Raw genomic sequence first — 288358 nt, forward strand, 5'->3', positions numbered from 1 at the left:
TCTCAAAGACAGTTAGTTCTCTGTTGGGATTGGCTATAGTGGCTACTAAGTCCTTTCCTTCAAAAGAGCTAGGGAAGCTGCACCGACATTAATTCCTTACATGATCAGAATCTCAGCTGCTGCCCTGACAGATGTAGAACCAACTTTGTTTCCCTCCAACCCATCTGCTCTAAGCTCCTTTTTACTGCACCACAGCATGGGTTGGAAGGAGCCATCATGGCGATCAGTTGTGCTCTGAATTTCATTTGTCTGTCTGCAGCTCCACAGGAATGTTTTGGCTATGTGGATCACCCAATTTCCCCCAGACATGTCTTGTTATAACTGACACTATATTTCATTACAAGGAAATGCGAAAGGAGGGGGAAAAGCCCACAATATTTTTGGATTACCTTCACACACATAAGTTCCATACAACAGGACCTGGGACGTGATTCACCTATCTACAAAAATCAAACCATCAAAAATGCCCACCAGTGGCTGTATGCAATGCATATGAAATGCTTCCAGTCTTCTCATGTGTTGTTTAAGCAATTGTACTAAAGAGTGAATGATGGTAGCTGTGAACCTGGCCCAAAGAACAACAAACACACATCTGTTGGGTAGATAATTAAAAAAAACACCGGGCAAAAAATGTGACGTCAAACAGAGTAATAAAATTCTATTTGTTGGAGGAACCACATATTGACTCTTGTTCTGTTAAAACTGCAAACATGCCATTGATTTAGTGTACATTTTGCATTTAAAATTATTTATCTAGATTTTCCTAAGGTTGCCCACCAGTGGCTGTACTTGAGTGACTATACTTTCTCTGTTTCTATTTGTTGAATTGTAAGGTCCAAAGGAGTTTTTTTATTGTTTTGGAGCAGTGTTCCAACCAAGTTTATCTTCAACTTAATGGCAATATACTGCACTTGTAACAGCAAAATGACTGCAAAGTATTGTTATAAAATATAATGACCGTACTGTCAATCAGACTACCATAAAGCAACATGCATGCTATGTAAAAATGTTAATGCCAGTTCACCTTTTCTTTGATATCACTCTATCTGCTGTATATGCGTAAATAAGTGCAATATGAGCAATAACGAACACTCAGATAAAACAAGGCAGTAATTTCATCAATAAGCCCCACTGACATGGGCTTATTGATGAATCAAATGAGCTATGCCCTCTGGTAACAGAAAAAGGGCTGTGAATTCAGGCACCCAGACCAAAGAAAGAGTATTCAATTATTTCAGTTTACTTAAAGCAAAACTTCCCACAGAATTCTAGTACTAATTTGTTTCTTGCTGAAAACACTTTCAAGCTTTCTTCTCTGATTGCTAGTCTTTTGATACAGCTGTGGGAAAGATGAGGCAGACTAGGATCTATGATATTGGGATAACACCGTGTCAGTCCGGACTAATACCCAAGAACTCGGAAGCCTGGTGCCTTTCTCAAGGATATAGCCTGAACCAAGAACTGACTATACACCTTTGGCCTTTTTCTTTTCCTCAAGTTTTCCTGATAAGTAAAATGGAAAACAACTTCAGCATACAGTGACAATATGAGGAATAGGAGTTAATGTCTATAACACTTTATGTGGATACTAGCGATAAGGTGTTTAGATCAAACCTCTCTACCTAAAAGTAGTGCACCACAGAATCCAAACAATCCTGCACTTGCATGTTGAAATTGGGACCCAAATTTCCCAATCTTTGAGGATTTTGAGATGGAAGCTACTGTAAGGCAAATTTGAACAAACTATAGTACAAACCCTGACTGGGAGCTCAGAGCTAGAGCTGTGAGGCAAGCCCATCACAACAGTTAAGGGATGGACTGTGCTTGCCAGACTAAATAGGGTCCAGTAATGTAGTTAATAACCCACTGCTATTTTGTTAACATCCTAGCTGAAATTTAAAATTGTTATCTCTGGCAAACATGCTAATGGAGTCTAAAAAATTATAGCAGCAGAACCTCAGCTAGTGTAAATTGTAATAGTGTAAGGTGACAAGAATTGGGCAATCTAGGTTAGTCATTCAGAGGGGAAAATCAAAAGGTAGAGTCAGAACTAGAGTTAGAAGACAAATGCAGGGTTCAGAGCCAGGAATCTGAGCCAAGAATCAGGACGCAGTCATCTGGATTCAGGAAAGGCAGAAGCGGGGTTGGATCAAGTCTGGAACAGGACTGGAACACAGCAGAAGCGCAAACAGGTTCTGGCAAATGCTTTAAACCAGAGGTGAGGAACCTAAGGCCTGGGGGCCAGATGTGGCCCCCAGCTTGCCTGGCTCTGGCCCCTGGGGCTCATGGCTTCCCCCCCTTCCCATCAGTATTGGGGAGCCTGCACTGGTGCTCCATCCCCCACCACCATCTCCCTGTGGGGCTGGAGCACACAAAATCTACTAGCCTGGGGCACCCAGGCTCTGATGTGTGAGGGGAATGTGGGGACTGTCTCCTTCTCAGATGGGGGCTATGTCAGTGAGGATTTGTGCTTTGTTTTTGCTTCTCATTTGTGTGTGGCCCCTGACTAATTTTTCTGTGCATCAGCAGCCCCCAACCCAAAAAAGGTTCCTCATCCTTGCTTTGAACAAATAAGACCCTAGAGCCATTGCTGGTCTTAAGAACAGATCTGCTGATTCCTTCAACCTGTGAGGCAGCTAGGTCAATCCAGACAACTCAGTTAGAGCCCAGATGCACTCATTATACTGCATAGAGCAGGCCTGCACAATATATGGCCCGCGGGCCCGAAGGGGCTCACTGTGTAGCCCATGACGACTTTCGGAATTAATATTTTCTCCCTCCTCTCTTCCGCTCTCCTCTACTCCTCTTTTGAATGCGACGCTCTCTTTTGCTGGCACCTCTCCCCCTGACATCAGGGACACATGCACGCTCTGGCCCCACCCTACTGCCACGTGCGGCCCTGCCCCCCGCTTCCAGCTCCTGTCCCAGAACTCAGCCCCCCGCACTCCGCTCAGCTGGGCGGCCACTTGCATGGTGCAGAAAGTTTTAAAAAACCCAACGGCGCCCAACCCAATATGGAAGTAAAGGAAAAATTCCTTCCCAGCCCCCTTAAAAAGGGTTAGTTAGTGTAATGCCCACAGCTGGTCTTCACCAAACCTGGTATTGTACTCCCTAAAAGGGACTGTGGGTGGGTCCTACCTAAGTCTGCATGTAGAAGGGAGAAATTAGACACAGAGAATTTTAAACTCTGCATTCCCAATTGATGTCAGTGACCATGCTGACCCTTTTGCACCAATTATTATATTATTCCCCTTGTCCAGCCATAAAGCACTTGTTCCCTCCAGTAGATCAGTCAGTACCCCCATTAAAATGACATTTCAGTTTGGATTAAATCCTTTACCTGTCAAAACCTACACAGTAGTACTGTGTGCTTCAAATAAGACAATGTGTGGACAAGGGAATGTCTACACTGGGGAGTTATTTTGAAATAACTCCCCTTATTTCAAAATAACAAGGCAAGCGACCTGACTACCTAGCCTGTTGTTTAGAAATAATAGGCTTGTTAGTTTGACATAACTCCTGCTTGCGAAGAGAAATAAGCTTATTTTGAAATAGTTATTTCAGAAGGTATTCCAAAATATCTTAGTTTGAAATAACCTGGTAGTGTAGACATAGCCTCACTGCGACAAAATAGTAGCAGGCTAAAATTCTTCATATGCTTGACATTCTTGTCATTAAGTACTTTAAATACATTGCTTTAAGTACTCAATGAACAAGTCCTTCTGCAATTAATTTTCTAGGTATATTCTGGTTTTTGTTTTTTATGGTGCTGTTCTCTTCTAGACTATGTAATTGGGAAAAAAATACTTTCAAAACTTAAGACTTATCCGCAGTTACTGATTTGACATTTGATTCCTGAAATCATAGCTTCATGTAGAAATTCTAGTAACTTTGTTTAAATTACAGTATCACTGATACAATAATGCAATTCAAGCAGAAGAGATAATTACATCATGAAGTATATTTCATCCGCTCAGTCTATAGAGTTTCTGCCCTGAATGACACAAACAACATCAGGTAAATCTTCTAGTTGGATAATAAAGGTTACCTGTGAGAGTGCTATAACAACAACTAGAAATAGGAACAGTTTATTAGCAGAACAAGAGATTCTAATTTACTATAGCTTTGTGAATATCCTTAACTAAATATGTCAGAGATCCTCAAATATTTGCTTATAATATGAACAGAATTTTATGTATGAAAAAATGTTTGTGTTCAAAGCATTTTTCATTATTAAAATCATAATTCTCAAAGCATCTCGATTTGGAATGACTAAAATGTGTTTTAAAAATGGAGGTTGTGTGTGTATATATAGGCACACTAGATGTTTTGGCAATAGGCACTATATAAATATTATGATGGACAGACATACAGACAGAGGTAAATAATGAAAAATTAGCATTGATTCAGCATTATAGCTCAGTTCTATACTAAAATGACACTTCTTTACTCAATTGATTTGTTACCCAGATACATTCAGAATCATACTGATTAATTTACTAATGAAAACACATGGCTAGCACTTTTATTCAGTGTTAGTATTGCAGAACTAATAGAGTTCTAGGGATGTGAAGTGGATTCTATTTTGCTTTCACAGAATTATTTTTAACTGACTCCCTAATACAGAATCTTCAGGATCAGTGATGCAAAAAAACCAACCAAACAAAAAAACAAAACCAAAAGCCCTATAACATAGTTTTAGCCAGGAATCTGAAAAACTAAGTTTGTAAAGGTAAAGATCTTTGATATACTGTTTTAAAATAATATATTGAACTGATTCTTTGAGGTCATTGAAAGCGTTAAATACAAAAGCCCTGAAAGCCATTTCTATAAAGTAAAATAAGGTAGAATCACAATTTAAGTTAAACAGCACAAGAAAGGAGAGAAATGCCATATAATAAGATTTCTTTTACAATGATGACACAGGTTGAACCTCTCTAGTCTGGCACTCTCTGGTTTGGCAACATCTGTGGTCTGGCATGATTTTAGTTGGCTAGACCCATGATAAGTAGGCTAAGTTTCCCACGGTCCCATAAAGTTTGTTTACATCTTCTAGCACTGGCTCTCCGTGTTCTGTGCTGTCATTTAGCTCTAATTTACCCCTACATGTCTTCTGTGCCTTACTGGGCTCTTAGAAGTGTTAGCAATACAGCTAAACACGGTGGCCCAGCAACTTCTCTGGTTCAGCACCAGTCAGGACCTGAAGGTTCTGGACTAGAGAGGTTCAACGTGCATAGCCATATTACACACATTATAAAGTTTATTAAATATCTGCTACCTGATCATAGATGAGACTCTTGATATAATATGAATTACCAGGACCTGGTTTTATGACATCTGATGTTCATGAGCTATTAGAGATCTAAAGTAGGCCAATAAGTCAATTTTCCCATGTAACCAAAAATTCAAGTCTACACAACAAAAAAGCAAGATTGGTGGAAAACTACAATGGGAGAGGTTTGAGGCAGAAAGCTGAAATCGTGGCTCTGTTGAAATCAATGGAAAAACTCCCTTAGGCCTTAATTGGGATAGGATTTAACTCCTATTCTTTAACATGGGGATTTAGTGGTCTTCTCTTTCTGTGCGCCCACAAGTGTGTGACACCATGAATTTCACTTAGTTTTTGGGACTTGAACTGCAATCACTGATCTGCTTTGTTAATTAGATTTCACCTTGACTTTCAGTCTAAAAAGCTGACCAGTATCCTTTTAACTAATAAGTACCTGACCCATTTTAGTTTATATTACCAGATTGACAGTCATTTCCAAGTTTGAAAAAACAAATCACAAAATAAGGAATTATCCTCAACCTGGGAGAGAGTCAGCAAACTGCAATTATCAGTGACAAACAGGAGACTTTAGAATGTTGTTTAATGTTGTTCACTACATGTTACGCTACAGCAATTAAATTAGTAGCCTTAAAACTGATATATACATTAATATTGTCAATGAGTATTCATGTAAAATATCTCTCAAAGCAAGCAGTTTTAAATCATTGTGCCTAAAGAACTGACAGGAAAGTCCAGCCTTACCTCATATGTTGCACAATAATGCAAAAAGATAGAGATAAAATACAGACTAGATAAGAACATTCTTTCACAAGCTTGTAAATGTGCAGTAGCTCCAGTAGTCACTGTCTAACAATAATTAATGAAATATTGTATACTATAAGTGACAGAGTAGCAATTAATTGCTTGAAGTGTGAATCATCTAATCACGAGGAAACACACAAATCTGCTCTTTTTGTCCTTGTAAACTCTGAATGACCTCTGTATTACTACATGTAGAGGGAGTTTGTGCGTGTTTGCATAAAATATAAAATAAAGCAGCTGGAAATGCTTGCTACACAGGATTATCTCCCCAGTCCTCACTGGAATCCCTCAGAAGCTCTTCATTTAGAACACTACTGAGCAAATTCCATTATTTTGGAGCTGGGGTAGGGTGTAAATTAGATGGAGCTTTCCGTGTCTGCGTCCCATCATGAAATTCACCATTTCCAAGAAATTTGTGGCTATTTAACCAAATCATCTTATAATGCATGCTTTCAAGTGATGATGCATAACCTTACCTTTGTTATTTCTTAATTTTTGAGTACTTAATTCTGTGGCGTAAATATCATCACATGGGGTTTTATTCATTTAAATAAATTCCACTCTAAGGAAAACAACATGACATGAATAAAACAACTCAAGACATGAGTGATCTTTACTGTCCTTAATAGTTAACTTAATATAAAAAATATAAATACAATATAAACGTTTATATATTTGGACCTCTGTATTTCAGAAGGTTATTCCTGAGCACTTGCAAGGATTTTGTTATGGGAGCTCTTATTTATAAAGTTGTTCTTCAAAATTTGAAAGGTACTTTATGGTACCCTGCCAGATACTAACCCTGACATGTGAGATTGGTGGAGGTCCTAAAATCTGATGCGTTAAATATTCCCAAATAGAATCATTAGGTACTGTTTTGTATTCCTGTTGTAATGTTTTGCACATGAATTACTTTAAGACCGTTCTGAGATTCATATAGGAATGTGAAATGTTATAAAATGTAGTTCTTTCATGAGTAATTTAGGCATGTCATAAACATAAATTGTTACCTTATTATTTTCTTTTTATGATTTGTGACATTTGAATGAATTACATGTGACATTAGAATGGATTGCATCTGTACTGTTTTCTGCTTTGCTGCTGATTTTTGTCATACAGATGAAGATGAGAACAAGAATGAATGAAAATCAGTTCTCATTCTTCATTGTAAGCCATTTTCATGACAATCTTAAAATTGAAATGAGTGGAAAGAATACAAAACAGGCTCAGTTCTAGTAATAAGAACTGCAGCCTTAATGCAAAAATCATATAAAATTAATTAATTTATATGACAACTTCAGTATAATATTTTAATTCCATCCTACAACATCTGAAGGCAAGCAAAAGATTATAACCCTGAAGTTGTTGAAATGGTGACTGAAATTTATACCTTTGTTACCCTTGTTACAGTCAGTACTATTACAATACATTATTTGGTGCCTTTTTTTGTTCTAGTTATATTCTTGGACAGAACAATGAAGAATCTGGAAGTTTATGGGTCATTTATAACATTCTGCATTTGGCTGTGTTGGCAATTACCTTAACCATTACAAAGCAGTTCCTATAGCTGCTCCTACCTATGGGCACAACTTAATGAGTATATGGATTTGGGTTCACAGAATCAGTCAATTGCAATGTGGAATATTAAGATAATCAGATCGTTAGTCCTGACACCTTATGATATTACATAGAATTTGTAGCACGTTAAAGACTAACAAGATTGTTTAATAGGTGATGAGCTTTCAGATTTAGTACAGAAGGTGGGGTGAGGGGGAGAGAGAGGGAGGGAATAGCTATTTGAGTCAATGAATGCCTAATCAGCAGTGATAAGTAGGGAAGCTATCTTTGTAATGGTTAAGGTAATTAGCATCTTTCTTAAGGCCCATTCATAAACTGTCAAATTTAAGCATGAAAGAAAATTCTGAAGTTTTCCTCCCTAGTCAGACTATGACCAGGAGGCAACTAGACAACTCTCCAACACCACATTTTACAGACCTCTCTCCTCTGATCCCACTTCAGAATACTAAAAGAAACTACATATCTCCTTAAGGAAATCTCTCTGCCTTTACTCAGGACCAAATTCACACAGAAACACCTTCTGAACCCCAACCAGGATTGTTCTATTTGCTTCCCAAAATCCATAAACCTGGACACCCCGGACATCCCATCATCCCTTCATTTCAGGTATTGGCACATTCACTACCAGGTTATCCAGCTATGTAGACTCTCTCCTCAAACCCTATGTAACCAACACTCCCACTCGGCTATCTCCAAGATACCACTGACTTCCTAAGAAAACTACAAAACATGGATAACTTCCCTGATAACACCATCCTTGCCAGCATGGATGTAGAAGTTGTCTACACCAATATTCCACATGAAGATGGATTACAAGCAATTAGAAACACTATCCCAGAGGATACCACAGCCAATCTGGTAGCAGACCTATGTAACTTTGTTCTCACTCACAATTATTTCCAATTTGGGGACAACTTATACCTCCAGATCAGCGGCACAGCTATGGGTTACCCGCATGGCCCCACAGTACGCTAACATCTTTATGGCTGACTTAGATCAATATTTCCTCAGATCCCATCCCCTTTTTCCCCTCCTTTACTTACGCTACACCGATGACACCTTTATGATCTGGACCCATGGCCAAGAAACACTGGACTCATTCCACAGAGACTTTAACAGCCTATACCCCACCATCAATCTCAGCCTGAATCATTATACATGAGAGAGCCATTTCCTGGACACCACAGTACAAATTACTAAAGGAAAATTAAATATCACTCTACAGAAAACCCACTGACTGCTACACTTACCTGCATGCTTCCAGCTTCCATCCAGGACTCACCATACGATCCATCCTCTATAGTCAAGCCTTTAGGTACAACCGCATCTGCTCTAATCCCACTGACAGAGACCAGAAACTTCAAGATCTCTACCAAGCATTTGTAAATCTCAATTATCCACCAGGGGAAATAAAAAACAAATTGAAAGAGCCTGACAAATACCCAGAAACCATCTACTTCAAGATAGGCCCAAGAAAACCAACAATAGAACACCATTTGTCATCAACTATAGCCCCAACTTAAACCCCTCCAATGCATTATCAACCTATACTGGAACAGGATACTACACTATGGGAGGCTCTGGGGGACAGACCCATAGTCATCTGCAGACAACCACCTAACCTCAGGAAGATTCTTACCAACAACCACAGGACATACCACCTTTAATACCAACCCTGGAACTTTCCCTTGCAACAAACCCCGTTGCCAACTTTGTCCACATATTTACTCTGGTGACACCTTCACTGGACCTAAGTCAGTTATATGATCAAGAACACATATTCCTGTTCATCCAGAAATATAATTTATGCCATCGTGTGCTTCTGCTATGTATATTGGACAGACTTCTCAGACACTTTGCCAAAGAATTAATGCCTATAAATCAGACATCTTCACAAGGAAAAACCAGTTGCTTTTCATTTCAACCTACCTGGACATAGTCTTAATGACCTTACATTCAAAGAGACTTTAACACCAGATTACAGAGGGAAACTTCAGAACTTCCTTTCATGCTTACATTTGACACTTTACGAATGGGCCTTAACAAAGATGCTAATGATCTTAACCATTACAAAGATAGCTTCCCTACTTATCACCCTCTGATTAACCATTCATTGACTCATAAATAGCTATTCCCTCCCTGCCTCTCCCTCACTCCACCTTTTGCACTAAATCTGATTTGTCAGTTTAATAATGTGTTCATCTTTTCACTGTATTTCTTTGGTGTAAATGGTCTTGCCAATTCTCTTCCAGAATATGATTTGAGGAAGTGGGTCTGGCCCATGACAGCTCATCACCTATTAAATCATCTTATTAGTCTTTAAAGTGCTACATTGTTTTTCCTTTTGTTTTAGCAAGATCAGACTAACATGGCTACCTCTCTATTACTGTAGAATATGTAAACATTCCAATTCTGAGTAAAGGATATTGTGATGCATATAAAAAAGGAAGTAGAAAATAATACAAACATAATAAATCCTTATTGTTGTTTTAAAATGTCAGAGTTAATTTCAGATGCCTATAATTGATTCCTGTAACTGATAAATACCGAAACAGAGATTAGAAGCCAACATATATATTTATTTAAATAGCTGAATAAGAGAATATCTGGATGAGTTCTATCTGGGGTGTGATAATGGCTAGAATATAACATTCGATTAAAATGTAAGTGGATCTCCCAACAATACAAAAGTTAGAGGAGACCTGTAAAGAGCCAGAATAGAGCACAGAAGTAAAGTATTTTGTGATGAATTTCCTGAGATCTGTCACAATGTCAGAGTTACTGTACCAGTGATTTAGGCTCCCCCTGTCCCTTTCACACAGCAGTGGATTTAGGGCAGGGCGAGTGGGGCAGCTGTCCCGGGCCCCGTGCTTCCAGAGGCCCCACGCATGCATTGTGGTACCACGGTGCATGCGCCGTGTCAAAGGAGGAGCCCCGTGAAATTCTGTTGCCCAGGGCCCCGCAGCACTGCCCTGGGCCCTGCGGCACTCTCATCCGCCCCTGCTTTCACACAAAATTCATAATGATTTTTCCAGAAGTCTGATCTTGGCTCAGCACCTGCAGTGTTTTGGGGAGTTTTTTCTTTAAGAGTCATGACAACGAGACAGTCTTCATAAAGAAAAGTACATACTTTTAGGGAAAAAAAGCATTAGAGATAAAACGTATTATAAAACAGTAAAAGGTCTACATGCATGCTAAACTTACTAGAGATCACCTCTAAAACCAACCAGATTCCATATGTAGAAGAAAATCCTTGAGACCCTTTTAGCAGTGCCTGTCATTTTGATTATTACATCATGACATCAACTTTGACCATCAACTCTTTATTTCCTGGGCCTCTTGAACCTGGTCTGAACCCATATATGCTATCTCCCTTCTCTTTCTCCCCCCAGCTGCCTTCTTTGGAATTGTTTGCCCATCCCAGGTCCACTTAATTCCTAGAGAGAGTTTAGTATTCTTGTCCCATGGAGATCGTATAGAATTCCTTGTTCACAGAGGTACAGATAACATTTATGAAGTTGGTATGATAGTGTCAAAGATACCGCGTGTGTTTGTCGTATCTGTCATAAGATCTGTGGACATGTTAAGGGAATCTTCAGAGCCCCTTTTTTCCTCCCTTCCCACCACACCACAGGGATTTCTGGGTTTAAAAAAAAAATCTGTTCCTATTTTCATTGTAATGAATTGAGTGGCATACACCATGCTGACCTTCAGTCCTGCAAGACCTCCAAATCCTGAGATCCAAACGATTTATCTGCAAAGGGGAGCAGACACTGCAGCAGGCCCTTCATTTGTAAAGCACTCAGATCCATAGATATGAAAACCACAACAAAAATGTCTGATATGATTATAGTTCTTTTTCTACTCGTTTCTTAGTATGCTTGAGGAATGCAGGTCCATGAAGAGACGGCCCAAAGAGAATCAAGTCATTTTATACAGACAAACTTAGTTCCTGTACATAATACATCAAAATACTAATTTTAATAAAAAAAGATCTAAACAATGTCAATTAAGTGCATTTTTCAAATATTGTACTGAATGTGCAAAATGCCATAGAGAATATGAGCAGCCTAGAGAAAAGAAAATAAGACGACAAAAGCTAGACTATGGTTAATAGACACATCTTGTGAAGGACTGGATGAAGGAGAATAGCCTCTGAGCAGGAAGAATTCTGGCAGACTTAAACAGAAGGCCCACAAGGAATCCTACACTACACATTCTGCAGCAATAACTTCTGCTGTTCTGGGAGAGAATGCTGCGTCTAGTCCCCTGTCTTATTCAATACATGGAATAGATAGTGCCCAATTAATTACAGTTAATTAACTATTATTGTTTTGTTGTTTTATCTTCATTGCTCAGTGTGTGCCAAGGTCTTACTAATTGCAGACAGTTCAAAATCCTGCTCTAAATACAGAATTATGCTTTCCTCTATGACTGTCATTACTATAGCATGTGGTAGTTAACAAATATTTGTTAATGCAAATGAATAATGAACTGCACACATTTGGGAGTACCTGGATGTTTCTTCTTTGAATTTCAGAGACCTTTAAAAACGTATTTTTTCATCTCTAATAGGGGTGATGCAAGAGTTCTGCCTTTATTCTTTCAGAAAGTGGTTGCTGGGCTATCTTCTTTTGGTTAATAAGAAAGATCTTTTAGGTTACTTATTTCTGGGCTTTGAGCACTGTAACTCATGCAGAGGCATATACATCCACCCAGGAAGCCTGCAGGTCATGGAAGAGATAAAATCCTGTCATTACCTTCCTGCATTCCTAACTGGATACTTGTACAAAAATAAAGCAGTCACTATGTGTATTAAAAAAAACCTCAATGATAGTTATCTCTTTCACTTCAGTAGAAGTTGGATTAGGTCTAGGATCTCCAAATTCTGTCTCATGACTTCCACAGAGGAATAGCACCAGCTTGTATATAATAATGCTCTCATAATCCATAGCACATGGAACAAAAATTGCCCTAAAAGAGGTATAGACTTACCCATCTAAATGGAACAGTCTTTCTGTACCATTCTAAATAAATGGACACAGATATTTTCAATTTTCATCACAAACTGGATTTTGTGAACATGCTTCTGAATATATTTTCACAGTATTTCCATATTTCTTCTGAAAACATTCTTGTCTTTGTTAGTCAACTTTTGTTGCAGATTGAATGTTTCCAATGAGTCAGAGGAGCCTTTGCAATTCCTTTGCTACATTGTGAATTTGTGTGCGCACACACTTTGTATAATACATATGTATAACTTCTGATATGAAAACTAATAAACATTAACTGCATTACTATCTCTGTAAAAAAAAATCACTCTCCTTTCACCTCTCAAAAATCATCACCACTGATGGAAAAGAAACCTAATACTAAAGTAACTTTTTCTTTGTCAGGAAACCAAATTTAGTAGGATTCCTTTTTAGAAAATGGAAAAATAATCTTGCTGCAGGATGTGAGCTAGATTTCATACGTCTTTTCTTGTTTTCAGGGATAAAACAGAGACTTATAGCTTGGAATGTTAATCTTTTTTTTCCTCTCCTACATATTATTTTTTCAGTTCAAATAACAGTCTGGTGGTTAAGAATAAAACAGAATAGCTGTGCCATATAGTATTGCATCTGGGTGCTATCCATTTCCCATGTGTTCCATCTGCACTATTCAATTTGGATCTGACTCAGGGATAGGCTAGAGATGTCCATCATAATCAATTTTAAACTTGAAGTTCACTGCATGCCTATCACTTGTTGAATTATATGCATATGTACATATGACAAGAACAATCTGTTCTGGATAGAATGTGTTTATAAGCAACAAGATGGTCTCTACAGTAGATTTGATTACACTGCTCTACAGCCAAAATGCTTCTGAAATAAATGTAGTCAAACTTTACTAATTCTGGGTCACTGAGAACAAAAATGATGCTTAAAATTGTTGATTGGCTCTAGTTTTCAAGATATGCTATTGGGTAAGTATATATGACCCTTGACTTGCGAATGGCAGAGGATAAGTGAGTTATAAAGGGAAGGGATCTCAATTTAAACCAGAAATGAATAAAATACATCTTTGACTGGATCTATGAATAAATCTATGACTGAGTTTGGACAGTACTTGCTTTTTAGGCAAAACAATGAATGATGCAATCTGAAGCTGGTATTGCGTCATACATTATATGAATTGCATCATGTGATTCCTAGAAGTCATGGATGATGCAATCATAACAAAGCTTACATCACTCTGCTGAACAAATTGCCCTATATCAGCTCTAGAAATCATACAGTGTTGTGCTCTATTTGTCAGTGTTTGATTTTGCAAAGGGACACATTTCTGTTTAGCCAAAGTTGTAGGGATAACATATTAATGTATTAAAAATGTGATTCCCCCAAATGGAAGTGGTGATTCCCCCAAATGGAAGTGACTCCCCATAATTTGTTCCCCACAACTTAAAGTGTTTAGATTTATTATTAATTCTTCTTCTTATTATTATTATTTGTTAAGATTGTTAAATGTTTAGATTTATTATTATTATTGTCCCTTTAGAATATAATGTATTAGGTCATGTAACTTAGAACTGTTAAGAATATAATCCTATGTAACCAGAAACAGCCCCTCACCCCCCCCCCCCCCCCCCCCCCCCCCCCCCCGCTCCAGGGCATGCTAAAGTTTGTGCAAGGGCCTGCTTGAAATTGACATTGCAAAGATACATTGTAACAATGCATTGTCAAACCACTAACTCTGCTATGGGAGCCAAGCCCTGTAATTGACTAAGGGCATTGTTACTTAATTGACGCCTGTTCTCTTTAAAACATTGTAACTTTACTCAGCACTCAGAGAATGTTTTAAGCAATACCACCCAGAAACTTTTTGTAACTACAACTCTGATATATGTAAAGTTATTATTGTACAAAAACATTGTATGGGAAACATTAAGGAATGTATGTAAGAGAGAGAGAGTGCTTGGATGATGAGTGAATGGTTCTGAGAGGTGCCAGCCTGAGAGTACAGCAACAAAGGGCTGAAGAAGGCATCAGGTGCCAGTGCAACCAAAAGGTGTCAAGTGGAGAAACTGGAGGTCCCCCCGATGAGATCACTGACGAGCACCTGGCAGCCACCCTGGAGACATCAGCATGATGCAGCAATTTCCATAGACTGGCATAGGAAGAAATTCCTATAAGAACTGGACTAAAAAACTATGGAATCAGAGTCCAAGGTTCTGCTGCCAGCCCACCAGGAGCTTCAGATGCACATCTGATCAGGACTTCGCTCCCTACTACCATCACTTGTATACAGAGTACCTGGCCAGTATTCTGTCACAAGCAACTTCCAGGCTGGTAACTATACACAGAACTTGAATGAATGGATGTATGAATGAATGGTTATATATATATATATATACACACAAGTGTATAAGGGTTAAGTAGTGTTAGGAATAAGTAGTTAAACAACGTTGTTTGCTTCTATCTTTTCTTTATTTTTTTATTATTATCTTTACAATAAATGTGGCTTTTTGCCTTATCCCCCTCATAAGATCCTGCTTGCTTTTATTTGGTACAACAAAGTGAGCAGAGATGCCTTGTACTTGTGTGAACAGTGCAGATAACTTCTGCTATGTTTGTGGTGAAGTGACTTTTGCATCACAAAAGTGCAGTATAACCACTATAGTTAAGAAAGCCTATCACCTTTATTTTGGCTGCAAAATTGGAGATCAGGACAAGAGGTGGGCCCCACACATGTGCTGCAACACTTGCTTGGTCTGCAGACTGGGTACACAAAGTACTGCTGTTTTCTCTGCGAATGGGATAGTCGTGCAAGAGATTCCCACTACATCAAGATAGATTAGCCACTCCTACAGTCATTGGAGCCTGGGAGGAAAAGTGTTCAGCATCCACCCCTTGTTGAATCAAGGAAGATTTTGTTACCACCCTTACACATCAAGCTGGGTCTGATGAAGAACTTTGTCAAGGCCATGGACAAAACACAAGCAGCTTTCAAGTACCTCCGTGGAAAATTTCCAAGGTTAAGTGAAGCTAAGATAAAGGAAGGTGTCTTTGTTGGTCCTCAGATTCATGAACTTCTTCGAGATGATGCGCTTGACCATGCACTGCGTGGCAAGGAAAAGACGGCATGGAAAGCCTTCCAGTTAGTGGCAATAAATTTTCTCGGAAACAACAAGGCAGACAACTACAGGTTGTTGGTGGAAAACCTCCTCAAGGCATACAAAAGCCTTGGTTGCAACATGTCACTAAAGATACATTTTTTATTTTTTTTTACACTCTCATCTAGATTTTTTTCCACCGAACTGCGGAGCAGTGAGCGACGAGCACGGTGAGCGATTTCACCAGGACATTGCAACAATGGAGAAACGCTATCAGGGCAAATGGAGCCCATCAATGCTTGCAGACTATTGCTGGACAGTGACAAGAGATGCTCCATTTAATGAATACAAGAGACAAGCCGAGAAGCGCCGAGCAGACACTGAATAGGACTAAACTATGTACATAATAGTTTTTTGCCTTTTGTTTCATAATAAATTTTATTTATATAACCCTTTGCTGATTTTTAAAGTGTTACATAAACAGGACGGGTGAAATATTATCATGTAAAGCAACCATAAACACATGAAAAAACCTAGGTTTACAATTTATGATTAAAACTCTATCTACACAATATACATAGACGTAAAATGTAAAAACTTAAATATCTTGGAAACAGTAGCCAATCAGTTGTTTTAATTGTCATATTTGAATTCAGCACATCAAAATACATAATAGCACATTTTATCTCTGAAGCAGATGACTTCTAAAAAATTGTTGTCCAGTGTTTAGAGATTTGGGGCTGAATTCCGGCTGCCTCTCTGACTGTTCAATAATGACCTGACATCAAAACATTCATTCTATTTTTGTTTGAAATTTATCAGAACAGAGCATTTAAAACTTTAAAAACAGAATTATTTTAACTATAAGGACAGATAAATAAATGTATTTAGCTTGCTGGAAAACAAAGATTTCTAACATTTTTGGGACAGAAAAATCTGCCACTTTGCATTCTTCAAAACAGCAAAGGTGCTGAGCCTTTTTGGAAAATTATGGGATTTTGTGCTTTGTTTACTGGTATTTAGCTCTTCAAATTTACTCCTTTGAAACAGCCTACCTTGACAGTTGCTGTTTATGAATTGTGCACATTCATTGAAACACCACTGTGAAAAGCAGCTTGCTACTCTCCATGCTGCTGGCTAAGGCCACTTCCCAGAGCAGAGTGGAGTTTTGGTCCTCCCTCCATCTTTAGGGTATTGGGTGCTTCTTGAAGGGGTAGGGCATAATTGGGAATCATTTAGTTCCTTATGTCTCATTCAAAGGGGAACTAGGCAGCAGGCCTCAGTAAGGCATAAAGTGTATAGTCTAAATCTGCATTATAGGACCGGAAAATTTAGCTCAAACGTAACTATAGCAAGTAATACACATGTACATGCACTAATCTCTTCCAATATAACCATCCTTAACCAATATCTCTGTTCTTTTTAAAATCTACTCTCTAAAAACTAACACCTATACCAACAAATGCAAACCTATTTCTTTCAGTTGGACCCAAAACGTATGACCTCAGGAGGTTTGCTTAAGCATTTCAACATCCAGATACTTTTCTGAACAGACTCTCCAGAGCTTGTGGGGTGAACATATTAAAATGATCAGTAATCATATAAATTCTGATCTTGTAAATGTATCCATTAGCACAGCCCATTATGCCCGCATACAGTCACATTAACTTTAGTAGGACTTTCATCAGCAATGAAACTTTTGCAATTCTTGTTTCTTGGAACACAATAAATATTGTGTTAAACTCTGCAGATAAGAACAAAATTTGTGTCACTGGAAGTCAATTAAGTTTAAATTTATATTTGACATGTTAAACAGCTAATCATAATTTAATTATTTCTATTAATGATTTTCTGTTACATCTCTAGCACCAAATCCTGCTCACCTGAGAAATTTCATTTTCCTATGGCATGAGTAAACTGAGCAGGATTTGGCCCAATGATTATTCTTCTAGTTTTTGCTACTGTTATCTAATTCATAAATCACATCAACCACATATGACAATTTGCAGCAGATAAAAGAAACATGACTGAACTATGATGAATGCTTTCTTGTATTTGCTGAAATGGGATCGACAGTCTGGTCTAGCTTCCCAGAAAGATGTCTCCATTAGCAATATTGTGATAATTTACATTGTTATAAAGAATTAATGTTTCTGTGACAATAAAACTGCCCTCCTGTAGCTTTATTTATTGTCCACAGTAATTTTGTTATTTCAGTCTAACACATTTATCTTCAAAGTGTAATGGTGATTTTAAATTCATGCCCATCTTCTATTATCAAATTTCTTTTAATAGGAAGGGTTCCTTTTTAGTGACTAATGTTTTCCTCAAAGACAAAACTAGTTCTAACTTTTTATCTTTAGTAAAATAATATGAAAGCATGTGATGGCCACTGTGGTGATAAATTGTTGTTAAAAGGAAAAAGAAAAGAAAAACTGTTTCTATATATTACATTAATTGTTTTTTTGTTTTTTTTTTAAAGAGAGAGAATGAAGAAGAGAATAATGTGGACTTTTTTCATATCTTGTTCAACTTTCAAAAAGTCTTCAATAAATAAGTCAGGGGATTGGCTTTGTTTTTTATCTTGGTATGTCCTGAGTAACATGAAAAAAGAAGAATTCCTGAAACTAAATTAATTTTTGACAGTTATGTTACCATGCATTTTGAAGACCGCAGAGTAGTTTATCTCCCACGCAGAGATGATAACTAATTAATGTAATTATTATTGCACCCATAAGTACATCCAGTGTAAACTGAGCAACAGAGAGGTTAAATGCTTGGCTTAAAGATACACAATATATATCAGTGTCAAAACCTCTGATTTTTAGCTTCCTGTTATAACCACTAGACCCAACCACTTCAAATAATATAAAATGAACCTATCGATAATTAGTCATAGTATCATATGTAAGACATGGGAGATAAATGTTTTTCTCTAGTCAATACTGGTGAGGCCTCTACTGGAGTGTTGTGTCCCATTCTAGCACCACATTTTAGGAAAGAGGTGGATAAGCTGGAGAGAGGCCAGTGTAAAGCTAAATAACAATCAACGGTTTAGACCTTACCTATACGGAAGGGTATGTTTAGTCATGAGAAAAAATGACGACTGGAGGGACCATATAATCATCGGATATGTTAAAGGGCAATGATAATTTGTCCACTGAATGTAGGATAAGAAGTGGTTGGCCTAAACTGCAGTATGGGATATTTTAGCTAGACATTAGGAAAATGTTCTAGATATAAAAGTAGTGGATTAGTAGGAAGTAGGGAAGTTCTGTTCTACAGGTGAAAACCTGCATACTTCCATGTCAAGTGACTGAATATTGTGGTAGATCTGGAACTATAGCCCAGCTCTCTGGATTCCCATTGCTGTGCTGTGACTGTCTGCTATAATTCCCACAGTTTGGAGACAACTTACCAGAATAAGAATCCTGAGCCTAATTTGCATCATTTAGCTAGTTGTAGAAAGCTAAGGGGACCCAAATGGTGACTATGAAGTACAATTGCCATACTCTTTCCCTGCCCAAATCTAAATTCTGTGACTTCACCCCAACTGAGTAACATGAATGACACTGGAGAGGTAATGACTTTATAGTTCATCCCAAATTCTAGGTGACTGATCTCCCACGCCTACACTCTTGCAATACACCCCTTTCTCAGTTAAATAATAAACTTCAATAAAGATTGTAGCAATTCTCTTACCTCTAATAGCTATTCTTGGAAAAAAGAAATACCATCTTTTATTGATGGGTTTACCAGGTTTGGTGGACTTTTTACCATGCCTAAATTAATCCTTTGATGGCAAATATCAGAAATATATAAACGTGTGAAATTTATTCCACATACTTGTAGAAATGAAGCTCCCAAGGAGGCCCTGAGATCAAATAGGTGTATCTGTTCTTTATGTACAGTAGTTCACAAAGTGAAACTCCTTGTGAGAGAAATTGAGATAGTGCTGTAGTATTTAATGTTGGGTTGGACACAGATTAGCAAGGAGCTTTCACTTCAATTTTACATAAGATAAATCATGAGGAGTTGGTGATAACTGTATAATATATTTTATTCTCTTTGTTTATTCTCTTGTGAAGATCCTAGTGTTTTTCAATATGTTTGTGTATGTTTTGCACAATATTTTTAATATTATGGATAGATTTTGTAAATAACGTACACACACACACGCACAATGTTATGATCAATGATATTTTTACTGTAGTTATTTCCTGGAAGATAATAACAACTTGTCAGCTTCCTTTTTTTGTAAAGAAACACAACACTAAATTACAGTAAACACCATTTTTATACATTAAGGTATTAGAAATCAATTGGTAAGAAGAAAATTCTGATGTTACAAATTTCCTTGCATTTTTCTAAGATTTCTATAGATTTATTGAACTGAAACTATAGTTTTGGTTTAACGAGAAATTCAGCTACATCATGCCTAAAGACAACCTGTGTCTAGCCATATAGAGAGTGTTGTTACTATAGATTACATTTTCAAATCTTATGTGGCAATAGAGGTGTATAGATGGCAACCAAATCACTCAAGGAGCTTGGAAAAATCTCACTCTAATGTCCAGTGATGACTAATTGACTAAGGCACTGTCTTCAGCCACGTCTATACTACCCATAAATTTGAACTAAGATATGCAACTCCAGCTACGTTAAGTATGTAGGTGGAGTTGGTGTACCTTAATTCAATCTTTCACAGCAGCTTCACAGCAGGAGGTTGATGGGAGCAAACACTCCTGTCAACTTCGTTTACTGCTCACTAATCAAGAAGTACTGGCATCGATGGAAGCGCTCTCTGCATTCGTTTTAGCAAGTCTTTACTAGCGCTTTCATCAAATGCCGGAAGATTGACCACTGCAGCATCGATCTTCTCACTAGTATAGACATGGACTTCATTGAGGGGAAACATGTATTCTTACCTAAAATTAGGTAGCTTGTGTTAAAATTTAACCATAATCAAGAAGTTTGAACTTTTCACACAAGTTTACAGGTTCAGATCAAGTCTATGATGGAGTTCATGCACTGTCTTTCTGCTGGCTGCCACAGCCTACAAGCCCAAACTAAAGCCTGCTCCCTGTTCTAACCTGCCCATTGGCATAGAGCTGATTGGTAAACTGTTTTTTGTCCTGTTGCAGGACTGTGAACTAGCACAGGGCCTTGCCCGCTCATGAGCGGGGCCCAAGTTCCTAGAGTATTACTGTGAGTTGACCTCTGCCAGACAGATAGGTGTCAGCAGTCTATAGTTCTAGAACTGAGTCCCCCTTTAGTCATCCAAGGACAATGACTAAACCCCTGAGACAATGCAACAGAGTGGCCTCCTTCTAGACTAAGAAAGCAAAGGAGTACTGCAGCTATATTTATATTATGCCTTACATGAGGAAATCAAGGCATCACCTTGCTTGGTGTGTCAAAACTGTCCATTTAATTTTTCAGAAGAGATTGAAAAATAACTTTCTCTGTCGCAAGTGTGAACAACTAAGTCTCAGATGTAGTACAAAAATTATACACACACATTAACGTAACCATTGCTCAGCCTACAGAGTCCCATTAGGCCAGTCAAAATGTAGGTTACAACAGAAATTTCTGGTTTGTTTAACTCAGTTTACATCTCAATACACCCCATGCCATGGAGTTAAACCACTGCAGTTTACCCAAATCAAAACGTACCAAGTTTCAATTAAGTTTCTTGGCCAAAACCCTCTCTGCCTCATAATTATCCAGCAGTCTCACTCTTAGGCTTAATACGAGAGAGATAGAGAAAGGGTAAGCAAGCTTCCTAAGGTCACTTACTTTAAGTACATGGAACTCCAAGGAAGAGCACATGAACAAATCAGTATAACACACTGAGAGTCGTTTGGAGTTTAACGTGTGCAGGTTTGTCATGCTTCCCTTCAGTTCCTCATCTGTAAAGACAGGATATTGCTAGAGTTCATCAAATATTTTCTACTGAAACTATTTCACTTTAAAAAAGGGGATTTTCAACTAAGCCATATGTATAACTAAAATGAGTGCTTTTTGTAGAAAATTTCAATTTTTAATCAAAAACCAAACCCACACAAACGATTTCAGTATTCAAATTTCTGCTGAAAACAAATTATACATTGTAGAAAATGTTTTTCAACAAGCTCTCTTTATTGTTTCCCCATTTCAGTGTAATGAAGGTAATTAATAAAATGCTTGGATATGTTCAACATCAGGCCCATGATAACTACCCAGACTGTTTCTATTAACGTAGCTTATTGGGTTTAGGAGGGTCAAAGGCTTGATAGCTTTTGTTCAAAAGGCATAATCACACTGCAGTTTTTTTGTGTTTTCTTTTAACCAAAATCTCAGCATTTGAAACTTTACAATCCTTCACCTTGACAAATCATAACTGTGCATTAAGAACTTTTTTCCCATCTTGTCTCTGATACTGGATCAGTTAAACTAAATAAATCTTATAACTCCCCTGAATGTATTGCCAAGTGGCTAAGGCCTCAAGATAGGATTCCCAGGGAGCTTACCTCAGAAATATCTCCTACTGGAAACAAGGAAGGAAGTTGTTAGTATAGTAGAACTGGATCTGCAGGCTGGTGGGATGGGAGGAATGTAAAGGATTTGAGAGTTCAGAATGACAGGTAAACATTTCAAACTTCTAATCTTTTGATGCTTGCCCATTCTTCATTCAGTATCCAAGTTTAATTCCCAGAATACTCTTGTTACTAGGGCTTCCTTTCCAAAGCATTTATTTTAGTACTATATTGATGTATGTTTGGCCTGATCTTAAAGCCAAGTAGTTTTGGATGCAGCACAGTAATTAAAGTTTGGATGCTTACACTGCCAACTTCGTAGAGTAAATATGTCTCTAAGTAACAGTAGCATGTGTTCATTGGAGAAAATATCAATCATGTTTAAATAAAAACCTCCTGCAGCATTAAATTAAGCCCTTTGCTTTCCACACCTTTCTACAAAGTAACTGGGAGTGTTTTTAACTGGAAGCTCAAAGCAATTTGATAAGTCATGTGATACTAGAATAAGAATGTAACATAGTCATAAAGGGCATGAAAGTGAAGAGACAGCTATCAGCTAAAGGAGTATGGTTTTCCTGTCACTCCTAAATCCACAAGATTTTACTTGCTATTGCATCAGTAGTGTTGTATGATCTATGCCAAATAGAGAAAAATAAAATATTATGCGACATTTCCTGCTGCTTCCACTGATCTGATCATAAATGTTTTAGGAGAGATTTGCAATATCTATTTCACGAGTGTCAAAAAAGCTACTCCAGAAAAATCATATTTTTTTTCTTCCTTTGACTGATTTTGGAAGCTCATAAAATACTACAGATGGCTTGAAAATGGAATATCCATGTTGCAAAAAATTGAAAGATTTCAAATATGTATTTAATCCCAAATCAGGACAAAAAGCAAAAAAGTTCACTATTTTGCCTGAAAAACAAGATTTGAAAAATGTTTAATTTTGTGTCAGTGTTTAATTTTTAATTTGACCAAGTTAAAAATAAAACAAATCTTCCCAATCCAAAAACATAAAATCAGGATTTTTTGATGTTCTTGAAGTGTCTTTCCAGTCTTATTTCAAAACAAAGTTGACAAAGTTTACAAAATTTCACAAAAAATTGGTTTAGTTGCAACCAATTGACATTTTCTGTCAGGAAATTGTTTCAACCTGCTCCAGAGGCAAAAGGAAGCAGGTGCACCCTGTTGTGCAGCTCTGGAAAGAGCTGGCTGATCTGCAGCAAAAAGCCAGCAGGGCTATTTAAAGAGCTGGCAGGGACCTGGTTTGCAATAAGACCCAGCATTTTATATATGGGTAGTCAAATATTGGAATAAATTGCCAAGGGAGGTGGTGGAATCTCCCTCTCTGGAGATATTTAAGAACAGGTTAGATAGACATCTGTCAGGGATGGTGTAGACGGAGCTTGGTCCTGCCTTGAGGGCGGGGGGCTGGACCCGATGACCTCTCGAGGTCCCTTCCAGTCCTATGATTCTATGATTCTATATACTTTCACTGCTGACCAGCTCTGCTAAGCACACAGTTAAGTCTACCTCTGTTCAGAGGAATGCTTTCAGAGGAATGCTATACAGAGAAGTTCCCCTAAATTGAGGTTTTCCATTGTTTTAAATGTAATTTATCAGGCAAACTAGAGAGATATAGATACCTAACACCTCTCCTAAAATTTACTTCAAATAAAATGTGTTAGTTAACAAATTTCTCTCATATAAATAATCTTTGGTTATAATTATGATATAAGCATATTCATTATAATATGTTTAAATATAATCACATACATAATTTGAAGTGATCCAATGACAGAGTTCTCCTTTTTAAAAGGGAACAATCCATCCTAATGCCATCCTCTATAGAGATCATTACTAAATTAAAATGGGATCTCCAAACTATCTTCAGACTTAGGAATGAGTTATATATTTTCTCAACCGTTGCTTGCCATCAGTGTGTGATACATTATCTTAAGTACCGTTTTACGTTCGTAATGTGTGGATCACAGTTCACAAACATTAATTTTATCACTTCTAATGTTAACTTCCAAAACTGATTACTCTTTAAACACTCTTAATTTCTTTGTTTTGGTATAAGCCACTCTTCCACCCCCAAAACATTGAACTACTCTATATACTAATAAGTTGTATAATTTATCAGGTAATTAATTCTCAAGAATATTTGCAATGATTTCAACTGGCAGACACAGCCCCCAAAATATACAATAATAAAAATGCAGCATTACAATTGATATATTTGTCAAGTTTGGACAATTGCACCAAACTGACTCATTTAACTGGTATATTTGGACATCACATTCACTAATGTTGGATTCAAATGATTCTAACAGATTACACAGGATTATCTGGTGCTCTAGCAAACTACTTTATTTCTGATGTATAAATCTACAATAATGGAAAAAGATGATAGGCAAGACAAAAACATCACATTAAAAAGTTTTAAGGATAATTCTGTCATTTCCTCTGTTTTAGATGGAAGGCTAAAATCAGGTCTGTCAGTGCAACTATATCCCCATCCTCTTTTTTGGGTGTGAGAAGAGACATTATAGGCCCACAGCTGAGTCTATCCAACTATCCTTACCCACAGGTCAGTCTGATGTAGTGGCCAGAGTGAATACAGCTGCCTTTCCACACAGGACTGGCCAAAGTCAATACTGCTGCCTTCCCCTGCAGGGCTAGGTGGTCTAATGGCTAGTGAGGATGGCCACCACATGGGGGGAGACTGGCCAGGATGGGGGACCTGGGCCTTCCTTATTTTACTGGGCCCTAGCCCAGGGCTCTGTCAGCAGTGGGGAGAGTTTGCAGGGCTCTTACCAAAACACACTGAGGGTATGTCTACACTACAAAGTTAATTTGAACTAATGGACGTTAGTTCGAATTAACTTTGATAGGCGCTACACAAGTGCTACACTAGTTCGAACTTAATTCGAACTAGCGGAGCGCTTATTTCGAACTAGGTAAACCTCATTCTACGAGGACTAAGCCTAGTTCGAACTTACTAGTTCGAATTAAGGGGTGTGTAGCCCCTTAATTCGAACTAGTGGGAGGCTAGCCCTCCCCAGCTTTCCCTGGTGGCCACTCTGGCCAACACCAGGGAAACTCTATTGCCCCCCTCCTGGCCCCGGACCTCTTAAAGGGGCACGGGCTGGCTACGATGCCCGTGCCAGGTGCAAGCCTGCCAGAACCCAGCCAGCAGACCCTGCACCTGGCACGGCTCGAGCCAGCCACCTGATGCCCCCCAGCCCTCCCCCTCTTCCCAGGACCAGGCTGGCGGCTCCCGGGAGCTTGCCCGGGACCGCAAGAGGCGGGCACCCGCCTGGGCTAGTGCGGACATCGTGGACCTCGTCCATGACCTCCGCACTAGGCACAGGAAAGTGGCCGTCTAGGGCAGGAGAGTTGCCAGCCTGGCCACCCAGGAGCAGGTGTGCATGAAAATCAAGGGGGTCCACTGAGACCCCCGACCCTGAGCCCTGAGCTTACAATGGCTGTAATGGGTCAGACCAAAGGTCCATCTAGCCCAGTAGCCTGTCTGCCAACAGTGGCCAACCCTACGGACCCTGGAGGGGATGGACCGAAGACAGTGACCAAGCCATTTGTCTTGTGCCATCCCTCTCCAGCCTTCCACAAACTTTGGGCAGGGAGACCACTCCTACCCCCTGGCTAATACCACTCCATGGACCCAACCTCCATCACTTTATCTCACTTCTCTTTAAACTCTGTTCTAGTTCTAGCCTTCACAGCCTCCTGCAGCAAGGAGTTCCACAGGTTGACTCTTTGCTTTGTGACGAACAACTTTCTGTTACTAGTTTGAAGCCTGCTACCCATTCCTTTCCTTTGGTGTCCTCTAGTCCTTCTATTATGGGAACTAATGAAGAACTTTTCTTGATGCACCCTTTCCACCCCACTCATGCTTTTATAGACCTCTATCATATCCCCCCTCCATCTCCTCTTTTCTAAGTTGAAAAGTCCCAGTCTGTTTAGCCTCTCTTCATATGGGACCTGTTCCAAACCCCTCATCATTGTAGTTGCCCTCCCCTCTCCCAGCCTCTCTCTTCCCCTCTCCCACCTCCTTTTCCCAGTCTCCCCCAGTTTTGTTCAATAAAGAGAGATTCTATTTTTGAACACAATTGTCCTTATTGTCACAATTATTTTGTACATCAGGAAGGGGGGCTAGGGAAGGGTAAGTGGAAGGAGGTGAGGGAGGAATGGGGTACAAGCCCCCGATGGGGAGGACTGGGCTAGCTCTGCGGGCTTCTGGGGGTGGAAGCTCTCCTGCAGCCCCCCGATTGCCTCCTCTCCCCAGATGGCAGCCTGCTGCAAGTGCAGCCGGTCTGATGGCCGAGTGGTGTGATGTGCCCAGTGTGGGTACTCCAGGCAATCCAAGCCAGGACTGCTTTTCAAGCGGGGCACCCCTGAGAATTGTCTGTCTGGGGTGGGAGTCGGGTCCCTTTAAGCACAGCCCTCGGCTAGCCTGAGACAGCAGCTCCACGCTCTAAGTCCTCATCTGATGCCCTGCCGGCACTGCTTCCAGCCATACTTAAGCCCGGTTCAGGGTCCACTCTGTGTGGACATGCTAGTTCGAATTAACAAAACTCTAATTCAAACTAGTTTTTTAGTCTGGATGCGTTGGTTCGAATTAGCTTAGTTCGAATTAACTAATTCGAACTAAGTTAGTTCGAATTAGCGCTGTAGTGTAGACATACCCTGACTTAGTTGACTTACAACAGGATCAATGGCGTTCCTGGTCCTACATCCCTCTCAATGGCTACATCCATATCCATACCTCAGGCTTCCTATCCTATCTTCCAGTAACATGCTCCCCAGGGCTCTTACGTCAGCAATCTCTGAAGCTTCTGATGGTTTCAATACCTTGAGAGTCAGCAGGTAGCTGGGTATCCATCTAGGTGTATGGGGGCTTGGCCTCTGTGGTGTGAGGCTCTTGTAGCTCCTGGGTGAGAGCCTGCAACATGCATCCTCTCTCCTTGGCAGTCCATCCTGGCTAAGCTGGGCTACTTACACTGATACTACAGTTGAAGTATGCCCAGCAGCGGCAAGGCTTCCTCTGCCATGAAAAACAGCATTTGGTGCCAAGACAAGGCACTAGAGAGAGTCCCCAGGGTGTAGGGAAGAAGTAAGGTAAAGAGAAGCCAATTTAAGTGGAAGTTTTAATGTTCAACCTCTCCAAATTATAATCCCTATAACTGCACTACTGCATTTAGCTAACCTATTGGCACACATAATTAATTATGTTGTACTGTATTTAAAAGCACTCTCTATATATGAATGGTTAATTTTCCATTACCTAAAAATCAAATTACTGAGGCACACATCTGATTCTAAACTGATGTACTCTGGCATATCTGCATTGCTATGTGGGATGGAGGGCAGTATCAAATGCTTTAGGGAAAAGTGCTTAAATGCACTTGGCTTAAAGCTCCATTGACTGTTATGAGGCAGGGGGTTAAGGCTGGCATCAAATGCACTATAGTGACCCACTGGGAGCTGGGGAAAGGCTGCCATAACTTAGCCTTTCCTTACTTCACTCCTTGGAGCAGCATGCAGTCAGGAGGGTACAAGGGTGGTTAAATCCACTCTCGTCCCCAGCCCCTTGAGGTGCAAAATCTGCACTGCACCTCTAGAGGAACAGCAAAAAAACCTCACTATGTGCATTCATATCCTAATGCAAACATGCGCAGTCATATTAGGAAAGCTAAAATAAGGAATATGGACCTTCTTGCTTTTGAGCATTAACTGATGGGATTTAGGAAGACACATTCCCTGTGTACCAGTTATTTTCAGACTCTGCAAAGTGTTGTGACACCACCCAGCTTATATGAGGATGCTTGGAGGTCAGCTGGTAGCTGTGTATTTCAGCAGGGCATTCTCCATTTGACACCTCCAGGATTTTATGGGCTCTTTGGTCCATTTAGGCATTTTTAACTGGCCTAAATGAGTTAGAACTGAGGTGAAAATCTTCACCTTCTACTCCTTTTGGAATTTTTCCCAAACTGTTAGACAAAATGATCATCTTGTAATTAGTTCTATAGTAATTAGTAAATACATATAAATGTATTGTTGGTGGCTTACAATTTCAATGGACATTCTGTTAGTCTTATATTCTAAAAGGATGAATAGAGCCCTTTAAATTACCTTCTCTTGCTATTTTTGTACTTCTCATTACATTCTTCCCTCCATGCCTTATTCAAAGGCCGCTAAAGTTGGTAGAGTTTTGGATTTGGGTTACATATCTTATTCTTCGTCATTTCTGATATCACTGTTCTCTTTGCTAGTGGATAATCTGAGGCTCGGTCTAGACTGCAACGTTTTTGCTGAAAAAGCTATGCAAAATGTGCTCTAGAAGGGGCCAAATGCCAGAAAAGCCTCCTCTTTCGGCAGAGCCCTTATCCCTCCTGAAACGGGGAATACAGGACTCCCCAAAAGAGCGTGTTTGCTTTTCCATGAAAAAAAGCGGAAGAGCAAATGCGTTCCTTGGACATGGTGGGGCTTTTGCGGATACCTCTGGTATCTCACAAAAACCCTGCAGTCTAGACGTGGACCAGCTGAGTGGCTGTAACTGGGAATATAGGACGTTCTGACGGTGGGCATTTATGTTACCTTTGCACCTCACATTATTATTTCTCAGACTTTCATTTGGGTTCTGAAAGGGGAAATGTAATGCCTAGTATTTGGCAGCCAGTTATAAATTCTCTTTTCTGCTTCTTTTTCTCATTAAGTAGCTAGGTTTTCACCATCTTGTCATTTTGCAGAGTAGTATAAGCTTCAAGAAATCCATGTTTGCTTTAAGCTCTGGCTTCAATTTAGAATTTGCCAAGCACTTATATCTGTGGGGATAGTGCTCTGTGAGTAAATATGGGCCTCAAATTAAATAAAAAGTTTGTGATCTTTAAGCAATGCACCCTTCATGGGAGGTCTTCAACTGATAAGGACATATAATATGTCTCTGTAAGCTTAAAACTCTTGTGCTTTGGAGAATGGGTTGTATTGACCATCTTTAAATTGGTCTGTTTGCTTGTGCAGAATTTTAATAAAAAGTATTAAAAGTTTTCAAAAGCTGTCAGTGAGGAAGAAGCTGTTGAAAATTACACCTTTGCACAGTTGCGTAGAACTACAACAACATCTTGCCCAGAAAAACAAGGCATAAAATTCTTGTCTTCCAGAACCAAGGGAGTTCAGAATGTTGTGGAAGCAGATTGTCCAGGAATGTGGAAGTGAAAAGTAACATGCACCACTCAACAGTGATGCTATATTTGATTGATAAATGGGGATTGAAGTAGTTCTGTTTGCTTGGAAAGATAATAATCATAGTCTGATGAACTAAATGGGCAGAAAAATGAGGGAATCCTCATTCTTCCCACTGCCCAGGTCACTCCCTTCAATCCTCCCACAGAAAAGATGCCTGGGTGTGCTTCTGGATGATAGACAATGCCAGGAGAATTCCGTCGTGGAGGATTATACTACCTAAGGGTATGTCTAAACAACATCCCTTTTTCAATAAAGGGATGTAAATTAGACATATTGAAATTGTAAATGAAGCTGGGATTTGAACTTCCCGTGCTCCATTTGCATAATGCCAGCTGCAGCTTTTTTTCTCCAAAAAGCTGCTTTTCAAAAAAAAAAAAAATCCTCAGTCAAGATGGGGATCTTTCAACCAAAATGCCCTGTTTCGAAAGATCCTGAAACCCTCATAAAATGAGGTTTACAGGATGTTTCAAAACAGGGTATTTCTGATGAAAGATCCTTGTCTTGTCTGGTTTTTTTTTTTTTGTTTTGTTTTTTTTTTTTTTAAAGAAAAGTGTTTTTTTGGAGGGGAAAAAAAAAAAGCTGCAGCCACCATTATGCAAATGAAGTGTGAGAAATTCAAATCCTGGCTTCATTTACAATTTCGATACGTCTATTTTACATCCCTTTATTGAAAAAGGGATGTAGTTTAGACATACCCTAATATGTCTATGGGAAAGAGAACTGAGCAGATCCTTCATGTATTCATGGAGAAACGATGCTTCTTCAATGGCTTTCCTCACCCTCTCCTGACTCCTGGGTAGACTGGCTGAAAAGCTGTGTATTTTGTTGTTGTTGACTACTTTCCATGAGGTCAGAGAGAACTCAAATGAGCCCTTTCTTGGCCCTAACTTCAGCACTCACCTTTCTCTTTCTGTTCTGTCAAGTCTCTGCTTCCTTTTCTAGCACAAACCCAGACAATGCAAATGTTATGGCGGAAAAAAATTGTGATGGCTGATCCTCTTTTTTATTTTGAGCAGAAGAGGCAAGACTAAGTGGATTTAAGTCACCCTAGTGCCTCCTGATTGCATGCTGTTCCAAGGGTTAGGGTAGCAATGCAGTTTAGGCAGCATGGAAAGGCACTTTCCCCTGAAATGTTTGATACTAGCCCCTGTTTGTGACAGGATACCAGAATAAATGAACCACTGACCTGATCTGGTATTGCAATTCTGAGGTTCCTGTCTGAGGGCCTTAGCATTTCATCCACCTGCCCCAGTCTTTAGGGATGCCCAGACCCCAACTATCCCACCCCTGAGGACCCAATACCTGCAGTGTCACTTACAGCAAGTCCCTGTTGATCATGCTCATAATGTTTAATGTAGATTATCCTGTTGCATTGATGCACCTGCACACAATTTATGTGGCTACCTAGCACTAGCAGGGTTTTCCTAAATATTAAAATAAATGGCTTTGAATACTCAAGCATAATTTCAGTGGGACTATCTGTAAGAGTAAAACTTAGGTCACAAGAATATTATAAAGGCTGAGAATCCTTTCACGTAAATATAAAAGCATTGGTCAGTTTTATTTTTGTCCTTCTGCAGAACTATCCTGTTCCTCATTTTATATGAATAAGGAACTTTCACCCTTCACTGTGGTTTTCAAAAAGATGATGGTATTAAACAAAGATGAAGAAATTTAAGCTTCAGGTATTTTTTCCCCATTATAGCATAGCTATCATGCACAGATAAAAGTAAGAAAATAATTTAATTAATAATTAGAGACTAGTGAAAGCAGCCCAGGACAGCTAGGTCTTTAAATGTGTTTGTACAACACATAACATTGGCAATGATCGGGGCCCCTGAGTGTTGCCATAATAATTAAAATAGTGCAATTAGAGTAGCACATTAAGCACATGCTATTCTTAATATTACTGGCCACATGCCACGTTCCACCACCTTTTTGTGGCTAAGGTGACATAAAGAGACTGACTAGTGTCTGCGAGTGGTGGTCAAGCTTTCAGTTGAAATAAAGCCAGTGATTTAGCTACTGTGCTATGCTCCTCTGCAGCTTCCAGGTGGTGTGGCTGGAGCACCAATTCACTCTGCTAGTTCTCAACTAGTTCACAGTGCCTTGACTCCCTGACCGGTGCTTAATTTCTACCAGGGTTGAGCTCCTGCACCTACAGGCCTGGCAGTTCATAGTCTCAGCACCCTTGGGCTTGCTGCATCAGTTATGAATGTAAAAAAACCAAAGCAACCCTTCTTGATCTTTATCACCTCATCCCTGACAATCCACCCCAAAGCTCCCATGCAGGTGGTGAGAGCAGGCTCTTGTTTGTCCAAATGACACATTAACTCTGAAAATGTGATGCTTTCATGCCAGCATTTTCTTCATCTACTGCTTTTGAAAAGAGAGAGAGAACCATATTAGCTCAGATCCAATGACCTGTGAAGTCAGCATGAACCTCCGTTTCAGTGGCCTTGGGATCAAGCCCTTAAAAATGCTTCCACGATCTACTGTAAAAGGCATCTGTCTCTCTCTGGTTGTTCAAAGAAGCAGAGCTTGGTTTGTGTGCAGTGTTTGTTTTCAATTATTCTGACCTCATAGTAAGAGTTATCTAATCAGGCAACAATCACATCATATATGACTGTGCCCAGTCATAAGAATTCAATTTTTATAATATTGAATAACATCAATAAGTTGCTCAGAAAGAAAAAATCGAAATGTGCAGAAAATATCCAGTGACTAGTTTAAAAATAAGAAAAAAAAATAAAGGAAACTTCCGAATCTGACTGTGAATAATTTAATTTGTGGAAAAGTGGAGACTTCATGATATGGTTTGCAAAGAATGCTCCCTTTTCAAACATTCTATTAATGTGGGTAGGATGTAACCAGTCATAGGTGACTGGTGCCTCTGGGGGGAAAGGGGTGCATGGAAAGCCACCCAGAGGGAGAGGGAGGAGGCATGAGGGGACACATTATTCAGAAATTAAAATTTTGGTGGGAGGAGGGGGGGCAGTGCATCTCCCAAGTGCTCTTATGAGTCACCTATGTAACCAATAAAGATGTCAAAGGAATGTCAATGTCAGACACCTCCTGCCCTGAAGAGTCTGAGGGTATGTCTACACAGCAGTGTTATTTCTGATTGATTAATGTTATTTTGAAATAATATAGTCCGCGTTTATACTACAAGCAGTTATAGCGACATAATGTCAAGCTGGAGGACTTCCCTTGCTCCTCGTCAAATGAGAGTTACAGGAAGTCATAGGAAGAGTGCTCTTCCCCAGACTTCCTCCTGTGTTGACAACGCCAAAAGCTGAAATAATCTATTTCAACTTAAGGTATGCAATTGACATAGTTCAAGTTGTGTAGCTTATTTTGGCTTTAGCCCTGCTGAGTAGATATGCTCTGAATTTGTTTGGATGGTAGACAAGTCAAGATAAATGATAGTCCTCTCTTAAGCTGTGATTTTTTTCATGTTATTGATTAATTGTTAATAGGATACATACTTAAGCAACTTTAAAGTCGTGATAATTTTGGGGGAAAATGTATAATGCATTAAGAACAATTCTAATTGTAAGTACAATAAAATTCCCACCTTTAGGCACTGAGTGAAGACTGATGGTTTATTTATTTCTCTGGAATATGATATAGACTCTTGTTCAAACACAGCCCTGTATCTTTATTTACTATTTGTGAATCTTTTTTTCTGAAATTCAATTTTCTTCTGTATGACAGTATAAGTTGTGTCCCCTTTAAAAAGTTCTAAATATTACTGCAGAAACAAAATATTATGTTATAAAAAGCAAGACGTGTGTTGTCTGCTAGCAGTGCTAATGGATGTAAGAGACTAGCAGCTGATGGGAGCAGGGAATAAGAGCAGACAAACAATTTGAAAGAGCTGCTGGGGAAATGGGATTAATTTGATAGTCTGATTATTATACTATAATGTTGTATAATATTAGGAGTTTCGACATTAGACCATCTAATTACAAATAAGAATGAGCAACTGAATTTTCACACTGGATCAGAACAAAGATAAAACTCCGATTCTTGTGTAATTCTGATACGCTAGAAGTTTTACCACTTATTCTTTTAGCTGTAACATATTGTGCTTTATTATTAGCCCTCTCCACAATAATATAAAAACATTGCCTGGTGGGTCCTAAATGGAGGGCTGTGACACTCTGGAGAAGTGTGGACTGATCAGAGGGGCTGTGACATCACAACTGGCTCTACTATGAAAGCTCTGGGCTACTATTCACTCCCTTATGAAGTGGGCCCATTGCAGCTTTTTTTAAAATATATATTTGGGAGGCTGACTATTCCCTCTGCTGTTGCAACATGTCCTCTTCAACTATATCCAAAGCAGACTGATACTTTCTGAGAGGATGGATGAGCAGTTTTTGTGAGATTTAGTTTGTGTTGATTTATGGTGCTACTTCTCTTCTTTATTACATCACCTTATTTTTTACTTAAATATAGACGGCCAATTTTAAAGGAATCCTCTTGCCAAAACCCTTGCAACTAGCTTTAATGTCATTAAATGGGGAAAATGCTGAGGACTGTACATCTCTTCAATAAATCAAAACGTTTGACACACACAAGTTATTTTTAATAAACTTAAGTGTGGTGCAGTTTAGCAGGACAGCATTATATGTGAAAGTATTGCCAAGCATCATCCAGAATAGACCATACAAAAAAAGCAAGAGTTATCTTCTCACCCTTATTACTTTTCAAAAAGTCTCAAAATTCTTTATTTAATCTCCTAGAACACTCATGTACATATTCAACACCTACATTGTGCTCTGCTATGGAATTTTCTTTTCTTCTCCTTTTTGTATAGATATTGTATTTATTTGCTCCATCATCTTCTCAGGGAGACAGCGGTATGGCTTTTTTCACAACTATCACACTCTGCCTCCCCAGCCATGAAAACATGGCTAATTTCACTAATATTCAGTCTTTCACTGATCACCTGTTAATCTCTTTCTGATGGTTTCAATACTCTGCCTATCTATCTGCATTCTGGCCTTAGGCTGTGTCTACACTACAAAGAGAAGTCAGAAAAAGATACGCAAATAGCTAACCACAATTTGCATATCTTTGTCCACTTTTCTTCCAAAAGAAGCTTTACCAACATTTGGCCCATCTTCATGGGGCCAAATGTTGGAAAAAAAACCCTCTTTCAGAACATCCCTTCTTCCTCGTAAAATGAGGTTTACAGGGATGCTGAAAAAATGTTTGCTTCGCTGCAACTTTTTTTTTTCAAAAAGCAGATACGTTCCTGGACACGACAGAGCTTTTCCAAGATACCTCCAGTATCCCAGAAAAGCTCTGTAGTCTAGATGTATCCTTAGTCTTCAATAAAACCACTTCAGCTCTTAGAGACCCTCTGACACCTGACCCCTCTTTGCCTTTACTCTTATTAGCTGGGTTCATAAATTTACACTTCTCTCCCTCTCATTGAGGCTTAGATATCACATCTCATGGTTTTAGGTCATACAACATACAGTAATATAGAATATCCCATCCTCTTAACTTTTTGTAGTGACTGTTGTTGTCTCCCACTGCTGCGGAGGTGGCACCAGACAATAGAGTAGGTCATAGTCTGATTTCCTCACTGCTTGTGCATGCTGAAAATTTCAACCTTCAGATGAAAAATTGAGAACTGAAAGTTTTCAGGTATAGACTGAAAAAATTAGTTTTGTCACCATGGTGCTTTATGGGAGTTGTAGTTTGAGTGCTTCAGGTCTCCATTCTATAAGAACATAGAACATAAGAACGGCCGTACTGGGTCAGACCAAAGGTCCTTCTAGCCCAGTATCCTGTCTACCGACAGTGGCCAGCACCAGGTGCCCCAGAGAGGGTGGACCGAAGACAATGATCAAGCGATTTGTCTCCTGCCATCTCTCTCCAGCCTCTGACAAACAGAGGCCAAGGACACCATTTTATCCCCTCGCTAATAGTCTTTTATGGACCTAACCTCCATGAAATTATCTAGCTTCTCTTTAAACTCTATTATAGTCCTAGCCTTCACAGCCTCCTCTGGCAAGGAGTTCCACAGGTTGACTACACGCTATGTGAAGAAGAACTTTCTTTTATTCGTTTTAAACCTGCTACCCATTAATTTCATTTGGTGACCTCTAGTTCTTCTACTTAGGGAACTAATAAATAACTTTTCTTTATCTTCCCTCTCCACACTACTCATGATTTTATAGACCTCTATCATATCCCCCCTCAGTCTCCTCTTTTCTAAACTGAAAAGTCCCAGTCGCTTTAACCTCATATGGGACCCGTTCCAAACCCCTAATCATTTTAGTTGCCCTTTTCTGAACCCTTTCCAAGGCCAAAATATCTTTTTGGAGGTGAGGAGACCACATCTGTACACAGTATTCCAGATGTGGGTGTACCATAGTTTTATACAGGGGCAGTAATATTTTCTGTGTCTTATTTTCTATCCCTTTCCTAATAATTCCTAGCATCCTATTTGCCTTTTGGACCGCCGCTGCGCACTGCGTGGAAGTTTTCAGAGAACTGTCCACGATAACTCCAAGATCTCTTTCCTGATTTGTCGTAGCCAAATTTGCCCCCATCATACTGTACATATAGTTGGGGTTATTTTTCCCAATGTGCATTACTTTACACTTATCCACATTAAATTTCATTTGCCATTTTGCTGCCCAATCACTGAGTTTGGTGAGATCTTCTTGGAGTCCCTCACAGTCTACTTCTGTCTTGACTATCCTAAGCAGTTTTGTATCATCTGCAAACTTTACTACCTCACAGCTTACCCCTTTCTCCAGATCATTTATGAATAAGTTGAAAAGGATTGGTCCCAGGACTGACCCTTGGGGTACACCACTAGTTACTCCTCTCCAATCTGAAAATTTACCATTTATTCCTACCCTTTGTTTCCTGTCTTTTAACCAGTTCTCAATCCAAGAAAGGACCTTCCTTCTTATCCCATGGCCATGTAATTTACACAAGAGCCTTTGGTGAGGGACCTTGTCAAAGGCTTTCTGAAAATCCAAGTATACTATATTTATTGGATCCCCCTTATCCGCATGCTTGTTAACCCCTTCAAAGAACTCTAATAGATTAGTAAGACAGGATTTCCCTTTACAGAAACCATGTTGACTTTTGTCCAACAAATTATGTTCTTCTACATGCTTCACAATTTTATTCTTTACTATTGTTTCAACTAATTTGCCCGGTACTAAAGTTAGACTTACCGGTCTGTAATTGCCAGGATCGCCTCTAGAGCCCTTTTTAAATATTGGTGTCACGTTGGCTACGTTCCAGTCATTAGGTACGGAAGCTGATTTAAAGAATAGGTTACAAACTACAGATAATAGCTCAGCAATTTCCCATTTGAGTTCTTTTAGAACCCTTGGATGAAAGCCATCCGGTCCCGGAGATTTGTTAACATTAAGTTTTTCTGTTTGTTCCAAAACCTCCTCTAATGACACTTCAGTCCGGGACAGTTCCTCAGATTCACCACCCACAAAGGATGGTGCAGATTCAGGAATCTCCCCAACGTCCTCAGCCGTGAAGACTGAAGCAAAGAAATCATTTAGTTTCTCCGCAATGGCTTTATTGTCCTTGATTGCTCCTTTTATAGCTTGATCATCTAGAGGACCCACAGGTTTTTTAGCAGGCTTCCTGCTTCTAATGTACTTTGGTAATGTACTTCCTGCTTCTAATGTACTTTCTTCTTTATAGGCTGGAATTCTGGTCATATTATATCTTTCATGATGCAGCAAGGACTCTTCTCTTGATTATTTGTGGACATGGTGTATCATGGGTAAAGTAATGCAGTCAGGGAAACCTGGCCAATAAGAGAGAATGTGGGTATAAATACAACTCCTATGAGGTACTGTAGCAGCCTTTCTGAGGTGCAGTTTGTGGGGGTGAGGGTTGACAAAATCCCAAAATTTTCTGAAGGAAGCAAATATTTTTCACTTTAAAAAATCATTGACTAAAATCCAAAATTTCTTTTGACAACCTACTGATAGGATTTTTTTAAAACTGCATAAATAATCAAAAAGTCCTCACCATGATGACTGAAGTTGCATGAAGGGCACCATTATGTGGTACCCTTTTTTAGCATTCTTTTGTGGGTGGGTGATGGGAAAAGAGTAAAGTTCATAAGAATTATCCCCAGATCTGAGAGTTAGGGATACAGACTATTGGACAAAATTAGTCTGTGACAATAAGTCATGTGTGATTGATCTTGATCTTGGTGTGCATAGTACTCTACTCAACAAGGATGAATCCAGATATGATAGCGCCACACTCAAATATTGAATACAAGGAGAACTTGAACAGCACATAAGAATCACAAGCACCATAAAAACAAAATAACCAAAACAAAACCCAGAGAGAGACATATACACTCTCTCTCTTTCTGTGTGTGTGTGTGTGTGTGTGTGTGTGTGTACACACACACACACACACACACACACACACACACACACCAGGAATGTGTATGTTTAACAACTGTTATCTGCCTTTTGGGTGACTTTCAGAATTCCTCCATGATTTCCAGTTGACTACTTCAGTTCATAGGGAAAACTATGTATTGTGTAGCTCTCCTCATTATAACATCGAAGACATTTCGAGGCAGCAAACTGGCTGATGACAGTGGTGTCTCCAATTGTCTTCTAAGAGTAGTATCCCTAAGGTACTGTGCAGGGTCTCCTGTGTGTCTCCCCAGATCAGCCCATAGCCGTCATGTGATGGTTTCTTGTATCTCTGGGCTATTTAGATGAGGTCAATGAAGGTAGTCCTTTCCTCAGAGACTCAGTCAAGGATATAAGAGTTCTATCTGTGAGCCAGGACAGGCTTTGTCTTCATCCTCTCCCTCACCACCACATACCACTCTAATTATGTTAGGTGTTGCAGTACAGCTTTGGTGGCAGAAGCCATTGTTCAGAAATGTCAAATTCAGGATATGTGTCTATCGTATTTTTATCTAGCGAAATGTTCTCTACCAGCCCAGCTCTTGCCCAAAAGACAACAGCCTGTTCTCGCTCTCTCATCGATAGGTTTTTTTTTTTTGTGGGGGAGGGGGATGCTTAGGGCCTTTAAAAATGATCCGCAGTCATGGTGGTGTGGTACACAGAGCTACCAGAGAGTGACTGAGGAAGGGAATAAGTTACTCAGACACCACTTACTGGCTATGCCATGCTCCTGCTGTGATTGAATCATCAATCATCAGTGAGTGCAAACATAAAAATCCCAATATAGCAACCTAGCCTCACCCTGACTCGGTATATAGGAGGTGCTGTAAGGTACACAGAATGGTCTGGGGACTTGGCACAAGTAATCATCTGTCCTGAAGAACCAATGCATGTCCAAAATGTACCAAGTCCCATGAGAGTGCGCAGTAGGACACTTGAGTCAATCCAAGCTTTTGAAAATATTTGCAGCTGAACGTAAGTAGACAAAAATATGGGACTTTTAATAACTTTGCTCTAAAGAGAGAGGATAATGCTGTCCAGATTCTGTGAGCTGTCCACTAAGACAACTGAGTTCATAAACAAAAAGTTCACAATCTAAATTTAATAGATTTACTTCCTCAGGCAAGGCAGAGCTAGAGACTGTTTAGAATGGTCTCTTCTCAGCACAATCAATAAAGCTTTCACAGGAAGATTGGTTCTGTTCCAAAGATTTCGTTAGCAATTTCCACAGGACTCTCAAATGCCAAGTAATATTTTAATCACTGATTCTTCTTTTATACACCTCCCGTATCTTCTTCTCCTAAAATAACCTGTAGTCAAAATTAATGAGTTTATTTAAATTTACAACATAAAAGAATTCTGAGTTGTTAGAAATCAAACATGACATCAAATATATCAAACATCAGCCTTTTGGGAGGGAAGGCAGGGAGTACAGGGATTGTTTGTTTCTTTTAAACAGGGAGTACTCTGCAGCTGGGTTGAAGATGACATACAATTTCAGCATAATTACAATACAGGCAGTCCCCGGGTTATGTACAAGATAGGGACTGTAGGTTTGTTCTTAAGTTGAATCTGTATGTAAGTCGGAACTGGCATCCAGATTCAGCCACTGCTGAAACTGATCAGTTTCAACAGCGGCTGAATCTGGACACCAGTTCCGACTTACATACAGATTCAACTTAAGAACCCCAGGCGTCCCCAAGTCAGCTGCTGCTGAAACTGATCAGCAGCTGATTCCAGGAAGCCCGGGGCAGAGCAACTCTGCCTCGGGCTTCCTGTAGTCAGCCGCTGGTCAGTTTCAGCAGCGGCTGACTTGGGGACGCCTGGGGCAGAGCAGCTCGGGTGCTGCTGGGTTGGTCCAGAACTCCTGGGGCAGAGCAGCTGGGCTGCTGCCGGGTTGGTCCAGTAGCGCCAGGGAGCGGTGCTGCGGGACCAACCGGCAGTGCCCCACCTGCTCTACCACAGGCCCCGGGCTTTGCTCCACGTCTCCCTGGTCTGCTGGGGGGGGGGGGGGCACTAACTGTGCAAGCTTTAAGCAAATATTATATAGCTTTACACCATATTAAAATTGCATTGCTAATTATTTTCAAACCAAATGCATATATTCAGACTGTGAATTACTGACCAAGCAGTAGTACAAGAAAGGAGGCTACGATAATTCTATAGTAGATGATAAATTGAATGACGGTCAACTATGAGATGATGTTTCTGAAAAGAAAAATGTTACACTACATGATATTAACAGAAAAAACATATGTCAGACAAGTAAGGAAATCATTCTGCTTGGTTCAGCACTGCTGTTGCTTCAATAAGAGTGCTGATTAGATTCAGTTTAGGATTCATTTACAAAAAGATAAATTGATGCTCATTCAGATGAGAACAACAAAAACGATAAGGTTTGGGAAATAAGATAAATGAAAGAAGGGTTTATTGCTTTTTTCAATTTTACAAAGAAAATTAGGAATATTCAGTGCAGCAGTCAGACTTGGGGGAGTCAAGCAAATGGAATTTTTGCTCCAGTGTGAACATTCCTCATTTTATTTTTTCTTTCAATACTTTACTAAAAAAAGATTAAGCAGTAAATGGATTGCAATGCATGTCTAAGATATTGTAACAGCATTGGATAAAGAAGTCGAAGTATTACTATTGACAAATCAAATCCAGGTTGCATGAATATTTTCATGTTGGACTATCAGCAGATTGTGTATTCTACTTTATGTAAAAAGGTATACATTTATATAGAAAAAATATACATATATAAAAAACATACAATTCAACACACATACAACCCTAACACATACTAAGTATATAACTAGTGCTTACTAGGGCTGTCTTTAATGACATGATTACATAAGAACAGTCATAATGAGTCAGACCAAAGGTCCATCTAGTCCAGTATCCTGTCTGCCAACGGTGGCCAATACCAGATGCCCCAGAAGGAGGGAACACAACAGATAATCCTCACGTGATCTCTTCCCTGTCCAGAGAAACAGAGGCTAGGTCTACCATTCCTAGCCATCCTGGCTAATAGCCATTGATGGACCTAACCTCCATGAATCTATCTAGTTCTTTTTTGAACCCTGTTAAAGTTCTAGCCTTCACTGTATCCTGTGGCAAGGAGTTCCACAGGTTGACTGTGAGATTAATTGCAGTGTTAAACAATAATGGAAAACCATTTGGTTAAATATTTTGAATGTGTTCTATATTTTCAAATATTTTAATTTCAATTACAAAACAGAATGTGAAGTGTACTTTGCTCACTTTGCTTACTACTACAAATATTTTCATTGTAAAAAAGAAACAACTCCAAAAGAGATTTTTTCACTTCACCTACTAAAAGTACTTCAGTGCAATCTCTTTATCATGGAAGTTGAACTTACAAATGTAGGATTATGGACAAAAATAACAGCATTAAAAATAAAACAATGTAAAACCTTAAAGCCTAGAAAGTCCACTCAATCATATTTCTGGTACAGCACATCACTCAGATAAATAAGTTGGTTTACCTTTGCAGCAAATAATGCTGCTCACTCCTTGTTTGTAGTGTCATCTTAAAGTGAGCAAGGGTATTTGTATGGCACTCTGTTAGCAGTGTCACAAGATACTCATGTGCCAGACATGCTAAAGATTCATATGTCTCTTCATGCTTCAGCCACCATTCCAGATGACATGTATCCATGCTGATGATAACAGGTTCTGCTAAATAATGATCCAAAGCAGTGCATAGCTGCGTGTATTCATTTTCATTATCTGAGTCAGATGTCACAAACAGAAGGTTGATGTTTCTTTTTTGGTAGTTCAGGTTATAAGGTTTCTGCAACAGAAGGTTGTATATTTAAAGACTTCTGGAAGCATACGCCAGACATTAGCTCCTCTCAAATTTTGGAAAGCACTTCAGACTCTGAAACTTTGGGGCAAGTGCTGTCGCTGTCTTCAGCAATTACACATTGGTACCATCTTTGCATTTTGTCAGACCAGCAGTAAAAGTGTTTTTAAAAAGCATTACAGGTACTGAGACTGTTATAACATGAAATATATGGCAGAATGTGGGTAAAAGAGCAGGGAACATTCAATTCTCCCTCAAGGAGTACAGTCATAAATTTAATTAATGCATTATTTGGTTAATGAGCACGAGCAGCATAGAAGCATATCTTTTGGAATAGTGGCCAAAGCATGAAGAGGCATATAAATGTTTAGCATCTGACATGTATGTATCTTGCAATGCCAACTACAAAATTGGCATGTGAATGCCTGTTCTCATTTTCAGATGATATTGTAAATAAGAAGCGGGCAGCATTATCTCCTGTAAATGCAAATAAACTCCGGTCATCTGAAGAAGTGGGCTGTGCCCACGAAAGCTCATGATATCACCCACATGTCTATAAAGTACTACCAGACAATTTGTTGTTATTTTCCTGTACAGGCTAACTTGGCTACCCCCTGAAGCTTATCTCTCAATGATTGGCTGAACAAGAAGTAGGACTGAGTTGATTTGTAGGCTCTTAGTTTTAGATTATTTTTATTTTTCAATGCAATTATGTCAAAAAACCTGCATTTGAGAATTGCACTTTTAAAATAGAGATTGTACTACAGTGTTTGTATAAGGTAAATTGAAAAATACCCCTTTGTTTATCATCTTTACAGTTCAAATATTTGTAAACAAAAATATCAAGTAAGCACTGTACATTTTGCATTCTGTGTTACAACTGAAATTAGTATATTTGAAAATGTAGAAAAATCAACCTTCTGCTTGTGGCATCTGACTTCGTTGATAAAAATTAGCATACATCAATATGCAGCGCTTTGGATCACTACAACCAAAAAATATTTAATAAATTTAAATTGGTATTCTATTATTTAACAGTATGATTAAAACTGTGATTAATCACAATTTTGTGATTAATTTTTTTAGTATATCACATGAGTTAATTGACAGCCCTACTACATATAAATAAAAATCAAGCATTAATGTGTGGAATTGACATACCTTAATGCAGCATGTCCCCGGGACCTATACTTGTGCAGGTATACACCTGTACCTCTGCCCTCTTCCCACAACTCTGGTGGCACTAGGAATCAGTTGATGTCTCCTAAGGGAACCATATTGAACCCCATTTCAGGTCATTTTAAGGATTTGGAGCTTTTGACACACAGCACAGATTTCTACCACTTGAGAGGAAGGAGTAGAAAAAAACACGATGACGTAGTAATATAATAGGGCAATACTCTTTCCATTTCACTAGTACCTCAGAAGGATGTTAAACAGCTATGAAAAAAATTGGACATTTTAAAATCAGCAGGTCCTGTATCCAAGAATTTTAAAAGAGTTGTATGAGCATCTTGCTGGGCTTTTTTTATTCATTTACAATAAGTCTTGCAACACTGGGGAAGTTGCAGAAGACTGGAAAAAAGCTAATGTGCCAATATTAAAAAGATAAACATGATGACCTGTATATTTATAGGCCTCTTGTTCTGACATTCATCCCATGCAAGATATTAGAGCAGTTTACACAGAATTTCATTAATTAAAAAAGACCAATATAATTAATGCCAATCAATATGGGTATATGGAAAACAGACACTTTCAAACGATCTTGATACCTTTCTTGAGCTATTGCAAGTTTATCAGATAAAGATAATAATGCTGATGCAATAGACTTCTGTGAGGCATTGGACTTTTGATTGCATGACATTTTAATAAAAAGCTGGAACAGTATTTAAAATTAACCTGGACCATGCTATAGGTTTCAAAGTATAACCGTAAATGGGAATCATGCAAATAGGTGTGTTTCTAATGGTGCCCAAAAGGGATTGTTTCTTGGCTCTATGTTTTTAACATTTTTATTAATTATTTCAAAGAAAACAAAGTCATAATTGATAAAGTCTTCAGAAGACACAAAATCCTGAAATTGTAAATATCGAGGTGAACGGGTCATGGATGCAGAGCAAGCTGGATTGGTTGGTAATCTGGGAGCAAACAAAAACTAGGGACTTTTATATAGCTAAGTGTAAATGTATACATTTAAGAACAATGTAGTGAATAATTACACAATGGGGAGGGCTGGTGTATTCATTTACATGGGATAAATGGGACATAGGTGTTAACATAACCCAGTTACTGTTCAATATTAACCAGAAACCATGTTCTGTGTACAGAGACCTCAGACTGCTTAGTACCATTGCAAACACATGATGATGATAATTTTTTAATATTTTATTAAAGGCATAAGAAAGAAGGAAATAGTTAAAGCATTTGAAATGTAAAGTATTAAAGAAGACTTGCCTCTCCTCTTCTGTTCTAGCTGCCTCTTTGTGCCTGGTCAGCAAGGTCCTTGTTGTTCCAATTCTCTCTCCTTATTCTTCTCCTGGACTTCAGCTATTTCTGTGTCTCCTTCACCAGAAGTCTTTCCCACTGCAACCTCCACAGTTCTGGATCTCTCACTACAGCTTCTGCTGGTATGTGTGGGGAACTGTCTGCTTAGCCTCCTGCATACTCTGTAGGGGGAAAAAAGGGACCTTTTCGGTCACTGATTTGCAAGTCTGGTCCTAACCAATTGGTGGCCCTGGGTTGCCAAATGGTTTAAAAAAAATACCAGACAAAAATTTCTCAAGCCCAAAAAAAAAAAAAAACCCCGAGGGAAAATTTGTTGAGCAAAAAAAAGGGGAGGTCAGGGAGTAACCAGGGAAACCTTGAGAAAGGATTTAGGAGGTCGGGCTTGCCCTTAAGACCGGCTCTGTCAGGGGTCCCTTGAAAATGGTGGCCTCAGGCGACCGCCTGGCTCGCCCACCCCTAAAACTGGCCCTTATGATTTGGAGCAGATGCCCCATCCTGTCTCATGGCACATGAATGCAGCATAGTCATTGGCTCTGATTGCTTCTGATCTACTGCTGACAGTACTTTTTCAAAAGATAGTGTGCACATTAATTGGATGCTATCTCACATTTCAGTTGTAATTATTGTGGATAGAATGGCCACCAGAGCACCTGTGCTTTTTCCTGGAGGCCTCTTATTTTGAAAAAAACCACTCTCTTCTACATCCATACATGCGTTTTTCCGAAAAAGATTTTTCGGAAAACGGCTTCTTCCTCATAGAAAGAGGTTTACTGCTGTCGTAAAAAAAAATCCTCCATTCTTTCAAGTTTGTTGAAAGAATGCAATAGCAGTGTGGACATATGTGTAGTTTTTCTGGAAAAATGGCAATATTTCCAGAAAAACTCTGCAGTGAAGACATACCCGTAGACCTCTAAGTTTAAGAGGAACACTGGCTTCCAATGAAGTCAATAGGACTGTGGCAGCTCATTGCCTCTCAAAAATCAGTTCACTTCTCTTTTAGATGCCTAAATAAGGAAAATAACTCCAGGCACATAGGCTTGAAAATATTGGCCAAAACATAAAAGCCATGATATTTTTCCTGAGGGACACATGTTGACACATTATTATATCCAATATGAAATCTGTTTTGATGGGTATGTAACAGGTTTAAAACTTTTGCTTTTTTTGTAGCATTTTGTGCTTAGGACATTAACAAATATTTTTCAAATCTAGCAGAAGAAATTGATCTGCACGTATCTTGCATTTTGTGGACTCTTCTATGAGCACACCTCAATAACATCTGAATGATACCTCTATCTTATGCCTCTGAGCTCAGTGTCAAAAACTCCAGGCATTGAAGATCCCCATGATTACATGGGGAATTGATATCCAATTCTCCGTGGAAGTCTTTGTTTCAGTGTCCTAAAATAAATATAGAAGAATGCCATGCCTGTCATATCAACAAAAAGCAATCATCTGGTAATTCATATGTGACTATTTAGTTCTGTTATTGTAAACAACTGAATTATGAATCTTTGCAGTCATGCCAGCTGAAAGCAATCATGTGGCTTTAATGCACCAAATGTCTAGAGACTGTGTGCATTGCAACAAGATAGTGTTTGTTTTTTTATGGCTTAAAATTTGAAAAGTTGAAATGGGGAAAACTTTCTTTTTAGGCTTTAGTAATAATAAAATTTAACATAATTGTTAAACGGTTAACATAATTGTTAACTGTTACTTAAAACATATAAAATATTTTATTTATTTATTTAAATATTTTATCCCACCTCTCTATTGAAAATATTTGAGGTGACTTACAAAAATTGTAAAATGAAATACAAATATATATAAAATTTAAAACACAAGACTGCAGAGGAACATAAAACCTGCTAAAAAATATTGAAAAGAGGAACATACCCATATAGATTCAAACACCAATAAAAGCACGAGTAAAAGGGGTAGCTTTAGCCTGACACCAAAACAATGCTAGCGTTGGCGCCATGCGAATATCCCAAGGGAAACAATGCCACAGCCTAGGAGCAAAAGCTGAAAAGGCCCTGTTCTGCATTGATGTTAATCTTATCTCCATAAGTGGGGGAACACTGAGTACAGCTTCCCTAGTTGACCTCAAAATATGTTGCCAGACCAGAGAGTCCTAGATTTTGGAGGACCCAACAAATCTCAAATTCATAGACTCGTAGAATCATAGAACACTAGAACTGGAAGGGACCTCGAGAGGTCATCAAGTCCGGTCCCCTGCCCTTATGGCAGGACCCAGTACCGTCTAGACCATCTCCAATTGATGTCTAGCCAACCTGCTCTTAAATATCTCCAGAGATGGAGATTTCACAACCTCCATAGGCAATTTATTCCAGTGTTCAACCACCCTGACAGTTAGGAACTTTTTCCTAATGTCCAACCTAAACCTCCCTTGCTACAGTTTAAGCCTATTACTTCTTAGAGGCCAAAGAGAACACTTTTTCTTCCTCCTCCTTATGACACCCTTTTAGATACCTAAAAACCACTATCACGTCCCCTCTCAGTCTTTTCCTTTCCAAACTAAACAAGCCCAGTTCTTTCAGTCTTCCTTCATAGGTCATGTTCTCTAGACCATTAATCATTCTTGTTGCTTTACTCTGGATCTTCTCCAATTTCTCCACATCTTTCTTGAAATGTGGTGCCTAGAACTGGACACAATACCCCAATTGAGGCCTAATCAGCGCAGAGTAGAGCAGAAGAATGACTTCTCGTGTCTTAACAAATCCCGGAAGCATGTTTGCGTTTTTGCAACAGCATCACACATATTTAGTTTTGTGTGATATGACCCATAGATCCCGTTCTGCAGTACTCCTTGCTAGACAGTTGCACCCCTTCTCATCTGTATGTGTGAAACTGATTGTTCCTTCATAAGTGGAGTACTTTGCATTTGTCCTTATTAAACTTCCTCCTATTTACCTCAGACCATTTCTCCAATTTGTCCAGATCATTTTGAATTATGACCCTATCCTACAAAGTAGTTGAAATCCCTCCCAGCTTTGTATCATCTGCAAACTTAATAAACGTACTCTCTATGCCAATATCTAAATAGTTGAAGAAGATATTGAAGAGAACCAGTCCCAAAACAGACCTCTGTGGAATTCCACTTCTTATACCCTTCCGGCAGGATTGTGAACTGCTAGTAACTCCTCTCTGATAATGGTTATCCAACCAGTTATGCACTCACCTTCTAGTAGCCCCATCTAAGTTGTATTTTCCTTGTTTATTCATAAGAATATCATGCAATACCGTATCAAATGCCTTATGAAAGTCGAGGTATACCACGTCCACTGCTTTTCCCTTATCCACAAGACTCGTTATACTAGAAAAGAAAGCTATCAGATTGGTTTGACATGATATGTTCTTTACAAATCCATGCTGGCTGTTACCTATAACCTTATTATCTTCCAGGTGTTTGCAGATGATTTCCTTAATTACTTGCTCCATTACCTTTCCTGGCCCAAAAGTTAAACTGGCTGGTCTATAGTTTCCTGTGTTGTTCTTGTTTTTATTGATGGGCACTATATTTGCCCTTTTCCAGTCTTCTGGAATCTCTCCTGTCTTCCATGATTTTCCAAAGATGATAGGTAAAGGCTCAGATACCTCCTCTCTCAGCTCCTTGAGTATTCTACAATGCATTTCATCAGGCCATATTACTATCGGACAGCTCCTAAGGCCCCTAAGTCATTATACAGGTTGGACCTCCATAGGACAGCACCCTTGGGAGTGATCCTGAACCAGGGATTTTGCCAGACCAGGGGAAGTAAATGCTCCTCTGCTGACCACTGGCCACCAGCTCCACTCCCAGCTCTCTTCTAGGCCCTTGGCCTACTCCCAGCCACCAGATCTGGCCATTGGGCTCTGCTCCTGGCCATTGACCTACCTGCTATTGCTTCCCAGCCCCAGCCAGAGCTCCCAGATGCAGCTTCCTGGCCACCTATGGACCCCCTGCCATTGGCCTGACCTGGGACTTCCTGGCCTCCAACCCAATCCAGAGCTCCTGGCCTTTGCCACCCTTCTGCTACTGGCCCAGTCTGGGACTTTTTGTCTGTCACTGCCCTGACCCAGGGCTCCTAGCTGCCACTGGCCCTGGATGCCTGACCCCAGGTTGGGGCTCCCAGCTGCTGAGCTGTCTGGTCCAGCAACATCCAAGTCCTGCCAGAGCACAGATGTTGCTGGACCAAAAAGTCCAAGACTTGAGAGGTTCAACCTGTAATATTAGGGCTGACCATTTACATATTTTCATCTCAAGGAAAATTTCAACTTTTAATAAAAATTGACTAAGTCCCTATTTCCCCATCTCTACCCCCACCTTCCAACGCACCTGCAAATCCACCTAATAGGCTTCCATGTCAGATTCTTGACTAAACTGTCTGCCTTGCAACAAGTAAAATTCCTGCTGTCTTCAATGCTTAAGTAACAGTAGAGGTTCTTCCGTCTACAGTACCAAGAAGCCTGAAAATACAGCTTATTCTATGAATCAAGCTTTTCCCATATCCTAATATTTACCAACATGAATAGAGTTGTGCCCACCAATGCCTAAAGCATTCCTTAAAATTTTGGAATTGATTGGATGCAGCATTTCAAACTTATTGAATTCTATAGAGATAAAGAAATAAATGCTGTTCAGACTTAGCCCTTGCTTTCCTTGGCCAATAATAGCTGTCAGTGCCAATTGCCATAGAGAATACATAATTAACCAGTAGCTGCTTAGTGAGAACATTTTACCATTTATAGAACAGTTAACATATTCAAAGCCTCAGCCCACGCAATGGAGGTACAAGAGATGAGTGAATATTACTATCCACATTGTATATTTGGTAAATTGTAATAGGGGTAGGAAGTAAATTGCACATGGCCACACTATAAGCAGGGATTAAAATTCAGACCCATACCACTCTCAATATTGCACCAGTTCTTCCAAACCACACTAGTTAAATATATTTGGCCCGATTCTACTACTCAAACCATACTGCTATTTATATTATAGTAACAAAAATCAGTTCTGCTTTATGTAACTAAAGTTGAGTAAATAACACATTCCTTTTGGATTCGTATTTAATGAACAACTGAGGAATCAAGTTATATTGGCACAAGGTAACACATTATATATCATTAACACAATATATATATCCCTGCCTCTCTAACTTTCACTCCAATTTCTTTGATGAAGTTTGTTTTACCCATGAAAGCTTATGCTCTAATAAAAATGTTAATCTCTAGGGTGCCACAGGACTCCTTGTTGTTCTTGTATTCTTTTGTTTGAGAGACCTGGAATTCAAAATGGATTAATTTGGATTTAGGCATCCAGAATAAGAGTTCCTTAATTCACATCAATCCACTATGAATTCAATGCTTTTCTGGAATGGAGTATCCTCACACAGTTGAGCAAGTCGGGGTTAACTATCCAGAACAGCTTCTCTTGTAGACAAGCCCCAAAGAATAGATTTTGCCATCCTTAAGTCACAAAGGGTACATCTAGACTACATTCTTTTTTCAAAAGGAGATATGCAAAGTACTACTCATAAGGCAGAATCTGGTTCTAAGTGGTTTTACAACAGAAATATGAAGCTGTGTGTATATACATATATTTGTTAACAAAAGTTACCAAAGGCAATCATAACATTCACATTTCTTGCTAGCCTTAAATGTTGATTCCATTTTTATGAGTTTATGCTGTTACTAGTGTTGTAAGAGGATAAAATACATATCAATAGTATGTCATCTGTAATATGATTCTATTTTTCTATTTCAGTTCACACTTTGGAAAGCCATCATTTTAGCAAAAGTCATTTTAATTTAATCTTCATTATAATTTGGATAGGCAGGGACAATATTCAACCACAAGCCAAAAATTTTTACTGCAATAAAAAGATTTCATCAGTCCTCTGTGGAAAATATTGATCTCTCTATGTAATTATTCCATTATGAGAGAAAGCAATGCTGGTAGATTCCTTCATCATTCAATTAAACTAATGTTCATTTCTTCTTTATGGAGGTTGGAAAGAGAGTCTTGTCTAATCACACATGAATATAAATAAATAAATACATAGATAAATCTTTCCCATAAGGAGATCCAGCTAATTTGTAGAATTTTTTAAAAAAAAGAAAATTTAATATAAGATCACCTTCAGCTAACTGTACACAATAAACACTTTTCGTTTGCACATGAAAATGCTGTGAAACTGGAGTAAAAAGAAGTTTTGAAATCCTCAGTGTGACCTATGAGTCAAAACCTGATATATTAAACATGCAATCCCCTGAGTCTTTACTTTTTTTCATTCCTATATCACTGCTGTGAAATGGGGTGACACAATTATATGTAACAGTTGGAGAACATAAAGCTAATGGGAATCTGTTCAGGGATTTGTTTATATTTAGGGACACATATTGTACTTGCTCAATAGTTGTCTGCATGTGTGGAGGGTGACATATGGCCTGTAAACTTGATCTGAACACACTATTTTTTACATGTCATGAAGATGCAATGGCACTATATTAGAATTATTGCCAGACAATTATCAATCCACAGGGAGCCAAATCCTTAAGTCTAGCCTGAGTAAAGAGGAAAAAAGCCTAGATACTTTGAAATTTCCCTTATGTTTGTTAAATTCTGAAGAATTGTTCTTTAAAGAAAAACATGTTTCCTTCTGTCAAGGATGTTCCCCACTCTGGCAGTCAAAGTGCATAAGGTGGGGGTCTGCAGGAGACTTTTTAAATGACTTGCTACTACATGCTTCTGTTAAAAACACCCCAAAGTCACAGATTCCCTGACCTTGGCTTGGTATTGCTGCCACTACACAAATGCAAAACACCCTTTTGAGAACCTTGGGAGGTACATTTGGGAATTCCTTCCTGTGGGGTACACTGAAGCCCTTTTGCCCTCCCTCTGGAGAGATCTTGAAAAAAACTGTAATTTTTCTTAACAGTCTTCATCTTCCAGTCTTAGGCACATGCATACAGAATCTTCTGCCTTCTAAGGCACAGGAATCTGATCATAATCTTAAAGATTATTTTTATTAACAAAACAACGAAAACATACTTAGTGCAACATTACTTGCTTACAAGGATGTTACAGAGTAAATGAAAGAAGAAAGATTAAAACACAGACAGTTGCTTTCCTGGGATTCAATTTGGAGTATTATAGTGTAAGAGGGGACAGTTACATGTGCTCAGCACAGAGAAGACCAACAAACCCCAAAATGAAGAAAATAACCAGATCATGTCTTAGTAAACATTCCCTGTTCTACTCACATACCTGTTGTTAAAAGATTTCCTTTCTTAGGTATGGATGTCATTAGATATGCCATGCCCTGCTTCCTGGCTTAATTTGTCTCCCAGGCTTTGTGCTGGTCACACAAAGACTGGAACAGGAAGATCACTGCTTCCAATTCAAGAGCTCACATTCTGTTTCCATTGACTTTCCTGTTTTTGTGCCAACTCACTTCTTGTTTTCCTAAGCATTCCTGGAGACTCTCTAGGACCCACTGTCCATGGTTTTCACCCTTACAGGGAAGACAATTAGTGTTAGATTTAAAGAGTTAGCCACTGTGAAAAGACTTTAGTTAATTGAATGGCTGAATGTCCAGAAGAGTTTTACCCTTCCCATTCAGCACACCTCCTTTTGATTGTCATAACGCTCCAGGGAAATAAATAAAAATGACATAGTCTGTGGGGTCTGTCTGAATTTCAGAGAAGTGATCTACTAGAGTTACATCCCTCAATATTCTCTCCTTTCTTCTTCCTCCTGTTAATAAGGGCTAAAAGAAGATTTCCTTGCATGGGAACAAATTTCTCCTTCCGTAGGTATCTGTGGTTTTACATATCTGTGGTTTTACATTGAGACTGCTAATTTATAAATTCACACTAGTTCTTACTGTTACTTTATCTACTCTTCCCTGTACCACATTGGTCTGTTTATCCATTGTTGTATATTGTCTAATTCTAGACTGTAAACTCTAGGACAAGGACCATCATTGTGTTAGCTGTTTGTGCAACATCTAGTAATTTGTTCGGTTAGTGCCTGCTCGAGTTCTTTGGGGACAATTGCAAAATAGACAAAATATTAATAACGATAATGACTGACTGGGGAGCAAAAAGTGCTTAGAACTCAGAGCTTGACTGTGTATTACATTCCACAAGGAAATTCATGCTCTTTGATGGGATATAGTTTACATTAAATAATAAAACTACAAGTTCATTATTACTGGAAAGGCCTATGTGGTTAGAGGCCCATGACCATGGCAAATTTCCTCATAATGTTTGTACTTTGCAAACAATGAAAGCCTCATCAATGCATCATTTTAAAATACCCCCAGAAATGTTTCCACAGAGGAGAAGGCTGCTATTTGTTAACTTTACAATGTAATCTAACCTACAGTGACATTTCAACCCTTTCTTGTGTACAGAACAATGTGAAATTTTCTGTCACATCACTGTGGCTTTCCTTGTTACCCACCTATAATGTGAGAATCCAATCACAAAATCATTGAAACATAGGTGAGAAGGGACTGAAAGATGCCATTTAGTCAATCCCCACCCCCAACTAAGGCAGGACCAAGTATGCCTAGATCATTCCTGACCAGTATTTTTCCAACCTGTTCTTAAAAAACCTCCAGTGAATAATACACTTACCACTATACTTCCATGAATTTAAATCATAGGTGAACAGCTGTCTTCAGGTGTAAGAAGAAAATAGTACAGATTTATTACTGTTTTTCAAATGAACATAAAAACTTTATATATTCTGAAAGATTTCCCCTTACCATCTAAGTAAGTTTGCTAACAAATCAGAAAAATTTGACTTCAGAAAGACCTTTGAAATTAGCCTGCATTAACTCTTAGACCTGCCAAAGGACTTTCATTTTCAGGTAAACATTTATGAGATCCTTGAAAAGAATTTGGAAAGATATTTCCATTTATTTAATGGAAATAAAAGAGCAGGTTTTGCAATAAAAATTGAGCTGTTAAGTAATCACACAGACAGATCCAGCTCAGTTTGGTTGGGGAAAAAATATTTTCTAAAGGTTTCTCTCACCTTCTTTCTATACCATTCCATTATTACTTTGGAATTTGACCACTGTTGCAGTTCTGAAAACTCAGTGAATTTTACCAGTGAGATCTCACAACAAACCATATAGGAAATAGAAACAATTCATAACTGTACATTTTGTGTAACATGTATTTATGCTTGATTAGATTTCCTTCCTGCTCTTTACATATTTAAGGCCTATGAATCAAGAGCAAAGGAACTGGTGATGAACTTATTCTTGCCTAGTTTTCATTAACTACTTTTCCCTGAGGTGAAATTCTGACCTCAAAAAAAGTCAATGAGTTTTGTCATTGACTTTAAGACAAGGATTTTACTTACAGATCTTAACTGCCTGGATTTCCTGCACATCTCCCAATAGAAACTTCTACTGAAAGATAATTCTTTTCACTAAAAAAACAGGATAGCCAGTCTTATAAATTATATCATACAATTAATTCATACAGCATTTTACTTCCATAGTAAGATTACTGCACCATAGGGCTAACAGTCTAAGGTTCCACCAGACAGCTGGACATGTGCATGTAAACCCATTGTCCAGCACAGAGCTCCAGTAAGTTCAACGTGGCACGTGCAGGTGCAAAGGTCTGCCCAAGTCAATATATTTGCAAGATCAGGGTCATATTTCAACCAAGCAAAACATGAGACAAGATTTCAGCCATGAGAGGCACTAAAGAGGCCAGTAGTGATTAGAAAACAAAGTATTTTTTAAAGGCAAGAAATAGGAGAGTGGTAGTTAGGATGTGTGTGACAGCTCAGATATCCTAATGCTCTCCACATCCAAAATTATCAGGAGAAAAGTTGAATAGTGACATAAAAATCAAGGGGCTCGGTGTAGTGCAGGCTAGCATGATTTGGGCGATAAACTTGGAATCTGTCATATTTCAGTTTCCTCACTTAGCGCTTATTAAATGGCCTATTTTTCCCGTGTTCACTGGCTATGCAAACTGTTCACTTGATAATAGTGCCCATTTTTCTTGCTTTATGCACATTGATTTCCAATTCACAAAACTTTGGATATTCTCATTTGTTTGGCAAGGGTAAATCCTTCAGGAACATACTTGACCTCACAACAGAGGACGAAGAGGAAGGAAAAGAAAAATCAACTCCCATGTCATATCTATATAAAGAATGCAGAAGCAATGATCAATGCAACTACCATTAACCACTCCTCTGTGGCTGTTCATGGCAGGGCTTAAAGAGGTTGTCTTTAAAAAAAAAAAATCTAGACAAATCCATGGATTTCTAATTCCTTCATATATGCCACAGATCTCTCAGGAATATATAGCAATAGAGATCAGCTGCAAAGGAGATAAGGGATTAAAGGAGAGGTTAGTAATGAGAAAAGAAAAGAAGGTTAAAGATGGGGATAGGAAAGGAACAAAGGCTAATCAGAAGGAAGAAATTTGTTCCTTTTGCTAGTTACAGCAACATAGAGCTTCCTGGTTCACTGTCTTGCTTCACACTTAAATAAGTTTATTAACTTGAACAGAGTTACACAGGCACACGCTAGTGTAATGAAACAGAAAATCGGGACTCTTTATTTGTGTTTGTTGAGGCTTTGTTTTTAAAAGCCTTTATTCTCCACTGTGGTGCACATTGCATCACTTCCACTTAAGCAGAGTTAGTAGAAAGTGAATGTTAAGTGACCATACTCCATCCCAGTTTCTTCTAACTTGCCTCAAGATTTATAGCTCAAAATGTCTCTTTTCTTTTTAGATACAGGTCTTTTAAAAATGTAGCTTCTTCTATTAAATATCCATGTATTACTGCCCTTGAATCTTTCTTATAGTGGTAAGTTGCATAAGTAAACAATATCATCAAATGTTGATTTGAGCAATTTCTTCACTTTGACTCATTGTTTGACATATTTCTCTCTTTTATTTGTTTAAAAGAACACAGTCTCCACCAAATAAAAGAAAGACATATTGCTTATTATGTTATGTTAAAGATTACCTAAAGCAATATTTAAATACACAGTTCGGATGTTAAAATGAAAAATGGATGAAATCCTTCTCCTAATTAAGTCAATGAAAGTTTTGCCATTGATTTCAACATGGCCATTATGCCCCTACAAATTTTATCATATGCAGGTTGAATCTATCTAGTCTGGCATCCTGGGGACCTGACTGGAGCCAAACAGGGAATTTGCCAAAGAATGGGAGGTCAATGCTGTTTGGTAGCATTGACAACACTTCCACTTCTTACTGGGCTCTTATAATACTACGTCTATACTACAATCCTCTTCTGCAAGAGGAAATGCAAATAGAGTGCTCATTTGCATATGTTGCACTCTCATTTGCATTTCCTCCTTGGATCCCTTTTGTGCAAGAGATTTTTGCATACACAAGCGCTGTGTGGATAGCTCATTTTTTGAGGAAGAATGGCTCTTGTGCAAGAGGGGGGTTTTGCACAAAAAGGAGCTGTCTACCCAGCTCTTTTTTGCGCAAAAACCTCTTGCGCAAAAGGGATCTGAGGAGGAAATGCAAATGAGTGCGACATATGCAAATGAGTGCTCCATTTGCATTTCCTCTTGTGGAAGAGGATCGTAATATAGATGTAGCCATACAGGGGTAATTTGGAGCAAAATAACACAGAACACAGAGTTTGGCTGTAAGCAAACTTTATGGGACTGCAGGAAGCTTGGCCATATGCATGATAAATGGACATACAACTAACTAAAATCATGCTGAACCATGGATGTTGTCTGACCAGAGTGTGTCAGACGAGAGAGTTTCAACCTGTATTGTCATTAAAATAATGTTTATTAAATGATTTCACTAAAAAACATAGCAATACTAATCTTTCAAGTTGTTTTTAATCTGATTATTGGGCAAATTAGCCATGAAACACTAATCAGGATGCACCAGGTAAAAGGTTAAAATGCAGGGAGGGAAGTTTTGGGCTAAAGGAGAGGGGTGAGTCTCCAAAGAATCTGTGGAGTGTTTGAAGCATGACTTGCCAAGAAATTGCATCCTTATTACATTGTGTTCAGACATTTTTTTAACTCTGCATTGAAGAAATTTTTTAACCAAATTCTAAAATAAATGGTGTGCCATTTTCAGCAAGTCTCTGTAATTCTTTTAGTACTTTTTTCCAAACAGTTATGTGAGAAACTAGGGCTATGGAGAGCAGTGCTGCAAAGTGAATTTCTGGTGGGGTAGATATGAATGATGAAATAAGCAGAGGGCTAGATGAACAGAGGCTCCGCTCAGAATTGAAGTGGATGGTCATGAAAAAAAATTTAATATGTGCAAAAGATCAGAATAGAGTCATTTCATGTATGATTAAATTTAACTTGTAGTTGATGTTATTCAAAAAGTCAGAAAAAAATAGGATAGTGCTAGTTGTCATTCTGCATCACAATTATCACAATTACTTGTTTTCCTCGTGATCCTTTGGAAATCCATTAGTAATTGAAAGTACTGTCCATCAGGCGCCTCTAATTGTATCATGTTATACACAGAATTGAACCATAGACATTTATGAAAGGGATTTAGATTAATACGTGGGATATATTCTCTCTCTCTCTCTCTAAAGAAGGAATCTTACTTTACAGACTGTCTTGCATTTTTTTGGATTGCCTGGCACAGGTGAGTGGAACTCAGAGGGTTTTTTTTACTTTTTTTAAAAGGGGAAGGGACATCAGTTTAATTGAAACAAAATTCATGGAGTGCATGCTTGGACAAACATCTCCACATGTAATTGGTCAGAAGTCATTTTAATCAGGGAAAATTTGCATGCCATTTAATTGCATATATATTTCTACAAGAATTAATAAATGTGTGCTCAATTTGTATAATGCATCATTAATCAGAAGAGATTATAATCTTCACTGTAATCAATGACAATTTACAGAAGGAATCATTACATGCTGTTAATTACACATAGCTTTTTCATATATTTTAATCTAGTATGTATTAGTTTGCCTATGAAAACCTGTGTCTATTAAAAGCTTGTGTTTGAACCACACATTTCTGTACAGCTGCTAGTCTTGATACCTCTGACAACTAAGTTTTAGTTTTGCTGGTGTTAGCAAGTAGACTTCAAAGAATCTGAAAAATGAATGAGGAACTATCTAATCTATCTATCTATATAATCCAAACCCACTGAAGTAAATGGCACTGTCTTTTTTTATCATCAGGTTTGGGATCAAACCTTTATAGCATAACTATTTTAGATGGGAAGGGAAGTAAATAAATGGCTGCAACATCAGAAGACATAATTATAAATCCGTTCCATTTATCAGGGGAGAGTTTAAGATTAAAACCCAATTGTCAAATAAATGTGAATGGTGGTTGCAGGGAACAAAACATGTCCTTGGCATAGAACTGCACACCAGCTAACTTGGCCAAACCAAAGGACTTCAGCATTCCAGTGCTGTAATCAATGTTCCCAGTAATCTTTTCCACCCATGTGCAGAAAAAAAAATGTGAACCAAGGCATGTGTGAATGCACACAACCCATAGTAACAAAAAGCCTAGCTGTGCGAATCATCTCGGTGGCCTTGGAATTGCTCCTGAGTTGCTGCCGAGCAACTCTTATTGGGAACACTGGAAGTAATCTTTTTATTTTTATGATACCCCAGCTATAAGAACGTATTATTTTTCATGTTCAAAGCCCCTCAAAATAAGAGGAATGCAGTGGTTGCACATGCTCTGTAATAACAGCCAGAGAGGAAGTTTGGAGCTGCTCTGCACTCTGGCCAAAAATTGCGGTCTGAATTTTATTCCTTCAGTTTCTCCATTTGTTTATATTTTATGCTAAGAAAGGGTAAATGTCACTGTTCCAAAGTGGCAGAGACAGCCTTTTGCCTAATTCCAAAATCAGAGGTTCAAATGTCACAAATATAAGTGTTTACAGCATGGCAAAATATTTTAAAGCTAAAAACATTAAACCAAATGACTTGGCCCACTAAAAAGCAATGCCAAAAAAAAGCACTAGTAGCATGTAATAAATTTCTCAGAATAAAAACAGAATCCTTAAACTACTTTGTTTTTCTTTTCTGTCTTAATAAGAGAAAAATGTCATATATTTAGCCAACATATGCAGCAAGAATGTCAGCATTCTCATTCAAATACATTTGGGACTTCAGTTCCTCTTAGCTCTTGGCTATTGACCTTTCCAAGTGGAATATTTTTCTATAACCAAGTTGCAATGGCTATAACTTTTGAAAGTTACAATTTAAATATCTCATTTCAGGCATCTGAAAACAGACACATTGAAAAAAACTACCCTGAGATTATTTAAGAAAAAGTCTTAGCAAAAACACCACAGGAAGATGTTTATGCTGTTGTATTAATTTCAAGGGAATATTTGGGTCCCAAAAGCCAAAAGCATTAACATAAACCATTTACTGTCCAACATTAAGCAGCTTTATACTGAATTTGGTATACAGAAATGTCAGCTTGCTTACTACTATGGGAAACACACCCTCTAACCATCCTTTACATCTTTTTTTTTTAAGATACAGAAAAGAGGAAAATAGTTAAAACAATTGAAACAAAGTATTAAATAAGGTTTTTTAGTTTGGGCTTTTATTTTAAAAACATCCCTTGTTTCCTTTAGCTGGAGACAGTTTTCAGAAGGAACCTCTTCCCCCACACATATACTTTGCTTGACAGTCTAATAGATTGTATTAAAGACAGCAGTAACTATATTTTTGTGGAAAAGAGAAGTTAGGCTGGAATAGCTGCTGTTATTGTTAAAATCCAATTGAATTTCTAAGATGGCAGATCAAGAAGAACACACAAAAGGGAAAGACAAGAACAGTAAAGAGAGAAAATGCCATTTCCATACCTGATGTGGAATTTCACTTGCAACTTGACTCCTGATGAAAGAAACACAGGCACAGCACATGGTCTTATTAGCCACTCTGAGACCTGGTAAACTTGTACCAGCATCAGGCTATTCAGGGCATCTCATTTTGCTGCATTTTTGGTCATATACTTGTGATAGTGCTGCATAATATGCAGTCTTGGCCAGTGAAACCAGACTTTAATAAGAAAGAAAGAAAAAGAGGGATAGGCAAGAGAAATAAGTCAATAAAAGAACACATTGGAAGATAGTTTCACGTCCCAGGTGTTTGTTTTCAGATGGTACTGGTGGAGGGGTTGAGGTCTGGCTCCCTCTCTGCAGTACTCTCTGGTCAAGACATCTCACAGAATTAGCATGAAGAAGATCCAGAGACCTAGGAGACAGTGGTGGCACCCATGATTGTGAAGGTCACACTTTCCCCTTTTATTAGTCTTCTCAGTCAGCCAGCATTTCAGTAGTCCTAGCTTGTTCATCCATAATTTTCCCTCTCAAAGTCTCTCTTTAAAGAAAGTCCATCCTTTTGTTAGTTTGTCCACCAATTAGGCCTAATTTCCAACACAATTTTTGGTTCACTAGTTTCTGATCTTACACTACTCTTGTTTATCAGACATGATCTTAAAAGTCCTTGAGTTACATCACTAAACCTTTTTGTCTGAACAAATTCTGTCTTTTGCACATTTTCCAATTAATCTTTGTTGTTATAGCTTATTGTGAAACTATGAACATTTTATATTTTACATTTAACAATTAATGTAAATGTGTAGGTCTGTTTATCATAACGTACCATTTAGAAATTCACCTATTCCTACCCCCTGCCCCAATGCTGCCATCAATAAATGTCTTCTCCATCTTAAACTCTAAAATGATTTGACATCAAGCCCTATGGCTAATGTACTAGATGACACTACTAAATATTTTCTAAAGCATCTCCTTATTTGTAAAATGAGGAAATATTTACCATGTTCAAAATATGAAAGTATGTGGCGTTTAAGAGGTCAACAGCCTGAAGCAGGCTGGTATATAAACATTATCCAGATTAGGAAACTGACATTTAGAAAGGTTGAATGACATTGAAGGAAAGCACCATGATCTATTGGTTTAGTCATAAACCCAGGATTGTTCTAATCCTGTTTCTGAAAGTCTTGTCACCTTCGGCAAGTCTCAATCTCCCAGTCATTATTCTCACCATCTGTATATTAGTAATGCTTACCTACTTCATCATACTTAATATTTGTAAAGTATTATACAAGCACAATATTATGGCCAGTTATTAGCAGAGATATAAACAGATTTAGAGCTAGTCAGAAACTTTTCCACAAAAAGTCTATTTCAGGAAAAGGCAGACTTATCAAAACACCACCAACAAAAACTATTTATAGAAATGTGTCCTATTCAATTGAGTTCTCACTGGGAAATGTCCATAGATCCAGGATGGAATTTCAGGACAGAACAACTCACAGCAGAGTAGCCAATGTCACTAAGATTAGGGCATTCATTTGGGATATGGGACACCCAGGCTCTCGACCTTGATTGGACCCAAATCTAGATGACCAGGGTGCTTCACATTTCATGTGAATGCCCTAACTTCTGGGGGGATAAAATCTTACTCATTTTTTTTTCTAGAAAAATTAACACTCTCAGTTTCATTCTGCTACAAAATGAAAACAAATTCTGAAATTCATTTTTTTACAAGGCAAAATACTTGTTTTCTGGATAGTCCACCTTAGAATGCCCTGCCTTCTAATCCTGCACTAAACCACATATTTCATGTGGATTTTCTGTCAGCAGACATGTAATAGTTTTGGCTCAAGGGTGAATTTGGCATGAGAATAGGGAGTAGAGAAAACAATGAATAAACCAACAAATTTCAGGTGATATTTGAGATTGGGAAGAAAGTGCCCTGAGGGAAATGTGGATGGTTTTAATAAATGTTTTAAAAATGTGGGTTTTGATTCAATGAAATGAACCTTACGTAACCCCAAGATTCAAAAAGTCATCTGATTCCTTCTCAGACAAATACAAGTTTTCTACTCTTCCTTAGCATGTTTTATTGAAGATCGCAGGTTAATCAAAAAGTTCTGTCAAGTTCTGTGAAAATGCCATACACTCAGGCACTGACCTGTGAAATCAGCTACCTCCTATATATGGATTTTTACAGTGTTTCAAATATGAGGATACCCGCACTAACCCTATTTTCTCCTAGTAATAGGAGATATGCCTTTCCAGAATGACTGGTAAAACCTTGTTTATTTTAACAATATGGAGCTTTTATTCATATTTCATGATTTTATATTTTAAAATATATTTCAGGGGGAAATTGTGAGAGAACTTATGGAATAAAGTAATAATCTTTAGTCTTGGGACTGTTTCCTTGGATAGTGATAATTAAATTACTGTTGAAAGGAAAGGAAAAGACAGTGAAAATATCAAAAGTTTCTCATTTATGAGAGTATATTGTGTACAACTTGCCCCTCTTATTTTTATTGCTCCTGCAAGTAATAAACACACAAACAGTATATGGGGGCAGAGAAAGAAGCAGAGTTATAGCTTCATGATTGGTAGCTCTGAAAAATTAATGACAAACTTTCTTAAAAGGTGTAGTAGCAGTGATTCTCCCACACACTAGGGTTCTTGGGGAAGAATTGGTCAGCGACATCAAAAAGACTTTTGTAAAAGAAAATAAAACATTTCATGAGGCTGCACTTTTTCTTACTGTCTCTTAAGTTACCTATTTCTCATTGAAATATCATATGTTTTTAAGTCTTTAGTTGTTAATCCACAAAGCACATACTTTTAATAAAAAGGAATTGCTATAATGCACCATACATAGACTTGACATAAAATTCAAAGTATATAAGGGTATGTCTACACTACCCCCCTAGTTCGAACTAGGGGGGTAATGTATGCATACCGAACTTGCTAATGAAGCCCGGGATTTGAATTTCCCGGGCTTCATTAGCATAAAGCCGTCTCTGCCATTTTTAAAAGCCGGCTTCTCCGAACCCCGTGCCGCGCGGCTACACGCGGCACGGGCTAGATAGTTCGAACTATGTAGTTATTCCGAACTATCTGTACGCCTCGTGGAACGAGGTGTATAGATAGATCGGAATGGCTACATAGTTCGAACTATCTAGCCCGTGCCGCGTGTAGCCGCACGGCACGGGGTTCAAACAAGCCGGCTTTTAAAAATGGCAGAGACGGCTTTATGCTAATGAAGCCCAGGAAATTCAAATCCCGGGCTTCATTAGCAAGTTCGGTATGCATACATTACCCCCCTAGTTCGAACTAGGGGGGTAGTGTAGACATACCCTAAAAGATTACACTAGTTTGACATTATTTTAATTAGGTTCCTATTTTATAGAAAGTTGGCAGTCATCAGGAACAAAATCTTGCAGTCCTTTTATAGGAACATTTCCCATATCATCAACAGATTTGTCCTAGTAAGGACTTTATAATAAAGCAGAAAAATTATTTTAGAAAATACTTTTTTAACAGAAAAATGCAGTTTTGGTTGGCCCAAAACTTAGCCAATTTGCTTAGAATTCATCAAATAATCTTTACTAAATGGAAAAAAATTAAAATATTTAGCAACTGCCAAAATGAAATGTTGCATTTCAAGAAGGCTCGTGTTTTTATCGACTTTCTAATCGGTTCAATCTGAAATGAAACTCTTATTGGATTTTCAGAATTGGCATTGAACAGCAAAATTTATTATATACCTGCTTTACTGTGTAAACATGGAAAAACTAGGTTAAAACAGGGTTTCTCAAAGTGTTCCAGAGGCCTGCTTTGGGAAAGCTGCTAGCAGGCCCACACCGCTTTGTTTAACTAAGGGCCCATAGTCAGGAGGTCTCATAATTTGCCATTTCCAGCCAAAGGGAGCCATGGGAAAAGGAAACTGTGCCAATGGGAGCAGCAAGGCTCTATGGCTATGGACCCCTTAGGTAAACAAAGCAGTGCAGACCCAGTAGTGGCTTTCAAAAAGCAGGCCTGTGGAAAACCCTGGTGTAAAATATTAGAATCTAATTGGTGTGTTTACTACAAGTGAGTAAAATAATTAGCAATCCCTCCCAAAGCCTGGGAGCCTATCAAATTGCATAGCTTATTCTGAGTCTAAATCGGAAGAGCTTATTTTGAAATTTGGTGTGTCTACACAGTGCCAAATTTCAAAATAAGGCACTATTCCAACAAATCCTTAACCCTTGTGGAACGAGAGTTACAGGGACACCGGAATAGTGCGCCTGCTATTTCGAGAAATAGCAGGCAGTTTTAAAGATGTGGTGTTGCTATGTTGAGATACTTCTAGTATCCTGAAAGAGCAATGGAGTCTATACATGCTCTAAGTCATTTCAGCCATCTGTCTTTTTGAGAGAGTAGTGGAAAGGGAAGTTACTTCTTGACTTGGATTTCTGTGCTGGACTCTCTTGTGTAGGATAGCATGGCATTCCTTCTCATCCCAGGTCTTTTTCTATTATTCAGCAGCTACAATAGGCAGAATTAGAGAGTGTCCCAATTTGAATAGAAAACATTTCCACAGACAAATTTGAATTCAAAAGAGATGGATGAATGGATGGAAGTTTGTGGTCATGTTTTAACACTATGAATAGCTTAAATTAGGAAACCAAAGATCATTTTGAACTTGAGAAATGTTTAAAATGTTGAACTGAAACACTATTTTGAAAACATTTTGGAAAAAAATTGAAGAAAAAATGTTTTTATAAAACTACATTTCCAATTTAAAATGTTTAATTGAAAAATTCCAAAACAACTCTTCTTCTAAGCTCCTGAATTCATGTAGCATTGATTAGTCTCATTATTCTAATGTGAGTATACTATTCCACCTGGAATTAAGTAACAACATAGCACAACATTTTGTAGTTATTTCCTAACTCTGGTTTGAACAAATACAAGTGAGCCACCACCTTTCAACATGGAGGAAATGTCAGTTTCAGCACTTTGCACTGTCCTTTTGGTCACTACTTTCTACAAAATACAGATATTTACCATTTCTCAAGGAAACTTATTTGTGAATAAACACATTTTTTTACTTAACAAGGAATGACTGTAGGACAAGAAATTCTTCATTTTTTCACAGTAGTAGGAAACAAGTTCAGAATCACCCTCCAGTGATGTCAAGACAGGTTAACAATAACCTAGACTCATATTTTCAACTTTTCCCCCATCAAATTAATCACATTAGCATTTTCCCTAAGAAAAGATGAACATTTTGCAACATCTGTTTGTTTTTACTTCCTAGATGAGATGAAGAATTAACGCTGAACATAAATCATTTGTAGATTTTCTTTAGGAAGAGCAGTATAAAAAGTAAATTTTCCATAATTTTGCTTGAACAGGGGGCATTCTTTCCTCTGCATCAGCACTGAATCAATGTCCCCACCCTGCTGTTAAAGGGCATTGCATTGCCGTAAGTGCTATGTTACGGCGTTAGCTATACGAGGAAATGTATTTGTTGCTTGACAACATGTTAGCAATGGATACAGCTGAACCAGTCATAAAAATGGAGACAGTTCAGCTCATGAGCAGATATTCAGAAAACATATGCCAAAATGAAACAGAAAAACAACTGCTAATGTCTTTAGTCTCATAAAAATTAAATATCCCATTATATTTTCCCAAAGCGCTTGGTGTTCTGTATAAATTCCAGGTTGGGTAATCATATTCTGCCTCCTTAATTTATTTTAAGGTTTCAATGTCAAATGCTTGTCTTCACTTGTTCTGTTCTAAACGGTTGTAATTACCTGTCCTTGTCCGGCCCAGAACTAGGTGCAACTCTGTTGTGGCTGCAGTGACTTTTGTAACTATCATTGCTTGTAAAGGGCTTAGAAACAGACCACACTCGTTAGAAGAAGTTAGTATTTCTCAAAAAGAATTTTTATATTAATTTCCTTATCTTTAAATTACTGTTTAAAAAACGACAAAAAATTATTCACTCTTTCTGATGATATTCTTTCTCAAACCTTTTATGTTTTAGAATATAGATTCTAAGTTTTAAACATAAAATTGCTACCACAGATTTTGTGACTGTATCACTTTCAATTTCCAATACATTTGGCATCTATGGGGTTTCTGCAAAACTCTTCATTTGGTCCTTCTATCTTTAAGGTCAGTTTTCAGAATCCAAGCTTCTGGAGGTATGTGTATGTCAGATCCCATCACGTGAGTCTTAAAAATGCTGAATCCAAAGCCTGAGTGGCAAGTAGCATGGTTTCCACTAAACTGCTAATACAGACTTCAATGAGAGGACTTCCCCGATGGAGAGAGAGAGACCTTAGGGTGTGTCTAGACTACAGGGTTTTGTCGACAAAAGTGGACTTTTGTCAGCAAAACTATACCTGCGTCTACACTACCGCTGAGTTCTGTTGACATAACGTCGACAGAACTCAGCAGTTTTGTCAGCGCGGATAAATCTCATTTTACGAGGCATAACGCCTTTGTCAACAGAGTTCTGTCGACAAACAGGGCAGTCTGGATGCAGGGGTTTCTTTTGTCTACAGAAGAATATCTCCAAGGGAACCCCCTGCTGGACAGTCCTTCTTCAGGAAAAACCTCTTCTTGTTCCTGTCTGTAGCCATGTTTTAAAGGCACAGACATCCAGCTCCAGCCCCCTCTGACCTCCCTTCCTCTCCCTCAGCCCCTGCCACCCCTTCCTCTCCCTCAGCCCCTGCCACCCCTTCATCCCTGCCTCCTCCTCCCCCCCCCCCCCCCCCCCCCCGCTAGAGCAGAGTCATCTTCAGCCCCAACTCGAGCCCGAAGACGGCAGGGTCCACGGACAAGAGGTGGCAAAGCCTTGTGGCCCAGGCGATACCACCATTACCCTTGAGTTGTCTGCCCTCCCTCACTCCCTCTCTTCCTCCCTCCAGGTTGAAATCCCCCCTCCTATCACAGTTATAAACACAGGTTAATAGTTCCAAAAAAAGTTTATTTTTTAACAGTTGGTGAACAGTATTGTTTTATAACAGTTCCTAATTCTAACTTTACTTGTTAATAAACATTATATTTTTCATATTTAATATGTGTGTGTCTTAACTGCTTGGAGGCTGATGCAGAGATGGATTATGGAAGGGAAGGTTTTGGGACAGGGGGGCCCAGAGCCACAGACCCCATTTGGGATACCTTGGGGAGTCATTGGGCTCCAGCTGAGAAGTGCTCACGCAGAGCCTCCCGGATGCAAACCCCCACCTGATGGGCTTGGTGAACAGCAGCTGTCTGAGGCTGTGCACACTGCCTTCCCTCCACTTCAGCCATTGGCTCCCAACCTGAGAGGAAGGCCTCCCCTTTGCTCTCCACCAGGTTGTGGAGGATGCAACATGCTGCCACCACCTCTGGGATATTGTGTTCTCCCATGTCAAGGCGAATTAGAGGACACCTAAACCTTCCCATCAGCCGGCCAAATGCGCATTCCACCTGTAAACATGCATGTGTCAGGTACGCATTAAACACTTCCCTGCTCGGGGTCAGATGCCCTATGTATGGCTTCATAAGCCAGGGCATGAGGGGGTACGCTGCATCGGCCACAATGCAGACCGGCATCTCTACATCCCCAATAGCAAAGGTTCGCTGGGGAAAGAAGGTTCCTGTCTGTAGCCTTTCGTACGGGTGCGAATTGCGTAAGATCCAAGCATCGTGTGCCCATCCCGACCACCCCACACACAGGTCTGTAAAATAGTCCATGGTGGTCAGCCAGGGCCTGCAGCACAATGGAAAAGTACCCTTTTCTGTTGATATACCGGGCGGCTCGATGGGGTGGTGCACGGATGGGAATGTGCGTTCCATCAAGCGCTCCTCCGCAGTTTGGGAATCCTAACTCTGCAAAACCGGCCATGATGGTATCTAGGTTTCCGAGGTGGACAAGCTGTGAGTTGATGGCCCTCACCACCTGCAGAAATAGACACATACAAACACACACAGAATATGAAGTAAGAGGGGTTGCCCAAGTTCTTGGGAGACCGTCCCTCCCCCCCAAGATTCCAGTATCTCCCCACCCCCAGTGATTGCTCCCGGTAGTATGATAGTGTAAGGCACAGGAGCCCTCCGCCACCTCCCCTCCATTGCCCCCCACACGCCCCAAGGGACTTACCTCCATCAACACAGCACCAACAGTAGATCTCCCCACACCAAACTGGTGTCCCACTGACTGGTAGCTATCAGGAGTGGCCAGCTTCCAGAAGGCAATAGCTACCCTCTTCTCCAGTGGGATGGCAGGGTGCAGGTGGGTGTCCTGTCATTGCAGGGTGGGGGCAAGCCCATTGCAGAGCTCCAGGAAGGTGGGTTTCGGAGCCAAGCTTGATCATCTCACTGGTCCATTACGAGCTGGTCCCACTTGTTTCCATCCTCCAAAATCGCCCCTCCGGGAAAAAGTTCAGAGGCAGGAACAGTGCTGCTGCATCCAGAAGGAGGGGCTCCAGTCTGGGTTCATGATCTGGACCAGGCATTAACATCATGAAAGTCTCATGCAGTTGCAGCAGCATTTGAAGCACCGTGGAGTTGAGCCAGTGCCTGCCCAGGAGAAGCTCTCGATCCATGGCAAACAAAGGTTCGGAAAAACCTTTAAAAAAAAAAAAACCCACACTGCTGTGCTGTGCTGTGCCAGGAAGCAGGGCACTCCAAGCAAGCACCTCAGAACCTTTGCTGGCCCTCTAGGAGGTAAGCAAGGCAGCTGCAGCAGCAGAGCAACAGCTAGTCTGGGGGTCCCTTTTAGCATGCGTCTCTGCAAAGGGTAGGGAGCATCACCAGGAAGTACATGCTGCCCCTGTGACCTGGCAGAAGCAGCTCCGGGTACTTTCTTCTGTCGACAGAGCGTCCTGCAGTCTGGACGCTCTCTGTCGACAAAACAAATAGTTTTGTCTATCTTCTTGATGTAGTCTAGACGCGCTTTGTCGACAGAAGCCTGTAGTCTAGACGTACCCTTAGTGTGCTTTAATCACCAGCTGCCCTTAGAAGCACTGTCATCTAGGGTAATTTTGAATAACCCTAAAGATTGTTGAAGCTGTGTTAGGGTCCTGACTCAGTACACAGCCAGCCTGGAATCAAGAGACTGCAAAAGTGAACTGTGAATGCCCCAGGTGCCACTCACCAGAACCCCCAGTTACACTGTGTGCCATTGAGCCACACCTGAGGATCTGAGTCATCAGATTTCAACTACTCTTTACAAATTTGATGTACAGGCAGTCCCCGACTTACGTGGATCCGACTTACGTCGGATCCCTAGATACGAACGGGGTGAGGCAACTCCCGCACATGCGCAGCAGCATTCCCGGGGCTCGCTCACCTGGGTCCTAGGATCCTCCTCCTCCTTGGGCCGGCTCCGACTGGGGTCCCACAGAGCTGCCGGGCAGAGGAAAAGTGCCTCCCCACGCCCGCTGCCCCCCCCACCCCCCTGCCAGCAACAGGCTGCCCCCTCCCCTGAGCAACAGGCTGCCGAACAGACAAAAGCAGCCTCTCTGCCCCTCCTCCCCTCTATACATGCCGGGCTCCCGGAGCGCAGCAGCGTCCCCGGGGCTCGCTCACCTGGGTCCTAGAATCCACCTCCTCCTCCTCTTCGGCCGGCTCCAAGGGTGTGTCTAGACTACATGCCTCCTTCGACGGAGGCATGTAGATTAGCCAGATCGGAAGAGGGAAATGAAGCCGCGATTAAAATAATCGCGGCTTCATTTAAATTTAAATGGCTGCCCCGATCTGCCGATCAGCTGTTTGTCGGCAGATCGGGGGAGTCTGGACGCGATGCCCCGACAAAGAAGCCTTTCTTCATCGACACAGGTAAGCCTGGTTTCACGAGGCTTACCTGTGTCGATGAAGAAAGGCTTCTTTGTCGGGGCATCGCGTCCAGACTCCCCCGATCTGCCGACAAACAGCTGATCGGCAGATCGGGGCAGCCATTTAAATTTAAATGAAGCCGCGATTATTTTAATCGCGGCTTCATTTCCCTCTTCCGATCTCGCTAATCTACATGCCTCCGTCGAAGGAGGCATGTAGTCTAGACACACCCCAACTGGCCTCTGCCTGCAGCAGCTGGCCACAGGGACAGGGATCCCGCAGAGCTGCCGGGCAGAGGAAAAGTGCCTCCCCACGCCCGCTGCTCCCCCCCCCCCCCGCGGCCTCGCATCCTGCACGCCTCCCCCTCCCCCCCTGCCAGCAACAGGCTGCCCCCTCCCCTGAGCAACAGGCTGCCTAACAGCAGACAAAAGCAGCCTCTCCGCCCCTCCTCCCCCTATACATGCTGGGCTCCCTGGGCAAACAAAGACTCCACCAAAACAAACAAAGTGCTGGCCTCATTGTGTTAGCTAAAAAAGGACCCTCCTCCTAGAACCCTGGGTGGTGTGTGGAAATAAAGCTATTAGCTCAAAGCATGGTGCAGAGCTGTTTGGTATTTGATGAGTTACTCCTTTAGTCCTGAGTTTGTCACAGGGACAGAAATAGATGTGAAATCTTCTGAACAGGGGAACAGACAGCAAAACAAACATTAGAGGGGAGTTAACCTTTCCCTATGCTATCCAAAACTAAAAAAAATGTTTGGCTAGAGTTTCCCCTACAATATGTACCAGTTCCGACTTACATACAAATTCAACTTAAGAACAAACCTACAGTCCCTATCTTGTACGTAACCCGGGGACTGCCTGTATATAGTGCCACTAAAATGCAGCCATCTATTGGGTACTGGGTAGCATAGCACACAGCTAATTGGGGAGAAAAATTGGTTAAGACCTCTATGGCTGATAGGTGCCATTTAAATAAAAATCAAGCTGAAAGTGTGTTCTATTAGATAAACATTCCTATTTGTCCAGCCTTAAAGAGCTTTCTTACTGGAACATATAGTGTATCATGTCATTACAGCTGTGATAGAAGGGGAGGAAATAAAAGAAGTGTATTTTTTAAACGCTTAACAGTCATTTCTTGGAGCATGTAATTGTTTCCAAATACACCACCACACAAATCATGTATTCTCCATACAATCAGCAAGACAGAACTGTTCAAGGTTGCTCTTCACACAGTAGCTTAATACATGGATAATGTTGCTATTCATCATTTGACCCTAAAACGCAGTAGCTCCTCCCATTTCTCTCACATACCAGTAGTGAAATGAAGCACCGCCCTAACATGCAGGGAAGAGAAGAACCTATGACCTTTACTTTGTCTGGACAAGTGTAGTCTGCTATCTTCACTGTGCTCCTTTGTAGGGAAGAGAGTAGACCATACAATATTGACTCTAATCTTTCTGGTTCTGGATGCAAAACAGAGAAGACTCTGGTTAACCCAGGCCCTAGCCTCCAGTGAAGAGGAGATAACCCTCACAGCTAAGTGTGGCAGGATAATCGTGGTAGAGGTTTTGAACCTAGTAGTTACTCCCATTCCTCCCAAAAACAAGGTTCTCACCCAAAGCCCATTGAAGAAGATGGAAAGTCATTCATTGACCTCAGTGGGTTTTTATATCATACCAACTAACAAGACCCCATACCCTACCTGCTTTTTTTCCCAACCACAGCCAGGGCTTCTAGTAAAAGGGGCTGCTGAGAGCCATTGAATCGAAGTATAAGCCCTTTATAATGGAAAAAATTTCCAGCCAGGGGATGTAGCAGCAGCAGCATCCCCAGCACCTCTGTGACTAAAGCCAAAATCCTAATTGTTCATATGGTGATACCTTTTCATCCCAGGACAGATGCTCTCAGGTCACTTTCTGATTTTACAAAAGAGTGCTTGTAAATGTTCAGCTTAAGTGAGGTTGAACATTTATCTTTGCCTGACCACATCAAAACCTTATTCACATAAATTCCCTGCATGTTTCATGGGATGGATGGGAGTGCAGAATTGCAAAGCAGACCAAAAGCTATTCCACTTCTGTGCTTTATGCTTTTAATGTTTCATGTAGACTAGTGAATAGCCATTTTGTTCAAAGGAGAAAAGACCTTCCAGTAACCTTCAAAGGCATTGTAGGCATTATGGAACCAAAACCCTTCAGCAACGATAAATAAATAATGAAAATTGCACAGTACTCTGACTTGAGAGAGTTCCTGCTAAAAGCATCTCAGGGCAATCTCTGACCTCTTGTTTTCCTCAAGGGAGTTAGGTTTCTTTCTTCATAGGGACGCTAATACGTAAAAATCAGTGTTGTTGGTTTTTTCTTTCCTTCAGCATTAGGAATTGTTTTATGTATCCACTCTACTCGGAGAATGCTTTGCTTCGTGCAACCCAAGCTTTCTATTGCATTCAGCCTTGTTTTAAGTTTAGATTCTTTGCTTTAGTTCAGATTGTCTTTCACTCTCCTTTTTATAGATTTTAAATATTATTGATTCCCCCTGCCCCTACAACCATCTCTAAAATGTTAAATGATGTATAAGAGCTTAACTGTAAAAGTAAAACTATCAAAATAAGTTAATAGAAGATTCCACTTTCTACATGTGGGGAGGGGGGAGCATTTTCCAGCATCTCTCTAAACCTTTAACCCCCTTTCCCCTAATGGCATCTTGAGGTTCTGGAGCACATGGATGAGGACCCAAGGACCTTGGGTAGAGTCACCTCCGCTTGAATTTTTCATAAATCCCTCCTTGTGTTCTTATTTGACAGTAGGCCAACTGTCATGCAAATTAGCTGTCATAGGAATGTCTCTGAATAGTACTTATTCTGGGGCAAGTAGTTAAGAGGTATACTGAATCTCAGCTGTCCAGGATGACAGAAATGTGGAGCTTTATAGGAAGCCAATTAGAAAGTATTTTTCCTTATCCTCAAACCATTTTTAATAGATGTTTTCACAGAGTCTGCTTATGTACAATGGTTAATAGGGACTGGGAACTAGCCTTTTGGCTCAGGCTAGGACAACATTGTCCATGTTGTGTGAAGACTGCCATGTTTGGAGTTGGAGCTGAGCTGAACTCTGAGGTTGGATCGGAGTTCTCTATCCCTGAAAGATGGACACCAGGTATTAGTAAGGTGTTTCTTTCTGTGTGATCTTTGTAGCCCCTTTCAGGCAGCTTTTTTTCAACTACAGCCAGGGCTGCTGGCACAAGTTTCATACTGGGGCTGCTGAGAGCCATTGACTAACAAAAATATACATGGTGGTATGAGTTTTTGTGGGGAAAACCCACCTCTTCAAATGAGGTTGAAGTTTCAGCCCATCTGAAGAAGTGGGATTTACTCACAAAAGCTCATGATAGTGTGTGCGTGTGCGTGTGCGTGTGCGCGTGCGCGTGCGTGTGCGTGTGTGTGTGTGTGTATACAGGCAGTCCCCGGGTTACGTACAAGATAGGGACTGTAGGTTTGTTCTTAAGTTGAATTTGTATGTAAGTCGGAACTGGTACATATTGTAGGGGAAACTCTAGCCAAACATTTTTTTTAGTTTTGGATAGCATAGGGAAAGGTTAACTCCCCTCTAATGTTTGTTTTGCTGTCTGTTCCCCTGTTCAGAAGATTTCACATCTATTTCTGTCCCTGTGACAAACTCAGGACTAAAGGAGTAACTCATCAAATACCAAACAGCTCTGCACCATGCTTTGAGCTAATAGCTTTATTTCCACACACCACCCAGGGTTCTAGGAAGAGGGTCTTTTTTTTGCTAACACAATGAGGCCAGCACTTTGTTTGTTTTGGTGGAGTCTTTGTTTGCCCAGGGAGCCCAGCATGTATAGGGGGAGGAGGGGCGGAGAGGCTGCTTTTGTCTGCTGTTCGGCAGCCTGTTGCTCAGGGGAGGGGGCAGCCTGTTGCTGGCAGGAGGGGGAGGGAGGAGGCGTGCAGGATGCGAGGCCGCGGGGGGGGGGGGCAGCGGGCGGGGGGAGGCACTTTTCCTCTGCCCGGCAGCTCTGCGGGATCCCTGTCCCTGTGGCCAGCTGCTGCAGGCAGAGGCCAGTTGGAGCCGGCCGAAGAGGAGGAGAAGGTGGATTCTAGGACCCAGGTGAGCGAGCCCCGGGGACGCTGCTGGGCTCAGGGAGCCAGGCATGTATAGAGGGGAGGAGGGGCAGAGAGGCTGCTTTTGTCTGTTCCGCAGCCTGTTGCTCAGGGGAGGGGGCAGCGGGCGTGGGGAGGCACTTTTCCTCTGCCCGGCAGCTCTGCGGGACCCCAGTCGGAGCCGGCCCGAGGAGGAGGAGGATCCTAGGACCCAGGTGAGCGAGCCCCGGGAATGCTGCTGCGCATGTGCGGGAGTTGCCTCACCCCGTTCGTATCTAGGGATCCGACGTAAGTCGGATCCACGTAAGTCGGGGACTGCCTGTATATATATATATATATATATATATATATATTCGGTGCTTTTTTTGTTTAAAAAAAAAGGTGCTGGTACTCTAGGGGAAACGTTTTTGAGCTCTGACTGGAGGTGCCAGTACTGCGTCTGGAGGTGCCAATACTACGTACCGGGCAGTACCATCACAAAAAAAGCACTTAATATTTGTGGGGCTCTAAGGTGCTACAGAACTATTCATTATAAAGTTAGACTAATATGGCAACCCCTCTGAGATTGGTCATATAAAATACCATATATCACATTAAAATAATTACATATTACTCAGAGCCAGCTGTGCCATGAGCCTCATGATTTCAAAGTCTGGCAGGAAGTAAACTATTCTGTTTTATTTATATATTATATGAGAGAGAGCACAAGAGAGCATGCACTTCGGCATCACGCAAATACTATGTGGTTGATCTGTGATATTGACACAATGCCATAAGCTATCCAGGGGGCCTCACTGCTCAATTTAAAATCCCTCCGTCAGCACTCACAGACTGACAAACTGGATGACTGGCTTAATGAATCAGCACCAACACAGAAAGGGGAAATGGGCACAGGTCTCCTTTAATGAAGTCTCCATATATAGTTGTATTCTATTCAATGGAGTAGCAACAGGATTAAATAACAATTGGGACGTGGGTTAGCCAGTTGAAAGTAAAAAGAAACATTGAGTTTAAAAGAGTTCACGGTGAGAGAGCAGATGAGGACTTTGGTGCGTACCAGCCAGGCATAGAAAAAAATAGGGTTTTTCTCTGGTCTTCTATGGTCTTTGATAAAGGTTGTTTTGGTGCACATCAGGAAATGGGATGCTAGCTTTTAAACATTTTCCTATTCTGGAGGAAGATGAAAGAATGAGTCAGTGTCTTTCTGCTGCAACTTCTCTGGCATGAATTAGTGCTGTGCTTTTGTTACAAGAAGAACTGCAAAGCCTCTAGTGTTTTCATGGGGTTCACAACCTGCTGGTGGGGTACAGAAAAAACACAGTTATCAGAATGAATACTGCTGTGTTTAGGGACTGACTTTGAGTACATCATGGAACTCTGGCAGAGGGAAAATGCCCTTGTGCTGGAGAATTTTATTAAGGAGAAATACCAAAATTTCCCTTCACAATAGAAAACACACAGATTGTAACAACCCTTTTATCAGGCTTACATACACGTTTTGAAAATTATAACCTGTAAAAGCAAAATTTTGAAGGAGCTTATGCAATTGCTTGGGTTTTCCAGAATTCCATGCAGATTTCCGTGCTTAACCTGCACTTGCAGATATTACAATGGCAGGTGTAGATTAAGTGATTACATGCACAAATTGACCATTAAGAGGCCAAACTGTTCTTTTGTGCATGAACAGGCATGGCTAACTGAAATCACAATAATTACAGGAACTGTTTCAGCAAACAAATGCACATATATTTATCTAAATGCAATGCTGAAAATCAATTACTGATTGTTGTGGACATCAGGTGGCTGCTTCATTTGCAGAGTGCTATCTGAACAGATGCCACAGGTAGAGCAATGTTTTACAGGCTAGAATTAAATATGTTAATGAAAGCTGTTCTGATCACATATATCCCACCTCTATAGTAAATTTCCATCCAGGATTCTAAAAAGAAATATATTGCCAACATAACATATTTAGCCTCATAATTTTGCACATTGGATAGTTAATTTTTTTTTAAAAGTGAAAGCTTCTCAAGGCATTCTTCATTTTAAAGAGGGTTTTCTCATTCGAACCTCTTGACAAAATGTTCCAATTGGCTCTAATAATTCTACTTAACAGCTAAATGGAGACAGGGAAAATGGAGACTTGTCCAACATCACAGAGCTAGGTCTACAAGAGAGATGGGAACAAAGCCCAGCTGCAGTGCTTTAATAGTATTGTCTTTCCTTCCTGAAGGTTAAAGAAGTTAGACACCCACTAGGGCTAACACATACAAAGTTTAATATGATTGGAGACAGAAGCATTAATAAGGACTTATAGATTCAAACTTTAAGATAATCAAGACCAGAGATACAAAATAAAGGGTTTCGTGATGAAACTCTAGATGAGTAGACCTGAGCAAAACCAGTCAGTGAATATAGCTTTTTTCCCTTCACTGATTATCAATCAAGCACCTTATAATTTTCTTGAACATCAAATTATTCTTGGTCTGATTTTTTTATAGTCCATTGTGAGTATGATAACTGAGCTGTGTCAGTCACCATTGAGTGGATGTGAGTCATAATTATTGTGATGATTCTGTAAAGCAGGAGACAATGTTCATTCCTACTGACTTGCTCTGCCCCCCCACTGCACATCCTCTTCATAGAATTCTAGGGCTAGAACAGACCTCAGGAGGTCATCAGATCCAGCCCCCTACTCAGAGCAGGACCAACCCCAACTAAAGCATCCTAGCCAGGGATTTGTCAGGACGGGACTTAAAAACCTCTAGGGATAGAGATTCCACCACCTCTCTAGGTAACCCATTCCAGTGCTTCCCCACCCTCCTAGTGAAATAGTTGTTTTCCTGATCTCCAACCTAGACCTCCCCCATTGTAACTTGAGACCATTGCTTCTTGTTCTGCCATCCGTCACTACTGAGAACAGCCTCTCTCCATCCTCTTCTCCTACCTCAGAAAAAGGAATTGTCCTGAACCATGAAGAGAGTGAGTTTACAAGTTATTTTTGGGTCAGAGAAAATCACTGAATTTTGTGAAGATAAAGGAGCTGGTAGAAGCGTGAGTTCTGTATTTTAAAACTGGACAAACCAGGGTCACAAGAGTCCCAAAGCAGAATCTGACACCCCCCCCCCAAATACACTTCACTGACAAACAATATAACAATTGCTTATGTCAGCTACACAAATAATAATGGTAGAGTGGCTATGTATCCTCTAAATTAACTGTGCAGATGAATTGAATAAAAATGAGATTCCATTAGATTGCATATTACTGAAATACTAATATAGAATAATGCCCCTGACATTCAAAAGTACAATAGGCTTCAATATTGTTCCTGTTTCTAATAGACAATATGAAGTAGATATTGGCACAAAATATTTTCTTTTTTGATCCTGTGTTTAAATTACTTTTTAAATTACAGCTTTAACACATAACATTGATCTAACTTTACAACATGTGTAAAAGTGTAATCCTAGAAGTGATTTATAGTTATGCTCTGTTAAATGCATAAAAAAGAGGATTTATTGCATTAGATTTTTTGAAGTGACAAAGAATTACCATTGACGGCTTTTAATACGTCTCTTTAGAATGAATATACAGCTTTTCAGATATACTAGATTGGCAACAATGGAACCCTTGTTTGTGAAATCCTCTCTATTTATAGAAGATACTTGCTGGTCTCATAAGCTTCTCTATATCACTCATTCAATCAACATACCTTTTTTTCTTATTCTGCAGGGATCACCTTTGGAGCTAAGAATGTAGTTCAGCATCTGAATCTCTTAGCCAAGACTGAGTCTTTTCTAGACAAGGTCTTAGGCAAAGTGCTTTATAAACTTGACATAAATCTACAGAAATCACTTCAACCACCACTGACATATAGGTGAAATGTAGCAACTCTTTAAATAGCACATACAAATACCAAACAGAAATGTAGAACTCAGTGAGGAATAAAATGTTTAATCAAAAGCAAATTTTATGGTAGATGTGCATAATATCCACATTTAAATTTATCCACAGCAGTGCATCATCACCCCATAATTTACAGATTGCTCTCTGCGATCTTCAATGACCTCAAAAGAGCAGAAAACACCTCAGTATACTACAAAATAAGACCGTGTCCTGTTTTAGTTGCTTGCAACATACTTCCTCAAACAAATCTTCTGCGAGGCAACTGAATTAATCAGAAAGTTTCAGGAGCAAATCCCTTCCCACCCCAAGATTACAGCAAACCCACTCTTCTAAGGCAAAGCCAGGACAATGGCTGGAGTAACCTCTAAAACTTCTGAATATCATCTCTCTGTGCATGTGGGACCTACAGGATCTGTACTGCAACTGAATTACTGATGTATCCCCAAACTTACCACTGCTCCACCTGCAAACATTTCTGTGTGCTGTCATGGAGAGACCATCCACATACCACAAAGCCACTCAGGAACAGTGTATCTCTTGTGAAGACTTCCTCAAAGAACAGTGCCTGTTACACAGTGGATCCCTTTTGGCTTCATTGTCATAAAGCTGTCTATAGACAGATGTAGGTTATTGTCTGTGAATTCAGATATTAGTAAAACAGTTCAAGCTTTGCTTTTATTCTGTGTAGTATTCATCAATAAAATTGTTTGCATTGTACTAGTACCTATAAGCCCCAACCCTAAAGTATGCTAAGTACTGTACAAAGAAGAAAGTGATCCCTGCCTCAGCATAGAAATTGGATTTCACAGCGGTCTAGAGGAACACCCTAACCCTTCCTTAAAAACAAACAAACAAAACCCTCAAAAACACAAAGGGGTGGTGGTGGAAATGTAAAAGATACTGGAAACCTGGGATACAAATGCATTTTGGATTAAGATTTTGTTTTTAACTCACTGTCTGTAGGATGAGGATTCTATTGTAGAAACACTAGTGTTAACATGTATTCTTGCTTCTTTCAAGGAGCCTATCACCATCTTCATAACTTACTCAGAAAGCAGAATTGGACATGGATGAACTTCTAAACATTCAGTTCGTTCCAGAAGAGCATTTGAAAGCTCAGGCAACTTTTTTTGGTCTGAAAAAAAAAAACAGTCTGTAAATCCTTATTGGGATAGTTTATTGTGTGATTTCCTTTATTCCCTTGTTTGAGCCTAATCAAAAATGCTACAGTAATAGTAGATTTGTATTTCTGCTTCTGCTCCTCACTCACATTTTTTTAAAAAGCCTGTGAATTTTAAGTTCTGTGAACTTTTCAAAACTTGGAATGCTTCACGCTTGAATTGAATTTCTGAATGATAGTTGAAGACCTCTGTTATTAGAACCAATTCATACCCCTTTAGTCACAGTACCAAAACCTCCTTCTCTTACTGACTTCAAATAAACACTCTCATTAAATTCAATCTAGTTCAAATAGGGATAGATTTCTCACAGAGTTCTTTTGTGTTTATTATTTGTTCCTTTTGCTTTGAACGTATTCTTTCTCTAGAGCAGCAGCACAGAGTTTTTGCACCATCATCTTGATTTTGATTTTCCTGAATTTGCACACCTTACCTTATGATAACTTCTCTCAAATATTGCCTTTTATTGTGCCACAGAATGCTCTTCCTTAAGCCTTTCTTCAAAATTCACAGTTCCTCTGGTTTTATGCAATTAGTGGTAACTGAGGAAGTAGTAAGAGCCTATTGCTCTTTGCCACTGGTTTGGGCACCCACGTGGCCCCACAATATGCCAACATTTTTATGGCTGACCTGGAACAACGCTTTCTCAGCTCTTGTCCACTAGTGCCCCTTCTCTACTTACACTACATTGATGACATCTTCATCATCTGGACCCATGGAAAAGAGGCTCTGGAAGAATTCCACCACAATTTCAACAAATTTCACCCCACCATCAACCTCAGCCTAGACCAGTCTACACAAGAGATCCACTTCCTGGACACTATGCTTCAAATAAACACCACCCTACACCGAAAACCTACTGACCGCTATGCCTACCTTTATGCCTCCAGCTTCCATCTCAAGCATACCACACGATCCATTGTCTACAGCCAAGCGCTAAGGTACAATCGCATCTGCTCCAACTCCTCAGAAAGATACAAACACCTACAAGATCTTCACCAAGCATTCTTAAAGCTACAATACCTGCCAAGGAAGTGAAGAAACAGATTAACAGAGCCAGACGTGTACCCAGAAGCCTCCTACTACAAGACAAGCCCAACAAAGAAACCAACAGAATATCACTGGCCATCACCTACAGTCCTCAGCTAAAACCTCTCCAACACCTTATCAGTAATCTATAATCCATCCTGGACAATGATCCCTCACTTTCAGAGGCCTTGGGAAGCAGACCAGTACTCGCCCACAGACAACCCATCAACCTGAAGCAAATTCTCACCAGTAACTATACACCGCACCACAGTAACTCTAACTCAGGAATCAATCTCTGCAACAAATCTTAGTGACAACTCTGCCCACATATCTACATCAGTGACACCATGACAGCTTCATTCACCTGTACATCTACCAATGCCAGCAATGCCCCTCTGCTATATACATCGGCCAAACTGCACAGTATCTACGTAAAAGAATAAACGGACACAAATCAGATATCAGGAATGGTAATATACAAAAACCTGTAGGAGAACACTTCAATCTCCCTGGACACACAGTAGCAGATTTAAAGGTAGCCATCCTGCAACACAAAAACTTCAAGAACAGACTTTAAAGAGAAACTGATGAGCTTCAGTTCATCTGCAAATTTGACATCATCACATTAGGATTAAACAAAGACTGTAAATGGCTAGCCAACTACAAAAGCAGTTTCTCCTTTCTTGGAGTTCACACGTCCACATCAGCTACTAGAAGTGGGTCTCATCCTTCCTGACTGAATTGACCTTGTTATCTCTAGCCTAGAGTGATTGGTACTATTTTCTTATTCCTGTATATTTATACCTGCCTCTGGAATTCCCACTACATGCATCTGACAAAGTGGGTCTTAGCCCATGAAAGCTTATGCTCCAATAAATCTGTTAGTCTATAAGGTGCCACAGGACTCCTTGTTGCTTTTGTTAGGGCAGTTAGGGCAGTGTTTCTCAACCAGTGATACGAGTACCCTTTGGGGTACTTGAGATATTTGGGGATCGGGGTACATCAACACAACTGAAATTTGGAGAAAACTGATTTTTTGTTTTAAGTTTTACAGCATTTTTTTTATTTTTGTATTTTTTACCCCCAAAATGTCATTGTTCGCCTGGCTACGATTAAGTTGTTCAAACAAATGTGTTGCAATGGTAGAAAAAACTACGAGTGTCTGAAAACTGTAGCTATTGGGGGTACTTATACATTTTTTTTAAAGGAGTACTCTATTTAAAAAAAGTTGAGAAACTCTGAGTTAACATATGTCTACACTGTGGGACAAAGTTGAAATAAGATATACAACTTCAGCGATGTTAATTGTGTAGCTGAAGTTAAAATTGCTTAACTTGGCTTTTGGTGCTATCTACACAGCAGGAAGTCAAAGAAAGAACACTTTTCTAGCATCGACAGGAGTGCCCCCATCAGTTGAAATTAGCTGTATTAATTCAACTGCTAATTCAAACCCTGGAAGATCAACAGCAGCTATTTCAATCTTCCTCTACAGTGTTGAGGTACCCTTACTGTATTTTTCTTCCCCTATTTTTTTATGGCAAAACATTTTAAACTAGTAGTCAACTTTTAAAATGTTTATTGAACAACTTTTAAGGGCTCCAAAATACTCACATCTTTTGTCAAATACATAGATTAGCATTCTAGATTGTTATTTTCATAGTAGTTTTTACCTCTTTATGGTGGAAATTTAATGAAGAATTATAAAAATTGTAATGCAGAATTAGTATGTAATGTCCAGGTGTTATGAATGTAACAAGCAGTTATGTAAAGACATGCTCAAAATGTAACTGTAACCACCCGATGAAGAGTCTGAAATGTAACACCCTGTATAAGGCTTACAGTAGATTTGTGAATATCAAAGGACTGTCTGAATATTTGTTGTTAATGTATGTTAAAATCACTACCATGTAAAATAGCATGGTTTATTTCAAAATGGCTTCCTAGACTCCATTTTGAAATAGGTTCCATTCTCTTGGCATCCATTAGAGAACTTAAGCCATGTCACGTATTACACGTCTCACAGGTATGTCTGTTAGAGTTTGAACATAATGATATGCATACCTGTTAGAATTTGAATATCTATTAATATGCATGAGTCACATGCGTCCTCCAATCAATTTAAACTTCGGAACTCATGCATATTCATGAATCTAGGCTATTTAAGTCTCTGCCACACAGCAGTTTGTTCTGTCTCTAGGCTTATCCTAGGACTGCTATTGCATCGGGTTCGTCGGGTTCTAGGTTAGGTGGGAGTAGAAGATATCCCATTCTTAGTCCTAGGTTCCTGATGTGAGAAAGAGGTCTAAATCAGTCTTTTAAGTAAGCTGGGCAGAAGGCTCATGCTTTCTTATTATTTAGGTTTAGATTAGTTTTAGTTAGCTTAGGATAAGTATAGGTTAGATATCGTCTTCGTGTCTGTCCGGCAGGCTGCGTCGGTTCGAAGCATTTTGGCCGTCTTCGAGTCTGTTCAGCGGGTGCGTCGCGATTTAGATTAGCATAGAGTAGAAACAGAGTCAACCATCGTCTGATCCTGCCGCTCCGAAGTGCGGGAAGAGAGGGCGAGGGCCAGATGCTTTGCATAAGGTGAACCAACCACCATCACACTCTACCTGTACATCGAGGGATCTCCTTGGCTGGTCCTCGCCCAAGGCTTACAAATAGCCAGAGGCTTGAGGTCGCCAAGCGTCAGGATCATCCGCCAAGGGATGCCTGGCTGGTCCTCACCCGAGGCTTACAATTAGCCAGAGGCTCGAGGTCGCCAGCAACACCACCATCGTCTCCGTGCCGACTGACTCTGTAAGTAGGTATAGGAACCTTGGAGGGACTGCCCCTCCAACGTTCATGTATTTTAGGAAGGGGACTGCCCCCTATTCATTTGAGGTATATGTTTGTTAAATTTAATGTAAAACAATATAGTCTAGTGGTCTAACTTTATCCATCGTGTTAAATTTTTATTTTCGTGACATACCTCTGAGATAGACAATTCCCAGGTGATTAGATACTGGTTGGCATCCCGCACCTGAAATACCATCCCAAAGCGGATGTGTACAGTTCCTAGGTAACTGTCCGGAGAGCTATTCCTAATAGTTTCTCTGAATCTGTTAAATCAGGTAACAGAATGAAGTAAAAACTTGTTCCTTTAACAGTGAGGAAGAAGAAGTTACTCACTTTGTGCAGTAACGATGGTTCTTCGAGATGTGTGTCCCTGTCGGTGCTCCATTGTGGGTGTCAGGCTTATCCCGGCGCTGCAGATTGGAGATCTTTTAGCCATCATCTGCCGGACGGTGCCGATGTAGTTGGCGGGCTTGGCGCCGAAACGTGCGGGGCTGATGCCGATGTTGGTGCCGGAACGGGTGCTGGCATCGGTGCCGACTTTGGCAGCAGTGTGGTATGTACTGCTGGGCTCGGTGCCGATTAACTGCTCACCTGTTTTTCCTTGTCCAGCCTGCAGGCCACCACCAATCCAGAGGTGCCCTGCTTGTCTCCCGTACTTACTCGAGCTGATGGTAAGGAGAGAGACGGTGAACAACTTTTCTTTGTATGTGTTGCCTTCAGAGAAGGTCGATGGGCCATTGTCAGGAGAAGCTGCGGTAGGTTTGAAGAATCCATCTGTGGCTGAAGAGCTTTATTGAATAAAAGCATCTTGAGCCGCATCCCCCCTATCACATCGTGCTTGGGCTGTCAGTTTTAAGCAGTTGGAACACTTTTGTGGGATGTGTCCATCACCAAGGCATCTTATACATGACGCATTCCTATCCGATGCTGGCATTGACTCTTGGCATGTTGCGCATTTCTTGAATCCTGGCGATCCTGGCAAGAATGGATGTATTTTAATTTAAAACTTTTTTTTTTTTTTTGGCGAACGCGCAAACTATGTTACGAAGAACTATGAAGTAATAAACTATAATGACAAACTGTATACAGATTTCTCCTCTCTCAATTCCTGACAGGATTAATATGAGAGGGAGCTGTTTCTCCGTCTGTGCCCAAAGATGGTTAGAAGGAACTGGCGGGAGCTGGACCACGTGACCAAAAACGGCGCGAAAAGCCGCAAGATGGCCGCCACGTATGCGCGGTCTGGAAAACGACAGCTAAAAGATCTCTGATCTGCATTGCCGGGAGGAGCCCAATACCCACAGTGGAACACCCACAGGGACACTACCCAAAGAAGAAGTAAATATATGCATGGCAGGTTCATGCAAGATTCACAGACTAAGTTTATGAAATCCTTGTGACAATCTCATTCTGGTGAATGTTCTTAAAAATAAATCTAAAATTTAAAGAGTAGACTATATGAAAATACTGTTCTTACAGGATTTCAAAATTGATTTCCAATCTAAGAAAACTTAAATATTCAGATTTAGCCCTAACATAATATTTTATGCTTATTGACTCAATCTTTTTTACCTTGGCCATCAAACTTGCTACTTAGTTACATTAGGTCACAAAGATCCATCTTCCAGTATCCTAAAGCCCTGGAATCCCCCCAGTCTCCAGGAAATTGGAATGAAACTAACATGTAACAGCTAGCACTCCTTGTGCACTTGAGTTAGCACTAGTTCTAGACTGAACCTATTAAGTTTCATACAAATAGAAATAAGTTTTTTCCTCTATTCATTTTCATTTTTTATATTCCCAGTTGAAATAGGACTAGCAGCAGAAACCACAATGGTAAAAAATGGGTGTCTAAAGTAAGGTTCCTAAATGTATATTTAGACATTTCAATTTTCAAGAGTGCTGGAGGATTCAACAGCTTCTGATGACACCATTGAAAGCTGGTAGTCATGCATCATTTTTTAAAAGATTACAAATTTAATCACCCACCCAGATTTTGAAAAGCTATTCCAAAAAGTGTTGGAAGGTTGTTATAACTGTATCAACCTTTCCCAGAAACAGGGCATAAAAATATATGTTTAAAATACATTTTCTTGTAGATTTTACAGACAAGTTTTGCAAACCTAAATGAGTTCCTTGATCTGAGCCAAACCTCTGTACTGTTGATGTTTTCTCATCACTTGTACAGTCAAGTGGTCAGATATTAAAACTACCTAATGCAAAAATACCTGCCCAAGTGCTAAGATTTCTGAGCTATACAAAGATGATGTATTTTAAATACAGTTATAATAAGAACAGGAAATTGTGTATTGAGTTAATTGATTGACAACCATCAAGAACACTGAGAAGATCCATGCATAAGTTAAATCTCATTTAATTATAATTTTGTTCTCAAGAAGGATCACAGGTTTACAAAAATAAAAGCTTATAAAGTTGTCACAGAAAATTATGGAGCCACTGAAAGTTACAAAAGGAAATAAATAAAACCCACACAGGACATCAGCTACAGTGTTACTTTTACTACTCTAAGAATTCCCCATTTGAAAGCAACGGAGAAAGCTGTCTTTAGAAAATGGGAGACCAGATGAATTGTAAAAGTGAGATAGAATTCTGACAAATAGGAGCATATAGAATGCAAATTCAGACTGGCAAAACATAACCCCCTCCAGCATTAGCAATCTACAATAGCCAAAGGGTTCCCAAGCATAGGTGTTTCAACATGAGCCTATTAAATTGGCATGCCTATCTGTCAAATGTCTGAACCTTACTGTTTTTATGAGCTCTGAGGATAGTTTGAACCTATCACATTCAGTTAGTACATTGATATGATACTTTGATTCCCATACCCGTATATAGACCCTATCAACTCAGTTCATATTCTATTTTAAATGTATTTATATTGGCTTCTTGTTAACACAGATTCAGTTTCTTGTCCTCAGTCATGTACCAATATTTTCCATTTGATTACAGAAAGTTTATGTTCTTAAATAGCATTAGCTATAGGAATAGTTTGCAAAGAGGCATGCTCACAACTTGACTAATGTCTTGTGCATCCTGCTTCAGTGAATATAATGTGGCCTGTCTGAAAGGCCATTTCCTTACTATTAATACAGTACAGCACATGGGAAGGTAAACTGAATAATTTGGCGAGGTTAGAAAAGCTACTAAAATGAAAGTCTGAAAAATGAAAGTCTGAAAAATGAAGATTTTGTTGTTTCTTCTTTTGAAGAATCTTACAGTAAAACAAGCTTTCTATGTTAATGTTCTTAACTGGTACAAGAAAACATACATTTTTCTTCATACAAATTAGTTTGAAGTATTTCATCTACTGCCAATGAGAAATAGCATTAGTTGAAGTTAATTTTATGGAATGATTATATGCAAGTTACTTCTCTTTGAAACAAAGTCATTATTACAGGGGCTTCAGGTCTCAGATGTTAGTCCAGATAGTACATTAAATATTTCAGTGCAGAGAGGGAAATACTATATAAAATTTGCTTAGATCCCCAACTTTGAAAATAATCCACACTTCTTATGTAGCAATTCCAGATTTTGAAAACTTTCTTCTAATTATGAGAAAGCCATTAAAGAATTAGAATAGAACCAAATATTTTTGAAGCCACATTCTGTGATTGGCTTTGTTTTAATAAATCCAGGGAGGTCACTTGTTGTTGTTGGTTTTTTTTTTTAAGGAAGTGTGGTATTGTGATCTCCGCTATTTACATCAGCATCTTATATTCCCTAAAAGACTTTTACGTGTATTGATTAGAGTGCAACAAAAGAAAAATAAAGTTGCCACAGCTGAACCCTGAAGCTATCAAGATTCTGTAGAGCAACTAATCAAACTCAAGAAATAAAGGTAACAAAGGTTTTCTTTTCATGTTATCTCCTGGAGCGCTAACTGTTTTCCAGGAGCTGTTTCCTCTCCCTCAGCCCAACTTTGTGACATCCTGTGTGTAGACCTTGATTACAAATGAACTACAGTTTCCTCACATGACTAAGTCCTCAAAAGATCATAGTTGTTCCTCAACTCCTCTGAGCTTAACAGAGCAACTCTACTGAGGTCCAAGCCTTCCCTGGAGACCTTTTTTTAATTACTATTGTTCATGTTGCCTTGTGCAATGACACTTCCCGTTATTGAAGGAAAATAGGAATGAAAAATGCCATGAATGAGAGAGTCCCTGAAACCTCACACACAAGAAATACAGATATGAAAGCAGACCTACTTTTATAATCATAATGTAGTCATAATGTAATCCTTTAGACAATTTGTACAAATGTGTTCCTCGATGAGAGCTCTAATGTTGGATAAATATATATTTAGTGGGTTAGTATGAGGTCTTCCACAAAAATGTAGCATAAGGAATAATAAAACACTGGTTTGGGGAGGAATAGAACAGAGGTCTTATCTACACTATATGGTGGATGAATGCTACAGTAATCAATTCACCAGAGGTCTATTTATTGTGTCTGCTGTAGGTGTGATAAATCAATCTCTGAGAGTGCTACTGTTAGCACTGGTACTACACCAAGACAAGTATAGTCGATGTCATTAGGATAGCAGCCCCCATCAATCTTAGTGCACTCAAGATGACTTGGTGAGTATGTTGGCGTTAGCTATGCTATTTGCATAGCTGAAGAAGATTGACATTGCAGGTAAGTGTAGAAAAGGACTTGATGAGGCTCCTAACCAAGGGTATAGGTTAGCATGGGGTCATTAAGTCTCAGTCCCTCCTGTTGAAGGTGTTCTACTTTGTATAAATACTCAAATATGCATTGGATCAGGACTTGAACTCAGCGCTTCCCTTGCCAGGTGAATGCCCCAATCACCAGACTATAGGCAACAATTTCCTGATCAAGTTATTTCATTTGGTATAAAAGGTCATTTGTCCAAAAAGATAAAATGAGTGACTCTTTATCCTGATGATTATGGGAGGAACCTCATTTGGGAGTTAAAAAATGTGGATTCCAATTTTCTCCCTATCTCATTCAGAGAAGAGATTTGAATTCCTCTCTCTCTCTCTCTCTCTCTAGCCCACTAAGTATTTAGTCAGAGTTTAGTTCCAGATTTAGAATTAAATTATTATTTTCAGTTGGTTGTATAATCTTAACAGTGAGGAGATAAAGGTGAGCACATGGAGGATTACAATGAATGAGAAACAAACCTTGTCTTGGTTCTCTTCCTTATTTGTAAATAAAATATTTACACATTTTTTCAATTGTAACTTCCTCTTAGATCCATTGCTCCCTTTTGGACAGATAAAGAGGGGAAAAGAAGAATGTGAAAGATCAACATTTTTTTTAATACGTTTGTTTATTTAAAATGTGTTAATAAAAATTAATGAGAAGCAAAAGAGAAAATCCAATAATATTGTAGAGTTTTATTTTGAAAAGTAATTAGGTAAAAATGTTGTTGGGAAGTGCTTTGTGTGGTAACTTAATCATTTCCATATCATTTTTTTTTCAGCTTAAAATTTCTTCAGTTTAAAAGTAAAGAGGTTTTATTTCAAGTTGTCTGCATGGAAGAACTCAGTCAGGGCTTGTGTTCTTTTCATCTTTTGCATAAACTCAGAAACATCTTAGGGTACATCTACACTGCATGGCTACTTTGAAATAAGCTATTCCGGAATAGTTATTCCAAAATAGCTTATTTTGAAATAGCATATCTACACTTTAGGGAAGCCTCAAAATTAGTCTGAGGCAGGCTTCCCTAATGTAGATGTGCTATCTAGATTTAGAGCCCCAGGAGGCAATGAGGAGGAATAACTTAGAATAGCCCCGGCAGGGGCTATTTTGAAATAGCAGCAATGGAGAGTCTACACACCTTATTTCAAAATAGCTATTTCGGAATAGGCATTGTTGCCAGCAAGAGTAAATCTCGGGTCTGACACTGGGTTCTCAAAGTACAAAGGACACTACCCAGGTATCTGTCAAACATGAGTAGTTTATTTCCTGACAGCTATCAGCTAAATTAGTTAAAGAATTTAGTATATTCTTTAACTAAAAGAAAACATGAGAGGAAAAGCGGCATTTCTTACATCCTTTCTGTTAGTCGGGGAACGCCGTTTCAGCTGCAGATGAAGTGGGAGACTGTCTCAGCTTCCAAGGCGCCAGTACCCAAAGCCCATCAGTGAGGTCCAAATTGCTGTGTTCTGGTGTAGCTTTAAATACTGTATCTCTACCATGTTTGTGGCAGTTTGGAAATTTCCGGGGGTCACTCATTGCTTGTTACAGTATGGCTCAGCTGTACTGATTGTCCTTTGATTTTGTTTACGTGATCAGTACATTTAGGTAAACAAGATTGTTCTGTTCCTGCCCTTATCTACAATTTGTTCTTGCTACAATGGTGTTTGTTCCTGGAGGCTTACTTCTGGCTGATCAGTAGCAAGGAAAGGAGGGCAAATGGGAAAGGGGGAAGAATGCAAGCCTTGCCACCCCATATTTCACACATACATAATTCTTCTGTGATTGACCCCTACAGGCGTTATTCCTCGTAGAATGAGGTTTACAGAGTTTGGAATAAGTTGTCCATTATTTCAAAATTATTTCAAAATAATGGAATGGCTGTGTAGGCTCTCACATTATTATTTTGAAATAACGCTAGTTATCTCGAAATATTGGTGTGTCTAGCACTCTTAGAGAAGAAATCAGTTCACATTCCATCATTTTGGGGTGCCAATAGTTGTGCATATATAATTATGAACACAAATTAAATATTTAGCTCCTTTGCCAAATATATATTGTACGTTAGTTTAGTAACTAAGACCCAGAACTGTTTACTTTTCTAGCACCAAATTCTGTTCACAGACACATATGAAAGTATCATTGAACTGTTCCATTGTACTAATTATAGTGAGAGAGTGTCCCACACACTATCTAAGAAATTAAGGAACCATCTGATCAGTATCCTGTACAAGAAACAAAAGACTATCAAGAATGACATCTCTAACCTTGAAACTCATCTATAGACAAACATCCACACCAGTTACCACTTAGCAGGACTTTTATTCTACTAGACAAGAAATCTACAATACACACTTCTACTCCCTACAAAAAAGAAAAGATATGAAACTTTCTAAACCACTCCATGCCACAGGATACTACAACAGCGACTACCTCAGCCCACCAGATAATATTGTCAACCTTTCTAGTTACAAACTCAGCCCAGCAGAAGAGTCTGTCTTATCCTGAGGTCTTTCTTTCTGCCCACCACCCCCATGAATTGGGTTCAATTCTGTGGTGACCTTGAAGTCTTCTTTCACCACTTCTGTCTACGGGAATACTTCCAAGTTACCAATGAACATCAAGCTGACTGACTAGATCCCTCCTACCAACACTAAAAGAAAAAAAATTCTATGTGGACTTCCCTTGACAGTTGTAACGACAGCCTGGATTTCTATATTCAGTGCTTCTGCAACTGTGCACAGACTAACATTATGAGCAAACAACAAGTGACATATAATCTCAACCGTACTGAACGCTATGCTATCCAGAGTGTCAAAAATACCTCTGACATTATAGTCAAGCTGGCTGACAAAGGGGTGCTGTGGTCCTGATGAATAAGTCACATTATGAACGGGAGGCAGCTAGACAACTCTCCAACACCACATTTTATAAACCTCTCTCCTATGATCCCACTTTGGAATACCAAAAGAAACTACTTCTTAAGGACCTTCTTCTTAAGGAGGTCCCTGCCTCTACTTGGAACCAAATTCACAAAGACACACCTTCTGAACCCCAACCAGGATTATTCTATTTGTTTCCTAAAATCCCTAAACCTGGACACCCCGGACAACCCATCATTTCAGGTATTGGCACACTCACTACTGGGTTATCCAGCTATATAGACTCCCTCCTCAAACCCTATGTTACCAACACTTCTAGCTATCTCTGAGATACCACTGGCTTCCTAAGGAAATTACAAAACATCGATAACCTTCCTGATAACACCATCCTTGCCACAATGGACGTAGAAGCTCTCTACACCAATATTCCACGTGAAGATGGACTACAAGTGATTAGAAACATTATCCCAGAGGTTACCACATCTAATCTGGTATCAGATCTGTATAACTTTGTTCTCATCCACAAGTATTTCCAATTTGGAGACAACTTATACATCCAGATCAGCGGCACAGCCATGGGTACCCACATGGCTCCACAGTATGCTAACATCTTTATGGCTGACTTAGAACAATGTTTCCTCAAATCCCATCCCCTATTACTCTTCCTTTACTTAAGCTACATCAATGACATCTTTATTATTTGGACTCATAGTCAAGAAACACTGGACACATTCCACAGAGATTTTAACAACTTACACTCCACCATCAATCTCAACCTGAACCATTCGACACGAGAGATCCATTTCCTGGACATCACAGTACATATCATGGATGGCAAAATCAATACCACTCTCTACAGGAAGCCCACTGACTGCTACACTTACCTACATGCCTCCAGCTTCCATCCAGGACATGCCATATGATCCATCATCTATAGTCAAGCCCTTAGATACAATCGCAACTGCTCCAATCCCACTGACAGAGACCAAAAAGTTCAAGATCTCTACCAAGTATTTGTAATTACCCCCCCCCCCCCGGGGAGGGGGGGAAACAAATTGAAAGAACCAGACGAATACCCAGAAACTGTCTACTTCTAGATAGGCCCAAGAAAACCAACAATAGAACACCACTTGTCATCAGCTATAGCCCCCAACTTAAACCCCTCCAACGCATTATCAATAACCTACAACCTATACTAGAACAGGATACTACACTCCGAGAGGCTCTGGGGGACAGACAATCACCTAACCACAGGGCATACCACATTAAAACTATCCCTGGAACTTTCCCTTGCAACAAACTCCATTGCCAACTTTGTCCACATATTTACTCTGGAGACCCAACATCACTGGACCTAACCATGTCAGTTATACAATCAAGGACTCATATTCCTGTACGTCCAGCATCAAGCATCTCCACACAGAAAAACCTGTTACTCAACATTTTAATCTAACTGGCCATTCCCTTAAAGACCTGAAAACATGCATCTTACTTCAAAAAGACTTTAAGACCAGATTACAAAGGGAGACTTCAGAACATGTATTTATGTTTAAATTTGACACTATTCGAATGGGCGTTAATAAAGGTGCTAATTACCTTACACATTCAAAAGACAGCATCCCCATCTTTTGATATTCGTAGTAACTCCAGATTTGCCACTTATTGACTCTTTTCTTGTCTCTTCCTTGCCCCCACTTTCTGTTCTTGTAGCTGATTGTTAGTTTATAATCTGATTAATTTTTTCATTGTATTCCTTTGTTATATATGGTCATGCCAATTCACTTTCAGAATATGATCTGAAGAAGTGGGTCTGACCCATGAAAGCTCATCACCTAATAAACTATCTTGTTATTCTTTAAAGTGCTACATCTTTTTTTCCTTTTGTTTTATTGAACACAATGTGAGTTGTGAATATTCTAATGGTAGGATTTGCCCCACAACATATAAAGAGGCTGATTCCCACCTGAGAAACAGAGCTGACATGTTTGTTTAGAGTTGAAAAGGGGTATGGCAATCATGACTAAATTGAGAATGCAAAGAGAGAAGTGAACACTGAATATCAACAGATTACATTCTGAAAGAAAGCGAGAAGTGCCAGATCAAATCAAGTGGATAAAGTAATGGTAAGGATACAGAAGGGAAATGAAAAATGTTCAAAGAAAAATGCTCCAGGGTTACGAATGGCAAGGGAAAAAAACACCAAATAGAGGAAAGCCAATGTGGATAAACCAAGAAATGTGAAAAGAAATCAAAGAAAAGGAAAGGCACACGAGTTGTACAAATCATGCATGGAGGAGGATGGGAAAGTCTGTAGAATAAAATTGAAAGAGGAAAAACATGAGAAGCAGACAGCAAAATGAAAACTGTACAAAACGTAGGACAGATCCTGGCCTTCAATGTAGCTTGGTTCAATAAGATTGTCAACTGATGTTTAAAAGACAGTTAAGGATTTCTAGATGTGAGGGGGAGCATATCCCTGTGTCAGTTCTATGCCACTCCTTCCTATCTTTAGATTTAAGATTGAGGTCATGCTAATGGACAGGTGGACTTATCTGTGTTCTAAAGAATAAGTCCACAACCTTTGCAAAAGCAGGGAAGAGCCACAGGCAAGTTTGAGTGACAGCAAAGAAGAAAACAGGTGAGGGAGTGGGGTCAAAGTTTAAATATCAGGAAGCAGAGAGGGATACAGAGCAGAGAAGTTCTATCAGTGCCCATTGCTCCGTAAAGGCAAGATATAGGTACTCTGCCTAGATTGGATAAGGGCCAATATAACTGAATAAGGGGTGAAAATAGATTCCACAGTCACAAAGTCACAAATATCACAAAGTAACATCCCAATCCCCACCCTCAATTTATCCAACTTCCTCCAATTAGAGTGGTTGGTGACCATCTTGACCAGCACCAGAAGGAAAATGACAAGGATGTCTTGAAACATTGCAAGACCATGAATGGACTATGCAGGAGGAAGAGCAGCCAGAACCTAAGAGTTTCAGAAGGAGCTGAAAGAGGCTGCAACCTGATGCTCTCTACATAAATGGGAGTCAGGGTCCCTCTCATAACAACAGGCACAGGTATCAGGGGAGGTTGTGAACAATGCCAGGTATACTCCTGTGCTTACAGGACCATAGTTGAACTCCCAACTAACATACCTGACAGACCATGCAACCAGAGTAGAGTACAGACTGGTCCGCTAGGGTTCCTTACACTCCATGGATGGCAACATATCTTGTCGCCTGGTGCAAGGGCAGGACATGAGGACAAGGAAGTAGGTGGTTTGAAGATGACCATTTACAAATGTTTCTGGGTGAGGTTTGAAAGCAAACCAGATGGCTATTGTTCAGCCAAATCAGATGGTGTGTCAGAGATGGAAAGGGGTGTGGAAATTTTGTTTATTCATTTCCTGCCTAGGATAAGGTCCGAACCAGCAGTGAGACATAGATAATCTGTAACCTCTGTAATCTGGGTGTTCCTAATTTGGGAACATCCATGGTATTGATCCTAGCAGGGGGGAGGAGGAAGTGGCTCTGTGTGCAGCCATTCTCCTTCTCCCCAAGATGGAGGAAGGGCAGTACAGTGACATGCTATGCTAGAGGCTTTCCCCCACTACTCTCATATTATGGGTACGTCTACACTGCACAGTTATTTCGGAATAAACTATTCCAGAATAGTTATTCCAAATGAGCACATCTACACTGCAGAGAAGCCTCAAAATTAGTCTAAGGAAGGCTTCCCTAATGTAGACGTGCTATCTCAATTTAGAGCCCCAGGAGGAATCACTTAGAATAGCCCTTGTGAGGGACTATTTTGAAACAACAGAAGTGGAGCATCTACACATGCCTTATTTCGAAATAGCTATATTGGAATAGGTGTTATTCTTCATAGAATGAGGTTTACAGAGTCAGAATAAGCTGTCTATTATTTCAAAATTATTATGAAATAATGGAATTTCCGTGTCAATGCTCACATAGTTATTTCAGAATAACGCCTTTATTCTGAAATAACTTTGCTGTGTAGACACACCCATAGTGGCAGGGAGGTATGCCTGGGAGCTGTGAGGGATGCAGAGTGCTGGGTAAGCCCCTAGCACCATCTTCCTCGTGTCCTCCCCCACCTAGCAAAATCTTTTATCTGGCCACCTAGTTTCCCAGAGATTCGAGTGTACTAATTTTAATCAACACATTTGACCATTTTGACTTTAACATCCTTTGCATGAAGCTCATGTAGGGATGTAAGTACTATGTAAGGGTCAGGGAAGACTTAGATCATGACTATTGACAACCCTTGGCATTCTCATCTCATCTACTTCCGTTCCACAAGTTAAAAGTGAAAGGACAGCAAGTGCTGGGCTAGAGCAGAATTTATTAGGACTATGTAAGTTCAGCTTCTGAATAGGAAGAAGCCTCCTTCCTATGGAGTGTAAAAGCTTTATAGAATACGAAAGAGCCATCCTTTCTCTACTACTCCTAACATGCGGACATTGCTGGTAAGCAGATATTTGTGGACTGCAGGATTATTCTGGAAGGTTGTCTAGATATTGAAGGCAGTCACAATTTCACAGGTTGCTCAGACATGTCATAAAGATTAAAATTAAATGTTATGAAGTATATGTGGTATATGAATGAAGTGTATGCAGCTCCTGCTGAAGATAATACAATGACTTTACTGTTATTTATTTTGAAGAACATAATGGGCCTGATCCTAAAGAAAGATGACAAAGATAATTAATAACTCCAACCTGGGGTATTTGACAGTCATTACAAAGCAGATCTGCCAAATTGAGAAAATCTGGATTGAACATAAGCAAATACAGCATGATTGTTTAATTAATTATTATAAGAACATAAGAAAGGCCATAGGTCCATCAGTCCAAAGGTTCATGTAATTCAGTATCCTGTCTGCTGACAGTGGCCAACACCAGATGCCCCAGAGGGAGGGAACACAACAGGTAATCCTCATGTGATCCCTCTTCTGTCACTTATTTATAGACAAACAGAGGCTAGGGACACCATTCTTACCTATCCTGGCTAATAACCACTGATGGACCTAACCTCCATGAATCTATCTAGCTCTTTTTTCAGCCCTGTTAAAGTCCAAGCCTTCACCACATCCTCTGGCAAGGAATTCCATAGGACAGTTGACTGTGTGCTTAGTTAAGAAAAACTTCATTTTGTTTGTTTTAAACCTGCTGCCTATTTATTTCATTTGGTGACCTCTAGTTTTTATATTGTGGGAATAAGTAAATAACTTTTCCTTATTCACTATTTCCACACTAGTTATGATTGTATAGACCTCTATCGTATCTCCCCTTAGTCTCCTGTTTCTAAGCTGAAAAGTCACAATCTTTTTAATTTCTCTTCATATGGGAGCCATTCCAAATCTCTAATAATTTGTGTTGACCTTTTTTGAACCTTTTCCAATGCCAATATATCTTTTTTGATATGATGCAACCACATCTGTACGCAGTATTCAAGATGTGGGCATACCGTGGTTTTATATAGAGGTAAAAAGATAGTCTCTGTCTTATTCACTATCCATTTTTTAATGATTCCTAACAATTGGTTTGCTTTTTTGACTGTAGCTGCATACTGAGTGGGTGATTTCAGAGAACTATCCACAATGACTCCAAGATCTCTCTCGAGTAATTGTAGCTAAATTGGTCCCCATTATATTGTATGTATAGTTGGGATTATTTTTTCCAATGTGCATTACTTTACATTTACGAACATAAAATTTCATTTGCCATTTTGTTGCCCAATCACTTAGTTTGGTGAGATCTTTTTGAAGCATTTTCTTTTCTTCACAGTCTGCTTTGGTCTTAACTATCTTGAGCAGTTTGGTATTATCTGCAAATTTTGCCACCTCACTGTTTACCCCTTTCTCTAGATCATTGCTAAATAAGTTGAATAGGATTGGTCTCAGAACAAACCCTTGAGGGATTGCACTAATTACCTCTCTCCACTCTGAAAACTTACCATTTATTCTACCCCTGTATTGGTGTCATGTTAGCTATCTTCTAGTCATTAGGTAAAGCAATCTGAACACTTGTGGTATTATCAACATATTTTCTGCTGTAAAAAAGAATTATTGGTATTTTGCTTGCTTGCTGTGTACTGATTTTTAAAAAATTTTCAGTGAAAAGCCAAATATTATTTTTAAAAATTACAATGAAAAATCTTCCTGGACACACAATTGCAGATCTAAAAGTAGCCATCCTGCAGCAAAAAAACTTCAGGACCAGACTTCAAAGAGAAACTGCTGAGCTACAGTTCATCTTTAAGTTTGACACAATCAACTCTGGATTAAACAAAGACTGTGAATGGCTTGCTAACTACAAAAGCAGCTTCTGCTCTCTTGGAATTCACACCTCCAGATCAGCTGCTAGAAGTGGGTCTCATCCTCCTTGATTGGATCCACCTCCTCATCTCCAGCCTGATCCTGGCCTGCATATTTATTCCTGCCTCTGGAAATTTCCACTACATGCATCTGACGAAGTGGGTCTTTGCCCACGAAAGCTTATGCTCCTACACTTCAGTTAGTCTATAAGGTGCCACAGGACTCCTCGTCGCTAATGAAAATAATGACATTTGCTAACATTTTCATAGAAAGTAATTTCATAATCAACTGTTGCAATTATTAGTACTTTGAACACAAAGTGCTATTGGTACATATAAATGGAATTCTTCTGTTTTATGGACTTTAGTGGGAGCAAGACTGCAGTGATATTTTTGGCAGTCTATGTAGTTTAATATAAAGAGAATATATACACAAATATATTATGAGAATATACAATGCCTTACAAGACCTGTCTTCAACAAAAGAGTAGAAGGATTGTCTAGTCCTTCAAATATTTTACATGCCTTCAGATACAAGGAATATCCAGGGAATTACAGTGGATAACATAATTCACAGGAAAAGCAGCAATTTCTGATTGTGCCAATAATACTCAGTCTACAAACTATGGCAAAGATACCATGCCTCTTATGTAGCGCTATCCCAAAAAGAATTGAAATAATGTGCTTAATTATATTCAGAAAAGTAATGTTCTTCTTTGGTAGTCACTGGAGTTTTTCGGTGTCAGCCACTCCCAAATTTAACACCACCAAATTATTCACCTCTAAAGACAATCCTCATTTTTAGAGGCAAATGCCCCAGTCCCTATTTGGTCAGTGATTGTGTTTATAAAAATGAAGTGGATCTCACTCTTTGTCTTTTGCTAGCAGGAAGGAGGTCTAGGACACAGGGCACTGAGCTGGCACTCAAGAGACTTTAGTTCAAATCCTTGCTTAGCTGCAGATTTCACTATGTGACCTTCTAGTAAGGAATATGCCTGGTGACTGCGTAAAAATGCATATTCCCTTCACAGGACATCTGACAAGATAGAATGTTCCTTGATATCAAAACTAACAGCTGCAAATTTATTGGGCAAATTAATATAGATAAAGGTCTGGTCTAAAAGCACATCTATGATTCAAAATATAAAAAAAAAAAAACCCGGTGGAAATTTTAAGTTATATCTGAAGTAGCTGGCTGGAAAAAGGAAAACAGAATCGCAATAGTTAAAAAAAAATACTGGGAGTAGAGAGAGGTCCATATAACAAACCTTGGTATTGCAGTTTCAGGTTTAAGAGAATATCTTTAAAAGATTTGTAATGCCATTTTTGCAATTTTGAAAACTACTTAGAAAGAGCAGCAGTGAACTGCAGATATCACTTCAGAAGCCTGTTTCAAAACTTGTCACTAACTAACCCCTGCTCAAAAAAAAGAGGAGGGTAAATAATGTTTTCTTCATTTCGGGTACCTAATAATACACCATTCTGTTACTTAGTCTGGCCTAATTGGAACCTCCTCATCTTCCAATTCTTTATTAAAGTAAGAGCTACAAAATTAACTTTTATTCCCTCCCCATTTCAGCTGTCCCTAGTGGCAACTTCACAGCATGCAATCTGTGAAAAGGTCAATCTGTCAGCCAGTAATACATAAAAACCTATGGATAAATGAAGGTAGAAGTAGACCTGTCTGGAGTAGAAAACAGCTATTCTATGAAACTTCTGTGACAATAAGAGTTATCCTGCTAGTGTGACATTTTTTTCTAAAACAAACTATCAGCACTCACCCCTACAGGACTAAAGGGGAAAAGAATTTTGTAAAGATGGAATTTAGATGAGGATCTAGTAGCTGTTCTGCAGGTTATTTGCAGCGGCTATAATTGTAATTGTCAGATGAGGATTATCGTTGGTTTGCAGTAGCTTAATCTCAAGGAAATTAACATAAAAGACTGTTTCCTTCATGCTTTAGTTGACAGCATAGAAATATCCAGCTCCAAAATAATTGAATATTCTTTTTTCAGCATTATTTAAATTGGCTATATCACTATTAGCTTACCATAGATCTATACATGAAGTTATCACATTGTTTTGCCTTTAAGGAGTTTTCACGTTCTTTATTACTATTCTATGGGTAGTTACGTAAAATGGTGGGGAAGCAATCAGTCAAGTAACAGAGCGTTATGCATTTGCTCTTGGCATGATTATTTTAAATGGGCAATGTGACACAACCTCGCAACATCAGTCCATCTGAGCATTCTGAAATGTTATCTCAAGGCTAAGCAACTCTATGCTTAGTGTTTCTAGTTTTAAAAGCTACAATCTGCTTCATTCTTATAAACAGATGAACACTCCTCCCCCCACCCCAAATCGGTGACACATCGGGGCAAATTAGGAAGAGATTCTGATATTTTGTTATAAAAATGTCTAGTTGAGGCAACTAGACTGAGATCTGAAAGTCAAGCTAGGGCCATTCTTTCTTGTGCACCATAACCAATTAGGACATAGTTTGGAAGGGACCTAAGGCATAAATCAATGCAAGGACTTTCATAGACTTCAGAAGCAGTCCTGTGTGCCCCAATGCTTTTCTCTTTCAGGTGGATAAAGAGAGATAGAGATAGACATAAACTTGATGTGTATTTAAAATCAACTTAAACTAATCTGAGACTGCAAAGGCCTTAATTATAATCAAAAGGTTATTTCATGGCATCATTACAAGTCAGAGTTGAAACTGTTTGGTTGCCATCTGGATTTCTTTTGAGGTGATTTTTAATTCTGAATTTCCTTTTTATGCTTGGTTTGCGGATAATTACAGCAACCCTGTAATGTTTCCTACCCTTTTTTTCCTCAATCTTATCTCCCTATGGGTTTTTCCTGGTGTGCATGAGAGTGCATGGCACATTTCAGAGTTGCTTTGTAAATATTCCAAAGCAGCAAAAGCCCAGTAGGTCAGAAAACCATAAACCAGCTCCCCTGTCCTAACCATAAATAAAGATATTCACATAGTTTATCTTCATCTTCTTTATTATACAGGGTTTTTAATGGCAATGTTCTGTCAAATAATGCAATGACTTTACAGAATGTGGGAAAAGTCTACATTTAGTCTACTTAAATTTGACAATTGAATTTTCACTGCAAACAGTAAATACCAAGAATAAAAACCCGAACAAAAAAATCCCCAGAACCTAAAGACCTATATTCAGAAAATAATTTGCCTTCAGAACTATAAAACAACTAATATTTCTTTTATGGATATCTATTTTACAGTTTCTGAGTGTCTTTTCCTACTAAGAAACCTCTTTGTTTTTCACTTTGTTTTTCAACAAAGTAAGAAAAAATAACCATAAAAAGTGACCTTTCAGAGGGAGAACAAGAAGTGGTGGTGGTCTTTCAGAAAACATCCCGTTCCACCTGCATAATAACCTAGTGGGAGAAAGCTGAGCTTTTAGTAAAATGTCACTATGTCGTTGCAGTTGTTCTACCACTGAGATGAATAATGGGTAGCACTGAGAGACTACTGTAGTTCACCTTGCACTGGGGTCATTGGCCACTTATCACTGCAGGAATCACTTTGAGCAATGGTGGAGGAAAAAAACATATCAGAAGCTGGATAAATAAACATTTGCCATTGCCTGGGAGAGAAAAGAAAGCAAGACAAATAATATTCCATCTGAATTTACTTGAGGAATTTAGAGTGAATATTTCATACCGATTTATTAAGTCTGTACCAGCAGAAGCCACCTGAATTTATTATAGAATAGATTATAATATTATAGCAAGCAAAGTTAAGAATGTTATAAAAAATAAATAAATGGAAATATTTAAAGAAAACAAATTAAGTCGTACCACTGTACTTTTTAAAAACAGTTTTGATTGGCTAATGGGGATAAATCTGTTCTGCATGAAAGCAAATCCAAACACCTGGGGAAAACACCTGAGGGTTTTGCATCATGTATAATGAATAATTAATTTGGTGGCAAACAAACAAAGGAAATGTTTGCTCAATTGTATCCTGTGGGCTGGATTTACAAAGCAGCTGCAATCCTTCATTCTATACTTATGACTTTATTACATGGTCTCTGTAACAGAGTTCAGATAAATACAGTATACTGTCACAAAGATGATTTCCTCAATTGTGGTCAGGAGCAAGATAATGCCCAATATAGTTAATACAAACCAATAGAGGTGTGATCAGATATTTTCTGACTATTGTTAAGAGTTAGGGGATGTTCGCTGGAATGAGGATTTTCATGCCCAACTTCCATGAACTTTCGATTGAAGTTGGGTACCTAATCCAGTATGGCTTTGAAAATCTCCCCCTAGAAAGTATACATTCTCCAGGGCCTAGGGTACAACACAGGAAGAGAAGTTATAGGTTCTGCTACTGGCTAGATTGGGCATGTATTCACTTTCAGGAGAGCCAATGACTGAATGACTCCCATTAAGTTTCAACAAGTATTAGACCAGTTTATTTGAGCAAAAGGCTGAAGACTTTAGGAAACTTTTATTTTTAGCATGGTGTAATAGGTTTTTCTATTTTCCAACTTTCTCCAGGTTTTTCTTATTTCTGGACCTATGTCACCAACTGTGCTGAATTCACTCAAAAGGAAAAGACTTGTAAAAGAGTAGTGACTGCTGGAAGGAAGACATAGAAAAAAAGAGGAGCATCTGAGCTAGCAACACCAGTGTGAAATTCATGCCCTAAAGCCTCATTTAGCTGACTGAATACTGCAAAAGAGCTTTTATTTACATTCTTCCAAATTTTCAGTTTTTCTCCTATCTAGGTAAGTATCAGAACTGTGCATTTAATAGTTCCTTCAACCAAACAGAATTTTCACTGTTCTATTGAATATATTCTTAACTCTTCATTAAACAATACAACTTTTCCAGTATGCATGAGGGCATGAAGAAGGTGCATAGTAAGCCAAGTAGGAATGCCCTTTGGATAACTCTAACCCTTGTAGTTAGCTTGATTTTTAAATATTAATGGAATTTTTTTTTCAATTTAACAATCTATTGTGGAAAAAAAAATACAGGGAAAAGTGTCTTGATCTCTATTCTTCAACAAGGTTCTCTTTTATTCTGAGGTGAATGATGGATTTGCATTCCCATTTTTGCTCTGCTAACATTAACAGATGGTTTCTCAGTGTCAAATAATAATTTGCTGTGGATGGATTGATTCTTTTCTTTTACCTGATGAGTTATGAAACACATACTATCCTGACTTTCATTTAAATAAACAGATTGTCTCTGGTAGACATTTCTGATACATGTCTACATAGCCTCGTAGTAAGTGTAACATATTTCTACTCTACTTAAACCTCATATGCCGCTATGTTTATAAAAATACGAACAAAAGAAATTGAGAAAATGTGTGATACATGTAGCTCCTAACTTCATTTTCAGTAAATTTGGATAACATTTTCTAAATCTTTTAAGGGACTTAAGAACCAAAATTCCATTTTAAAAACTAACAGACACTTAGGGCCAATTTTTCAAAGTATTTGGCTGGCTAAAGATGCAGATAAGCACTTTTATACATCCCACTAGACACTTAAGTGAGAAAGTCGCCTAACTCTCATTGAAAGCCAATGAGATTTAGTGTTCTAATCATTGAATCACTTTTGAATATTTTACCCTTCATCTTTACATTTCCAAGGGTTTACTGGATTCAAATCTCAATTACATTGATATAAATCTGGGTAATGCTGTATGTAGACTTTAGTTAAACTATATGAAATTTTGCCTAGTTCTTGTAAATCATTTAACTGTTACCATTTCCCCCAAGACACTGTTTAACTTCCTTTTTGTTGTACCACTAAGTAAAATAATTAAAATTAAGAAGTGTATTTTTGTGAGATAAAACATGATTAGAAGCATTTGACTCAAAGCCAGGCAAGCATGTGGCAAGTACCAGGTATCAATAGGTTGGACTACATTGCAGGAATAACTACTAGATGTTTAGTATTTGATCAATCTTTTCTGCACTGAAGAGATTAAAAGCCCCCAATATACAAGCTGAGTTTAAAGAATATATCATCAATAGAGCTCTAAAATTGCATTGTTTGAATTGCATGCAACTCATCTGCAGCAGAAAGTTCAGATGCCATCCCAGATACCTTTGATATCTGATTTTAAAGGAGTGAGAAAACTAGTATTTCTCCAATTATAGCTGTCTTTGATTAAATTAGTATATTTCTACTGCAATTAGTTTCTCAAACAAGGGTCAAAAAAGAGCTTTTTTACTTCAGTCATCCCTAGCAATAACATTTCACAGCACATAGACTGAAACATTTCAGCTGTCAGCCATTAATGCATAAAATACCCATGGAACTGAGGATAAGAGTGAATTTATTTTTTAGTGATAAGCAACTAATCCATTACTATTATACTACAGTGTTGGTGAAAGTTAATTTGGTAGGAAATGTGGATATTTAAAATTATAACTATGAGCAATTTTGAAAAATCTTCAGTGAATTAAGTGGAAGACAACTATAGTTGGGTAAATTTTACTGTTGGTCTAGTATGTCTATCAAAAATAATTGATAAACAGTTGACAAAGTCATCAGAAATGAAGATCTTGAGGCTTTAAGATGGCTTGTAATAATTCAACATATGACAATGGAAAACAGTATAAAAGACATTTTTTTAATAATTTGTAGTCCTTTTTGAGTCAGATTAAAAATGAATACACAATCACTTTATGGCTTTATCTACAAAGCTAAAAGCATCCAAATCTTGCTAATGCTGAATTATCTCCCATAGTGTTAGCAACAGCAGAAACCTTGGAATAGATGGGCTGCCAGAACTTTGAGTACTATTTTGATTCTGTTTTAATCAGGGTTGGATGGTATGAAGCTTATAATGCTCGTGCAAGATGATGACCCCATGAGATCATCCTTTCTACTTCTCTACCTCCTATGGAGCTGAATGGTGATAGTAATGGTGAGAAATTTCTATAATATTTCCCCACTATAGACAAGGCTTATGTCACTACTTGTCTTATTGTGAGAAAGTTACAACACGATAACTTGTCTGTAAGGATATTTCAGGTTTTGTACTACTGTGTTATCTGGCATGCTTGGGGATTAGGGCGTGCCGGTTATCTAAAAATTCTGATTATCTGAGGGTCCCATTGACCTAGGAAAAACCATTGAACAATAATAGTAAAACTCAAGTTTTTAATATTGGTAGTTGTGTAGTGTGAAGCAGTTGGTTTCACATTTCTATTTTGAGTTAAAGATGATTAGTACGTCTTAAATAAAACATTAAGCCAAACATGGTAAACCAAGCCAGGCCTGTGCACCTGAAGATGTGACAGTACTGTGGTTGGGGTCAATGCTGATTAACAAAGTTTTGTGGTTAACAGAGTGCCAGATAACAAAGGTTTCACTGTACTTCTCATTTTATGAAGCTGATCAAACTACTATATCAAGCAAATAACATAGCACTATATGTCTGTTCTAGGCATGCTATTTTGAAATGCTTTGTGAAATGAGAGAACACCATCTTCACTCCGCATAAGAGGATAAGGAATGGAGTGTTTAGTCTCTGATCTTGACTGTACTGGAAGCTTTCCTATAGACAGCTGTGGCCCTAGAAAATCTATGGTATATAAGGGACAAATTAGGTGCAGGTTTCCTGGGATAGCCTGGACTGAACATTAAATGCTAGTTTTGTGTGGTATGTTTCAGCCTCATTACCAACAAAATAATAAAAGTTTAGTCAATATGATTTTGTTCCTCTAGACACTTATCTTTTACTCATGTCTTGGGGTTGAATCTGGATTCAAACATGAACAAATGTGGACAACATACAGGGTGGAGCAGGTGCACTATACAGAATCATCACATCGTGGGATCAGAAATAGTCACTCTAAACTGCTGATATAACAGTGCCTTGGCATAGCTTTGGGAACCTTCATGCCAGAAAGAAATCACCAATTAGAGAGGACTTCAAAATAATTCAAAAAACCTTACATATAAATAAACTTTGCATACTACCTGATAGAATGTATTATTCTTTGTGAATCACTATAAAGTAAATCAGCACCATTTCTCAGTGTAAGATTTTTATTATTATTATTATTATACATTCAGATTGGAATCTAAAATTCCAACTGTGTTTGCAACATCACTAATAATAAGTACAATTGTACATTTGAAAGTTTGAGGCAAGTACCAAGCAAACAGCTATAGACATGCAGGGAGAAATAGCAAGAAGACATAACAGAGCAGCTTCAGTACCAATGTGTGGCTGTATTACAGCCCTTAAACTGCAGTAGCACAAGTATAGATGGGGTTAAAGCCACTGATGTATAATAAAGGATTAAAATATTTATCTCTTTAATAAGATTCCAGGATGTGTCCCTTTGTCTGATACTCAGAATGTCTCCTGAGTCAAGATGAAGCAAAGGAAAAAGGTACAAGCATAGTTGAAAGCTCAGTGGGTTCAATCATCACTGGGATTTGCAGCCTGGTACTATTCATTTTTAAGTTTCAGACATTTTGCCTTTAACAATTACACTATATAGTGTACAGTTTCAGTAAACACAATAGATATCCCATGCCAAAAGTCCTACTGTATTTTGATATCAGAGGTAACTCAACCAATCACCATCCTGACTCTACAGTTAATTTGCATTCAACAATATCATTGGAAGAAGGCTGTACAGATAGTGGATTACTTGGCTCAACTGCCACACCCAGGTGACATCATCGGCTTTCAGGTACTAGTACAGTACGAAGTTATAAGGTCTAATCACCTGCAAATATTTGAAAGATATTAGAGTGATCCCTTTTAAATTATTGATTAAAACCTGAGCAATCATAGAATCATAGAATCATAGGACTGGAAGGGACCTCAAGAGGTCATCGAGTCCAGCCCCCCGCCCTCAAGGCAGGACCAAGCTCCGTCTACACCATCCCTGACATATGTCTATCTAACCTGTTCTTAAATATCTCCAGAGAGGGAGATTCCACCACCTCCCCTGGCAATTTATTCCAATATTTGACCACCCTGACAGTTAGGAATTTTTTCCTAATGTCCAATCTAAACCTCCCCTGCTGCACTTTAAGCCCATTACTCCTTGTCCTGTCCTCAGAAACCAAGAGGAACAAATTTTCTCCTTCCTCCTTGTGACACCCTTTTAGATATTTGAAAACCGCTATCATGTCCCCCCTTAATCTTCATTTTTCCAAACTAAACAAGCCCAGTTCATGAAGCCTGGCTTCATAGGTCATGTTCTCTAAACCTTTAATCATTCTTGTCGCTCTTCTCTGTACCCTTTCCAATTTCTCCACATCTTTCTTGAAATGTGGCGCCCAGAACTGGACACAGTTAGAAAATACAAGTTGAAAACTCTGGGGAAATGATTTTAGGGACTGGCCATAAGCTTGTGAACAGTCTTTTGGAAGAAATGGTAGAAGCCCCTACACTTTACTGATGTAATTCAAACTTCTGTATTCCAGCAACAGAATAAAAGACAAGTTTTTTAAGTCAAAGGATTTGTGTGGTATATAGCTGTATATCCTGGTATAAATGTTTCAGTTGCATAAGATGTAGAATTAGGCCCGTCATGATACAACTCCAATTTTAGATTCTACTGGTCACAGAACAGAAAATGTCAATATAAAGGAATTATTCTTCACATTAAATACACTGCTCATTTTTATAACTTGTAAAGAAAAAAACAGATATATGAAAGGTCCTAAAGAAGACAAAAATAATGATTAAAGTCTTGAGGTTAGAATGGTTTTTCAACAGGAGGCAAGGTTTTAAAAAACTCATCTTTTTGGAAAAGGAGGTGATAGTTTAGAGGTATTGTTTTAAGAAGGCCACTGATATATTCTCCAACAAAACTAAATTTAAAAAAATACATTTTTAAAGCCAACAGTGGAAATATTTTAAAGTGCTATGGAATTCATTTCCGCAAGACAGAGGCCAAAAGCTTACTAAGATTTATAAAATCATTAAACCCTTATATAAACAAAAACAGTGTTTTGCAGTTAACATTTTTTATGTTAGCTAATTTAAGTTCATCATGCCCCAGGGATGATAATCACCAGCTACAATCAGAAAAAAAAAATCATCACCTGGGTATGATATTGCACAATTGGCCAGTTACATTACAATTTTCTTTTCATTTTTTCCTTCAAAACACCAATAAAACAATAGGGGCCCTAGAAAGACTATTTTTTCAGTACAAGAATTGCTCACTAGGCCTGGCAAGACTTAAGCAGACAAGTGAGATCAGAATGCTTCTGAGCATCTGGAGTAATCGGGGAGGGGAGAGAAATCACAGCAACCCAGTTATTGGGGACATTAAAGATGCAGGAGACGGAGGTCACAAAAGCACATAGTGACTGGGGAGAGAGAAAGTAATATATAGCTCGGTAATCCATGTATTTTGAAAGCCCATAGGACTGATTCATGGAACTAGTCCCATGAACTTATGTATGACACTCCGTTTAGGCTGCTATGAAGTGCTTAGTCTTATGTCAAATGTTGAAATAATTTCACAGAAAACACCTTCTGTAAAGAAATTCAGGGAATAGGAGTGGAAGGGGAAATGAACTTCAAACTTCATTGTACTGTGACCCCCTTCTGATAAAAAAGAAAAAAAAGTCATGACCTTGGGAAGGGGGAGAACGGAATGTAAGCAAAGCAGAGATGTCTGAGTTTGCAGAAAGGTTGAAAGAGGTAAGACAAACTCTATTCATCACAATGGGATATTAATTCCAGCATCATTTCAAGAAAGATATGGAGAAATTGGAGAGGGTCCAGAGAAGAACAACAAGAATGATTAAAGGTCTAGAGAACATGACCTATGAAGGAAGACTGAAAGAATTGGTCTTGTTTAGTTTAGAAAAGAGAAGACTGAGGGGGGGACATGATAGCTGTTTTCAGTTATCTAAAAGGGTGTCATAAGGAGGAGGGAGAAAACTTGTTCATCTTGGCCTCTGAGGATAGAACAAGAAGCAATGGGCTTAAACTGCAGCAAGGGAGGTTTAGGTTGGATATTAGGAAAAAGTTCCTAACTGTCAGGGTAGTTAAACACTGGAATAAATTGCCCAGGGAGCTTGTGGAATCCCCATCTCTGGAGATATTTAAGAGTAGGTTAGATAAACGTCTATCAGGGTTGGTCTAGACAGTACTGGGTCCTGCCATAGGGGCAGGGGACTGGACTCAATGACCTCCCAAAGTCTCTTCCAGTCCTAGTATTCTATGATTCTATGATCATCTGCTCTCTGGGGAAGGAAATGACTAATCATACACATACAAGCAGGTATACCCAGTTTTTATAGTAAGTGCTGGGGGAGGGGAAGGAGGAGATGCTCTAGTTGCCATGTCTGCTTTTCTAGGTATGAGGTAGACAAAATCTATGCTGATTTCCAGGGCTGGGGTGGGAGTAAACCAAGCTATTCTTAGGAGAAGGTAGCCTCATTCTGTTTCTGCTGTCTCTTCTGAAGCAGATGGGAACCCCATGCCATCACTATGTCAAATAGGGGTGGGGCCCTGAGGGTAGAGTAATACAGGGTTTATGTCAAGGTGTGTCCATAGCCCCAGATTACTGTAATCCAACCATAGAATCAAAAGGATGTTGGAAAGCCTTTGGCCACAAAATAGCAATGAATAGAGATGGGTGAAATGTTTGTCAAAATTATGTTTTGGTAAAAATGGAAATTCTCTACCAAAGATTTGCAAAATCATGTCAGTATTGCTGAACTGTTCATGTTGCAAACATTAATTAATTTAATTACTTTATGAAATGTATTACATTTAAATATTGCATTTCAACATTCAGGATATAATTTACTATAAATTGTCTTCTTTGCAAGTACTTCCACCACATTCATGGATTTTGTTGTTGCTTATTTAGTAGTGGGCACATGATATGGCCCAGTCTATAGCCCTGATGAGATCATCCAATGGTGCATAGTTCCTCCTGAAGCAGGCTGACCAATCGATGTTCCATGATTTGTGTTCCACTGCAGTCATGTCTGGTAATAGCCCAGCTACTGCAAATTAATATTTGACATGCCAAGTCTTCTTTAGAAGAAATTTAAACATGCCCATATCATCCCTCCCTCTCTTCACGCCTGTTATCAACCTGCCCTCTCCTCACGGCTGCTGTTTGATGTCCTTGTTATTTTGACTTGTGTACACCGCATTTCTAGTTACGTATCTGTGGGTTCCATTGCAACTATTTGCGGCTATGAAATGTTCTTGCTACTTCAGGCCACAAACTGTAGTGGTGTGTTTATATATATATATATAGAGAGAGAGAGAGAGAGAGAGAGTGTCATATTCTCAGGTATAACTTAAGAAATTATGTACGTGAAATTTAAGTAACCAGTCTTAAAATATTATAACAGGATTATCTAACCAATTATCTCCTACCACCTCAATTGGTTTACAACCAGCAAAATTATACTGCAGTCAAAAAACAAAGAACCAGACAGAAACCAGACAGATAAACAATAGAGGAATGGAGAGCATAATGATAAAACAATAAAATAGTGAGGATTTTACAACCCCAACTCTTGATAAATGATTCCTTGCCAGATAGTAAGCTATTAACCTAAGTTTTCTTTAAATCGCCTAGGCTTTTCCCTTTAACTGGAAGCCACAGATTGGATTGCATTTTTTAACAGCCCAAAGTTGCCTTATTTCAATATAACTGGTTTGAGATGTGTGAGGATGTGACAATACATTCCCAGCTTATGTCTGTGCCTGCTGCTCTGCCAAAGTCCTTAAGAATCAGGTCTCACGCTGTCACAGTGCAAGAAAACCCATACACAGGCAGATTGTGATTTTGATTCCTTGTTTTTATACTCCTGTAATTAATTAAATTAGGTGAGAATACAAGCAGGCCTGAATAGCTATATCCCAACAAATAGCAATGTGCTCTCGAGAAAGTTCTTAGTGTTGCCTTGTTCGTTCCACATTTGAATGTGCAAGTTGTGAATATGTTGTTATTCTAGGCCCTAATTTTGCCTGTTGTCTTCTCCACATGTGCCTTAAGGCAACAGGGTGGACTAGAGTTACTCCACTGTAGGAGTAATAACAAACTCTAATTCCAGGTGATGTTGAATTGTCTATTGTCCTCACAATTTTGAAGATGGAAGAAACTCACCTGCATGTTGACTGGATTAGCATGCAACTAGTTCTTGGTGTAATAAACTTGCTCTGGGAGCCCCCAGTCCATGCTTATATTTTCATAACTTCAGTTTAAGTGAGAGCATTGTCTTAATTGGTAATGCATAGGCTATTGTCAAAGATAAATCTACTTGGGCTGAGATAAATCAATTGTCCATGCATATAGAAGTTGAGTATTGGCAAGAGTGCATGGCCTTGTGGTAGAAGTTTTTCTGTTGCTACCATCAATGCTCAATTCAAAAATGTCACTTTTCTAATGGAGATTGTATCAGTCGTGATAGGGTCTGATCTTCCAACATTTTGTATATTTTTGTTAGATACAATTGGTCAGTTATGCCAATGACTATATCAGTCTCAAGGCATAGACATTTTCTTTAGTAATGTTGAAATAGTAAATGTTCTGCAAGATTCATAGCTTCAGGGAATCTGACTGTGACAAATTCTCTTGCTATGCCCTCCCCCATTCAATGTAAATAAATTTATATCACCTGTAATTCTGTATTAATCAAGTATTAATTCTGTAATACTTGCTTCCTTTACAGCTTAAGGGACATTGAGAATTTTATTTAAAAAAAATCTCTCAAACTTCATATCAACATCTCCATGATTTTTTGTTAATGTTTAGACTTATCTTTTATAAATTCAGTTTTGGAGTTCAACACTTTCTTCTGCTGCTTAGGAAACATGCTGCAGCTAAAACAACGGCGTATGACATACTTGTCAAACCACTGACAACCACACAATATGCTTCAGACTGCTCTTTCTTTTGGGGGAAGTGATTTCTATTTCTTTTGTTCCCTCACACTTTGTGCTGTAAAAGAATGTCTATAATTCACTATGGATTCTCACACAAATAATCTTAAAAACATTATGCCATTTTAGAATATTCTAGAAGCCTGTCATTTTTAAACAATATTCCAAATTTAGACATGCTAACAGGTACTTACTTATCTTTTGAAATGTACTAGTGTCTTGAAATGTATGCTTCTCCTACAATAGCATGTAGCATGTAGAAGAAGGATTGTATTTGCCAGCAGCTACCAAATTTTGATCTTTCCCCTGCAATCTGCTTGCACCAATAACAGAGTGTTTTAGCAAGAATCAGATTGCAGAATCAGGGCCTATGTTTGCATAGCCTACCATGTTCTACCATGAAAAAATGTCAGAAAACTACCTTCTTAGACTAATGGAACTATACTGAGTTCTACCACCTGAGCACCTGGCATCTTATATGCTAAATTTATATGAGGAAATTATTATTATTAGATGATATGTCTATATAAAGATACAGGTTCCAGGACATTTTCCTATTAGTTCCTGGAGCCTTTTCTGGTATATAGCCAAGATGGCCATTTAAAAATGTGTATATATTACTACATTTATATTGCCCCTTCTCTTTAAAACTACTAAAAAATGAAATGTTTTGCATGTTGCTGAGTGTGCATGTGTTTTTTGCTAAGAGACTGCTACTAACTGTGACAGAATTTAATGGTGTGGGGAGGTACATCAGTATTTCAAGAGAAACTTTAAAAAGAGGGAGCTCTGTATTTCATTTGTTATGAAATTATTTGACATTTCAGTGTCGCATCTAATACCCTGATCAATAACTTAATACACTGCCTGGTAGACTTAAGCAAGTGGGAAGACATTCTTGTATGCATTAGTTTATCTATTGAAGTTGAATACGAAATTCTCCTGTTAACCTGTCTTTGGATTTTTGTTTTCTTTCTCTGCTTTTGATCATATCTATAATAATTTGTTTAAGATAAAATTAAAAAAAGGATGCTGGAAAAATACTTCATCTGAATGCAAATGAGGTTTTCCTAACTCTGAGGGCTTATCTTTTTATTACTATCTCAGAAAGCATGACAGTCTGGTCAGAGCCGAAGGCTAAATCAGAAATAGCTTGACAATCCACTGATAACATGGCATTTTCAGAATATATTCTCTGCTCTAAGCCCAAATGACTAGGGCTGAATCTCAAATTGCACAAGTCAATCAGTCAGGGATTTGTTTTTTACAAGACGACTTGCGGGAGGAACTCAAGGGTACTGTATCATCTCAGACATGAACTTTCATCGGGAATATCTATGACACCAGTGTTACAAATCAGAAGAGAGATTGCAGCAAAATTCAAATGAAATTAGAGGTTTGATTGGTTTTTTTTAAAATAGTTCCAACTTTAGCATTCTCTGTAAAGTTTAACCTCAATAATTGTTCTCTCTTAAAAGGAACAATGACAATTTAGTTTGGAATGTAAATTGTAGGGGAAAATAGTAATAATCTTATTCAGCAATATGTAGTGTTTTCATGTTTTTTAATATTATTGAAAGCAGCAGTTCCCCTCCTAATGCTATGCTCCATTCACAATATGAACGGAGAACTGGAAGGGATTTTGAGATGTTATCTAGTCCAGTCCCCTGCACTTAAGCAGGACTAAGTATTCCCTAGACCAGGGGTAATCAAACTCATGACCCTGAGCCATTCCCGGATGCAATAGTTGTGCAATCCATCTTGCGAGTCCCCATTGGGCTGGGGGTGAGCCCTGTCCATTCAATCTTTTTTGGAACTTAGGGGTTTTTATTATTTAAGTAGAGGGTAATTGGTATTGGCCTGAAAACTAAGGTTCAGCAAGGAATGTCCTAGCAAATAACATCCAATGTCGGTATACTACGCCCAAGGAAAGTATTTGTGACCGTCCCCAACCATTCTTTATGAAAACTGGCCTATGAATATAAATATGGCTAACTCAGAGATGCTTTGGATAAAATACTTTGTGTGACAGATCAATTTTAATATGACCATCTGCTGGATCTGTATATCGTATTTTAGTGAATGTATCATTCTTGTATGTGAAGTTTAAAATATGAAGTATGTGACAGTTTATAGCAGTGGTCCCCAACCTTTTGGGGCTGCCAGGCGCCCGGGGGTGGGGCCAGGCATGTGTGCATGGCTTGGGCCGGCCCTGGTCACTAGGCGAGTGCACATAAATGCCCTGGTGGGCACCATGGCACCCACAGGCACCGTGTTGGAGGCCACTGGTTTATAGTTTAAAATGTGCTAATGAGCGCCATTACCGGTGCCCTACCCTGGAAGCCTTAACAACTTGGTGATCAACTTAACAACTTGTAAATGGCTTTGTTTGTCCTTTAAGTTCAGAAGGTAGCTGGACCTTAGAAAACATGTGACCATACTGCTGGGTGCTAAGATTTCAGTTTGATGCTGGTATTTTTCCATGAAGGGGAGATGTAAAACAAAAAATTCCCACACTGGGGGAGAGTCTATTTACACAATAGAAAACTATCTGCCCTTTGTATTCTGATGTGCCAGGCCAGTGGAAGACAACGTCAGAGTAAAAGAGTTTTTCTCTGACCTGAAGTTTATTCTTGAAATAAGACCAGCTCTTTCATTAATGCAGTTAACTTTTTAGTGAATTAGAACTAACTGTGTTTTCTCTTCATTTTAATTTAGTAACTTACTTTTGTTTGTCTGTTTTTATTTGCAACCATTTAAATCCTACTCTTTGTACTTCATATAAATAATTTTGTTTACTATCAGGCCCAGCATAAATAATTGGTACCTGGGAGGGGGACAGCCATCCCTCTTTCATTAATAAAGGGGGTTTACCAGATGAGCTTTCTCTTTGTAAAGTGGTTACACAGATGAAGACAAATTTATTAGAGGAGGTTGGTCCCATCTGGGGCTCATTTTCCTGGGTGTTGTACCCTAGAACTGCATTCTCCCAGAGCTGAGTGGTTCAGTGTTTACACTGCTTTGCAGATGTTGGTTTACCCCCCACAACTCTGGGCCATGTCTGGGGGAGACCAGAGGATCTGGCATGGCAGGACATGGTGACTGGGAACCCCAGAGAACAAGAAGGTAGCTGTCATTGGCATGATCAGCACACCAGGGAACAATCCCAAAAGGATCATACCCCATCCCAGTATTCAATTAGTATCTCTATTTTCTGTGTAGTTTTTTTTTTCATAGGAATCAGTAGTGCCTTGCCAATGTGATGGATATAATTAATAAAGAATGTTAAACCTATTTCAGGAAGCTGTATTGAATCACATTATGATTTAAGACCAATATGTTAAGAAAAAACTAACTGTATTAAGAATATTTCCCTTTTCATTTATATCCGTACTTTTATTTTAGACAGTATGCTTTTTCAGTTTCAACTAAATATAGGCTTCTGGTCTTATGTTATATTCTTATTTCTTCCTTGTCAGAGACTGCAAGATGAGAAAGATGTTCATCGTCTATTTTGTTCCCCAGTACTATCCATCTCTGGCCTCCAAATCTGCATTTCCTGAAAGATATGCACATCTTGCCCAAAATGCAAGAAAAGCATTAAATGGGTACGCTCATGGATCATCATCGTCAGCAGTTCCCAGAGGGGGAAAAGATACATTAGAGTATCTAATCAATAGGTTAGCAAAAGATAGGGGTTAATATATCAATTTAGGTGTCAGGTGTCCATTGTAACTTTCAAGGGAGGTAATGCATTGTAATATCACTTTATAGACAGATTTTAATTGTGTATTATAGCAGCAGTGTTAATGCCATTACAGTTGAGATATTACTATTTTCCATAAGTTGCCTGTAAAAACTCATTCTGGGCTGAAATGTGACACTTAAGGAAGTCCAGGAGGAAATTATTCTACAAATTCAAGCAAAAAAAAGTGTGCGCATATGTATGTGTGTGTGTGTGTGTGTGTGTGTATAATATCGCTGTGTGGATACCTTTGTTCATAAAAGTGAATAAAAGTGTCCACATTGGGATTTAATCAGAGATAGTTAATCAGGAATAACTGCATGTGCAGAAAAGATAATGGAGACACCAACACGGATCCTGATTCTCATGTGGAGTAAATCAATGTAGCGCCATTGAAGTAGATATGGGATCAAATGAAAGAGCTCTGAGAAAATATGGGCTAGGTACAGCAAAGGAGAATCCTTTACTAACCTCCCCTCCTATTGGAATATGTGCAGGTGGGATTACCATGCACACAAATGTCTTTGAGATTTTACCAAAGGAAGTTATGATCTCACTATATCATCAATGTATAAAATCCCTAGGCTATATCTACATTGCGCTCTCTTGCGTGAAAACATATGCAAATGAGGTGTGGCGATGAATATCGGCATGCCTCATTTGCATACATAATGAGCCACCATTTTTGCGCAGGAAGGAGCAGTCTACACTGCAAGAGAGCAAAATGTAGACATAGCCCTAGAGCATCTCACTATTCTGAGAAAAGGAAATAACTGTGATCACCACTGACAAGTTGTTTCAACCATAGTCTTTTGGTTTTTGAATGACAGAAAAAGTTACAAATAAGAGAGTCCTTGATTTTGCCACCCTTACTCATGTTGAGTGCTCCCTTACTCCATCAATAGTCCAATTGATTCCAAACACTCACTGAAGTCAATAGAATTGCACCAATTTACATAAGGTCTGAATTTGACACTTGATGCCTCCAGTGTTCTAAAGAAATACTAGTTTATATTATGTTAAAAGAAAAACTTTCTGCTTCCAAATAAAACTTTTACACCAATAGATGGATTATACAAGTATACATTCAGAATAATTCAGTTGTCTCAATTATTGGGGCTGAATATAGTCCCTATTAGACAAAGTTTATTAGTGTTTATTTCTTCTTTTTCAATATTTACATTAGACTATAAACATAAAATTTACAATGTATTGTTTCTGAAACCTATGAGCTATTACACATATCCCAATTAAAATTGAGGCAAACATATTAGTTTTAATACTCAGTGGTATTTTTATGAACTTTTATCCGTCATAGCCACCACTTAGCTACAAATAATCCATACAAACAGCAATTAGACCCTTTTCTGGTTGTATGGGTTTAGACTTAGTGCCTAGATCGCATAAAATCTTTTTTAAAGCACTACCGGAAAACAAAAACATACATATTTAAAAACATATGTCAAAGAACTATTGAACAATTTTGACATGAATCATGTGAAAATCGAGAATGATGATATTCTGCAAAGTAGGTTTCTTATTGAGAGTCACAGAAATGACCGAAAGATTACTTAGAAAAAAGACTGAATTTGATGGACAGGTGGGCTTCCTGTTTCCCTGACAATATGAAGAGGAGAAACTTAGTCTCATAATAGCTCACTGTTACATTTAATATTAAGCATATTAAAAATAAGCATCCCATGTGAACAGCTGTCTCATAAAAGGAGCAATTGCACAGTAAAATGTTGGAAAATTAGTTTTACAGTTTTCTGATTTAAAACAACACAAAAGACTTTCAATTATACTTGGTTTTTATTATTTCTCTTCAACACATTTAGATGCCCCTATGCAATAGGCTCAGAGGCATTTGGTTTGATCACTATAGAGTGTGTCTATACTGCACCGTTATTTTGAGATAACCAGCGTTATTTCAAAATAACAATGCAAATGTCTTCACAGCCATTCTGTTATTTCAAAATAATTTCAAAATAATGGATGGCTAATTCCAAAATCTGTACACCTCATTCTTCGAGGAATAACACCTATTCTGTAATAGCTATTACAAAACAAGGCATATATAGATGTTCCACTGCTGCTATTTCAAAATAGCCCTTGCCAAGGCCATTCTAAGTTATTCCTTCCCAGTGTCTCCTGGGGCTCTAAATCGAGACAGGCTTTCCTAATGTGGACGTGCTGTCTCAGACTAATTTTGAGGCTTTCCTGTAGTGTGGATGTTTTATTTTGAAATAAACTATTTCAGAATAAGTATTCTGTAATAGCTTATTTTGAAATAAGAGTGCTATGTAGATATACCCTATGAACCCAATGAGTCCCCAGATCCCACCAGCTTCCATGGCCTTTGCATCAAGACTTACATTTATTTCCTTTACTATGCAGCACAGAATAGAGGAAAATTATTAATTAAATTGTGAGGTGGAAGATTAAGTCAGCTAACTTGAAATGTTTATAGTTTATTTATTGATTTAGGTAAAATATTCATTTTTTTCTGTATTTAGAAAACATATCATTTAATGACAATTTTAAATTCCCCACTTAAAAAAATTGCCAAATCATACACTTACGGTTGTATCGTTCCTTCAGTAACACTAATAAATTTTAGGATATAGTGCACTTACGGTTGTATCTTTCCTTCAGTAACACTAATAAATTTTAGGAGGTAGTGCACAGTATCAACAGAAGTCTTTTCTCTCTTTTATAGCAAATCCAGGGAAACACATTCAAAGACAAAACCAGATAGAGAAAGGGCTTTCTTAACAGTATATTCCAAACCGGTAGGAATATTAAACTGTTTTATTCATATACATTCTCTTTTAAGACAAATTAATTATGAAGTGTAAGTGCTCAGCATTAAAAATACAAGCTTTGACATTCCAGTGTTAAATATAGTATTGGGAAATGAAACTGATAAGAGATAGAAAAGGGCTAATTAGAAAATATCTGGGAGTTTATAACCATTCCACACAAAGTGTATAAGGTAGAACACTGAGGGCTTGTGCAGATTAATAGAGAAATTATCCCTCCATCTTTGTGCATTTGTTTGTTCTTATGCAATTTAGTTTCATCTACAATAATGCAAAACAAACAGCGCATGCAGCTGCTAGTTATAATGAAATCAAGCTAATTGTGGTCTTTTCAGCTTTTAAATTAACAGCCCCAGGAACATCATGTCTTTCTGTAGTTCAACCAACTCAAATTATAAACTTGAAAATTACAACCTAATTCTTATCTAGTGCCAGTCCTGTTACCCCCAAAATATTCTTACTGGAGACCACCCAGGGTTACACTAGTATGGGTCTATTTCCTCGAGATAAAACTAAAGAGGAGAAAGCAGCCACCAAAGGTTTAAGCGAAAGAAGATAGAACTCTCTCTCTCTCTCTCTCACACACACACACACACACACAAACCCGTCCATTTATTCACACCCATTCATTCCTGCCCTCAGGCAATCACACACTCACACAGACATATAGGTTGCAGAAGGAGGCAAGGCATGTGGATCCTGGACGGTCTGTCTGCTCATCATGGCTGGGGAAGCTGGTCAGGAGGAAAGACACTGGAGAGGAGCTTCTCAGAATCAGTGGAAGGAAAAAGAGAGAGTCTCACATGTGCTCCTTTTCCTTATATTGTGTCTGAATGGCCCCTGTGACTCATTCACTTTGTCATCAGGGAGCATTCTCAGACTTCCCTTTATCCAGCAAGGAGCATGCCCAGACTGTGATGACTCATTGAAATGTGCTCCATTGTTCCAAGTCTTCTTCAAACACACTGGGTGTGTCTAGACTGGCAAGATTTTGCGCAAAAGTGCTTGCTTTTGTGCAAAATCTTGCCAGCTGTCTAAACTGGCCACGAGAATTTGCGCAAGAACACTGACGATCTAATATAAGATTGTCAGTGTTCTTGCACAAGAACTCTGACGCTCCCACTCGGGAAAAAGCCGTCTTGCACAAGTGTTCTTGCACAAGAGGGCCAGTGTAGACAGGAACAGGAATTTTTTGTGTAAGAAAGCCCCAATGGCGAAAATGGCTGCCGGAGCTTTCTTGTGCAAAACCGCGTCTACACTGGGCACAGATGCTTTTGCGCAAAAGCAAATCTTTTGCACAAAGGCACTTGCCAATATAGATGCTCTTTTCCATTAAAAGTATTTCCGCAAAATCATGTCAGTCTAGACGCAGTCCCTCACACTCTCTCTCCGTTCACTCAGGGGAGAATGCAGGATAGGGAAAGTTACAAGTAAGGTGGCTGCATGTTACAAAGATTACAAAGTTGCAGTTTACAGTAAGTTTGAGAGTTACACAGATTTCAAAGATTGACAAGGATCATAATAAGTTGCAGTTTAAAACCTTAGACCTTACAGTTTGGTGTAGCTTTAGAAAATCCATGTTATAAATCTAGTGAGCTCAGGCAGAGGCTTTTTATGCAACAAGTCCTATGCAGGTTTTCATAAAATACAAGCTTGATACAAAGTGCAGATGAGTCCTTTTAAATCTTTTACACTACATCAATATGGTGGGGGGAGGGGAGGCCTTTAAAAAATGTAAAATTCCAGAGAACTTTTCAGATTGATGTTGTGCAAGGACTCTCTATCAAATGGATTGCTACAAGCAGAGCTCTGTACCCACACAGCCTCAGTGAACTTTAAAAAAAATCAGAATAACTCTATGAATTTGTATAATTATGCATAATTATGGTTCTGTATTGTTATTTGTTCTACAATAGTGCCTAGGATGTCCAGTCATGTACCAGAACCTACTTGTTCAATATAATGATATTTTAACTGTTAGCTAACAATATTAACTGGATTACAGCTGGTTGAGGAAACTTTTTTGGGTCAGGGGGCTGCTGACTATCAGAAAAAAATTAACTGGGGGGCTGCACAAAAGGGAGAAGCAAAAAAAAAAGTCACTGATGTGGTCTCTGACTAAAAAGCAGAAAGACACTCCCTGTATTCTCCTTGCACACTAGAGCCTAGGGGGACACAAGCTAGTAGATTTTGTGGACCCCGCCCCCAGACTCTGGGGTGGGGTCAGAAATGAGGAGTTTAGTATGTGAGAGGCAGCTACCAGGAAGTGAGCTTGAGGTGTGGGATCTGGTTAGGAAGGAGGGTTCAAAACCCTCGGGGGCTGAATCCAGGCAAGCCAAGAGACAGATCTGGCCCCCGGGTTGTATGTTCCCCACCACTGGCTTATAGACAAAGTGAAAATATTATTTTTACACTTCCCGCTACCCCATCCCATGATTTTCATTGTGCTTGTGGCAAATAGCAGCTGTAACTGTAAGCATGCATCCAGGGCCAGCTCTTGCTGCTGTTACATAGCCTGAATACACATTTAAAGGAGCAGGACCAGATTCTAATTACAGATACATAGGTCAAATTTGGAGCAGTTTGAACTGAATCCAGTTATTTAGGTGAGAGTTGTATATAAAAAGGACTTTAAATTAGCAGGAACCCAGGCTAAATATCCACCCTGTCAAATCCATTGGTTTATAGTATTTGTTGTTGCTGTTAATGTCACTAGGACTATATACTGACCTTCATATTGCACTCCTCTTGATTTCAGTGAGCTCCCATCTTCAGTTGAGATGAAATAGACATTTTCCCCTCAGCATGGTGCATCCTTTTGTTATCAGGCTTTTTGAAAGGACTATGAACTAGATGCAATATGAAGTGTAAAAAGGAAAGCATTGAAACACAAAGCCTGTGAAGAGAGATGTGTGCATTTTATTTTCCTTACTCAGCCTTATCTAGCACTGCCTATGCTATTTACAGAGCGTGTGCCTAGTAATTCCTCTCTCCTCAGCACTTTTCTTTTCACTGCACACATACAATCATATAACAATGCTCTAGAAAAAAAATAGTAATTCCATGTTAGTGCAGATTACTTTGAATGACATGCAGTTGAAGCTATACTGATTTGTCCCAGCATTAACCCAGGTTTATACCAGGATAACACCATCAATTTCAGTTAAGTTACTCTGCTAAGAACCAGCAATCACATAGTAATGAATTTGTCCCAGGGTTTTTTATGCCATAGTTTAGCAACTGGATTCCAGATCATTAACATAACTACCTGATACTGATTGCATATGGTCAGTAGTTACAATGATTACGTAGCAATTACATGGATAATTGTGTTCTCTTTAAACTGCTTTACTTTTTGTCAGAGGGCATTCACAATATTGCTGTGCATTTGTGCTAACACCGTTCACATAGTCACACAACTGATTTCATAGACAATTCAGAACTAGTATTCCCTGATCATGTCAAATCTTACATACTTTTCCCATTCATCTGTTATTGCTAATTTCTTTTTTCCTAACCTTTACTTTGTACTAATACAGAAAACATAAAAAAAATCTTTACAGCCTGGAAAATGCCAATATGGTAAGGGTTAAGCATTTGTTACAGTTCATCATAAATAGCCCACTAATATTAACTCTTCATTGACAAAAGAAATAGCATCTATAGTGGATTACGGCTTTCCTCCCATCAAATGTATCAGTACCCATAGTTCAGGAAGACAGGCAGCATTAGGAGAAAGCAGGCTACATTGAGGGAGAAAGAAGGAATGAGCAAGCTTTGTGGACTTCAATGAATGCTGGAACACAAGAATAGGGATGCATTAGGCAAGGAACTTCAATAGCTCAATCTTGAAGAGTGAAAAAAGGGAGGATGTCTAAATAGGATCAGGACATATATACCTTGAAAAAACAGGCCTGACTGGATGCATAGGAAGACGATGACAAATGTGAGAGAAAGTAGGGGAAAGCCATAATGAGAGTGGCTAGATGAGCACTATTGGGAGTAGTTAAATTATGTAGCAAATAACGATGAGGTAAAGGTTTGTATCCTTACTGAAGGGAAGGCCAGAAAAAAAGCAGAGGGACACACACAGAGACGCTTAGTGCTATTAAGAATATTCCATTATCCTAGCCTAGCTCGTGCTATCTGCCAACAAGTGTATGCCCAATACTATTCAACTGAATGGCAAATTCGCTATTGAAATAATTATGGAATTTTCTGGGAAATTCAAAGACAGAGTAATAGGGACTGCCTCAGTTTCCCACCTTTTCAGTGACCCTTAGAAAATCCACTCACTTCTTCTGTGGTCAAAAGTACCTCTCATTGGGGTTTGGGTTTATCCACATAAAATAAACTCAAAATATAACTCCCTAAGCCCAAGTTAAAGGACAACAAATAAAAGTCTCTCTGCTCTCAGGCCTTTCTGCTCAGAGAGCTCTACAGGCTTTCTCCCTGCATCCTCAGGTCTCTTCCTACCAGGCTAATCCAAGTCCTTCCTAGCTGGAGTCTTAATTGCAAATACCCAGACTCTTCCAAAATCTAATTTCTCCTAGCAATCTCTAACCCTTTTGAACCCTCTTTATTTGCGTGGTGGGGAGAACAGCTGTTCTTTATGGAGGAAAAAAAACATGATCCATCTCAAGTGTGCCTTGGCTTGTCACAGGTCCTCCAGCCCTTGCAAGGCATTCCACCTTGATACAAACTGGGTATGGTTGTTTGATATTTAGCGTCTATACATTACTATTTATCGTCAAAGGGTTTTCAACCCTTTGCCTTAAAGATTTGCCTTAAACCCATGAAAGCAAAGACATTTTGAGTTAAGCCTTTACATCTGTTCTTATCACAGCCGCATGTGCCTAAAATTGTAGACACACATGACATGTACAAAGAGTAGATTGGTCATTATGTATGTATTTGGAGTCCTCAGTAGTATAAATTGCTTTTATCTTACTTTTGTCAGATTAAGTAAGGCAACTAATGTTTTAGCACATTTTTAATTTTAAAAATATAGACAAAGAAAAAAGAGAGGGTTAGTACATGTTTAATGCTTAACTGGGTAATTTTATTAGAGTATTCCTTGTCTGTTTATACATATGTACATTTACTTTGCTTAAAAGACCTGAAAATGGGGTTCACAAGTTCATGCTGATAGCCCACTTAAAGGAAAGAAAGCTGTAAAGCAAAAACATAGACTACTAGGGCCATGTATCTTGCATCCAATTCTGCTAGTCTTTCATGCATATAAGGGGAAATTTTCAAAGGGCATGTTTGAAATAACATGCAGAGCATCCACAATACCAATCCTGTTTTTTTTTTTAAATAATTTGTTTCTTATTTTGAAATAATAACTGCTGCTTGTGAAGGGGAATAAGCTTATTTCAAAATAGTTATTTCGGGAGTTATTATTTCAAAATAACCTGGTAGTATAGACATAGACAAAGGCACAAATGGCATTTAGGTACATAATTCTAACTGGAAGTCAATGAGAGTTAGGGTATGTCTACGCTGCAACTAGCGCTATTCTAAAATAGCTTAATCCATGTCTACAAAGTAGGCAGTTATTTTGAAATAGTGTCAAAATACTGTTAAGCAGGAGGACTTCTTACTCCGACTCCTGTAACCCTCATTGTATGAGGATAAGGGAAGTTGGAAGAAGAGTTCTCTATTTCGAAATAAGTGCTGTGCAGATGCTCCCTATTTTGAAATAAGCTATTTCAAAGTAAGATATGCGACTGATGTAGCTCAACTTGTGTAGCTTATCTTGAGTTAAGCCCTGCTGTGTAGATGCACCCTTAGGGACCTAACTGTAATTTCTGTCTTCGAAAACCTTTCACATGCAGAATTTTCCTTGAAACCAAAGGGAGTTACAGAGGAGCTTTTCAGTTCCTTTACTTTTCCCAATCTAACAAAGAATTAAGGACTCAGTGCAGCAGACATTTGTGCTCACGAGAAAGTTACCACATAAGTAGTTCCATAAGGGTTTCATGTCTGAGAGTTGCTCCAATGAGAAGTAAAATGTCTATGTACAGAATTGGAACCAAAAGTCATTCTAAATTGCACTCAAGTAAAGTATCCCCATTTTATGTGCTGGTTCACTGTAATCAGCAAACAGAATACTAGGGGAAATTTACTGTAGGATAACCTTGCATGACTTTTGTTTTTTTAGCTTCACCTTTACTTACATGCTACTTTTTTAAAAAAGCTGCAAGGTAACAAGAATGTGAAACAGCTGCAAGCATGATTGCATTGCCTGATCTCATCAGTGAAGAAGAATACATGACTCAGGTGATCACTTCTGAAATTTAGCTTTGTTGTGCTACAGAGATCTTGAATTTAGGCTCTTCAGCTCCATCTTCTGGTACAAATGTACCTAATAGAATAGGTCTATTGAATTCAACAGATCACTTCACAAGCAAGAAACTTGTGATATATGCAAATTTATTCTGGAAAAATGGAGACAACAAGTCACTGCTGATCTAACTTTAAATCAAAGTTTGCTTACTGATAGACATAGATTTTCTTCTATTCATAACAAGATTTTTCCATTCCTTCTGATTTCCTGTATGAAAGATAGATGAATATACTCAAAATCACTCTTAAATGTGATCTAATAAAAAAAGTAGCCTTATATTCTGTAACGGAATGGTCTTCAAATTAAACCTGTTGGGACACTTATGTTTGTTCCTGGTGTCATACAATTCAAACATACAGTATTTACAAGCTGTCAATTAGTGACAAAAAACCCAGCTCAGAAATCTAATCACAAGGCTCACTTAGAAGTAGAGATTTTCAAAAATGACTAGGGGATTTAGCTACATAACTCATTAAAAATAATGGGAACAGCATAGTTAAGGCTCTAGAAATCTCATCCTAGCTTCCTCTAATAAATAGTCTTTGCAATTGTCACATGCCCTCTGCATTAGATATATTTCACTGCTAATAGACTCTCTCTTAATCCTTGATCAAATTGTAACTGAATTGAAAACAACAAAAACTAAAGCCTAAATTTGTCACAGCTATGTCAAAACCAGAAACACATTCCAAAATCCAAGTATTTTTTTCTGTACTCTTTCTTAGGTTTGTGAGGATATGAAAATTTCACTTTTTCCCACTTCTCTTTCCCATTTCACTTCTTCTTAATGTTTGTCCTTGTTTCCTTGCCAAAATCCTGCATGGGTGATTACATTTTGCCCATGTTTCTGCACTTTCTCCATTACTATTTTCACAATTGCCAGTTGCTTTAGAGACTGTGGCTGCAGTGTTTGACGTATTCCCAAGAGAGAGATTCCAACTGTGAACTCCTTAGTCTCACTGAGGAGTAGTTGCTTCCCACATTCCAAAGGTATGTGAAGTGATTTCTCTTTTTCTTACCTTTACCATGGTAAGAAGGTAAGAAGGCATAGCAAGCCTCAATATATTTGTTTGAATAGTACTTTGAAGTCCTCAGCTAAAAGGCATTATACAAATGTAGAGTGCTATAATTAAAACAAGTACTTGGGATTCAGGTATATTAAGAGGCTGTTGTTACTTGAATTAAACTTGAAAGAAATATGGCCCCAAAATTAGCTTCACTCTGAAGTGACAAATATTTGTTTTATACCAAATCTTTCACCAAGGCTGCGTCTAGACTGGCAAGATTTTGCACAAAAGCGACCGCTTTTGCACAAAATCTTGCCACCTGTCTACACCGGCCGTGAGTATTTGCGCAAGAACACTGACTTTGTACTGTACAAAATCAGTGGTTCTTGCGCAAATACTCCGATGCTCCCGCTCAGGGATAAGCCCTCTTGCACAAGTGTTCTTGCGCAAGAGGGCCAGTGTAGACAGCCAAGTTAATTTCTTGCGCAAGAAAGCCCGATGGCTAAAATGGCCATTGGAGCTTTCTTGCGCAAGAGAGCGTCTACACTGGTACTGATGCTTTTGCGCAAAAGCAAATCTTTTACGCAAAGGCACATGCCACTATAGACGCTCTCTTGCGCAAATACTTGTAATGGAAAAACTTTTCCGTTAAAAGTATTTGCGCAAAATCATGCCAGTCTAGACGCAGCCCAAATGTTATAAATCCATAAACTGCAAAAGTTTTGAGACTGCCATACTGCAAGGTCAGATTCATCAGTTGCTTCTTACTTATCTCATTAGACCTTCTGAATCCTACAATAATCATTTTTTTAGGATTTCTTAACACTTCCTCCTCTTCAAAAAGAAAAGTCATACTTTTCCAGAGATGGACTTTTTGCAGTTACAAGCCAGTTAAAGCCAAGATGCAATCAACCCTCCCCTCTACCAGCCAGAAGTACATGTTGGAACCATTTGGATGCAGTAACAAACAAATCTACCAATGTTTGCCTTTCAAAACATGAGATATTTCTGAGTAGAACTGATAGTTACCAATATTCTTAAATATTTATGGAAAGTGGAATTTCGCATTGACTTCCAGCACCTTTTCCTTTCATTAAATTACTTTTAATGCTGCAAATGTATGTGACATTCAGAATTCTTTTTCCACAGAAAATATTACTTTCATTTTTTTCTATGTTATTTTTGCTAATTAAGGCAACATTTTGTACTGGTAAATATGGAAACATGGCTTTATTAATGTGAAAAGTGAGTTTCAGTTCCAAGTTTTCATATACTGGAAATAAAACCAATAGGAAAGCATGCCAGATGATTCATTTGTCAAGAAAGGTTTGAGGTTGTTTTTTCTCCTAGCCAGCATTAGTGACAACTTTTTCAGTAGTTTTAGTTATAATGTGCCAGAAAAACCAATTTAGTTCTCTAGGAATGAAGATGATTTTGACAGACTGCATGATGTTTCAGCTAATTAAAAGCAATTTCACTCTGTTTCAAATCCCTCTTTAAGACCTACTTCATTCAGACTTCCAACATTGATCCACCACTCATCCCTGACTTTGCTCCCTTGAACTATAAATATAGCACATTTACATTAACAAGTGATAAAACTACATCTAAATACTACATGCCCAATCTTCACGAGGTCAGGTTACACATTTTTGTGCCTGGGTACTACACTTAAGCACACAATTTGAGTGGCACATGCAAGAGATTAATGATGCAATTCATATATTTGATCTTTTAAAAATAAGTTTCTATCTAGCAATTGACAACTGTTAGAGGTTAAAGAGTATCACAGAGCAGCAATCAGCTGCTGAAAGTCAGAAAAAATATAAATGAGAGATTTTTTCAGTTGGTGAGACAGAAGGGAATCCTGATTTTATTTTTAAAAAATTGTAACTTAAAATCTATACAAAGCCTGCAAGGGAGACTCAAAGAAAAGGAAATCACTGAAATTAACTCAATGCAAAGCTACATTCTTATTTCCTTTTTCCTTATATTACCAAAAAAGCAGGAGCACTCTTACCTACAAGGAGTAGGTTTTTTTGTTTTTTGTTGTGCTGGATTTTCTTAGGAGTCACTTGAAGCTAACCATTCTTGCTAGTAGATACCATGTTTGGTCACGTAAGGAGCTTGGGAGGTGAACCTGATTTATAGCCTCACACAGCTTCACGTGGTGGCAGGAATAGAAAAACAACAGGAAGTTAGAACAAACAGACAAAGGCCACCAGATAACAGTGGGATGATTGTGAGCAATGGGACAAGCAGCAATCACAGCACATCAATGACCTTATCTGGTTTGTTGTAATTCTTGTTTATTGTTTTTGATTCTTACTTCCTCATGATCAGAGAAGGCTAAGCTGGCAAATTGTTTTTTAATGGAAAATGGCATAACACTAGTAAAGCAAAACTTTGGAGGAATGGCTAGCCCTCTGACACCTTTGGAGGAAAGAGAAAAGTAGCACTAAAAGCTAGAGGGTAGCACTGAAAGCTGACTGGTTGATGACAAAAGGGGTGGAGCAAAAACATATAAAATTAGGCCAAAATTTAAAATGTTATTTAGGCACCTAAGTCCCAATATTGGGATTCACTGTGTTGTTTCATTGATGTTGACAATTGGGTATTGATGGTTGGTGGGGAAAAGGGATTTCAACTTGTTTCCAGCAGACAGTAGGTGACCCTGGGAAAAAAAATCTGGTTGGTTAAAATATGGTTTCCATTAGATTACAAAATGTTCCGTCCTTACATGGAATGGCTGAAATTGTTTCTGGTAAATTGAAGTTTAATTCTTGACTTGTTCTGGAAATTATGTGCACAATAGAAAACTGCAGCACTTACTGTGAAAATTATAAAATGTTGTTGCAAATATCAAGGGCAAATCCACAGAAATGTATGTGTTTTCTAAACTAGCATTTCACCATAAAAAGCTGTGTTAGTAGAGAGAATACTTTGCCTTAAAATGTATTTCCAAATACGTGTCAGTTTTTACACAGCAAATATTTCTAAAGACGAAGGTAGTGTTTTTGCATGACTCTATAATCAGTTAATATGGATGACCAGTCCTGCTCCAGTGCCTGAGATTTGAATTCCAGTGATACACTATTGTTCGATAGTTAGGTGACAGTAAAGCAGTATTGTCTTTAATTCAATGATTTCTGAGTGTTGTATCCAGGCTTCTTCCCTGCTATAAAGGCTTTATTTTTCACGTGTGTTTCTAATCTAGAGCATCATCCCCATGTGGGTAACACCCTTCTCCTTTCTGATTACTTACCTCTTTTAAGAGCAAATTGAATTCCTGCTGTCCTTCAAATGGAGCAAGAAAAAGAATCTCCTCTTGCTAGTGGACCTTGTTTTCAAGCTGCTTGGCCATGGTGCACAAAGATGGAATTATGGCTTCATGAAGATGGAATTATGGCTGCATGGATCCTGACGCCTTTCTCTTAACACTGACACCTGCATGATGAACATTGCCATTCATACCATAGCACAGTCATTGCTATGACTCTGGCACTTTATTTTAAATTTCTGCATTCCCTTTAGTATCTGGGCTTTTCCTCCTGTAGTTCTAAGCCCATATTTATTAAAAGTTTCTCATTTAGCTAATCTGCAATTTTGCTTCTCCTTCAGTAATGGAATTACTCTAGCCTCACCATCTCCCTTTCTCCTCCAGACTGTCACTTTTGTGGTCAGATAAAACAGATATGTCATACCGTATATTCCGGCGTACAAGACGACCTCTGATGTTAAAAAACATCCCCCCAAAATCGGGGGTCGTCTTGTACGCCGGATGCCCCGCCGCCGGAGCCCCGCCGCCGGAGCCCCTCCGCGGCTTTGAAAGCCTCGGGGGAAGCCGGCGGGGGGGCATCCCAGGCGCGCATGGGCTGCCCCCCCGCCGGAGCCCCTCCGCGGCTTTGAAAGCCTCGGGGGAAGCCGGCGGCGGGGCATCCCAGGCGCGCATGGGCTGCCCCCCCGCCGGAGCCCCTCCGCGGCTTTGAAAGCCTCGGGGGAAGCCGGCGGGGGGGCATCCCAGGCGCGCATGGGCTGCCCCCCCGCCGGAGCCCCTCCGCGGCTTTGAAAGCCTCGGGGGAAGCCGGCGGGGGGGCATCCCAGGCGCGCATGGGCTGCCCCCCCGCCGGAGCCCCTCCGCGGCTTTGAAAGCCTCGGGGGAAGCCGGCGGCGGGGCATCCCAGGCGCGCATGGGCTGCCCCCCCGCCGGAGCCCCTCCGCGGCTTTGAAAGCCTCGGGGGAAGCCGGCGGCGGGGCATCCCATGCGCGCCTGGGATGCCCCCCCGCCGGCTTCCCCCGAGGCTTTCAAAGCCGCGGAGGGGCTCCGGCGGGGGGGGGGGGGGCAGCCCAGGCGCTCCTGGCGGCTTTGCTCCCGGTGCCTCTGGTCTGCTGGGGACCATCTCCAGCAGACCAGGGACACCGGGAGCAAAGGAGGCGGAGGGGCGCTGGGGTATAAGATGAAACCCTATCTTTTAATTAAAAAGATAGGGGGTCGTCTTATACACCCAGTCGCCCTATACGCCGGAAAATACGGTAACTAGAAATACGAGCAGGATTTGCCATCTGTTAATGCAAATCTAGTTCCATGGAACTTTGAACATTTACATCAGCCAAGGATCTGCATCTACATTTGTAATGTAACTAATACTAATAGGACCTACTTCTAGTGCTTGCTACATGAATTCGTTACTCAATACCCAACGTCTTAGAGATGGATTACTGGAAAAGGAATGGTTTGGCTTTGGGCATATGCTGCATAGAACTCTGTAGTATTTACATTTTTGCTCACCTACCCAACATGAATATTTACATAGAATCATAGAACACTAGAACTGGAAGGGACCTTGAGAGATCATCGAGTCTAGTCCACTGCCCCCATGGCAGGGCCCAGTGCCGTCTAGACCATCCCTGACAGATGTCTATATAACCTGCTCTTAAATATTCCACAACCTTCCTAGGCAACTTATTCCAGTGTTTAACCACCCTGACATTTAGGAAGTTTTTCCTAATGTCTAACCTAAACCTCCCTTGCTGCAGTTTAAGCCCATTGCTTCTTGCCCTATCCTCAGAAGCCAAGCAGAACAATTTTTCTCCCGCCTCCTTGTGACACCCTTTTAGATACCTGAAAACCACTATCATGTCCTCTCAGTCTTCTACTTTCCAAACTAAACAAGCCCAGTTCTTTCAGTCTTCCTTCATAGGTCATGTTCTCTAGACATTTAATCATTCTTGTTGCTCTTCTCTGGACCCTTTCCTATTCCTCTGGAGGTTGTAGAATCTTTCTTTAAATGTGGTGCCCAGAACTGGACACAATACTCCAACTGAGGCCTGATCAGTTCAGAGTAGAGTGAAAGAATGACTTCTCATGTCTTGCTCACACCATTCCTATTAATGCATCCCAGAATCATGTTTGCTTTTTTTGCCACAGTGTCACACTGTTGACTCATATTTAGCTTGTGGACCACTATGACCCTAAATCCCTTTCTGTAGTACTCCTTCGTAGACAGTCACTTCCCATTCTGTATGTGTGAAACTGATTGTTCCTTCCTAAGTGGAACACTTTGCATTTGTCCTTATTAAACTTCATCCTGTTTACCTCAGACCATTTCTCCAATTTGTCCAGATTATTTGAATTATAACCCAATCCTCCAAACCAGTTGCAGCCCCTTCCAGCTTTGTATCATCTGCAAACTTAATAAGCGTACTCTCTATGCCAATATCTAGATCATTGATGAAGATATTGAAGAGAACCAGTCCCAAAACAGACCCCTGAGGAAACCCACTTGTTTTGCCCTTCCAGCCAGATTGTGAATCATTAATAACACTCACTGAGAATGGTTATCCAGCCAGTTATGCACCCATCTTAGAGTAGCCCCATCTAAGTTGTATTTGCCTAGTTTATGGATAAGAATATCATGCAATACTGTATCAAATGCCTTACAAAAGTCTAGGTATACCACGTCCATCGTTTCTCCCTTATTCACAAGACTCGTTATCCTATCAAAGAAAGCTATCAGATTGGTTTGACATGATTTGTTCTTTACAAATCCATGCTGGCTGTTATTTATCACCTTATTAACTTCCAGGTGTTTGCAGATTAATTCCTTAATTACTTGCTCCATTATCTTTCCTGGCACAGAAGTTAAACGGATTGGTCTGTAGCTTCCTGGGTTGTTCTTATTTCCCTTTTTATAGATGGGAACTATATTTGACCTTTTCCAGTCTTCTGGAATCTATCTTGTCTTCCATGATGTTTTGCTAGAGGCTCAGATATCTCCTCTATCCGTTCCTTTAGTATTCTAGGATGTATTTAATCAGGCCCTGGTGACTTGCAAACATCTAAATTTTCTAAGTGATTTTTAATGTATTCTTTTCTTATTTTATCTTCTAACCTACCCCATTTCTACTAGCATTACCTATGTTAGGCATTCCTTCCTCATCAGACTTCTTGATGAAGACAGCAACAAAGAAGTCACAAAGCATCTCTGCCATTTTCAAGATTCCTTTTTTACTTTCTCCCCTCACTAAGAAGTGGGTCTACCCTGTCCTAGGTCTTCCTCTTCTAATATATTTATAGAATGTCTTCTCGTTTCCCTTTATGTCTGTAGCTAGTCTGAGCTCATTTTGTGCCTTTGCCTTTTTAATCTTGCTCCTGCATACCTGTATTATTTGCTTATATTCATCCTTTGTAATTTGTCCTAGTTTCCACTTTTTAAAATACTCCTTTTTTATTTTTAAGATCATGCAAGATCTCCTGGTTAAGCCAAAGCAGTCTTTTGCCATATTTTCTATCTTTCCTACACAGTAGAATAGCTTGCTTTTGGGCCCTTAATAATGTCCCTTTGAAAAACTGCCGACTCTCTTCAGTTGTTTTTCCCCTTAGTCTTGCTTCCTATGAAACCTTACCTACCAGCTCTCTGAACTTGCCAAAATCTGCCTTCCTGAAATCCATTGTCTCTCTTTTGCTGTTCTTCCTTCTACTATTCCTTAGAATCATGAACTCTATGGCTATGTCTAGACTACATGGCTCCATTGATGGAGCCATGTAGTCTAGACATAGCCTATGATTTCATGTTCACTTTCACCCAAGCTGCCTTCCACTTTCAAATTCTCATCCAGTTCCTCCCTATTTGTTAAAATCAAATCTAGAAGAGCTTCCCCCCCCCCCTTGTAGCTTGTTCAACCTTCTGAAATAAAAAGTTGTCTTCAATGCAGTCTAAGAACTTATTGGATAGTCTGTGCCCCTCTATGTTAGTTTCCAAATATATGTCTGGATAGTTGAAGTCCTCCATCACCACCAAATCCTGCACTCTGGATGATTTTGTTAGTTGTTTAAAAAAAGCCTCATCCACCTCTTCCTCCTGGGTAGGTGGCCTGTAGTAGACCCCTAGCATGAGATCACCCTTTTAGCCTAACCCAGAGACTCTGAACACATCTGTCTCCTATATGCATCTCCACTTCAGCCCAAGTGTATACATGTTTTTAATATATAAGGCTACATAAAAAAGGAAGTGGAGTGGGTGGGATCATGATGTGAAGAAACCCTCTTACAGCATTTGATTTGGAAAAGGAGCAATGAGCAGTACTTCTGAATTTATTCTTCTCTCTGAACACTGTTAAAGTACCTCCACCAGGAGAGATTTTTGTGTATTGTAGCTGGTATTCTTAAAGAAAAGCAAAAATGTTGCATTATGGAATTTATGAGATTGCACTGTTTAGCAAATCACTATCAATGTATTTGGCACTAGAGAACACCAAGACACAGACATGCACACCCCTTAGAAATTACCTACAAAGATAAGAATGGCCACATAGTCCATCCAGCCCAGCATCCTGTCATCTTACAGTGGCAAATGCCAGATGCTCCAGGGGAGATGACTAGAACAGGTAGTCATCATCATGATCCATCCCCTTTTTCCCATTCCCAGCAAACAGAGGCTCAGGACACCAACCCTGCGAATTCTGGCTAACCACAACTGGTGGACCTATCCTCCATGAATGATCCAATTCTTTTTGGAACCCTGTGATTGTCTTGGCCTTCCCAGCATACTCTGGCAACAAGTTCCACAGGCTGACTATGCACTGTGTCAAGAAAATCTCTCTCTCTCTCTCTTTTTTTTTTAACCAAACCAGATATCCATTTATTTCACTTGGTGACCCCCAGTTCTTTTGTCATGAGGAGTAACTTCCTTATTTACTTTCTCCACCCTGAATTTATTAAGAAACAAAAGTGATTGTATTAAAGATTAAATGTAGGATTTAAGTGATCACAAAAGATAGAAGAATGAAATATATGGATTAGTAAACAAAATAAAACAAAATATGCCATGTTCAGTGGAAATCTCCCTTCCATAGATGCAATCTCCTTTCACCTCACAGACATGGTGAAAAGCATGGTTGCCTTAGTTAAAAAATGACAGCTGAGAAACAGCTACCATTACATGCCTATGGCTGTGTTTTCACTGCCAAAATAGAATGTGTGTTTTTATCATGGATTAACTAACTTGCTAGTTTAATCTTTGTATAGACAAGCTGCTGCAGTTCTATCATGTGGTGATTTTAATCACGATCAATTTAGAGGTCAACATTTATAGTGTTGATTTTACCTCTCTACCTTGCAGTAAAAATGTGTTGTGTCCACTACAATTTTATAGCAAGATTACTATTGCTTGTTATCTAGGCTATGTCTACACTACAGAGTTTTTGCGGAAAAATAATTGTTTTTCCGCAAAAACTCATGGTGTGTCCACACTGCAAGCACATTCTTTCAACTGTAAATTGACAGTAATTTGAAAGAACAGAGGAGTTATTGCACAATTGGTATTCCTCTTTCTACAAGGAAGAAGCCTTTTTGCAAAAGAGTTCTTTCACAAAAACGTGTGTGTGGATGGGGAAGAGGAGGGTTTTGCGCAAAAAGAGGAAAAAGGAAAAAGCACAGATGCCCTGGTCCATGTTCATGCAGTGTGGATGCTTTCTTTCACAAAAGCGCATTGCTTTTTCGATGCACTTTTGTAATGTGGATGTGCTCTTGCACAAGAAGTTTGTGCTCTTACACAAGAGGTTCCTCAGGAGGAAAGTGAGGGGCCAGGGAAGCCAGCTGTTAGTGCTGTGCAGAACACAGTGCATGCCCCCTGCCCCTCCAGCATATTGCGTAGGGGTCTGCAAATGATGGCTCTTAAGCCAAACATGGCTCAGTATGGAACCAAATATGGCTCTTTTGTCATTCCCAAAATACATGCAACTTTCAAAATTAAAAATCTGTGAGTACGATGTTTCATTCATTCTATTATTAATGATCATGTATATTATCAATAATATTAAGTCGTGCATTTTCAATCATGCAAATGGGCATTCTTATATTGGCTCTTCGTTGACCACTTGTTCTGAATTTTGATGTAGTTTGGCTCTTTGAATTGTTGCCAGAGCACAGGTTGGCAACCTTTTCAAACCAAAGGGGCCAGGAGCTCTGGCCACTGCCACTACTAACTGTGGCAGCTGCAGCCCTGGCCTTTTTGAATCTTTAGGCCCCAGGGCAACTGATCCGTATACTCCTCCTTGTCAGCAGGCATGATAACACCCCATCTTTTTAGCAGTGAAGACAGTGCCTAAGATAACCCTGATGTTTGGAGAACATTCTTCATGGTTGGATTCAGCATAACAAAATAGCATCTTTCATTTGCAAAGCACCTACCTTTCTTACTTTCCTGTGGTTAGGTGGATTTTTCTTCACATTTATTTCAGTTACTTTCATCTTTGGTTAAGTTTCCTGTTAGCTCTCTTAGCTGTAAATTAGCCCCTACAAAGATGACTGATAGGGAAAATGTATTGTTGTGTCAGTTTTTAGAATGTCTTTCTAATTACTTCTTCCTGCCACTCCTCTCCTCCCCAGACCTACATCACAGGCATATTTCAATTTAGAACCCTGATCAAACTGTTGACATGGATTGTGTAAGTTCACTGGTCCTGGCACCATCACTACTGTTTGAATCGGTCCTTAACAAAAGAGTAAAGAAATAAAAGCTGTCTAGTAGAAGGATGAAATGGTTACTCAGCATATTCAATTTAATATGAGAACAACAACAAAAATAGCCTTGGTAGCAGGCCATTTCCTAGGTAATTAAAAGAACGATTTGCTGGGATTATACTAATACACAGGAAATGAAGAGTACCTCAATTACTTTTATTATAATTGTATACTGAACTTTGACTGGGGTGCGTGGAAATCAATAATGGTGAATAAGAACAAAACTGTATTGCCAGTTAACCCTTCTCCCTTATAAACACAAACACCTTTTTTCATTTTCATGTATTTATGCATTTTATAGTTATGGCTGACACTTATTCATAAATCCTAAGAGAGAATTTATTATTGCAAGATTTTCTATGTATCAATGTAGATACTTATATAGCTCTTTTTACTGGAATATGTGAGCCGTAATAGATTTATTCCTTACCATAGCCCATTAAGCAGGAAAGAACCATCACCATTTTACAGATGAGAAACTGAGGCATAGATTAGATTGAGAAATCTGTGTCCAGGGAGTTTGGACACAGTGCTCTATCATTTAGAACTGTGGTCCCCAACACGGTGCCCGTGGGCGCCATGGCGCCCGCGGGGGCATTTCCATGCGCCCGCCAGGTGCTCGGGGCTGGCCTGGCACCGGGCGCATGGCGGGGGGAGCGCCGGCCCCGGGTGCGCGGCGCATGGCGGGGGCAGCGCCAGCCCTGGGCGCGCGACGCTAGGTGGGGGGAGCGCCGGCCCCGGGCGCGCGGCGCTGGGCGGGGGGAGCGCCGGCCCCGGGCATGCAGCTATGTGGGGGGCCGCCCCCGGGGCGCAAGTGTCCCCGCCCCCTGGCGCCCGGCGGGCGAACGGCCCCGCCCCCTGGTGCCCGGCAACCTTGAAAGGTTGGGGACCACTGATTTAGAATATAACTGCTACTCAACTCTGCTAAGGAACAGTAGTCTTGTTTTGCAGTCTTTGTTTTATTTGGGGGCTGGGGAGTGGTTGGCTTCATTGTGTCTAGCATTCATTCAAGAAGAGTGAATTTCGGGATGCTTTTCCAAACCAAATGGGGGGCTGGTGTGGTTTTATGGGCCTGATTGTTTAGCTTTTTAAATTTCACCAACATCATCGTTACAACTCAGCATTGTGGTGTGTACCAGGGGGGAAATGAATTTTTCCTCTAATGAGAAGGCAGCTATTTGAACTGCAGTTTCAGGGATCAAAAATAATGAGGATTTTAATAAATCTGATTTGAACATTCTGGTTCCTGATCCTGCAGCTGCTTCCATTGAGACACATTCCTGAATGCAGATGTAACAAGTTAAAGGATCCTGGCCCATTTGTGAATAGATAACACAACTGGCTCTAGGTTAGAATCCATGGCTCAAATTCATCCCAAATTTAAAATCAAGGAAGTATAGAGTATTTCAAACTTAAATAAAAATGGAACCCCAATATCAGTGCAGGATTCTGGGCCTGGTGTTACTACAATAAAGAAAATGGCTTTACACTTATACTAACTAGGGAACCCATTGCAAATTACTGAATATTGTGAATCAGTAGGTACATGAGCAACCATAGAAAAAGGTAAGGAGAACACACCACCAAATGATCTTTGATTCATCTGTTTTGGCAGTGAACATTTATTGCTTATCAGAATACATCATTATGTGTTAGTAAAGATACTGTAATATACAATGTACCAATACAGTCTTGTTGCATTTTGATATTTCATTTTTCTGTGGAAGAAAAGGCACTTTTCTTGATATAAATTCTTAAGTGGGAGGATGCATAAAACAAACAGAGTAGTCAGATTCTACAATGTTATACTAATATAATACAGAAAACATTTGCTTGACTACTGGGCAAAATACCAACTGATCGAGGTACATAGGTGAATGAAGACCGGCACAGATTTAACTTGCCCTGTCTCTTAGGAATAGGCTTTTAAGTGCACTTAGTGCAAAGCATACAAGGTTCCCATCATATAACCTATATCTCACAATGGACCCTGGTTCAACCAAACTTTAATACTTCAGCTCATTTCTCAGTCCTCTCACCCTCCTGTCCTGCAATTGGACTAGAGAAATAAAAAAGGGGGAGCTCAGTCTGCTAAGACTTCAGGGCTTCCATTCTCCAATACACACAAAGCCCACTAGCAAAACTATAGTCTCTAACTTCTGGGAGCTGGCCCTCTTGGTCTTTATCTGCACTGCATTGTCATAAGAGATAACAAGATAAACATTTTTAATACCAGTTTCCAAGTCCCACTCCTATTTAACTAAACCGAACATCCATGGTGCTGCCAAGAAGGCAAAAAAGCCCACTGGGCCACTATCATTTTGTCCCTAAAGGGAAAATATCTTTTCTGATCACAAAATAGGTGATCAGTCAGGCATAAATCAACCTAAAAACACAGCCCTTTTACTATAAGCATGGTGAGGGAGTGAGGGAAGCTAAAAGGAATAAGAGGCTCCCCGAAGCTCAAAGGTTTACATTAATGAAGAGGGGAAGGAGAGCCAATCAGCTCTCTCTGTTTCACCAATGGGAGACAAAGCCCTTAGAGGCTGAGATGCATTCCTAAGCATATTTTTTTCCTTGCCACCATCCCTGCTCATTTCTGAGCTGTCTACCACTCTGCTACGCCAATCAATCTTCCAACACAGTGAAATAGAGGTGAAGAATTTTTAATAAGATACTTACTATCTTACTTACTAAGATAAGGTATTTTGAGCTCCTGTATCACACTATTGAAGTATAAGGTAGTTGTCCTGAGAGATCAGACTATCTGATAAGTCAGGTTCAGAATCTCATCTGGTGACATATTCAAAATATAAGACAAGTTTTCTTAAAGGATTAGCATTAGCAACGTACATGCTTCCATCCATAGCTTGTGCCAGAACTAAGGATACAATTTTATCAGAGGGGGTCATGGATCCATTCCAGGATGTTAATGGACTTTTGAGACTTCTTTAACCTCAGCTATCTGACCCCATGTCACGTTACTGGATTTTAATGAGAGCTGGAAGATCATTGTTGCACTCGCTGTTGTATGTTTGCCCCAAATTCTGTGCAAAGTTGTCCATTTGAGGTGGCTAATGAAAGCTTATGCTATGCTGATTCTATCTATGCTGCTCATATACTTGTATTATTTCTGTACATAAAGTTATTAATATGGGCCCTGTGCCTATATTTTAAATGTTTTCTGTCTGGGGACAGGCAGCAGGTGTCGACTAATTGTGAGGGCAATTTCTCAATGGATAGCTGTGCTGTGCGACCACCTACTGTAAGAGGTGGCTGCTCAATGAATAGCTATTTTGAGGGATGTTTACCTGATGAACAACTGTGCTGCACTGGACAAAGGCTCTTGGGTCTTGTCAGTTAACACCTAAGGAAGTCTGCTGCAAACCCGCAGATTAGCAGGCACCCTAGTGCTCCTTATCTAAAAAGGACGTAGACTGGTTTGTTGATCATGTGATCAACCCCATTTTGGGAGATACCAGCACTGAGGAGAACAATGGATTTCCCACCACATGGACAAGATTATAGAAGTATCCTGGGGATGCTTCCATCTTTGACTTCAATCCTGCTCTTGACTTCAGAAGCACCCTTGCTAAGGACAGAGATCCCGGAAGGATTTGTTGACCCATCCTAACATAGAATGTACTACAGAGACTTGTAAGCTGCATCAAAGAACTTGATGATTGACATATGTAATGTGCTTGCTTTAACAATCCTACTCTCAACCTTTTCTTTCTTTTTATTAAAAAGCCTGTAGTTTTTAGATTCCAAAGGGATTGGTGCAGTGTCCTTCTTTGGGTAAGATCTGTGGGTATGTCTACACTACCCCGCTAGTTCGAACTAGCGGGGTAATGTAGGCATACCACACTTGCAAATGAAGCCCGGGATTTGAATTTCCCGGGCTTCATTTGCATAAGCGGGGAGCCACCATTTTTAAAACCCCGCTGGTTCGAACCCCGTGCAGCGCGGCTACACGGGACTCGAACGAGGTAGTTCGGACTAGGATTCCTGTTCCGAACTACCGGTACACCTCGAGGGTTTGTTCGAGCCCTGTGTAGCCACGCTGCACGGGGTTCGAACCAGCGGGGTTTTAAAAATGGCGGCTCCCCGCTTATGCAAATGAAGCCCGGGAAATTCAAATCCCGGGCTTCATTTGCAAGTGCGGTATGCCTACATTACCCTCCTAGTTCAAACTAGGGGGGTAGTGTAGACATACCCTGTGGTATAAAATTGACCTGGTACTGTGGCTGGTCATTTGGGACTGGGAGAACATGTTCGGAGTAGGTGAGATTGGTTTTCATAACCTTTCATTTGTGTAAGGAGTGGTGCTGATGGTGGCACAGGTAAAGCTGGAGTGTCTAAGGGGATTACTGGATTACTATAATGTGCTTTATGTGCGCTGCCTCTAAAGAGCCTTCAGAAACTTCAACTGGTACAGAATGTGGCTGCTCGAGTCTTAGCTAGTACTTGTTATATGGAGCACATTATGCCAGTGCCCTGGCAGCTGCACTGTCTTCCGGTATGTTTCCGGGCATAATTTAAGGTTTTAGTTATGACCTATAAAGCCCTAAATGGATTGGGTTAGGGGTATCTGAAGGACCATCTTCTATAATATGAACCTGCCTGGGGTCAGCTGGGGAGGCTCTGCTCAGTGTTCTCCCCCCTTATGGAGATAAGATTAATACCTATGTGGAGCAGGGCCTTCTCAGCTTTTGCTCCCAAGCTGTTGAATTCTCTTCCTTGGGATATTCGCATGGCACCAATGCTAATATTGTTTTGCCGTCAGGCTAAAGCTACCCTTTTTACTTGTGCTTTTCTTAGTGTTTGAGTCTGTATATGTGTGTGCTTCTTTTTTATATGTTTTTAGTAGGTTTTATGTCCTCTAGGGTCTTATAATTTAAATTTTTATATATATTTGTATTGTGTTTACAATTTTTGTAAGCCACTTCAAATATTTTAACTAGAGAGGCAGGGTAAAAATATTTAAATACATTAATTAATTAATTAATTAATTAATTAATTAACAAACAAAGTTCCTGCTGGCCAGCTCAGCAGCTGAAGTGCTGGGTGTTACTGGTTTAGGGACTTATAGAAGAGGACCCCAGTCTTGGGCTATAAGTAGCCCTGTTTGTAAGCAATTCACACTGATTTGATCCTCTCAGCGGTGCCCAGGGCTATGCTGCACCACAGAAGGAGTGGCATGACACTTCCCTCAACAACGGAAATAACCCAAACCTGTTAACACAATGTAGGAGTCTAATTACCTCACTGAGCACTTAGTCTACTGCACATACATTTCTCCTGATAAGGAACAGCTAGGTCTGGTCAGGGGTTGGGGTGGGCAATGCAAAAGGTTCCATTGTCTTGGAGTTCTGGTTCCTATAAATTTCAGCTGGAGCTCTATAAACTAGCTGGGAGGGGAGGGGATATGGTGCAGCAATCTCCAGGCAGTGCTGAGGCCTGGGGCTGGGGATGAGAGCTAGCTGACCCTGGCCCCACCTCTTCTGCCTGAAGCCTTTCTCCTTCTGGGACCACAGAGCTGGGCCCCCTGCCATACCTTGCACATGGGGCTTAGCGAAGCTTTCAGCTCGCCCTGGGAACAGAAAGCAGGACTATAACATTATCCAGATGATCCATGTCGTTGACCAAGTTTTGCAGGGAATAAAAGTGAGGGGTAACATGATCAGGAAGCGTCATTGGCAAATGGGCAAAGGAAGGGAACAGTACCAAGAGCACAAAGATTCTTAGACAGTTTCCCAGCATTGCCCAGACTGCTGGTATACACCCATCAAATATGAGAGAAAACCTTGAGTATCTAGAGCATCAGTGTGGACATAGCTTTATATGAAAACACCTTTATACTCATCTCCAGCACACCACATGCAGACACTTATACATGCATATGGGAAGCATGCACAAGCCCAAACATGATCCAGGTCTCAATTATGTGTGCAATTATAGGCTATAACCTAAAGGTCTAACTGAGATGAAGCATAGCAATCATGTAAACTATCTAACATAATGAGAAATATTTTCACGAATTGGGGACAACATCCATAACCTGAGTAGTAGAGTCACAAATTGATTATATAAGATCATCCCCAATTAGTGTAAACATATCTGACAACACATTACTTATATGATACCTCTTCTTTACACAATTTATTTAAAGAGCTGTTAGTGTCTCATGAAAAGTGTTGAAAACCATTCTATTTTAAAATAATGCTGCTAGGATGTTCTTCGTTTTTTCCCCCTGTATTTTCATCTCATTCTTTAATTACCAAGGGAATTTGCATAAAAAGAGAAACAATAGTTCCTAAGAATTGATCTGTTCTCAGATTATTCCTATCTGAAGACATACATCTCAGACACTTCACAATTGGCTGATGTGGAAACAATTGTGTTTTTACAACAAAAGATTAAGCTTTCTTATTACAAATGAGTGACAGGCCTAAGCAAACTTAAAGATTATGTTTTCATGCCAATGTTTTTGCTAGGCTCGAGGAGAGAAACAGATCATCTGAAAGGTGTATGCTTGTGAATGTGGTCATTATCTCCAATAGGAAAAATTCGCTGAAGAGTAAGTTGTCCTAGGTCCTGATAATTCTGCTGCTTTTTCACTTCATGGTCCTTCTAGACATGTCTTTATGGTAGGCTTGTGAATGTGTTAGCCAACAAGGACAGGGAGCTCAGGATCAATTGGTAATAAAGGTACCAAAATGATGGATCAGGAGTAGACTCGTGAAGAAGGGGAACATAGCTACCTCTGTTCTGTTCTATCTAGAGGCTTGAGTAAAGTTTTTCTCTACTCCTTTGATATGTTTTTATTTGCTTACCTACCACATTGCACTCACTCAGAAACAGGGGAAAATAAATACTGCAGTGTTGAAGTTAATGCTACCCACTGAATTCATTGAGACCAGTATGCAGTAGAGCATGGTGCACTGTGTGCATAGGTTATCAAATACTTTCTTCAAAAATGCCCTCTCTCCCCATGAAATCCAGCAAAACTGAATCAAACATTTCTCAAATTTAATTTCTGAATCAAAATTTAACCCCTCCCAACAATTTTTAATGTGATTTTCAGACACTAAAGAAATAGGGTTTAATTTTTCACTGAATATTTACAAAAGTGAATTGTTTTGTTATTCTTCTGAAAAAAAATTACAATTTTTTTTTGTGAACAGTTGTAAAAAGTATTACAGAGAGTCCAGTTGGCAATTGCTGGCTATTTTTCAAGAAGAGAAAGATTACAGTCTAAATTCAGGCTAGAATAAAGATTACTGGCTAATCAGTGCAGCAATCATCATAAACAGGAATTATAGGGAGATGAAAAAGTAATTTCTCCAGGATGTACCTGGGTTGGCTGCCACATTCCAAAGTTCATTAACATTAATTAAATATGATAAGTTGTCTAGTGTCACTACATATCACAATTAGTTAAGAATAAATTTATTTATTTATAGGGTTACTAAGCTAGAGGATGGGGGAAGCTACTGATATAGAATCATGGAACACTAGAACTGGAAGGGACCTCAAGAGGTATGATATCGAGGTCTGATATATCTTGATTTTAGTAAGGTTTTTGACATCTGAGATTCTCATAAGCAAAGTAGGAAAATATGGTATAAATGAAAATACTATAAGGGAGATGAACTGGTTGAAAGACCATGCTCAAAGAGTGTTTGTCAATGGTTCGCTGTCAAAATTAGAAGACCTATCTAGTGGGGCCCCACATGGGTCAGTCCTGGATCCAGTACTATTCAATGTGTTCATTACCCTGTTGGATAATGAAATCATAGAATCATAGGGCTGGAGACCTCAGGAGGTCATTGAATCCCGGCCCCTGCCCAAAGTAGGACCAACCCTAACTAAGGGTACGTCTAGACTACATGCCTCTGTCGCCAGAGGCATGTAGATTAGGCTACCAGGCATAGGAAAATGAAGCGGCAATTTAAATAATCGCTGCTTAATTTAAATTTACATGGCTGCCTCGCTGAGCTGACAAACAGCTGATCAGCTGTTTGTCGGCTCAGCGCGGTAGTCTGGATGCACGGGTGTCGACATCAAAGGCATTTGTCAACCACCCGGTATGCCTCCTGGGATGACGTATACCTGGGTGGTCGACAAATGCCTTTGATGTCGACACCCGCGTGTCCAGACTACCGCGCTGAGCCGACAAACAGCTGATCAGCTGATTGTCGGCTCAGCGCATCATCCATGTAAATTGAAATGAAGCAGTGATTATTTAAATTGCCGCTTCATTTTCCTATGCCTGGAAGCCTAATCTACATGCCTCTGACAACAGAGGCATGTAGTCTAGACATACCCTTAATCATTCCAGCCAGGGCTTTGTCAAGCCGAGACTTAAAAACCTCTAGGGATGGAGATTCCACCATCTCCCTAGGTAACCCATTCCAGTACTTCAAGAACCCTCCTAGTGAAATAGTTTTTCCTAATATCCAACCTAGACCTCCCCCACTTTATCTTGAGACCATTGCTCCTTGTTCTGTCATCCATCACTACTGAGAACAGCCTCTATTCATCCTCTTTGGAACCTCCTTTCAGGAGGAAAGCATACTTATCAAATTTGCAGATGATATCAAGCCTGGAAGGGCTATTTACATTTTGGAGGACAGAGTCAGAATTCAAAATGATTTTGGAAAAAAATGTAAACAACAGTTATAGACTAACACAACTACCCCTCTGAAAATCTTGTTCACCAATTTGTCAAATAGTCTTGCAGTACCTTAGAGACTAACAAAATATGTAGATGGTATCATGAACTCTCGTGAGCACAACCTACTTCTTTAGATGAGCCACATCTGAAGAAGTGGGTTGTGTCCACAAAAGCTCATGATACAACTACATGTTTTGTTAATCTCCCAAGGTGCTGCAAGACTATTTGTTGTTGTTTAAGTTTTTGGAGAACAAGATATAATTCAAGAAAGACATATTCAAAATATTTCACTTAGAAGTTAAAAATCAAATGCATATCTACAAAAAGTGGAATAACTGGCTAGGTAGCAATACTGTTTAAAAGGATATAAGGGTTTTAGTGGATGACAAATTGAATATGACTCAACAATGTGAAAAAAACGAATATTTCTGTGTATTAATAAGAGTGTTGTATGTTAGGCTTGAGAGGTAATTATCTCACTCTATACAAAACTGGTAAGGCCTTCTCAGGGTATGTCTACACTACCCCGCTAGTTCGAACTAGCGGGGTAATGTATGCATACCGAACTTGCTAATGAAGCCCGGGATTTGAATTTCCTGGGCTTCATTAGCATAAAGCCGGCGCCGCCATTTTTAAAAGCCAGCTAGTGCGAACCCCGTGCCGCGCGGCTACACGCGGCACGGGCTAGATAGTTCGAACTACGTAGCCATTCCGAACTATCTGTACTCCTACGTAGCCATTCCGAACTATCTGTACTCTGGAACGAGGAGTACAGATAGTTCGGAATGGCTGCGTAGTTCGAACTATCTAGCCCGTGCCGCATGTAGCCGCGCGGCACGGGGTTCGCACTAGCCGGCTTTTAAAAATGGTAGACATACCCCCAGGGATCAAGATGTGGGTTATCATCCCTCATGCTTCAAGTGGGTGTTTATAACCAGGAATCAAAGCTAAGAGTCTGAACTAGAATCAGAGGCCAGATGCTAAAGCGAAGGGTTAAGGATTAAAGTCAATAATCAGAGCCAAGAGTAAAAAAGTATATTTAGCTGGAGTGAGGCCAGGTAGAGATAAGGCTAGGAACAAGCATGCACAGATACTATCACAGTCATGGGCCAATACTCTGATTAGCCAGCTAGTAGCTACTAGGCCTAAGATCAAGTCTGCTGGTTTCTCTGCCCAATAAGACAGTCTAGCTGATGCAGCACAGATGTACACCATAAAGTTGGCAGGAGAGTGAGCAGGTACACAGGCCTGGTGATGGGGAAAAGCGGCCTAGACATTCAAAGGGTCTTGGAGCTCACAGGCACCACTCTTGCCATTGGAGAGCTGCTCCTCATAGCTCTGAGGGCTGTGGGGGTGAACACACTGTGGTCTGGATGGCACTAAAGACTGACTGACCTCAGACTCACCTCCACACCTTACCCCAGGGCCCTGCTTCTGCCACTGCTACAGGCCCTTATTCTTGACAGGTCTCTACTGGGGTACTGTGTCGCCTTCTGTCCACCATACTTATAGAAAGATGTGGATGAACTGGAGAGAGTCCAAAGGCAAGTAATAAAAATGATACAATGTTTAGAAAATATAAGAGGTTATCCTAAGAGGAAAAGTTTTAAAAATTGGGCATCTTTAATCTTCCATTATATTAAGGTCTATTGCAAGGAGGATGGTGTTCAGCTGTTCTCCATGTCCGGAGAGGAATGATTACCTTAATTTAATCTGCTGCAAGGAAGATTTAAATTAAACATTAGGAAAATCTTCCTACTATATGGGTAGTTAAATTGCAGAAAAGGCTTCCAAGGTAGGTTGTGGAATCCCCATTACTGGAGATTTTAAAAACATATTTGACAAATACATATCAGGGATGGTTTATATTTAATCCTGCCTCAGAGCAAGGATTAGATGACCCATTGAGGATCCTTCCAGCCCTATCTTTCTGTGATTCTATTTTTTTAACAACGCCCATATTTGCGCAGATGTATGTAGAGTCATCTCTTCACTACCTTGAAGTGATTTAAGTGGGACTACTCCATATTCTAATACATGTTTGCACGATCTGAAAATTAAAGTGGTATGTAACTAGGATGAACAGGAAGAAATTCAGAAAGGTAAAATTCAGGCTGATTACCTGCCAAATGTACCTGACAGCACACTCTGCTAGACTATAGAAAATTCTCCTGAATGTGGTTGAAGTGTCATCACTTAGTGCACTTATTACTAGAATAGACAATATACTAGCAGAGAAAAATTCTGCACTGGCAGACACATTGACTAGGTTAACAAATATGTCTTTTTCAGATCTCTAATATCTACTATTCTTTTATTATATTAACTTAAATTACTGAAATTATGAACTTCAGGAGATGGCCATGTTAGTCTGTAACTTGAAAAACTTAAAAAACAACTAAAAGTCTAGCAGTACCTTAAAGACTAACAAAAAAGGTAAATGGTATCATGAGCTTTCGTGGGCACAACCCATTTCATCAGATGAGTTGAGTTAATAAAGGTCCAAATCCAAAATAAATATGGGATGGGGGGGGGGGGGACTGCAGAAGAAGGAAAAAGAGGAAAGAAATAGTCAATTTGACAGTTCATGCCACATGAAGCTGACAGAGAAGGTGCAAATTGTTCTTAAGTACCCATTGTTTGGTTTTTTAAGTCATTAGGGTGTGGACTGTAGTGTGCTAGCCAGGTAATGTCTTTGTTCATACCTTTGTGATGGGTCCCAAACCTGTAAATGAAGTTAAGTTCTAAGGCTTCCCTGTATATTTGACTTGTGGAATTGACCAGACACAACAGAGTGACTTTGAGATCCATTAATGAGTGCTTGGGCAAGTTAAAATGTTCTCCAACAGGTTTCTGTGTATTGTCTTTTCTGATATCTGATTTGTATCCATTAATTATTTCCCATAGGGTACGTCTAGACTACATGCCTCTGTCGCCAGAGGCATGTAGATTAGGCTACCAGACATAGTAAAATGAAGCGGCGATTTAAATAATAGCCGCTTCATTTAAATTTACATGGCTGCCTCGCTGAGCCGACAAACAGCTGATCAGCTGTTTGTCGGCTCAGCGCGATAGTCTGGAAGCACGGGTGTCGACATCAAAGGTATTTGTCGACCACCCAGGTAAACCTCCTGGGATGAGGTTTACCTGGGTGGTCGACAAATACCTTTGATGTTGACACCCGCGCATCCAGACTATCGCGCTGAGCCGACAAACAGCTGATCAGCTGTTTGTCGGCTCAGTGCCGCAGCCATGTAAATTTAAATGAAGCAGCGATTATTTAAATCGCCGCTTCATTTTACTATGTCTGGTAGCCTAATCTACATGCCTCTGGCGACAGAGGCATGTAGTCTAGACGTACCCATAGAGACTGTCCAGTTTGGCCAATATACATGGCAGAGGGGCATTGCTGGCATTTGATGGCATAGATTACATTAGTGGATGTACAATTAAATGAGCCTCTGATGTGGTGGCTGATGTGGTTGGGTCCAGTGATGAAATTGCTTGTGTAGACTTGTGGACAGTTGCCATCAAGGCTGATTGCAGGTTTAGATTTCTGGATGATTATGATGGAGGTATGTTGCGTGATTACTGGAAATAATTTGTTTGAGGTTCGGGGGTTGGCTGTCAGTGAGGATTAGCCTTTCCTCCAATACCTGTGACAGTGAGGGGTCATTTTGCGGCATAGGTTGTAGAGTGTTGATAATGTGTTGGAGGGTTTTAAGTTGTGGGCTGTGGGTGATGACAAGCGGTGTTCTGTTTTGTTTTCTCTTCTTGGCCTGTGTTGAAGTAGTTCATATCTAGGTACTCTTCTGGCTCTGTAGATCCCCCTGCACACACACACACACACACACACTTCTATAGGTGGGTATTTCAGTTTTAAGAATCTGAAGAATCAGTTTTATAGCTCCTGAAGGTGTTTGTCTGTGGGATTGGAGCAAATCCGGTTGTATCTTAGGGCTTGGCTGTAAACAATAGATTGAGAAATGTGTCTTTGATGGACGCTACAGGAAGGTAAGCGTAGTGGTTGATAGGTTTCCAGTATAAGGTGTCACCATCATATAACTGTACTGAAGTGTCAAGGAAGTGGACTGATTCAGAATTGAGGCCTGGGAGTCCCAGGGCTGGGAGCGTAGCAACAGAATTGCCATGGGACAGTAGGCACTGAGGCTGTGGCACACCAGAGTGGGAGCCTATCTCCCCATTCCTGGGACCCAAGGCCACTGGGACCCTCCTGTGGTGGGAAGGAATAGAAGAAGAGGGGCAGGGCCTTGGCAAAAGGGAAGGACTGAGGGCTGATCCAGCTGACCATGCCAATTCCAATATACTTCTATTGCAATAGGATAATCTATTTGCACATGATATTCAAATAGTGGGTGTACAATCGAGAGGTAATATGATATTTTTGTCTTATCTATCCTTTTCCTAATTATTCCCAGTATTCTGTTCTCTTTTTTGACTGCTGCTGTACACTGAGTGGGTGTTTTCAGAAAACTATCCTGGACCCCAAGATCTCTTTCTTGAGTGGTAACAGTTAATGTAGACCTCAACATTGTATAGGTATAGTTGGGATTATGTTTTCTAATGTGCACTATTTTGCATTTATTAACACTGAATATCAAGTAAGTTTTTCTTCTACTAGCAGAGGAAGAAACACCTTTTGTGTTTTTCCTGATGCTTTCAAAGAACTCTAACATCATGTTTAATGAAAGTCAAAATGAAAATAGTTATAAACTTGAAGACCAAAAGGCAGAAATATTAATAAACAATGTTCGCCAGCTAGCCCAGTAAAAGAAAGACTGCGCATGAGTACACACACACATCTCTTTCTGAAGAAAAGAAACTATACTATAATCTGTCAAAGCAAAGCTGAAGCCTGTAAATAGAAAGTGTCCTTTAAAAATGCAGACTTCTGAGTATAAATATTTCATCATTTCTAGCATTTCATAGTAGCCCAGAGACACTCAGAAGAGTACAAAGAAAGGAGGAAAAAACCTAAGCTTTGTTAGTTGGAAAGAAGGGGAAGGCCATTCTGTAAATCTTATGTTCCTATAGTGTATAATAAAATTGGTTTAAATTGGTTTTGTATCTTACATTATTTTAGGTCTTGATCCTGCAAGATGCTTTATACTGAGTGATTCCAACACACTAACAGCAAGGCTCATGGATGCTCAGCACTGTGTGTTACTTGCCTCTGTGCAATGTATAGCAATGATACAAACAGCTCCTTTGTTTGGGATTTTTTCAGAATTAATTTATTATTTCCCATTCTGATATTTACAAATATTTAGGAAACATTTAAAATAAACCATCCAAAGTCTGCAGGTATATTTAACTATCGTCATCCAAAAATCTCAAACCTTAGTCTTACAATCTGCCCTAAGTAAGGGGGCTTATGCAGGAACAGATTAGAGAATGGATTTAGAGTCACTTTTTCCCCCTTTGTCTAAGGAGGCAAATCACTTCACTTCTTTTCGTGGAACAGTTTACCCAACCCTGTGTGTGGGGAGGGGAGGTTAAGCAGTGCCATGCAAGGAGCTAATGTGGGTCTTGGTCCAGCTATTCCTGCCCAGATTTGACATTTTCACTCTTTATAAACATTCAATTAAGCCGTTAGAAACTCAGTGTTATGGTTATTTTATATCCATTCTATAGATAGTCAAAACTGAACCACAGAATGGTTATATAACCAGGAGCGGCCTGAGGTGGACTGCGGCAGCTAGCACCCCAGGAGGAATGCATGATCGGCGCCCCCGCCTGCATGGCCATCAATCAAGTGACATCATCATCGGGTGCCCCGGGCACCCCGTTGAAGGTGGAGCCCTAGGAGACGACTGAGTCAGCCTATAATCACGGGCCGCCCCTGTATGTAACCTAACTGAAATTACTCAGTGGCATAGCTGGGTACAGAATGAAAAAGTCCTAACTCACAATTCTCTGCTTTGACTGATAGACAACACTGATGATTACGGGTATGACCACACTACAGCGTTTTTCCAGAAAGCAGCCATTTTTCTGGAAAATCTTCACTTACGTCACAAGGCTACTGCGTTAATTCAAAAGAAAGTCAAAAGAACGGAGGGGTTTTTCTGACAGCAGTAAACCTCTTTCTATGAGGAAGAATCCTTTTTCCAAAAGAACTCTTTCAGAAAAAGGCGTGTGTGGACATGGAAGACGCTTTTTTTTTTTTTTTTTTTTTAAAGAAGAGGCCTCCATGAAATAACACAGGTGCCCTAGTGGACACTCCATCCAAACTAATCACAACTTTATAGTTCCTGTCTCTTGCCAGATCTTAAAGCTGCAGGCACCCTGGATAAGCCTTGTGGCAGGAAGATGGCCCTGGGAGCAGCACCTGACCACGGGGCCTTCTTGCCACATGCATTGCTGCCCGTGGCCCAGCCACAAGCCCCACGAGACCCAACCGCCCTTTCCCAAGGGTCCCCCTTTTCCAGGACTTCCCCTCCTCTAGCCCCCCTCTCCCTCCGGGCAGGGACTGCAGCCCCAGAGTACCATACCTCCATGAGGAGGGCCCTGATTGTGGACTTCCCCATGCCAAACTGGTTGCTTACTGACTGGTAATTGTTTGGAGTGGTGAACTTCCATATGATGATGGCAACCTGCTTCTTCAGGGGAATGGTGGGTCACAGAAGGGTGTTGCATCATTGGAGGACAGGGGTAAGCCAGGCATACAGCTCCAAAAGGTAGCCTTCCTCAAGTGGAAGTTTTGGAGCCATTGCTGATCATCCCACAGCTCCATAACCAGCCAGTTCCACCAGTCTGAACTGGTGTCCAGCCTCCAGAAATGCCTCTCCACTGTGGGGTCTTGCTCTCACACACAGGGAGAGGGTCTCAAGGATGAGCTCGGTGTCAAGCTCATGGAGGGCCAGAAAGGCAGCCTTCCATGTCACGAAGAATAATGCTGTGGCGTCCAAAAGCTGGGCAACCAGAGTACGCATTGCTAATGCTTTGCTGTCCCTCAGAGGGTAGGCAAGCATGCAGCAGAAACAGAGAAACAGCTGTCCAGGGGGGTCCCTTTAAGTGTGTGTCTCAGCTTGGCTTAGGCAACAGCACTCGGAAGCAACTGCTGACCTAATGCCCTGCCTGAACCGGTTCCAGGTGGCCTTATATGCAAGACAGCATCCAATCAGTGTGGATGCTATCTTTTGAAAAAGCAGATCACTTTTTTGTTACACTCTCTTTCCTAAAAGGTTTTTCTGGAGGATCTCTTCCAAGAAAGCTTCTTTTGAAAGAAGCTTTCAGTCTAGAGGACATAGCCTACAGTCTTAAATTTGGATTAATTAGAACTACTGAATATTAGGATCACTGGAGATCAGCAATTATGCATAACATACATAGCTTAAGCTAATATTTATATTAATAGAAATATTGACTTTGAAAGAAAAAAGCTAATGGCATAGCAATGAATTTACAAAATCACGCTAAAATAGTAATGTACTGAATAATTACTGCACAATTAAATTAATAGCAATTACACAATCATTAATAGTACGATATTATGTATAGCAACTGTAAATATGTAGAAAGCAGCACAACAAGCGGTAGAGATATTTGCTTTCTATTCCCCTGTTGAGTTAGGTGGGGGACAAAAGGGAGCATGAGAAGTACTTTGTTTATCTACACAAGAATGTCCCTTTTATCCTTCCAAGAGATCTCAATAAAGTATCTTTGATCCTTTCCCAAAGGTTCCTAGGGATAGCAGTTTTATTTTTTTCCTCCACCGTAAGTCACTTTCCTCTGCCATTCCACAATGGATAGCAGCATACAGAACTGGGTGGCTTTCGGATGCCTGAAATAATTGTACCTTTGTAACCCTGAGAAGCAGGACATAGCTAAAACACTACCATCCACGGTGTCCCTCAGATTGCCAAGAGTCAGTCTTGTGCAGCAGGCAATGATTTTGCATTTGCATCACAGTTGCAGTTGCATCACAAAAGCCTGTGTGGTTGGTTTTCCATCTCCCAGCTGGTTGCCCACTCACTGATACCAATCCAGTATGACAAGCTTCCAGAACAAGCTTCCAGAACTCACTGGTCCCTGTTAATGCAGTTCTCATTTTGGTATCCATGTGCTGGAAAGCTAGGGCAAGCCCTGGGCATAGATCCAGCAAAATGGCATCCAAATGTTCTCTGCCCGATACTCATTGTCCAAAACTTGCCAAAAGCAACCTTGACAAGATTTTGACCATGTCCCTCAGCAATCTGTCCTCCATGAAATTGTTGTTGTTTTTCTTGAAGCTCTGCAAATACTAGTAACTAGTGGATCATTCCTCCTGTGGTTGCAAAATTCTTGACAAGAGCACAGATCTTTAAGGGCTCCATGCTTCTGTCCGAGATGGTAGGCAATTGCTAAATGGATTTATGGCATTTTTTAAAAGGTGTAAAAATTATGGAATCAAGATGACATTATGGAATAGGCAAAGTTGTACGATGGGAACTTGCTCCCTTGCTCCCAGTCACTTCTGAAGATGGTTTCTAATTCTACCGCACTTTGCATTGCAAAAAGTTTATCTACACAAAAAGCCCATGTCTTGAGTCCACAGGCAGTTCTCAAATTCAACAGATGCTTGCATGCTTGCAGCTTCGCCTCAGGGCAGGGAGATTGTTATAAAAAGAGGGAGGCGGGGTGATCAAGAATAACAAAAGGCTGGGCATTCAAGTAAAGGAAGAACATTGCCAGGTACTCCACTTGAAAGATAAGGGAAAAAAGAGTAGTAATTAGGGTTGTGCACTGGGATTTGCATTTGGATCACTGCTGTTAAACTTCTCATAAATGTTCTTGAAAAGGGGGTAAATGGTGAGGAATCCAAAACTGAGTGCCAAAAGCTACAAAAGGATTTCACAAAACTGGGTGATTGGGCAACACAAGGGCAGACAGATTTCAGTGTTGATAAGTGCAAAGTAAAGTACATGGAAAAATATAATCCCAACTATACATACAAAAATGATGAGGAAGTGGGTCTGGCCCACGAAAGCTCATCACCTAATAAACCATCTTGTTAGTCTTTAAAGTACTGAATAGTCCTGTCTTTTGTTTCAGCTAGACCAGACTAACACAGCTGCATCTCTATCACTATGGCTATGTCTAGACTGCAGGCTTCTTTCGAAAGAGCCTCTTTCGAAAGATCGCGTCTAGACTGCAGGCGGATCTTTCGAAAGAGAAATCCGCTTTTTCGAAAGAGAGCACCCAGCGAGTCTGGATGCTCTCTTTCGAAGACGGCCTATTTACATTGAAGATCGCCTTCTTTCGAAAGAGGAACTTTCGAAAGAAGGCGTTCTTCCTCGTAAATTGAGGTTTACCGCCATCGAAAGAAAAGCCGCGTTCTTTTGAAATAATTTCGAAAGAACGCGGCTTGAGTCTGGACGCAGGGGAAGTTTTTTCGGGAAAAGGCTACTTTTCCCGAAAAAACCCCTGAGTCTGGACACGGCCTATGTTACCATTCAAGAAAGAGGTTTTGGAATCATTGTAGATGGTTCCCTGAAAACATTTCTTCAATGTGCACTGGCAGTCTACAAACTAAAAAGCTAACATAATACTGGGATTCATTAGGAAAAGGAATAACAAATGAGACAAAATATTGCCTTTATATAAAACCATTGTATGTCCACATCTTGAATACTGTATGCAGATCTGATCACCTCATCTAAAAAAGATATTCTGTACTAAGAAAAACTACAAATAGGGAAACAGAAATGATATGGGGTAAGGAACAGCTCCCATATAAGGAGAGATTAAAAAGATTTGTACTAGGACTTTTCAGCTTGGAAAACAAATGACTAAAGGGTATCGGGATATTTGAGATATAGAAAATCATGAATGGTATGGAAAAATAGAATAATAAAATATTATTCATTCCTTCACTAACATAACACAAGAAGCTGATCCAATTGACCTTATAGGTAGCAGATTCAAACGAACAAAATCGGGATGAATGGATCATGATGATTGCCTCTTCCGTTTATTCCTTCTGAGGGTATGTCTACACAGCAAAGTTATTTCAAAATAACAGGCGTTATTTTGAAATAACTTTACGAGTATCTACACAGCCTTATTTTGAATAAATGCTTATTTTGAATTTGGTAAGCCTCATTCCACGAGGAATAACGCCAAATTTGAAATAGCTATTTTTAAATAAGTGCTGTGTAGATACTTATATGGAAATGGGGGGGGGGGGCCTGCAGCCTTCCCAGGGTGCCCTGGTGGCCACACCAGCCTTAACCAAGAACACTCCTTTCCCTCCCCACTCCCCAGAGCCCTAAAAGGGGTTGACTCTGGCCACAGTGCCTATGCCTGTTCCAAGCCTGCCAGCCCAGAGCCAGCAGTCACTGCCCCTGACCCCAAAACATGAGCCAGCAAACCACTGGAAGCCAGCCCTCCACTGCTCCACAGGAGCAGTCTGCCAGCTCCCAGGAGCCTTCCAGGCCCCAGAGAAGCCAGGCGCTTCCTGGTTCACGGTGGAGAGCATGGACCTTATTCAGGTTTGGGAGGCTGCCTCCAATGTCCATGATCTCCACACTAGATGAAGGAATGTGGCCATCTATGGCAGGATAGATGCCAGCCTAGTCACCAAAGGCCACATGTGAACCCAGGAGCAGGTCTGCATGACAATCAAGTTGGTCCGGCGAGACCCCCAACTCTGAGCCCTGAGCTTCCCCTTGCTTTCCCCTTCCAGCTCCCTCCTCCCAGGTTTCCCCCTCCCCTCTCCCACCTCCTTTCCCCAGTCTCACTGGAGTTTCATTCCCCGCCGCCCCAGTTTTGTTAAATAGAGTTTGTGTTCATGAAAACATGTGTATTTTATTTTACATCAAGAAAGGGGGTTAGGGAGGGGTAAGTGGAAGGACGTGAGGGATGTATGAGGCACAAGCCCTCAGTGGGGCAGAGCAGGGAGGCTCTTACTGCTCCTCAGGGTGGAAGCTCTCCTGCAGGGCCTCCTGGATACTGACAGCCCCCCGATGGGCCTCCCGGATGGCAGCCTACAGAAAGTGCAGCCAGGCTCGCAGCAACGTGTCCAAGAGAAGCACCAGAGTGCCCAGGGGCAGGTCTGGCTCCATGTTGCAGAGTGCTGTGGTGTCCCGAGTGAGGGCAACCAGAGCACGCAGAGACAAAATGCTTTGCTGTCCCTCGTTGAGGTAGACAAGCAAGCAGGGAAACCCGAGAACTGTCTGTCTGGGGTGGGGGGAAGAAGGGGGTGTCCCTTTAAGCACAGGCCTCAGATAGCCTCAGGCAGCAGCCACACGAAGTAAGTCTTGACTTGATGCCCTGCCGGACCTTGTTCCAGCCATCCTTAAATGCGATTCAGCATCCACTCAGTGTGGATGCGCTATTTCAAAATAGCAAAAAACTAATTTGAAATGCATTTTGAGTGTAGAAGCGTTATTTCAAAATAAACCATTTCGAAATAACTCTGTAGTATAGACATACTCTGAAGCACTTGGCATTGGCCACTGTTGGAAAACAGGATACAGGACTAGAAGGACCATTGGCCTGACCCAGTATGGCCATTCTGATGTTCTGCCCCCCTTGCTGTAACCCATTAGTGTCCACTTCTCTTCCAAAGCTGAGATAGAGCCCAGGAGTCCCAACGGGGTTTCTCTCTCTCTCGCTCTCTCCACAGCGTTAGTAACAAAATAAGAATATATATTAAAATTTTAAGGCTAACCAGTGTCCCTTAAATGACTTGCCACAAGATGTCAGAATATCCTAGTGTTAGAGCTGAGTGGGTTTAATTTTCTTTCTTTTGTATAGGATACTTTTGCATAGGACAGTGCTCCTGTCAGCTAACTGCTAAGGTGTCTGCCAAAAAAGTAGTTTTTTCCAGTGCCTTAGTAGCCCCTAAACAGAGTTGATGCATGTGTGGGGGGTGGCAGATGGGGTCAGTTCTCTTCCCTCCCATTTGGTGCTTGGATTGTACTGAGCATGCTCAGTAATGCTGCCGAAGCTTCAGTTCTCAGTCCATTCCCCTCATGCTCTCACTCTCTTCACCCCCCCCAATCATGGCATGCATAGGTCAGCACCCTCCTTCCCAAATATGAAATGGTTGCCCTCCACATTGACATAAGCTCTCCAGGTGAGTAGGCTCAGCACTGACACAAGCAGTCAAATATACATGCACAGAAGTCATATTCTAACAGTGGTGGCATTGCTCTGATATAACTTGTGTCCACTGAAGTTTGTTATTTAGACATGACATCAGAGTTGCAGGCTTGTGTACATGTTAGGATGATGGTTAACCTTTTCATGGACAAGAGATAATATAGCAAACCATGCTTGATATGCAAGAGTTTCTAAACACAATTAACCTTTTTACTTAGCTATCATGAAAAATACATGAATCTAGATGAAACAGTAAAGCACACATGCATTTTCCTGCCTCAGTCGCCTTGCCATTCTTGAGCTTAGAGGAAATCCTGTAGGAGTCCTGCATCCTCCTGAACATGACTTCTCTAAATCTGACAGGCTCTCTCTGTGTAAGGTCAGCTAATTTCCTTCTTCCACTTGACCCACAGTTAAACAGATCCTCTCTCCTGACTCATGCTTCTTCATTCTCCCTGGAGCTTACTTATCTTAACACTAAGGGTATGTCTAGACAGAAGTTTTGTCGACAGAAGTTTTGTTGACAGATACTGTCGACAAAGCTTCTGTCGACAAAGAGTATCTAGACTACATCCAGTTCTGTCGACAAAGCAAGCCGCTTTGTGTAGACGCAGTGTAGACGCAAAGGACAGTGTAGATGCAATAATGCCTTCTGTCGACAGAACTCTCGACAAAAGGAGTTATTCCTTGTAGAATGAGGTTTACATCCATCGACAAAACTGCTGAGTTCTGTCGACATTATGTCGACAGAACTCAGCAGTAGTGTAGACACAGGTATAGTTTTGTCGACAAAAGTCCACTTTTGTCGACAAAGCCCTGTAGTCTAGAGACACCCTAACAGGGACACCTAGTGGGGTTTTTGTTTGTTTGTTTGTTTGTTTTTGCTGCCGGAGAAACTACTTCCTGAATTACAAAGTTCTTCAGAGACATTGGAGAAAACTGGCTTCCCCAGCTGTCAGCCTACGTATTGTTCTATCTTGGCTGGGTCTAGTCACTAATTAATAGTTCTTAATGGCTATTTCTTTCAAAGATAGATATATAGGCTCTGTTCCAGCTGGAAACCACCCCACAGACTACAGAAGGCAACCAGATCCACATTCAAAATAGAGTTTACACTCTGACACAGACAAACAGAGAGATCATAATCTCAAACAGAATTCATAAATTATACATAGACGGATTCCCCAAATCTCCACAGTGGTATTTACTTGCCCAGAACCAGAAAGTACTGGGAATCTCATGAGTAATTACTTTCATGCAACTTTAAGGCTGATTTAAAGATCAAAGATAACAGCCATAGCATATGTCTACACTGCAGTAAAACACCCACAGCTGGCCACTGAGCTGACCTGACTTGGGCTTGGAATGCAAGGCTATAAAATTGCAAAGTGTAGACTTTTGAGTTTGGTCTGGAGTGTTATCTGTAGGACCCTGTCCCTTTGAAAGGTCACAAGGCCTGGTCTTTACCATGAGCTTAAACATCTACACAACAGTTTTATAGCCTCACAGACTGAGCCCCTTGAGCCTGAGTCAATTGACCCAGGCTAGCTGCAGCTGTTTTATTGAAGTGCAGACATATCCTTAGGTTCCCAAGGGGGAGGGGGAGACTTACAGGTTATGGTTACGATAAAATCTCAATTTTCTTGTAATCTTCTAAGTAAAAAGGAAGAAATAATAGAATCAGAACTAGCATGAGGGAAAATGAAGCATTACCTTTCACATGGATGTTGTTTTAAATTTGAGCATTATGCTGACCTTATGGGTCTCAATGAATAAAATTACATAAAATGGCTTGGGTCTTTCTATCAAAAAGACACATCCAGGTTGTCTCTTTCACCAGGGACAGATACGTAATCCTTTTGCTATAGATTTTTCTGCCAAATTCTTGCAGTACACTCTTTCCTTTAATCCCCTGTTATTTGTTCTCCCCAAAGACCAACAGCCAGGATCAAATGAAGCTTTTTTAATACTCTTCACTGCACAGCTGGTGACTTAGAAAGGATAGCTTCCGAGCTTATGTCATATTAACCTTAGCCAGAACCTCACAGGGAAGGGATTACATCCTGAAGACACGCATTAATTTTCTAAACCTTTTCCAACATACCCAAGTGCTGTAGTTATTGTGTTCAGTCATCAAATTCATGAAGCACAATAAACAAAAGACTCCCATGAGCAATAAATTACAGTATGTTGGTTTAGGAATAAACAGAAATGTGCACCAACACAAAACACAGAACAACTGTGTGTCTCTTTGCAACAAGTTTTGAGTATTAGCTCTCAATTAGATTTTTTTTTACTCGAGGTGTGTGGATGCTTAGTGATATATACACTGAGGGTACATCTACATAGAAGTGTTATTTCAGAATAACTGAAATAACCCTCATTTTACGAGGAGTAAGGGAAGTTGGAGGAGGAGTGCTCTTTCTCGGACTTCTTGCCACGTAGAGAGCGCCAAAAGACAAAATAAGCTACTTCAACTTAAGCTATGCAATTGACATAACTCATGCCCTGAGGGAAGAAACATGTCCTTATTTGGGAATGTATTCCTGGATTATTTAGAAGAGATGCACACCCAAAAAGTCTGAACTACTTTATGACAGTTTGCAAAGGAAGTTTCATTCAATGAACTAGTTCAGTGCTGCGCAAGCAGTGCAGTATGAATCAGCAGTGGGATGTGTATGGGCACTGTGCAGGTCACACTCTGTGAGATGAGGGAAAGAAATCCCACTATAATCAGACACAGAAGGAGCTCAAGGAGGGCCAGGAAGGAACAGCTTACTGAGGAATCCTGCTGGTGCTTCAGCCTACCCCAGCTCCTTCCTTTACACAATCAAAGTCATGCTTTACCCTTTCCCATCTCTTCCTGTACAATTAAATATCATCTCAACACTGGAGAAAAAACTGTCAAGATTCTGATTAGCAAAACAGTAGCCAACAGAAGGGAAATCCTTTTCCTCTGCAAGTGAGAGAGAGACCTAAAAGAGTCATTTTTCCCCCTCTGGAAAACGTGACCTTATGATTAAGGAGTGACTTTTCCTTCATATTGAAACTGGTCAATTCACATTAAAAATGCAAAAGGGAAAGCTATGCAATCTGCCTTTGGGATCATTCATTATTTATCACTCCTTTAAAATGGTCAAACAAAAGCAAACTCTGTAATGCTCTTTCCCACAAAGATGTAGGATTGCATAACTATCTACATGTCAGAGACAGACAAGCAGATGGCTGTAAATACAGCCTACTTTTTATTAAAAAATATTCCTAACACTCTGTTCCTGTAGTAATTCTTCATAAAAAACATGTTCTAATTTTACAGTGGTGAGCTTTAAAATATCAGGACTTCGCTTCAACACACTGACCTAGGCTTTGGCTCCATCAGATATCAGATGTCATCTCAAGATTCTATTTTATGCACTTTTTTAGGTTAACATATGATGATCAGGCTAGAGTTTTCCTTATTTGCCATTGAGAGCCTATAAAGACTCTACAAAAGCGGTGAGGAATCCTGTGACACCTTATAGACTAACCAAAATGTTGGAGCATAAGCTTTCGTGGGCAAAGACCCACTTTGTCAGATGCATGTAGTGGAAATTTCCAGAGGCAGGTATAAATACGCAGGCCAGAATCAGGCTAGAGATAATGAGGTGGATCCAATCAGGGAGGATGAGGCCCACTTCTAGTAGCTGATCTGAACCCGAATGAGTCTCAAGTCCTACCACGAATGAGAACATAGAGACAGAATTGGGATTATTGATATTAAACATGCCATAAAGTTTTGTGATTTTTTTCTACTACTTGTCTTCTGTTTTTAAAAAGTGAGCATTTATTTTCCTTCATCAGAAAATTTACTAACAGTGCATTAAGTCAGAGAGCTTGAATGAGTTCATTTTCACTGATGCCTCCAGGGATGGGAATATGATTTCTCCTTAGTTACTTTTTTCCCCTTATCAGATGTATCACTACTGCCCAAACAGGTAACTGTCAAGAGGACAGATCATGTGATTCAGATGGAATATATTCCACTGACCTTTCTCTCTCTTTTTTCCTCTAGTATCTTTTTTCTATTTTTTTCTTTGCTCCATTGAACTGTAAGCATCACAGCAGATGCTTTCCCCTGAAAGGTTTCCAGCAAGAGGCAATTTCTGAAAATCACTCCTGAGGTAGCCATTGTGTAAAACTTTAAAACACTTGTGAGATATTCTTTTAGAATGTCTTGAAATATTCTTGGACGTGATTAATGTGTGTAAATAGTATGAATTAGAGTATATTATATGGTTTTGATAATCAAAATATATTAAGGCTAAAACATTGGCTAGGATGGTTCAGAAAAGTTCAGGTAACTTGACCATGAGAATTAGTAAGTATATTACTTTCTTTTCCTCTACTTGTTTCATCCTGGCAATTCTGACTTTTGGCTGGCATTATGCCAGTGTAAAACTAGTTTCAATGAGATCAGATCAAGCCTAAGGTATATGTATTTTTCAAATTGTGAAATCCTCTGATCATGTACTATGTGTGGACAGTTCCTACAAAAAGTTATTTAGATTCTTTGTTCTCTTGAATGGAACCTTCTGATGTGAGATTTCTCTCTGTCTTTCTTAAACTTCTGAAAGCAAGAGAACTGAAAATGGTTTTTCTTAACTTCATTAGTTAGGTTTGTTTTTCAAAGCCAGCTCCATAGCCAGCAGAAGCTTTGGATCCTATTTTCATTTTCTACAATCCTGCAAAATACAGGTGGACTCATACGAGCAGTTGTGGTTTGGCCCCATCTTTATTTTATTTTAAAGCAGTGATGGGACAGGCAAAATAGAGACAGTAGTATAGGTTTTGCACTACACTGATCATATTTTACATTTACCCAGTTGAAAGTCAGCGGGGTTGGATCTAAGCAAAATGTATTTTTCCTTACTTCAAAGTTTTAGCTATGTAAGTAACCAGATTGGTTATGTTCTTGTTCATGCATTGTATTTTCCTCAACTTTTGTACATTCAGAAAGTATAAGTTTGTTTGGTTTTATTTCTTGCCTTGTGTGCATCAATTGAATGGTCATTCCCTGTGAATTCATTATTTGAGTCATATTAGCTTCCAGTTACTATGAGCTGCTTTCTCAAACCCCTACTCTCTGCAACTTGTAAAGATTCCCACAACACTAGGCAGCTTCCCTGGGTCTAATAGAACAGTGTTCTGTTCTATATTCCATGCTTTATGTTTTATCTCCAAATATTCACATTACTAATTGTGTTGTCTGAATGACCAAATTCATTTTCATTTAATCTGAGTTCATTGCCACAAGATATCATTTCAGCAAAGAGCTTAGTGAAGTTTAATAAAGGATTTGATATATATCAGTAATGAGAGCATCCACAATTACATCAATAGGAAGAATTTTTTTTAAATGTATGTAATCCCTCATGCATAAGATATTCTCTAATCCATGGGTTTTCAAACTCTGAGTTGCGGCTTGCAAGCTGCCAACTAGCTGAGAGATACTTTGCTTATCTGCACTTCGGCAGGTACAAGTGATCATAGCTCCCATTTGCCATGTATCAACATTCCCAGCTAATGGGAGCTGTGGGAAGTGTTGTGGCCTGGAATGGTTAATCATAGGGGCTCATTTCTCAGTTCTGGAAAGATTTTGTGACATACTCTGGAAGTGTAAGGAAGCTCTAAGTGGTGGTAAATGACATTGCTGTCCACATTAAGCCACCTTTAATGTGTGAGGTTGGTGTAGAGTGTTAGGCTATGTCTATACTTGAGATCTTATGTCTGCACTGCTGTAAGCTCTCTTGTATAGCTGTTCTATGCCAATGGGAGGGAGATCTCCCAACAACTAAATTAAACCACCCTGAATGAGCAGCAATAGCTATGTTGGCAGGAGAAGAACTTCTGTTGACACAGAACTATGCACACCACCACTTATGCTGGCAAAATTTATCACAGGCGGGTGTTGTTTTACATACCCCTGAACAAGAAATATTGACATAAGTGGCACTGTAGTGTAGACATGACCTTAGTCATATTGAGACTAAGCAGAGCATCTCAAATCCTTTGTTAATAAATGCTCTCACTAAGGGCTAAAAATTTATACTAGTGGCTTGGGATCTGGCTCCAATTTCCCTATTTGTGCCACAACTGATTAATCAGTGAATGTATTATATCTGAGAAGATTTTTTCTTTTCATTCCATTCTTTTCCCCCCCCTACTTGAATTTACTACCCGTGAATGTAAAATCCTTTAATGTTTAGTCCCAGGTATAAGTATTAGTTTTGGAGAGCACTCCTGAATGCAGAAGCAGGTTAAATAGTCCTTCCCTACATCTCTCTCTCTGCAGATTAATCCACATATATTTCTTAAGTGTTCATCAAAGCCTAATATCTGCATTATGAAGAATTATTATAGAACCTAAAATACTCTAATTGTGCCTTTTTCTTCACTGCCCCCCTCCAATGAACATACATTAGAAGAAATCCACTGTTGTAGGCAAATATTTTATCACTTCATATTAGAAAAATTCACACAACTGACAATTAAAACTAAATCCCAGTAATTGATCTCTAAAAGTGGTCACCGTCCTATCTACTACTGTAAAGAGGCCAATAGATAATTTTTCTTCCCTCGTATAAGATTAATGGCTCTGTTTTCAAATTTTGTTTCCACTGTCTATAGAAATAGAATAAATAAAATTTTATTCAGAAAACTAATGCAGCAATACAAGTAACTGTGGCTGTTTCTCCATAGACCGATAAAATTTTATGATCATTAACAGTAAACAATAATTATCAACAATAAACATGTAATGATAATCATAAAAAGAATGGAGCATTATGAAGATCAACAAATATGCAACAATTCTGTGCTGCATTTTACATTTAAGAAGATCCATTACCTCATTGCACTAGAGTAAATGACAAACACGGATAACATTTTAATTACAACTGTTTAAAATTTGTTTTCTCTAGCTCAGTCTTTGGACTTTTCCTGCAAGCTTAAAATCTCTTGTCCAAATAGTGTTTTTTCCTTGCGTAAACTTCTGATGCAAATTATGCTGTGATAAAAGATTTGCAAATGAAGCAAAATGGGTCAATTTTTAGCATTTCACCAATTTTGCAAAAAGGCAACACTATGATTAACAGGCCTTTTCAGTGGGGCAAATCTGTCCATTTTTCATCACAAATAAATAGCAGTTAGCACTCCTGGAAATTACTTTCCCTTTCAATATTCAAATATGTTGATCAGGCGTGGAGATGCTGTTGTTCTTTTTGAACTATGTTTTCACTAATCACTTCTTATCCTGGCAACCTGTAAATCTGCCAGTCATAAAAATTGTGCTGATTCAGCAAGGTATTTAAACTCTGAACTTGAAGAATGTAAGGCATCCTAACATAGGGTAGGATCCTGTTCCTATCTCTTTTTAAGTTACAGTTTAGAGATCTTCTAAAATAAACCTCATGTGGTTTATTCCACATTATTCTCTTCACCACTTCTATAGACTTATGCAGCCCTGTATTTAGTCATATATACTACTCAATTCCCTTGGCCAAGAAAGTCAGAAAGGATCATCCCTCTGGGAGATCACTTGGATAGCCTCCCTCCCCTTGCATTTCTTTCTGTATCTTTTCTACCTTCTACTGTATCTAATGGTCCAATAATCCTCTTAGCTCTTCTGAGCCTATCCCAATCCATCCCCAGTTCTTTCTTAAATCAGGCCTACTCAACAGCAAATAATTGGATTTGCAGTGACCAGATCAGCTGCTGCTGGCCAGCCTTCTATTACAAATCTTATTGACCTGAACAACTCTCATGCATAATAGTTACACATAGTCTTAGGTCCCTTGCTGATTTAGAGCTAAGGAGAGGTGAGAGTGGTGAAGAAATTAAGTGATCACCTCAGGAAACGTCCATGAGAAATTTGTTTAAGAAGTAATGCACTCAGAAGAACCTGCAGCGCTCAGTCCTTGAATTCAAAATCTTGATCTCCACATGGAGCTTACTTTCTGAACCCTTAATTACAAATGTAGTCCTTAATCCTTGAAGTGGTCCCAGTGAGACTATTCCCAGGATTTTGAGTTGTTTCCAGAATCTAGACCATTTTTTAAAAAGAATCATGTTATTTTACTGGAAAAAAATATGACTAGATTTGCCTGCTGCTTAATTGTTTTTTCATAGAAAGACACTCTCCACTCCCACTGTCAGAAGGAATGGGCTCCAGTGCAGAATGAAACACAGCGTGTAAGGATATTAAAATTATTACTAGAGAAACTGTGGAAGTGTTGTTCTCCCATCCTCACGTGGCTCCCCCAACATTCGTATGCTGGGAACATGGTACCGATCCTACTGAGTACTAACTTTATGTATGTTACATTTTCTTTTCTGATCACAAGAAAAGGAAGTAATTAAAAATGTCTTAATCATACAACAAGAATTTATTTTATTTCTTTAAAAGAAATCCTAACAACTGATTGGATATTCCTTGTACTTTGGATCTTATCCTCCCCTCTTTGCTCAAGCTAGTAGTTCACATGACAATGTCGCTTGAGTTATATTCTGTGATGTGCCTTTAAGGGCCTATGGTGGGATTCTTGGAGGACAGCTTGCAACTGACTCTCAATTCATGCATCAGGGGAATATTTCCCTATCTGGATCTGATGCCTGTAGATCCTTTTCACGTATCTTGAGCCCTTTGCCTAGCATACAGGTCATTGAACAAGAGACAGCGCCTTGACCTTGAAAGGCATGCAGCTTTTGGTTTCTGGTGAATAAACGTAGAGAAAAAAAGGTTTGAAATAATTCTTTCATTCTGGATTTTTGTTTTGTTTTGTTTTTAATTCTTCCAAGACATCTTGAAATAGATTATCGAACTGTTTTCAGATGCTATCATGTCCAGCTCACAAAACCTGAAAAGAAAATGATTCTCTAGGGCTGGATCTAGGCAACACTGTTATTTTAGAATAACACTAGTTATTCCAAAATAACAAAGAGAGTGTCCACACAGCAATTCCATTATTTCAAAATAAATTTGAAATAACGGATGGCTTATTCCGACTTCTGTAAACCTCATTCCTCTTCCGAAATAGCTATTTCAAAATAGAGCGTGTATGGACGCTCCACTGCTGCTATTTCAAAATAGCTCCTCCCCAAGGCCGTTCTAAATAATTTCTCCCTAGTGCTTCCTGGGGCTCTAAATCAAGATAGTGCATCCACATTAGGGGAGCCTGCCTTGGACTAATTTTGAGGCTTCCCTGTAGTGTGGATGCTCTGTTTCAAAATAAGCTATTTCAGAATATATCTTCTAGAACAGCTTATTCCAAAATAAGCGTGCAGTATAGGAGTACCCTAAGAAGCAATGGAACTGAGTCTGATTGATGATTCAGCCTTTGATTTTTTCAATGTGGAATGGTTATTGTCTCACAAAAATAAATGCAATAGATTTAAAAGTTAAAACATACCAATCACCTAGATTGATCTCCTGCACAGCTCACAAGCCATAGGATTTCATCCAGTAATTTTTGCATCTAGCTCACCAATTAGTGGTTGAACTAGACCAAGCATATCTTCCAGAAAGGCAGCCCATCTTGATTTAAAGACTCCCAATGTTGGAGATAGTAGCACATCCCTTAGTAATCTCTTCCAATAGTTAATTATCCATAGTTAAAAATGTGCATCTAAAAAAGCAGCAGCAGATGTCTACTTAGTTAGAACCAGCCTACTCAAATTCTGCTTCTAAGGCATGACATTAGTCTTCTGTTGGCTGAATGGTGAATTTGGGCTCTACATATAAACCTGTACTGCTGGAATCTTCTGCCCCGTGGAAGATATTTCTGCGGATGAACTTTATATGAAGTTACTAACATCCAAATTTGTAAAATAATGTTGTGAAAAGAATAAAACTTAACTATAAAGCAATTATTTAAATAAATAAATAAATATCATCAGGAATATGACAATACATTACTAGTGTGAGCAGGGCTGTTGACAGAATTGCTGAGCCCTTGGGCAAAGCGAGGGGTGGTCTTCAGCTCCCCAGAAGAGGTGGGACCTCAGGTGGAAGGGGTAGGACTGACGGATAACCTCCCATGCCACAGATAGACCTTCAGTGCTGCCTGGTCCGTGCTGTTGGGGTCTCTGTTGCTGTCATAGTAGCAGCAGCCGGGAGTCCCACGCCCTTTTAAATTTCTGGTCCCTAGAGCAGCTGCCCCTTTTTGCCTCTACCTGTCAACAGCCCTGAGTATGAGTTAAAGGTTTCAGATTAGGTGGAATTTCTGATGCAATCTAAAATCACTTCTGAAGGTTGCTTAGAAGCTCCAGAATTCCTTCTTGCTGAATATCCTGGAAAGCGAAGTACTGAATGTCACTAGTCACTGCTGAAAATCCTGGCCAAAGAGTGAACAGACACTATTCCATTAACGTAATCTATTGGAAAGGTGTTCAAGTAGCTTCCATATTTAAAAGCAATTTAGCAACTATATACTGTCACAACATTAGAAGTGTAAAAACATTGTTTTGCCTTCTTCATTTTCAGTGCTTGCTCTGCACTTGCCCTCTCTACATATTCTATTGGTACAGACACAGTCATGTGGTTATCAAAGTGCTACTCAATGAGAGCAGCAGTAGAAATAGGCACTCGTGATTGTCTATAGGAGGCACAATGACCTCATGACCTCATATATCCTTCCCAAAAGTATTGAGAAAGATCCAAAACACCACCGTGGTAACTATTATTATTCTGCTTTAGCAGAAGATGACAAAATGAATGGCTGATGCTTATGGAAATCACAGATTGTAAAAGGCATTATTCATTTTAAGCCACGTAATCATGGGATAGGCAAAGGAAGAAAAGTGTTAAAACATAAGAACATAAGAATGGACATACTGGGTCAGACTAAAGGTCCATCTAGTCCAGTAGCCTGTCTTCCGAAAGTGGCCAGTACCAGGTGCCCCAGAAGGGGTGGACTGAAGACAATGATCAAGCAATTTGTCTCCTGCCATTCTTCTCCAGCCTTTGACAAACAGAGGCCAGGGGCACCATTCCTTATCCCCTGGCTAATATCCTTTTATGGACCTAACTTCTATGAATTTATCTAGCTCTTTTTTAAACTCTGTTATAGTCCTAGCCTTCACAGCCTCCTCTGGCAAGGAGTTCCACAGGTTGACTGTACACTATGTGAAGAAGGACTTTCTTTTATTCGTTTTAAACCTGCTAACCATTAATTTCATTTGGTGTCCTCTAGATCTTATATTATGGGAACAAGTAAATAAATTTTCTTTATTCATCCTCTCCACACCACCATGATTTTATATACCTCTATCATATCCCCCCTCAGTCTCCTCTTTTCTAAACTGAAAATTTCCAGTCTCTTTAGCCTCTCCTCATATGGGACCTGTTCCAAACCCCTAATCATTTTAGTTGCTCTTTTCTGAACCTTTTCTAATGCCTAAATATCATTTTTGAGGTGAGGAGACCACATCTGTACACAATATTCAAGATTTGGGCATGCTATAGTTTTATATAGGGACAGTAAGATATTCTTCATCTTATTTTCTATCCCTTTTTTAATAATTCCTAGTATCCTATTGGCTTTTATGACGGCTGCTGCACACTGTGTGGACGTTTTCAGAGAACTATCTAGGGTAACTCCAAGATCTCTTTCCTGATTAGTTGTAGCTAAATTAGCTAAATCATATTTTATGTATAGTTGGGGTTATTTTTTCCAATGTGCATAACTTTACACTTACCCACATTATATTTCATTTGCCATTTTGTTGCCCAGTCTCGGTTTGGTGAGATCTTTTTGAAGTTCTTCATAGTCTGCTTTGGTCTTGACTATCTTGAACAGTTTAGCATCATCTGCAAACTTTGCCACCTCACTGCTCACCCCTTTCTCTAGATCATTTATGAATAAGATTAGCATTGGTCCTAGGACTGACTCTTGGGGAACACCACTAGTTACTCCTTTCCAATCTGAAATTTTACCATTTATTCCTACCCTTTGTTTTCTGTCTTTTAATCAGTTCTCAATCCATGAAAGGATCTTCCCTCTCATCCCATGACAACTTACTAAACACAAGAGCCTTTGGTGAGGGACCTTGTCAAAGGCTTTCTAAAAATCTAAGTATACTATATCTACTGGACCCCCCTTGTCCACATGTTTGTTAACCCCTTCAAAGAACTCTAATAGATTAGTAAGACATGATTTCCCTTTACAGAAACCATGTTGACTTTTGCCCCCAAAATTATGTTCTTCTACATGTCTGACAATTTTATTCTTTACTATTGTTTCAACTAATTTGCCTGGTACTGATGTTAGACTTACTGGCCTATAGTTACCAGGATTGCTTCTAGAGCCCTTTTTTAAATATTGGCGTTATGTTAGCTGTCTTCCAGTCCTTGGGTACCGAAGCTGATTTAAAGGATAGGTTACAAACCACGGTTAATAGTTCTGCAATTTCACATTTGAGTTCTTTCAGAATCCTTGGGTAAATGCCATCTGGTCCCAGTGATTTGTTACTGTTAAGTTTTTCTGTTTGTTCCAAAACCTTCTCTAATGACACTTCAGTCTGGGATAGTTCCTCAAATTCATCACCCACAAAGGACTGTGCAGGTTTGGGAATCTCCCTAACAGCCTCAGCCATGAAGACTGAAGCAAAGAAATAATTTAGTCTCTCCGCAATGGCTTTATCGTCCTTGATTGCTCCTTTTGTATCTCAATCGTCCAGGGGCCCCAATGGTTTTTTAGCAGGATTCCTGCTTCTAATGTACTTAAACAACTTTTTGCTATTATTTTTTGAGGTTTTGGCTAGCTGTTCCTCAAAATCTTTTTTTGCTTTTCTTATTACGTTTACACTTAATTTGGCAGTGTTTATGTTCCTTTCTATTTACCTCACTAGGATTGGACTTCCACTTTTTAAAAGATGCCTTTTTATGTCTCACTGCTTCTTTTACATGATTGTTAAGCCACAGTGGCTCTTTTTCAGGTCTCTTACTATGTTTTTAAATTTGGGGTATACATTTAAGTTGGACCTCTAATAGGTCTTTTTGAAAAGTGTCCATGCAGCTTGCAGGGATTTTACTCTAGTCACTGTACCTTTTAATTTCTGTTTAACTAACCTCCTCATTTTTGCGTAATTCCCTTTTTTGAAATTAAATGCCAGAGTGTTGGACTCCTGAGGTGTTCATCCCACCACTGGAATGTTAAATATTATTATATTATGGTCACTATTCCCAAGCGGTCCTGTAATAATTACCTCCTGGACCAGATCCTGCGCTTCACTCAGGAATAAATTAAGAATTGCCTCTTCCCTTGTAGATTCCTGTACCAGTTGCTCCAAGAAGCAGTCATTTAAGGCATTGAGAAATTTTATCTCTGCATCTCATCCTGAGGTGACACGTACCCAGTTAATATGGGGATAATTGAAATCCCCCATTATTGTTGAGATTTTTATTTTGATACTCTCTAATCTCCCTTAGCATTTCAACGTCACTATCACGGTCCTGGTCAGGGGGTCGATAATATATCCCTACTGTTATATTCTTATTAGAACATGGAATTACTATCCTTAGTGATTCTATGGAACATGTTGATTCATTCTTTATACAAGATCACTTATTCATTTCATTTGATCCAACACTGGCCTCTGCTAGTATATTTGCATTTCAGAATTTTTGTGAAGGTAACATGAAATTTAAAACTACAGAACTAAGATGAACTCAGTAGGTACGTTTTCTTTTATAAGCAGACAGCAGGCTAATTTGTCAAGGAAACTCTTATGGTGTTATATTGCTCAGAATACATGTATCTGTAAAATGCCAGTAGAGCAAATAGCTGAAACAAATGTCAAGACACTCAGTACTCATAACCACAAAGCTATACACACCATGCTGAGAAAATATCCATAAGAAACTATGTCATTACCTTAACATTTCTGGTTGGCTTGATGAGCTGTTTATCCCAATTAACACAGAAGGAAAATTGCTGGGTAACTAGCACCTTCATTTAGGAAGTCTCTCATGCTCAGTTTATGAGGAGTTTTGTAACATACTTTCTGAGGATCAAAACATCTTAAAGCAATGCTAAATTACATATGGCAAATACAAATTTCAACTCATCATGTTGTAATCGTTAGAGGGAAACAACTTTATTAAGTATGTATATGCATTGAGAAGAGGACTTAAATAGTTAATACCACATCCTATCAGTCACAAGTTGATTTTTTTTCATTTTGCAGAAGGTAATTTCTTCAGTACATTTGGTTTTTAATGATAAATAAGACAGTAAGTTTACCCTTTTAGCTCATTAGGGCTTGTTTCTAATATTGTCTCTCTTCATGAATGTACACCCAATGGTATAATCAGACCCTAACACAACTAATTGTATGGAATCAATTACTATCCCGTATCAAAATATCTTCCTTTGAATGCTAATGAAAGCTAACTTTAATTTAAGGTATAATTATAACATATACTGTTATAATGACAGTGATTTGCAGATGTACCATCTTCCAACCAGAAACATTCCAAAGTGCTTTAAAAATTTGGGGCCAGAATGTAAATCTTGCTATAACATTATGCAAGGGAGGAAGAGGCGTAAGAAACTTCTTTATTCCCATGCATAGGCTACTTGCATTGCTAATCTCAGTGCAGATGGGAGGAGGGCAGAAAGTAGGCATCAGAAGTGGGAAATTTAGGCAGAAAAGGGAAGTTCAGCCAGAAGAGCTATGCCAGCACAGAGTGCGTAGTAAGCTGCTCCGGGAAAAGGACTGACTCATCTTACTTTCCACCTGGAGCAAGGGCTAAAAATCATGGCTCTTAAAATTATTGAACAGTCTCTGCTCTGCTTTTCATGTAGTGAATCTATTTGCTCCTGCTTACCTGGGACAGATTAAAAGATGTCAAACCTTCGCTGACTATGTGAACTATCAACAAAAACCCTGCTCTTACTGAGCCAGGCAGAGGTTGAGCAGGGTTGTGATGGGTACATCCTATGAACCAAAACTATTTTGCCAACAAAGAAGAATGTGGCTCCAGGCAGGTAAGGTACATCAGGGTGCATCTTATTGCTTTTCATATGTTTGAGCATAAATGGACTGCGCTGGAAAGGAACAAGGCATTGCTAGTTATCCTTATTGCTCTGTTAAATAACAAGTTTTGGGCAGTAAATTTCCATGTTTATTTTTAGTAGTGATAGAGATATGATTGGAGGGACATGTGGAAGGTCACAAGGAGGCTTCCTGGAAATGTAACAGTGACACTGAGCTACCAAGATAATCTTAGTCCACATTTGGATTTCAGGAAAAACTGGCTATAAATAGTAAGCTAGTCTCATCCTTAACCATAGTGTGACTACCATCCCACTATAATTAAATCTATCAACAGCCTTAATGCTGACACATTAAATCTTTCACCATCAATCTATGTATACCATTGCTTGAATATAATTATTGTTATATGTGCTGGAAAGCTCGTAAGTAAATCTTGTAGTTAAGGGTTAAGTTTGTTAGAATGTTGAAAGTGAATTTTCTTCTTAATATTTTGGTTAATTGATTGTACAAACTCTAATGATAATAGAATATTTATGTAAATTACCTTAACTGATTATTGCCATTTTTTCAAATGTTTGGAGGTTTTTAAAATATCCATGTTATAGTTCTGTAGTTTAAGTAGGTTGAAGATTTAGCAGGTTGAACCTCCTAAATCTGGGACTCACTGGTCCAGCAATATCCGTGGTCTGGCAGGATCATGGATTTTGCTGGACCAGAAAGCCCCATTGCCCAGGAATGCGAACTGGTCTGGAGTCCAGCAATGGGAAAGCCCCACCATCAGGACTGGCAAGCCCCATCCTGAGGAGCCTAGGCAGCAGAGGGGCAGCCGCGGAGCCCCATTCATAGAAGCCCCAGCGTGGAGGGGCATAAGTGGGACCATGGTGGCTGGGGAGCTCTGCTCCCAGAGGAGCCCCAGCCAGCTGGTAGAAGTGGGCCAGAGGCAAGCCCCAATCCCTATAGCAGCAGCATTGAAGTGGAGCCAGCAAGAGGGCGGGGCAGAGTCCTGGGAGGCTGGTGGCAGGAGACCTCCTCTGATCCAGCAAATTCCCTCATTTGAGACTGGTCGGGTCCTGAGGGTGCAGGACCAGAAAGGTCCAACCTGTATTAGTTAAGAGCATTAAGCGGTGTGATACAGAAGATTTATTGTTGGTAAACCTAATTAGAAAAGAAACTGGAAGCTTGTTTTCATTAATGGGCTATGGTAGCAGACACACCTTCACATATTCATCTGTTTGCCCTATAGGTTTCTCCTCTATTTGAAGTGTAGGCACAAAAGACTCCCAAGGAGGAAGTTGCTTTGTGTGATGATGAAAAGTATTGATGAATGATTCCAACCTTGCTGTTCTTCATAAAAGTAAAATGTAAAAACCAGTCATATCAGTGTTTACTCAGGGGGAAAGTGGTATCTCCTGGGACTTCATTAGGATGTGGGAAAAGTTAACAGGGAATTGAAAAGCTCACACTGCCTCAAGACAGGCAAAAGTTCTCACCCCAGAATGTTGGTCTGGTGTCCATTTTCTCCACAGCAACATCACTGCAAATAGTATTTTGCTATGATGTGTTCAATACAATTGTACAGTAATAGCTGGGTCCCCTTTTTGGTGAAAAAGGAACGATCTGGTATGTGTCTAAGTAGGCCATTTTCCAGATTCCCAAAATACATTGACCAACTTACAGTATTCCCAGATGCTCTCCACCATTTTTAATTATTTCTACTTCTATATTAGCCACTCCAGGGGCCTTATTTCTGCACGACAAATTCAACTTCTTTGATTGCAGAAAGAGGTTCATCATCATAACCTGAGCTCATCGCACAGATTCCTCTGCCTCTTTCCCTTATGACTTAGAATTTGTTTTTGACAATACAGTTCTTGACAATATCTACTCTGAGTGTTTTAAACTGATATTCTTTCTGCAGGAGCAATCTTTCCAAAGAGCTTAGTGGACTGGCAAGCTCTCCTGATGCCATGTGCCACAGAACGTTGTGTATCTCAATGAAAGCAATCATCTTCTGCCATTTTATTCAGTACATTTCCACTGGGAGTTTCATCAACTTCTCTTTGAGCCTTTAGCATCTTTCCTACATTGATCACATAACTTGATCATCTTCGCTGTCATCCAACATTTTTTAAGATCTATTTCCCCAGGAGTTCATCAGAGTCTTTAATGTAGCGTGAGATGTTGTGCTTTATCTGAGCAGTGTTTCCCATGCAGCTTTAGTGCAATGATCACCTTGAATTCCACTTACGTTTCATGGATTTTCAGCTTGTTGATGTTATAACAGATTGTGAAAATGCTTGCTGGTTGTTTCTCACTTCACATTCTGGTATTTTTTATGAGCTATTACTAAGTTATGATCAAATCTTATGTTGACCTTCCTGAAGGAACCCACTCCCATTACACTGGAACATTTGGCTGAGGCAAGCCACTTTCATGGGATTGTGCGCTGAGCTAACCTCCACCCTGTGGCACAAGGACATGTATCCTGTTCTGATGGAAAGTCAACATGAATTAGGAATCTTACTGCCATCTGGGCCTTTGAAAATTGTACCCTAAATGTCAAATTTGTACTTGTCTAACTTTCTTTTATTGACTATTTTTTCAAGAACTGTCATGCCACTTTTAGTAAGTGAGAGTCTTTCAACAAATGTGCAAGATTCTATCCTTCTTATTGGTATTCCCCATTTTAAAGTCAAAGATTTTTTTAAAAAATGAGTTCATATATGTCCATGTTTCAACTGAAATGTTCTTACTGACATCAGTTGGAGTTGTGTACTTAGAGAACTTCAGTGACGCTCAGCATAACTATAATGACTTTTTTCTAGATAGTCTAAAATCTAAGAAGACTTCTGTTCATGTGGGAGAGTCATCTACTGTGTTTCAGAAGCCTTCATAATCCTACCCGAGCTTCTGTGTGTATATGTGCTTGGGTTTTTCAGGTTGTATATACTTTGTAAATAGGTATTAGAACTTCACTGTGTTCATCTAATTATGTTCACATAACATTTATTGGGTTAAAAACAATATACACAAGAATTCACTTAGGAAGCTATTCCAGGTTGAACCTCTCCAGTCTGGCACCCTGGAGACCTGACTGCTGCTGAACAAGAGAATTTTCCGGATCAGAGGAGGTCAATACTGTCTAGCAGTACTACCTACATTTTCACTGCTTAATGTGTCAAGACATTAAGGTGTAAATTAGAGCTAAATAACAGCACAGAACACTAAGAGTTAGGACTGGTGGCTGTAAACAAATTTCATGGGTCTGCGGGAAACTTGGCCACGGCCATAATAAGTAGACTTCTGGCTAATTAAACCATGCCAGACCATGTATGTTGCTGGACCAGAGAGTGCCGGAACAGAGAGGTTCAACCTGTATTACAAAGTCTCTTTCCAGTGGATATGGCTCTGTTTTATACTGATAATGTGTATTAGAATGAGAGTTACCTATGCTGCAGGGGCTCAGTGCCTGTCTTTCTATACCAGATGAGACCTGCAGCAGCTTTCAGCTGGTAGACAGCACAAGTGGAGCAACAGCACACCTCCATATACCCCAGAAAGTTTCTCTGCACTAACACCATGTGCGGACACAAAGAAAGCCAGGGTGTGAACCAGGGAACAGAAAAAAAACATCTACTTTTATGCAGACAGCCACAGGCTCAGATGATCCATAGCTGCAATTTCAGTCTGTGGAAATAGAGAGAAAGTGCATAGCAGACAATATGTGTGATGTTCTCCTCCACGATAGCTCGGTACTTTACCAGCATAGAGTCAGGATAGGGAGGTGGAGTGAATCTCACTTTTAATGATTAAATATTGTTTTATTTTTTCAGAATATTTGCCATTCAAGTAGTGAACATTAGCAAAAAAAAAACAAAAAAAAAACACCTGGTGTGGTTGTTAAGAGGAAAATGGGTTTCAAAAGCAGCAGATATTTTTGCACTTGATAGTGCATATGGATGTGAAGAACTGTGTTTGCCATGTACTTGTCTTCCAGCAGTAAGTTTTCAGATCTTGACAAGCCAGCAAGGAATATCTCCAGAAGCAATTGACCCCGGAGGCACAAGGGAAACAAAGAAAGAACATAAAAAAGAGCCTAGTGCTGATATTTCGTTACAGCCTACTATATTATTGATAGTACTAGTGTGTCTGTGCCATAGAAGTCTTCACAGCCTATTATACACAAGCTCCTTGCTATTAATAGGTATCACCAAGGATAAAGTAGAAAGAAATAAAAGAAAGAGAAAGAAATAAAATTGGAGGGAAAAATGATAAGGCTGACAAATTTCAGCTCAACTATAATATATTATGTAACACAAAATGGCACTCCATTCCCTGCTGGAACTTGTGTTGCATACTGAAGTGCAGAAGTTGGGTAAACCATCATTTATCACAGCAAAGTCTGCCAGACTCACAATGCCATGCATTTCTCCTTCAAGTAATTAACTGAGGGATTCATTTTGCTAAGATGTTTGCAATGTGGTATTTTATAATTTATATGTTTTTTCTTTCCATCAGACATATTGCTTAAAAAAACCCTAAGCCCAGTGTACCTTCCATTTGTAAACTGTTACAAAGAGAAATTGCTTTTTTCTGTGCTAATTGTTGAGACCATATGTCACCTGGAGCAAAATGGGTGTTGAATAAGATTTTACATTGCATACAAAGTGAAGAATACATTTAGACAGTAAATCCTGCATCCTCGCCCTGAAATCCTATTTTACACTCATTTCTCTGGCTTTGGGAAGACATTAAGACAGTCTGTATCTTACTAGCAATAAAATATTGACAGTGACAATTCTAGTTTAAGCAGATGTTCTGCAGATGCAGAAGAAGATTTAGAATGTGTTCTGGACAAGCAGCCTGAAAATTACTCTCTCACAGATGAATAAGCATCAATACAAAACACACTGTCACAAGCCTTATATTTCTGTATAGCAGATAATGAAAAACCATCTGTCCATTGTAGTAATTTGCCAAGAAGCCAGTCTAGCAGACCATTTTACTTTCCTGTATTTAAAAAAATCAGTAATAAACAATATTTCTTAACTATTTTCATTCGATCTGCAATCACCAGAATAAAAATCTTATTGTGCACCTCAACCAAGATCAGCCATGTAGATAACAAATAGATTGGCTTTTTAAAATAGGATTATGCTTCTCTTTTCAGTGAGGTCTGAAAACAGAGGCTTGGAATGAAACTGGTTTCTAGCCTTTTATTCTGCAGACTTTCCTTTGTTTAAATACTGCATGAGGGATGTACAAATTCACAGGCAAAAATACGAAGATGTTAATTTAAAATTTGAGACAAACTGATGAAAGTGTGATCACTAAAAATCAGATAAGGATTTGAATTCTCAGATTTTTAACAGTAGGCTATATTTCTCAATTTATGTTTGTGTAACAGATCATAATAGCTTAAATGAAGTACTTTTTTGCATGCATGTCTTATAATAACTGTGTACCAAGTGCATCCATTTTGGCTTATTTGCTTTCAGTGATATATATTATGACTATTAAGGACTTTAATTCTGGCTGTTCTTCCATCTGGAACTGGTAGCAATACCTATAGTTAATTGCAACCCATCATTTTCCATGACTATGTGCCATTTTCTGTTGCATAAAACTTTTATAAATTTAAGTGGGCTTGGCTAAAACGTTCAATACTTGGTATCAACCTCAGGTTGATTTTGTTGGTTCCCATTTCCAAGAATGAGATTAAGTAAAATTAATAACAATAAAATTAGGTAATATTACTAATCTACATAGATTATAACAGCCTACCATTCCTATTGGTTACTACATCACATCAAGTAATAGTGATCTGTGCTGTGGCTAAACTGGGTTTAAACCATTCTGATGGCCAATCTGAATTCAGTGTGGTTCACCATATTGGAATTTCTGTTTTCCTAGGCTATGTCTACACCTCAGAGGTTTTTTTTTCAGAAAAACAGCCATTTTTCCAAAAAAACTTCACTAAAGTCCACACTGCAATCACGTTCTTTCAAAAAAAAATTGAAAGATCCGAATTTAATGATTAAATATTATTTTATTTCTTCAGAACATTTGTCGTTCAAGTTGTGAACATTAGCAAAAAACCACCTGGTGTGGTTGTTAAGAGGGAAATGTGTTTCAAAAGCGGCAGATATTTTTGCACTTGATAGTACACAAGAATGTGAAGAACTGTTTGCGCCATGTACTTGTCACTTTCCAACATTGGTAAGCCTCTTTCTATGAGGAAGAAGCCTTTCCCAAAAGAGCTCTTTCGGAAAAACGTGTGTGTGGATTGGCAAGAGGGAGATCTTTTGAAAGAAGAGGAAAGAGGAAAAAGCACAGGTGCCCTCATGGCCACTCCATCTGTAATCACAACTTAATTGTGAGATAGTGTCCATTCAGAGTGGATGCTATATTTTGAAAAAGCAGATCACTTTTTCGATGTGCTTTGGCAGTGTGGACGTTCTCTTTCAGACGTTTTTTCAGAAAATCTCTTCCAGAAAAGCTTCTTCTGAAAGAAGCCTGCAGTCTAGACATAGCCCTAGTTTCCCAAAAGAAAAAAAAGACATACAAAAAACTAGAGCTGGCTGAAACTTGGAATTTTCTTTCAGCATGAAATTCCAATACTTGACAATTTCTCCTTCAGCCTGTATTGGAATGGAAGGTCAAAAATTCTTAATTTTCCACTAAAAGAAATTTCTGAAAAATTTCATTTTGGAAATATCAAAACAACCTTAACACAATGTTTCATTCTGATCAGGTCAAAACACTTTGTTTTGATGTCATCTAATTTCGTATTATAAATAATATAGATGTTGCCACAAAGCAAACATTTAAAAAATTAATAGAAATTGTCACCAAAATTGATGTATTCCTGCAAAATGTTTTGATGTCATCAAATCACCATTCTCACCTAAAGGAAATTCTGTTGGAATGTTTTAACCAGTTCTGCACTAAATTATATAGAACGTATATTAACGGTTGTGAAACCAAGCACACAAAAATTAATATGCTCCAAAACAAAGATTGACTGTGCAAACTTAATTCAGCTCCTTTGTGTGTATGTTCTTTAATGACAGAACCTTATATTTTTTCCATTCATAGGATTCCTGCTTCATTCTTTACATAAGGTAGGTAGTGAATGAGATGGGTGCCTGTTGACTAGAACTCAAGAAGATCTTGGTTCCGTTACAGACTTTCCTGTATGAAATTTGATAAGATCTTACCATCATGTTTCACGGCACAAAATCAAGTCCCTCCCCAAATTACACCAGATACTTCATCCTACGCACCACAATTCCTTCTGCAAAGTTGTGTAAAATTATTTTGAAGTTTAGAGAAGGGGTCTTTGAAATCTAGGTTGGATATTAGGAAAAATTATTTCACTAGGACGGTGGTGAAGTACTGAAAATGTTGGAACTGAAAGTTTTATTCTTTTCATATTTTATCTTAGATTTAGTAATTTAGCAATGTAAGGTAATAGATAATCATATTTAAGATTGTAGTAAGTCAAATCTTTTAGTTAAGTATATATCTCCTATATTTACTTGTTCTAAAGTTTTAGTAAGTAAGGAGACAGGATCTCATACTGTGTCTGTGTTAATGAAGATTACAAGAATGTTAAAGGCCAAGGCCTTAATTGCTTGATTTACAATACCTCTTTGTCATACCAATACAGATGTTGATGTGACGCATAGCCTTGAAAGTCTTTGTAACATTGCTTATGTGTGTGAAAGGGGTATGAATGTGTTGAGATAAGGTGCAAAGTTATTTCTCAGAACCAAATGGCCAGAGAAGGAGGGGTCGCAAGCGTGGGTGAAGACGAGACAACCTGGCTGCAGAGAAACCATCTATAATCATCAATGCATACCCCAACTCATAAGATGATTGGATATTGGCAGATTGATGAACCTTGAAGCAAGAGGGCAACCCCGAAGGACGATTGATTACAGGGTGAGCCTTGGAAAATGTTTTGGGAACACTGACATCAAAAGATAACACTCCGGTCACAGAATGATAAGCGGAATCCGTTGATTTCAACAGAGAAAAGGATTATAAAAGCAGGGTGCTTTGCTATGGAACTTTGGGTTCGTCTTGACAACAAATCCAGAAGAGTATCGGTTCGATCGACCAACAAAGGCCCTGCTCCCCCCCGTGTTCAATCTAGCTGGCCACTATATTGATACAGACTCTGGACTGGTAACTATGACATCGTCTGGCAAGACTTTGTGTGTATGTTGTTTGTGTGTATGAGTGATTGAAAAGTATATGAAACTGTTGTATTCTCAATAAATGCAGCGTACTGCCTTTTCCCCTGTGAAAGATCTCGCATGCTTCGTTTAAGTAGATAACATTATGGGTTCTTCCTTCGACTTCCTCCTGTGCAGTCAGCGCCAAAAGCTGAAAGAAGCTGTTTTGACTTCAGCTAAGCTATTTTGACTTCAGCTACACAATTGATGTAGCTGAAGTTGTGTAGCTTATTCCAACTTTAGCCCAGCTGTGTAGACTTACACTTAGGGTATGTCTACACTTTAGGGGGCTTTTTTTGTTTGTTTGTTTTGGAATAAATTATTTTTGAATGATAACTCCAAAAATAGCTACTTTGAAATAACACTGCAGTATAGATGTACACTTAGGGTGAAATTCTGACTTCTCTAAAGTTAATGGGAGTTTTGCTATTGACTTCACGGGGGCTAGGATTGTACCCTCAATTTGGGCTTCAGTTTATCTAAGGAGAGAATAACAAATAAGGAATAATAATAATGTCTAATGATTTTGTAAGGATTAATTATACAATATCTGTCATCTGAGGATCTTTGTTTTACTACTAAGTGATTTGCTAGCACTAAATCATAAAAGGAAGCCATATGACGTAACTAACAAGTTTATACTCCTATCAAGGACATACAATAATGCTAAAATGGCAGTAATATCAATAAGACAATAAGAGTAAATACATTAAATGGTACTGTCTTTGTTATTTATGTGGGTCCCTGAAGCCCCTAACTCTGCAAACATTTATGTGCATGCTTAATGGTAGTCCAATTGACTATTTACAAAAAAAATTCAGCACTTGTTCATGTGTCTGAAGAATTATATATTAGTTCTTAATTAGTCCAAATTTTAAATAACTATGTCCATGCTTCAGTGCTTCCTTTTTGCTCTTTCATGTTTATCATTACTTTCCAGTATTTTCTGTTCCAAATTTTAAAAGCCTATTTGCAGTGCTATTCTCCAGCCACTACAGATTCTCTTTGGAGAGGTTATCATATTTACTTGCTGCTATGAACCCAGAGCACATAAATTAAAAGATGTCCAAACTTCAGCTCTGCTCAAGCTAGAGGAATTCTAAACATAACATGACCGAAATATTACAGATGCTTTTCAAAGAGGTTAGGTACAAATACAACTTAATGGATAGAAATGTAATATGTTCCATTCATGAGAATCTGTTTGGAATAATGCAAATCACTCAGTAGAGGATACATTTATACTGTTAACCCAGAGTTTATCTAAAAGTAAAGTTACATGAGTCACGTGTTTGTCAACTGCATTACCAATAATATTAGATATATTTAGTAACATTATTTTCTCCTCTAATCTTGAAGCAAACAGTAAGTGAGATTTGCCTACGGAAACTATCAGAGGAACATTTACAAGTACAGGTACTTCTAATATTTTCAAGTGAGCTATCACAGAATCCTTTTGGTCCAAGCCATAGCTTTTTCATGCTACACTAAATATATGGAAATCTGGGAATATATTGATGTCAGTGAAATATCCTGGCCAGAACTGCTGAATTATCTGTGCTAAAATCTTAACAGAGGGAGAAGCATATCACATAGGATTTTAGACTATATTTATAGTCAGCTTATGATCATTCCATTGCTTTATTTTCAATATAACAAACCAGTATAACAAAGCAACTATTTCTGGTATACCTTTTAGCATATTTTAATACTCTCTTAGGGTATGTCTACACTACAGCGCTAATTCGAACTAACTTAGTTCGAATTAGTTAATTCAAACTAAGCTAATTCGAATTAGCGCAGCTAGACTTAAAAACTAGTTCAAATTAGCATTTTGCTAATTCGAACTAGCATGTCCACACAGAGTGGACCCTGAACAGAGGTTAAGGATGGCCGGAAGCAGTGCCGGCAGGGCATCAGATGAGGACTTAGAGCGTGGAGCTGCTGTCTCAGGCTAGCCGAGGGCTGTGCTTAAAGGGACCCAACCCCCACCCCGGACAGACAGTTCACAGGGTTCCCCGCTTGCAAAGCAGTCCTGGCTTGGAGTGCCCTGAGTGCCCACACACGGAACATCACAGCACTCGGCCATCACCCCGGCTGCACTTGCAACAGGCTGCCATCCGAGGGGAGGGGGCAATCGGGGGGCTGCAGGAGAGCTTCCACCCCCAGAAGCCCGCAGAGCCAGCCCAGTCCTCCCCATCGGGGGCGCATATCCCATTCCTCCCTCACCTCCTTCCACTTACCCTTCCCTAGCCCCCCTTCCTGATGTACAAAATAAAGAAAACGTGTGTTCAAAAATAGAATCTCTCTTTATTGAACAAAACTGGGGGAGACTGGGAAAAAGAGGTGGGAGAGGGGAAGAGAGAGGCTAGGAGAGGGGAGGGCAACTAAAATGATCAGGGGTTGGGAACAGGTCCCATATGAAGAGAGGCTAAAGAGACTGGGACTTTTCAGCTTAGAGAAGAGGCGACGGAGGGGCGATATGATAGAGGTCTATAAAAGCAAGAGTGGTGTGGAGAGGGTGCATAAAGAAAAGTTCTTCATTAGTTTCCATAATAGAAGGACTAGAGGACACCAAAGGAAAGGAATGGTAGCAGGCTTCAAACTAATAACAGAAAGTTGTTCTTCACAAAGCAAAGAGTCAACCTGTGGAACTCCTTGCTGCAGGAGGCTGTGAAGGCTAGAACTAGAACAGAGTTTAAAGGGAAGTGAGATCAAGTCATGGAGGCTGGGTCCATGGAGTGGTATTAGCCAGGGGGTAGAAATGGTGTCCCTGCCCAAAGTTTGTGGAAGGCTGGAGATGGATGGCACGAGACAAATGGCTTGGTCACTGTCTTTGGTCCATCCCCTCCAGGGTACCTAGGGTTGGCCGCTGTCGGCAGACAGGCTACTGGACTAGATGGACCTTTGGTGTGACCCAGGACGGCCATTCTAAGCTCAGGGCTCAGGGTCGGGGGTCTCAGTGGACCACCTTGATTTTCATGCAAACCTGCTCCTGGGTGGCCAGGCTGGCAGCTCTCCTGCCCTAGATGGCCACTTTCCTGTGCAGAGTTCGTGGACGAGGTTCACGATGTCTGCACTAGACCAGGCGGGTGCCCGCCTCTTGCGGTCCTGGCCAGGCTCCCGGGAGCCGCCAGCCTGGTCCCGGGAAGAGGCGGAGGGCTGGGGGGGCAGCGGGTGGCTGGCTCATGGTGTGCCAGGTGCAGGGTCTGCTGGCTGGGTGCTGGCAGGCTTGCACCTGGCACGGGCACAGTAGCTAGCCCGTGCCCCTTTAAGGGCTCCAGGGCTGGGAGGGGGGCATACAGGTTTCCCTGGTGTTGGCCAGAGTGGCCACCAGGGAAAGCTGGGGAGGGCTAGCCTCCCACTAGTTCGAATTAAGGGGCTACACAGTAACTAGTAAGTTCGAACTAGGCTTAGTCCTCGTAGAATGATATTTACCTAGTTCGAACTAAGCGCTCTGCTAGTTCGAATTAAAGTAAATTTAAAGTAGCGGAGCGCTAGTGTAGCACCTATGAAAGTTAATTCGAACTAACGTCCGTAGTGTAGACATACATAACGTATGTAGTGTAGACATACCCTTATAGTGTATTGTCCTAACTTATCATACTGTCCTAACTTTTAAAAAAATCTACTTTCGGTAACTTTTATATTTGTTTTTTAAAATTTTATTTACCCAACTTTAATGTTGCATTTACTTGATTACACATGTGCATTAATTTGAGGGATAACCCCTCTGCCTAACCACAAGTAAGAGACAGGAAGCAGCACTATCCCCATTTTATAGAAAAGGCACAGAGCAGTAGTAATTTGCCACAGAAGAAATCTGGGGTAAAGCTATACAGTGAACACCGAGTCCCATTCCAGGGCCTTTACCACAAGACCATCCATCTTCTCCCATACAGGGGATTCATATTTTTGTGGTAGTACCAAATCAATATTTTTCAGTACCTAACAGTTCCTTAGACGTTTATGTGATCCAATGGCCACCTGAAGACTCACTCCCTGTTTCTCTCACACAAAATATTTCTACCCTCATCCTCTGTCTACAGATGGCACTGATTCTTTTATCCTTACAGAGCACTGGGATATAATTTAAAGCAGCTTAGAAACTGTTTTAATTTCCAGGGGCTAGGAATAGACTCTCTGTGCCCATCAATGTTGATCCATGTTCTTGGTCTCCCTTAGCACTTGCTGCTCTGATCATCCCTTTTAAGAGCATTTATACTAGTTTGGTAACAAAGCATTTAAAAAAAAGCTTTATTTTACTGTTTTCAATAAGTCATCTTTGTGTGCAGTCTGTACTCAAAGAAATACTTAGACCTCCTATTTGAAGTCTAAATCATTGAAGTAATATAAAAAAGTATTATCCAGAATTTTTGCCAAAAGTTGAACTACTAGGCCAGGTGTTGCTTTAGGAAGGTCGATATTTGTACCATTATTTACTGCAAATAAATTATACTGTCTTGTTGTGGCACTCATTCAAAAATGTACATAGGAAATTTTATAAGGCATCTATACTGAAGTGTAGTAAATGTTGACTCCATAAACATAGTTGTTAAAAGGTCATCTGGAAACACTGATTAATTGCTTGCTTTAACAGGCAGTCATTATTATGGGCAGAAGAAATTGGCAAAAGGTATTGTTATTGTCAGAAGGCATTAATACAGTGTCATTTGTCAGTAGGTACTCTTCTAAAACGCAGCCAGCTGAATACATGTCCTCTCTTTGAAGTCTGGAAGTAAAGAGCAGGGCTGTCTCTCTGATGTGGTTTTATATAGTGCACTTTGGAGTTACAGTGTACAATCAGTTATTGCTAGTTCAGTGTGATGATGTATGATCACAAAAAAGCAAGTAATTGTAGCCTAATATATGGTAAATCACCAATCAATCATGTGTTTATCATTCATTATTTAATATTTATTTTTATAGCACCTAAAGGCTTCAACCAAGTTGAGCTCCATTGCACTAGGTTCTGTACAAACAAATCATCCTCAGAACCTGTCCTAAAGCAATACTTTTAAACAATAAGACTAGGTCAAGCCAGGTCTACACTGCAGACTTATGTCAACTCTACTTATGCCAGCATGCACCTGCCACAATTAGAATATCACTTCTGCTCATGTAGATATGCTTCTTCTGTCAGCAATGTGCAAACTCACCAGGAGTGCTCATATCGACTGAAAGTATGATAAAGCATGGCTAGGTATTCCATTGTGCAACTTCTCACCATCCAGCAAATTGTCATTTGAAAAGTTTAGGAATGCATACTGGAGCTGAAACCAGTTGCAAAAGGTTGACAGGGAGCTTTCAGTCAACTTCCCAGTTTGCAATTGTCTCTATCCCATTGTATGACCTTTATTCATAATTTTTGTGCCTTTTTTATAAAATCCCTCAAATCTGCATAAACCTCCTCTCTGTCTGCCACTTCTAATAGAAGCATGAAGACTGCACAGCTTTGTGCTATTATCACGAGCACTGTAAGCTCAGGGCATACAATCCTGGAGTATTTGCAGAGCCACAGGAATCACTGTGGAAAATGACATGTCCTTGGAGGACAGATTCCTGTGGGATATAGCAAGAACCAATTCAAGATTGCTAGTGGGTCAGCAGATGCAGAATGATAGTTGAATGTGCTTTTGGACATGTGGTCAGTTGCTGGCACTGTTTACTCGCCAGACTGGACTTCAGTGAGAAAAATATCGCAAATGGTTATAGTTTCCTGCAGTGTGCTGCATAATATATATGAAAACAAAGAAAGGAAAGGTCCTGCCAGGATAGAGGGTGGAGGAAGAGCTGCTATCTGCTGAATTTGAATAGCTAGATATAAAGCTATTTCAAAAAGTTCAGTGTGGAGCTATACAATTCAGGAAGGTTTTGAAAGTCCATTTTATCAGTGAACCAGTATGTGTTGTTCTAGTGTGATCCACCTGGTCCTGCTCTTTTGTATGCCTAGAAAGTGAAAGCATTACAATCCACAGTGGAAAGGATTTTAGTAAGACTATCCAACTCAGTCTGTTAGACAATTAGGAGAAAAAACATATACTTAATGATGATATGAGACCCAAGATTCCTCCAAATGAAAGGCAAGGAAAACTAACTCCTATCTACTATCTGTCGACTAACTCCTGGTTCCAATAAAAACAAAGAGGAAAAATTGTTATATATTTATAATATAAAATATAAGCTATCAAAAACGTGTATATGTCCAAATTTGAATTCTCACAAAAGTCCCCTTAAGACACTTTAAACACCAAACTGGTGCTCTAATTTTTTGTATTGTCAAATTATATTAAAAGCGTTACTTAGACCTTTTCCAAATCTACATTTGCATTGTTCTAATAAATGTCAAGGCTTCCAATTATTAGAAATTTAAATATTTGTACAAAGAGTATTTTCTAGTGTGAACATGCATTGTAGGTATTTGAACGGCTCTGCAATTAAAGTGAGATAAATCACTTGAGACAATTATTCACAGTACATTAATAAAGCTGGATTTTCTTATCAAATCTCAATTCAATAACTTTTGTATTCACTATTATTCTGGCAATTTGGAAATATTATCTAATTACTTTCAAACAAGCACAGAGGCATCAATAGCTAGGAAACAAGTTTAATAGCTGCTACAGAATGCCAACAATTCTGAAATTGGCTTCCTGCCCCTCACCCACTCAAAATCTCAGGCATGCTCTTCACGGACTGGCTCCCTGTGGATAGTAGGGAGGAAGGGGGGGGGGGGGGGAAATGAGTTTGCAAGAATAGTAATAGGAGAAGTAGAAGTGCCAACCAAAGTCAGAGCAACAGAGGAGGTGTACCATCAGCTCTCATACCTACATTTTTCTACATTTTCCGAACTTCAGTTCCTGCTGTAACAGTACAAGGATGGGTTTGTTTTCCACCAAAAAGCTAGCCCTCCCAGTCATCAAGGGCTTGTGGGGCAGCCCTTTTTTTCCCTTCCCACAGTGTGCTGAGTAATAGAAGTCCCAAATTGGGCTACTGCCTGCTCCCATTTAACAGACAGTTTTCACAACAGCTTCAGAAAAGTGAGCAAGCATCTATCTCAGCACCTCATCTTGGCACTTAATCCTTTCCAGACTATGGAGTAAGACAATCTTGGGTCACAGAATCCCTTGCCACTTCTGGAGGTAAAAGCAGAGTTCACATTTTTACTTGTGTCCCTGCCTGACATGGGTGAGGAGAAAATAAGGAAAAGGAGGAGGAGTGGAGGATCTAGGGAGTGAAGAATGATGAGCCTCAGGGTATGTTTCCACTCCAATTAAAAGCCCATGTGAGGCCCATGCCACTGATTCAAGCTCAGAGGGTTTTTGCTAAGAGGCTGTTGACTGCAGTGTAGATGCTAGAGCCCCATTTCTATGGCTTTGTGAGATGGGAGGGTCACAGAGCTTGGGAAGCGGCCCAAACCCAAAGGTCTACAGTGAAATTAAAGAATCCCCTAGCCCTAGGTCCGCAAGCCTAAGTCATTGCATCAAACAACCACGGGTGTGTATTTGTACTGTATATCCTTGTATCTATATAGTTCTCTATTCTTCCTTTGCCAAGATGACTGCCATAGTAACTCTGTAAGACTCAAGGGCTGCGTCTAGACTGGCATGATTTTGCGGAAAATCTTTTAACGGAAAAGTTTTTCCATTAAAAGTATTTCCGCAAAAGAGCATCTAGATTAGCACGGATGCTTTTGCGCAAAAGGTGCTTTTGTGCAAAAGCATCCATGCCCAGTATAGATGCGCTTTTGTGCAAGAAAGCTCCGATGGCCATTTTAGCCATCGGGCTTTCTTGCGCAAAAAATTAAGATGCCTGTCTACACTGGCCCTGTTGCACAAGTATTCTTGTGCAAGAGGGCTTATCCCTGAGTGGGAGTGTCAAAGTATTTGCGCAAGAAGAACTGATTTTGTACATCACAAAGTCAGTGCTCTTGCGCAAATTCAAGCGGCCAGTGTAGACAGCAGGCAAGTTTTGTGCAAAAGCGGCCACTTCACCAAGCGTGTAGTTTGCAACACAATATGCTAAAACAGTTCAGTGGAGAGGAGGATGGTAAACCAGATGTTTAAGCCAGCTAGCCATCTTCTTTACGTCACCTGAATAAAGCAAAGGAGACAGAAAAGGGACTGGAATTTGGCCTTCAAAGTGTAACTAAGGGTTTGCAAATGTAGACATGGAAGAAAAGGCTTATACAAAACCAACCAACCAAAAACTGCCAGGAGCAGAAATAACATAAATACTAACATAAATCCCTGTGTTTCCAGTGAACAGCATCGAGTACTGGTAGAGTACAGCTTTAGATCTTATCCATTCACATTTACATGTAAGTGTTTTTCTCTTAGTTGATTTATAAAAATAAATCCAATATTCAGTTTATTTTACATACTGAAGAAGGATGCAAACCTTTCACTGAAGAACTTTACTTGTTTTCAAGGTGTTAACAGAGGATTTTAGCAAATTACAAAGGAAAGGATAGTTACAGCATTACAAAAGCAATAAAATATTCAATTTACTAAAACATTATCTGAAAAATATCATGCAAGGAGGAATGATCCTGATTAGCTAAGAGCACCAGTTAGATTATGATTGCAAACTTTATGACTGTTTGATAACAAAGTGTTATTAGCTTTTCAAAAGGAAGTCACAGTGCATAATGCATTTGCTGAGCTTGGTGATGTTGGGTCCCACATAAATCACATACCAAGCTGCATTATTTAGAAATAAAATTTGCACTGTATTATTAAAAATTTATAGTGTGTTATTAAAATAGTTGAGAGCTTACTTCTGATTTGCAGCAAGTATTCACAAGTAGGCACTTAGTGCTGATAAAATGTAGTTTTATTAATATTTTACTAGGCTTTGGCATTTAAAAATGACTGTAATCAACTTGAAGCAACTTGCTCTTTGCATTTAAAGTAAGTAGTAGATGATCACCTTTGGCAATTCATTTCACTTATGGTTATGGGAGTAATAATATAAAATAATTACAATACATACTGAAAACCCATTCTTTACTTATTTTCCTGACTGAAATAAACACTAGTTATCACTATTAAAATATATGCAATTGTTTCCTTGGTTTTCGGGCAGCTTGAATTATTCAGTTTCCCCAGTGCACTTGCCTATATCATCTTCCTTGTATTTGATGCAAGATATTTTGTGTTGATTAATCTATTACTATCAAACATTAATAAAATGTTCCACTCACACTTGCACTGAATGTGTAATCTTGAGGTACTAAATCCTGAAAACTGCCATACATCTGCTAGATTAAACACTTGAACATTGAAATAATTAATTAGCGTATATAATGTGTGAAAAGCTATAAAATAATTACTGCAAAACAAAGTACTGATTATCTATCTTAATTAGATATAAAACCTCCTACAGTACCTGAGTACCTCATAATCTATAATGTATTTATATTCACAACATCCCTGAAGTAGCGAGATATATTTCACAGGTAGGGAACTGAGGCAAAAATTAAATCATGTGCCCAATGTCTGACAATGGTGGAGCGAGAAACTGAATATAAGTCTCCTAACACCAAAGCTAGCCCCCTAATGTCTAGAACACCCTTCCTTTGTGATATAATGAAAGTATAAAAGTATCAGAATTTGTCATCTGTCAAATATCCTGTATGCCTAATTATCTCTGCATGTGAACAAATACTGTACTAAACTCTGGTTAGATCCTTAAAGGCATTTAGGCACCTAACTCGAGAGAAAGAGACGCTCTTTTTCTTCAAGGCCAGGTGTGTGTTTGTTTCTTTGTTTGTCTTTGTTTTGGGGTTTTTTTGGTTTTTAAGGTCAGGACTGTAGTCCCATTGACTTGATTAGGACCCTAGAGTGAGCAGAAAAATGTCTGATGCTGAAAAGAACCTCAAAAGGAAGGCAATAAAAAGCTATTCTAAGCAGTAAACTACCTAATTTAAATGTTAATCTAGAATAAATAGCATCATATATAATTAGCTAGATTGCGGGCGGTCAGAGCTGACCCAAAGACAATAGGATGATACTTTTAAATATAAACCAACACTGAATGACAAGGTAACCTTGTCTAGCTCTAAAGTTTCATTATGGCAAAGGTTCTCAAACTGCACTCCATAGAGCCTTTCATAGTGCTTCACAGAAAGCTGATCAGTCACATTGTGATAGCCCCACCAGCTTCTTTCAAGCAGCTCAAGTTCATTTAAAGACAATTACAAATGAATAAACTATGTTTATAATGTACAATTCTCATTAAGCAACTGTAGTTACTAAATAGAAGTTATGCATCCATGAATGATCCCTGGGAAAGATTTGAAACCCATATTAAAACCTGACAATACCATTTGGATGAGATGACAATTGCACTTTAGCTGCTATCAAGTATCCAGTTACTTCACATTTGCTTTAACTTACAATATATGTTCATCTCCTGCCACAAACTCATTTCTATTCCCTTCATTTAATGCAAGCCTAATTGAAATATAAATAATTAAAAATCTCTTCCTGGAACCTTTAAAACAATCATAACTGTGCCGTACTTTGCACAGCATAATATTTATACCAGTCTTAGCTTTATTTCATACAGTATTAATAGGGTAATAATAATGTGAATACTTTGGAGATGAAAACAGTTTCCTTAAAATGTTGTTACTGTAACCCAGTGGCTCTCAACCAGGGGTAATATCTTCTAGGGGTGCATCAACTTGTCTAGACATTTTCTACAAAAAAAATCATGAGTAATACCATCTCCACACAATGCAAAACCATCAAGGATCCAATGCTAATCAATCCATTCCTCATGCCCTCTTCCAACATGAATCAATCCCACAAACATCCTCCATAGTGTTCTAAAGTGGGAACACTGTCATGGTGGCAGATGACAATCCCTGAGCACACATGGAATAGGGGAGATCCACAAATGAAAGTCTGTTCTCCTTTGTGTACAGATCTTGGGGGCATACCTTGGCCCAAGTAGAGAGAGGATAGAGTAAGGAGTGAGTGAGAAAGGGCTAGAGGCTTTGTATCACAGACTGATACTCAAGGACATGTAAATCAGATCCCTTTTGCCACATTAGGGAAACATTCAAGCTGTGTCTAGACTGCTTTTCCGGAAAAACTTGCCAGCTGTCTACACTGGCTGCTTGAATTTCCGGAAAAGCACTGACGATCTCATGTAAAATCATCAGTGCTTTTCCGGAAAAACTATGCTGCTCCCGTTTGGGCAAAAGTCTTTTTCCGAAAGACTTTTGCGCAAAAGGGCCAGTGTAGACAGCATAGTACTGTTTTCAGCAAAAAAGCCCCGATCGTGAAAAAGGCAATCGGGGCTTTTTTGCGGAAAACCGCGTCTAGATTGGCCACGGACGCTTTTCCGCAAAACGTGCTTTTGTGGAAAAGCATCCTGACAATCTAGACGCGCTTTTCCAAAAATGCTTTTCCATTAAAAGCATTTTCGGAAATTCATGCCAGTGTAGATGTAGCCATCTCTGTACCATATGCTACACTACAGAGAGGGAAAGAGACAAACTGACAAACATCTATGATAAAAAATATAGAAAGAATAGGATGTAAACATTATCAAATAGCTAAAAAGGATAGTTAAATTGCAATAATGTCCACAAAATCAAAACAATTAAGGTTCTTTTCACAAAACAATCATAGTTTTAATTGAAGGCATATGGCTCTGCCTGCCCTACAAAGTTTGAGAGTTAATTTAATGGAACCAAACCAACACTCTGCATTGACACCTAACTTTATAAAACAAAAATAACATAAAAATGGTCCTTAATAATTTTCTCCGTCTTTCGATATGGCTCAGGAAACAACCTGCCCAAATACTAGCTAATGATAAGTAGCCTTTAGTTTTCTTTACTTACATTTTACCTGTTCCACTTGCAAATCCATGAAATCTCTAGCATGTCCTGTTAGTTATTTTGATCCTTCTGCCCTTCTGGCATAGAACAGTGAAGAAGCCATTCTTTTAAGAAATTAACTTTTTGCTGCCAATATATCCTATTCCCTGATGAGGTGGCTCTCCCTATAAAACATTCAAATGGCAAAAGAAATGGAACATTTATGGTATCTGGCTTCTGTGACAGAAAACATGCACTCCATTGTACAGAGTTAGCACATGAGCACATTTGATATTTAATAAACTGAAAGTTCATGCCAATTTGAATCTGTCCATATTTTATGCACATGTTGTATTCTGATTTGCCCTGATGAAGTTTAGAACAATTGTGAAATACCAGATTTGTTCAATTATTAAAATTTAACCATACTACAGCCCATCATTTCAAAATTGCTATTTCAATTTTTCATTTTGCATTACTAATGGTATAATATTCAAATTGTGCTTCTTCTATGGCCAGCTTGCTCATGGAAAGCGCTCTATCGGTGGTCAATATAAGCACTATAAAGACATCTTAAAGACCAATATGAAGTCATGCGGCATATCTCCCAATGATCTGGAAACTCTAGTTCAGGACAGATTGTCCTGGCAACAAACCATTGTACAGGCTCTTAATTGCTTTGAGAGTCACCATATATAGGCATTGCAGGAAAAGCGGAGGATCTGAAAAGAACATACAGCGCCTGCACTTGGCAGCATTTTATGTGACATCTGTAATCAGCTCTGCCTATCAAGGATTGGTTTAGTTGCTCATCAAAAGCGTCATAGAAAATGAGATCCATCGAGCGACGGCTCAGTCCAAGATTAATGATATAATATTCAAATATCAGAGAGGTAGCCGTGTTAGTCTGAATCTGCAAAAGCGACGAGGAGTCCTGTGGCACCTTATAGACTAACTGAAGTGTAGGAGCATAAGCTTTCGTGGGCAAAGACCCACTTCGTCAGATGCATGCATCTGACGAAGTGGGTCTTTGCCCACGAAAGCTTATGCTCCTACACTTCAGTTAGTCTATAAGGTGCCACAGGACTCCTCGTCGCTTTTGCAGATTCAAATAGTGCTAATAACTACAACTGACGATTGGAAACAGAAAGATTTTACTGATTTTTTCAATTTGAGATGAGAATTTAGGACTCCTATATTTGGACCATTAGCCAATACGCTTTTTGAGTTCTATATGAATTAAACAGTGTTGTTATGTCTTCTAACTTTAGAAGTATAGCACACATGCATTTCTGTAAAATTATTAATACATTAATTAAATTTGCAAAAACATAACAATTCAACATGAAACAAGTTTATTTTTGGAAACAGATGTATTGAATTTTAATCATAATCCTAATGGCAACATGTATAAGTAAACTTTAGACATTGTTTGGCAGACCCATACAGCAGAAAATATCAAAATCAATGTATTACAGGCAGTCCCCGAGTTACGCAGATCCGACTTATGTCGGATCCGCAGTTACGAACGGGGTTTGCTGCCCGTCTCCCTGGTCTCCTGGAGACCAGCAGACCAGGGAGATGGGAAGCAAAGCCTCTGAGGACGCCGGCAGCGGAACAGCCGCGTCACGTCTGGGCTGTCCGCTGCCCGTGTGCTCCGCGGCTTTGCTCCACGTCTCCCCAGACGCGCTGCAGCTGTCCCGCTGCCGGCGTGTTCCACGGCTTTGCTCCCCATCTCCCTGGTCTGCTGGAGACCAACAGACCAGGGAGATGGGGAGCGAAGCGGAGCAAAGCCACGGAGCACGTGGGCAGCGGAGAGCCCAGATGCACCATGGCTGACCTGCTGCCAGCGTGTTCCGCGGCTTTGCTCTGCTTTGCTCCCGGTCTCCCTGGTCTGCTGGTCTCCAGCAGACCAGGGAGACACAGAGCAAAGTCGCGGAGGACCCGGGCGGTGGGACCGCGGTGCGTCTCGGTCCCCCACCTGCATCTCCCTGGTCTGCTGGGGGGGGGGGGGGCACAGCTAATACCCCCCCCCCCAGCAGTCCAGGCTTTTCTCCGGACGCCTGTGGTAGAGCAGCTGGGGCATGCCGGTTGGTCCCGCAGCGCCGCTCTGGGTGCTACTGGACCAACCCGGCAGCACCCCAGCTACTCTGCCCCAGGCGTCCTGATTCAGCCGCTGCTGGTCACTTTCAGCAGCGGCTGAATCAGGACGCCTGGGGCAGAGCAGCTGGGGTGCTGGTGGATTGGTCCAGTAGCGCCGAGGAGCGGCGCTACTGGAGCAACCCAGCAACACCCCAGCTGATCTGTCCCAGGCGTCCCCAAGTCAGCCGCTGCTGAAACTGACCAGCGCTGACTACAGGAAGCCTGAGGCAGAGTTGGTCTGCCCCGGGCTTCCTGGAATCAGCCGCTGATCAGTTTCAGCAGCAGCTGACTTGGGGACGCCTGGGGTTCTTAAGTTGAATCTGTATGTAAGTCGGAACTGGCGTCCAGATTCAGCCTGTTGAAACTGATCAGAGGCTGATTCCAGGAAGCCCGGGGCAGAGCAACTCTGCCTCGGGCTTCCTGTAGTCAGCCGCTGGTCAGTTTCAGCAGCGGCTGAATCTGGACGCCAGTTCCGACTTACATACAGATTCAACTTAAGAACAAACCTACAGTCCCTATCTTGTACGTAACCCGGGGACTGCCTGTACTATGTTTTATTTTGGGCTCATACAGTAATTAGAAAGACTAATCAAGTTCTATAACACATGAAATCTTCCTGGCCTCTAATTGGAGCACTATGAAAATAAGATAACATTAGCTTAATTACCATATTTTTTTCCGCATAACTGACTTTTAGATTGAGAGCTTGAGTAACTGATTGTTACAGTAAAGCAAATATGTTATGAAATCTGATTTGCTAGGTATAAAGTGTTCAATTTTTGGAAAAGGCATTTTAACACCTACAAGTGGAATCTAACCTGGGATCTCTGGAGCTTGAAACATGAGCCTCTACCACATGAGCTAAAAGCCAGCTGGCTGATAGCTAAGGCTGTTGAGCAGACTCATTATTCTCTCAGTAAGTGATCTCAGTGGCACTAGATGGGACAGTACAGAACACTCAGAAGGTGTCTGGGTTACAATATTATGCAGAAAAAGTTAAAATACAGTACTGACCCCCAACTCCAGGATAATTTGTTATATCTGAGACTACCTGGGGAGCCCTAGGTAATCACATTTTAAGAGAAGTGTTTGTTAACATTTTACAGATTTTTTGAATGGCACATTTAAATAATAAATGATTTAGCAGTTGCAGCTACTTCCAGTGTTTTTGGAATAGCATTGGGAGAATGATCTTCAATTAAGGAAGATTCTGGTTTAGACCTAGATCTTCATTTCCTCTGCTTGGATCGATTGAGGAGCAGCAGGTATAGCTTTAAGCAGGGAAGAGGGATAGAGAGGTGACTTTGTACAGATCCTTTCACCTTTTGGTGTACTCTCTGTCTACCTGCTCTGCTAGACTGAAAGCTCTTTGGGCCAATGACTTTCTCACAATGTGTCTTCACAGTACTTAGAATGCTGGGGCCACTGATGCATCTATTGATAATGTTCTTCCATCACAACCTTCCTTAAGTGCTGAGTATCCACCTGCAATAGGAGTTCAGCACTATTGAAAAATCAGACTTACGTAGCGCTAATGAGTGCTGATAGAAGTGGTTCTTTAGATGGCTGGTGATTATAAAGTGCTGTCCAAAAAGGGAAAAGACCGAGTTATTGAGGAAAATTCACGTTTTTCAAATCAGTGAACATTTTTTATATTCCTAGGATCTGATTCTCTTCTCATTTATGTTATCTTTTGTCCATTGACTTCAGTGGCATTAATTTATAACACAGCAGATAAGAGATCTGATGCACACATTTCAATTATTTATACTTATAGACCTTACAAGCCACAATTCATTCCAGTACTTAAACCTCCTACTGGAACTCTTTCTGAAGGTTTGCATTAAGGTTCTTGGTTCTTGATTCTTTTAAATTGAAGTCCAGAATGGCAGGGCACATTTCCCATGCCTAATCACACTTGGCAGAAACCTAGCAACTGAAGCCAAATAAAGCAGCAGCTGTGACTGCTGCAATGAGAACACTTGTGTTCTATCTGATTTTTAGGGCTATTATCATTGAAGTTAGAGAAATGTCCTACATTACTATGCTTTAAACATGTGACATTTCATTAAAATGATTTCAACACATTTAAATAGAAGATTCAGAAAGTTGTATACAATCCATTTTCTATACTCCAGTCCTTGAAGTATTCAACAACTCAGTTAATTCATCAGCCACACTATGCACACTTCTGTTAAACTTTTGAAGTTAAACTGAATTTACTTAAATAAGGTAACTGATCTCTTATGAAAAGTTAAGTCACAGTCAAGGAAAAAAATGCTGAAAAAATGTTTTAGCGCATTAGAATTCCACACAGCGTCTGAATATTAATAAGAAGTAGACAGTAAAGAACTCAGCAATGACTTCATGACTTGCTGTGCTAATACATAGTGAACTTACTCTCTCACAAAAATTCAGTCATTACATTCATACTTTGTACTGTGTGAGAACCTTACATTTCTGGGCAATGATCCTGTGTTTTGATTTACAATATGTCTCCTTCCTTCATCAGCCTGAATATCATTTCTCTAGTTTATACCACTCAAACACAGCATCGTTTTGATTACTTGGCACAATTCACTAGAGTTTTAGGTATTTTATGATTCAGATTTCACACCTGCCATAGCTATCTGACAACTTGTGCATGCAGAGAACTGATTAACATGGGGTTGTGTCAGCGTGTTAACTGTTTCATTATAACATACAACACAAAGCAACATTTTGATCTAAAAAAGAAGATACAGGTGTTTCAATCAGTACTAAAAGCAGCTCCCCACACTGATTTTAAAAACAAAAAATATAATATTTCAACTATTATCATATGTCATACTATAATTTCAATACTAATGCACGCTGCACTTCTGCTACTGACATCTCATGAAATGTAAATACAAATAAAAACCTAAAGTATCATTGAAAACAATATTCCAAGATGAATAAAATTAAAACTCCAAACCACAAATTTCTAAAATGGATTTTTTTTTCATTTTGAAGTATTTCAGTCAGATTTTTTTTCTTGAAATAGGTACATTTTTCTAAGATTACATGTTTTAGTGAAAAACTTCTAACCAGCTCTAGTTGGGATATCATATTATCCATATCTCTCTCTATATATATTACTGAAACATGTTTATGATGGAAAATAAAGCCTATCAAAATCGAAACTGTTAGGAAAATTTACTTATTTCAACAAAAATATATAGACTACCTCACATCAGCCCTACTGTCAAAGGTCATCTGCCAGTATATCAGGCTATGTCTAGACTGCAGGCTTCTTTCAGAAGAAGCTTTTCTGGAAGAGATCTTTCAGAAAAACTTCTTCCGAAAGAGAGCATGCACACTGCAAAAACACATCCAAAAAGTGATCTGCTTTTTCAAAAGATAGTGTTCATGCAGGGTGGATGCTAACTCACATTTCAGCTGTGATTACTGTGGACGGAGTGGCCACCAGGGCACCTGTGCTTTTTCCTCTTCTTTTGAAAGAACTCTCTCTTCCCCATCCACAAATGACTTTTTCTGAAAGAGCTCTTTCAGAAAAAGGCTTCTTCCTTGTAGAATGAGGATTACCAAAATTGGAAACCCCCCCTCTATTCTTTCAATTTTGTTTCGGAAGAAGGCAATTGCAGTGTGGACGAAATTGAAGTTTTTTTGGTAGACATACCCTCAGTGATCAGAGACTGGTCAGAATTCTCTAAATGTTTTTAAAACTTGTAGAGAAATTCTATAAGTCTTTTTCATAACTGATTACCTAGTTAATGCAAAGGCTTTAGATACTAGAATACTAGGCAACCAAGCTCTGTTTTCAGCAATATTAGTTTCTGAGACAGCTAGGTATGAATGAGATGCAGCTTTCTCTGCTCTTTTCCCCCAAACTAATAATAGCTATCTTCTTGGGTGTGTGGTCAGTTTCCCTCTACACAGATTTTCTCCTTTAATCACAGTATCCCACCAGCAGTACATCTCTTCAGTGCCACTTTAGGGTGTCTGTGCATTTGCAAAGAGCTCCTGTGCACTGGAAAAAGAGAAAAATCTTTGAGAATTTGATTTGTAAAGGTATTTTTGATTAAACACACACTAAATTCCATAGTTAATTTCCCTAGTTCAGTGAGTAATGGATTTAAACTAAATTTGAATGTCTGAAAGAAAGTTTTTGCTTATAATAGGAAATGACTATGTGCAGGGCTTTCATTTTTTTTCAGACTAAAGCTGATTTAGGAATAATACTCCAAAGTCATAACACAGAAAGTGAAGAAAAAAAAAAGTAAATTCAGTACTCCAAGTGCACAAAGTGCAGATTGACAAGCATGTGAGTGATTAAATTATGTATCATCCATAAAGAGTTTCACCAGATTCTTCATTGTTTTCTAATAAGATCCTTACAAAAATGAGCAATGTCTCAGTGCAGCTGCTAGAACCTAGTCAATAAATTGTAGTCTAAACCCTGTCCTTAACTTATTTTTGGTGCTGGCTGTGATGAATGTGTGCGTCTCATCCAGGCAATTATGTTATTGAGTGTTACTGGGATTAAGCTTTTCTGTAGCCCATCTGCACAATTAAATAGTGGTTTTATGGTGTGAAATCACTTGCTATAGTAAATGCAGTAGCTTATCTCATTTATATGCAGGCCAGCCATCACCCAATTCCTTACAAAATGTATACAAAGAAATCCTACTTCAAAACTATCCCAAATATACATCATGGCACAAATAAAGTGCTTTCAGATTTAAGATGTCCATTACAATCAATTATCCCAAAGGTTCTTGGCACAAACTGAGAAAAAACCTTCTTTGTGAATAAATGGAATTCTATAAAAAGTATACAGACATCTGAACTGACTGTAAATGAAAGAAAAATATTCACTGGAATTTTGTTACGAGGTCTTTTCTCTATAATGTTTTTTTATTATGGTTTTACCAACTTGAATTTACAGTGCAACATATGGTGTAATGTTTTTATTAAGAGACCAGACCTAAAAAGGTAGGCTTTTTATGATATTTGAAGAGATAAGGTCAATAATAGGGTTGAAGATTAATATTTTATTGGCTTTAGCCCTCATTTAAAATCAGCAGTGCTATATCACATTGCCTTCAAAACTTTTTTGTTCAATATCACTTGCAGAAAGTTTATTATTCTAAATATCATAAACCAAGAAATGAACACAAAAAAATGTTACCTACAATGAGGGCCATTAATAATAAGCAAAAGGAAGAGATATTGAGATAGACTATGTGTTACAATTATATATGCAACTGGGATGTTTTAAATTAGTGGTAGAAGTGGAATAAAGACTGAAATGAAGTTTTAGAGATTTAATATTCCAGCTGTCCTGCGGGAACCAAACATCAAGTTTACTAAATGAGCTAATGGATAATAGGACGTGCAACATTATTAATATTAACAATAATATTAACAATTAATATTAAAAATATGGGAGACCAAATGTAAGCAACAATAGGGAAAGAAAAGGTTAAAGAATATTTATATAATTTAGATGTTTAAAAGTTGGAAGGTACTAATGGAATTCATCTCAAAGGGTATGTCTACACAACCCTCCTAGTTCGAACTAGGAGGGTAATGTAGGCATACCGCACTTGCAAATGAAGCCCGGGATTTGAATTGCCCGGGCTTCATTTGCATAAGCGGGGAGCCGCCATTTTTAAATCCCCACTGGTTCGAACCCCGTGTAGCGCGGCTACACGGGGCTCGAACTAGGTAGTTCGGACTAGGATTCCTATTCCGAACTACTGGTACACCTCGAACTAGGTAGTTCGGACTAGGATTCCTACTCCGAACTACCGGTACACCTCGAACTAGGTAGTTCGGAATAGGAATCCTAGTCCGAACTACCTAGTTCGAGCCCCGTGTAGCCACGCTACACAGGGTTCGAACCAGTGGGGATTTAAAAATGGCGGCTCCCCGCTTATGCAAATGAAGCCCGGGAAATTCAAATCCCGGGCTTCATTTGCAAGTGCGGTATGCCTACATTACCCCGCTAGTTCGAACTAGCGGGGTAGTGTAGACATACCCTAACTGCTTAGGGAACCAGATGGAGCTCTCTTAGAATCATTAGTAATTATCTTTGAGATTTTGTGGAAGATGGGTATGATCCCAGAGGCCTGGGGAAGGGAAAACATAGAAGTATCTTTAAAAGAGAGCCTGGTGGTCCAAGGTGACTTTTTCGGTGGTCCACAGGAACGTTGTCCAAAGTCACAAGGCGTGAGCAGGCACCACCGTTAGGCTGTTTTACACTGTGTTCACAAGCACGCGGCGCATCATCCATAGTGTCACCTATGATGCAACCACATTGTGTTGCCAGTAGCTTCCATCTAAGGCTCTGAGCGTCAGTGTAACTGCCGCCGTCGCGCTGAGTGGTTGCTGTGTCATTCGTCCTGTGCTACATGTGCTGTTTAACAGGTGTGGTGTAGTTTGTTTATAATGACAACGACAGGAAGAAATGTCAAGCACAAGTATTCGGAGGACTACATCAAATTCAGCTTCACTTGTTAAGAAAAAGAAGGCATAGATTTGCCACAATGTGTTATTTGTTTCAAAGTCTTGGGGACTGACTCAATGAAGCTGGCTAAGCTGAAATTCCATCTTGAAAAGTGTCACCTCAACTTGTTGCAAAAGGATGACGATTATTTTTAGCAGTGGTTATCAGGTCTGAAACAGCAGCACCTTAACTCAACAAGCGCATTCTACAATAAGATAAACAAGGCAGTGCGTGCTTCCTACATTCTTGCATACAAAGTTGCACAGGCCAAGAAGCCTCATACATTGTAGAGCAATTCGTGCTCCCCTATGCAAAAGAGATGGTGCAGCTTGTTCTTGGCGAGGAAGCTGCAAGGAAGCTGAATGATATATCTGTCTCTAACGACACAGTATTGAGACAGATAAATGAGATATCACATAACATCAGTGAACAAGTTGTGAATGAAATAAAGAAGTGTCCATTGTTTGCCATACAATTGGATGAATCGACCGACGTCGCATTGTACTCTCAGCTATTGGTGTTCGCACGATACATGGTTGAGGGAGACGTCAAAGACAAGTTTCTTTTTTGTAAGACTCTTGATACCACCACAAAGGCTCAGGATGTGATGGAAATTGTTAACAATTTCTTTGAAGTACATGTTCTGGATTGGGTAAGTCTTGTGGGTGTCACCACCGATGGTGCACCTACCAAGCTGGGCTCAAGATTGGGTTTCCAAATGCTGGTGAAACAGTGCGCTTCAATGGCAACTGGAGTTCATTGCTTCATTCATAGGGAAGCTTTGGCATCAAAAACATTGCCTGATCAACTGAACACAGTTTTCAAGGGGTTGGTGAAAGTGGCGAATCATATCAAATCATCGGCTCTGAACACTAGTCTGTTCAAAAGATTTTGCCTGGACATGGGTGCTGACTTTGATGTGTTGCTGTTCTACACTTCTGTACGGTGGTTGTCAGCAGGGAACGTACTCAACAGAGGTTTTCAATTGAGAGAGGAGTTGGATTTATTTCTCCAGGCTCAAGGGAAAGAGGAATTCCGAAACGTGCTGATGCAGTAAAATTTAGAACTTGCGTATCTTGTCAATATTTTTGGAATCTTGAACAAACTGAATCTTCAGCTGCAAGGGAAAGGTACAAATCTGTTCTCTCACCAAAGCATCATCAAGGCTTTTCTTGACAAATTGGAGCTTAGATTGTAAGAGTCGAAGGCAATAATTTGGTTCAATTTCCATATGTGGATGCCATTCTCAGGGAAAAGGGAGCCATTCAGATGCAAATTCTCGATCATTTACGGAAGCTACGAGACAAATTCCAATGATACTTTCTGGAGGTGGACAGGATAAGAGATGTATTATCTTTCATCAGGAATCAATTTATAACAGATATTAATAGTGTTCCAGAGAATCTGCAGGAGGAATTCTTGGATCTGAAAAATGATTTTGCGGCTCAAGATGTGTACCAGCAGTCTACCATAGAGAAATTTTGGGCCAGCATGACCGGGAGTTACCCAAATCTGTCAGCACATACAGTCAGATTTCTTTTGCCATTTGAATCAACTTATATGTGTGAGACTGGATTTTCGTATTTGTTGCACGTTAAGTCCAAACAGAGGAATCAGCTTGTAGTGGTATCCAAAAATCTGTTAGTAAGAAATAAATTTCAAATGAAAATGTTCATTGTCTGCTCTTTTTTATCATGTCTCAAAAAGGAGGTGGTCCACAAACATTTTTTGATTGTCCTAGTGGGCTGTGGACTGAAACGATTTGAGAACCACAGTCCTAGAATATAATAAGTTTGTAAGCAATAGCCAGCATAGATTTGTCAAGAATAAATTGTGCCAAACCCACATAATTTTATTTTCTCACAGGATTAGTGACCTCATGTATAGGGGAAAGATATATTAGATATATCTTTATTTTAGTTAGATTTTTGAAAAGACAACATGTCATTTTTATGAGCAAACTAAAGAAATGCAGTCTAGCTGAAGGTGGATATACAACAGATTGACAGACAATACTCTATAGTTATCAATGACTTGCTATCAAAATTGAGAGGGCATTTTTACTGGGGTCAGTGCTGTACTTGCTATCAAAATTGAGAGGGCATTTTTACTGGGGTCAGTGCTGTATTAAGTACTATTCTGAAGATGACATCGAGCTGAAGATTGCAAGCACTTTGGAGAATAGGATTAGAATTCAAAATGACCTTAAGTTGCATAGTAAATTTCAATTCAACAAGATGAATTGAAGTAAAGGTGCATGTAAAATATTTTACTTAGGAAGAAAAAAGTAAAATTCACAAATACAAAATGGGAAAAATAGCTGGCTAGATGGTAGCACTGCTAGCAAGGATCTGGGGGCTACTGCGGATCACAAATTGATGAGTCAACAATATGATGCAGTTGCAAATAAGTAATATCATTAGAGGTGTATTAACTGGAGTGTAGTAGGCAAGCACCCAAAAGTACTAGTACTGGTCTAGTAGACACTTATGAGGCTTTAGCAGCAGTATTGTATCCAGTTTTAGGTGTCACACTTCTGGAAAGATGTTGGCAAACAACAGAGGTTAAAAGGAGAACAACACAAATGATAAATGTTTTCAAACCTGAACTATGTGGAAATATTTAAAACTCTGGATATGTTTAATCTTGAGGGGAATCAAAGACTGAGGATGAACCTGATAATCTTCAAACATTTCAAGGGTAGTTATAAAAAGGACTATGATCAATTGTTCTTTTGTTCTACCTTCAGTAGACATGAGTAATGGGTTAATTTGCAGCATAGGAGATTCAGAATAGACAGAAATGGAAAAAATGTTCTAACTATACAGATAGTCAAGCACTGGACTAGACTTTAAATTAAATTTTTAATTAAGGGAGATTGCTTATCTCCTAGAACTGGAAGGGACCTTGAAAGGTCATCAAGTCTGGTCCCCTGCCTTTGCAGCAGGACCAAGTACCATCCCTGACAAATTTTTGTCCCAAATGACCTCTGCAAAGATTGAACTCATAACCCTGGGTTTAGCAGGCCAATGCTTAAACCACTGAGCTATCCCTCCCCTAAGCTTGCAAAAGCAGTTGTGGAATCTCAATCTGTTTTAAGAACAAGATTGGACAAACCTCCTGCCAAGGATGGTTTAGGTTTATTTGGTTCGGCATGAGCAGAGAGAGCTTGGACATGACAGACCCATAGTCTCCTATAGACAACCATCTAACCTCAAGATGATTCTTACCAACAACCACAAGACATACCACACTAATACCAACCCTGGTACCTTCCCTTGCAACAAACCCCGTTGCCAGCTTTGTCCACATATTCACTCTGCTGATACCATTATTGGACCTAACCAAGTGAGTTATAAGATCAAGAACACATATTCCTGCGCATCCAGAAATATAATTTATGCTATCATGTGCCGAAAGTGTCCGTCTGCTATGTACATTGGACAAACGTCTCAGACACTTCGCCAAAGGGTCAATGCCCACAAAACAGATATTAGACAGGATCACAAAGAAAAAACAGTTTCTTGCCATTTCAACCAGAAAGGACATTGTCTCAACGACTTAATTACCAGCATCCTGCTTCAAAAGACTTTTAAGACTGCACTTGAAAGAGAATCCTCTGAATTGTTATTCATGCTTAAATTCGACACTTTATACCTGAGTCTGAATAAACAATCTAATTATCTTACCCATCACAAAGATAGCTTCCCTAATTATCACCTCTAATATCATTAGCTCACTGACATTTATTCCCCCCCCCCCATCTCCCTTCTGTTCTGAAATATGATTTGTCCTTTTCATATGTGTTCATTTTTTGTAATTGTATCCTTTGGTATATATTGTTGTGACAATTTTCTTCCACTATTTGGTCTGAGGAAGTGGGTCTGGCCCACGAAAGCTCATCACCTAATAAACCATCTTGTTAGTCTTTAAAGTGCTACATAGTCCTGTATTTTGTTTCAATTCTTTCTTCCTATTTTTGAAGAAAAACAATTGTTTCTGTAGGTAGATGCAGATTTATGGACTGTGCCATAACACATTTGTTTGTTAAGAGCTGTTTAATTTAACAAGTGTTAAGCTTCTACTGCTTGAGCCACTACAGCTGTGTCAAAAATTACAAAATGCTGAGATTCTGTAAACTTCAGAGGATGGCCAGGAAATTGTTCAGCTTTCTCTGAAAGAAAAGCCCATGGAAATAGTTGTTGTATTCTGCTTAATTGCCTCTCAGACCATTTGAGATATCACACAAGCACAATGACACGAATCAGTAAAATCAAGCTGACAAATGTACAAATGTAATGTGAACAGTGTGCTCCACTTCCAGGGTTAGGAAGTTCATTAGGGCAACAAAGCAGTTTAGGAGAGATTTTGATATTTATGCACTTTTAACAACATAGTTAATTGGTATTGTCTTAAAACATCTGCTACTATATCACAGGGTATGTCTAGACTACACCTCTCTGTCGTCAGAGAGATGTAGATTAGGCATATCAAAATTGCTAATGAAGCAGGGATTTAAATATCCCGTGCCTCATTAGCATAAACATGGCCGTCACTTTTTTAAAAATGGAGTTTTTTCAAAAAAACGGTAGTCTAGACATGGATCTGTTGAAAATAAAGCCTTTTTCGACAGATCCTGTAAACCACATTTTGGGGTTTAACATCCTTAGATCTCACAATATATAAAAAATCTCCTCTGAGGCTTGTTGTATTCACTGACTTGTGTCTAGAGTTGTTCACGAGATCTTGCTGAAGGCAATTATAAGCAAAGAATCTAAACAGTGGCATTTGGCATACCAAGATGCATAAAAGTAGTTGAGAAATTGTTAAGTTAACTTCCATACAGCAGTATGTGTCATATAGTAGTTGATTGTCAATGAAGAGATCAGACGCCTCTGAATGTGCCGTTGTAGCTATAGATCAACCTGAATGATATTCATTGAAGGAGTTTCACTCTAATGACTATGGGTATGTCTACACTACCCTCCTAATTCGAACTAGGAGGGTAATGTAGGCATACCGCACTTGCAAATGAAGCCCGGGATTTGAATTTCCCGGGCTTCATTTGCATGAAGCCGTCCGGCGCCATTTTTAAATGCCGGCAGTTCGAACCCCGTGCCGCGCGGCTACACGCGGCACGGAGTAGCTAGTTCGGATTAGGCTTCCTAATCCGAACTAGCTGTACTCCTCGTGGAGGGTAGTGTAGACATACCCTATGAGATATATATTTTCTGTAATGGGGTGCATGTATCTGTTGCAGAAATTGGAGAACTTTGCAATGGGTCTGTTTTCCATTGAAGGAAAAACTGGGGTCATGGACTCGTATTTTCTTGTGTCATTTATTTACTTACAAAATGTACATGTCCTATTCATCAGCAAAGATGAAAAAGACAACAGCGTCTCTTCCCACAGTAATTTGTAAATGACATTGTGTCCAGCCCTATAGTCAGAAAAACAGCTTTCTTCTTGGCAATTCCTTTTCCTCATCAGTCCATCTCCTGAACTCTCCCACCTACAGATCTTCTTATCTCAATATCACTTGGCCTTCATTGTTCTCAGTACCATGCTTGGCTAGTTCAAGAGGACCCTAATTCCCATTTTGTCTAGCTACTGTGCAATATAAAGACAAGGTAGGTTGATAGACGTCCTCAGACAGGTATGACTATAATCAATGCCTGCTGGAAACTGGGTTCTCTTTCACACCCCACTGAGACAAAGGAATGCTTAATCCAGACTAGCCCCAGAATTGAGATCCAGTTGCAATTGTAGCCTGCCTTGGTGTAGTTCTTTGGGCAGTATTCTTTGAGAACACTTTACTAAAGTCTCCCTACTGTACCATTATTCCCTTTGAAACTGATGACTATACCCCTAGTAGAAAAGAAGAAGAGCATTGTTAGCATACTAGGAATGAGTCTAGGGTTTACCCTGGCAAACTACCATTTGCCTTGTTTACATGAAGACTAACAAATCAGTTAAAATTTGTTAACATTTGTATCTTTTCACTAGGGAAGATGTAAAATCCCATTTAACCGTGAGACTTACCAGTTAACCATTAACATCCCTAGAAGATAAGGCCAAAAGGAGTTTTATCATGGACTTCAGTGGAAGTACATGCTTTTGTAGATCTCTCTCCCTGGCGCTTGACACTTTTTGAAGAATGTGTGATACCTCTTTCACAATGGAACTGCTGGCACAGGATTACCTGGATGTTCCATCATTACAGTGGGGCAAATCATGTATTTTTAGGTCACTAACAGTTTTGAAACAAAAAGGTGTTTCAGGCTGAAGTGAGAAGGACCTTGTTTGAGATTTTTTGAACTAACTGAAAAATCAAAAAAAGATTTGAGTCAAAAAGGAATTTGATAAATTAATGGAAGATAGACCCATCAATACTTAATAGCCTGAATGGGTAGGAATGATGTCCCCAGCTTGTTTGTCAGGGGCTGGAAATGGATGACAGGAGAGGGATCACTTAATTATTATCTGTTTCTGTTCATTCCCTCATGGACCTTTGGTCTGACCCAGTTAGACCAATCTTATGTTCTTCTTGAAACATTTTGACACAACCAAAGTAAAATATTTCAAGCAGAAAAGTTTTGTTTAGACTTTCAGGCTTTTTTGAAGGAAGATAACAAAGGATTCACAAAAATCTGGAGGAGAAGTTAATGGCATTGCCTCCCTTAAACCATAGGCCAGTGGTTAGGGCACTCACATGAAATATGGGAGGCATGGTTTCAATGCTACCTCTGCCTGATGTGAAGAAGGGATCTGAACTTGGGTCTCCCATGTTGCACACTGTGCTATAGGACATGATGGTATTGAGTTTTCTTAGTATCCTTTTGCTGTAGTTACACTTTCTATAAAATAAATTAAACAGTCAATGGAGCAAAGACTTAAGCTTGGGGCTTTCCTATCCGAGATAAATGCTCTGACTAGAGGTGTAGTGTCATTTTCATTCTTTCCCTGCATAATTACTATTTACTGTCATTATCAATAATTATGCATTGCTAATATGAATGATAACATTCTGCAGGAAACACAACTGGGCAGATTTCTGATAGTACCATGCCAGCCAGCTTGCCTGCCTAGCTTCTCAGTAGCCTTGATGGCAGCCTCTGGGATCTCCAATTCATAGGCTTACAGTTCCGAGGCAGCTGGGACTTCCGAGGTCCTCAGCTCCTGGGCAATGCACCAGTCATAAGGCCCCAGAGCTGGTACTCCTAGTTTTGTGGGGAAGAACAATAATTTACTTTCATAGACCAATTTACAATTTCAAATTTGATTTAATTCCATTTTGGAATACAAATTTCAGAATCAGAACACTAATTTTCTAGTTTCTCCTAAAATCATCAAGTAGCTAACAATGTTGCCTAGGGCAAAGAAGAGAAATACTGTTTTCTGAAGAATTTCTAACTGTCTCCCATGTCTCATTAAGCTGCATTCCCTTCTGCTCTGTGGCAGCATATTGTCATTACAAAAACCAAAAACACAAAAACAAACAATAAAACCCTAATTCCCTGTATATACTGAAAATTAAGCATTTGGGGCAAAATGACACAAATTGTAATTAATGTTAAAGTAAATAATAAAAGAAATCCCTGTCTTGGTTAATGATAAATAAGAAAGGTAATAATGCTAACTCTCAGACATATTTCTACAAAAACTTCTGGTTTTGAATTTACCAGAAACATCCAATCATCTGCAGTACAGTGAAATTGGGACACTTTACTGTAAAATATAAGCCCATCTTGTTCTAAAATACATAAGCCCTTCTAGAGAATGCAATTCTCAGCACAAACTTTTATGACAAATCAAGCCAAATATGGCTTTTTTTTAACTTGAATTCATTGAACAAAATACCAGCACCATAGTACCATATGAAGTATGAAGCATCATACGCAGACACAGGCAGAGATGTGTTAATAGCAATTTTTCACCACAGCCCATGAAATAACCCAACAGGACTCTGAAGCTAGTTCAGACTACTGATCAGAATCAGTCTTGGAGAATATTACTTAAACTGTAACTTCCCCCTGCCACATAAGCCATTCCTTCTATGCCACAAGCACTGTATGATTTCTGACCTGTCACTGCATGCCCCTATTTCAGATTATCTCTGACTGTGAGGCAGGTGGCAATGAATACATAGCAATGGATGTTAAAAAAAAAAGCACTTTAAAATATTGGAACTTGAAAGAGGGGTTTCTATTTTCCAAGGGCTTAAGCTAGCTGCCAACAAAAAGGCTAAAACAGTCAAATCTTATTTATAATAACCTTATATTTAGGACTTTGGTGTATTTTCCTAGCTACGATTAATATGAATCTTGTACACATTCAGCAGCTAGACTAGCTGGAGAAACAAGCAAACGGCTGTGAATAAAAGATAAGGGACAGGGAGGAGAGTCTGGTGGCAGAGCAGTTTGAGAATGTTAATAAAAAAAGTGAAAAGTGTAAATAAAATCAACAGAAATGCTAATCAATGCAATGTCACTGGTAATGGAATTGCACATCTCCAGTGTAATCTGTTTTCATTCCCCTGGGTATTTATGCATGTAGAGTGAACACAGCACATCTAGGGTATGTCTAGACTACATGGCTCCATCGACTGAGCCATGTAAACTAGTTTACCCGGCATAGGCAAAGAAGCAGGGATTTAAATAATCCCTGCATCATTAAAATAAACATGGATGCTGTGCTGTGCCAACGATCAGCTAATCCGGCACAGCGCAGCAGTCTAGACATGGATCTGTCGGCTGGGGAAGCCTTTGCCGAATGATCTCTTATGCCTCGTGAAATGAGATTTACGGGATCGGTCGGCAAAGGCTTCCCCAGCCAACAGATCCACGTCTAGACTGCCGTGTTGTGCCGGATCAGCTGATCGTCGGCAGAGCGTGGTGGCCATGTTTATTTTAATGAAGCAGGGATTATTTAAATCCCTGCTTCTTGCCTATGCCGGGTAAACTAGTTTACATGGCTCCGTCGATGGAGCCATGTAGTCAAGACATACCCCTACTGTATGGATGCACACTTCCATGCCAAGAGCATAAGGACTGGCTCATTCCCCTCCCTACTCTGGAACTGGCCAGTGGCAACTTTGGCTGCTAGCAGCAGTACAGTATGAAGGAGAGTCCACTGATAATATCTGCAGCTGTATGGCCTGTGCTAGGTTCCATTGCCTGTTGGCCATCAAGCTAAGCAGCTATTTGAATAGTTCTCTCTGCTGTTGTCACACTCCCTCATTGTCCAGTCATGCTCCATGTACTCCCTCATCAGTCTTTCCTTCCTGCCTCTTTGTTATCAACATATTTATTTGGGCAATCTTCCAGGGAGTGCTTGTCGAAAAAGAAGAAAAGAGTTGAAACCAAACTTGGAATAAAGTTTTAAAAAAAAACAATAATAGATACATTGATATGAATAGTACTACGACATGGGCAAACAGGGCACCCCTTACCTCTCTCCTGAATCCAGACCCAGCTGTCAAGGGTATAATTTCTGCCTGGCTGCACTGGCCTACAATCCAATACCATCTCTGACCCAGGCTCTCCCTCTTATCCTTGCATGTGCTGTGCAGTACGCAGCATGATCCAGCAACGTGAACAGCACTACACTTGTGGGCATCTAAATGGCTTTGTAGGCAGCAGCATCTTGCCTTCCACCAGCCAAATGAACGTTCCACCTCCATTCAGCATCTGCTTGTTTGTAACAAACTCTTTCTGCCAGGCACTCTTAAATCAGGATATAGCTACATGAGACAGGGTCTCCTAAATTAATACTGGTTGCAGAGACCCCATTGATCTCCATAGGACAGTCCACAGCTATTAAACCTTCATCATGTCTCCACTCACTCACATCTTTATGTAGTCTGCATTATCTCCTCAACAAGGCATGCTGTTATCTTCTGATGGTGAAAAATCACTGTTCAAAATGCCATTCATTACATCTCAAGCCCTCTATCTGACTCCAGCTGTACAAAAGGAAATTACATTAACAGAGTCAGCTCCTGGAGCAGATCACTGTCCTGCATCTGTACCTCAGCATCACAGAACGCGCCTCCAGAAATCCCAGCACCTAACCTGGGTTACTGTAGAATCAGTGAAGACATGGTTGCACATGTATGACTCTAGTCCTGTGGTTCTTAAGTGCGAGATGCCCTTTCTGGGGGTGCGAGACATGCCAGATTTTTATGATATATCTTAGGTTTAAAGAACTGACCCACTTGAATGATTTTTAATAAGGGGTGCAAGAACATATTTTGAGACCCAAAGGGGTACAGGCTGCAGTAAAGTTAAGAACCACTGTTCTAGTTGCTTAATAGGGCAGATACTTGCAGTTGGTTTTGGCTGACCAAGGTTTCTATAACTGGATAAACTTAGTTGTGCAGACATACCTTAAGGGGTTGAGCTTAAGCAGACTTATATTGAAGAACAAAAACTTCCATACTGCAGTTGGTAGCTATGCAGTGTGCCATTGTGATGGTATATCTGGAAGGTTTATCTTTTTTTTTTAACTGTGAATATGTGTGGGTTCAAACCCACATTTATATTGCCCCACAGTATTTTTCCTGTAACTTCTATGCCATAAGATACTTTCAGTTTCTTATGATTATTTATTTAATGATTGGTTATGTACCCACTGATATGACATCTAGAAGAATTATATACACTTAAACAGCATGTGTGTGTGCGCACGCATGCACACACACACACAAACCCCCCAAGTATTGCTTATGTTGGGCATCAATAATAGTCCTGCCTGTATCATTCAAAACAACCAAACAGAGGGAAAATCACTCCATAGTCTCTTAGGAGATGTCTACACAGCAACATTATTTCAAAATAACTAGAGTTATTTCAAAATAACTTAGTCCGCGTCTACACAGCAGGCAGTTATTTCAAAATAATGTCAAAATACTGTCAAGCTGAAGGACTTTTTACTCTGACTCCTGTAACCCTCATTGTGGAAGGAGTAAGGGACGTCAGAGGAAGAGTACTCTATTTCAAAATAATTGCTGTGTAGATGCTCCCAATTGCTAAATAAGCTATGCAATTGATGTAGCTCAACTTGCATAGGTTATTTCGAGTTGAGCCCTGCTGTGTAGACACACCCTTAGCCAAAGACAAGCAAAGAGTTAAAGTCAACATGATATGACTTCCAGTTTGCCCCAAGGCCAGCAAACGTGTGCCCTCAGGAGCTCTGAAAGCTATTTCCCAATAGAGACTTTTTTCAGTCATCTTAGAGCACATAAGTCAGAGAATATCTCATAAGTATATCCAAATCTCAAAGTAGGGAGAAGAATTTAACATTTTAATACTATTCAGCCAAATCTGTTCTTTCCCTTTACTTTAAAGGAAGTTCCTTGATGAGTTACTTTATAGATAAAGTAAAACTGATTAATATGTATTATATTATTTATAGTTTAAAGTTATCTTTGCTTCAGGCAAGGCATTTGTACTTCTCATCAGGTTTAAATATTTTTACCATGTCATTTAAAAAAAAACACTCTTATTGAATTCGGTCCATTATATCTGCAAGATTTTCCTTGATTTTGCAAGATTTGTGTACCGTCTGGGGATTTATCATAATAGATGAGTGCAATGTAAGTTTTAATGAGAGAAAGAAAGGTGGTAAGGAAGATAGGATAGAGGATCATTCCTTGATTCACCTAACAAAGGAAATTAGTGTTGAGGGGGAGAACACAGTCCTGGTATTTAAGATAACTACTCTCCCAGTATTGAAAAGAAGATAATGTGCATATGATACCAGGAAATCACATTTAGGATCATACATTATCAGAGGTCCCCACCGAACAGGTGAATGGGGTCATGTTTATATTAGGGAATTTCATGCTGGTTTAGCAATAAAGCTGCACCACAGAAATAAAGTCGTACCAGCATGAATTTCCTTAAAAGAGAGTTCTGTACTAGCAGACCCAAAGTAAGTCTTACACTGGTGCAACTTATCTCAGGATTTTACCAGCTAAACAATCTGTATGCTAACATAGCACATCTACATCATTTGCACTGACATGCATACACTGCTGTGAATTTCCTTAATGTACATAGAGGCTTAGCATCACCTCTCCTTTCCAATCTATTTCATTCTCCTCACACTTCCTCTCTCACTCTTCTTTGTATATCTCATCCCCTGCTTCCTGCTCCCTTTTCTCTGATATAAAAATGTTACCCAGAGAGCGGAGGTAAACAATTGCTGTGGGCAATTAATTAAAGCCTAAGGTACTCTCTCCACAGAAGTCAGATTCGCCCTGGTATCCTGTATCTAATCACCAGGTAACTAATTTAGTAATGAACAAACCAGACAATAATTTAGGGCCAAACCATATATTTTAAGAATAAGGAACAAACATCAGCAAATACTGCAACTATAACTGTCCCACCCTACCCCAAGAAAGAGAGTCCCACACACACAAGGGTATACATTACATAAAACGGCGATTGATGTCCGTGACCTACAACCTCTCAGCTAATTTTAAGCTTTAAGGGAGGACTAACGGAGAGATCCTTTGATGTTCGTTGTTGGTCCGGATCCCAGAACCGCGTGGGTTCTCGCCTCACCCGATCTACTGCTCAGGATAAGCACCGGATCCTGTCCGAATGTCAATGTCCAAAAGAGCCAGACGTCTGATTATAAGTCCCAAAGTCTTGAGTTATAGTAGAAGAAGGCTTCCCTTACTCCTTAAAATAATATCCCAAGATATGGGCAGTCTCGGTTCGATCGTAGGCTGGAACCTTGGCCTCCTCGGGGTACACAATGACGACACACATACACGGACATAGAAGAGCCAAAGAACATGAATGCTCTTCAAAGGAAGCTTATAAAGAACTTAAGGTGGGAAAATGAACTAGCAAGCAGGGTGCAATGATAGTGGGCCAGGTGCATAAGGAAAAGGGCCGGGTGCATAAGCAGGGGTGCACATGCAGGGCATAGGAAGGAGTGCAAAGGTTTTGAACTGTGTGCACAAGCAATAGAGAGGAGTGCAAAGGCTTCTTTCTCCAGAGCTGTGTCCAGACTCAGGGGTTTTTTCGGGAAAAGTAGCCTTTTCCCGAAAAAACTTCCCCTGTGTCCAGACTCAAGCCGCGTTCTTTCGAAATTATTTCGAAAGAACGCGGCTTTTCTTTCGATGGCGGTAAACCTCGTTTCACGAGGAAGAACGCCTTCTTTCGAAAGTTCCTCTTTCGAAAGAAGGCGTTCTTCAATGTAAATAGGGCTTCCTCGAAAAAGAGCATCCAGACTCGCTGGGTGCTCTCTTTCGAAAAAGCGGATTGCTCTTTCGAAAGATCCGCCTGCAGTCTAGACACGATCTTTCGAAAGAGGCTCTTTCGAAAGATGCTTTCGAAAGAGCCTCTTTTGAAAGATATTTTGGGGGTACTGCTTTTGTAACAATAGTGAAATCATTAGATAATCTTTGAGCTCAGCAAGGCATAGATTGTGAGGAATAAGCTTATTGTTACTTATCACTTTCTGAACTTCTAATGTCATTAGAATTCCCCCAACAAGGACAAATAGTTGAAATATAAGTTTGTCTTCTTCCAAATACTGATTACATGATACACTGGTATCATTCCCCGTTTCTTAATCTGTTGTTTTTGTTGCTGCCCTTAAACTGAAAAATAATTGCTCATTAAATTATCAGAAAGAGGACTTCACCTTACCATTATCAGTTCCATGTTTTGGGAACTGCAGCAGTTACCACAGGATGGTCACAGAATGAGCTCATCTGTTTCCTAAGTCTGGTCTCCACTAATACGAAGTTCCATTCATAAGGGGCTACATTCTTTGAACCTAAATGTATACATTTACATTTAGGTGTACTAAAACAATACTGTCTGCTTTCTCCCAGTTTACCAAGTGATCCAGATCATTCTGAATGAATGACCTGTCCTCTTCATTATTTACCAGTTCCCCTATTTTTTTTTTCATTTTAAATTATATAAGCAATGACTATATTTTCTCCCAGGTAACTGATAAAAATATTAAACAACATAAGGCCCACAACTGATTCCTGGACCCGCCCCTCCCCCCCTCCCCCCCAGATATGCACCTTCTTAATGAGGATTCCTCAATTACAGTTACATTTAGGGGCCTGTCATTTAGCCAGTTTTTAATCCATTTAATGTGTGCCATGTTCATTTTATATTAATCAAAGTGTTGTGTGGTATATCAAGTCAAATATCTTTGAGAAGTCTCGGTATACTTTGTTAATACTGTTGCCTTTTTCAGCCACATTTATAATCTCATGAAAAAGATATTACGTCAGTCTGACACGCTCTCTTTCCCATAAATCCATAAGATGCTCTTCTTATATTACCCACCACCTATTCTTTATTAATTAAGCTTTAAAGGAGTTTGGGAAGCATGTCCTTACATAATCCATGTAAAGGGTACAAATTTACTTAAATATTAAAGAAATAAAAACAAAACAACATGTATCTTGACATTTCTTTGAATGTATCTTCAGTATCTCCTACTGAAGAAGCAAGTTTTAAGTGTGACCACAATCTGCTCTTTGAGGTAAAAACCACTGGCTTATGATAGTGATGTCTTTCTTCCTGGCCTTGTTGCTGTAATGAAGAAAGAAGGCCCAGGAAGGTATGTGCTCCTGTGAAATATCATGAAGCATGCAGCAAAGACAGGTACCATCTGTCTGAGAGTATCTTGAGCCATTGACTCTGGAGAGAAATATTCTTTGGTTTGTCAGAGCAGTGAAGCTCTACAGTGTGATACTGCGTCTTATTCTCCAGAGGTTTTTTGAACACTTATTAAAAACTAAATTATTGAGGAGAGGGAAAAAAAGATACACTCTCCCTCCAAACCTAGAAGTGCTTATGTGGAATTGCAGAGAAAGTAAAAGTTTGAAGGCCAGAGTGCTCATACACTCAGGATAATTAGACAAGTATTCTTGTTCTTTTCGTTAAATGTCAGGTTGTGTTCTCATTATTTTAAGAACCTTAGTTAAAAGTAAATTGGTCACACATTTCTTTCAGTGAGGCATCTTGCCCTACCACATGTCTTAGCTTCTTGCCTGGTAATCTGAACAACCAAATAGGAAAGAAAATACACGATATTGTAACTCTGATTAAATGCAAAAGGAACTATACTGATCCTCCTGTCTTAAGTTGTCATTGGTAAAAAGTTTAAGTGCATATTATCAGCCTTGGTTTCATAGGTTCTGACTGTTTCCATTTTCAACTTCAGAGACATTGACAAGGTGCTTGGCATTAAAGAGGGGCTTTCTCACAGGGGAAAAACTTTCAAACAAAACAACTAAGAGCTCTTAATTTTAAGTTGAGTTTTCATAATATTTTTTGCCATCTGTGCTGTTTTTGGAAGATTTTAGTGTAACAAAGTAGGGATTGTAATTGCCTTGTTCTGTTGCATGTGAATTCTTCTGTCCTAAAGTAACCCCGCGTGTGTTCCTCAGTTTCCCTGGAATGCCCCACTATCTAGATGATGATGGGAATTTCTGTGTACTAGCCTTGCACAGGTACACAATAGTCTATATCCTTAATAATCTGAGCCTGTGAAGGGGTGCACCCTGGTGACACCTTTTGCCAGGAAGGAGGGGCTGTCTGGGGCACTGGGACCAGGCTGCTGGGTGTGTAAGTTAGTTTCAGCTGTTTTGGGGTGCAGGGACCTTTGTTCTGGGCCCCTTCTCCACAAGATGGATTGTATTGATTGCTTCTGGTTACTGTGCTAACACATCTGTTCTATGCTGTGTTCCCGTTATGTAATAAACCACCTGTTCCACCTGTTGGGAGTCACAGCTCATTGCAGAGGGGGAAGCTGGGTCTTGATTCCCCACACCTCTGTGACAATTAGATCAGATTTAAACAAGAGGTAGCTTCTCCTCAGTCCAACTCCTTTTCATACTTATGCTGTATGAATTTATTGCAGGATCAAATACTTGAAATTCTTACTTAGTGCTAACTCTGTGCTTCAGGATTTGAGTGGAATACAGAATTTATGACATCAGTGTATTCCCATGGGAATAAAATATGATTTCAGAAATGAAGTAACTGTAGGGTCTAGCAGAAAGAAAGGATGTTTTGGAAAGGAATCTTTTATTCAAGCACTAACATCTCACTAACACTACAGCAAGGACAGTGCAGAAATGATTGGGCAATTGATTGACATCTGTTTTAATATTATTTGTTCCACTTCACTTCATTGTGGAAGCCATTCACTGCAGTTATCTCATCTGATATCTCATACTCTAAAATTCCAACCTGAATCTTTTTCTTTTTTAATTTGATCACTGTATCATATACAGTCAACAAGACTTTGCTATGTCCTTTGAGTTAAATCAATCCTACTGTAAGCTACACTGAAAACAAAGAAGTGAATGAGATAATGAGCTATCTTGTGTCCTCATTTCTAAATGAAACTGGTACTTCGGTGATGCTCATGGCTGTCTGCAAAATACATGGTAGTTAAGGGAAAGTACAGCCTAGGTTGTTACTGTTAGTAATGGCTGTATGCGCAGGAGCTGAAGAAGAGGAAGAATTCAAGGCAACATATTGCTTCTTATGCAACCAATGTGAGGACTAAGCAAAATCACAGTCAGTGCATAGGATGCTGCATCCATACTCTCCTGGGGCAAATATTGCTCCAAATGCAGTGTGGGTCCAGGAAAGGGAGAACCATGAATAGCACAGCCCACTACAAAAGCTCATGATACAATCTACATGTTGTTAGTCTTTAAAGTGCTACCAGACTATTTGTTGTTTTTTAAGTTTATCCAATTTTTATAACTCAGTACTTTTTTTATAACTTAGTCATTTGGCAGAGATAGTAAAATTATGAAAATATGAGTTTTGTGCACATGAATGCACCTGAAGTGCAAAGTGACAGCTTTGCACAATTCTGGCATTTGGTCATTTTGAACAGCTGTAATGTGATACCTACAACTATCCCCTTAACAATGGAACATGCCACCTAGTAACATACACAAGACAATATCTGAGCAACTAGTATTTTTGGCAGGTCAAAACTATTTTTGCAATAAGGATAATTTTCTGAAGTTAGTTATTCTGGCATTAAAGCATAAGGATAATAGCTAATATTGTTAGATATACAATGCTGGATACACTGGTGCCCAATTCCAAGAAGGTGGAATCTAAGACAATACAGTGGTACATACATTTTTCATTGTGTCAAATAGCTGCTATGTGATCTTAGCAGCACAAACCAAGATTTATACTTTTCAATGTTCTCATCCTGGGTGCATCTACACAGTAGCGTTATTTCAGAATAATGGCTGTTATTTCAAACTAACAATGTGGGCCTCTACACAGCAATTCTGTTATTTAGAAATAAATTAGAAATAATGGATGGCTCATTCCAAAATCTGTAAACCTCATTCCACAAGGAGTAATGCCTATTCTGAAATAGCTATTTCGCTCCACTGCGGCTATTTTGAAATAGCTCCTCCCCAGGGCCACTCAGAGTAATTATTCCCTTGTGCCTCCTGCGGCTCTAAATCAAGGTAACACGTCCACATTAGGGAAACCTGCCTCAGACTAATTTCGAGGCTTCCCTGTAGTGTAGGCATGCTATTTTGAAATAAGCTATTTTGGAGTATTTATTCTGGAATAGTTTATTTTGAAATAAGCGTGCAGTGTAGATATATGACCTGTGTGCAAATCACCATTAAAATGACAGCAAAGAAAACATGACTGATCATGTGTTAATCTGCAACCAGTTGAACATCAACACAATACTTTTTCCCATGCCGGACACAAATGAAGACAACATTTTTAAAGGTGTTATATATTTCAGTGAACAAAGACAGGTCTCCTACTAAGAATAGCCCTCTGGGAATTTGAGCGTGATGGAAAAACTTTTTTAAAAGAATAAATAATTTTTAAAAACCCAGAGAACCAGACCCTATCAGTTAATTATTCATCTTTCTGTTTTCCTTTTTAGTTACTCTAGAGCTTGCTGCTGTTGGCACTCCCTACGAGCTTTAAGTACCCTTTCAGCACAATTCTGCCAAATTAAACTGTCACTTTATATTAAAAAAAAAATCTATATCAGGAGGTTTTTAATCTTCTGATTTAGACTTTATAATAGCAAGTCAAAGTTTAAATTAAGATGGTATCAATTTATGAAAGAAAACCTGAATAATGCACTGACAACCTGTGTAGAAAAACTTCTTCGTTTGAGAATAGTGGTGAATTGTTTTGGGCTGGATGATTTGATTGGGTTTTTTGAATGGGGAGGGTTTTCTGCTAAAGGGTCCTGATTTAATCTCTCACTCTTATTTAATTTAACCTTTCAGTACATTTACCAGTCAGCATACAGTTCAGTCAGGAGAAAATTGCCTTTGAGACACCACTTTTTCAATGTGTATCAGGGGCATCACGTTTCACTGACTTGTGTTGAAAATAAAAATAGGACAGAATTGATTTGTATAACAACTTTATAAACAAAACTTTTCATTTTTCTTTGCCCTCCATTTTTTTCATTAATATATTTTCTAACTCCATCTTTCTTGGTATGTTTTTTTTTCTCCTGAAAGCTATTTTTCCCTCTTGAATGTCTAATTTGTGTATATATTTTATTTTCTATTCCTTCATAGATTACTATTTGTTCTTCTTTCTGTCAGCATTGGCTCTTCCTTCTCCACTGACCACATTCTCCCCCTTCCTCTCCAGTCTCACATTTAGCGCTTCTCCTGAACCTAGCAGAGAAGATCATTTCCCAGATGGTGGCAGCCCATGTTCTTGCACCTTAAATTATCTCAGCATTCCCATGCTTGTCCTACAAAGCTTGTTCTGCACCCCTGTTTATGTGAGACAGCTCTGTGGAGAAAGCTGTGTACTGATGGTCAATCACAAAGAGAAACAGTATTCAAAAGGAGCTCAGCTGGCTCTGTTTGCCTCTTTCCTGCAGGAAGAGGAATGATGAGCACTAATCAATCAGTTTCCTTGCTATAACCAGCAGGGGACTCGGGGGGCTAAGCAGCTCTAAAAAGTTATTGATAGGTGTGTGTGCAGGGCATGGCTGGGCTGGGTAGTACAGTATTCCATCTGTACTGGAAAAAAATTGCCAAATCACCTGGGGTAACCATATTGGCTCTTTCCCAAGATTAGGTCTACAAGTAACCTGAATCCCTTGGAATGCTGCAACTTTCACTGCACAAGTACATCATCACCCTCATAGTGATGAATAAGGGTTATGGGAAGAGGAGAAGGTCTACCCAACACTCTCAACAACTGACTACCTAACTCTAAACTTGCCTGTTCGTCACCAGCTAAAATGTACCAATTTTTCACAAAATGACACTATACTATCTGCTTTCATTATCCTGATCTTTGTCTTCTTATATACTTCCTTCCCTCCTGTAATTCTCTCTTGCCTGTACCCTGCCTCCAACTCATATCTCACCTTCTAACCTACTCTTATGTATCCTGTCTCTCATTCCCTTTACTTACGTTTTCCTGTGTGTCTAAAAAGTATCTAACTCAATAGGTCTAAAGAGATCATATACGACACTCAGAACACAATGTTATGTGTTTCCAGTGATACATTATTTTTGGATTGCCCTATGTGAGCCTATAGAAAGAGGGAACAAAGAAAGCACATAAAGACACAAAACAGGTTCACCTGAGAAAAAGCCAAAAATCTATAAATTGTTTTTGTCTAACTATGGGGAAGAGCATTGCTCTGATTTACTCAGCAGTCATTACACTAAAGCACAAAATTTGGCCCATGTATTGTTTACCCTAGACCTAAACAGGAGAGAGAGAGAGACAGTGTTTTGACAGTGGGGTTCCTAAAATACATTGGCTCAGAAAGCAATTATTTACTACAACCATTATTACTCTCTCTATTATGTCATGTGTCTTAAATTTCTGCAGCAATGTGAAAGAAGTTGCTTGCACAATCTTGTTATGTTTTATCTTTTCATATGGAATTTTACCCTCGTGCTTTTCTTCTCCTAGGGGGCTTGAATTCACTCCTGTTATTAACAGATGTTAGATCTTACGTCTGGCTCAACCTGCATGCACTGATTTGCTATATTTCACTGGAGTTAAGAGTTACAATTGTGGTTCAGACAGGAAGATGTCTCTTTTCAAAATGACTAAACTGATCAAGCAAGAAAAAAGCTTTAAAAAAAATGCCAAACAAGCTGAATATACTGCAGACAATAAAGAATGTTACAAGGTTGGAAGAGGAAATACAACTGGTCAAAAAGCTTGCATGATACAAAGAGTCTAGAAAATGAAAATGAAATAATTATTCCATTGCTAGATTTACTAAGCACCAGTGGAGATAGTACAGATTCTTTTTTAAAAGAGAGAAGAAAATCCATTGAAAAGTTAAAATATTAATATTAAAAAACAGTTTTAATATAGTACCATAAATTATGTTTCTTGTTTTATTAGTTCTTGTTTATCTCTAGTAGAGATTTAAATAATTAGAAATCTTTGGAAACATCTGCTTCTGTCCAGTTGCTCGTACACTGTACACTACCTCCACTGCCTACAATCGATCACTGGGACAGTCTCTTTTGATCACTGGGACAGTCTCTGTGTATGCTTCTGTGTTTGGAAAATTATTAACATATTTTTGGGAATATAGATCTCTAGTGTTAAAGAACTCCTGCTGAAGGATGCACTAGAAGGCCAACTTTGTATATTCCAAAACTGCCAGTTATAAGAATCATAGAACTATAGAACCATAGACTATTAGAACTGGAAGGGACCTCAAAGGCCATCAAGTCCCCCCACTCTCACAGCAAGTCCAAGCACCATCTAGATCATCCCTGATAGATGTCCATCGAACCTGCTGTTGTGGTGTGTAAAAATTAATAGTTCTGAAATGGCCTTTTGCATTAATGGTTCAGGGGTCAGCCACTGCATTACCCTTAAACATGTTTTTTCCTTTTGTTTTTGTAGATTGGGAAGATAGGGTCTGGTCAAGACCAGTATTATCTTTTGATATGTAAACTGTCTCTCTCTCTCTGATCTGTAGACTAGGAAACCAGATTAATATGGAGTTGCTTTATTCTGTTATGTTTCTTGCTTATCCTCATTGGCTCTGTATAACATATCTTTAGGGTCAAATTCCTTGTAATTGCTGTAACCTGTTAGTTTGTAGTATAAAATATAATGTAGTATAAAAAATAGATAAAAGGGTGTGATTAGCACCAGGTTGTTGCCACTCGGACATTGTGTTGAATGTCCGAGGTAAACGTGCATAGGCAATAAAGCAGTTCCTTTTACCCCATCCGCTCCTGGGTCACTTCTCCAATACCTGCTCTTAAACATCTCCAGTGATGGAGATTCCACAAGCTCCCTAGGCAATTTATTCCAGTGTTTAACCACTCTGACAGGAAGTTTTTCCTAATGTCCAACCTAAACCTCTTTTGCAACAATTTAAGCCCATTGTTCTTGTCCAATCATCAGAGGTCATGGAGAACAATTTTTCTCCCTCCTCCTTGTAACACCCTTTTAGGTACTTGAAAGCTGCTATCATGTCCCCTCTCAGTCTTCTCTTTTCTAAACTAAACAATTCCAATTCTTTCAGTCTTCCTTCGTAGGTCATGTTTTCTAGACCTTTAATCATTTTTGTTGCTCTTCTCTTTACTATCTTCGATTTCTTCTCATCTTTCTTGAAATGTGGTGCCCAGAACTGGATACAATACTCCAACCAAGGTTGAATCAGTGCAGAGTAGAGCAGAAAAATTAATTCTCATATCTTGTTCACAACACACCTGTTAATGCATCCCGGAATCATGTTTGCTTTTTTTGCAACCGTGTCACAATGTTGACTAATATTTAGCTTGTGGTCCACTATGACCCCCAGGCCTCTTTCTGCAATACTCCTTCCTAGAAGGTCGCTTCTCATTCTGTATGCGTGAAACAGATTGTTCCGACCTAAGTGGAGTACTTTGCATTTATCCCCTTATTAAACTTCATGCTATTTACCTCAGACCATTTCTCCAATTTGTCCAGATCATTTTGAAATACTTGCAACCCCTCGCAGCGTGGTATCATCTATAAACTTAATAAGCATGCTCTCTATGCCAATATTTAAATCATTGATGAAGATATTGAACAGAACCAGTCCCAAACTGGACCCCTGCAGAATCCCACTTGTTATGCCCTTCCAGCATGATAGTGAACCATTAATAATTCCCTATGAGAATGGTTATCAGTCTAGTTATTCATCCACCTTATAATAGCTCCAATTTATTGATAAGAAGGTCATGCGAGACCATATGAAATGCTTTACTAAGTCTAGGTTTACCAAGTCCACCTCTTCCCCCTCATCCACCATGCTTGTTGTCATATTAAAGAAAGATATCAGATTTGTTTGACATAATTTGTTCTTTACAAATCCATGCTGGCTGTTACCTATCACATTATTATCTCCCAAATGTTTGCAGATGAATTCCTTAAGAGTTCATCATGGTACCAAAGATTGCTACAAATTGTTTATTTTAACAGCTTTCCTAAGGTCTATTAAAAATTAAAACTTCCTTAAATTTCCTATATACTATAATGACTACAAAACACTTGAAAATGGCAAGGCTGGTGGTTTACTACAACTTCCATTTATTGTGCTAACTATAATGGTCTTATAGTTGCCTTATACTGGCTCCCCATATGCTGCTTCTTGTTATGTACTTGGGCCCTAGTGCTGCATATTGTATCAAGTTTACAGATTACCCGTGCAAAATATTAGTTAGGTTTAATGAAACTTTATGTGAGTGCAGCACTCCACCAGCAAACTACAGAGGGCACACTCAGGGCCTTAGACCTTAAGGTTTTAAGTACCAGAACCATCTTTTCATTACAACTTCATCTACATTCCTAATGCAATGGGTACCCAGGCCCTGTTTGGAGGCTGCCCGTTTTACTTTAATATACAGGCAGTCCCCAGGTTACATGGATCCGACTTACATCAGATCCCTACTTACAAATGGGGTGAGGCAACCCCGCACTAGCTGCTTCCCCCCAGCAGACCAGGGAGACGCGAAGCTAGCGCTCCCTTCCCCCGCCCCCAGCAGACCAGGGAGACGTGGAGCGGCTTTTCTCAGCAGACACCTCAACTTGAGAATAAAGGACTGAGGGTATGTCTACACTACCCCGCTAGTTCGAACTAGCGGGGTAATGTATGCATACCGCACTTGCTAATGAAGCCCGGGATTTGAATTTCCCGGGCTTCATTAGCATAAGCAGGGAGCCGCCATTTTTAAATCCCCGCTGCTTCGAACCCCGTGCAGCGCGGCTACACGGGGCTCGAATTAGGTAGTTCGGACTAGGTTCCTATTCCGAACTACCGTTACTCCTCGTGAAACGAGGTGTACCGGTAGTTCGGAATAGGCACCCAAGTCCGAACTACCTAGTTCGAGCCCCGTGTAGCCGCGCTGCACGGGGTTCGAAGCAGCGGGGATTTAAAAATGGCGGCTCCCTGCTTATGCTAATGAAGCCCGGGAAATTCAAATCCCGGGCTTCATTAGCAAGTGCGGTATGCATACATTACCCTCCTAGTTCGAACTAGGAGGGTAGTGTAGACATACCCTGAGGGAAGTGAGATGTGGGAGAATAAAACTGAGCTCTGGAGAAATGTTTGGCTAGAGTTTCCCCTACAATATGTACCAGTTCCGACTTACATACAAATTCAACTTAAGAACAAACCTACAGTCCCTATCTTGTACATAACCCGGGGACTGCCTGTAACACAAACAATGAATAAGTCCTAATAACTATGAAAAAACCTAAATTTTTAAATATTTGGTTTCATAGTTTAATGTATTAAAATACAGCATTTTGTTATTACAAAATGCATCTAGTACCTTTGTAAGTTACATATCTGCAGTGTATTTGACAAATTAACACACACACAGTATATCTGAAACTCTTCTTTAAAAAGAAAACTCCATATTTATAAATATAAGCATGCCTTGAAAGAAAAAAGGCCACTTTAAAAGTTACATTTCTCTCTTAAATCCCTGAGTAATTATTTAAGTGTTTGCTAGCCTACAGAAAGCCCTTTAAAAAAATGTAGGCTGTTTTTTTAAGAGTGCCTTTAAAAGGCAGGGTGTTGCGATTTTACAGAGAGAGCTTTCTACAGCCATAGTAGAATTCCATCAACAGTCTCCATGTACATTCACTTTTAAAAGAACGACAGTATAAATTCACACCACACAGCAAACTGAAGCATCTTTCCTTCGTGTCTCATTAAGAGGGTCTGAAGTTTAAAACTGAGGACTTACATAGAGCAGATTTCACAAGAACTACAGTATAAAAACTTTATTAGTTAGTGAGAGCCAAGAGACTATGTTTCTGCTTGAGTGGAAGGAGCTTTTCATAAAGGGCTTATCTAGACTATGCGGATCAGTTGAAAGAGGATATGCAAATTCGATGGGAATTTGTGTATCTTCTTTTGATCACACTTTCGAAAGCAGAGCTTTCAAAAGCAAAAGTAGTTTAGACGCGAGCCCTTTCCTTGTCAAAAAGCCATGTAAACGGAGGTTTTCGACAAAAGGGTGTTTGCCAAAAAAGCTGCGTCTAAACTACTTTCACTTTTAAAAGCTCTGCTTTCGAAAGTGCGATCGGAAAAAGATATGCAAATTCCACAGGAATTCCTCTTTCGACTCTTTCGTGTAGTTTAGATAAGCCCAAAGTGATTAGTTTTAGTAGGACTATTAGTCCCTAGTAACTTTCAAAAAGCGTCTCTTCACTGCAGTGTCTGAAGGCACCTATGTTCCTAGAGAGTTGCCATGTTACTCAAAGTTTCTCACCTCATTTACACTACAGTAGTTAGTCTTCTGATAAAAGAAAGGAGAAGTTGATGGGAGAAAAAACCTAGTGCAGAGGATCTCATACTCTGATATAGGAGTCATCTCTGTGGGGGTATACTGGAAAAATTGTATAATGGTGGATTTATAGGCTACTCAGAAAAAAAAATTAAAACTCAGTGGGAATTTGTTATATAAAATACAGTAGCTAATTAACTTCAAGATGTAGCAATGAGAACACAGATATACAGCTGACATACAGAACCCTAATCTTCAGTCACCGTGAGGAGTAGGTTCAGTTGCCCAGCAACTGTGCAGTCTGAGTTCAGAACTTGGGGAAGGCGGCTGATGGTGTACATCATGCCATAATTATATCTGCATATAAGAATAAAATTTGGACAGATAGCTAAAGACAGGAAGCCTATAAGGGTATGTCCACACTTGCACCCACATTTGAGAGAAAGATGCAAATGAAGACATTCGAAATTGCATAATCATGTTAATTCAAAATAGCGCTATTTAGAAATACAAAACGCGGTGTAGATGCAGTTACTTTGGGAGAACACCCTTCTTCTGAAATAAACCCTTATTCCTCATGAAATGAGGTTTAACAGTTATTTCAGAAGAAGGGTGTTCTTCCAAAATAACCGCATCTACACCGCATTTTGTATTTCGAAATAGCACCATAACGTGATTACGCAAATGAAGCATGGGATATTTAAATCCCGGCTTCAGTTGCAATTTCAATTGTCTTCATTTGCATCCCTCTCTCAAAAAATGAGGAGTAACATTAGTTCGAACCAAGGGGTTTGGTTCAAACTTACACGTCCCGACACGCACTTCCTGGTTCGAATCAGCTGTGATTCGAACTAGCACACCAGAGAGATCATGCTAATGAAGTGCAGGATATTTAAATCCCCACTTCAGTGACTATTTTGAATGCTTGCATTTGCATCCCTAGTTCGAACTAAGATGCAAGTGTATACAGACCCTCTGAGTTCTTATGAATTGTCTCATAATAATTAACGCTCAAGGAGGATTTTTCTTGTAAATCTGTTTTCTTTAGTCTGATGACAGTCAGGAATAAGTTTGACAATCTTGACTCCCAGTGAACACATGCTATTTGTTACTTGATTGTTCTAGAAAGATCACTCACCTTGGCATCTGGAAAAAATGACCAGGAAGGAAACTGAAGTCATATCCTGTTCCTCCTCCCCTTCAATAGGTATAATTTAGAAGATGGTACTCTCACACAGGAAGAGTGGTCCAGAACTGATTGGAATAGTTGGAGTCTCCCAGCTGGTTATACTTCAAGAGGGGTGGATCCAGAGCTGATTGGGATGGAGTCTGAAATGCAGATTCCATAAAAAGCACGCAAATGGTAATAACAACAAAGGTGCACTTATAACTCCCTGCAGAGTTGGACCTTATCTACTTTTTTTTCCTCAAAAAGGCTTTGCAGACTCCAGGCTACTCTGGTGGTGGGTGTCAGGCCAGGTAGCTTTCGCCTTGAATTTAGTGTCTACTGAAACTCCCTTTGCTAGAAACTGGCTACAGACTCAGCAGACATCTCTCCACTGGTTGTCTTTGAGTTATGTTTTCAAGCTTTCACCGGAACCAGGCATGCTGAAAATTTACATTTTCACTTAAAATGAGATGTGATTGTGACATCAGCACATAGCTAAAATTGGCCCTTTAGGCATGTACCCAAAATGGCTGTACCTGAATCTACTCCTGTCTTAGAGAATTTAACACACACTCCCACATGCTAAAAGCTGGGGCTTCAGCAGGGGAAAACATTACTCTGGAGCTGTCACAACGTTCACATTAATGCTGGTGCTGCATGACAGTTTAGAGGTGCTGTTTATGGTCTAGGGGCATGAATAGCAGGAGTTAACAAGACAACCAGATGAGTTTGAAGAGCTGTATAGAACTTTGTTCTCAGAACCAGTGTTTATTTGTGCAGACGTATAGCAGCCCCCATGGCAGCCTATTAACTAAGTTATATAAAAATGTTTTATATCCTTACCTTTGCATAACCACTGTTAGGTCTTTCACTGCCTGTTACAAAGTCAATTGACTGTTGCAAGATATTGCACCATCTGATAATTTATCTGCCAGCTCTGTGCACTGAGATCAGGCAGGAAAGTAAAGCAAAACAAAAAACAAACAGGACCCAGATGGCAATCTTTGATTTCTGTTCCTTAGCTCAGTGATGAAAAGTGCATCAGTAGTACTTCAGTGGGATAGCTGCAAGCATCAGGAGAGACTGACAGCTGCAATGACTGGACCCTGCAGAATGGGTTTTCCACTAGCAGAGATTTACCATATAGCCAGTGCTCCCAAGAAAAATAACTTTCCAGAGCCAACAACCATATGAAGAAGGATGGGGCTTGCAAAGACCCAACATCTACATTAAACAAAGGATATCCCAATGTTGGATGAAGTCAAGGAAGCTGCCATTCTGATTCCTCTAAGTCTTCAGATTTCCAATCTGTTCCTTGCATTTTTTGACCCCAGGAAATTAGGCACTTAGATGTCTATTTGTGACTTCAGCCTCCAACTCCAGCTGATCAATTTGGACTTGTTGACAGATTGCTTACAGCCAGAGCCTCAGATGGCTGCTTCTCTCTATAATCTTGGCAACATTTTCAGGAGCATCTGGCTGTACACGACAATTTTTATTTTAACTATCTATTTTCCATATCCATTCATGTGGCCACAGGGCTATACTCTGTGTGTGTGCAAGCGTGTGTGTGTGTCTCTCTCTCTGTGTGTGTGTGTGTTTGTATAAATGCAGAAAATATTTCTTATTGTATTACATGTACCTGGCTTAAATTTGGTAAAAGATGGTAAGGAAAACAAGCATAAATTGGATAAAGATTTTTTTCCTCTTTTTTTAATCAATGCAAAACATGTTCCCCATTTTTATATAGGTAACAAAAAGTGTAACTTATTCAGTTGTCTGGGCAAAATGATTCTTATTGCTTTTCTATTAATCACATTCAGTATGTCACATCACATTATATCCAATACACTGGTAAAATCTTGCTGGATAAGAACATTTGCTGATGATGCATTATAATATTTTAAAGATGGTCATCGGCACAAGATTAATGTCTTGACTTTAACTCCTATTCTACCATCACCACCAAGCTGGAGGGCATGTGGAGCCAATGTTTTATTTCATCTCTAAATATTTTAGAAAGAAAATGTAAATAGGAAGTAAGAATGTTTGTGGCTAGCACATTAGTGTTTCAGAGGTAGGGCTGTTTATATTAGGTAAGATTGGAAAGGAGAGATAATACCATCTCCACTCAGAAAAGTGTGATCATTACGATCCCTGGTATGAATATTCTTCATTTTATTGAATTAAAAATAAATAATCTTTCACTTCTTTACATTATTGTCAAGTCATTTCTTCAGGTAAGCCCACTATGGACGAATGCCATCTGCCTAGATCCCCCACAGGTTTGGTGGTGGTTCTTTATGGTGGTTCTCTTAATTTTTAAATGTCATGAAAGTTTATTTGAAAATGCAGAAGAGGTAAGACAACAAAAGTTAAGCAGCTTTGGTCAACAATAAGTGAAAGAATGAAAAAGAAGATTAAAAAACTTTCTAGATATTTTTTCTTCCTAATGTGATCAAGAAAATGGAGCTCACAGATGCTTAGATTACAAGACAGCATGGACTATTGTGATCATTTGATCTGTACAACACAAGTTACTGGAATGAATTTATGTTTGAACTTGAGTATTTCTTCTAGAAAAACATCCAAATGTTATTTAAAAATTTTCAGTAATGGAGAATCCACCACAATCCTTAACACAATATTCCAGAGGTTAATTACCCTCATTGTTGAAAATGTGTGCCTTTTTTTCTAATTTGAATTTGTTTGGCTTCATCTTTCTGCTCTTGTTATACTTTTTTCTACTGAATAGAAGAGGCTTCTGTTAGCAAAATTCTGTTAACCTTGATAGGTACTTACAGACTATGATTAAGTCACCCCTTAATCATTATGGATAGAAACATAGATTAAGCTCCCCGAGTCTATTTCATAAACTCTTGTCCAGTTAATATATATTAGGAACAAAAATCCCACAATTATTTCATTTGTCAGGAATGTGAACAATTTAGGATTTTTGCCCTTTACACCAGCACAGTTTATTCAACCTTTGTGTTTCCCAAGGTCTCGCTGCAATTAATTCCTCACAGTGCCAAAACTGACTGACATGCAATGCTATAACCTGACAAAAATCCAATATTTCCAGTACCCTTTTTAATGCTAGTTAGGAAAACGCCTCCTTGGCATATTATGACCATTCATAATGGTCCTGAAAGACAGACAAGGGTGAAAATGATGAATGAATACATTGACTGTTCTTATGTTTATACAAATGAACTGAGCTAAGGCTATCTTAATTAGTTAGTTAAAGATTGGGGAAATTCAATGGTCTCATTGGATGTAGCACAAATTATCCTTTTATCTCTGAGCGGCTAGAAGATAGAAATTAGTATTGTACCTGGTAAACATGAATGGTCCATCTGATTTTAACAGCTGAATCTACCAGGATAATATTGAAACAATTTGCTTGAGCAAATCCTACATGTTAGCTATTTCACTATGAAAGCATTCTAACAGTAAAGAACAAAGTTAAACAGAGCTGGTTGGGAAAACTTCAACAGAAACATAAGAAATAGAGTTCATTTTAAATGAAAATGTTCCATGAAATTAGATCAGTTTCACCAGAATTTCATTTTGGAAGAAAACTACACAAAAAGTTCCAACAGCATGCACATAGCATAGGTGTTTCATTCACATGTGCCAATAATGAAATAGAGGATCAATTCATTAATGATGACAGAGTAACTGGATTAATATTTATGGAAAGTCTTAATCCCATCAAAAATTATGACTTGATTGCTTTCATCTTTACCACTTCAGTTGGCAAGATATCCAACATAGATATTAAAGCCTACAACACACTGTCAGGTGACATTTTATAATTTTTCTGGTGATGTCATTTTGTTGGGGGAAGCAGAGAAATGTGTGAATAGTTTTGCAGATAAAGCTAAATTAGGAATATCTACAATATACAGACTCATCTTCTGAAAAGGTAGGTCAGGTGGACAGAAAGGCTCAGTAAGGACAACTTGAAGGGGGGTGGGCCATCTTCAAAGATACTACTACCTCTCAGATCAATCCTTCAGAATCTCATTCTGAGGGTCTTTACCTCTCCACAGGTGTTTCCACAAGGCTCTGTTCTTGCCACCAATCCTCTTAGCATCCTTTCTTTGAGTGAATCATTCACTCAGGGGACTGTAACTACCATTTATGTACTGACTAATTCACTAGTATATTCACTAATCTACTTTCCCACTGACTTGTCTTCTTACAGCCAATCCAGTTCTCTTTCTGACATGTCCCCCTGGATGACTCACTCAATTTAGACTGGGATTTTTGAAAAGTCTAAGAGAATTAGCTGACTATTGAATTTATGTCCTTATGGTTTAACAATTGGGATTTTCAAATGGACTTTATGCCAGATCTGTTCTCTGAAACCATCCCTATAACCACCATCTCTCTCCATCAGCACAGCCATCAGCTCTCCTGTACTTGGGAAAGCCATCTCTATACAATCATGAATTAAATCTCATGGGAGTTGGTATAGAAAGAGGAGTTAAAAGAATGGTGGCCCAAGGCTGAACAAATCATGTCCTTTTCCTGATCAGAACAAGGGTTGTGATCTAGTATAGAAGAAAAAAAAATATGAAGTATGATTGTGGAAAACCTAAGGTTACTTGAATCTCCATTATTTGTTCTGCCCGTGGGGGCATCCACTTTAAATGTAAATCCCACAGCTGCATGTGGACATCTAGATATGATCTTAAACTTGTGGCTGCAGTTTTGGGACTTAACGCCATTCATTATTTACCCTCCCACCGGCTATTGAAGTATAATACAATGTAAAAGGCAGCCACGCAGTTTATGGAGACTCACACTTGCCCTCAAGTTTCACATTCTCGTGTTTAAGAATAAAGCAGAAAAGATGTTGATGCTGATGGTAAACTTAAATTCGTGTCAGAGTACCATTGTCCATATGGTAGAAAGGAAGCACTTACAATATCCCAGAATTATTGGTTTTATTTAAATATAGGCTTGATGGTAATTTAAGTATTTCATTATCTCTGCTTAGCAAAAAAAAAAAAAAATCAAATATGTTTATGTATCACCAGATGTTAAGTTGCTGCATTGCCTTTGGCTCCGAGATGCTGCATGGAATTTTGCTAACAATTATATACTCCGTGTAAATTAAGTGATTTAAGCCAGCGTGTGTTACAGGCATTAATATCCATGTTGGATATTGTTCCAACTGAAGTGGTAAAGGTGAAGGCAATCAAGTCATAACTTTTGATGGGATTAAGCCTTTGCATAGATATTAATCCATTTACTCTGTCTACAGCTGTGAAGGACTTGGCAATATGAACCATCTTCTATTTTACATTTTAGTAGTGTAAACTGCTTATGGTGCATTTTTATAATGAAATGTTCACTGGACCTGTTAATGTGATTTTTTGTATAGCATTTTTAAAAATATTATCTTCACTTTTTAAGCTGCTTATTAAAATGCACTTCTGATAAGAAAAAAACTGTTCAAGAGACACATCTATTTTCATACAAATTACAAATGAATTTTAAATAGGGACCATACTTTATTACTTTGTGGAAAATTGAATACCCTTGCTGTGAGATAATGGACATTATGTAATGGATATAAATGATTTTTAACTGTTTTACTGGATCACTATGAAACATTTAGAAGCAAATACCATTCAGGAACAATTAACAGCTTACCCAGATGTTTTGAATCATACAAATATTCAGAAAAGCTTATTCAACATTATACTGAACAATAACAAAAGCTATCTCCTTGGTACTGCAATGTCAGCAACATAGTTAATGGCCAATTAACTACATCATCCCTTCATGCTTAGGGTGTATGGTAGGTTACTATTAGCCTAACAATTTACTAGCACTGATGCCATCACTGCAAAAATGCCATGCATGTGTTCTGTTCAGCTTTTCTCACAATTTCTAATGGCTGATTTCCTCTAACTCCCGCATAGAATGTCGTTAGGAGCTTACAAATAGCAGAACAAACCAAAACAAATACAGCTTCAGTTGCCTACCTGCTAACCCACCCATGAAATAGTCATTACTGCAACTAACTATGAAAATTCAGTATCTTAAATCCATGTCTGTCAATCAAAATCCACAAATTATTTTGATGCCAGATTCTCTGTCCCTGTCTCTTCCCTCCCCATAATAACTAGCTCCATGATACATGTAGTACAGTGACTCCAGAAATGGCAATAACCATCCAAAATAAATATGCTGATTGCTTCATGGCTGAGAATCTGCTGGAAGCTGAAGTTTCTTTGCTGCAGAAAATAATCAATACCAGCTGAATTCCCAATTATTTGTGGAAATTTTCTCTACCCCCACTCTGACATTTCTTGTGGAAGGAACAATGGAAAAGAAAGTTAGGGACATAATTGTGAAACTACCAAACAGAAATACATTCAATCTAAAGGCAAATACCAAAAATTACATTTTAAATTAATGGACGCTACTGTGATTTTACAAATTATTTTCAATTATTAGATATTGCAGATTAGCTCATTATAATTGGAAGAGCATGGTTCAGATTCATACTCAAATAGAATCAGATACACAGAGAAAATATAAAGTTTCAGAGGGATAGCCATGTTAGTCTGTAACTTTAGAAACAATGAGAGTCTGTATGACGGCGCCAGAGGACTAAATAAATACACACACACACACACACACACACACACACACACACAGAGAGAGAGAGAGAGAGAGAGAGAGAGAGAGTATCATGAGTTTTCATGGGTAAAATGTGCTCCAACTCATCTGATGAAATGGGTTGTATCCATCCCATGAAAGGTCATTATACGGACCTTTTTTCAGGGAAAGTATACACATTTTGCGTAATTGACCATTGAAAGCAACAAAAAGATGTCTCTCCATTAATGCTGATAATGTCAAAACAAGTTGTTGGGAATGTATTTCCCCAGTGACAAAGGAAGAAACCTTAGATAAAATTCATGCCTGTGTGAAAAGCCTTCACAAAGACTATGCAATGTTTAAGCCCACTCAGAAAAAGTTAAGAACATTAGAATATAAGAACGGCCATACTGGGTCAGACCAAAGGTTCCATTCGCCCAATATCATGTGTTCCAACAGTTGCCAATGCCAGATGCCCCAAAGGGAGTGAACAGAAACAGGTAATCAAGTGATCCCTCTCCTGTCATCCACTTCCAGCCCATGGCAAGCAAAGGCTAGGGACACCATTCCTACCCATTCTGGCTAATAAGTATTGATGGATCTAACCTCCATAAATTTATCTAGTTCTTTTTTGAACCTGTTGAAATCTTGGTCTTCACAACATCAAGTAGGACTATAGGGTGCTTCAAAAAATGTTAGCCGTTTGCATGGGGCGAATTTCAACTCACCTGATTAGCCAACAACATTGCCAATGGAAAAACAATTAATTTAACCCTCTTTTTTGTGCAAAAGACCACACTCAAAGAGTATCATGTGTTTAAGTACCAATAATACTGAGCAAGACATAATTCTCCTTTAGCAGAGACAGCTTGCACAACGTCTTTATAGCTCAGCACTATTCCTTGTGTTGGTTTTCCAGCCATGTTCTGAGTTGGGTCATCTTTAAGGCAGAAGAAGTGAGTTTAACATGCACTCCCAAATAAATAAAAGTTGTAACACACTGACAAATGTAAGGTAAATAAAAAAGAAGCCAAAGTTTTATGAAGGATTTGCCATTAGAATTATGAATAATTGTCCAACATAGCCAAGATAAATCCATAGTTTTCCTTTGTTACTCTTTATAATTTTAAATAATGAGAGTAACAACTGGTGTGATAATAAAAACTTTGTTTTATTGATGTAAGCGGGGTCAGGGTAAACTCTATCCTGACATCTGGTGGTGATCTGTGGCAAGTGGTTCAAAGAGACTTCAGGGGCTGAGCCCAATTTGCATAGACACACCCACTCTGTCTAGTAAGTGCTCACAGCAGCCCAAATGGTCACTTTGGCCACTATGGGATCCCCAGTCTCTCTGTTATTGAGGAAGGGGGGGTAAAAGTGTTGTTACCCTGATTATGCGAATCAAGGACAATGGACTGGTAGAACTGTTTATGACAGAGGGATTCACCATAAACTAAGTAGCACTCACTAGACAAGGGGCATGGGTTCCAAACCCAGTCAAATTAAGAGAGGGTAGGGACAGGTCTTTGTACCTGGGGGTGGGGCCTAAACAACACCGATTGCACCCCCTCCTCTCTCCACTGCAGAATATCAGAGTTAATTTGGATTCCATTAGGAGTCTAGTTGTGAGCTGTGGAGTTAACTTCACTGTGGGCCAGTGGAGCACTAGTGCTAAGGCTCCTCTGTTATGAGCTGAAATCACTGTGTGCTGTGGGGAGTCTGGCGCTGTGCTGTGGATGAGAGCTGAAATCACTGTTGCTGAGGGGAGCCTGGTGCTAAGCTGCTGGGCTACTATCAGAGCAGCTTGCAAGGGACAATCAGCAAGCACAGGTGGACAGCAGAGCAGTTTGCCGGGACGACCGGTGGTTGCAGGCGGACAGTAGATGCAGCTGGCGGGGGCGACCTGCGGCTGGTAGGAGCGGCAGCATACAGCCAGCGGAGCAGCGTCAGGAGCAACCAGCTGGCAGTCAGGAGCAACCAGCTGGCAGCCAGGGGCGTGGACCAGCAGCAGGAGCAACCAACTGGCAGCCAGGGGCTTGGACCAAGACGGCTGGCGGAGCCAGACAGTGGAGGTGGCTCACTGGATGACAGGCGGAGTGTGGTGGAGTGACTTGTGTCGACAGCGGCGGCAGAACCCCAGAACCCCACGGAGAGGCGGAGCCATTGGCGGAGCCACCAGCGGACCACGTAAGGTGTATCGATCCCCGCCCCTCCAGGTTGGGATGGTGAAACCCTGCCGGGTGAACTTTTGAACCCTGGGGCGGCACTGACCCGGGGCAGAGACTTTTGGGGTGTTGGACTTTTGGGACTTTGGGGGGATTTGTGGCTTGGGGGAGGGCCTTCGCTCATGTTTGGTCTGTAAATCCGAGTTCTGGTGTTTCCCCAATTTAATGCTGATGTCGGTTACCTCCTGTTATTAAAGGTTTGCTACTATACTGAGGCTCTGTGCTTGCGAGAGGGGAAGAATTGCCTCTTTTGAGGCACCCAGAGGTGTATGTAAGATTTCCCAGGTCACTGGGTGGGGGCTCGAGCTGGTGGTGTATTACCTTGTTGGGAGGAGACCCCTAGATACAGAACCCGGACCTTGCTGCTATTTACTCGGCCTGGCAGAAGGGTTACATTATTTTAATACATTTTGATAAAAATAAATATTCTGATGGTTACTTACTGGACATAAGAGCAAGTTAACTCTAACTGGAGTTGGTCAACATTATTGCAATGATAAATGGTTGGTTTTCCATCAACCATATCCTTAATAAAGGACATTGAACACTCAATATAGGAGACAATAAAGGAGGTAAATCAGACTCAATTACAGAAACAACCACTGTTCAATGCAGGCACTTTACCAACTATTGTTGAAAATCTGCTTACCCTCGAACAAGCTGATTTGGATTTTAAGACTAGCCATTCTAGGAGAAGTGATCCGTAAAAAAGCCACAAAGTCTAACTGAATGTGTGACTTAGATGAATCTTCTGACAAGAGTAAAAGTATATTGTCACCAGCATGATGGATGAAGTTAATCACCATTTCTTGTTAACAAATAGCTTATGGTGACAGAAGTGCTGGATAGTTAACAATCTAAAGGTAAAAGACTCATGATAAGATACTTTAGTGCCATTGAAAAATGAAAATAGTCTTGTTTCTGAAAGTGTAGTAAATGAGATTTTGATCCATCTTTCTATCCCTAAATAGGTTAATATGTCACACAAGGAGCTTTTAAAAAATAAGCTCCAGAATCAGAAGATCTTCTCAAATCTGCAACCCCACCATGACTAGATACTAAGGAATGGGAGACTAGTGTCAGGAAACATGAATAATATAGTGAACCTCTACAAGAAACCACTAATATTAGGTAAGATCCCATTTTGAAACCATTCCAAATGTATTTTGTAGACTTCTGCTCAGCCTGTGTTAGCGGAACACCTGTGTGAAGCAGGCAACTTGTGCCAAACTGGTACGTTGTCTTTTTTACATAAGAATATGAGAACAGCCATACTTGATCAAACTAAAGGTCCATCTAGCCCAGTAGACTGTCTTCCAACAGTGGCCAATGCCAGATGTCCCAGAGGCAGTGAATAGAGCAGGCAATTGTCAAGCAATCCCTCTCCTGTTATCCATTTCCAGCCTCTGACAAACAGAGGCTAGGGATACCATTCTTATCCATCCTGGCTAATAACCATTGATGGAACTAACCTCCATGAATTATCTAGGTTTTTTTTAACCTGTTAAAGCCCTGGTCTTCACAACATTCTCTGGCAAGGAGGTCCATAGGCTGATCATGAGCTGTGTGAAGAAAAACATTCTTTTGTTCATTTTAAATCTGCTACCTATTAATTTCATTTGGTGACCTCTAGTTCTTTTGTTACAGGAACAAGTAAATAACTTTTCCTTATTCACTTAGTCCACACTAGTCATGATTTAATAGACCTCTAGCATATATCCCCCCTTAGTCTCCTCTTTTCTAAGCTAAAAACTCCAAGTCTTTCTAAATATCTCTTCATATGGGACCCGTTCCAAACCCCTAATCATTTTGCGGCCTTCTCTGAACCTTTTCCAGTGACAATATATATTTTTTGAGATGAGGCAACTACATTTGTATGCAGTACTCAAGATATGGGCGCACCATGGATTTCTACAGAGGCAATAAAATGTTCTCTGTCTTATTCTCCATCCCCTTTTTAATGATTCATAACATTCTGTTAGCTTTTTTGAATGTCACTGCACATTGAGTGAATATTTTCAGAGAACTATCCACAATGGGTGTGTCTAGACTACATAGTTTTGTCGACAAAAGTGGACTTTTGTCGACAAAACTATACCTGCATCTACACTACCACTGAGTTCTGTCGACATAACTTTGACAGAACTCAGCAGTTTTGTCGACGCTGGTAAACCTCATTTTACGAGGCATAACACCTTCTGTCGACAGAGTTCTGTCGACAAAAGGTGTTATTGCATGTAGGGTTGTGTCTAGACTACAGGGTTTTGTCGACAAAGCAGCTTGCTTTGTCGACAGAACTGAATGTAGTCTAGATGCTCTTTGTCAACAGAAGCTTTGTCGACAGTATCTGTCGACAAAACTTCTGTCGACAAAACCCTGTAGTCTAGACGTACCCAATGACTCCAAGATCTCTCTCTTGAGTAGTTATAGCTAAATTAGTCCCCATCATATTGTATGTATATTTGGGATTTTTTTCCAATGTGCATTACCTTTATCATCATTAAATTTCATTTGTTATTTTGTTGCCCTATCACTTAGTTTTGTGAGATCTTTTTGAAGTTCTGCTTTTGTCTTAACTATCTTTAGCAGTTTAATATAATCTGCAAAGTTTGCCACCTCACTGTTTACTTCTTTCTCCTGATCATTTAGAATAGGTTGAATAGGATTGGTCGCAGTACGGACAGGTGGGGGACACCACTAGTTACCACTCTCTATTCTAAAAACTAACCATTTATTCCTACCCTTTGTTTCCTGTCTTTTAACCAACTATCAATCCATGAGAAGGCCTTACCTCTTATCCCATGACAATTTACTTTACTTAAGAGCCTTTGGTGAGCAACCTTGTCAAAGACTTTCTGGAAATCTAAGTATATCCATTGGATCACCCTTTTCCACATGCCAGTTGACCCTCTCAAAGAACTCCGGTAGATTAGTAAGGCATGATTTCCCTTTATAGAAACCATGTTGACTTTACCTCAACAAATTATGTTCATATATGTATCTGACAATTTTATTCTTTACTATAGTTACAACTAATTTGCCTGGTACTGCCATTAGACTTACCAGACTGTAATTGCCAGGATCACTTCTAGAGCCCCTTTTTAAATATTGACAATCTCATTAGCTATTTTCCGGTCATTAGGTACAGAAGATTTAAAGGCTAGGTTACAAAATGGGTTCATGACTAAAGTCATAGATAAACTTGAAAAACAAACGGATGTACACCTAAACTCAAAAAAGTAATTTGGGTACTTCAATACCAGATTTAGTCATTGCTGCAGCCTAAGTCTGTATGTGCCAAAACTCACTCAGTGCCATTTCCTGTCACTGCTATTGGCCAGAAACACTGAACTGTGATCACTGGTAGCTCTAGGATGCAGTGTTTGCAGACACTCAACTTAAACTGTCTCACAGGTCACCAATGGCTTATCCTGATGGGCCTCAGGTTGCCCACCACTTGGCCAGATGGTGCTTGGTCCTGCCATGAGTGCAGGACACTGGACTTGATGGCCTCTTGACTTCCCTTCCAGTATTATGAATTTATGAAGTATATTGTCTGCAGTGTTTCATACAATATATGAGGGGGATATTTTGATAGAAGACAAGCAATATTACTTACGCTTAGCCTTAAAAATTGAGACTATAGCTGCAGTTTGGATCAAAGACAGAAGTTCTAGGTTCAGAAGGCACCAAAAATGTAAGGTGCAAGAGCCTGGAATGTGGAGTTTAGGTCTAGGAGGCAGAAACCATGTACAGCTGCAGCTATGCACCCAGATCTTTAAAATTTGGGGGAGGGGGTTATACTTATGTTTTAACATTATAGCCATTTACTATTGCCTTGAAGTCACACATATAACATAGCATCATAGAAAAGAAATATAAGTGATATGGCTTGAACTTTAAAAATAGATAAAATACAGCTGGACAAAATATTCCACGTCTGGTTCACAAAATGATGTAAAAATAAAAATGCACTGTTTCTACATGATTCTTCACCAAGGATAATTTATCAGGATTTACACAATTACCATTACTGAATATATAACAACTTTTTTGTGAAATGTCAAATAAAATTGCTGCTTCTTTTTTTTTTGTTGGCTTTTTTCACTGTTTGCTTAAAGAAAACCCCTGACAACTGCACAGATTGAAAATTCTTGAATTTTAGGAAAACGGTGAACAATAAAGAGTCAAATTTTACCAATGTAATTTTTTCTATTTCTTTCTGTACTGTGTAATAGCACTAACACCAAATTCTCAATAACTGTTATACTAGATGAATATCAATTGCCAACCATAAGTGCACAGTCTTCTTACCGGGGTTGTTTTCTTTTGTGTGCCACCTGTTTCAGATATGTGGAAAATTCCCAGGTCAGTTATAGGACTGTGAACATGTTAGGTTCTGTACATGAAACACATGCTCATTCGTACATGGTGATAATGAACATACTTGTGGATACAAAAGATGAATTAAAGTCACTGGCTTGCTAAAGTGCTTCTTTGCCTCTAAAATGTGAAATTTCAGTATACAATATGACAGACATCAAATAGAAAATGCTTAGAAAGTCAGTAACAGCAATGTAGAATAACAGATCAATGTAACCGGTATAATTCAGTTTTACTTCTGTGATTTCAACACAAGGAAAACAGAACTATTTGTATTGAAATGGTTATCTGGTGAGCTATATGCATTCATATTGTCCCCAATCTACTCTGTCTTTCGTTACTCACAGAACTGCATTTATTTCTTGTACAGATACATGAAGGGTGAGAGCACTCAAAGATCTAAAAAATTGTATTTTAAACTTTGAAACTGCACAGAGTTCCAAATAATTCCTTTCATTGTGATACAATATATCACACCTGGTTTAGATGCCTCATTATGTATGCTGTGGATCTGTAGACAAAACCACAAATAGCCAATATAATCCATAGATAGTAAGGAGTAAAAAAGAGATAATCTAAAGCAGCACAAAGTTACAATACATATTTGTGGTGAGGCAACTGCCCCACATAGGCACAAGAAGGGATAAAACAACATTGGAGAGGTTGCACAGAGCCCAGCCAACCAGGAAAGGATTTATTGAGAGAGCCAGACAAAGGAAGGCTTGCTAGATAGATACTCACAGTCAATGAGGACCATACATAAAGGTCTGTTCAGCAGAGCAAAGGAAAGTCTCTCCCTGGAGTGTAAGGAAGAAGTTCTGGCTATCTTAGAGATAGCACCATGGACAGAGCAGTGCTAGCAGAGTCAAGGGGAGCAAGAAGACGCTACATGCCGAGGCCCCGATACAAAGAACTGGGAAAATCTTGGGGCTATGGGGGAGAAATTCAGAGAAACAGACAGAGGCTACATCTAGACTGCAGGCTTCTTTTGGAAGAAGCTTTTCCGGAAGAGAGCATCCACACTGCCAAAGCACATCAAAAAAGCGATCTGCTTTTTCAAAAGATAGCATCCACACCAAATGGATGCTATCTCGCATTTAAGCTGTGATTACTGTGGATGGAGTGGCCACCAAAGCACCTCTGCTTTTTTCTCTTTCCTCTTCTTTCGAAAGAACTCCCTCTTCTCCGTCCAGACACACCTTTTTCCAAAAGAGCTCTTTTGGAAAAAGGCTTCTTCCTCATAGAAAGAGTTTTATCAGTGTCGGAAAAACCCCTCAGTTCTTTCAATTTTCTTTTGAAAGAACGCAATTGCAATGTGGACATCTGTAGGGTAGACATAGCCAGAGAGAATTGAAGGAGACACAGCAAATTGCCTGCTGTCCAGAGGGTCCCTGAGTCTCTGCCTCATCTTTTGCACCCACTTGCCAATGAGGAGAATGGCCAATATCCAGATTTCAGTTGGTTGCTGAGGTGAGAGGCTAAACTTTAGACTGCAGTTGGCCGATAAAGCAAGTGGAGGGACTGAGGACTGTCAGTCCCCTGCAAAGGGAAAAAAGGATCAAGTGGGAGAGCTGTGACCAAAAGAGGATGCCACAGTCCAGGGAACATTATGGGACCAAGAGTCATGGAGACAGCAGAAGTAACACCAGTGAGACACCACTAGAAGAAAGTACACTGTTGGAGAGCTAATGCTCAGAATGACCAGCAGGAGGTGCTGCCATGGTTAGTCTGTCCTGCTTAAATGTTTTATAAAATAATTATACCAACTACAAAATTAAATTACAAACTTAACTTTTCTGTTTTAACTTTCCTGTAACAAAAACACACATTTGTTCTAACAGGCTTTTCAGTTTTATAGATTCAGTAAACTGTTGCTTCATGAACAAATCTGACTTTCATGCAGTGATAATTCTATGCAGCTCTAATCTAGATTCTGTTCTACTTCTGATTAATTGGGAGGCTACGATGGGCAAGGAAATTTGTACTTTAACTATATAAGAAATGCAAACAAATTAAAAAATGGATCTTTCTGATAGGCTTTTCCCCCATCGACTTAGACATCTAACCATGCAACTACAAAATAGAATATTCATAGGCAAACTATTATTTAAATAAATAATTAACTTATTGGTTTTAAGGCGCCAGTCACTTGCCTTCGCCCCTTCTCCTGTCAGTGCAAACAGTTTCGCCGGACTTAGAAAACTAAGCCACACGTGAAGGCCAGTAGCTGGACTTTGGTTGTCAGAGGCTGGAGACGCACGCCATGGGAGCATTTTATACATAGTGGGAACTTACCCCACTACCACCCTCGGCTATAACAAACCTTTGAAACCTTCGAGCAGGTGGGGCTCGTTAGCCTGGGAAGGCCACTCACCTAGGAGAAGGGAAACTCTGAATTAAAACCTCCGCTGCCTTACGGCGATACCTAGTTATGGGAAAGGCTTCAGGAGTAAACCCCGAGGATAAATCCAGAGATGGAGCCCCTAAGGCAGTTTGAGGTTGTACTCAACCTCACTCTGGCAACTCCTGCAATGACACTGGTGCCAAGCTGTACTGGATTTCGCCTTTCCCTTGGATTACATCAGTGGCGTGGAGAGGGGGATCCTGCTGCTGGGCATCAGCTGGTTCTCAACTTACTTGACCAGGCCTGCACCCTGGAGAGGACACTCCAGCATTGCTTTCTGAGTAGTGACACAACATGGGAAGCAGCAGTTACCGGTATTAAGCCACTGCACTTGATTGGCGTAGACTGAGGCGCCAGGGGTTGCTTCCAACAGTGGGAGAGGTCTTCAGATCTCATTGGGCAGCTACCACCCACCTCAAGCTGGGCAGCCCCCAGCCAAATAGGTGCTGCCTCACCACGGTCCACTTGCTCCACTGGGTGTGTGGGGCTTAGGGAATCACCAACAGGTGGATCGTTAACCTTACACCAGGCAAAACAAACAAGCAACAAAGTAATCCAGCCTTCAGGCTGGGCACATGGAATGTAAGAACCATGATTCTGGGCCTTACAGAAGACCTACAGAACATTAGTAACCCCCGGAAGACAGCAGTCGTTAATAACGAGCTGAGAAGACTGTGGATGGACATTGTGGCCTTCCAGGAAACAAAGCTATCGTCCTCTGGATGTCTCCGGGAGAAGGATTTTTCCTTTTTCTGGCACGGGAAACCCCCAGAAGAAACCAGGGAACACGGTGTTGGCTTCGCAATTAGAAACAACCTAGTTGGCTCAGTCATACCACCAAATGTGGGAACTGAGAGAATGCTGAAAATCCAGCTTCAAACATCAGTGGGCACGGCCAACATCTTCAACGTCTATGCGCCTACTTTAACTTCTGCCCAGGAAGATAAGGACAAATTCTATGATGAACTTAGTATTGCCATCAGTGAGGTATCTTCCCATGAGCCGCTATTCATCCTTGGCGACTTCAGTGCCAGAGTTGGCAGCAACCATCACAGCTGGCCATCCTGTCTGGAACAGTTTGGAACAGGGAAGATGAATGAAATCGGACAGCGCCGCCTTGAACTCTGCTCCCAACATGATCTCTGCGTAACCAATACCTTTTTCAACATCAAACCCCAGCACAAAGTTTCGTGGCGACACCCAAGATCGAAATATTGGCACCAGCTTGACCTTGTCCTCACCAAACGCAGCTGTTTAGGTAGTGTCAGGGTGACACGCAGCTACCACAGTGCAGACTGTGATACTGACCACTTGCTCGTGTGTAGTAAGGTGTGCATCCAGCCGCGAAGATTTTTTCACTCCAGAAAGGAAGGGAGGCCGCGCATTAACACGGGTAAGACTCGTGACCCTTCAAAAGTATGCGAGTTTGTCCAAGCACTTGAAGAGGCCTTGCACTGTCGGGATGACACTGATATCAGCAAGATATCTACTGGACGCTATCTATGATTCTGCGATATCTATCTTTGAGAAGAAGACAGTCAAGTCTGCTGATTGGTTTGAAGCCCACACTGAAGTGCTGATGCCCCTGATTGAGAAGAAGAGACAGGCACTGACTGCATACAGGTCCTCTCCCAGTGAGGAGAACCTGCAGGCTCTCCGGTTTGCTCGGAGTCAAGTGCAGCAGGTTGCTCGGCAGTGTGCCAATAATTACTGGCTCCAACTCTGCTCCAAGATTCAGCAGGCCATGGACACTGGTAACGTGTGAGGAATGTATGATGGGATCAAGCAGGTCATTGGTCCATCACAAAGGAAGACTGCCCCCCTTAAGTTGGCCACAGGCGAGGTTTTGAAGGACAGAACCAAGCAGATGGAATGCTGAGTGCAATACTATTCACAGCTGTACGCCAGAGAGACTGTAGTTACAGAATGCCATTGAACCTATGCCCACCATGACTGAACTTGATGCTGAACCCACCATGGAAGAACTTAGCGATGTGCTAAAAGCACTCTCTTCTGGAAAAGCCCGAGGAAAAGATGGTATTCCCTCGGAAATTCTTAAATGTACTAATGGTACCCTAGTCTCAGAGCTGTATGGAATACTCTGCCAATGTTGGAGAGAAGGCAGAGTACCGCAAGGGATATGAGGGATGCTAATATCGTTACTGTCTACAAGAACAAGGGTGACAAAAGTGATTGCTACAACTTTCGTGGCATCTCCCTTCTCAGCTCCGTAGGGAAGCTATTTGCACGTGTTGTCCTGAAGAGGCTCCATGTTCTTGCAGAGAGAGTTTACCCTGAGTCTCAGTGTGGGTTCAGAGCTGAACAGTCCACCATAGACATGGTTTTCTCTGTTAGGCAACTACAAGAAAAGTGCAGGGAACAGAACAAACTTTTGTATATTGCTTTCATCAATCTGACCAAGGCATTTGACCTTGTCAGTAGCAAAGGTCTGTTCACGATTCTGGCTAAGATCGGCTGTCCTCCAACTCTCCTCAGCATTATTAGGACCTTCTATGATGGTATCAGGGGGGCAATCGAATACAATGGATCCACATCTGAACCCTTTGAGATTCTCAGTGGAGTGAAGCAGGGGTACGTGTTGGCTCCAACACTGTTCGGCATCTTCTTAGCAGTTTTGTTCAAATATGCCTTTGGAACTGCTACAAAGGGCATCTTTCTCCGCACGAGAACAGACAGCAACCTCTTCAAACTGTTGAAGCTTAGAGGAAAGACCAGGGTGCTTACGAAGTGTCTAAGGGAGTTCCTTTTTGCTGACGATGCAGCTATTGCTGCTTACACTCAGCAGGAACTGCAGTCACTCATAATTCGCTTTGCGGACACGTGTATGGAATTCAGCCTCACAATCAGCTTAAAGAAGACCCAGGTGATGGGCCAAAGTGTGGGTAACGAGCCACTTATCAGTGTGTTAGATTACGAACTCGAAGTCATCCATGAATTCGTGTACCTAGGCTCTACAATCTCAGACAACTAGTCATTTGATAGCGAGATTAACAAGAGTATTGGAAAAGCTGCCACAACGTTCTTCAGGCTGACGAAGAGAGAATGGGCCAATAATAAGCTCACTGTACACACCACGGTACAGGTCTACACAGCCAGTGTTTTGAGCTCACTGTGTTTGAGCCAGTGAAACATGGACTTTGTGCTCAAAACAAGAGCAGCGGCTCAACACATTCCATATGTGCTGCCTTAGGTGTATACTCGGTATCTCATGGCAGGACAAGATCCCCAATAGCGCAGTGCTTAAGAGGGAAGGCACCATCTCCATCTTCACCCTTCTCAAGCAGAGGCGTATGCGCTGGCTTGGCCATGTTTCACGCATGTTGGATGGCCGAATACTGAAGGACCTTCTCTTTGGCGAACTGGCGTCTGGAAAGAGGCTGAAAGGGTGACCTAAATTGCGCTATAAGGACACATGCAAGCGTAACCTCAGCACTCTCTCTATCAGTGCGAACACCTGGCATTCACTCGCCTTAGACACATATGCCTGGAAACAGGGAGTGAGGGAAGCTCTTGCTATGTATGAAACTAACTTGGTGAAGGATGCGGAAGACAAGAAAGCCCCCAGGAAGACCTGTGACACCAGAGCGACATCTGCCTACTGCTGCTCACAGTGCAGAAAGGACTGCCATTCCCGGATTGGATTGCACAGCCACAGAAGACGCTGCTCTAATCAGTCCAACAGGGGCGCAAACCCATGATCCTTCGGGATCGAAGGATGCCTATTATACGAATTAACTTACATGGCTAATTTAGTGATTAATTACCAAGGTTCATAAATATTTAAATGTTAGCCATTATATATTTCCAAATTTATGTTAGCCAATCTGAGGCCTGGTGAATCTAATTAGCTGTAGCATATCTCTGTTTTTTCCTCATAAGAGAATAATTGTCATTTTTTTTTAAATTGGAGCTTCAGAAGAACATGATAAAATAGAAAATGTAGTTCAATCCTACAAGGAAAAGTAGACAATGAGTATTATTTCTTACAAAACTTAGTCATGAATGTGACAAATATGTCTTTAAAATGAGCCTCCCATAGCAACAAGTTTGTAAAGGAACAATGCCTTGCTGAAAAATTAAGTTAGATTTTCTAATATGTTTCATATAGGAAGACTCTTGTACCACAAGATTTCTAAATCAATGTAACCCTTCATTTTCCTCTGGGCTTTCTCTGAACACTATACACAGCTCAGAAAATTGGCAGAATCAGTTTTGTATTGTACAAGTACTGTCATGCTCAATGTTATTCATTGTCCATCTCATTGCTATATGTGTCAGATGCTTTGTCAGGGGAAGTTTTTAGATATTATTTATGTATATTTTTAATTAATAATTATGATTGTACGTAGCGTAAACATGTTGCTTCTAGTGAATATGGATGAGCAACAATAGATTAAAAATAAGCATTGCAAATGCGACTATCCCAGAGAGGAGACATGGTGCACAGTATTCCATTCTGTCCTGTGCAGAATAACTGCACGACAGGGTTTTCTGTGTATTATTCCTAGACAAGACCGAAGACATATATAATTTCAACAAATATTGATAATTTTAAGCATTCTTTCAAATTTGTATCTATGAATTCGGTTGTAGGAAATTTTAAGAGGTCAGAAAATTTATGACATTGGATTAAAAGTTTCATGACAATTAAAACACAAATTGTCAACATCACATGTCAAAATATACAAAATAAATATCCTTAATCCAAACTCTTAATTTCTCATGAAGCCATTTTTTTATTTTGCCTATCTGGAAATTTCAATTATCATAGCTGGAATTTTTTTTTCATTGGTTTGTGTGTGTAAGTTACATTTACTTGCACTTACCAATAAAAATGTAATCTTTCCAAACTTAATTCTCTTGTTCTTTCCTCACTAGTTCACACTATTTTTCTGCTGCATCTCGACTTAGTTCTGCAAACTTTTGGCATATAAATCTACCATTGACTTCAAAAGCAGTCACACATATTGAAGATATGAAGGGTATGATCCTTTCCCTTGCTATCTAAATCTGTTTGATATATGTTAAATGTTAAAATAGTAAAAATAAGGAGAGGAAGTATTCAATCATATTAATATCATATAGAAGCACTGAATTGATTGGCAGAACCAATTTATTTCTAATTGTCTGTATAGTGAAAACCCATAAAGTATTCCAGTACTTTGACAGCTTTTACCATTCATAGATATATTCCTTATCTCAAAAATAGGGAAATACTTTAGAACAGAATTAATCTTTCCAGCTGGTGGAACTTTTTAAGGGCACCTGTTGTACATTGTGTTCATTTATTTGCACTGCCTACTCTGGGATTATTAATGCACCAGAGCTGCAACCCACTTAGATTATGCACTGGGTTTGGTCTTTCATTAGCATAAAGTTCTCAAATTAAAATTTGGTGAGCATGTGTCAAAGGTGAAACTTTGTCTGTGGGACGCTGAATGTAAAAAGTCTGTGGGAAGCTGCATGTAAAAAGCCTAAATGCAGCAGTAGTTTCATGCATGGTCTCATCCATGTTTGACAGAGGAAGATTCTTTATAATTCTATAGTTGTATGTTAACTTTGCATACAAACCCAGTTTTCATTAGCTTTCTCGACCTCTGACCATATCGCATTACACATTCAGCATGTGTTGCCTTTAGAGCTTCACCGTTACTTCACTCTGTCTCTGTCCCATGACATACTCACAACATGTGGCTCTGGGTGGAGGAAAACTACAAACATCTCTTCCAGGATATTTCCTTAAAATAATTCTGTCTGAGTGGGCAACTCCTATAGTAGCACGTGCACTCACAAGACAGGCAATGGTAAGCCTACGGATCCAGCAAAAAAATTGGAACAATTCATACAGAGATCCTGAGCCTCCACTACCTACTTTGGGTCTTTGTCCTTCCTCTCACCTCACTGCCCTTTGAATTCCTGACAATTAATTTCTAATGAGTCCATAAATATAGACTTATTTAGATAACAATAATCCTGCCCTTCTGAGATAGCAAGGTCCTATCAGAGAACTGTCCCAGTCTGTGGCTCTATGGCCCAGTCTATGCCACCTCCCTAATGACTGGTAGGTCACCCAGTCTGACCATCTACTCTGCTTTCCAGACCAGGTACCTTATGTCTAGCAACTGTGATCTTCTTTCTCCAAAACCTTGCTGCTGTTCCCTGCGACTCCTTCATGCATCTTCTGGCTCTTCCATCTCATCAATCAGGCTATCAATCCCTGGCTCTCCCCTAGATTAACTAGTCTGATAGGCTGGATCTAGCAACCTACTTTAGGATGTGTGAGGCAGATACCCCATCACAGTGAGTCCAGGCAATTTTAACCTTCTACCAGCTTTTCCAATGGCGTGAGGAGGAAGAAAAGGAGATCGATGGCCATGTCCTTCTCTCAACTTCCCCTCCTTACCCCAAATATGGAATGCAAGCCTAAAATGGTCTCTTCCCAGGGTTTAGGGCAGGTTAGGAATAGTGTCAACGACTACTGATTTCTACCAGGTTAGGACAGTGCCACAGGGTATGTCTACACTTGTACCCTCTTTCGAGAGAGGGATGCAAATGAAGACATTTGAAATTGCAAATGAAACCGGGATTTAAATATCCCGTGCTTCATTTGCATATTTGCGTTATGGCGCTATTTCGAAGTAATAGACGCTGTTAAGACGCAGTTATTTCAAGAGAAAACCCTTCTCTTGAAATAACCCTTATTCCTCATACAATGAGGTTTATCAGTTATTTCGAGAGAAGGGTTTTCTCTTGAAATAACCACTCTTAACAGCGTCTGTTATTTCGAAATAGTGCTATTTCAAAATAGCGCCATAACGTGAATATGCAAATGAAGTGTGGTATATTTAAATCTTGGCTTCATTTGCAATTTCAAATGCCTTCATTTTCATCCCTCTCTCAAAAGAGGGTGCAAGTGTAGACATATTTACACAGAAAATCCCCACTGCATGACTGATAATATATAATGGTGCCATAAGTATACACTTTGGCAGTTTATAGTACCTTCCCCACTACATACGAGTTTTGTGAAATGGAAGAGGCAGCATGTATTTCATTCCCAGTAGTTCCAGTAGTGTTCATTGTAATGTAATCAAACGTTTACTCCTGAAAGCTTTTTCATCCATAGTATTTTTAAAAGGAAAAATATCCTTTTTTCCATTACACCTGACCAGTGTCATTTAATGGGATCCTCTCACACTTCACTTTATTCTTCCACACCTATAATAATTATTTGCAAAGCAAGAAGGCACATCAATAATATAACGGTGTTAGCTAAGCCCAAAATTTCATTTTGAACAATGTGAGTTTGTATTACTGGTATTACCAAGCAAACAGTCAACAAAGATATATTCTACATCTCTTCCAAGTATTCAAAAAAACTCTGTAAAAATGTCTCCAACAGGTCAGCAATAGGTCAAGTATTCTGACTGTACTTTCAATTTTGAAAACTATAGCCCCAGGAATTTTTATGCAGTGTGTCAGAAGTACAACTTTCTGTAAAGGCCTGTAGCTCTGGGTTTTGAAAATAAACAAAAGAAGCCAACCCCATAGGATGACCAGGTTTCAAATTAAAAATTAAATATTGAATTTGTAGCAGAAAAGGAAAGTACTTCCTTGACAGTCATTTAAACAGACATTCATCAATGTTGTTTTGATAATATTAACTTCCCTCATTTCCTTTAAAGCGTGTTGCTGAGTTTCAAACTTCTGCAAGGGATCTATCAGGGAAAGAGATTCCCACTGGATTTCTGTGGAGCTAGGATTTCATCCATGGAGTAAAGCCTACCTGATTCTAAAACATCCTGTTGTTCTTTTAATGTCAAGTAATAACTGTTCAGCCCAAAGCCATTTTCTGTCCTCTAATGAATTCAAACAAGCTTGATTTTTAAATTTCAGACCTTTAGGGCGAGATTCTGCCCTGACACCCCAATTACTTTAAAGTAAGTCAAGGAAGACTAACAGTAAACTAAAGCCAGAAGGGAACTAATTACAACAAAAAGAGTACCATGTATCTCTTCTCCCTCTCCAACCATCTTTTATAACAATTAATAGAGGGATTCAGGGGAATTTGTAGCAGCTAAATTTACTTTAAACACTTTTTTACTTTAAACTCATTTTAAACCCCAGAGTTATAAATTATAAACAGATAATATTAATATGTTATTTGTTTTCATACAGTGGAAGTTTCAACATGCTGTTTGTTGACTGCCCTAAATATTTAATGACTGCCTCACCACACTTATAGAAGTTCTGAGAAGTGGTGAACATATTTAAGCAGTTATATTTCTGAGCTGCAAAGACAAGGAAATGTTACTTGTCAAAGAGTTGAATTTAGAGCTTCTGATGGGGCTCATGCAACCCATCCCTACTTAGATCAGGGAGGATATATTTATGCTTTCTGTGGTCCTACTCTCACATCTGGGACAATGTGACCTAAAGGCCTCAGTTTCTGGGTCCTGCCTTTAGGGTAGCACAGCACAGAGGCTAGAGTCAATCACAGCAGCCCTTTCCTTCACAGCAGCAAGGCCTAGTGGCTAGAGTGAATCCTGGCACAACTTACTCTTGGAGCAGCATTCCCCCAAATTGCTAATATTCAAACTAGTTCAATGGGAATCAATCAAACTAAGCAGTAGCTCCTCCCCTCCCACCTCACCACCTTGCTATAACAATGCCAGGGCCCAGCAAGTGAAAGAGGGCCATAAGGGTCTGAGATGGGGAGAGGCAGGGGAGGTGCAAACAAAAATTATAACTCAAAGGTAAGTGGGTCTCAGCTAAAAAAGAACACCTTAGGGGTGCAGTGAGGGGATAGCTTAGGGTGTAGAAAGAGGAATAACTAGGGGCTGTGTGTGCAGGCAGGTTTTAGCTCAGTGTGAAGGAGGAGGGTAGGTACAATCTTTGTGTGGATGGGAGTACCTCAGAGGATAGGCTGGGGGTAACTAGGGCATGGGGGGGAGGCAGTAGCTTAGGGTTCAGGGAGTGGTTTGCTATGGGCTGTATGTGGCCACAAGTTAAGTCAGAGAAGAAGGAGGGACAGCCAGGGGCTGTGTGCAGACAGGGGTGGCTCCTGAGGGAACTGAAATTGTCATTGGCTGTTACTGGCTGTCTTTCCTTTTATTGTCATATTGCCTGAATCAGAAAGAAAGTGCCCTCCCATCAAGCTCTGAAGATTAGATTTGATGTCAGGCGGCAATATTGCCCATTCATGGATGATGGTGGTCATGCACTTTACCACAGTGGAATTTTTTTCACTGAAGCTGGTTGAAGAAAACCCTCTAATATTACAAAAAAGTAAAGTTATTTTAGCTTGAAATTATTCTAAATTTACATTTCATTTTCACATTTGTTCATAGAATGCAGGCAGTTTTGAAAATTGTATAATAAAATAAAATATTATTGGTAAATAATATTAAAAATTTTTTAATGTAAATGTTTACTGAAAATCTTTTCATGAAAAATTGAACTTCAAAAATGTTTTTTGACCTAAAGATATTTTGGGACGGGCTATTTTTTATTTTAAAACTTTCATTTATAGAATCTGATCAGCTTTCTTTTCCGTAAGCTTGCAAGACCAAAGTCTTCCCATATAACTCGCATGGAAATAGTCCAGTATCATGCACAGGTGTCTGAAGCCAGATCTCACGTACAAGAATTGTTCAATTTCCCCTCCAAAACACCCATTGTAAATGCTGGCATTTTATCTGATTTTTGACACATCTACTGTGCTATTCTTGTCCTACATAAGCCTAGTGTAATTAAGGCTGTGTGTCCTAGTATTATAATAGAGTTAAAAAAAATAAGGTTGGAGCCAAATTCTTCCCTTGATTACACTAGTGAAAAATTTCCTCTAATTTCAATGGCAGATGAACTAATATCAGAAAAGAATTTGACCCTGGAAATTAATAACAAATTTAAATAGCACTGGGAGCCACAGTGCTATATTTTAAATATCGGGGGTTCTTGGAATAGATCACCTATACTACCTGTTCTCAACTGCCTTTATCATTTGATTAAGTAGTAAAAATCCCAAACTTCTATTATTGACCTGGTCTCCTTACACTGACTTCAAAACTCATCCTATCAAGCTGCTAATGTCAGACGCAGAAGATCTGAATAAATTCAGAGGTTAGGGCAACAAAAAACATGAGTGACGTGGAAAGTTTTCTATGTTTCAGACAGAAAAGAATCACAGCCATATCTAGAGCCCTACAAATCCATGGCTATCTGCTTCATATTTGTGGGTATCCACAGCTGCGTATGTGGGTGCAGATATCTGCCGATCATTTCTGCAAATGCAGATTTGGATGGGGATACCAATTTTGTGTCCATGCAGGTCTCTAGCTAAATCCCCTTCTCTTTATTGGTATCTTTGTTTGTACCTCTAACTCCAGAGTTCCTGTCTCATTTTGCCTCTTTCTCATTTTTTTCTTTCCGGTGGTTTCCTCCTTTCATTTTCTCTTATTCGTTGTCTTCATTTGTTTCTCGTGTCTACAGTTTCCCAGCTTTCCTTCCTCTTCACCATCTCTCTTGTTGAAGAGTACATTAAATAGGGTAGCACACCACAGAATTCCACTTAAATATCTGAGGATTTAATGGACAACATTCATTAGGTTGTCCAATAAAATGGTGACTGAAACAAGAACAAGGAACAATTTCCTTTTAATATTTTAGGTAAGACATTATATATATTAGTACTAGAGGTCTGTACCCCCTGCTTGCTATGCTCGCCACCCCCCTTCTCTCTGGGGATAGGCAGCCCCAGATCTTCTCCTGGCCACCGGGATGGGCCACGATAAGGCCCCCTCCTCGCCTCAGTTCCCAGACCAAGGCTGAGCCAGCCCCGGCTCTTTCTCTCTGGTCACCAGGGGGTGGCTGCACCAGCCCTGGCTTTTTCCCCCCGTCCACCAAGTGAGAGGGCTCATGGGGAAAAGGGGAGGGAAAAAGGAGGCAGGCAGAATCCAAAATTAAGTAATGATGTCACTCCGTCATCCCGCAGGAAATTTTATATATATATATATATATATATATATATATATATATATATATATATATATATATATATATATACACACACACACACACACACACAGAGAGAGAAACAGAGATAGAGAGAGAGCTTTTTCGTGCTGAGAGAAGATTTATAAACAGTTTTAGTCATATTTTGTACCTTGCTCATTGCATCCCTCAAAGACCGTCAGCTAAACAACATAACTAATCACAATATAACTATCAGTTTAATATTGATTTAAACAATTCATGCTGTTAAAACTATAGCATTTCAGACATTTCACTGTTGCTTAGATTTTTGTGTATTGGCCAAAAAGCAGCAAAAAATGCTCGTTTTGCTCAGCAACACCATTATTAAGCCCACATCAGAGAAGGGAATGTGGTGGCACCACAAAATGTTAACTATTTTTTTTCTTTAAGGGTACCTCTACTCTGTGCGGCTATCCAGGATACCGGAAACAAGCTTATCAAGCTGCCAGTTATTTCAAAATATTTTTAAAAATAACGGATGCTCTATTTCAGCATCTCTGTAACCCTCATTCCACAAGGGTTAAGGGATATCTCAAAATAGTGCATCGTTTCGAAATTTGGTGCTGTGTAGATGCACCACATTTCAAAATAAGTTATTTTGAAGTAGATTTGAAATAAGATACACAATTTGCATTGCACAAAGTGCGTATTTTATTTCATGGGTTTTTTTTTTTTTCCTGTAACAACTTTCAAATAAGTGGTCACTTTAAAATTTTCACAACTGTCATTTGCTTTAGTGAATGTGGTTGGATTAGTAGATTCCCTGAAAAACCAAATGGAGCCACTTGTTTGAATAGCTACTCCCAATGAGAATAAAGGTTCCACCCTCTGGCCCTAAATTTAGCCAGTAGAAAAAAAAATGGAAAAAGCACCTTTTTTTTCCGAAATAAAGTAGTGTAAAATCACTGCAAAAAGTGGGTGCCCGCATTTGTTTCTCAATAATTTAATTATTTAACGTACATATGTTGCATAGATTAAAAATGGGATTAGTTGGAAAACATTTCTCATAAAATATTATTTGAAGGAAAACAAACCCTATTCATGCATAAGAAGATTAAACCACATAAACTATTTTCTTCCACTTAATTTGTTATCTAATAGCAACGTGAGGCTCAGAATAAAAGGATTGGGTACTATGCTGAGTCAGAAGCCTGAATTTTATTGACTTTTTTTGCTAGTTCTGTAGTAGCCAGACCATAGCCAATCAAAACTAAAAAACCAGCCCTATAATAGCAGACATGTATAGGTTAATCTTATTCAAGACAGGCAGCCCATGAAGATCCAGGATTCCTGACTACTGGATCTGTGACTTTCCCCTTGATTTTGTTTCAAATACCTACACAATATTTTCTACAGAGCTATATTGAACTTGCTGCGTTTTAGACATTTCTTTGATAAGATAACGAGCCTTGTGGATAAGGGAGAAGCGGTGGATGTCATATACCTAGACTTTAGTAAGGCATTTGATACGGTCTCGCATGATATTCTTATTGATAAACTACGCAAATATAACTTAGATAGGGCCACGATAAGGTGGGTGCATAATTGGCTGGATAACCGTAGTCAGAGAGTTGTTGTTAACGGTTCTAAATCCTGCTGGAAAGGGATAACAAATGGAGTTCCTCAAGGGTCTGTTCATCAATGATGTAGATATTGGGATAGAGAGTACGCTTATTAAGTTTGCAGATGATACCAAACTGGGTGGGGTTGCGACTTCTTTGGAGGATAGGGACATAATTCAAAATGACCTTAGCAAGTTAGAGAAATGGTCAAAGGTAAACAGGATGATGTTTAATAAAGAGAAATGCAAAGTGCTCCACTTAGGAAGGAACAATCAGTTCCATACATACAAGATGGGAAGCGACTGTCTAGGAAGGAGCATGGCAGAAAGGGATCTAGGGGTCATAGTGGACCACAAGTTGAATATGAGTCAACAGTGTGATGCTGTTGCAAAAAAAGCAAATATGATTCTAGGTTGTATCAACAGGTGTGTTGTAAGCAAAACTCGTGAAGTCATTCTGCCGCTCTACTCTGCACTAGTTAGGCCTCAGCTGGAGTACTGTGTCCAGTTCTGGGCACCACATTTCAAGAAAGATGTGGAGAAATTGGAAAGGGTACAGAGAAGAGCAACAAGAATGATTAAAGGTCTAGAGAACATGACCTATGAAGCCAGGCATCGTGAACTGGGCTTGTTTAGATTTGAAAAAAGAAGATTAAGGGGGGACATGATAGCGGTTTTCAAATATCTAAAAGGGTATCACAAGGAGGAAGGAGAAAATTTGTTCCTCTTGGTTTCTGAGGACAGGACAAGGAGTAATGGGCTTAAAGTGCAGCAGGGGAGGTTTAGATTGGACATTAGGAAAAAATTCCTAACTGTCAGGGTGGTCAAATATTGGAATAAATTGCCAAGGGAGGTGGTGGAATCTCCCTCTCTGGAAATATATAAGAACAGGTTAGATAGACATCTGTCAGGGATGGTGTAGATGGAGCTTGGTCCTGCTTTGAGGGCGGGGGGCTGGACTTGATGACCTCTTGAGGTCCCTTCCAGTCCTATGATTCTATGATTCTATGATTAGCGGTTCAAAAAGCTATTTAAGTTTGAAAAACTGCCCAACAGTATATTTATTTGGCATAATGGAAATGAATGCACCATTGAACAAATACCAGAAAACATCCTTTTTCTCTCCACTCAGTCATATTTGAGAGACCAAAGGTGAAGATAAGGGTCAAAAGCTAGGTACTTCTGTGCCTGGCCCTTTTTTCTAGGACTTTAGTAACAATCATAAGAAAGATGGTCACTGCATCCTGAAAGCATGACAGCTTTCTCATTAGAGGAAAACCTACTGCTTAAATAGCACCTGCTCATTCCAGGTTCGAACTTGTTTAAAAGTAACACAAAGAAATTGAGGGGGTAAATTATATGCTAGTTTTAAAAAACAGCCAAATTAGGGGCAGCAGCTGAACACTACCAGTAAGCATTTCTCATCCAAACTTTTTTAGCAGGAAAAGTGGCCTTTTAAAATACAATAAATGCCAAAGAATATTTGTATTCCTAATTTTTCTGATTTTTACAGAAACCCAAAAGATTATAATTCCTAGTGTTCCTTATTTCCATTTTCTCCCTTTCCACTACCTCCCTCCTCATCTTTTCCACAGGTCATTTTGGCACTAAGGCTGTGTCCAGACTCAGGGGTTTTTTCGGGAAAAGTAGCCTTTTCCCGAAAAAACTTCCCCTGCGTCCAGACTCAAGCCTCGTTCTTTTGAAATTATTTCGAAAGAACGCGGCTTTTCTTTCGATGGCGGTAAACCTCGTTTCACGAGGAAGAACGCCTTCTTTCGAAAGTTCTTCTTTCGAAAGAAGGCGTTCTTCAATGTAAATAGGGCTTCCTCGAAAGAGAGCATCCAGACTCGTTGGGTGCTCTCTTTCGAAAAAGCGGATTGCTCTTTCGAAAGATCCGCCTGCAGTCTAGACGCGATCTTTCGAAAGAGGCTCTTTCGAAAGATGCTTTCGAAAGAGCCTCTTTCGAAAGAAGCCTGCAGTCTAGACATAGCCTAAGAAAGAAAGGAGAAGAAAAAAAGGGAGAGAAGGAAAAAAACTGATGGTTTTTTTCATGTTCCACTTGAAAAGAAAATCAGAAAAATTTACACAAAAATGCAATTTCTCCCACCCCTCCACAACAACTTCTACTGTCAAAACCTCTGGAAGTGTATCACTCTATTATGGGTGTCTTGGTACCTCATTACTGCTATGCTCCTTTTGCCAAGTCACCTCTTTTTAAAGAAATAAGGAATTCTTTGCTTGGTCACTAGGGCACAGTAGGACTCTGCCTCTCCCTCTACTCCATCCTCCACATCATGAATGGACTGCCTACCAGTATGTTTCTGTACCAGGATAAACCTGACTTTGTGTGAGCAGCATGAAAGATTTCCCATTGTGTTTTACTAAGGATGTATTATTCCACATCTGATTTATATCACACAGCAGGGTAATAGTAGCAAACTGATTTTTTAAAATGAAATTTCAATGTTCATCAGAATCAGATACACATTTTAAAACAACAGCATTAGCTGAAAGCACACACAAAGAGACTCAAGCTCATGAGAGCAAGCAAAGTTTCCCAGGAACTGTTCCACCTATTTCTTCAAAAATCACATTCCCACATACAGATAAGATTATTAGAAAAAAAAGTAAAGCATAACTATGAAAAAATATTAATAATCCTGTCGTCAATCTCATATGGACTGCAGGATAATACATCTTACATTTGTGCTAGGCAATAAGCCTACACAGCAGAGCTTATTCAGTATAGTTTGAATGTGGATACATCAGCTTCAAACATGCCGCTAGCAAACATCCAGACAATTGCTCTAGGAATCACAATTTCCATCGCTGTCATAGGGGTATATTTTCTTCAAGAAAACAGATTATTCTTCACATAGAAAAGTCAACCTAGTGAGCCTCTTTTCAGTTGTACTGTTCAAAGAAATTCATACTTCACTGATTAATATTTTTAGGATATGAAGGGACTAAGAACATTTCTATAGATACATTTTGCTGTTTTTTCCTTAAAATGGACTGGAAATTCTGTCTATGAGTAACTGGATTTACTGATGATGATGAAATTGTAAATTAATTTTCTCTGTTGGATTAGGACTATGCTTAAACAAATGTCCTATTATTGTATAATAAATATCACAATTATGAGTGAAAAATAAAATTGTAGAATATAAAAAGCCTTGAATATAAGAGAGTACAGCTTAGTTAGTTTACAGCACCCAGAAATAAAGTTAGGCACCTCCTTGTGATACATAATATAAAGTTGAAATTCTACATCTAAAGCTTTTTCATATACAGTGGTAGAGAGGACATTTAGCAAAAGTTAGAACACCTGTTTATTTTCCTCTAGGTGAATACTGTATGAATACTTAGTGAATAACTGGGTCCAAGCTTAAATCAGGCTTTTTAAAAAGGGGGGGGGGGCAAAATCATAAAGAGAGTTGGATTTGGTTTTGTTATTGGTGGTGTCAGGAATGGAGTTGCACCCTATTCTAAGGGGATCGACCAGGTCTGATTTAGACTTGCTGAAGCTCCTGGCCAAAGCCTGAGTGTCTGGGCTCAGGATACAACATCCCTCCTGTGGCTGAAGCCCTTTGGCTTTTGCTTTGCTCTCTCCCACCCCCCGATACCTGAGGTATTGTGGCTCTGGCTTTGGTCCTCCCCCCAGAGAAAGAGGGCTTCATCTATAATCTCCCTTCCTGGGACTGTATTGTAATTTTTGGTTGTGGTGCAATGAATTTTGAGAACCTCTGTGGGATAATTAATCTTAAAATATGAAGTAGATCAATGTTTTATATTTTTATTCTAGATAATTTATTAAATAATGCATAAGAAACAAACAGGTCTATTAAGCTATTTCTGGTTATAGTTTTTATTTTGTTTCATTTTATTTTTAGAAGCTCTCTTCAGTTTTTCAAATATATATCCTCACAAAAATGTTTTGTTACCCTGCAACCGAGAGTCTAGTAGCTTTACTGGAATTTGCATCCAAACAGTAGGATGACGTGTTTGTAAATCAACACTTTACAATATAAATATAGAACATTTTAAACAGCATGGTTACAGAACACACACAAAAAGATATCAGAAAAAATTAATCTCTGGCATAACTCCACTGACTTCAAAGAAGTCTCATAAGCTTTATACAATTGCTTGATCTGGCCAATGCATTCCTTCTTTTGTAGTATCTACCAACACGTCCATTAAAATAAATTCCAAATAAAATATTGCAGTATTTTCTATTTCTTTGTATTGTATTCATCAGAATGAAGCTCAATATGTCTAGTCTCCAGATGCTACTCCAGGGGAAGTTTTTTTTTATAACACACTTTCTTTTCTCAGAGGGAAACATATTGCAAGAGACTATACAGGACAGAAAGCAGGGTATTATCAACTGGTTCTTTATTACATACCTTCCAATCCTACTATTCTTTTTGAAGACAGTAAGCTCTCATGTGCCAGCAGGATGTCTCATGGCATCCTTTTACCTCGTAACCTGCTCAGGATGTGGATATATTTCACCAGCATCCAGCAGCAAACAGTCCCATCTGTAATTTCAATAACATCTCTTTAAATATTTACCTCTGCTGGAAACTGTAGTACATTGTGCAATAACCTTCCATCTGGAAGGCCACCAGACAGCCAGTGCAGGTCTCCTCACACACAGGTCTCCTGATGATACGAGTGGGCAGATAAAGTGTGGTTTGGTAACTCTCAAAGGAAAAGAAGATCGTACCTATTTTGAAAAAGGTAAGGGGAAAATATTTACTTTACCTTAAATACCTTTGCTATTTCCACATAAAGTTTTTTTTATCCTTCAAGCAACATAAGAACTTGTTCCCAGGTAGAGCCCATTTCCCAAGCAAACTAGAACTGAAACTAGGCACTCTTATGATGCACTTCCAGCTATGCAAAAGTTATTCAGCTTTTGTAGACACGCTAGAGAAGTTTAGCACTCTGCAGCAGCCATAGAAATTCTGGCATACTATGCGTTATGCTTCAAAATGAGAGAGCATTTGGAACACCTTTTGTGTCCACCCACTAAGACGGGAATTAATGGCCCCTGAAGACGATCTACAGACCGAGAGAATGTGATTGGGGATGTTATGTCATCAGTTTGCTCCCTGAAAAGCATGAGCAAAGGTATATAATGGCTGCCTTCTTTGCAGTGAGTATTGTTTAGGAAAGAAAAGGACCTAGAGGGTAAAGTGTAATCCTCCCAGGTTTCTAGGTTTATAGAGCAATCAAACTTTGGAAGGCTCATCTGAACTGAACTGAATCTTCTAGAACTTTTGAGAATTATCCACAACTATTATATAGTATATTCCAAAGATCCCAAGTTTAATTCAGGATAGAATCAGTCCAATTTACATGTAGTTTTTTCCATTGAAAATCTCACCCTATCTAACTCTAGCATGATCTATGTTTTAAGAGACATAAGATGATTCAGAGAGTAATAATTAGCTGCACAGATATTGCCTGCTGGAAAACACAAGAGGCTTTAATGTTGATCCGACATAGATTTCAGCAATGTGACAAAGAATGATTGCCAAAGTGCACAAACTTCAGTAGAAAGAAGCTCTGAAATGGCAAATGTGGGATTTCTTTGTTGTTTTTTAACATAATGAAAAAAATTCAACACAGCACGCAATAATATGCCAATTAGATGAGAACATTACTAAACAGATACACTGTAAATAAAATTTGCTCTAGTGAAAAGATGGTTTCTGCTACAAAACCTGTGTTAAGTGCAGGCGCATGGCAATTTTGAAGCAATCAAGGATTAAATGCTTAATAGAAATAGAAAGCTAAGCACTGTAAGGGTATGTCTACACTACCCCGCTAGTTCAAACTAGCGGGAGTAATGTAGTCATCTGCAGTTGCAAATGAAGCCCGGGATTTGAATTTCCCGGGCTTCATTTGCACGAAGCCGGCCGGCACCATTTTTAAATGCCGGCTAGTTCGAACCCCATGCCGCATGTAGCCGCGCAGCACGGGGTTCGAACTAGCCGGCATTTAAAAATGGCGCCGGCCGGCTTCATGCAAATGAAGCCCGGGAAATTCAAATCCCGGGCTTCATTTGCAACTGCGGATGACTACATTACCCCCAGCTATCCCACTATAGCTGCAGGTTCTCCTGGACCCAGCCGTGGATGGTGTGGTGCAGGGCTCGCAGTGCTACCAGGTGCTGCCTCTTGGGATGGGTGCGCCTGTGGAAATTTCATGTCCCAGAGGCTGTCTCAGGTGGTCCAGCTGTGGAGAACAAAGAGAGATGGTCAGTCATCCCGGGACACAATGCCTGAAGCCCAGCCCCCATCTGCAAGCTGAGATTGACAGTTCTTGGCTCTGTCAGAGACAATGTGGGCATGCCAGTGTGCCTTGTATGGGATTGCTCTGTGTGTGTGTGTGTGTGGTAGCTTGTGGAGGGAGGGTGCGGGTAGGTGTCCCACCCCGGGGTCAAGAGCATGGCAGGCCTCTCCAAACACCCTGTCACCGATAGCCCAAGGGTTCTCTGTGGCAGCCTCCTGGGGCCATGTGCGCAGAAGCAGCACAGCACATATCCCATGTGCACGGGTTGCTGCATGATCTGTGGCCAGCAAGGGCCAAGCATGGAGCACCCAGCTTCCCCTCACCTGACCATCCCCTCTACCCTCTGTATGAAGGGAAAGTGAGGGCACTCACATGATGTATCTTCCCCGGCCTTGGACAATGCCTGGGACACATTCACAGGGAGGCTTCAAGGCTCCTGGGACAGCTGCGTGCTGAGGCTGGCCTCGTCCGGGTCTTGGTTCTCCTCCTCCTCCTCCTCCTCTTCCCTGTTGTCTCTCCCTTCCGCGAGGATGACAAGGGGCATCTCCAGCCAGAAACCTATAACTGGGGAGGGAAGGCACTGCCCCAGATCGGGAGCTGCCCTCCTTGGCCCTGGCATAAGCCTGGCAGAGCTCCTTAACCTTCATCCACACTGGTACTTGGGTGCGGATGTGGCCTTGTGGCCTTTACTCTCCAAGCTGTCTGCCATCTGGCCATAGACATCTGCATACCTGAGTCTGGTGCAGAGATCCTGGAGGTTCATCTCGTCCCCCCAACCTCAATATGGTCCAAGATTTCTACACCAGACCAGGAAGGTGCATGTCTCTTGAGGCCCCTGGCAGGCTCCTGGAAGATGTCTGAATGCTCCAGGGAGCAGTGGAGGGCTGGATGACAGCATCAGACTCGCTCATTTCGGGGCCTAAATGCAGTCAGGGGCAGCTATAGGGTGGCTCAGGGCTGTCAGACCTGCTGCAAGCCACAAACCCTGTCTATGTGTAGAGTTTTCCTGTGTGTGGGCACAGGGCCGGCCCGAGGTATTCTGACGGGGGGGAGGATAGGTTTTATTTTAAAGGAAAAAAAACAGAAAAAAAAAAAAGAATTAGGCTGTAACCTCCAAACGTCAGGCATTATTAGCAGGATATGAATCTAGTCTCTCCCTCTCCCTACTCTCCTTCTGCCTCCCTCCACCCTCCCCAGCCCCCAGAGTTGGAGGAGCTCTTTCCCCATGTGACACCCAGAGGACAATGGGCACTGAGGCCTGCCATAATACTCTCTTTCCCCTCCTCCCTCCCACTGCAACTGCTCTGACAGCTATCAGACATTCCTGGCACAATTTATATCTCAACAAAACATGTAATGATATTTAATGGGACACACAAAAAACACTTCTGCAGCACATGTGCTTTCCCACTCATGAACTTCAAAGGTTTGCTGCAAATAATAAAGATGTCAGTGCAGCTCAAAATGCCACCTCCATTATCATTACAAGAATCTTTTATAGTTGAAAGTATTAGGTAACCCAAATAAAGCATTTGCACCAATTCCCCTTATAATAAAGGAAATATGTGTCAGTTATTTTAACATTTACTCAGATGACTTGAAAAGCAGACCTAATAATCCATAAACTAGGCCTGATACAATCTCAGCCTTTTGTTATAAACATCCTTTTTGGCTATTTGTTCAGAGAACTCTAACAATGTAAATAGCTACATAAGAGCTCAGTATTTTTATTATTCTATAATTTATCATACTTGAGTTGCCAATATAAAAGTGATGAACAATAGATCACACACAAAAGAAAAGTATCAGGAAACATTGAACTCATTCATTCATTTAATTTCCCTCTAGGTATAAGCCAATAATCTGAAATAGGAGTATATTAATATATTTACAGTTCATCTGAATGTGCATCTATTCAAGTCAGTAGTTGTTGCCCTAATACACAATACATGGATCAAACAAGACAACAGTCTTCACCTCTTTTTAATATAATATTGGTGATGGGGTAATGCTCTGTCCCAGTCCACTAATGCCCCAGAAACTGCTCAGACAGACTGAACACTCAAATGAAGTTTATTTTATTCAAAACCTTTTCATCAGCCCCGGTACAGTTCAACATCACAGTTTCCAATCCCTATGTATTTCAGACCTTCTTTACCAGGGCTATAGGGGGAAAAGCAATTGACCTATCTTTGGAGCTTTTTCCAGACTAGTTCTAACCTCCTCTCTTTTTAACATTTCCTTCCTAATTAGTTCCTTCCTCCCCAGTCTCTCCTTCTGATTAGCTAATTGCTCCATCAGGCATCACTGGGGAAACGGACACTACAATGCTCAGAGTGCTGACCCATCTGTCAAGCCTTAGCACTCTGTCACTGTGTTACTGTAAATTCCACAGACTACTGCATGCATGATGAGCAGGATACCAGTCACGCATATTTGATATTGATTGGACTTATTGATATATTGGAACTAAGAATTATGGGGTTTCTTTCACATTACAGCTACACGAGACATCCTGATGAATCAATTCTGGGTTAACATTTAAAATCAAGACAAGCCTAATTAGCATTCAAAAAGGTCTTCAGTTAGGACAGTTGAAAAATAAAAAAAGAACATTAACCTGATTTGAAAGATTCCTTTTCAGACTAGAATAAGCAAGATTTCCATGTTCGTGGGCTTCAACAGCAAGGGAGAAGAATATCACAGAATTGTTTGTACATGCTGCACTTGATGTTATCACGTTGCTCTGGTCCATGCGATAGAGAATAAAAGTGGAAACTACATGGGATATGGAGCCAGAGGAATGAGCTCTAAAACAAAAACAATCATTCTCTGAAAACCTTACAAATACTTTTGTGACCCCAGTGGATAATAAGTAAACTGAAATGTGTCCACATCAAGAGAGTCAGTGGAATAGGAGCACTTCTGAAAATTTCTGATGACATATGGCCCCAAAATTAGACCCTAAGGGTATGTCTAGACTACATGCCTCTGCGGACAGGGGCATGTAAAATAAGCTACCTGACATTTAATATCCTCGGCTTCATTAAAATAAAAATGGTCACTGTGCTGTGCCAGCTCAGCTGATTGCCGGAACAGCGTGCGAGTCAAGATGCGGATTGGTCGACAAGGGAAGCCTTTGTCAATCGCTTCCTTATACCTCATGAAATGAGGTTTACAGGAGCAGTTGACAAAGTCTTCCCTTGTCAACTGAGCCGCGTCTTGACTCACGCGCTGTGCTGACAATGAGCTGAGCTGGCAGAGCACAGCGGCCATTTTTATTTTAATGAAGCCAGGGATATTTAAATCCCCACTTCATTGACTATGTCAGGTAGCCTATTTTACATGCCTCTGTCGGTAGACATACCCTAAGATATAAGTGAGTATTGGCTGAATTAACTATAATTGCTATCTGTCAGTATCTAGCCTAAGACCGGATATCAATATCGGACTTTTAAATGTTTTACATGATTTTCTCTTTCTCTAATTATAACTAAGCTTATTAATATACCTGTGGCCCATGACATATTGGGATGGTATTTACAATACTCTTTCAAAAGACAGGTAACGAAGGTAGGTAAGAGAAGAGTTTGAGTGACTAAAGAGACTGTTATCTACCATTCCTATCACCTCTATTTTCTGTGGAAAGAATGGGTCTCTCTTACCATGCTCCATGTTGAGGGATGAGAAAACAAACTGTAGCCCTGTTATAAAGAGAATAATGTTTTAGGCTCAATATAAATTAAATTACAAAGAGATGGAAACTATGTTGAACTTTTTTTTTAATCTAGATAATGGAAAGAAAATTTGGTTTTGAGCCACTGTTAGCTAAACACTTAGAAGAAGCAATCTCTTCCTTTGGTAGTGTAAGAAAGCCTAACTACCAATTAGCATTTTTTAATAATGTAGTATTATTCCTAACATTCAATTTTGCAGACTAAGTTTCTTTCATGCTGGTATTATTAGGCAAAAGCAAGGTAAGACCGTCACAATTTAGCTTCATAGTATGTCTACACTTGATTCCTCCTCCAAGGGAGGAATGCAAATGTAGACATCCAAAATTGCACATGAAGCGGGGATTTAAATATGCCACGCTTCATTTGCATAATAGCGAACTGCTGGTTTTTCACAATAGAGCTATTTCAGGACATCATACTCAGTCCCCATGGGGTTATTTTGAGAGAAAACCTTTCCCTTGAAATAACCCTTAAACCTCAGTTTTAAGGGGACTGAGTTTGATGTCCCAAAATAGCGCTATTGTGGGAAAACCAGCAGTCCGTGATTATGCAAATGAAGTACGGCATATTTAAATCCCCGCTTCATTTGCAATTTTGGATGTCTACATTTGCATTCCTCCCTTGAAGGAGGAATCAAGTGTACACATAATAGACATATATATTGAGGAAAAGTCCTTATTTTTTAGGACTAGTCCCTTAAGTAACATTCTTTCTAAGCAGTTCATTTTGGCCACACTTTTCAACATTAAATTTTGTTTTTCCTTCCCTTACTTCTTTGGAAACATCTTCTAAAATGTCTATTTCTGAAAGAAGTATCTTACTAAGTTTAGTTACTGTTGTGAACCATCTGCTTGGTGATAACTCACATTATTTTCAAACACTGTGTCTGTCATACCTTTGATTAATTGTTGTTACTTGCTGAAACAGGAATAATCTGTTTGAAGAATAATATAGACATACAAGTCAACATATCAAACCTATAACCATATGTTCACTCTGCAAGCAAATCCTTCCAAAATGTTGTAAGGGATTTATTTTAGTTTGCTCAATGCCAATAGATGGCTTCCATCCCTGATCTTGGCAGTTAATAGAACATGGCATGACATTAAAGAAAAAAAATCAATCGATTTCTTATTGTTTCCTTTGAGCTTCTCTTTCAAGAATTAGTGGATATGAATAAGGGTAACTGTTCCTTTTTTTCCCTTTCTTCATCATCAGGCATATACCACAGGAATATTTATTTTTAGTATTTCACCAATAGCCTTTCACAACACCCAGAGCTTGGCAAACAAAAGTGCAAGTGAGATGCATATTGCTGTGAATATATGCATGGGGCAGAGAGGTAACCCAATCATAACAACAATGTTGTTTGGGGGTTTGGGGTTTGTTTTTTTTAGTATAATGGACAATTAGGCAGGCTTTTAAGCACAGCCTTGATTACTTTTCGTGTATTCATGCTGACTGCAAAGGAGCGATAAGAAACTAGAAGCTGCATAAAAGCAAATTAATACACAATGCAATGTGCAAAATCCATGAGGGACTAACTACTGAATAGCTTTGTGTACAAATTATGGGGTATATACATCAGTCAATTTCTTTCATTAGTGATGGGCGAAAAACTGCAAAAGGTTCAGATAATTTCTCAGTAAGCTTTCCTTTTTCAAGGGTTTCTTTTATGTCTCTTTGGGCTACAAGTATTTCAAAATCAGGCTCTCACTGGGCTTTTCTGGCTTCAGCTAGGTAGGACATAAAGCACTATGATTTTATCTCTTAGAATTTGGGTACTTTTGCATTTAGGGTCAATTATCATCTCCACTGAAGTGATTAAAAGTCTTCCACTCACTTTAATAGTCATGGGATCAAGTATCAATGAAGTCCAAAGTGGGGAAATTTTTTAATGTTTAATTTCTGACGTGTATTCTTAGTAAAGGTTGTCTGAAAACATTTGCTCATATCTGTCTAATGTGCAGTCTGCCCCTTCCACTTTTCATTACAGTTTGGAGAAATGTCAATAATGATCTGGTTTATTTCACAATATCTCTACATTTCCAGGTTCGACATTACACACAAGTGAAGCCTTTACAACAGCATAAAAAAAAGTCAGATCATTAATTCAGAAATACTCTCACCCTGAGGAAACCACAATAATTAACTGTCTTTTGGAAGCTATTTTTCTTTACAGTACCCTCAGCAGACAAACTAAAACACACAAAGAATAATAGACTCCAAAGTCTGTATCTTTGGTATTATTAATTGGCATTGCAAGTATTTTCTTTCTAAAGGAAGTGAGGACTTAATAAGATGAGGACTGTGGAAGAGCAAAGGGAGTGGGTGAATATCCAGTTGGATAACTGAAGCCAAGATCTTTAGCAGTAGCAAGTAAAGGTTGGTTGTATTAGTATTTGGGTGCCCTTTTTGAGACTGATTGTCAGAAAGTGCTAAACATCCACTCTAAAGACCAGAGCCCATCAAAATGTTTTGAGTCCAGATTTTTAAAGTTAGATGTACAGTTGGTAGGGATTTTTCTGATGAAACAGGATTTCAGTGGAAAATGTTGACTTATCAAATGTGAAATGTTTCACAGAAACACATCAGACTCTATGAACTTTCCATGGGCCACAGGTACATTTCCACTGGAAGCCTGTCTGTCTTCCTGCCAACTCACCTGGAGGGTTTCTAGGGAACTTGGACTTCCAGGACATTCTCATGATTGGTAACCCAGGCCCTGCCAAAATTTGAAATGTTGAAATTTCCCATGAACTGCAAATTCCATGTTTCAGCCATTGTTAGCTGGATGCACAGATACATTCACAAACCCAGTAGTTCATGAGAAAAATCAAGCTTTTGCATATCTGAATGATTACGTGGTCACTATTGTATCTGGACAGATGGAATTTACAGGCTAAACTGTTCATATAACTCAGTCATCATCTGTCATTAAACAGTGTTATACAAGTTGCTATACAGATACCTCAGTCAGCTTAGTGGCATGGCAAATATCACTAAAAATTCCTACAACCATTGATTAAAGACCAAGGAGAAAAACAGTTAAAGCGTTTGAAATAAAAAGAACCCTTGTTTGATAATCTCATAAATGGTATCAAAGATGGTAGTAATTGTCATAATGGGGGAGGGTTGGAATCATCTGGTTCTAGTAGTGGTATTAATGTCATCTAGATCACTCTCTTTCAGGCTCATTACAACAGCTCTCCAGATCACTGGTAATGAAGGCTAACATCCCAGGAAATTGAAGCAGACAGGATAAGGATGCTCATTCCAGTAGCCTCCATCTGTTATTTTCATTTGTTCTTCATTTTCTTCTTTTCTCCTTTCCCCACACAATCTTTTTTCTCTTAAGGACACAGAAAGGGAATGGTCGGTACAATAATCCCCCCCTCATTATTGTGTTCACCAATTAGGCCTCCCTCCCCCCAAACATACCAATTTTGGCAAATTTACTTATAGGTCTACATCCTTCTGTTTTTAACAAGCATAATTTCAACACAGTCTTTGAGTTTCATCAATTTGACATTTTTGCTTAGACATATTCTGTTGTTCTGCCTCCATTTTGTATCTTTTCCTCTCAACATTTCTTAGCATAGGTTGCTGTAACACCTTATGAACTTTTAAATGCTTTTTATAGTGGAGCTCACAATTTAAGCTAATTTGTAGGCCCCATGGTTCAACGCTTCAAATTCATGATTTCGCACACATCATATGTTAAGAGGTTTAAAAATCGAGGTCCTGTGACCTAATGATCTAATGCAAAGCTCACTGAAGTCAATTAAAAGACTAACTTTTTTAAACTAAATTATTTATTATAGTATTTAATATAGTGCCCAGTGCTGGTTTTTTTGAAGTAAATGGGAAAACGTCATAGAGTTTTCATAGATTAGGGCTAGAAGAGACATGCATGATGATCTAGTTGGATCTCGTTCAAAACAAGGCCTTAGATTTCACCACACACTTCCTACTTCTAGCCCAATAAGTTATAGATAAATTAAAGGATATTTGTACAGAAGCAAAATCAGGTCCATGGCCTTTGCTTACTCTCAGCTATTTTGTTAGCATGTATAAATATGTATTAGATTAATAATAATAAAAAAACCAACAAATGGTCAATGGTCAGATGTATGGAGTCATCTGAAGAAGTGGGCTGTGCCTAGGAAAGCTCATGATACCATCTATATGTTTTGTTAGTCTATAAAGTGCTACCAGACCATCTGTTGTTTTTTTCTTTAACAGACTAATTCGGCTATCCCCAGAAGCTACTTTTTAAATTTCCTCTCTACTCTGTTTGGGTATGTCTACACAGCAGAGCTAAAGTCGTATTAAGCTATGCAACTTCAGCTATGTCAATTGCATAATTTAAGTTGAAATCGCTTAATTCAGCTTTTGGCGCTGTCTACTCAGCAGGAAGTCAAATGAAGAACACTCTTCCTTCAACTTCCCTTACTCCCTGTGAAATGAGGATTACCATGAGTTGGAGTAAGAAGTCCTCCAGCTCAACATTATTTTGAAATAATGGCTTGCTGTGTAGATGTGCACTTTGTTATTTTGGAATAACTTAAATGATTCCAAAATAATGCTGCTATGTAGACACACCCTTTGTGATACAAGTTGAAGGATATTTTTTTATTAAATTAATGCAAAGAATTATTTTGTTCTTATAAAATACTATAGTATATCAAGTCAAACTACTAAAAAAATCTGTTCTAAAAATCTTCACTTTCCTTCAAGTAATTATATTAAAGTAATTTATTACAAGTATTAATAGCTAGTATTCTGTCAGACTAATTAGGTACCCTGGGGTAATTCATGTGTGGGGCCATCTGGAGAATATCCCGGGGTCAAATCTGCTAATCCTCTTAAATCATTTAAGTACCTCTGAATAGTGATACTGAGACTATGTCTACACTGCACTTTTATCGGTCTTTTTTGTTTTTATGACTTGGGGTGTGTAGCAAGAGGGTGCAGTTTCCTGCCCTGCCAGACAGGGAGAGACCCATAACTACCCCCTAATGGGCAGAACCAGGACATTCGCAATCTCCAGAACATATGTAATAAGTCTATCTAAGAGAATCAAATAGTATTACTATCAATACATTTATTTTTATACATTTAGTTAAGGACAATACTGTCATAAAGTGGGGGATATTCCATTAAGATAATGATTACTATAATTTTGATTTTGGCCCTATGAGTAGCCTAAATAAACCCCTGTAAGGATACCATTATGTCTCCATATGTAGGGTGCAAAATCAAATACTTGGGATATGTCTAGATTACATGCCTCTGGCAACAGAGACATGTAGATTAGGCTACTTGGCATAGGAAAAAGAAGCGGCAATTTAAATAATTGCTGCTTCATTTAAATTTAAATGGCTGCCGCGCTGAGCCGATCAGCTGTTTGTCAGCTCATCGCGGTAGTCTGGACGCTCCGCGGTCGACATCAAAGGCATTTATCAACCTCCCAGGTATGCCTCCTGGGATAAGGTTTACCTGGGAGGTCAACAAATGCCTTTGATGTCGACCGCAGAGCGTCCAGTCTACCACGCTGAGCCGACAAGTAGCTGATCGGCTCGGCGCGCCAGCCATTTAAATTTAAATGAAGCGGCAATTATTTAAATCACTGCTTCATTTTCCAATGCCGGGTAGCCTAATCTACATGCCTCTGTCGCCAGAGGCATGTAGTCTAGATGTACCCTTAGAGTCTAAAACTATGATTAAAAGAAAAAAACAAAAATAAATATAAGTAATGTTGCCATGAGAGACTGCCAGCATAAGGTGCTTCTTTAGCTATTCGAACAAAACGGGTCTTGAATGTTGAACAGAGGGAAAGTTCTTAGAAAGTTTATAAATCTAAAACATAAGTAACAATCAACGTTTTCACAGGTATCTCCATCCATGTTTGGCTTCAGAAGCAGTATTTGACCTCTCAAGACATTTTAGATGCAAAAACTATCCTCTTTTGACAAGATTCCCTAAGATCCTCATTTGAGCATCAATGTATGCACACTACTATGAAATTAAGCAAATATTAAATTATTATTCTGACAAGGCTAAGCATGTAAAATTAGTATAACCTGACACAAAAAATTCTGTTGACAACACTTACTAGGAGAAAAAGTGGAAAAGCCCTAAATGCTAGAAGGGACTTTATTTAGATGTGTCACACAATACAATTGACACAGCTGTTCAGTATATTAATGCTTATCAGGAAGCTGATTAGTTAAGATTGCTTTTTCTCCCCTTCCTACTAAAAATAAAGTAGTTTAAAGCTATTGGCCAACCACAGTAAATAGGTCTCCAATTAGCTGTAAATAATAAATCAATATCTTGTTGAAAAAGAACAGTGTATCTTAATTATTCTGCCATGTGCAGTCACTTCAGAGCTTTATTACACAGTACAGTGTTGATGACCCCTTCTACTGCCTGTCTTTAACAGCCCTTAGAAAATGCAGCTTTATATTTCACGCACATTTAACTCACTACCACACAGCAACACAGTCTTAATGTCAGAGTGATTCTTGGTGATCTGTACATTCCCTGTTTTAGATATCATACCACTTGATCATAACTGCATTTCCCAAGAGAGGAAAAGTAAAGAATGAGTGAATGTGCTCAGATTATATAAAAAAGGATTCTCAATTCTTTTCAAAAGCATTGATCATATCTGAACAGAGTAATTGGTCATAGAGCAGTCCCCTTTCAGCCACAATCATGTGGATCATTTCCCCTTGACATGGCAGTTGAATAGCACCCATGCTTACATGAAAAAAAAACCCTCCAAGAAATGTATTTAATGCAATTTTACAGATAAAAACAAGGAGTAGTCCACACTCTGGAAACAGCAGCTCTCTGAAAACCACCAGCAACTGCTTTATTATTGGCCACAGTTTAGGAGCTTCTAAGATTTGTAAACACTTAGTAAAACTTCTCACAGATTCCAAGGACAGAATTAATTTTTCCTTTTCTCCATCTCACATAGGCAATGATATACTACTTGCAGTATTGTCCATAAAGTGATTTGTTTCTAAAGAAAATAAATAGAAATAAATTTTATAACAGCAATTAATTACCCTTACAAATGTGGGCTTTTTAAAAAAATTACATCAGTGAAACTGAAAGGTAGTTTACAGATTGTTTGTAAAAAATTATTTAGTGTCTTTGTTGTAACCTGTAGTTTTACAAGAAAAGCATGGATTATAAATATAATTTTCAGAGCTACTGAAGCACCTACTACTACAATAAGGCTACGTATAGACTGGCATGATTTTCCGCAAATGCTTTTAACAGAAAAGTTTTTTGCGGAAAGCACTTTTTGCGAAAAAGCGTCCGTGCCGATCTGACTCGTTTTTGCTCAAGAAAGCCCCGATCACCATTTTCGCAATCGGGGCTTTTTTGTGCAAAACAATACCGCGTTGTCTACACTGGCATTTGCACAAGAGGGCTTTTGCCCAAAAGGGAGCAGCATAGTATTTCCGCAAGAACACTGACAATCTTACATGAGATCATCAGTGTTCTTACGCAAATTCAAGCGGCCAGTGTAGACAGCTGGCAAGTTTTTCCGCAAAAGCAGCTGCTTTTGTGGAAAAACTTGCCAGTCTAGACGCAGCGTAAGAGTATAATTGTTCAGCAACTCAAAAAGTAAATACTTTCATGATTTATAAAAAATATCACCCTTATCAATACAAATTGTCTTATCTTCTCTTTTGGATGTTTTTGTTGATGTATGAAATCTCAAATAAAATCAATGGGGAACTGAACAGATTTCTCTCATCTTGAAGCGCCCTTTATTCCTTAGAAATGTCTTACAAAATGAAATAAAAAATAAGAAACCTCAAATCCCTAAGTATACAGTGTTCGCGCTTAATCTTTGTCCACAAAATCAATGATAACCCATATTAAGGAACATCATCAAAAACAAATGTATGTTTCTGTTCCTACTCCACTGAATTAATCATTTCAGGAACTCCCATGGGAGTTTCTATTACAGAGATAAGACAAATGAACACACCTGAGTTCTCCTTACTATACAGAATATGGCATGCATCTGATCTGAGATTAGCCAGTTGGCAGTAGAGATGACAGCTGGCAACTACCTGAAACTTGCAAGTGCTCACATGTTCTCCTAGAATTTGTTTACTGTGAGCACTGATGCCCAAATGTCATTCTCAAAAATAATTCTGGAAGTGGCTCTTGGAATGTCAAATCATAAGCCAACTGGGGTTTGGGATGGTACACTGTAAGTATTCCCAAAATAATGGATCTGAGTAAGATATGGTGAGAATGAGCACATGCAGCATTTCAGTACCATGAAAGCGTATCCAATTGTGCAGCAGCAAACTTCCCATACTGTTTTGGAGACTTTTGAAATTAGCAAACAGAAGCAGTCAAATCTTCATGAACGGAGGATGAACTACCTTGTGGACCTGTCTGATAAAGCCACTTCTCACAATCTGCTAATCTAAGAATTCCATAAAGATGGAGAAATTATCCATGCATGTGGGTGAGAGAAAAATGTGATAAATGAAGTGGACAGTGAAGTTAATGCCTTTGGTGATTATGCTATCATGATTCCGGAAAGAACTGTCTCAACAAAATTAAAAAGCAATCTTGGCAAAGTCAAACATCATAAGATCATATAAATAACTCTTCAAACTAAAGACAAACTCCCTAATTTCCCATTTAATAAGAATATATATTCTGCTCAGCTTTCCTTTGTGTATGAGACCCATTATAAATGTTTGCTTTCCAATCATATCTAACTACATGAGAAAAGATGTTACTACCACTCTATTATGGTCTGCCAAACACTTCCAGAAAGAACCGTGCAAAGAAGAAAACTGTTCTTCTTATGTGAAAGGAAAAGAAAAAAACATTCAAGGCTATATTAATGATATGGAAGATAATCAAAAGGGATTGCAAAAAATATTTCCACAGAGACAATTTTGTGTCTAGTGGACATGCAAGACAAGCCATCATCTGGCTTTTGAAAAATATTATTCCTCTCTACAGGCAGTCATGAACAAACCAAGATACTAACAAACCAAGATACAGTTCAGATCACTTACATGTTTAAAATACAAGTTAAAAAAACATATGAGAAATATGGCTCCGATATTTCTGCTTTCAACCAAGAACTAGTGACAAAGCCACTCAGTTTTAATAAAGCTGTTAGGTACCCAACAGAACAGTCTGTTAATCCTTCCACATCTTTGTACTAACAGCAGTTGCTATGTGATGGTATCAGCTGACCAGTTGTGGCCAAGGAGTGGCCAGTTCTTTGTATGGTTGTATTGAGAATTTATGGGAAGACCTGAACCATTAGAGCTCCAAAGAACTGCACATACAATGTACTGTGTCATGCTGTTACAGAGTTGGTATGCTGGGGAGATTTCAGATTACTTTCAAAGAGATATCTAGTTTAATTTTGACTTAATACTTGCAATATTGTTGCTGCTTGTCTGACACAGTTCCTACTAGAATACTGGGAGGTGCTATGTTTGTAAGTTACATAGCTTTGAAATGTGCATAAGTATGTACTGAATTTTTAAAAAGAGAGATCTTCAGATCACAGATTAATGTATGAATTGTTATTCCCCAATGGCAAAGGAGGTGTAAATGTTTTCTCTCACCTAATGAGAGTGATAGGTTAATAGGTAAAACCATATCTGAGGTAAGTATGTTAAATTTAGATTAATCAACTAATCAAATAGTTGATACAATTTGCATCAACTAATCAATTAGTCAATAAGGGTGCCTCCGCCTTTGAAATGTAGGGCTCTTGCTACATTTCAAAGGAGGAAGCACCGAGGGGAAGACGGAGCCAGTGGGGGACTCAAGCAGTCCCCTGCTGGGACCGCGCTCCCTGCTTTTGATTTCAAAAGCAAAGTGAGTGTGGGGAGTATGGGGCCAGAGGGGGGGACTCAAGTAGTCCCTCGTTGGCCCCGCTCTCCCTGCTTTTGAAATAGCTCACTCCATGATCCATTGTTTGAGTCCCTTGCTCACCCCGTGGTCCCAGAGTGCTTCTGCTTTTGAAATGTAGTAGTAACCCTACTCTTGCTACATTTCAAATACAGAAGTGCTGCTAGTTCCCTGCTATGCCCCTGCTCCCGCCCCTCCCCACCCCCAACAGTGCTGTGAGGAACTGGCTTTTAAGCCGGCTCTCCCAGTACTGGATCCTGCTCCGCCCTTGCTGCTTCTCTCTGATAGAGGCAGCAAGGGAGGAGGGGGGAGAAAGCAATCAGTCAAGTCATTAGTTGACTATCTGATAAGCATCAGTGGGGTAGCCATGTTAGTCTGAATCTGCAAAAGCGGCGAGGAGTCCTGTGGCACCTTATAGACTAACTGAAGTGTTGGAGCATAAGCTTTCGTGGGCAAAGACCCACTTCGTCAGATGCATGTGATGAAGTGGGTCTTTGCCCACGAAAGCTTATGCTCCAACACTTCAGTTAGTCTATAAGGTGCCACAGGACTCCTCGCCGCTTTTATCTGATAAGCATATGCTTATCTGACAGTCAACTAATCGACTAGTCACATCTCTAGTCTGAAGTAAGAGACATATGAAAAAAAGGAAAGTTTGAAAAAGACATCTTTCAATATGGGGGTTAAAAACACTGATTAAGATGGTCCAGTAAGAAGTGGAACAGATAATACAATATTGTAACCATTGCTTTGTTGCGGTTACCCTTTTTCAAGGTTGGTAAGCACTTACACCCAAAGTCCCATTGACATAATGAGTGGTACTTACATGAGGAGTCATAGTGTGGATAACTACTGCAAAGCCCCAAATTACTTGTCTACATTTGTTCTTGAGAAGAAGGATTCCAGGTCCATTCTTCTAAATTTGCTCTTGGTATATGAGAGAGAGATTATGAGTTCCATTTTGTACAGAATAGTAGTTTTGCTTTAAATTCTTTAAGATGGGACAATATGGTGACTGTAATTCAATGCTTTCCTGTATATCTAGGTATGAAGAATTCAGCAGATGATTCTATATCATATGTAAGAAAAAATATCCTGAGTATTCTCCATTATATTCAGTGGAGAATTCGATCTTGGGGCATCCCTGCAAACCAAGTACAGGGGATGCCTCCCGAGTCTGGTACCCTCGGGACCCGACCAGTCCCAAACGAGGGAATTTTCCAGACTAGGGGAGGTCCCATGCCCTCAACCTGCTGACCCTTCCCATCACCAGCTCCACATCCAGCCCAGCCAGCCCCATCTGGCCTAGCTAAGCGACTGGCCCCAACCTGCCCCTAACCCAACTACGGTCAGCCCAGCCAGAGCTGCTGGGGGTTCCCAGACACCTCTCCACTATTGCAGGCTGCTGGCCCCGGTTGGGGCTGCCACAGGCTCCCAGGTCCTCTGCTGTGGGCTTCCGGACACTGACCAGGACTGCCAGATGATGGCCCACTGCCACTGGGCTCCTGGCCCTGGAGCTCTCTGGTTTAGGGATATCCATGATCCTACCAGACCATGGATGTTGCCAGACCAGAGAGTTCCTGTGTAGGGAGGTACAACCTGTAATAATATTTGTCTTTTGCCAGCTTGGATTTCTAGCATTCATGACTGATGAGTGGAAGCCAGCACCTCAGTTTTTATGTGAGACTATATGAACATATAGCTCCTGAAAAGTATGAACTTCTGGATTTCCATACCTGACCAGCTCTTCTACAATAATAATAATAAACGGAATGTCTAATAGATGGTCTGAATATTAAATAAATTAGCTTTTTTAAGTTGTTATAGGCATACAATCAAGAGGAATTAGAAGAGGAACTGTAGTTATATTGATCTGAATATTTATTAAAAGGAAGATATTTATCATGGTGACATTTTATTATTGACAAGTCAGAAAGCATATTTAATGTTATATGTATTAGAATAATGTAAATATCCTATATAGACAGGGTGCAACTAATGTACCAGAACAAATCAATTAAGATTTTAGATATATCAGGGTATGATTCTGATTTATTTCACCATCAGTTCATTGTGGGTTTCTAAGGCTACTCAGAACTAGTCATTGGCTCTACCTTGAAGAGCACCAGATGTATCATTTGCATAAGTAGGATGTTATATATAGACTTGTATTTTTGGCTGTTTCCAAATTTATGATACAAAATGATTTTGTATACAGATGGACAAAAATGGCATTTTCATTGTCAGTGAACAGGTGATTAAATGCCTCTCTGAAGTATTTGGTGAGGAATTCCAGATAATGCAGTTCCCTTGGGATGACGCTAATGTAATTTATTATCTAAATACTTGATCAATTTACAGTATCTAGTCTACTGGGAGCCATTTTTTTTCCTCACACAGACCCATTAAAGAACAAAAAGGTAGCCAACTTATTTTATGTTTTTTCATGATGATGTCCTCTGGACAAAGGCATACAGAAGGAAACTTCACATAAACTTGGATATATCCAGAGTGAAATCCATCTGAGTACACAAGGTCTCACACCTATATAGGGAAGGTGCAGAAACCAGTCATCCTCAAATTAGATTAGAAATACAAATTTTGTTGGGAAAAAAATTAGTACGCTTTTACAAAGGAAACTTATTGAAGTTAAAAATAGCTGACAAAAATATATTAAGTCTTGCTGTTGCTCTGTAGTGTAGCACTCTATAAGGGAATGTCAGATTTACACCAGAGCACAGATCTCTTTGAATATCAATTATGTGGTGATGGTTGTGTTTGAAGTGTGACTTTAACAAGCTAAACAAGATGTTTAGAATTTGATTGATTTAGGCCACAACCCTGCAAACACATTTACACAAGGAGTTCTCTATGTATGTGCAGTAGCAAAACTGGAGTCTGTCACTTTTAGTGGGAAGAATTTTGAGTTAAAATTAAGATATGAAATGGTTCCATATTAAGATAGAAACTATAGTAGACGGTTATAATTATTTACTATTTGCATCACAGTAACAGCAAGACACCAAGACCTGTTGTGTTAATTTCAGTGGAATAAATGAGCCTAGTGAGTAAAATCTGTTAGCATGACACTTTCCTTGTCTGATGCTAAACAATTAATGTTGTTTGGGTTAGCATACAGAGACAACAGCCTGCTTAACTCTATGGCAAACATATTTTTAAATTTTTGTTATTAAAGATCTAAAAACAATGAATTCATTTAAAATGTAAAATATTAAGACATTTTAACAGTGTCCCCAGTTCCTGTTAGTTTTGGAGAAATATTATAGGAAAACTGATTCCCTACCTTTGTCAGTTTTCTAGGTGGTACTAAAGATGGTAATAAGTGTCCTTTTAGGAGAAGAGAAAAGGAAGTTACTCCCCCTGTGCAGTAACAACTGTTCTTTGAGGTGTGTGTCCCCATGGGTGTTCCACATAACGTGATGGGTCATCCCCGGAGCTACAGAATTGGAGCCTTTTTCATAGCAGTTTGCAGTCCAGCCTCATATGCGTAGCAGGCGGCTAGTGCTGCTGGTCGTTGAATGCTTCATGCACGGCCTGACTCCCCCTTCAGTTTCTCGTCTAAAGAGCAAATAGACTCCGAGTAGCAGGGAGAAAGGGAGGGTCATGGAGTCCCGAAGGAGATACACACCACAAAGGACCATCCCAGCAATGACTACAATAGGGAAAGAAGCTGAAAATAGGGCAGCATCAACTTGTTCTATGACTTCAGGTTCAACATACCTTTCAAAGTGCATAATAGAACAAGATTTCAAAATCTGAAAATGCAGGCAACTTCAGAAGGAAGGTTGTGGATATGATTTAGTTCAGCTCCTGGTATTGATTAAGATAGACCTAGAATCTTTCCCAAACCATGTCCCAACTGCCATGTGTTTTATGGCACAGCCATAAAACTGAGGCAAAGACAGGGTGTAGAAATGCCCTGGCCCTACCTCTTTTCCACCTCAGCATTCTTCTGACAAGTCCCTGAAACTGCAACTGGGGATCCTAAAAGGGAAATAAAGAGCCAAAGCAGGCAACCACATGCATGATAGGAAGGCTCTCTACACTTGGGCATTCAGAGTGGGAATTTATAATTCTTTTGACATCCCTTGGTGTTGCTGCAGCCAGAGGAAAGCAGATACCATGAATAGATGAACTAAGCAGAATAAATGCTTTGTCCTTCAACTTCACCTGCAACTATCTATGGCAAGTCACAGACTATCTGAGGTATGCAATTAGTACAGGAGGTTGTACTCATCTGCTATTCTCAGAACATTAAAAACCTTTCTGGGAGCCAGAATTACAGAACAGGCAATACATTTTTAAAAAATCCAGTCTCCAGTAAATTCTCTCAGTTCTGCAATGTAATATTTTGTTCATCTGAAGAGTTTCACAACACACTATAGAGTGATTTCCCAACTATGTTTAATTCATATTTAAGAACTGATTTTTAAATCACTAGAATGGAATTAAAAATAGCTCAAGTGAGCTTCAGGCAGAAGAACAGGCAGATAATTGAGTTCTATTATGCCACTTAAATAGGCACAATATTTAAAATGTTGGTAATAAGGGAAGAAGGTATGAAGAATTTTTTTTAAATTAAAAATATTTACACAGAGAAGTTTAATGTCAAATAAACAATAATTTGAATTTAATAATTTCAATTTGATTGTTTTATGAGGGCTATTCAACAAACATAGAAAATATCCAGGAATGCAGACATTTTTATAAAACATTTTTACACACTGAGGACTAATCAGTAACTGTCAATAAAAAACCATCAGAAAAAGTCCTTTAAGCTAGTAATTTATCTTGAATGCAAAAGACATAGGGGGAATTCTATACCATCATTGCCCCCTTTTTCCTTCTTTAAGGAATTCACAGTTATGGCACTCATAAGATGTGACTTTATGCTAAATAATTGAGAAACTTTGCAATTATGGGGGAAAATGCTCTGTACTGGACTCATTAAAAAACATAAGTATAAGGATGGAAATTACATTTTCGTTTCAAGTAATTGCATTTTGTTGACATCTGATTAGTCATGCTGGTCTTAAATACTGACAAGACCATTAATAAATTGAGAATTAATGAATGAGGTAATTCAAAATATTTCTGTATAAATAAATCTTTAAAGTAATGACCCTCTATAATGCCATTTCAAGGCAATGAGCATGGTTTATATATACTCAAATAGGAATTAAGGAAAAATACTGAAGTTACACACAAACCTGCTCGTTTATACTCTTTTAAGCAAATATTGATGGGTTATTATATTAACTAAAGTAAACAGCCCTTACAGTACAATTGTACTTACAATTTTTTGCCAACATTGGACAATATTATTTATTTCAATTCAGTTACTGAAAATGTTTATCATTAAAACATTTCTCTTTTTTTGTTTGTTTAATAATACAATATGTTTATGCAGAGCTATTTCATTCAGTCCGAATGGTCACTTTTTGTTTACTCAAAACATCTGTGCTTAGAATTCCAACATTCCAATAGCCACCTCTCTCAAAGGTGTGCAATCATCCACATTTTATACCATACACGGAGATTTGAAGGTAGATGCAGAAATATTAGCATATATTGGTAGTTTGGGAAATGGCAGCTTCACAATAAAGCTCTAATCCTACAAACACTAATACAAACAACTGATTTTATGCATGTGAATATTGCTGCTAAACTGGAGTAGTCAGTCACTTGCCTGGTTGTAGGATTAAAACTTGAAACAGCAAAACCTCGACAGGGATCACAATCAATGTACGTGTCTTAATATTTCTTCTGTCATGGTCCAACAAGCTTTGTAGCATAGTGATTGCCATAATTTTTTACACTGTTATAAGAGCTGGAATGAGGGAATGAAGCTAGCAAGAAAATATTTTCCTAAAGTTTCTCAGCAACATCAGTTCTAGAAGAAAAAATGTTCTTTATTAGAACTGGGACTATTGATGTTTAAACACATGACTAATGTTGGATTGTGATCCATACGGGTCTGATCCAGCTGTAAATGGAGTTCTTTTACTGGCTTCAGTGGTAATTGGATCAAGCCCAAAATTATTTTAAAAATCAAATTTAAAACAAGCAACTGCAGTTTTTCCACTTTCAGGATTTCAAATATAATTTTTCACATTAACATAAAAAGGTCACAACGCCACTAATGATATCCATAGACATCTTTATAGATGCATAAAAATTCCACAAATTGTTTTAACTATAAGTTTATTTTTAATTGCTAGGGAAAAATAAACAATTTCAGCAAGCATTATGCAAAGTCATAAAACTAATGCCTTTATTAACAGTAAACACAGGTAATTAGTAGATTGCCAATCCTATTTCAAAATCTAAACCAGCAAGGAAAATATTAGAAAAAAGAAAGTATTTAAAATACCTGTATGAACTAATGAATCATATGAAAAGCAACAAACTTAGACTAACTATTGACTTAACACACAATTCCTGGATGACCTGGACAAGTCATTTAGAAACGGATCCTGTAACTAGATTTCTGAAGGAAGACCCTCGCATCTGCGTAGCATTCCAATGGGTTCTGCTTGAGCACTGCATCCAGTTGTAGGGTCCCACCCTTAATCTGCCTGTGCATTGGTAATCTGTAAATTAGGGATAACAGTATTCCCTTCCTCTCACAACAAGGGACGTTAAGGACTAGTCGACTACCCGATAAGCAAATGCTTATGGGATAGTCAACAGGATAGTCAACTAATTGCTTCCTCCCCTTTGCTGCCTCTGTCAGATAGAGGCAGCAAGAGGAGAAATGTATGTGTGGGGGCTACTTCAAAGCGGCAGCACTGCACGGAGCCCAGGCTTTGTGCGGCGCTGATTCTTTGAAATGCCATGGCAGCGTTTCAAAGGGGCAGCGCTGCATAGCTGATCCTGGGCTCTGTGTGGTGTTTCAAAGGGGCAACACGGCATGGAGCCCGGGGTCAGCTGGAGACTCCCCACTGGCCCTGGACTTCCCACTGGTCCTAGACTCCACACAGTGTTCCAACTCTGAAATGCTCCAGAGACCAACCCCCCCCCCCCCCCCGCTGGGGCTCGTGTACATTTCAAAGGTGAAACATGGAAGTACCTATTGACTAGTGGAGTAGTCGATGGGAATTCCATTGACTACTCAATTAGTAAATTAATCGCTAGTTAACTCACAACTTCATCCTGCAATACCCCTATAGATTTTTAAAGTGTACTTTACACCAAGAGAAGTCTCAATGAAGTCAATGGGAGTACTTTCGCAATAAGATGTCCTCAATATAAGGAAATAACACCCTGACCTTTAGATTGTGAATTGCTCAGGATAGGGATTATTTATACAAGGCCTACTAGAGTAGGGCCCTAATTATCATTGGGATCATTTCTGAAAATGAAATTTAGGCTTCAAGCGAACTATGAAATTTATGGATATTTCTCTCTCCTATTTACATATAGGGGGATGGGAAGACCTCAGGAAAGCAAGGACAACATAAGATCAGCTTCCTGGTGAACACAGTAAACTGAGAACATAAAGCTCATGCCTCCAGAAACACGTCCACTGAACTTTGGAAGATTTTTGCAAGGATATTACCCATCTTTGGTATCCATCACTAGATGAACACAAGAGAACGGAGCCCTGGAAACTGGGAAAGATGACTCCTTCAACCAAGAGGAGATGAAATCTCTGGACCTAAATATAGGTGAGAAACCTGCTTAGATAAAGCTCTTTCAACGAAGAGAAGGGAAGCAGCACCTTGTACTTTTGTGGAAGGTCCTCACTGAGGGAAAGTAAGTCACAGCAGAGAAGAATGAACAAAACCTATATGTTGCTAGATTAAGTTTTAGATTTTTAGAACTGTATTTTGTGTGTACTTAATTTCCTTTCAGACACTGTGTCAAATACCTTTCAAAAACCTCCCTTGTCATTAATCATACCAAACCTGTTATAAAATATATTACAAATATTGCATCTGAGGTCTAGTGATCTATTTCTTGCTGTTTGATAATATTATTTCACTACAAGTCATGGCTTTAGAGCAATTACTTTATTAATATAACGTTACATGTTTGTGATATTGATAAAGTGTCAAAATAAAATGATTTGCTTTAAAACATTCAAGATATTTTACAAAAACAGCTATTAGTTCCCCATTTGTTTTCAATATGTTGCACTTTGTAGAAGACATGGAAGGCTTAAACCTGATCCAAAGCCATCAAAGCCACACACACACAAAAAAGGAGGGGGGGAACCCCAGTGATTTTAACAAGCTTTGATTAAGTCCCATCCACTTGCTCGTGTGAATTCAAATACCATGCTACATTTGGACTCATACACTGTGAAAAAATATGTAGCATGTTACTCAATGATACAATAGAGTTTTTTAAAGATAAAAACTTTATTCAACAGGAGAAACCTATCCTGTTTTAGAAGATCTCTGATAAGCTCTGCCTGAACAAATACAAGTCACTAAAATAAAGGTAACTGATACCCCAGCTAATGCATCACCACATTACATACGCTAATATCCTAAAGTTTGATTTAACTTCTTATGAAGAAAGCCCAACTATCAGCATAATTGATGATATATCAGATGAACAATACATTAGGGAAGATATTGTAGCAAGCAATGTAGGGAAATGGACAAGACAATATACAATGTTGTGTTGTTAGAAACTTGTCAGTTCCAGGATATTATAAACACAAAAAAGGCAATGTCTTTTCTGGCCCAAATTCTGTTGGTGAGAGAGAGAGAACTTTTAAACTTACACAGGCCTCTTCTTGGCATCACTTGATGTAGACCCAAACACTTCTCTCTCTCACCAACAGAAGTTGATCCAACAAAAGATACTTTGTAATACATTGTATCCATTTAGGATTTCTTTGAAAGTGGCTGTTATATTTTTATTACCTGTTACTCTGACATATGACATCTGAGTCTCAGATAGGGAATAAACTAAAGATCTTTACAGAGTGATGTTAATGTGAGCAGGAATATCAACTTGTTCAACAGAATTCGGCTAATTGCAGAGATTAATAATATATTTTTGCATAATAAGCCTTCACAGAATTTCTTGTTTGACCTGTTTATTTCATTGTTCCAGGAAAAAAATGGTTTATCAAATCCATTCTTAATCTTTCAAGTTTCATTGAACTCCCTTCCCATCACATCTTCTTACCATCCCCTCTCTCTCCTCTCTAGGACCATGCATGCTTCTCATCCATGAACCAGGAATGTTCCTGGACCAGAAAGCCCAGGAACAGGGAGATCTGTGGTGGAGCAGGAGCATTGTAGGGGGCACCGGTGACTCAGCCAGGAGCTCAGTGGGGTAGGGGAGGCAGGCAGCATGGCAGGAAGTTCTGGCCCCAGTGGATCTCCCTGGCCCCAGCAGCTGAGAAACTCTAGACTGGCAGCACCTGTGGAGCTCTGGCTGGGGTCAGGGAGCTCTGACCCCAGTGACAGCTAGGGAGTTCTAGCACTAGTCTGGGCAGCTGGGACATCAACGGGGGCAGTCAGGGCCCTAGCCCAGTGGCAGCATGAGGGGGCCATTCAGGGAGGGACTGTCCCTGGTCAGCAAATCCCATCATTCAGGACCAGTCACATCCCAAAAGTGCCAGACTAGTGAGGTCCAACCTGTATTTCAAAATGTTCATTTTTCTTACAGAATATTTCCCTTTTCCTATTGTCTGCAGGACTCCCAAGGAGAGTAGGGCAAAATTCTCTCTTTTACCAACAAACTGGAAAAAAAATCAGTCACTCAGCTCTATTCCAAATTTCACAAGTCTTCCTGCACAGAAGATTGGCCGTCTTGGCATCCCTCTCTTAGAAGTTACGACCCTGTCCCTGCCTTTCCCGCTGGTTAGCTGCCTGACCCACTAACATAAGAACAGCCATACTGGGGCAGACCAATGGTCCATCCATCTCAGTAGCCTGTCAACCAACAGTGGCCAATACCAGAGGGAGGGAACACAAGTAATCCTCATGTGATCCCTCTCCTGTCATCCATTTCCAGAGAGACAGAGGCTAGGGATACCATTCCTACCCATCCTGACTAATAGCCATTGATGGACCTAACTTCCATTAATCTATTTAGCTCTTCTGAACCCTGTTAAAGTCCTAGCCTTCACCACTAGGGTTCCTGGAAGGAGATGAGAGAAGAGATGCTCATGTGGGATGAAATAGTGACGTTCTGCCTTCTTATCAGTGGGTGTAATGGAGGCTGGGGTCTGCCACAGCGTCTGTGATATCTTTGTCACGGTTTTGTTCACTGGCAGTGCCACCCTGGTGGCCACATCGGCCTGTAGGATGTCAACAGTCGGGTTAGAGTTGTCTGACATGTTTTCTGCCTGTAACCCTAGACTCTGAGCCAGGGAAAGGAGAAGGTCCGGGTGCAACACTGGGTCCATGGACAGCATAGATGGCAGTGCCCCTCCAAGAGCCTCATCAGGAGGTGAAGAAGATGATCCCTTGAGGTCTGCCACTTGTGTATCCCAGGCCTGCGAGGAGTTCTGGGAGGCCGCTAAGGATGCCAGCATGTGGGGCTGTGACAAGAATGACCCTCTTTCAACAAGTTCTGGGTGAAGGTTGCCCTGGGGCAGGGACTGGCCTGATGTAGGAGAGCAGGTCAGTGCAGGTCAGTGGAGGGGCCCTGGGCCCAGAAGTGACAGACTCTACTCTGGAAGGACCCACACCCTGGCTCTGGTGATATGCCGAGGGGGTCCAAAAGGGCGACTGACCAGGAACCTTCCGCTACAGTGGGACTGCTGTGCTGGCTGCACTGTGGAGCCCAAAATTGTTGCTGGTGCCCAGACCACATCAACATGCTATGTAGATGCGGCAGTGCCTTCGAGGTTAACTCTCCTTAGGTGAGCCCGGCGTGGTCAGGGACAAGGTGTGGGCTTCAGCAGATTCTCCACTGAGCTCGAGTTCTCACAAGGGCTGGAACAGTGCTGATGAGGGCTGGAACAGTTTCTTCTGTGGCACCAGAGACTGAGACTGGTGCCGAAGCCTGCGCAACACCGGAGAGGCACAGAAGCAGCTTGATGCCTCCAGCACTAAAGCCCATGTCCTGTGGGTTGTCAGTGCAGAGTCCGATGCTTGTGTCTGGCAGAGAGCTGCTTCCATGAGTATGACCTTCAGGTGGTATTCTTGTGCTCCCTTGGTTCACAGTTTGAAAGCCTTACAGATCTTGCAGGCCCAGGCATGCCCCGCAGCACATGCATGAGATGCAAGGTGGAGGGCCAACAAGGGTATATTAGCCAATATAGAAGCACCACTCCAGGAGGCTCCCATACTGGCCCAATGGGTGCATACCTGGGGCAGCTGGTGGTGTTTGCTGCCCAGCCTCTCTTGGGATATGTAGAGGGAAGGTGTCTAGAACCCATCAACCTGTGCTCTGGAGGCTGGTGCCCTATCTCTTAGGGCACTGGAGGACCCACCTCACTGCTGTGATTTCAGTCGGTGCCAATGACAACTCCAAAACTGGGACAGATGGTGTTAGCTGCTCAGCAGTCCCCAAGGTGGTCAGAAAGAATTCAAACCCACCACTCTGGGCTCTAAAGGCTGATGCCCTATCCCCCTGAAGATCCCACCCCACCACCCTACTTTCAGCAAGTCCCTTATCTTGCCTTCCTAATGTGGAAATCAGTTCAATCCCTGGGGAAGCAGGGACAGCTGGACAGCCAACACCAGAGGTGGTCAGAGGGGGGTGGGATTCTAACCCAACACACTGTTCTCTGGGGGCTGATGCCCTATCCCCTAGGCCACTGGAGGATTCACCCAAACTCTCTTGCTTTAGCAGGTGCCAGTGACAGCTGGTGTTGGCTGCCAAGCCACTCTAGGGTGGGGTGGAGTGGTTAGAACTGTAACCCACCTGCCTAGAGGCTGATGCCCTATTCACTAGGCCACTGGAGAATCAGCTCCACCTCCCAACCTTCAGTGGGTTCCTTATCCTGCCTTCGTTGAAGCAGTGTCAGTTTCAGTCCTGTGACAGCTGGTGTTGGCTGCCTGGCTACTCCCTGGGTTGGCAGAGCAGGGCAGGACTTAAACCTACTGCCTTGTCCTCCAGAGGCTGATGACTTATCCACTACAGGCCCATCCCATTTTCCTATCTTCAGCAGGTGCCAATGGTGGATCTGAGAAAGTTGTTGTTTGCTGCCCAGCTGCTCCTGCAGTGGGCAGAGTGGAGAGGGAACTCAAACCCACCACTCCAAGCACTGGAGGCTGACACCTCATCTACTAGGCCGTTGGAGTACCTAGCCTACCTTCTGCTGGTGCCTTATCCTCCCTTCAGTGGGTGCCAGCTCCAGCCCTAGTGGCTTCCTGGCTGCTCCCGGGGTGGTTATCTTGCTCTGGGCTACACTGCAGCCCAGCTCCAGCACACAGCCAGGGTGGGCTGTGTGGTGACTGAGCACAGCCTCATGGCCAGCTACCCTCCCCAGCCATGAGGAAGGTGATGGTGGCACTTCCCAGCTACTGCCGAGCAGGTGGAGGGGACAACTCAAACCCACAACCCGGGGCTTCGAAGGCTGATGCCTTATTTATTAGGCCAGCGGAGGACCAACCCACCTTCCTACCTCCAGGTGCTGTTTTATCCTCCCTCCCCTCCCTCTCCCACACACCTCATCCCACCACTCTTTTCCATTGTACACCCAACTCCCTTCCCTAAGCCCCTCATATACCCCAACCCAGACTCTTTTGCCCCCACATACACAGCTGCCTGCACTAACACTCCTGTGCCTCTATACCACCATCATACACTCAAACCCCCTGCCCTGAGTCCCTCATACAGCCCATCTCAGACTCCTGCACCCCCACCTGCCCAGCTTCTTGTTATAAGATTGACAGAAGACAGCCTGAATGCATGAATGAGGCTGGATTTGACCAGTTATGATGTCAACTTCAAAATGTGCAAAAAGATACAGCAGCAGAAGTCCCATTACATGAAGTCTGTAAGTACGATGTTTCATTTATGCTATTATTAATCATCATGTCAATTAATAATAATATTAAGTTTGTATATTTTCATGCAAATGGGCATTCTTATACATCTCTTTGTTCACCTGAAATTTGATGTAGTTTGGCTCTTTGGTTTGAAAAGGTTGCCAAGGCTATATTTCCTAAGGTCTTTGGTTGAACAGTTGCTATTATTACAAAAGGACTCTCCAGTGAGTGGACAATATTCCTTTTAAGGATATGCAAAGTTTTACTACAAGCTTCTTTAAACTGTGCAAAGACTTGATTTTGCAGGCCCTGTGAAATGATTGGCCTTGTAAAAGAAAGATACCCAACAGCATTAAGCAATTATGCAGATGCATTTGTATTGTGGAAGCTAAAGGTTTATTATGCTTCAGATTTATAAAATATTGCCTCAGTATAGAGCTAGTCCATTCCTTTAAATGTGTGCATTCCACATTTAATCTATTCCTGTAATTTTATCATGATAGGCTTATGTATTATACTAAGGTTGAATAAGTGTGTAATTATCTGAAAGCAAGATTTTTATGCATGAGATAATTACAGTGCTACAGGCTATCCCCACAGTACAGACATGGATAGATGAGCCAATTTTTTTTAACCAGTTAGGCTTTGCTACTTTCTTCTGTATTCCTGGGTACAAGTAAGGGGCAGTGTAAACTTCCATATTTATATGAATTTAAACTTAAGTTATTTATCATCTAAGAACAGGAGGATGCTGTTGCCATCAAGCATAATATCTGTTTCTAGGTCCTGGATAGTTACATTTTGGTTATAACGTAGATTTTGTGGTCATGATACAGCTGTTGCATAGAGCATGTTCTAACACAGGGGAAGCAGCCCATCGTTAGTTCGTGAACGGCTGCCAGATGTTATATTTACCTAAGACTCTTCAGATCCTGGCACTCACAGCTCCTGTTAGCTGCAGATTACTGCTCCCAGTCAATGGGAGCTGCAGAAAAAGGTGTCCCAATCTATGCCTCTTTCTGCAGCCCCCATTGGCTAGGAACAGTGATCCATAGCCAATGGGAGCTGAGTGACCGTACCTGCAGAGGCACAGGTAAATAAAGGAGCCTGCAAGGCGCTAACCCTGGCAAACCATGTCTGACCAACAGGCTGCTTTTTGCATACCCTTGATCTAGCAGCATCAGTTACTGGCTCATGCTACACTACCCAGTAGGCTCTTGTTACCTTCATGAAGGACAAACTCATCTACATTGCAAGCATTGGCCAACTATGGCAGACTACCAATAAAGAGTTATTTATAGACATTATGATGATCATTACCACAGTGCATGACTTCCCTCATAAGCACTGTATTATAGCTGGTATCAACTCTGCTTCTCATGGGCCCACCAATAGTCATAAATGAGCTATTTTACTGCAAATCTGACATTGTTTAGTCATGGAGCATGTCTTGTTTGCACATTCCCACTACATCAGAGTTAATTACATATGCATACCTTTCCTTCCCTTTCACTCTTTGCACCAAGAGGGACAATATTTCCTTAACATGTTTCCATTCCAGCCTGTCATTAGTTTACAGCTCATTTATTTTTAGCATCTTGGTCTTTTAAGTTAAAATGATTAGGTTTAACTGCCTAAAACTAGGGAGAAATAACCAACAATGAACAATGCAGGTATCTTGCTCAGGACACACTAGGGATGTTAAATTTCAATTAATCAGCTAATCAAGTAGTCGATGGAGTTTCCATCGACTACTTGATTAGTCGATAAGGGGGACGCTTGCTATCCCAATTGTGCTTCTCCCTTTGAAATGTACAAGAGCCACAGATGGCTCTTGTATATTTCAAAGAGAGAGACACATGGGTTCCCTCTGCTTCTCTCCCTTTGAAATATACAGGAGGTGGCTCCTGTACATTTCAAAAAGAGAGGAGTTTCAGTTGGACCAGCGCAAGTGGGACTGTTTCAAATCTCACTCACACAGTTTCCTCGCTGCCCTCTGCCTCCCCCAGCCCCTGCAGCAATAGTGCTGGGGTTTGGGGGAAGGCCAGCTTTTAAGCCAGTTCCCCCTAGCTCCAGCTCGTCCTCCCGCCTTGCTGCCCCTTTCTGATAGAGGCAGCAAGGTGGGGGAGGAGGAGCGACTAGTCAAATTCCTGCTCAGCTACTCAATAAGCATTTGGTTATCAGGTAGTCAACTACTCGCTTACATCCCTAGGACACGACGTATGCCAGGAGTGAGATGGAACAGATGAGGCAATTTGGTAATTTTTCATTGTTCTACATGTAACAGATATGGCAATTTACTGCATATCTTATTGAAGTAAGTATCTTTGGGTCCATTTTATTAAATGCAACATTTGCGTATTAATATCAGGGTCCAGGAGGTATTATGGGTGCAGGAGAGGATTCTGGCTTGGGGGAGGAGTACAAGAGGGGATGTAGGATCTAGGAGGGAGTTGTGACCTGGGAGAAGGGGGAAAGAGGATGCAAAGTGTTTGGGTGGTGACATGGGGCAGGGGAATGGGGTGCAGAGTCAGGGAGTGTATGTGTGCAGAAAAGGATTCTGGCCTGGGGAGGGGTGTACGAGGAAGTGCTAGGTAGGGGAGGGAGTAATGGCCTGGAGGAGGTGGGAAGAAGGGATACAAAGGGTTTAGGAGGTGGCCTGGGGCAGGTAGTTGGGAGAAGAGAGAGGAGTGGGATGCCAGAGGCACTAAGTGCTTCCGAGCCAGCAGCTCCGCAGGAACCTGAGGCAGTTTCCTTGCCTGTGCGCTGGAAGGGCTGCACCATGTGGCTCTGCTCCAGCACAGGGAGTGGAGGAGGGAGGGAGTGGAGAGGTTTCATTCGCTGCCCTTGCCTTCAGCAAAATTTCTCAGCTCCTGTTGGCCAGAAACTT

General features: G+C 39.7%; 1 long non-coding RNA gene across 1 annotated transcript; it reads right to left on the bottom strand.

Annotated features, from left to right (window-relative positions):
• Positions 1-66255: 66255 nt before the first annotated feature.
• LOC142829411 (uncharacterized) lies at positions 66256-68603 on the bottom strand. Its single transcript, XR_012903812.1, has 3 exons — positions 68503-68603; positions 67312-67653; positions 66256-67110 (listed from the first exon to the last, which is right to left on the bottom strand). It is a non-coding gene; the product is annotated as an uncharacterized LOC142829411 (long non-coding RNA).
• Between the last annotated feature and the right edge of the window lie 219755 nt (positions 68604-288358).

This window comes from Pelodiscus sinensis, chromosome 5 (assembly GCF_049634645.1).
Source record: "Pelodiscus sinensis isolate JC-2024 chromosome 5, ASM4963464v1, whole genome shotgun sequence".
Lineage (NCBI taxonomy): Eukaryota > Metazoa > Chordata > Testudines > Trionychidae > Pelodiscus > Pelodiscus sinensis.